Here is a 269,406-nt window from a genome sequence, read left to right as displayed (position 1 = left end):
TTTGTATTTCAGAGATCCTACTGAAGAGAAATAAGTAAATAAAATAGAAGTTTTACTAGTAAATAAATGTATAAGGGCAGATCCACTTCTGTCTCAGCATTCATTGTATTTCAGAGCGCAGGGGTGCAGTTAGCTGTCTTTCCTCTGCTTGCAGCTGCTGCTGTGTCCGCTGCTGAGAACATCTAACCATGTTCATTTCTCTGATTCAGGAATAATTCCCAGGAATTCCTGATCTTAGACATTATCCTGAACACTAGAAAATAGTTGTGTAAACCATGTGCAAAATACAACAAGACTTTTCCTAGTGATCAGCCCAGGGACATCAGTCCTTTCTTTAGTTTGCAGTAGTGGAACGTGGAGATCTGAAGATCCAGCAGTCCAGCTCTGCTTTTCAGTCACACAAAAGATACTTTGTACCTGTGTAAGATAGAATTTCTTTGGTTTTACTGCTCTTTTTAGTCTACTTTCTTAAGGTAATGAGTTTTGTGTAATAACACTCCGTATGTGTGCATGTTTCAAGCAGCTTGTTGCAAACTTTTGATTTTTTTCAACTGATTGATACCACTTTAAAAAAAAACCAACAACAACGAACCAAAAAAAAGCAGAGAGCTCAGAGATATTAAGTCCTGCGTGTTTTGTAAAGACAGCTGTCTGGGAAGACAGATTGAGCTAATGTTCCTGCAGAAGGAAAAAAAGTGAGAAAGAAAGCAGACTGGCATAAGTGATTACTAGACATCAGAAAACCCACCTGGGAGACAGCTATTATAAATTCTTTAAACACAAACATATTTAATTCATACAGTATCTGCTTTACTGGGGGAGGAATTATGACTGAAAAACAGAACTTCTAATGTCGAATAGCTGACAAAATTTTATTAAAGCCTTTACCAAGCTTTTTTCAGGAAAGCGAATATGTATTTTTAAATTTCTATTAACAGAAGAACCCATGCCTTAGCTTTCAGATTAATTCAGTTAAAAAGCCAGGCAGCCACAAGACCCACATGGATTGGAAATCAGGCTTCATTAGTTTCAATGCTCACTAAACTAGTTTTTCTTATAAATTGAGTTGATTTAATTCACACAATTAGAAAACATAATTCTAAAAAGGATTTCATGTTCTGCAACCTTTGTAGTTACAGGTGGTTTTGATTTCAATCACCTGTCACATCTTGATGGCTTTGGTGATCATCCAGAAGCTGTAGAGGTTTACAGGGCTCCTAAGAAAGACCAGTTTCTAAAGGATACTGAAAGCTCTTCGTTCTTCCTTCCTTTTCTACTATTGTAAAGAGGTATATATCCTCAGGTCATTGCAGGAAATAGGGACAAAACAGGTATTTGGTATAAAAGGTTTCTCCCTTCTGGTACCAATGACCAGAACTGTTGAAGGTACCTGATTTCCTTCCTTCTGAAAAGACTAGTGATTTTCATTCTATTTTGAAATACAGAAATTTAAAGTAGCAAACCCAGCAGCGAACAAAATAACAAAGAGATGAAGAAAATTATAGTCTGTCCACCTTAACGTTCCAGTTCCCTCATCTCTCTCTCCTTTACGGATACTGAGTGTGACAGATGATCCTTACAGGGTCAATCTGAATGCTGGCAAATTCAGACTGTTATGCCTTGGTGGAGGCTTGAAAATGAAGACTTTTGAGAGAGCTGCATGTACAATGAAGTGTCCATTTATTAAAATTAAATGAAAAAACGATTAGAAACATGTGCCCCTTCAAACTGTTAAGTGTAATAAGCCTGGGCTATATAAGGCTTTATGTATCTGATACAAAATAGCTTGTCAAAACAGCAATGTCATATATTGATCATAATAGACATAATCAAATTAATAAAGCCTGTACTTCACAGGAAGCAGCCACATGTCTTATTGCTGTCATGGATATACAGAAAATTGGGATTGTACAAGTTGCCCAAAACATATGTTCCTTGCAGGCTTACACGTTTTATTACTTGCATTTCCTATGTAGCTATGCCTTTTCTGACAGATCTCCACGTGCAAAGCACTGTCAAGCTGTGTGTATGACTTCAAGCTTTTTTTCCGCTGCTCTCTTATTGCTAAAATGAAAGTACTGTAGCAATGACCCCAAAGCTGAGAAAAAAACCAACAGAACAGAGTACATGTCCTGTAATCCTTGAAAGGATTGATCAATATGGAAAGCAGGGGTATCCATATTAGAATACAGATATCCATATATTGTATGGAAAGACCAAAGAGGGAGGTGTATGTGAATAGTAGTTGATTGTACAGTTCTCTAATGTCATTGCCAAAGAGACTAAAGTTTAATCCCAGGTCACCAAAGCCAATAAGATTTGCATTGCTGATATCGGTGTGTGAAAATTCTTATAGAGGTTTCAACCTAAAGAACAGTCTCCAAAGTGATTAAATTCATAGTTTCTGTTGTTGTGCAAGTAAGCCTAGGACCCAGTATTAATAATATTGCTATGTGAAGTTCTGCATATTCCTATGGTCAGCTTAATCAGCCTGAGAAATATCTTAACTGTCAAAAAAAGTGTTCTCTCATCTGAAACACCTCTCCTTGTGTGGAAGTATTTTACTAGTGACATTGAAGTAACTTTAAACTCTTGTTGCACCTTATAACACCCACAGTCAGCGCAGTACCTTAAAAAAATTTTGCATGCAATCATGTAATAGTGTTAAAAGACCAACTAAACCTTTCCTTAAAATTACTCACAGGCTCATTTTCTACCTGTAAGATAATCTTTTGGAAAGTTATTTGGAAATAATTAAATCAAATGATGCCTATTTGTATGCATCCACATTTAACCCGTATGCTCACATTTTACCCCTCTGTTTCAATAAAACTGGATGGCTGTGTAATTAATTGGCTGAACACATTTAGTGCCAGCATCATTTCCTTTGTGGATTATACTGCCCTCCAAGAACTGAGATACAAGTCAGTGGTGAAAAGGATTAGCCTGTCAGCTTCAAAGTTCTTAGATGCAGTGTTTGTTCACGCATAAATGGTAGATGTAAATGACTTGTGAAGAGTTAATGCATGATTAGTAATTGTTATCAACATGCTACAGGCATGATCTGCAGGCCTCATGAATAACTGTACCACAGCTATAGCTATACAAATCAATAAAGAATATAGCTGTACTTTGAAAAGAACCAGGAAGACAGTTGTTATTGAAATGTCATTCAACAACACGTTCTATACTTTCTGCAACACAAACACTTTCTAAAGGCACTTACTGCATGCAAAGTGCTACACAGGATTAAGTACCTGCCTCTACTTAGACAATAAAAAGAGGACATGGATTCCTTGTTGTGCAAGTCAAGGCAATTCCAGCTAATAAGAATTTTAAGTATGATTCGGGATTCCTCCTGGCTGACTATGTTGGATAGATACCTAGATATTCCTTAGGACAGACAGAAGCGAGGACAGCCTGCAATGTCACATTCAAATTTCCTTTTTGCCCACCATAGTGTATGCATTCTGCCTAAATCACACTGCTGATGTGCTTTACTGTAGTAGCTGCTCTTTACTTAAATTCTTCTTGATTTGCCCTCAGTCTGAACAGCTGTCAGCTACCTGCTAGACATATGGTGCCAAAGGCCCGCAGGGCAAATTTCTTACAACCCACAAGATGCTCAGTCGCAGTCTTTGGAACACTTCTAGCACACTGTCATGGTGTTATAAGGAATTGTGCCTATCCCAGGCTCCGACTTGAAACTGGACATGAGCCCCAAAATTCATCATGTGCTTGCTACCTAAAGAAAACAGATCCTTTTTGCTTTTCAGACAGCTATTTCAGCAGAATCTCAATATAAGGGCTTAATTTGGTTCTTAGTCTAAAAAAATTGTATTCTTTACATTTGTGCTATAAGAAGTCATAAATTTAGGATCTGTTTGCTCATCCAGATTTAGCAATTCAGAAAAGGGACACCATCATAATAAATGCAGTTTCCAGGAGAATGTCTGGGTTTTCACACTTAACACCGGTGTGAAGGATCCATGCAGGTTGAAGGATCTGCCTTAGAAGATCCTAAAAGGCACTCTTAAATTTACCCTGAAATTAAAGTTCTGCTACTATTCTTTCAGAAAGAACTGGTGATGCCTGACTGCTGATTCTTTGGGTAAGGAGTGAAATGGAGACTGTAAAATGTAGAAGAACCATTATCTATACAGTAGTGGAAGTCCTGGAGAAGGAACACACTCAGCAAGAGGAACAGGTGTCTGAGGCACAAACACAGGTATGTGACACACTATTTAAGGAGATATTTTTCAATAGGGAATGTTGGAGAAAACTAGGGGTTGGAGCAATCACTGTTGTATGAACCGTCTTGACTGAACATACTTCTGAGAGGTTTGAATACAATTAAGCATGCAAGAAAGGCCGTGTCCTCCTAGTTTGAAAAACACACTTCAGAGTAATCATAGTTATATACTTGGTGCCTAGTTATTACACTACATGGTTTCTCAGAAATTATAATAAAAATTAATAATTTCCCAAATAGAAACATCCAAAAATATGTTACCCAGAATTCCCTGTATAAAACCCACTCATCCTACAATGACAGCTTGTTAAGGAAACAAGTATTTTACACATTATGCCTGAAATGTACAGTGTAAATCACGTACCTTACATCAACATTAAAAATAAATCTCGCACTGAAAGTTCAAGAAGCTGTGGTGAAAGCTGTTGTGCTGCTAATTCTTTTTTTTATGTCTAACTGTAAACAGAGATGCCAGAGGTTTTAGCAATTGTGGTCATTCGGTATTAAAGAATGTACTGACCTTTTACTGCATCCCTAGCATAATTTTCTGTCCTCTAAGACATTACCTTTCCTGTCTTGAACTAGGAGAGACTCATATGTGCTAATGGATCTGATGTCAGTGCTGCTAGAGAGAATTGTTTTTATGCTGGAAACAACCTGGTTGTTGAAAAAATACATTCTCTGTTTCAGGTTATGTATGATTATTGTTATATTTTTGCCTTTACATAGGTTAACTATGATATCAACTTAGGTCAGTCAGCAGAGCCTTTGCCTTTAGTAGAACTATTCATGTCCTTAAGTGTGATTTGAAATGCTTTGTTTGATTAAGGATCTGTATTTTATGTTAGTGCTTATCTTGAACGTAGTAGTTAAAATCATAGATCCTGCAGTCACTCTGAATGCAGAACTCAATGGAAATATTCCATTCTGAACATCTAAAGGACTAGGACTGGGGTTTGCCTGCCCAGACAGATATATGGTGTCAAAGTACCATTCCGTTATTCTGTACTCACTATAACCACAGTACTGTTCGTATAAAGACCATGCAGTCATTAAATATTTGATGAAGATTGTCAAATGACTGCATAAAAGCAGCCATGCTACTTCAGACCACTGGACCCCATAGCACAACTTTCTATCTGCAACAGTGGTCACAGGCAGATGTCTATGGAAGAGTATGAACAGGATCAGCAAATGTTATACTTTACCCAAATACCTTTCCAAACTCCAACCATTTGCAACTCAGAGGATTTCTTAGTATCGTTGTGAAAGTACATAGACCTTAGTATATTAGAAAAAGGCACATATCAAGGGCACTGCTGCCCTGCCCCTCCAAGATTAGAAGAAGAAGTATATGGGGCAGCCTGGGTGCACAGAGGAACTGTCAGACTGCAGAGAAATAGTCTGAGACTGGCTGTCGCAGCTGTCAAGTCTAGCATGATGGCTGAGCTCCAAGGACCAAATTCCTGCTGCTGTAGGGCAGAAGAACTGGGTAAATAAGAGCCAGAAACCCCAGGCTCTTTATGTCATTGTTTTCCTTTGGCTAGCAGCATATGTGCAATAAATATTTGCCCCAGTGTGCATAGGAACACAGTTTTTCCCCATTTTCCTTATTTCATAAAATAAAAAATGACTCAGGCTTGCAAGTAGAAGCGATTTTCCAATCCTTATCCTAATCCTTCCCTGCTTCACCCCTGGTCTGCCCAATAACAGTTTGTGAAGAAAGGTCTTAGGTTAGCATACCTGTGTCTGGATCTTCCAGTGAAGATCCATCTGAAGACAGACCAGACGGTGCCTATTTCTGGTTTCCAGTCCAATGTCTGGGAGAATGTGACTGTGAAGCTGCCCTGAGTACCTCTCAGAGACCAGCCTTCAGAAGCTGTTTTCTCTCTCATTCGAGTCCCTTGCTGCTGGTAGTGCAGCTGACCAGCGAAAGGCCACAGAGACTGCTGAGGCTACACCAACAAAGGACCTGGTCAATCTCTTTGTGGCTGGCATGCAAACCAGAAGCTGAGAGCAAGTCATGGTATCACATAACAAGATAATGAACTGGGTAAAGATCTCAGAAGACTGTACAGTGACATTAGGGACAGCCACCATAGTCTGTCTGTATATCTGCTGGCAGTAATGATGGCAGAAGTGTATCTCTAATGGGCTTTACAGCATTTATAAGTCCCATCAACTTTCCCTAATATCCAGGGAGGCCTCTTTTCTGGTGGCTCATTTGGTCTAGCTCCTTACAGTCAGTGAGAATCTGGAGGCTCTGAATTACTGACATCATTCACTTGCCACTTAATGGCCTAGATGCTGAGGGTGATGTTTCCTGCTGGAAGAGTGATAGCATAAATAAAATGCATAGGAGACAACTGGTCTCAAAATCACACAAGGAATACATACTATCAGTGTTGCAGTTACACTCCTCAATTTATATGTCAGCCATGCAACTCAGGAGGACAGATCTCAGGAGACATTTTGCTGCCATTCAGCCTCCTCTCAAATGTTTTGCCATGGTTCTTCACTGCAGCGGCATGCTGCAGTACGGTGTGACGCAAACACAGCAGCTGCTGTCCAGAGCTTTTTCCAGCCTGCGCATCTCCACATCTCAGGCACACATCCCTAGCTAAACCCTGGTCTGTCTGACCCCAGATTGCCTGGACCTTGTCTGCTACATAAACTGACCTTACTTTAGTCTCTGCTTCAGTCACTACGGTCTCAATATATTCCTCACTCAATTCCTATTACGGAGTTTCCCAGTCCAGCCTCTTGGCACCCACTCTAATCTAATCTTGACTACTGTCAGCCAGTCCAATCCCACTCTCTGATTCTTGCACGAGGGCCTGGACACTAGCGCAGAGCATGTGGGAGACATCAGAGCTCTCTCACCCATTGCAAGCGCAGGGGACTTGGTTCCAAACTGCCTGGGTGGGCTCATCAGTGAAGCCCCAGTTGGAGTTAAGGACCTCTAGATAAAACAGTTTTAGACAACTGGCATAAAGGAGATGAGTAACGCCGCTTAGGTTAGATGTTTAGGCTGGCAGTCACAAGCTAGAGACCTTCCCAGTTGAATGGTGACTGAGGTGCACTGGACATCAGGAATGCTGCCTAAGGGAGAGGAACAAATTGTGGTGGTATGTTGAGCTAAGAGCTGATGATAAGGAGGTCAAATTAGCACTAATAAGGTTCAAACTAGACCACATTTCCATGTTTGCTTATGCTGAGATAGATAAGAAAGCCCAGCCTTACTAAAGTCAAATTATTTCACACCTACTTTATTCACTTATAGAGCAGGCTAGCTGCGCTGTCAAAGAATGGTTGACTTGGTGTATTTTGACAAGCCCATATTGTATGCTTCTTAGCACCTCATCTTTTAGGTGTATACAATTTGATGAAACAAATATGTTATGCCCTTTCTCTTTCTAGAATTTCACATTCCTCCTTTCCTCTCTTTTCGTGATAGTTTAATAAAATTGAACCAGCATCAGGTTCACAGTTCCAGCATTGTATTTAGGCCTCTCCTTTCCTGTCTCTAAATTCGTGGTTAACTTCCACAAATACTTATAATCAGGAGATTCTCTGAATTTTCAGATCAGTAGATAGATTGGTCAGTCCAAAAATGGAGTGAGTTCCTTTTCTTTACAGTCTCCTTAAATCTACTTCAGGTACTGGGCCTTTTGCATAACATGGATTTAAGACCACTGTAACAATGCTTAACTCTGCTCTTTATTTTATTAAAGACATTAAAATTAACCAAACATTTCCCCTTAATAAGTACCTTGGCTTGGAGCTTTACAGAGATGCAGATCACAGCAAAACATAGATATCTTGAGATGCTCATTGTGATTTACTAAGAATGAAAAAGCCACATATAACTGATATTTCTCTATGCAATGTTACCATTATCCCTGAAATCCTCCAGTGAACTTTCGTAACAAACCAAACAAAAAAAGAGACCTGTTGACTAGTTCAAAAGCATGGACAGTCCTTGTTCAGTCACAGTTAATGAAAAAATTCCCTTTTAGTTCATGTGAACCAGGATTTTGAGCTCTAGTTATGGAATATCATTGGCAGTGTAGATTAAAGGATTTTTTATTGTTGGTTTTCTTCTGTTTCAAAACAACTTTGCTGCCAGTCAGCTATTTACAACACAAGTTCAGAGCAGCAGTTTTGTTATTAAAGTGCTGGAAAATAAACAAATGCAAACATAGAAGTGTAAAGAAATGTAGCCAAAACCTTTTACTAGACTAGCCAGAAAATAGGCAACATAAAAGATCTTTATTTTAAAAATGCATTTTTTCCATAAAACTAGCCACTGATGTTTACTGATGATTCAGTCCAAATATGAGCTGCATTTGAACCTTGATTGACAAAACACCCAAACCTGGCCCACACCTTGGCCTGCTCTGACCACATAGCAATCCTGTGGAAGGAGATCCAGCCATCCAAAGCAGCTCCAGCTCTTTCCATCCAGGCATCTCCCATCCAGATCTGCTGGGAGACAGTGCTGCTGGCCGCTGATTTTTAGCAAGAGGTTACTCCTAGCTCTGAAATCACTCCTTCTTTCCTCTGTCCCAGGGAAAGCCACACAAAGCTAAGCTGTTTGACTTTGCCTTGGGACAGAGAGTTGCAACGCTCATATATCCCAGCAGTGAATTCAGCTCAGAAGCGAGGTCAGGTTTTGCCATCTCCTGAATGAACTTGAACCCTGGCTGGGATCTGATTTAGACAGTGAAGAAAAAAGGAAAAAGAAACCCAACAAAAAAGAAACTACGGGGGGGGGAAAGCATGTTAAAAAAAAAAAAAAAAAAGATTAAAAAAGGAGAAAAAAGGAAAATAAAGGAAAAAAGAGAAAGAAAAGGAAAAGGAAAAAAACAGTCTTCCCAGAAAGGATGTTGGGATATAAATGGAGCCCCTGTACTTGCCCCTTTTCCCCTTGACTTGACAGCTGTGGCTATCCACATCAATGGGGAGAGAGGCTCGGGGCCCTTCCAAGCCTGTTTGTTGGTTTTTTTCTGAGATCAGCTAGCAGTGAAGTTACTATTAGCATTTTTCTACTAAAATCTCCCCAGCACTTCCATGAGACTCACCTTGCTTTCACTGCTTCAGTGAGCATAAATTCTTCAAAAGCTATTAAACTGTGTCATAAGAACATTGTGTTGCTGGGGGAAAAAAGGTAAAATCTCACCTTTCCTGTAACACATCTGCCCGTAGACTCTTGCTCTCTTTAAGGAACTGAGGCATTTCCTTAAATCTGACAAAGTATAGATCTCCATTCATAGGCATGGACTAGGCTGAGAGTTGGGCTTCCCTGTCAGGCTGATGCAGATTGGAGACATTCTCTGGACATGTTGTTCCTCTCTGGTGGCTGAAGAGGCAATCCTATTTTAAGGGGCACTAGGGTTGCATTGACATTACTAAGTGGTGCAGAGCAAAACAGAAGGAACAAGGGTTTGATGTGCTGTAATTCTGTATGGTCCCAGGACTGTATATGCACATTGTCTTTAACAAAAATTATATTTGTGCAAATATCTGACTGTAGGCACACACTGCACATGCATGAAGAGGTAATGTTGCAAGTGAGGGAAGTCAGGGGCACTCCGATGAGTGGCTTCAGCCTTGGTTCCACCAGGAGGGAAACCATTTCCCAGCACGGCAGTCACACGCACGCTCTGGCACATTCTGCAAGACTCCAACTGTAAGTGCAAGGCAAATTCAACCCCTCTGGTACTCTAAATCACAAATGTGCAGCTGTTCTTCCCCCAGAGCAAAACAGTCATTTTGAGTTAACTTCACATTAGCCATTTAGTGTCAGTAAAAGAAAATGTCAGTTCTTTATCTGTTTCTCCCTAGACTGTGGGACAGGAGTAATTTATTAGAAGTCTACCACAGTTAACGGTTTTCTCTTTAAAGCTAGTGCAGCCACAGTGACCAATATGTTCAGAATATAATTCCAGTTTTTGCGAATACTTTTCCTCTTTATGGGTAACCAAGAGACATATTATACTCCTCCAGCAGTGTTGCTCAGTAAGAAAAACATGACTGTGCACAGGCACTAGCTTCATTTTGAATTAATTTTCAACAATTTTGTTTGTTTGGAATTCATATTAAAGTTGTGAAATATGTTCTTTTGGTCTACAAATGATTACATCCTTTCCAATTTACACAGGAACTGTCACTACCCTGACACCAAACTCATTTTTCTTAATGGGCTCAATCCACTGTCAGTGAAATCAATGAAGTGCATTTTTCATCAGTCTTAATGGGATCTGGACAAGGGCCTATGTTTCTAAATAAAGACAAATACTGGGCTGATTCTGTATTCAGTTATACATGTAAATTGGAAACCAGCCAGTTGGCAACTTCTTTTTTCTTTCCTTCTCTTTTATGTTTTGCAGCAGAAAAAAACCCCCACTTTATTAGGGTGGAAAGGGTAGAAGAGCAAGATTACAAGGATGAAACTGCAATTCTGTTTTCAAGTGATGTTACATTTGATCGGTATGCCTCAACTCAAAAGGAGATTTGTAAATTATCCTGACTTCAGCATCTTGAATAATTTGCAGCAGCCTTAGGGTTGATATGACTTAAATTCAGCTGCCCACATACTAAGAGAGACTTTTCTATTGCTGACTATTGGCTAAGTATAACAACACTCAAACTATACCTCTTATGTGGCACCTATGTATGAGGCAGAGCAAATGTGAAGTAAAGCTATCACATCTGTTCCATTCACCCCTTACCCTCAGGGATTTCCTTTAATTTATTTGCTTTGGCAAAGTAAAGAGATTTTTGCACAGTCCCTGGCATCTCCGTGTATCTAAAGATATTATAACGCAATCCCTGAATTTGACATACAGGTGGATTATGACAATGGCTTACACAGCAGACAGCTTTAAAAGCAAGAATGACAATCTGTTTAGTTTTCAAATAATGGCAGTTTTCTACACAATTCCTCACACATAAAAATGACAGAAAAAACCCTGTGGTTGAGTACATGGTGCGCATTGCCAATGACCTCACTCCATCTACCTCAAAAAAAGGGAAAAGACAGTCCGGTGCCTGGTAAAATTTCCTTTCTCCTCTATTCTCTGCCAAAATTGCTTCTCATCTTTAGGAAATGTTTAGTTCTCATGTTTTGCATCTAGAGAGCTTGATAATAAGTTTCTCCACTTTATAAACTTTATGAGATTAAATCATTAGCAGCAGACTCATAAAGTGTAGTTTCATTCCCTCTCCTTCATTCTCTGAGTTCCTCTTTGAAAAATGATGATTGCTATAAAAAAATCTGATGTCTCACAGGAGAATAATGGCACTTACGTACTTTGTATTGTTAAGTCTCTCCAATGTATGAAGATACAGAGATCAATTTTGACTGGCTCTTGCATAACGTGCAGCTTATATGATGAGGAATGGCAAAGACTTCAAATAAATGACCACTTACAGGAAAGAGGATATGATAGAAATCACATGTAAAATGGAAACTGGCATGGCAGATGAGCAGGCAGAAAAGAGCAGGCCTCCGAGGCGGGCAGGCACTGATTAATCCTGTAATCCTTTCACTCGGCAAAGAGGCACAAGCAAATACTTTCCTCCATCCTTAAGAATGTATATCCACTGACAGATTCTCCCCATATTGTTCTGCATTTATCTGTTAAAGTGTTCTCAAAACACAATGTGATAAGGGCCTATTTTCAAGCAGCAATAAATGAAATAAGATAAAAATAAGCCCCTAACTCTTCCCTCAGTGCTCTGTTCCCTGCTCGTGAGCTAAGGGACAACTCCTGTTGGTTTCCATGGGAGTTGTAAGCATCGGTAGAGCAACCAGAAAGAGTATACACAGAGGAGATGACCTTTTCTTCACCACCTTTCACAGCCTCACCAGTCCTTTTGTGTGGACAACAAGAATGGATTTCATTAAAGCAAGCCATGCCTGCTTACAACACCATTCACCTCACTCCACCGACGATGCCTGGTACTGCCGTGTGGCTGGTGCGCAGCCCCTGTCCTCTGGACAGGTTCACTTCAAACCTTCCAGGCTCCAGAAGATCCAGTTATGATATTTTTGAGACAAACACAGCTACATTTTAATAATTTTGAAAACAGGGCTGTGCAAGAGGCTTTGCTGCAATGCTTACTAGTGACTTACAGGGGTCAGAGTATGTTTGACAAGGCTCCTGGAAATATTTTTCGTTGTGTTTCACAGGATTTTAATAATTAAATAAGTGACAGAAACAATAGTATGAAATATCAGTTGTGGGATTGTTTCCCACTCACCCCACCACCCCACCACCCCCCAGGTATTAATCACTAGTTAGATAAACCCTGAGGAATATCGAATACATGTATTTCCCAGGAAGAGAATGTGAAAAAGTTTTGACAGATGCACAGTTTAGAAATACTTTTCAGAATACATACCTACAGGACTGCAGGCTGAGAAAGACATTTTCAGGCAGTTGTCGTGATGGTGATAAGATATGTCATTGGCCTCCAAAATGGGAGTTTACCAGTTCAAGTTACCAAATTTCTGACTTCTGTCTTGAACGGAATTCAAGAGAAACTAGACCCCAATTAGAGATAAGTCCTACACAGGCAGAAAGCATTATTGTTTGGGCTGTCATCCTGGCTGATGGATTTTCTCACTTGCAAGAGTTGTGTTTCATCAGCTGGTTTAATTCTTCCAGTGATAATTCACTTTTTAATGGTGTTATATTTTCTTTTGAGTTGCTGACTCTTTCTCCTTGATTTCTAACCTATTTCTTTTCCTTAACATTAAAAACATTTTGCTTGCTGCTAGGACTGAGTTTGGCTGCACATATTTAATAGACAGTACATATTAAATAGACAGTACATATTACATCAGAATATGTCCCACCTCTTTCTTATTTGGGCCATCACACTTATCCTTTCTTCCTATTCAGACCAATCAACCCTCCTCACCTCTTTTTGTTTTCCACAGAAAAAAAGAAAGTGATGAATGATGCAAGGCCCCACCAGTGACAGAACTTTTCCACATGGAAATACTATCTCATTCCAGTGCTTTCTAAGCTACGAGGTAACATTTTCAAGCCACACAGAGAATTCAGCCACATATTTTCTGTGTTTTATAAGCTAAAAGAGTTTTTGAAAGATCACAGTGATGGACATATCCCTTATGAAGTCTAATTTTTCATTTAACATGACTTGGTTTTCTTTATTCAAAAGCTTACAAATTCTGAAGAACAGCTTCTACTGATATGGGAATTTAAAGCATCTTTTTGTCTATATCTTCCTGATTATCTTTAGTTGAAATCACATCCACAAATAATAAAATAATTATTCAGTGCTTAAATTGTATTAGAATTAGTTCTTTTTAAACAAAAAAACCAAGGTCATTTTTATCACGCATGCATTTTAGAGATCCTCATTGGCATAAACCTTTGAATTTAAATTATTTGAAACTGGTAGATAAAAGTATAATCTCAGATTTCTGTTATAATGGAGGCTGGCTAACTTTGTAACCTTGATAAATAGCAGTGTGTACTGAGCAGTCCATCCTAGTATTCATTATTGGTCTTGGACTTGGTGCCAAGCATAACCTTTAATCTGAACTGAAATGTTGTGAAGGACTTCAGGGAAATTTTGCCTGGACTTCTTTATGAGCAAGTCCCAAAGGAACATCATGAGAGGAAAAGGATGTAAGAAAAATGAAAAGTGTTTGCCAAATTCCCATCACTACTGACTAAAATTGCATATACTCCTCATATCTATGCACACCAGTACTCTGCACTTCCCTACTTTTAGTATTGAACTCCTGCATCATTGTGCTTACACAAGTAATTATTATTTACTTTCCAGTCCCAAAAGAAGAAATTATTTTAAAAACAAAAATAAGTCTCTTAGCCATGTTTTGCCACTACACAAGAAACACCGGCCACATGAAGCCTCATGAAAGGTTACCATAAAAGCTAAAAACAAACAAGGATTACTTGAAAATGCAATTGCTCAATATACCCAGAACTGCCAGCAGCAGTTTCCTCTTTAGGCTATTGACTTCATAACCTTACCCAACCTTTCAGAAATTTCCTGGTCAACAAGACTTTTCAGAAGCTTTGTGTAAAAAAAAAAAAAAAAAGAAGAAAAAAAGAAAAAAACATTGATTTTAATCAGTTTCCTCAAGACTGAATCACTTCACAAGAACTCAGACTAAACAATTGTAAAAGTTACTAAAAGTAAACCAGTTTATCCCTGTAGAGCAATAAAGGCAAACAAGCAGACAGGAAAGCTTGTTGGAAACAACCTCTTTAGACTACCAACTTGAAGGAATATTCAGATATCTACTGAATATCTGTTTTTCTGTATTGTAGGAAAAGGTATTGCAATCCTTTTTTTAAAAAATATTTTTTCTTTTAAGTAAAGGTTTCAGAGACACTCACGGGTATAAAGTAGCTGAAAGATTTCAGGCTGAAAGGGTTAATTCTTCATGAATGTTTGGGTCATGGTTATTCCTTTTCTAATTGAATACTGTATTTACAATTGTGAATATTTAAACTTGTAAAAGTGATTCTCGATGTAAAAGCATAAAGTACATTTTTTAAAAGAGTATTCAAATCAGGGAGGGAAGATATTTTGTGAGAATACATTGGCTCTGCATTTAGTGCTGTTAGCATATTCCTGACCTTGGTGATGACCTTGGTGGGATTACTTACATGAACAAGTCCAGACACACATGTCAATATTAGCACTACTGGACTATGTGTCTGTAACAAACAGAGCCCCATCTCACTCCTAGTTATAGTTAGTGATTAATAGTTCAAGGAGAGACAGAAATTAACAAAGAAGTGTCCAGAGGATTGTTAAGGATTAGATGAGAAAGTTTGGCTCTCATCTAAGTAAGGATGCTGTTATATTTTTGTTTACATAGAAGCTTGGACAGCTGGCCCCACTGCAATCTATTTTAGAGCTTTAAAGCACCCAATACAAATCACATCCATAATTTCAGACCTAGGTTTTATTAGATTAGCCTTACGGGGTACCATGAACAGGTCTATATGGAACAAGACACAGGAGTTACCTTCTGTTTAAAATGTTTAAGTTACTTTTAGAAGTTTTCCCATTCTTTAATGAAAACTGGCAGCTCACATTTAAATAACTCACAGGTTCTTCTTTCCAGGTTTCAAAACTGTAAACTCAAACAACTGAAATTTGACTTTTTTAAAAAAAAAAAGTTTATCACATAAAATTTGCCCTTGGAGAGCTTGTAACCCAAAACGTCTATGAGAGCATTGTTTTCTTTCAGCAGAGGCTTACAGACCTTCAGTCATGGAAGAGGCCTCCACCATGCTGCATAGGCACACGATAGAAGATGCACCATCATAAGGTACTTAAAGTCTAATGAAGACTAAGTTTCTTTCTTGGTCTTTTCCTATTTTAGTAGGCTTTTGGAGGGATTGCAGAAGAGCCAGTAACTCACTAGTGTGCTTCATGAAGAGCTGAGAGAGCAGATGATGCAGAACTTTGTTCTCTTCCAGAGGTTTATCTGTGAGGATTCTAGTGCAAAACAGCATCAAGCCAGGCCTTGGCTCCCTGCTCAAAGTCAGATATGAGCACATGCAGAAATATTCACTTTCAACCAAGTGCTCCCAATTGCTTTTTTTTTTTCCCCCCTCTTTTTCTTTTCAGTACTGGAGTTTACTACCTCTTATTTTGCTTGAGGGAAAAGTTAGGTTGTTTCTAAGGAAAGAAAACAGTAATTAAAATAAACATAAGGCAAGACCCTACCAGCAACTTTCAAACAGAACTGAAGTTAAATTTGTGCATTTCTATTAAGAGTGCATGTCTTATTCTGACTCATGCTGAGTTTAACAGTTACAAGCTGTTAGGTATGCTTAGAAGACTTCAAAGTAGATCACTTCAGAGAGTGCAGTCCTGTACTCATTTTTTCTAGGATTTTCATTTTAACAAATATTTGACATTGTGGTTTGAGAACACAAAGCAATTTCTTCCTTGTAGTTCACATGACAGACATAGCTAATCTCTCTTTCTGGCTTCTCATTCCTCTCCTGACAGCGGGGATGGCTGCAGAGCCATCAACCCCAAGAGTGCTGATTGAGCTACAATAGGTGCTGCTCCTTAAAACACACTTTGAAAAAGTTTTGTTTTTCTTGAAACTTGAAGGTCTTTTTCTTGCTGCTTCTGCTTTGATAGCCTATTGCAAACTTCCTGTCTACCTGCCACAGGCATTTGATTATAGCTTTTCCACCAATCCAAAGTATAATGAAATTCCTGCCCTGAAAGCCAGGGGTTGGGAGATGAAGGAAGAAAACAAGCTATTGTTTTCCTGCCTGGAAGTGGCTGCAGCCAAGAACAACACAGATTCCTCTGGTGCCACGTCTGTCACCAGCAGTCACGCTCCTTCCTCCGCCACGCTAACCGCCTTGCGCTTTTATTTGGAAGAGGGGGCTCCTCAACAAATAAATGAACAGAAAAAGTCAGAGGGGCAGCACCGGCTGCAGGAGGTCGGGGAGGGCTCTCCTGGCAGACCAGACTGGACACAAACAAACAGGAGCAAGCAGATGTTACATAACCACAATTTTTCTAAAATTATTTTAGCAATACAGGGGAACCTTGGCAGTCCTGAGGCATTTAATCAGTCAACATTTCTATAAACAAATATGTAATTTAATTTTAAATGTCATTTTATTCCAGGGTTCACTTTCAGGTTGCTATCACACGGGCCTCTTCCTCGGGGAGATTTGTTCAAGGATGATTTCTGAATACACAAGAAGAAAGAGGACAAAAAGTTCACTCGATCCCAAAAAGTACGGTCCTGTTTTGAATTGCAAACCATGAATAAGGGGAGGACCAGGACTTCCTTTTAACAGTGATGAATTGAATGGCAAGCCTTGTTCTGTAACCAGGTAAAACATTCCCTGCAAAACTTTTAATTAGACAGGAAATTTGCTTTCTGTAGTCTTACAATTCTCCATTGCAGACCCAAGAACCTTTGAGGATCTGAATTACAAAAACTGGCAGAGTACAATAAAACACTGCAATTAGAATAAATTACCTTCAAATACGGAAGAGCAAATGCTGGTATGGAAGCTGAGGAGTCATAATCCTTCTCTCACTTACATAAACCAAACCTGTTCCTGCTGAGAGAATTTGAGTTCATAGGTCCAGTGTTAGAAATGCAAGGCTTCATACTGATACACGTCCTTCTTTTTTCTTCCAGTTCAAGGGCAACACAAAGACTGCACAGGTTCGGTTTCCTCAGCCAGGAATTCCTACAACATACGCTATTATCTGCTGAGTCACGAGCATCCTTCTTTTTCCTTTACTTGGCTTTTGGAATGGAATTTCCTTTTGGGCAACCAGAAACAGGGCACTGAAGCTGAGATCTGATACCAAACCCCTTTGGGTCAGCAGGCAGTTTGTCTCCGTATGTGCCACCTGACTGCAGAATGTCCCCAGCAGCATTCATTCTGCGTAGGTTAAATTATTCTATAATGCAAAGTGACTTTTTACTAGGCAAAGTTAGAAAATAGGAAACAGATTACAAATACAACCAGATTGAAACAGCGTGAAAGGCGTCATGGAGATTGCTTATAAATTTATTCCCAAATTAGGTAAACTAGCTGAAGTTTGTCACATCCCAGCAAAGTTTCTCATTCCCAGTACAACTGGTTTTCAGGCACATTTCAGGCATGTCCCAAAGAGGAGCAAATGCATTTTCTAGTCATTTGAACATCTTGATCCAAGAAGGAAAAAATAAAAATCTGACTGCCACCTCTGTTTCTGTTAGTGCTTTGGTTTTAAGTTTTGATACCATTTACATATTCTATATGACCTCATTCTTTCACCAAGGGGTCAGCACATAATTGCAATTAAATATAATTGCAGTTTCCCTAGATATACAGTGTGACTCAATATCGCTTCATAATCAGTTCTTTTGGCAAAATTAGCAGAGATTCAGGCAGGATTTAAGGACGCTATAATCAGGTCCATAGCTGTGGGTGGAAAGGAAGGAAGTCTGAAGATATTTTTAACGTATCATGCTAACTTCAAGTTGTTGTGAGTGCAATACTCTCGCTGTAGTTATGTTTGACTTGGAGCAGAGCAGATTAAAAGTAATTTCCTTGGATATTGGTCAGTGCAATTAATACCCTCAAATAGAGGATCATGTAGTATTAGTTTCCAGGATATTTTTTTCTAGGCAATTCTAAGGAGGTTCAAAGTTTACATTTAATTTGAAGAAGTAGGCTTACTTGAAGTTTACTTGAATTAGTCAAAGGTCGTACAAACTGATGTGGGCTAGAAACCTGTGGGAACAACCTTTCATTATCTCTCCAGCTTTTATGCCACATTTCTCTGCCACAATTACAGTGTGTCTGTCTTAAGGTTTTGCAGGGTAAAAAGTTATATTCTCAATCTAAGCATGGAAATGAAACAAGGTACAAAGAATATGTTAAGAAAAATAGATTTGGAACCCAGATTATGCCCATCCATAATCTCAAAGGGTATTTACAGTCATATAAAATTGGCACCATCTAGTATAAAGATGTATCCCCAGGTGTAATCAGAATTAAAACATACATTTACTTTTCTGTCTGTATGTTAATCTGGTTAGTATAACAGACCAATATGAGAGACTAAATTAGATTTTCCTCTGACATCTATTCCATCCACAGAATTAGTTTAACAGTATAGTCATGCTTACCAACATTTTCAACTTGGAGATATTTCTGTTTCATGCTCTAATGATGACGTCTGAGCCAAAAATACCACTCGACTTCAGTCCTTGTAGGATTTGGTGAGAGGTTGAATGGGGAAATTCCCGTATTAGCAGTTTGAACATGAAGCCACTGACATAGCACTTCACTGCCATATTTTGGAATCCATTCAGTTGTCCAGTTCTATAGAATCCCCAAAATGTCAGAGCCATTCCCCTTGAGAGTATTGCCCTATAGTGGATGTACTATAAACTCCCTGAGCTAGCAATTTGAGCTCAGTCTGAAATGATGCTTTGTTCTAAGTATAGGAAGGAGCCTATAGACATTCAACAGTGCATTATAAAGAATCACTTATATTTCCTATATGTATCAGTCCAGTCTACAGTAATTCTAAGGAAGTAATTTATTTTGTATACATAGAAAAGAATGTTTATGCATGCATTTAAAATTTCCCAGGTGTTTTCAGTTTCAGAACATCAAAGAAAGTTGCATCTGAAACAAGATTTTTAATTTTTTTTTTTTTTGTAATGGAGCTGTTGGCATCTTTTCTGCCCAAAATGAATTCCTAGTTCTTAGGAAATTCTTAGGAAACCTCTGATGGAAAAAGAAGGAGACAGATTTCTGCTGCTTTGAGACAGCAGCAGGTTTGCTAAAAAATAAAGTACCAGAATGTCAGACTGAGTATGCTTTTGGAAAGGACATTTCTAGCTTAGAAAGAGGTCATGTTAAAAACAACAACAAAAAAATTTACACATTTTTAAAAGCCATTAATACTCTTTTTACTCTCAATCTTGCTCCTCTTTTTTTTTTTTTTTAAATTCTGAATAGGCATGTACATAATTGCTACGGATCAGGATGCAATTAATGCTAATACTTTTCTTGTTACATCTCTAAAGACTGAGTATCAGACTCCTTTTAAATGCATAAATGTGAGAGGGCCCTTTTCCCTAGGGGACCAAAAAGCAGAGCCAGTTCATATTAGTTATGAATCCATTCTGGCAAGAAGTTAGACCATTTCACTCTGGATGTCTCTTTCTAGCTCAAGTAATAAAGACAGGTCTGGAAATCCAATTACCGTCTCTTGTCTGAAATCTTTTAAGAACATAGAAAAGGTCTCAATGAGAGAGAGAGATGCAGAAAACATATTTTTAAAGTTTTAAATTTAGAGTTTATGCGTGTATCCTTACTGTTTAGAGTTCAGACTTTAAGTGATGTGACTACCAACATAAATGCACTATATGTTATGACTGTTAAGTCAATTACTGACTTTTTTTTTTTTCTGGCTACAACACCAGGGAAACAACGTATAGGTTTTCTGCATTCTGTTTGCAGCTCTGGTACCAACTTGCATCTCTGTCCAAAAAGCAATGGAACATAGTTATGTTTACAAAGAAAAAAAAAAAAAAGCTGTTAAGAACAGGGAGAGATAAGCATTATTTCACAAAATTAGTTTTGGCCATACATATATCTCTTTTACTTTTATTCTTTCTAAAATGAGAGTGGAGGTGTGCAGCAAGAACAGGTATAGAAATGCAGGTTTTTAAAATGGGTATGGAAAGCCAGGTTCAAATCGCAGCAGGGAAAAACATCAATATTGAGGTGCTTCTTCAGTCAAAAAAAATAGGCACATTTTAAACACAGACTATTTGCAGGAGCCATTTCATGCACGACCTGGAGAAAAGGTCACTAGAAAAATAAATTCAAAGAAATATGCTGTGTACAGAAACTGTAGGAAGAGCAAATGAAGAAAAATTCACCGCATAAGTAGACCTCTCTGACTGATGTTTGTTAAACATCTGAAGGTGCTTTAGTAAAACATTCCGTGCCAGGGAAAATAATTTATGATTCTATAATTTGAACTTAGATTTTGTGATGAGGAGATGCAATATGAACCAAATGCAAGTATGCAAGTTAGTTCACATAAGCTACCCACAGCCATGGCTCAAGTGATTAGATGTTTTACGTGTGTATGTAACTAGCTGGCCACACACGATCCACTGTTCAGAGGTGCCATCGTCTGTGCTTTGTCAATTAAGAAGGACTTATCACTCAGGTATTTTCTTACTAGTTTTCTTCTTAGGGTCACTGAATTGCAAGCCAGAGACTTCCTACGTGATTCATATTTACTTTTCAAAATGAAACAGGAACAGTGTCAGTGCTTCTCCCAAACTGTAGAAGTCATCACACCTTCATCTCAAATCAGTGATCACAGGTAGAGCAGTTTAGAACATTCTGTCATCAAACTTTATCAGGAGAGCACCAGTTTTAGCAAGATTTATGAAGAAGGAAATCTGGGAAGAGAACACGCATTTTTGTCAAGGGAAACTCCATGTCCAGGCCACTCTGCTGGGAAGGCAGGCATACAAGTTCAGGTATCAGGTCTGTGGAGCTGCAGCAGAGGACCTGTACCCATGTCTCTGAGATCACAAGGAAGTGTCCAGATCCTTAGGTTACACAATCCTGCAGTATCTGGTGTTTCAAAAAACAGTCTCTGGAAAACCCAGGCTTAGGACAGGAGACTTGCAGATTTGTGAAACAAGAACAAAGACAAATAAAAACAGACACACCAAGAAGGACAAGCCCAACAGGTCACCTTCTGTTTTTCATTTGTATACCTAGGGTTCCTCACAGGGATGCTTGAGTAATAATCATAGACAGACATTAACCAGGCAAAGAAGCCTGTACTGTGTCAGAAAGAGAAAATTGTTAGTATTTGCACAAGACAGCTCGGTTTTAGAGAATTTTGGCTTTTAAGCAAAAGCTACTCTGTCAGAAGACTCCTGATGACCTATAGGCATAACAAGGTTATTTGCAGAAGTCCCTAGTGCCAGCGTTCCCACAACCAGCCTTCCTCACTAGAGAGGTTCACTGCAGGGTGCATTTTATACAGAGTAGATCATCTCACAATTCTTAATCTTGAGGATTCTCAAAAGGGTGTGAAGGTATTAGAAAAATACCAGAAAATGCTTGCAAAGTTGTTTAACATAAAAATGAAAAATAAAGAAAAATTTATTCTGATTTATTTTTAAATCATATTACACAATAGACAGGATCTTGAGCTCCTACCTGTCTTTTTGGCCCATATGAAGGGAAATGAACCAAAAAGAAAATCCTCTGTAAATGTATCCAAGAGTTGTCCACTTTTACAGCTGCAAGAGGCTTAGTGCTGAATCCTGCCATATGGACACTCAACCCATTCTCCCTGTTTTGAATGGTGTTCAGGCTGGCACACACATAACATGGTAATATCCTCAAACAGGTTACCTCACAACTTTGTCAAACAACCTAGGTTATTTTGCTTTTATATTTTTTCTAAATATTAACATTAAATTACATATTCTTTCATGTTATGAGATGTTTTTCACATTATGCTAATAACAGAAAACCCCAACGCACTTTTGGTTTAGAGAAATAAGAAACATTGAAAACATCAAGAGGAAAGAAGGACTGGAGATTGATTTTATATAAGGGTGACTGAATCTGAAGGTTGATCTTATTAGATTGAACACCTTAAAAAAGAACAAAGGTGTGAGAAAATGGCAGCAAGACAGATATTATGTGACTACAGAACTAGAGAATAAAAAAGCCGGGACTGCTGAGAAGTAGGTGGTCTACCAGTAATCTAATATCTGGCCATGAGGCAATGCCATTTCCAGGCTGAGCTTGGTCAAAAGACACCACGTAGATGCTAATGAGAGGCCCTAACGCTCATTAATATTCCCGCTCCAGGTCCATGTGTAGCATTTTTATTTATTGGCATTCTGGGGCGGGGGATGGGAAGTCATATTTTACTAACAAATACTACAAAAGAGGTTTCTTTCTAACTGCAAATTACTTTGGGGTTCTGCTTTTGACTCATAGTGTGAGTAAAACTGGGAAATTCCACTATTTTGTAACTTTAATTTCATTCCAGTGACCTGCAACCAGAAATTCCAGGAAAGTTCCCTATTGGAAACTGTGTTTGTGGTGTTTGAGAACACCATGCATGGCAAGCCAGCTGCACTCCCTCAGTTTTTTGTTCCCTGATGCAGCCCACCTGTGGGTTTGGGCTTTCAGAATGGTTGCTCACAGGCAGAGGTGATAGAGTCTCTTTCTCCTTGTGTGTCCCCCTACCCCTCATTTCCACAACAAGCAGAGAGGCTGAACCTTAATGCAGAGCTACTTCTGACCTGCTGCAGATTACAACTGAAGATGACCCCAAACTGGCACCAGTTTGCAATGTAACCTGCCTGCACTGGTGAGACACAGCTTTCCGATTCCCTCTTTGAAGCTATTAACAGCCATGGTCAGGTTTTACGGCTCTGCTGCACTTCAACACAGCCTGGCCAGATCTGCTTCAGACCTCTGGGCCGTGGAAACCCAAACCCTCTGCAAAAACATTGGGGATATGTATTGCTATTGCCAATCTGCCTGCCTGGCAAGCCCTGTAGGAACTCAATTAACTCTACCTACTTGATGGAAGTTCAGTAAAGTGTATATAGTTTCATCAAGAAGAAGTTAGGAAAATTGCTTAGTTTTGGTGAGAAAAATTCAATCCATCTTAAAGGAAAGTTAAGTACCTAAATGAAGTTTGCACCTCTCTTCAAAATACCACATAAAAGAAAATTTGGTCTCTCAGAAGCATTCCCTCAGCTTCTTTCAGTTCTCCCTGAAACACCTTTTCAGTAGCACAAGCAGCGAGTTGATAGGCAGATGAGTTCATTATTGGCTTGGTTTTTTAAGAATGACTGTATCATGCGGTAGTTATGACACTACTTTTCCAGACTTTCATCTAACCCAGTTTTGCTTCTTATTAAATTGTGAGCACTTTAAGACCAACAATTTTTTCTTCTTCTGTATTTGTAGTTATATGTGTTTTTTAACATAATAATAATCTGGTGTATACTGTTGTATTTGGGGTGGGGGTGTGTGTGTGTGTGGGGGGGGGGGGGTCCAAACAAGAAGCATCCAAATATACCCTCCGGAACAGCAGAACGGAGCTCCTGGAATATTAATTATGTGTAGCTTATTTCAAGATTCCAAGATATGGTTGAAACCATCCTGATTAAATCCATCCCACAAGTGAAACATAATCTGGTGAGTGGCAAGAGGTTAAAGAGATAATTATTTATCCTGCGCTGTCTTAAACTATCTTTGGAGATGCGCTTCAATCAGATTTTTAATTAATATTTCCCTTAAGTGATCTTTATTTCCTTAATGACTTCGGCTATGAGTTAGCAAAATTTTCTGACGGTGGAGCTGGGGGGAATTACGAAGAAAGGAGAGAATAGCTTATTATATATGAAGAATGATGGTAAGGCTTAGAAAAATAATAGTGAAATGGAAAATAGTGGGAAACTTAAACTCAGAGCAAAAGATATTAATAAGAATTTCTGCTATGAGCCTATTAGGATTAGGCCTATTAGGATTTGCAGCACAGAAGAGATCTGAATACATTAGTGGCATTGAGGACTAGCAGTTTATAAGGTTCCCAACTAGATTTAATATTTCAAGCAGTGATGGAGAAGTATTAAAGCAAGCGAAAATCTCATCTGGAATACTGTGGGCAATGTTCCAGAAAAGTAATTCCAAAATACAGCTTTCAGGTAAGGGAGGTCTCTATGATGCAGGAAGTCTTCAAGGTAAGCATTTCTATGCCTCCTGGCAAACTTCACTGTATAATTTCATTATTTAATCTTCACTAAAAGCCTGTCCAGAAAAGCAGGGAAAAATACATTTGGCCTTCTGACTTGAGCTAGGGAGCAGGGAACACTGCTATTAAAATAGCTCCTTATTTTCCTCATGCGTCAGTTTCCCCATCTGAGAAACAACAAAGTTATTTTCCCAGTTTTGTAAATATAATTAAGCTAATTAAATACTCATCAGTCTGAATGATGAATTAAGCACACCTTGCTCTGCCTATGTCCGTTATCATGACTCATGACTCTGCCTGATACTACAACGCAAGAAAACAAAACCCTCTAACCTTAATCTAGGCACTGGCAGCACCTAAACTTACTATTGTCTCCTTTTATGAGCCCTTGAAGTGCTTCAGATGCCCAGGGCACTGTTTCTGTCCAGAACCACTCCGGACTGGGCAGATTGCCGGGTTCCCAGGAGAACAGTCAGGAGACTAAGTGTTTCTCCAGAAAAACTGGAAGGGGCCCAGTACATAGGATGGTTTCAGGGAATTCCCAGTTTTCACCTACAATATGAGTCCTTTCCAATACGAAACTACAGAAATGACAGAAATATCCAAAGCCTCTCCTGTTGAATATGTGTCACTGTGCAAAGGATGCAAGATTACATGAGAGAAAAAAAACGGAACATGATTCTACAATCTACCTGTTAAAGCACTGAAGAGAGAAAACAGAGTAGGGAAATCCTAGTTTGATGTTCATAGTTTCCACTAAACTCTAGCGAGAAATACGCAAGTAGGGTTTTAGTATTCCCTCGCCCGCACTAAGCAATGTTAACTAGGCTGAGGGAGCCAATGCTTTCTTCCTCTCATCCAGTGAAACTGGGATTTGCTACTAAACACTAATATCACTTTAATAGGTCATGTAGAGAACATCTCTTCCTCATAGCCTCTCAGAGGAGATGTGATTAGGCCACCATCAGCTTGAAAAGATAATTAAACCCAGATTTTCTGTTTAAGAAGTACTCAAACCACTAAGCCAGCCATGGAGGAGGCTCCCTGCGGGGCAGGCAGGGCAGGCACGTCCTTTATGGGTGATTCACAGGGTGGGAGGACTCCTCCTGATGTACCAGGGAGGGATCTAATACATGGAGACAAAGAGCCTGAAAGTTGAATGACGCAGTGCCTATTTCCTTCAGCCCCCAGCAAGAAAGTGTGATAGGATAATCTCCTGAATGAATGGGCAATTCATGAATCATGTGACTTTTTTAGCAATTTTCCAGACACCCTTTTGGAAATTTTCCAGTCATTGGAGCGTCTTTTTATCCCCAAATACCACAAAAGATTAAGGTGATTGAGAAATCCTCTCTGCAAAGTGGGAGCTTATTTTTAGAAAAACCTTCAGATGTCAGCTTTAATAAGTACATGATGCCTGATCTCCGTGGTCACATTGTGATGTAACTTAAAATGACCTGCTAATCAGACAAAGTATTATTTTTAGGAGAAGATTCATAATGGAATTGAGTATTGCAGCACCTTATCTAAATGTTCTGTCATCTGCTGGTCTTCACAACCCTGAGTTAAGTGCAAAGGCTCCCCTGCATGATACATTAGAACTGCTACATAAAATTTGGATTCTCAACAGTGCATATTCTGAGAAATAAATTGCTATAGATAGCTAGGAGGTAAATCCACAGAGTCACATAAGATTTCCTCGCTGCCTGTATATAGCATGCCAGATAGGTGTGTTTACAGCTGAAACTATTTTCATAAAAAGGAAGTCTTCTTAGGGCCCAGAATGTCTTTGTTTAACTGTGCATACATTTAAATGATAGATGGCAGAGCAGTCGCTTCTACTTTCTGCTCAGTAACTCAGTGGTTACTGCCACCATACACTGCACAGAGACCCAGGTTCACCATGTTTCTCAGCCTTACTGAGTTTTGCTCTATGCCTCCTCCCACGGAGTTTTAAATACTAGGCAAGGCTTTTTCGGCAAAGGAGTATTTTTTCTCATGAAGGTGCTCTTGAGAGGTGGGTTCAAATCCATATTCTGGACTAAAGGGCTTTCTAGTGAGAAAGAGGGCACCAGGACACCATTTTTTTTAGTATTCCACTCACTCTTTGAGTGCAAACCAGCAAGACTCACAGCACCACAGTCAGTCATACAGCCAAAGTCAGGTCTGAAGGATTTCACTGAGAGCGTAGGATAACAGAGGTGGTTCGTCATAATAAACCTTCTATTTGCTGGTGAGGCAGCTGTCCCTTTGGGCACTCTTTTGATGAGTAGACATTTAGTAGGAAGCCTCGCTCTTTTGATTTGCAGAGAACCAATGCATTTTAATATTATCCTAATTTGGAGAGCTAATGTGATTCCAATTAATTAAGATTTGCCAGCTGGTTGGATATGAGCCCTCCTCACCACACATTCATACTATATTCTGTTTGTTAATGTGCACTGGGAGACATCCTGTCCTTATTTCACAGCTGTAAATAAATCAATTCTAGCTTTTTAGTAGTGTCAGTGAAAGCAAGGTTCCTCACCCACTCTTTCAAGGGTCAGTTTTTAAATGGCATCCCATAGTATTGCTCCTCTGAGTTCTCACACATCTGCTGAATCATGAAGCTGAGCACTTGTTCTAAGATACTGTTCTTGCCCTCAGCCCCTAAGGCTCCAAAAAGCTCTACCTTCCGTTCCTTGTTGACTTTACATTTCAGTCTTTTAATCAACATGCTATGTTGTACCACATCATACACTCAAATTTCTATGAGGCATTTTACATCAACACTATTACTTTTAGCAACTAACTGTGTAATCTCATAAAAAAAAAAAGTCAAATTCTATCTGCCATGAAGAGTGCTGAATGATTTCAATTAATAGAAATATAATCACATTTAATTCGCTATTAATTTATCAAATTCAAGCTAACACATCTCTTCTGACTTGGATCATTTGAACCCCCCTTTTTAAGTAACTGGGGATTTACTGATAAGAACTTCAAATTTAATTTGCTACAGGACACGATGCAGCAATGACCGTGTTATATCCCACTCCCATTAAGGTGGAGCTATAATCACTCTTTTTTCCCAGTTTTACAAAACTCCTCTATTAGTCCAAGCTTTACCAAATATTAACACAAATATTGAAATTCCCTTGAGACAAGTTTCTTGGGTTGGGTGCAAGTCAGTAAGACCCGCTTCCTTAGGTGGTTGTTTTTAGTAGCTGCTGCTTACCAGCCTCCTTGGTTACTTTTGGAATAGCAAGTATGTAATCTCCATAGGAGATGCTATATTAACACAGGCTTTTCCATAACTGCAGAAGCATTTATTTTTCAGCTAATGTGAATATCAGGAGAATTTAGTAGGCTGGAATATAAGCATTTTGCAGTATAATTTAGATGACAGTAAACTAAACTCACATTGAATGGACAAAATATATGATTCTAAAATCCTGTTAGCAGAGTACCATGTAGGAAAGCCTGAACTAGAGCCAAACAACTCAGCTATGCAGACTAACAGGGGCAGCCCCAAGAGCACAACACTTTCCTAGTGAACCATCTCAGTGGATGAATGGTTTCCCCCTTAAGCAAAGTGCTGGGTTGACCCAATTCTATTGTTCCCAGAATTTTAGATAATATTTTAGCATAATGCTTCAAAATCCCATGTTGATGAAGTTTGCTGTAAATAAGTTTTTACCTTCCCACACAGTGCTGCCATGCACCATGTGGGACTGTGGACTGCCCCGCAATGGCGCTATCATTGTAATCTTCAAACTGAGGATCCAGGGGAACCCGTTGTGGGGAGGCATATGATTAGGCTGGATTTAAGTTGAGCTGGACCAGATGAAAAAACTCTAGCTGAGAGGACTGATACCTCCTGAAGGCAGAATGCAGCACTGCAAAGCTATCCAAGCTGACATCCTAAAAGTAGAACAGCCATGCTAGCACAACTTTGCATGCAAATTGGTTAGCCCTTCATTAATCCCCATAGTGATTTCTCTGGAGTGAAATTTTCCATTCTGCTTTCATTTTTGCAGCTGTTTCAGGAGTTCTTAGTAAATATATGTCAGATGTCACTTGGTAGTTCTTATACTTCACTCACTTCACTTTCTGTCCCTGATATACCAGGGATGAGTGATGAGTGACTACAGAAAAGGGAACGTGTTGCTGGAAGGTTTTGGTTTTTCTTTTCCTTTTTTCCTTCTGGATGTTGCAACCTGCTATATATTAAAATGAACAAGTTCACATCTGCAAAGTGAGGCATGAATGTTTATTTTATACACGGAATACTTGACAGATTCTCAAGCTTATTAATTTCCGAAATATCATATAGTTTATTATATTTCTTATTTTCTTTGTATGGTGTCATTACAAGTTACAACCTGATTTAATAACCTTGAAAACCAAAATGGTATTATTTAGCAGCTGTAAACATTGCTCTATGAGCAGATTTACCTAAAATAACTCATAATACTGACCTAAGCTATCAATGCACTTTGTCCTGCAAAAAAAATTCACTCAGTATTAGATAAAAAACTACAAATCAAAGCTACCAACCTTGGAAAAAGAAATGGAACAGGTTTGCAAAAAGCATTTAGAATTTTCCACAGTTTCAACATGAAGCAGCTATTCTTAATACCATAATATTCACATAAGAATTAACTGATAGAACAAATCTGACTTCAGTCTGATAACTGCATTAGCAGTTTTGAATTAGTCTATGCAATGAATAATATTCTTCTCATCTATTCAATTAGCATTAATCTCTCTAAGTTACTTAAAGCCATATATTAGTCTCAACTAAAATTGCAGATGTTAAAAGTACATTTACAATAACTGGGTATTTGTAGTACAAGGACATTTGACTGCCCATGGTTTGCAGGAATAAAGAGCACGGTGACTGAATGATATCCTTTCAGTGGCTAGAGTAGTCTTAATTTGATTGAATTGCCCTCACAAACAGCTCTCCCATAAATATGAGGATCTAGTAGTTTTGGAAGAATAAATATGGTCCATGTCTATAAAACAGGTTGAAGAGATTGAGAATGACCTTAAAATAATAGTCTCCACTACAAAACTAGCACTGATTTCTCTTTCCATCAGCAGAATTCTGCTGCACTACAGCACTTACACTGGGATAAAAAGGATAGTCTACTGGCTGTCCTCTGCTGTCTTTACCAAAGTAAAATTCCTACTGCTTTCATAAGATATAAGACACTCATGGAAAAGCTATTACTATAATCACTTGTTAAAGCATAAAACTTTTCTTCTCAAAATATACAAAACATAACAAATAAGTTTATATGACAAAACATTTTTGTAGGGAGTAACAAGTACACAAGCATGCAGTTAATAAGAAGATGGGTGAAAAAGAACAGAAATGTGTAAGTCCTGAGCACTGAGGAGAGACATACAAACTGGACAGAAAAAAAAGGCAATAACTCAGCTTCCGTAGCTTTACCCAGCTCTCAGAATGGTCATTCTGCTTTAGGATGACTTAGTTGGTCATGACCAGGTATGGCACTGAAAATAGAGCTTTCATTATTTCCTTCATCAAAAAAGATCAAAATCCATTCATCAGGCTGTAAACAGGACAGTTGAACTGAGTGCAGAGAACCCACTGTTGAACTTTCTCATTAATTTCCAATTACATGAAGGACTGAGCACTCTTTCTTAGCTTTGGGTTTTTTTTATTTTTTAATGAATATAATGGAATGAACATTACTCAGTTCAGTGGTTCACAGGATGGAGCAGAAATGTGCTGAGCTACAGAGGATCAAGTCATATTTGCTTTATTTAGGCATGAACAGGCTTACTCATTCTATGTGTGTGATAGGACTCCTCGTGCAGAAGTTTTTAGGCTCTTGTCCAATAGTGTTGTGGGCAGGATTAGGAATCTGATCCTACGAATCCATTTAGATTAGCACCCTTTGTGTAGATTAAGAACTATCATCTCAAAACTGGTTTACACTTTCAAAATATGTCCTTGTAAAGGCATTCACATTTTGCATTGATTAAGGGCTTCTTCAAGTCCACCCCTATTCACACAATTCATTCTGGGCATTGCTGATGTGCTTTCTGAATGGGGGTCTTATCCTGTGAGGTACTGGGTTCCACCCAAAAAGATGCTGACAACTTCAGCATCTTCAGCACCTTTGGCTCCTGGTTAAATTACAGGCTATTGACAGTAACTAGCGTGCTGAGGGAGTGCTAGGGAATGATAATATCGCTGTTTATGTCTACAAATCCACTCTAAATACCTAACTAGACATAGATTATTATCTAAGGAGAAAACAGTATTTTTTATAAATTTGAACACTGATGGAGTGGTATTCTTTTCAAAATGGGTTGTGACAGGGCACACCATATAACTGTATCAGAAACATAATATGAAATAAGTACTTCAAAGGCCTGCTGTCAACCTGAACGCATTTTATGGGATGATCTGTGATCCAGATGGTAGTGAAGCTGAAGTTCTTATTTTTTCACAGTGCTGTGGGAATGAGATACTGTGATTCGATGCCAGTGTTTGATCAATAAAGAAAAATGTTGGCAATACTTTGGAATATTGTGCATTCTTAACTGGATGACGTGAACTCCAGTGATTAATAGTGGGATAGCTTTGAAAAATTACTGGAAAAAGCTTTAAAATTATTTTCCTTTGTAGTATATTTCCATTCAGTGGATTGGCAAGGAAATAACAATGAGAATTTACTGGTATGAATAATGTATCGTTCGTACATTCTTTATACTCTTGTCCAACTGGCAGTCCTTGATTCCCTTAAGTTTTAAGTTTGCTGCAGCATTACCTGGATTTCCAGATATAAAAACTAATGTATGATTTGAAAAATTAATACTAAAGTAGGCTTTTGTCTGTGCTCTTCTGCAGTGTATCTAGAGTAAAAATCTAAATGTTCTTCAGTATCACAGATTATTCTAATATTTTTATAATTGTCAGAAATTCTACCTATATTTAAGTAGGAGGGGGTAGAAAGAATTTGGTAGAATTAAGCTCCTAAGCTCTTGGCAATAACATTTTTTCTCATGAAAAATATTCCTGTAGAATCTATACCCGCTTTTAAAACATTAATGAATGAAGGGATTAAATGAGATCTGTTTAAGAATTCTAAAATTATTAGAACTGTTGCCATCTGCTAAGGTGACATGGTATTTTAAAAGACTTTTCCTATTTCTGAGTTTGGAAAAATGCATGGGATGAAAGCTTCCATGTTCCATCTTGAACCTTATTTCTGCCAAAATAATTCAGATAGTTCTGTGAATGAGGCAACTGATGAGAAACTCAGTGTTTATGATTTTCTATGCCCCCCATGTAAAAGCTTTTTCTCAAATTTCTACTGAGTCTCGGTTTTAGCAAGCGATATTAACTATTTTGTCAAACATGTGCCTCCTGCTTTTTTTTTTGACATAAATTACTCAGATTTAAGAAACTTGGAAAATTACAATTTGCACGTGATCTGTAGAGTCTTAAATTTTACAGATCAGTTCCTTGGCAGGTCGTCTTCTCTTCTCTGGGAAAGCTCCAGATGGCCTGAATAAAACTTTGGTGTGCTTCTGTAGATGATGCCAATCCTAGATTGGGCCGAATCATTAGCATACGTTCTCTCCAGTTGACTCCATGCAATGTGGAACAGGGAAGCTGCCTCATTCAGAGGTAGAGAGATTTTGACAATAAGGACACGTACGTTCTGTAGATTAAAATGAGAGATCTGGGAAAAATGTCATAACTGATGGGGCAGACATGATAGTGGGTATGGTTACATTAGCATTTTAGTTTGGATAAGAAAGACGCCTTTTGAAGCACATCTCTCACTATTGATTATCATCTCATAGCTGTCTTGCAGAATTCGAACCTTCTTATGGAAGGATACTGAAAGGTCTCCTCCAACATACCCATAGTGTGGATGTTGGGACTGTAGCACCAACTGACTCACTCCTCTAGCCTATGCCGAACAAATCAGCGCAATGAAAGCCTGAGTAAAGTTGTGGGAAAGTCTCATTCTGTGAGACGATAATGGGAAAAAAAGTTTTGCCACGGTAAGAAAATCTGGACTGGAGACTGACAGGAAGTAAGACAGGGCAAAGCACAAAGAGGAGACAAATCTGACTGCTAGGGAGTATCGGAGGACCAGTTATGAAGGCAAGGAGGTAGATTAGGAAAGTTAGTACTTAAGTGTGGAGAGACAAGATTAGGAGACCAAGACTTTAAATAAGTAATTACTGCAGTAGGAGTGGTAACTAGTTAATTAAGAAGGGTGAAAGGGAAGAGGTGAAAGAGAGGAAGACTAGGAAAGAGGCAGGACAAGAACAAATGAGGGGAAACGTAATGTGGTGAGTCAGGGTTAGGGAGGACAGATACTCCATACCTAGCAGAAGCACATTTGCTCCAGTGCCTCATCATTCCTGGGTGGTTGTGTCTGCTCTTCAGTTCCCAATTGCTCCTCTATTCCTGTTATATTTTTGACATTCCTCTAACCTATGGACTTGCTTGCAATATCTTCTTAGATGTATTTCATTAACCAATTAAACTCTAATCTCGGTTTAGCCTGAAGACAATGCTCTTTGGAGGCTAGTGCTGTCAATATGATTCCTGTTCTCTTCTGCTGAATTTGAACCTAAACTAAGGCTCATAGTTATGTAATTGTCTCAGCATTACTCCTGCTCTGTGTGGAGTGGAGTGCCGTAAGACTAAAGCTGAAATGCCACAGGTATATAAAAAATCCTGTTTGATTAAACATACTCATGAGCCAAAGTTCTTAGCATCAATATTATTATTTTGTAAACATAAAATACCTATGACATCAAAGTAAATCAAGAAATGTTATTTTTCTACTCCAAACTCAATATATGTAAATATTCTACTTGAATAGCTAATGTGACTGATCTTAGCATCTCTATTTGATAGACAGTCTGCATTCAGACTGTTAACTGCTAGGTACGTTGCAAATATTGGTAGTGAAATTATGCTGCCGGCCCATAAATACCTTCAGCTGAGCTTCATTTCTCTGAAAAGCACTTTCAAATCCATAGAATATTCATATATAAATAGCTTAGAAATATTTCAGTATGAAAATGAAAGAAAAAAAATCTTGTAATGCTATAAGTGGTTTTTATCAGTGTATGAAATAATCTGTTTATATGTGTTTTGAATAATCCAGTTTACCCTTAATTTTACTGAATATGGATACAACTATCCAACTTTATAACTATGTGATACATACTATTTTTTGGAATAGCAGTGGTTAGTAATGCTTGGAAATACTAACCAAAATTTGTATTCTGATTGCAAACCTATATCTTGCACTGCTCAGTGAAAGGGAGACAGGCAGGAGGACCAAATTCAATAGTTCTTCAGAATTCAAAAGTTATTTAGAGCTGATACAGAGACATGCCATCTTCAGTCGTGATCATGACAGGATTTCATGCATGCTGATAGAACCTAAGACATTATTGATCAATAATTGATGTAATCTGATTAAAAAGCAGCCAGAAAGCTTATCTGGCTTCTGACATAAGCAAAGTCATCACATGCAGAGTCTTAAATAAGCAAACATTCACGTACACCTGAGCAAGCCTGTCATTGGGGCACAGTCCTTCATGCACCTACTCAAATATATTCTTAAGAGCATATGGTGTTTGAATACTGAGGGGCATCTGAACTGGGGTGTAAGCCCTAGAGATCATAGGAGCGTTCTACTCTGAAAGCCTACAGAAGAAAGTGAATGTCTTGAGAGAGTACGCTCATACCCAGAACACTCCTATGTACCCCACGGGAAAACGCCGACTTCAAGGCTGGTGACTGCCGCCATTTCAGGCCTCGGTGTAGTGCACACTTAAGTTCAGCAAACACATTACAAGGCCTAAGTGACTTAGCTATGTTCCACTTTTTAGACATTGACTTTGGAAGCCCATCGAGACCCAAATGATCTCCCAGGTGCCAGAAGTGGGTAGCATTCTTTTAAATAGTTTGGGAGACCTCTAGTGGGCCTTCTTCCTTGTCTGCTCTTCTAGCTCCCACAGCCTACCCAGAGCAAAGTTGCATTGGCACGTAGCTTGGGCTATGTACGTGTACGTAGTTGATAAAGTCACTGGGGTTATTCAATGTGACTGCTCTAAAGCAATGCTTGTAAGTGGAAATCACACAAAAGTACAATATGGATTTTGGTTCTCAAATGTTTGAGTCCATTTTTAAGCTATGCAATGTTGAGCAGAACAACATGGATATGCTTAGAAGTCTGCATTCAAATGCTTATTTTTAGGTGTCTTTATAAGTCCCAAGCCTCATTTTAGGATTTGCAAAATAGAAATAGCACTTTTATTTAGAGCTGTGACTCAAGCAACCAAAGTACGTTTGGAGCTCCTTCTTGTCTGGTTGTCTCTGAGCAGTCCACGCTGTATAAGCATCAACATAACTGAAGCCTCCTTGGACTTCACTCTTTTTCTTTGTTATATTTTTGAATGTAACATAGAAAAGGGACCACAAATCTTCAACTTGTTTACAAATTCAGTAGGAATGGACAAAAAGGCTGAAATACTAAAATTTAGCGCTACCTCATTTACAGGAGTACTTTCTAATGCAGGAATGATTTTCTGTCCAAGTCCATATGCAGTCTCTTCACCTCACATTAGTAAGATTACAAGAATTGTGTTTATTTGTACAAATGTCTCTTTTTCTATTGCTCAGTGATCATGAGAGCACAGTATCATATTGTTGCTTTTGTAAAAGACAATTAGTGTTTCTATTGCAATTTCTGTTTTCAGATTTATCACTCATCCATAAGAGATTTTGTACAAACATAATATTCAGTAACTGTTTAAGACTTCTTTGCAGAGTTAAAAATAACTCCAGAATGTGAATGTAAGCATTTAAACCTCAACCCTGTTATGCCAGCAACTAATGCCTATGTAACTACACTGCGAGAGCAAGCGTATGTAACTTGCAGTTACATACAACTACACTGCAAGGTGCAAGAGCACCTTGCACAAAAGCAGACATTTGCCCATTTGTCTGCGTGCCTGGATGAGCAGATATTTATTAATTTTAAATTACATGCTAAGCTTTCCAAAATACTTTTCTTTCTTCAGCATGATCTCACAAGGATTATACAGGTACATTCAGAATATATGGGAATATAAAAGTACACATGTATTAATTCCTTTTTTTTTCCCATTCGGTGAAGGAAGTGAAACAAGCTGTGGGGAGAGAAGGGCATCAATCTTGTTTTCCTAACAGTGGGCCCTAATCTTGCAAAGTTAAGTAAATGCCTAGCTCTAACTCCTGAAAGAAATGCTTATCTTGTTGCATATCTTGGGAGAGGGGAGTCTCTCTGAAGACAGCATATAGGAAAACGAAATAGTATGCTTCCTTGCAGAACTTGCTTGGGATATCTACAGCCCCCTGAAGTCAGTCGAGATCTCTTGGTATCAGTTCAAATCATGAAGGGCAGTCTGTGAACACCTATGCAGCTTGCCGATTCCAGCCCACTTCCACAAGTAACTGTGGGGAATCTTTGTTGTTGTCAAGTGGTGAAGGGACAACGGGTGAGCATGTGCAAACCATCCACCTCTGTCGGTGCTGGGATGATGTTATTTTGACTTTGGTGAGGGGAATTCTTTTTGTTGATGTAAGTGAAGTTTGTGAAGATTGTGTGATGATTGTATATTTTAATGGTAACTCTTTAAGTTAATAATAGTCACAGAGAAAGTCTTTTCATTTCAAGGATATTTATAGTTCAGGAGTACAAAGGCTCTCCACCACCACAGTAAGTCTCTGGAGTCCTAACAGGCCAAATTTCCATTCCCTTCTCTGGTGGCTAGGTCTCAATAACAATAAATTCCTGTGGGATAATTCAGATAATTCAAATTTTATTCAAGTACAAGAAAAACTGCTTCAAAAAGTTCTAAATGAGGACAATGAAAAAAACAGAGTCATAAACCAAACTGAAAATGTGTCAAATCAAATCAGCGTGGCTATTCTACAGACCAAAGTCTGTGTCTCAAATTATTTGAAGGTGGCAATTAATGGAGAAATGTCTGTTGCAATATTTAAATTAAAAAATACTTGATACACAATTTTATAGACTATGTTACAAAACCTTTGGGGAAAAAAAAGCCTTTGATACACCTTCAGAAAGACTACATAGTGTAAATTAAGTACTTGTGAGATGAGCTATGTCATGGTGACTGATACAAAAGACAAAGACTGAAGTGCAATTCTCAGCATGGAGAAAAGTTAGGAATACAAAGCTTTCTGTAGTTTAAAATATTTATTATGGATGTAGAAAAGAATGTGAACAATGTGGTAGCAAAACACAGATGAGTCTTAATGATATCCAGAGAAATCAGTACTGGGCACTGGAGTCACCAGAACTCTTAGATTCATCGGCATTGTGGTCCCAAGTGAAATTCAGTATTGGCAATGCAATGTGCCCTGGCAGGAATGATCTGAACTACACGTACATTACTTTGTCATAATTATCTAACCATCAGAATATTTTTTTAATGTCAATACTTCTGTGGATCATTGCATGAGTAGATGCAATAACAAGATAAAAGCATGCATAAGAAATAATATACACAATAAAACGTTCTATTTCACTATATACGTTAAGATTAGGCCTTCACTTGGAACGTCATGTTCCGTTTGTCCCACTCCAAATAAAACGTAACAAAAATAGGTTGGACTTTGTAAAGCTTAGAGGCATAGAGATATGCAGATGAAAAATGTAGTAAAAATGCCTAGCTGGGAAAGGGTGCGATAGGGCTATAACACAGAAAATGAACAGGGTAGAGAAGTTAAATCCTATATATTTACATAATTCAAACACATACATATACCTGATGAAACTGGAGAGCAATAACATTAAAAATAAACATAGATAGCTGGTGATAAATGCTTAGCATGAATTTCAGAGAAGATTGGACGTTTATAAGAATAGGGATTACCACACACAATATTTTGGATGGGATTAACAACAAAAGCATTTTTGAAAAGAAGTGGAGCCTTAATGATCGAAAATATACCCTGACCTTTAATTACAGGAGGTTTAGAACGAAAGCTTCCTCCCCAGGCAGTGTTATTCCGTATTCATCCACTATGTGGGTTCTTGCATTTTCCTTTGAAAAGTCAGAGCCAGGATGCCAGATGAAACACTGGCCTGATGCAGCCTAGATTTTCAAAGCTATGGGAGACGTAGGATGCTTTACTTTTCATGTACACAGTGTGAGACATTAGGTCCGTGTTTTTCAGAGGGAGCTTGTCATCAGTTCCCCAAAATACAAAGAATCCCACAAAATCCTCAGGCAATGAAGGTTCAGTTACAGTGCAATACTTCATTCATTCGATTAAAAAAACCCACTGCTTGTAATCATCAAGGTAGAAGACCTGGAAAGCAGTACATGTTATTTTTATTTCCGTTTAAAAATAACAACAGTGAAGCCCCAAAATAATAATTAATAATGGTAACAATAGTAAAAGTAACTACATGGTCTGCTTTGTGCAGCACATTTCTTTCTTCATGCTCTGTAAGGGAAGGGTTGCTATTTATGGTATGCTCCAAGTCTGCCTTTCAGAAGACAGCCCAGCTTGGCTGGACAGCTTTCAGTTGCTACTAGAAATATGTCACTTATTAGGAACAGAGGGGATGTTTATCACTGTCTCAAGGGTTACTTTGGCTGAGGCGAAGAAACAGCTCAGTTATATAATGGAAAGAGCTGGGTCAAAGGATAAGAAATCTATACAGCGTGTGCTCAGGACTCCAGCAGTGCAGACTCCATTCCTCTCCTGTGTATCTCGCACAGACAGCGAGTGAGACCACGGCTATACAGGTCTTTCCACCCGTCCCCAAAACCACCTCAGAGCTATGGGGGCTGAAGTCACCATTAAAAAAAAACTCTCCCCAAACTTCTCATTCAAGGGAAAAAGACTTGTCCTCCCTCCTGCTTCTTTTGTCCGCCCAGTATCTAGTCAGCGTTCAGTCTGGTTGCCCATCAAGCAGTCACGGTTCAAACCCTCTTCCAAGCGAACTAGAAATGCCAGCTCTAGCAGAGAAGTTTGAACACAGCACTGTTTTAACGGGCGCCGAACGTCACCAGCCCTTTTAGTCCTCACCAAGGTTAACGGGGGGATACTCCTTGCCATAAATGCAGTTCTGATTTCTGGTGAAGCAGCAAAAGGAAATCCAACCCTGCCTGCTTTACGCACCGAGTACCGCACGGCATTCCAGCAAGAGGGGGACAGTTATAAAAAGTTGAATCTCTGTTTCCATCTGTTTATGTAAATGCCAGAGGTCTCATTTCAGGGTAGCCAAAACAGCAAGTTCTCTCACAAGAAAAATAATCTGCACCCAGAGCCTTTTTAAAACCTCCTCTCCCTGTTTTAGTTCCCGGTATCAAGGGCACGCTTCAGACAAAACGTTTAACTAAGCATCACATTTTCAAGCACGAACCCCATTACCACAATAACAACCCGGTAAACAAATACCGGTGAAGTCAGCACAACGTCTCACCCTAATTACCAAACCCTGAAATTGGCCCCGTACCACGGTGACCTCGGTTCCTCACCGTGTGTGTGTGTGGGGAGTCCCCTCTTCGTCAGGCAAGCCGGGGGCTGGGGCGGCGGTACGCGGGCTGCCTCTGCCCCACGCGGGGAGGTTCCCTCCCCGCGTGGGGCAGAGGCAGCCCGCGTACCGCCGCCCCAGCACCTGTTGCGCCGCCATTTGGCCGTCAGAGAGGGGGACAGCGGCGCAGGCGGCCCCGCTCGCCTCCTCCTTCCCCACCCGACAACTTCCCGGGGCGTAAACGGCCGCGCCAGGTGCCGCCCTCGCCCTGAGGGGACGCCGAGCTGTTGGCGGGGCGCCGGGCGGGGGGAAGCCGAGAGACGCGGCCCGACTTTGGCAGCGCGGCCGCTGAGCTGAGGGCGAGGAAGCTATTTCTGTGGGAGCGCGGCCGGCCTACCCGCCTGCCTCCTGCCCGCCCCGCCGGCCCGCCCCTCACACCAGCCCCCCCCGCCCTGCCGCTGGCTGCCGGCTGACAGGTGCGCGCTCCTCCGCGGCAGCAGTAGCGGCCCCGCTCGCCCCCGCCTTTCCCGGCCCCTCTGCGTGCCCCGCGCCCTCACCAGCCCCGGCTCCTCCGGCCCCCGCCCGGCACGGCCCCGGATTGTTTAGTCCTTGGGAAGCTGGTCTGGGTCCAGATTTTGCTTTGATCCTTTCTTTTTTTTTTTTTTTTTTTTTTTAAGAGAGGGGGAGAGAAAAAAAAAGCCAAAGAAAAACAAAACCTGGAGACACAGAAAAGGGCTCTAGGAAAAAGTTTTGGATGGGATTATGTGGAAACTACCCTGCAATTCTCTGCTGCCAGAGCAGGCTCAGTGCTGCCTTCTCCCCAGCGGCGCAGCCCGCGCCGGGCGCTGCTGAGAGACGCCCGGGCCTCGGTGCCGCGCCGCCAGTGCCTGCTGTGCCGCAGCCCCTCGCCCCGCCGGCCCAATGCTCCTCCTCGGGCTGCTCCTGCTGACATCTGCCCTGGCCGGCCGGAGGCAGGGGGCCGCCGCCGAGTCCGACCTCAGCAGCAAGTTCGCCTTCTCCGGCGCCAAGGAGCAGAACGGTAAGGAGAGGCAGCTCCCGCCGCCGCCGCGCAGCCCGGGGCAGGGGCAAGGCGGGGCCGGGCGCCCGGCCGGCGCGGAGCGGAGCGGGGCTGGGCTCTCTCGCCTGCGGGGCTGCCCGGCGCCGCGGAGGGGTGGCGGGTGGAGGGAGTTGGGGGCGGGGGGGGGAGCTTCGCGGCCGGTCCGGGCTGAGCGGGGCTCGGCAGCTGGGTGTTCGCCCGCCGCCTTCGGGGGAGCGCGGTGGGTAAAAGGGCAGCGGTTAGGCGGCCGGGAGGGAGCCCAGCGCCGGCTCGGAGGCTCCCTCCTCTGCTGTCGGAGGTGCAAAGTGTTCCCCCACTCACCCCCCCCCCCCCCCCCAAAAAAAAAAGCAACGACCCGCGCACCTTTGTAACCTAAATGCTTAGCTCTCGGGGTGGGGGGGTGGGTTTTTGTGTCTGTGCGTGAATGAGTAGTATTTTGTACGGGCTGGAAACGAGCTAATCCTGCATAGGAAATGAGAATTACTTTCAACTTTCAAGTGTACCTGAAATGTTTAGAAAACTCTCAAATGCAAGTTCCCTTGGGCTGGGGCTGCGCAGAGCTGGAGAAAGACTCCTTTCATACAGCAAGGGCAGCTTCGGGGTGTGTAATTTGCTTAGCCTCTGAACTCCATATGATTTACATTATTCAGATTTTTAAGCGCCTTTCCTCTTGATCTGCTATTATGAAGTCATTTTAAAGAATATTTTACAAACTGAAACGTTATATACTGCATGAAACCACACTTAGTGTAGAATATCTAAATTTAAGGCTGTTAGCATACATTCATGGAAACCCTGGTGCTTAATGTACGGGGTGGGGGGGGGTTGAAAAATTTAGTACTTTGCATGTCAGTTAGAACAAGCTTTCTCCCTGGGCACAAACCAACACAAAAGGCCAAGCCGGGAGCTCTCAAAACTCTCTGAACTGTAATGAAATAAAGCAGAAACGCAGATTCGAGGCTAATTCAATTCTCTCAACTTTGAACTTGGGACTCCCCAGATAAAAGTATTCTACGTCATATCTTTTAATAGAAAGCAAAGTTTCAGAGAGCTCTTGCAAGTGCTCTGTGAATGGGTAGAATATGCAGTGCACCAGCAAGTTTAGCAGGGGGAGATTAATACTGCTGTGGCCTGCTAATGTGATGATATATGGCACCTGTGGACTGCTGGAGCTGCTGATCAAAGAGCAGCATGGGGATCAATCTCTAATCAGAGTAACTGTGAAGGGCCAGAGGAAAGTGATCAAAAGACTCGGAGACCCGGCTATTCTGACAGGAAACCAATCAGACTTTGTGCACAGTACAGGAAATTATCTGCTCTGTGTGAGAGAAGAAATCACTTTCTACCCCTTCCCAGCTTACCTGACATTTAGAGGCTTTAGGGCACCAGTTTGTGACAAAATGGACTTGGCACTAATATACTAAAATCTCGTGCTGTTATGCTGCCTTCTGTCAAATTTGCATGGTGTGCGTGTGAAGCGCATCGACACGCAGAGATTACCATCGCTTTGCTTTATCTTTGTCAGGACTGGAAAGAAACCTGCTATGCTGTCAGTCTTCCCTAAGAGGTTTGTTACAGCATAATGCAGCTGGGCCCTGAAGGGCCACCAGGGTCCAACAATGGGAGCACGATAGTGTAAAAGGTAGATCATATGGCATAGAATCAAAACTGATGTAAATAAGTATATGTATATGTGACAACACAAACTAGATTCTGTTCACATATATCAGAAATGCAGCTGCCTCAGGCTTCAACTGGTTTGTGATGCAATTTGGCATGCTCTAAAATACAGTCACTACATCTTAGAACAAATGCAAAGCCAGGAGAAATTTTTTTTTTTTTTTTCCTAAAAGTGCCCTGAAACAGTATTCTGTAGGAGTTTGCACTCACAACAGTCCAGGTTCTTCTTGTAGCTTACTTGAAGTTTCCTTTTCAGTTGTTCAGTTGCAAAACTTATTTTAAAAATTAGCACAAGTTGAGGTACAGCTAAGTACCAACCCCTGACTTTTCTTGATTGATTTTAAGTATTTGGGGGATCAGTAACACTGGTCAAACCAGTTCCTACTTGATTTAATTAGAGTGATTTTTACACTCTGCTGCAATCTAAAGATTGTATAGCTTTTAGCTAGAGGCAGGTTAAAACTCCCTGGAGTATGAGAATGAGATATTGCTGTTCGTATGCCAAGTAATCTTTGGTCAGGAGAGAGGGAGATTTTTCACTCACGCACTCTACAAATAAAAATTCTGTCCTCTACTTGTAAAACTGCTAAATAGCCAAGAAGTTTTGCAGTAGAATGGATTACAGTGTTACTTGGCTGCACACGTGGGTGCTGTAGCTATTGCTTCAAGGTGATACTGAAGATGTCTATGACCAGTTATTAAATCAGTGGGACTACTTGTGTTACAAAGGGTAAGCATGTGCTTAAGGATTTATTTTTTTCATAATTGGTATTTATTTATTAGCTAAATGATTATTAACTTCAAAATTACAATTGGACTCGATTTATTTACTAAATGTAGACATAAGGAGTTGTCTTGTTTCTGCTGCATAGTGAGGGTCATTTTAGGTGGCAACTTGCTAGTGTAAAAATTTCTTTGTAATTGTAAATTAGATATTCTTAGAACACAGTATTTTGCTGCTAATTCCTAGGAATTCAGTGTGATGGTTGTTGTGGGGCCAGTGTGGCTCCGCTTGAAACCACTTAAAACTACCTCCTTGTTTTTATTGGCCCTCTGTTGTAGTCAGATTTTCTTTAAGAACAGGTTGTATTTGTAACTCTGCTTGACAGTCAGGGGCTTTATGTGATTTCCTTGAAAAATTTATATTTATCTTTAATGTGTTTATTTTATTCAACTGAGTAAATACTCATCTGGAGGATCAAAGAAGTTTATGCAGCAATTTTCTGGAAACTGAAGTAGTAGTAAATGGTGCGTGTAGTGATGGCTCCCATTTATCTGGATGGATTTCATTTCCACAATTCTTTGTCATGTTGAAAACCAGATTATACTTTGAGGGGTTTTTCATACTCAGGTGGCTTTATCAGTTCTCTTATGGCTGTCTGATGTATTTATTATCATTTTTCCACATTGAAGTAGACTGTCAAGAAAAATTGATCACTCAGTTTCTTTTGAGGAACAAAACTGAATCTCTTGCATATTGAATTTGATTACTTGGGTGGTTTACTTACTTCTTCCTTCTATTATAGTTCTTTCTACTTTTCCATCTACTTTTGACTGCTGTTTTTATGTAGTATCTTCATCCTGTTTCTGTAGTTTCAGCAATGTTTGAGGAAGCTATTGGTGGATTGAGTAATGTGAATGACTTAATTCTAATGACTTAACTCTGGTGGTCTGAGTGCACCTGCTTGTGTGATATTATCAGTGTGATCTAGATTTGATTACAACATGAGATGGCAGGAGAATCTAAGTTCTGTTTTCTTGGCTGTCTTAGGACAAGATGTGATAAATATTTGAAGTAATTTTGCTAAGCTATCGGCTGTTATGATTTCTATGACAAATATGAGGATGTTTTTATAGAAAATAATGTAAAAACTACTACTGGGTGCCATAAGCAATGAAGTGTATAGCTTACATGGCAGGTATATTTAAAATGTAGTAGTGATGACTTCAGAAGGCCAAGAAACTGAGGTCAGTTAGCAACTCACCAGGGCCAACTAGTTAGAAATATTAATTTTTCTGCAGTTTCAAGTGTGAATGCACAGCAGTAAATAGAGTTGCTGAAGTAAATCTTAGAAAACCAAAGTACTTATCTGATTTCCATCGATCCTGCACCACAGGTAATGTACCCGTGATGATCTATCTTTTGATAGATCTTAATTTCTTTAGGTTTGTTGGTTTTTTTTTTCTTCCCCCCCATGAATAGAAACTCTTAATAATAAGTTTCACTAATTGATCACTTCATAATATATTTCTTCTGAAACAGGCAAGGCTTATGTCACTTAAAACAAACAGAAGCCCTTGAACTGGAGTTTGAGACTGGCATATCTCAGGCCATCCTTGGAAAAAGTTGGTGGATGCAGCTGGAACTGAGTGAGTAGCTAAGTGCCAGAGGGAGCTTCTGTCGTCACCTCAGTGTGTGCACGGCCTCACACACCTCCTCACAACCACCTAGAGGATTCCCCAGTTTGTGTATCTCCAAAGGGAGCCTCCAGCTTATTCAGGGACAGGGGCAGCATCACAGTGTAGAGTTTCTGATTAAGTTCATTTAACTCAGGCTGAACACCTGAAAGAAGGTGTGGATGTCCAAGCGATGCAGTGCATCGAGTCCTTGCAGATGGGAATGTAAGTGCTTTTGCTTGAGTGCAGTCATTTGAGTGCAAAATTATCTCTTATAAAACAACATACTTTAAAGCAGTGGGAGTCGGCACTACCTCCGCTGACTCTTGTTGAATTGCTGAGTGCCAGTACAGTCTGTTGACTACTGCTGGGTAGCAGAAATTTTCTTCGTTTTGAGAAGATAAGGAAGTATAAAATCTGAGCATGTGTCATCTAAAGGGAAACTTGATAGTGATGCAATTTTTCTCAAGTTTAATCTATTTCGGTTTAGTCCAAGACTTGTTTTGAAATGTTTTAAAGCCCTTTTCCTGGAGAGTGCAGAATTGCACCACATCCTCTTTTGACTTTAAGCAAAAGATTGTGGCAAATTAGAGAAGTTCTTCAACACTGCAATAAATTGCAGTGGAAGAAAGTTTTAAAAACTGGTTTCTGCCTTTGTAGTTGACTTCTGGTGTATTGTCTGCCATTCAGCAGAGTGCTGCTTGAGACTTCTCCTTAGTCCTGCTGCTTCTCTCAGTTTCTTCTGTTAGGTAGAAGTAAGGGTTTTAAAAGCAAAGACCATTTGCTACTTGTTCCAAATATGTAGGCATTCCAGCCTTCCCGTATCTTTGTTAAATATCTTGAATGGAATTTGAGAGAAACACGTAAAAATCTTATTTTTTCAGTAACTAGTTCTTATTAGGTTTGCAGGTCAGACTTTAAAGCTTTATGTCATGTTGTTTGGGTGTTTTTAGTTTGTCTGTCAGTCAGATACAGAGTTTTACAACAGAGAAGAAATGCAGGGCATACCTTGAGACACTGACAGTTACACTACCAAAGGGCTTATGTTGAACTTTGTCTTCACATAAACATAAAGTCTTTTATATCTCATAACTTCATCCAAACCCTTTGAATCTAATTATTACATAGTCAACATGTAATAGCAAAGTACTGGTTTGCATCCTACAGCAGTGGTTGTGCATTATAGCAGAGTGGTTTTGGGGGTTTTTGTTGCTGTTGAGTAGTTGCTGTTCTTGGTTTTTGCTATGTCTGACAGTTTCTGATTACTAGAAAGAGGATGTGCTGTGCAAGCCCACTTCCTTTAGCTGGAAATGAGCCTCCTCAATTGCTTTATAGATAGCTCTTGGCTTTGCCAGAGAGCCATGCCTTTGCTTTTTAGTCATAAAGTGCATGCCATGGAAAGTACACTTCCTGGTGTGTAGTGTCTTAGGAATTGGCCTATATGTAAATAGTCTTTTCGCAGAAACCTGTGAGACTTAGAAAAAGTTACACAACAGAAAATGAATATAGCTACCATGTAGAAATGTGTTTATTTTAGTAGCACTTGGGTATCTGTATGAGTGCTTAGCTGTTTTGGAGTTTCTGAGAAATTAATTGTATGTTAAAACTTACTCAGCCCCATCATTCCCTTTTGGGGAAAACTTTTGCAGCTTGTGTTTGAATGTGAAATGCTTTTATTCAGGTAGGTGAGTGAAAATTCATAACGTGCTACTGTGAAGCTAAAATATAAATTTGTGTTTTCTAGAGGCTTCGTTAAATTATAGGATGTTATTTTAAGGTGGCAATGCCAGGAAAATTTATTCATAGCTCCATGCGTAGACATCCTAGCCCTAGAGTTCATCTGTCTTCTGATCTTCTCTCCTCGATATCCTTCTGCTGAGATTTTATAAACATATCCCCAGTGTTACATTGGGTTATTTGTGCTTAATTTCATGATCCTACAGCATACTAAGCAGATTTCTTTTAGATGAACATACTCCATCTTACAAAGCGTGTGTACAATAGCACCTATACACGTTTTCATAACCTAATCGGTTTCTACAGAAGTTGGTTGGCTGAGTGAGACAAGGCAGGACTCTAGACCCTCATAGAGAGAGTCTTATACACAGAGAATAAAAAAACTATTAAAAAATTAATGTAAACAAAAGGAGAGAGCCCAGCTAATTCCTTGGTCTCCTGCAGGCCTTCTGCATTAGGGTTAGCAAGGGCTGTCTTTCTTCTGAGTTTAATTAGTTCTATTCCAAATACTCCATCTTTGTTAAGCATGTCCACAATTTTGGACTTTGACGTTCACCTTGCATAGGGATGACCATACATTTGCACTGGGCTCGTAGGCTGCTTGGCTTCTTGTCACTGTGGATTCCTCTGAAGTCCTGCGAGTGTGTGTGCCACCGCTCAACCTGTTGTCAATGTGCTTTTACCTTTACCAACTAGACAGTCAGGTGAGCTGGCTGCAAGGCAAGTTAAAAGAATTCATCAGCTGTTTAGTTAAGTCTCTTTGAGCTGCTGGATTGTTATTTCCCTGTGTGGCTGTTCTCATTCAAGCTGGGCTAATTTGAGAATACGCAGGTTAACTCTGCAGTGAAGATGTTCCCAGTGCTAGTCGTGCTGCTTTTTTTTTTTTTTTTTTTTCTTCCTGCCATTCTCATATGCAGGTGTTTGGGGCTGGGGAAGGAGAATATGTACCTCCCAGATACTGCAGTCCAACACAATACAGGCAGAAGCAGCATTTGCACATTAAATAAGAAAATGTTCAAAGGTTATTTACCATGTAGTGGCATCGTTTTATAGTAGTAAGAATGGGCAAGTTGCAAGGCAGTAACAAGTAACACCTTTTTTCAGTGGCAACGTGCCTTTTTTGTGAATTAATCCTCATAAATTATTCATTAATCTTGCGCTTTATGGTAAATTCATTCAAGGTATCATTATAAACACAGATGTTTTAAGGAGATTCTTCTAGGGTAAAGAGCAGCTCTGTTCCTCTATTCCCTGAAAGCCCAAAACACTGAAATTTCTCCTTGAGTTTGTTAAAACTGATGATTAGCTGTATTAAAATAGTATGCAGGGATGGCTTAGTTTGATCACCGTTGTACTGATTTCTTTACATGAAGTGCACGGTATGCACTGGTTCTGAATAAAGCCAGGTGAAGGACCCGGTGGTGGCAGGGTGGCGAAGGCTTTCCTCTGGTCACGCACCCTTGCCAGCACTGTGGCTGGAAGCAGAAATCTTTGGTTTGAATTTTTTAGTACTCTGTTTTCTAGATGAAGAGTGGCATTAGTTGGGTAGCTATCCTTTTATGTTCCCTGTGATACTACAGTTCTACTAAAGGAAAGCAAGGGAGGTCTTCCAAGCTTTCAGCAAATGTCTGGCGTAGCCGGTGATAACTTTGAGAGCTGGATTTAAACTCCCTTATCGCCCTTATGCAGCTTTTCTTGAAATGTTAAGTCTGTCTGTCTCGGAAAAAGTAAAGAATATCTTGGGAAAAGGAAACAATGCTGCTTGTGTTTCCTGTACATTTAATTCCTTTTTGCATTGCTTCTGCTGTAATATTCTTATTATGAATTGGCAATAAATAATGTAAGAAGGTGGGGGGCAGGAGGTTAGATGCTGCAGTTAATTAGGGAATTGGTCCTGTAATCTGATAAATGGGCTTCAAACTAGGTTCAGGCAGTAAAAGGTAAAGGAGTGGTGCCTTTTCTGTAGTTTCGATATTCTACATCTTTAAACCATTACTCAGTTTGGCACATATCAGCAAAGTTGTAATTTTCTGTGAAGGAAAAGTCCAGGTGTAAAATACCAGGGAGTGTCATATTTGAGGAGTAGCTTACACTACAAAAATGGTTTGGGAGACGCTCTTAGCACGCTTTCCATGTCAGTCTATAGCTGTTAATCTCTCTATGCCACTTTTTAAGCATCATTTGTTTAAAAGCACGTGAAGTGGGAAAATGACTTTGCTGGAAGCTAATTTGTGAAATAATGCATAATATCGCTTGTTTTAATTGTTATCTTTAGCTACAGACTTTTCCACAAAATTCAGTTGTCCAGTCTTTTATTAAACTGTTATTTGGGGAGCTTCATTGGATGAGCTATTGCATGATAGCAACTAGAATATCCAAGAAGTTTGATTTTTTTTTTTAAATTATTTTTTTCCCCAGTGTATTTCACCATGTAACCATCTGACTGCCTTCACCCTTGTTCAAAACAATCAGAGGCACGAGTCCTAGGGGCTCCACGTTCCTCCTTGGATTGACAGGAAACCAGTACTCATTTTATACAATAGTTAAGCATTAAAAAAGACATATGGCACAGGAAATTCTTTTGCTGTGTGTGAAGGTATGGCATTTCCAAACTGAAAGTGTTGTTCTGACTATTTCACCGGTAGTGGTGAGTTATAGGAGGCCACTTCCATCTGCAGAGAGTCTGTTTCACTTGCTTGTGGTTCTGGGGCTCATTCAAATGCTCTAAAACAAAATAAAAGGAATGGATGTAATAACTTCTTTATGGAAAAGTCATAAAAAGCTACAGGGCAGTGTAAACAAATTGGGTCATTTACAAGATGTTTAAGTGATGGAGATTCAGTCCAAATTCAAAGGTGTGGATTAGGTTTTACAGTCATCTTGACTGAATTTTGCCCTCAAAAAGACTTTATTTTTCTGCCAGGAATGCCTTTGACACTACAGATGACAAATTCTCAGAAACAGTGTTTTCAAACATTTCAGTGCATTCAGAGTAAAGCTGAGAAACAGGAGAACAATTCAGTAGTATAATTTCACCTTTTTCTAGGTGAATGGGGGGCCTTTCTTGATCCACATGGTTACACTGTAAAGCTGTAGTGGAACTTTGTAGTGTTCCCGGGGAGAATAAACTAAAAGAGTTTCCCTTCTGGATTCAAACATGCCTGAACTAATTACAAAGCAACCGTTTTGGCTCTCTGCTCTGTTCGTATAAATAGGTTTGCACAGAACAGCAGTGACTGTGATCCAAGTTAAACTGCGCTAGTCAAAGAAATTTATGTTGGATCTAATTGAAGCATTATACATTATGTCTATGGTGCGTCAACTCACAAGACCCTTCTTTCTCATTTCATCGTTTTTCGAAGAGTACTGAAAAAGTGGAGTGGAAAAGAGGATAACTAATAGTTTTGTGTGTTAAAATACATTCCGCAGGGATATTTATATGCTTCAATGTAAATGTAAGGTTGTGTATGGACAATTTTCTCAAGTTTGGGGAAGGGGCATTGGTGTTAGCTACTATGGGGAGCTTACCTTCTCATGAGATGTGATTGCTCAGCTCTGCTATTACCAATGCAACTTCACCTACCTTTCATAACTCTCCATGCACTAAAATCTGCATATCATTTCAGAATGAAAATAACTTTACTCAGTGCAAGTTTGGAGTTAGTTATAATTAACTGTACATGGGTGAAGCTACGTATTTTTAGGTACAGGGCTAAATAATGAACCGTTAACTCGTCTTTTAGATGCTTCATACTGTGCCTGTGAAAATAATAGTTGTTACTTGGGAATTGTATTTGTGTGACTATACAGTATTTGAAGAAGCTCTTCAGAAAGTGATTCAAATGAATGTTGCATTGTACAGTGTCGATTCGTAAAAAGGTTTGTATTATTGGCAATTTGCGTTTTAAAAATACAGTTTTTGGAAGTGGTCTATCTTAATATCTCAAGGCTTCGGTGTCTTACTACTTAGTGTGTTGTTACACAGGGAGATCCATACCTGCAAACACTTCTGTTGCTTGTGTAACTATAGCGGACCTGCAAGTGAAGTAAAGCCTCGTAATTGAGAGCTAACAAGTAATGGCTCCAAAACAAACATGATTTCTAGACAAGGAGATGAAACTAAATGCTACTTTTTAACATATGACTAAGGATTCTTGTTGGGCCTGCTTTCTTTTCTTTGTGTCATTCAAAAATACCCAGCCCCAGGGCGCACTGCATATCTGTAGTCAGACTAGAGTCTAAAACTTGAAATACTCTAAAAATTTCTGCTAAGCACTCACTGTATTTCTCATAGTACTTGCTGGTATAGGAATTCACAAAGTACTTGCCTCTAGTGCTAATGCAGCCTTGTAGTTCTTCGTTCTGAAGTGGAGATTGAATTTGTGATGAACAGTATCATTACTGCTAAGGGTCTTTGCCAGTAGAGTCTTTCAGCAATCTTCACCTATTCTCCTAAGATCCTTTATAAAGATTGGCATAAGATGATGATGAGAACAGCCATCTTTTTGGTATCTTCATTGGGGATCTCTATTTTATACCTGTTCTCAGTACCTGCAAGAAGTAGTATGTGTGTGTGGAAGTGAGTGTCCTAGGCTGAGTCTAAACAGGACTTGCAGAGAGTTTTTCAGCTCAATAATTTTCATCTCAAGAGAGACCATAGAGATTGTCTTTGATCTTGCGTAACGCCTCAAGAGTGCCACACCTCAGTAAAGTGAGTGTACCAGTAGAGAGAGCTCTGTTACTTAAATATCTACCTGATTTGCAAAATTATCTTACTGCTTGGGGGGGAAAAGATGGTTTTGTATAGTTGTCAAGTAGAAACATAAACATATTTCTAAAGCACGTGCTTACCTTGTCAGTGAGAATCTTACAAAACTCTGATTGGCCTCATTAGTCAAGACTCATGTGAAGGTACTGTGTAGTGATAATACCTAATGAAATAGTTGTGATATGTTTCTGTATTGTTACTGCTTTTAATGTAATTACCAAAATCTGGACCTGGTCAGTTCTCTGAATTAGGGAAAGAAACGGATGATGTGCCTGTAGTATATCTCTAACACTGTCTGTTAGTTTTACAGATCTGTAGCTTCTCTTTGAGATTAAGTTTGAGAATCTACAATGTTACCATGAAGAATACTGTTTCAAGGTTGGATCAATGCCCTTGCATAAAGCTGATTTCTCCTGCTCGTTACTGAAAAAACCCCGAATCTTGTTAATGGTTCTGATGCATCTGAAACAGTTTAAAATATTTCACCATAGAGTGGAGGCTTAGTTTTCTTATGGACTGTTTTAACAGCACAACATTTATTTCTAGCAGCTGTTGTTTAATAGATGGTCTTTAATTACTCAAATTTATAGTTATGTGCACTTGTATGTGGTTTATTCTGACATTTTTATGTATGTGGATGCTTAATGTATGTTTGTTCTAATTCTGTTTATTGAGGTATATTCTTGGGCTAGATTGACTTGTTCAGATTTTTTCACTTTCGGGAAGTAGTTGGTAAACTTTATGTTCAGTATTTGCATTTCAGATGAGAATATGTTCTCTGTAGCTTTTGAAAAAGCAAGAATCTCTTGTTTTGAGTTGGCTTGGGCAAACAATGGTGAATATTGGAACTAAAACTATTTTGAATTAAAAGTGGGTTAGCAGTATGTTAAACGGGTCTCCAAATGTTCAATAAATGAAACAGTGTATAGTTTAAATAGTAATCTTGTATGTATATATGAAGATCAACTAATGCTAGGTAACATGACAAATTTACATTTCACTTTCATTTTCTTGGGTTTGGGAAGAAAGGAGTTTTCCTTGCTCTTCTACGTGTCAGCTGTTCTTACATTCATTTAATTCCAGGCAATAGGGGCGGTTGAACATGTGGATCATAGTCCAACATGCAGCTTGGATCTGGCCGATATGCTCCACAGAGGTATAATGTCTCATCTGTGTGGCTGCAGCTGGTTCACAACATCTGGTTTTGGAATGTGCATGTGCACCCAGATGTTGCTACCGAATACAGGATAGAGTAGCTATTGATTTCTGAGTCCTGTCGCCTCAGCCCTTCTTCAGGATCTTAGAAGACAACTCTGGAATATGTTTTTGGTTTTGTTTTTTTAAGTGAATGGTTTTATAAATGAGTTGCAGCACACCCCCCCTTTTTTTTTTCTTCAATTGCCTCTACTGTATCCCCTTGGCTGGCTTAAGACTTCAGAGCAGCTACAATATAATGATGTTAGTTTTTAGTCACAAGTAGCTGTTTTTTCAGTTATATTCACTCCTTTCCATCATTGTTTTGCAGGATAGTAATTGCTTTGAAGCTTGAAGTCTACCCTAAAAGACATTTTGTAAAGTACTTAATATTTGTGGTAATAGACTGCATTTAGTTAACTCCTGCTCCTGCTTTAGTCAAATCCTTAATATAAAGGCAGTTCTAAACTTGCTGCTTACTATAATGCATGCTATTCTATGTACTAGTGATTTATTGTATTTGCTGCTCCCTTAAGTACTTATAAATAGTGTGTTACTAGCTGACTAGCTCTAGTCCTTAAACTTCCCCACTGACAGTACTTTGGATAGGTGTAAAAGTTACAAAGATATATTGAGGAGTTGTTCACTAAGGTACCCCAAAAGTTTTCAACGTGTATGAGGAATTCCACTGAAGTCGAGAAGTGATTGGATCTAGTTACTAAGAAAAAATGACATGATGCACATTTGCAAGATTAAGCTATTGTTATTAATTCAAAGATTGGAAAAAGGAAACATGTAGCAAGATGACTTCTTTTTCAGGCTTTTGATGGTGTCCATAAAATGTGAAATGAAGTTTAGCAATTGTATTCATGTTTGCTATTGTGGTTGTGCCTGTCTAGATATAAAAATCATTTACTGCATGTGAATTGCTTTCTTATCTGGAAAAAGATGAAGTTAATAATGTTTCAAGTGTAATAAAGTTTATTTATGGAAAGTAGTACTTGTAAGATAAAAGCTAATCATACTTTCATATTTCAAGCATTATTTTCTTTTATAGTTCTCTTTCATTTAGTGCCTTTCCTAAGCTAAGGGATCCAAGCTGTAGGTAGGACTTCCACCCCATTTACAGTAAAATATTGATGGGCAGATATGGAAATCTGTGCTGTTGATAAGAATTTAAAAATAATTTGAGAAGAACTGTAACCAAAAAAAAGCTTCTGCCTTTATGCTAAGGGAGAAATGGTCTTCTCCACCGTTCACGGAGTAGTTGAACAACGTTGGATGTATTATAACTTAGAGATGTGGTATTCATTGAGAGGTAAAGACAGAAACGTGAAAAGGAAATCAGTGTTGAAAGCCATCTATAAGAAAAAAAAAAAGGTGTTAGCAGTGTGTTAGCAGTGAACCACACTGCGTAGAAACTGTCTTTCTGTGCATCTTTTTTCTTTCTGTAGTAGAAGGCTGAATAAAAGGGCTCCAGTACAGTAACTCTTCTTTGATTACCAAATGTGGTTAAATTTTTTTTTAATACTGTTGTGCATGGGTATCATATAAGTCTGCTAGATAGATATCACCTGCTTTTTACATCATGTAAAGGTATTGAAAAGGGGGGCTTGGAAGATTTTTCATGGTGAAAACCAGGACATGAAGCTGTAAACAGCAATGTCTGCAATCTAGTTTTCATAAACACTGCAATATGCTGGCTTGGTTTGTCCTTCTACAGCATGACTGAGAGCTCTTGTTGAGGTTCTGTTCCTCAAAATATAGGATGTGTGTGGCGTTGTTGGTGGTGGTTCGAACAGGTAGGTCTTTATTGTCATTCAGCTAAACTTCTGGTAGGAAAGTGTCTAATGCTTCATTAACTATCTCCTGAGGCTGGCTTGTTACAAGGCAATATTGGTAAGTCATTGGCTTTGCATTTATGTTATTAGCCCATAATGATCAATGTGAGTGGAGGTTTACTTTTTCAGAGAAAGACATGAATACTGCGCCATTTTCTGTCTCACTTCACATTAATCAGAGTTCATATCCAGGGAGTGAACAAAGAAACCAATACTTTCATCTGTGATAGTTTTTCATGCTAAAACATTCTTCTATGTCATGTAAGCATTTATATGTCTGATGAAGTATGGATAAAAGTAGCAGATTCTTAGGCTTTTTATCAGTATTGGATTCTCAACATAAACAGTCTCTATTTTTCTCTGTTTTCTTCTTGTACATTAAAATCAAAATTTCAGACGCAGCCTTTCAAATTGCTTGTCTTTTGTGTGGCTAGTAAGTGTGGTTTTAAGAGACAGCTTTGTAACAATAATTTTCATTACTTTAAACGAGAGCAAATAATACTACTTTTAAAAATCAAGATCAAAGTATTTAAAAAGTGAAACTTAATGGCAATGGAAAAATCATATGTGTGTCTGAAAATTCTGAATATATTTTCTTTTCTGGCACATGCTTATGTTGCCACTAGGAACTTGATCCTTAAAGCAAACTGCACAATGGCACCTTGGAGCCAAGATAGATTCAGTGCAACCATTTTTTAAAATTTTTTTGTTGTTGTTGTTATTGCTGGCACTTTTGGAAAGAATGATTTCGTAATGCCTGAAATGTTTCTGAGGAGAAACAAGGTTGCCAACAAGACATCTGTCTGTCTGTCTTTCCCTTAAATTTTAATTATTCGTATGGGTTGAGGAGCTCAGCTTAGAGCTTGTGTTATACATGATACTGGTAAGCAGTAAATTTTTTTCTGTGTGTACTTAAAAAAATCCAAAATAGGAGGAACATAATGTTATGCCCTCTTTCAAGAGTTGTGTTTACAGTTAAGAGTGCTTATGTTTATAAACCATGGGGAGGCAGTCTCTGTTGAAATAAACAATTGCTATTTGTAGGGCACAGAGAAGCTCATAAGAAGGTAAACCCAACTAATTATTTACTGAAAATTTTAACAGTAGTTGTTTTGTCAAAGTGAGTATTGAGTGTCCGTTGCACTGGTATCCTGATAGGCACAGTACATTAGAGTTTCTAGATACATAGGCAGCCAGTTGGTCTAACTCCCTGTATTATATCTTAAAAGTGGCTTTTTTCAAAAGTAACAAGAGTATCTATTAGAAAGTTTTAAATTATGATCTCTCAAAAGAAGGGCCAATTTCAGCCTGACTTAATTTGTGATTGAAAGCTATCTGCTGGTTGTGATGTACCAAATGACTATAAAAGTCAGTGGGTGGTTTGGTTAAGGAGGGAATAGTGGAAAACAAGTGCATTCCTGTGGCAGGATGATGGGAGAGGGAAAATGAAGTAAAAGAAATTCAAGGGGAACCATTTTGTGGCTGTTGGAAAAACAGTGGCTTTAGCCTTAATGAATTCTGTGTTTTTGAGGGTTTTTTGCGTGTGGGGCTTTTGGTTTTTTTAAAATAAACTAAGCCCTAGGGGAAGAGGGTGTGATCCAGACAGTGGTTACAGTGTTGATTTTTGAGTAGAAAGGTCATCAGGTTGCACCTGCCAAAAAGATTTTGGTCAGAAATGGTTAGATGTGTATTTATGTATGATGGGGAAAGCAGGAGGAAGAGGAGCTTTGGTAATTTCTCTGTCTGTGAACAGCCCTGGAGACCCTGGAGTCACCTTTTGCAGAAATAAAAGTTATAAAGGTCAACATGAGGCTTTGAGTGCTCAGCTAGCATCTGCTTTCTGTCAGTTAGAGAAGGGCTAGAGGGAATGATCTTGCATGTAGCTGGAGTGGTCTGTGATTCAGCTCTTGAAAACTGAAAAAAAAAAAAACCCCTAGTGAACCAACCAAAACCAAATCAGTCCTTTTGTTTAAGATCACTTGATTACAAAGAACACACTGTAAACATATTGGGATCATTTGCTCAAATGTTTATGTTACTGCTACCCTTTGTAGCAAACAGTAGAGAAACTCCATAGGAAAGCTTGTTAAAAAAGAATTACAATGATCAGATCAAAACTAGAACATGGTCTTAAAACAAAAAAAAAAAAAAAAGAGGAGTCCAATCAAATGTTTGCCATGTTTGGCAAATAATTTTTCTCCAGATCATTTCCATGAAAGGTATTGATGGTTTTCCCCTAGGTAATGTAAATAGGTACTTTCTCTGCAGTGTAGGAAGAGATGCTACTAAGACGCTGTCTTCTGCATACTGTCTTGAAATAGAAGTGACAGAAGTAAGGCAAAAGTAATAATATTGTACAAAATTTAAGAATGTCTTTAAGCAAACAAGATCCAACTTGAAGAATCTGCTTTCATTCTCTGACAATTATTAAATTGTGTTTTGCTTTTAAGATGGGTGCTGCTGTCTTAAAATTCTTGCTGCTCTGGAATTTCCTTCCCTTCCAGAACTGAAGTCTTCTGTATGTAACTCAGCTTTCCTGAATTTTCTTCCTTTATAAAAAGAGTACCCAGTATATTGGTTCCGGGTACATTTTTTTCCTTACTACTTCAAATATCTATTTACAAATACCAGTTCAAATAAGCAATATTACATTCAAAGAGATTGTGTCCAGAAAATAACTCTCTAAATAGCTTCAGATACCTCACCATCTTTCTTACAGTGAAAAAAAATTTATATGTTGTTAATTTCTCAGGCTTGGTATGATTCTGGTTTTTTTTCTATAGCTTTCTCATAAACACATGATTTACTTAAAGACCTCACTTTAAAATTTTAACATCTTAATCTAACTGCAGAGGGTTACCTAATGATGATAATGCCACCTCCAGAAATTGTTTTATAACTGTTCAAGCTGTAGCTATATATTAGGCTTTAGACAGTGTTTACAACTTTCTTGAAGTACCTGCAGAAATCTCCCAGGATCACGAAGACCTTTTTATTGCTTCCTTGATGCAAAAGCATTGCCAGGGACTTTACTCTAGTGACAGTCTACCAGAGTAACACTTAAGTTATATTTCTTAATATCATGGCATCATTCAGGTAGTAATAAAGCATGAGCAATTGAAAGCACAAGGTCTAGCTATTTATCCCATTCTGTTCTTGTAATTTACTTGAGATTAAGTTTAGCCACTACTTGAGTAGGCTTACAAAGAAATATAAAGTGTTAGATGAAGAGTGTTTGGAGACAGTGTGGTACTCTTCCATCTGTATTGGTACTGAATGTGATATGATAGAGCTCCTGTAATTGTTTGTGGTTTTTTGGCTGTTTGTTTTGTTCTGTTTTTTATTTCTTCTCCCTGTACTCATGCTGGAGGGCTGAGATAGTGACCGAGACCACCTATCACTTGCTGCAGGAGTAACACACTGCTTTGACCAAATTCAAATCGGAGGATTGCTCTTGGTCCCCATAAATTCCTTCCTAAACACTTAATTTTCTTGCTCTACAATAATGCCTTTGGTTTAGAGCAGCCACTAATTAACTACTTTTTCAGTTGTTTATCCCCCATTTGGATCTGTAAGAATGTACTTTCCATTCTGTTGCCCAGTCTTACACAACTGTGGATATATTTTAGTATTGTTTGGGACCTTTACATGAAAGATGTGACTAAATTTCCATTTATTTTGTTCAATTTTTAACTTGTGGAAACCATAGGAAGAGAAGTTGTAGCAGTTGTGGCGCTGGGGTTTGAAAGCACAGCTGAAATCTTTAAGAAAGAGAAGGGAAACAGAACAGTTATAGGCAGAACAATTACAAAGCTCACTCAGACATGACTCCTATTTACCAAGAAAAAATCAGTTAAGAATTACCAAATTACTTTCTAAATCTGGAAATTTTTAAAGATGTGAAACTTAAGGTTAATTAGTTTATTAAATATGAGGCTGAGGAGAATTCAAGAAAAATATTCTTGATTGTACTCAAAGAAAAAAAAAAGGTGCTTTGTATTTGAGATGAAACAATTTTATTAAAGGTAGGCAAGGAGAGGTAATTAAAGATATGGAATAATATGTGCATTTTGAATATCATCAATGGTAATGAGGCCAAAAGGAAGAGATAAGGTTAAGTATAATGCTGTGATCTACAATACTGTAGATTAAACGAAAGCACTAGTAATGTAGCCCGTGTGCCAAGGCAACTCCCTGAGAAATATCTAGAAGGTAATAGCAGCCATTCCAGGCCAAAGGAGAGGTCTAGTTAGCTCAATGTGTTGTGCCTGACAGTACCCGTTAAGGAGTGTAATGATGATTCCCTGATCTATTCTCCTGCCTTCTAGCATTTTAGTAGTCAGAATTTTTTTTTAGGGTGCAGGCAGAATTTTGGGGTTTTGTAGCCCAATAGTTTTTTGAAACCTTGTAAACTTTTGCTGTCTACAGTTTCTAGTGGTGAGAAAGTTTAACCGTGTAACAAATATCTTCTTTTTGTTGCTTCACACGCACTATTGGATCTTTTTATTCAATATCATCTTCTTCTTTGGTTTTGCCTATGATTTTTAGATTTGAGCTGCTATTGTGGAGCCTCACGTGAGAGCTGCTCCAGGCTTTGGATCTGCCACGTTCTCCTGTATAGTGTTTGTATGTATGTCTATAGTAAATATACACATAGGTATGTGTGTGGATATAGGAGATATGAATAAAAATGCATATAAACTACCTATCTTCTGGTATTCCAAGTATCAAAAAGTATTGGCAAGCAATGTTCAAGATAGGAGCACACCATGGATTTATACAGTGATAGTGTTTTCTCTGGTTCTCTGTGCTTTTGCCGCAGGTTCTTAATATTCAGGTTTTTCTCTTAGCAGTGTAGTCCTGTCCCAGTAGAACAGACAGCAGCTCTGCACGTGGGAAAGACCCTGAGAAATTGCTTTGTGTTGTGCTCTGATCTGGGAGTGATGGGAACTGCAGTGAGATGAAGCCATAAATTTCACAGGAGCAAGCCATTTCCATGTTCCACTTCAAGTATATCATTGTTAATATGGGTAAAAGGTGTTGTCATTCAGGTGATGACTGTAAAAATGGGAAGTAAACTTTCTTAAGTGTTCTTCCCTGAGCATTAGGTTGTGGTGTCAAGTGGTGTTCTGTTTGTTTTGGCCTTGGTTTTCTTCCCATAGACTTTTTTTTTTTTTTTTGGTTTGTAAACTGTCAGGACCAGAATCTACTCCTCCATTAGGCCTCTGCCTAAGAGGAGCAGAGACTTTTTCTTCTACCTTACCAGCCTGCAAAAGGAACAGGTCTAGTTACTGAATTTATATGAAGGGCCCTTTTCCATACTGTCATTGGCACATCGCAGCTTTCTGAAGGCAGCGTGGAGGCTGTGAAAACTGTGGTCCATTTGCCATTCATGCGAGGGAAGGACGTGTATGTGTAGGAAAGTTGGTTTTGCATTAGAACTAGAGATGTTTGAGCATCATAATGACAGTGAATTGTCCTTGCCTGTTATTTTAGCTCCCCTGCTGAAGGAAAACCTGCCCTAGAAGTAAGCAGGTTCTTCAGTGTAGCCAATGATGTTTAGATCTTGAAAAGGAGTTGCCTGTCTCCTATCCTTTTCCTTGCCTTCTTTCTGACTTGAATTTTATTTGTAAGAAAGTTTACTAGTGAGTTTCACAGGTAACCCCATATTTTTGTCTATCTTTTGTATGATAGTGACTGATTTCCCCTCCCTGCTCCTTTTTAAACAGAATATTTTCTAGGTTTCTTGATTATTTTTAAATGAAGAAAAACATATCCTTTAGAGTACCAGATACTTCACCTGACTGTATCTTTCTAGTTTCTCTTGAGTCAGCATTTGCATGCCATTCTGCATTTAGGAATGTGTTTTTTGACTGCAGCCAAAATAATTTTTTTTTTTTTTTTTTAGCAAAGTATATTAAAGGGAGAACTTGTGTACCTCTGATGCCTTCTGTCCTCTGAAGTTCTAGTTATTATGCACACAACAAATAACACCTACTTAGTTGATAATCCTCATTAACCTCATCAGGTAGGGGTGACAAGATAAACACTAGGTAGTAGCAGCTACTTGTTTTCTGGTAGTATTTTTAAATTCTGCAGTTCTAGAATTAATGTTGATGACATGGCACTATTATGTTTAAATTGTAGAATTGAAAGTCAGCTTTAAAGTTACCCTGGGAAGTGATTTGGTAAGCATTTTTGTGTTTGAGATGACTTACAAGAAATAATTTTCAAGATTGCCTTCTATGTTTAAAGACAGCCTAGCAATTGAACTATTAGTTGTCTTGTTTTGTTTTTCTTTTTTCCGTCTTTAATGGATGTTGGGAGGAGGAATGAATTCTGCAGCCACGAAGAGCCTAAAGCATGCTCTGCTGAAATTTTTTTCTTTGTCTTCAGTAGTATTGGATGACCCTGTTAAGTAAGGCCTGTAGTGATCCAAGCCTGGTTCTTCATGGGCAGCATTAACAGCAGGGACTGGTGTCCCTGAGGATGGTGTCAGTGGCACGCTGCTCGCCAGCAGTTCTTGTCTGTGGGAAGCCCTTTCAGAGGGAAAAGGTGCTTGCTGTGAGATGTGTTTCTTGATTGCTGCTGGATCCAATACTGATCACCTGGGCCTTTTTCCCTAGTCTCCTGTCTCTGTCTTAGGAGGGGCTAAAGATATTGGGAGAGGAAAGAAGAGAAATTGATGTTCAGTGCACAAACTGAAAAATGCTTATAAATGCGATTCGTATTTTTCTTTATTTGGAGAATATTATGTGGCTTTATTCACTAAAATAATTAGACTTTTATGAAAATACAGGCTGGAGTGGTACCATGCTAGGTGAAATGTAATAGAAATCTCAGATCAAGTTGCTAGTATTTCCTTTTCTGGCTCGCTTTCAACTGTGCCTGTGAGCGCAAAGGAATGGCATGTATTTATACATTTGTAAATAAGATCCCACACATTTTCCGCTTGAGAACATGTACTCAGACCTTTTATGGTCAGGAAGGGGTGTTTCCCTCTTGTCTGTGAGCTACCCAGAGAACTACACGTTTCCAAGTATGCAGTTCAGAAACTCAGAGATAATACTTTATAAACTTGAGTTTAAATAAAGAAGTTTGGGGGATTAAAGGCAAAAAAAGTAGTTTTCCTCTTTTTTCCAGTAGAAATATACTTCAGGATAAACAACAAGTTTTGAAGTCGATGTTCTTGCTAAGCTGAATTGCCTCATTCAGCTTTACTTCTAAAAATAACACTTAGGTCAAGCTCTCATGACTATGTTTCTTCTTTTCAAAATGTCTATCAAGAGAGATTCAGTTGATAATGGCTTATTAGTATGTCCAGAACTTATCCAGAACTCCTTCTGGCTATTCAGTGTCAGTTGATCATAATGGATCAACATACTCTAGGAATAATATTCTTGGAATAATTGATTTTGTTTTTTTTTTTAAAAAAAAACACAACAAAAACACACCTAGGTGACGTGAAAATATTCCAAAAATAGTAGCTCCTTATAGGTCTGTTATTTCATTTATCAAAGCAATTTCTGAGTCAATTTGACTGTTTGACTGATCTCCAACCCTGTAAGATGGATGCAGAATACTTAAAAGTCACTTATTAAAAAGTACTGTTGTGCTGAGTAATATAGAAGGCACAAATGCAGTAGTTTACTTATGAAGCAATTTAGCTACAGAGAGCATAATAAATCTGTTATCTTTCTTTTATGTGAAATGGTGAACTGTTTTAGGGAAACTGTAGTGTGCAGTACAAAATACATGTCCAGGTGGAGTTTACTTTTCCACTGACTGTATCACTTCTGATCATCAGAGCTTTGAAGACTGCAAGTAATCTGAAGTTGGACAATTTGAAACACTTCAAATACACTACAAGAGCTATAGCTTTTTTAGCTATTAAAAAGATTTTCAGTACTTATGCCATAATGCACACAGTACTCCACTCTGGCTTTTATACTAAAAGATTTTAAGTAGCTTTTGTTTAAACCAGTTTCTTGCTGTCTTCAGATTAAGCAGAAAAAAACTGTAATACTTGCTGAAAAAGAAGAATGCCTACATGAAGCAGAATAATCACTTGCTGATTACTAAAAAGGGTAGGTTTCAAAATTTTCACTTAGTTTCCCAAAGATGCATTGCATTGAAAGGTGTGAGACTTGCCATTGAAGTGTTTTTCAATTTCTGGGCTGTTTAATTAGGTCAAAATAAAATCACAGCAAGCTCAACATTATAATAACAGTATGTGTCATTACAAGTGACAAGATTATATTTTGAATTACAGTGCTTTCATGTGTTTTACATATTCAGTTACAATTCAAGATAAGCTTTAAGTGTTTGGGAAGCTTGCTTTTTTTCTACTTGGAAAAGATGAATTGTATGTGATAGCCAGTTCCCTTTCACTTAGGCTGTTTTTGGTCATATCATTCTGCAAAGGTGGAATTGGTGCATTCTTCAGTTTAGATCACAGAAGTCTAAATTTGCAGTCAGTGGAGATGTCCATAACGATTTGGCTTAAAATTTTTTTTGAGGATGCATGTAAGTTCTCTGAATTAGTCCATACAAGTAGGAATTCAGGCGAGAATTAAGATTACCTTGCAGATGCTTTCATAATATAGGGAGGTTCTCTCCAAGGTCATGTTCTTGCATTAACCAGTGTTTATTTAATCTTTGAAAATATGTAGTAAAACAAATCTCAAGAGTTAGGTAGTGCTTGTATTTATTCTTGCACAGGCAAAACTCTGAAGTTTTGTGGTACTGTAGGGTTTTTTTCTTAATTTTACAGCCAATTCTTTATTCCTTACTAATTTTGGGGGGTAACATGTCACTAGGGGTTTATTGAACAGGGGGAAAAAAAAGGCAGGGGGGCAGTGATGATATGACACACAGGAAGAATGAATTTGCCATATCTATACTATTGATGCTTTACTTTCAGGTCAACTTTCACTTTTCACTTGCTATATCTTGTTTATGAAGGAGTTGGTAACTCATATTCTTGCCTCACTTATGTGTGTGGAACTCAGGAAAGTTTTATGAGTGAGAAAAGTTATGTGATCATCTCTTGCCTTAAGATGAGCCAAGAAAGTAATTCCTGTTCCAAAGAAGTAAAAATCAGTGGCATAATAGACTTTCTAGGGCACTTTCTCAACTTAGCTCTTCATTACTTTGTGTAGGCCTAGAAATCCCAGTGCCACTAGTTAATTAGTGGCATAATCCTGAACTTTGCTCAGCCAGAGGCAAGCAAAGCTATTACTTAAGTGGAAATAAGTGAGTAGGATTAAAACAGAGAAAACTGGGCCTCAAGGGGATCAAGAGTATTCTTAGAACTCAGTTGTTGTCACTTAATGTGTTTAATTATCTCTTGATTCACAGGGCATGCCATGTGCAATTATCTGGAGTTACAAATAACTAATCTGCAAATTTTTGAGTTAAAGCTGCCTTTTTATTGATGTTAGACTAAAACATGTCTTCTGTGAAGTCTCACCCTACAAACCAGGATCCATTTTGCTATTTTCCTTTTTTCTTTAGTTTTTCTTTCTCCTGCCTCCTCGTATCAGATTAATTACTTTTTGTACTGGTTTTGCATTTCTAACCTTTTACAGTTGTTTTTGGTAGCCCATTATATGACTTTTCTCTCCTGTGTGATTTTGTAGTTATTGTTGGTTAATGATGTCATTGCTGAGGGCAGGAGGATGACCTAGGTGACTTCTCAAAGGTCTTATTGATCTCTGTTTCCTGTGATTGGATATTAAACTTGCTCCCCAGTTAGCCATACACAGTATCATGGAGCTGGTTAATGTTTTAGGTGAGAATCACATTCATGACTTACTAGATAGGAGGTGATTCTCTTGTGTTAGATACAGTGAGCACTTCGATCCTGACGAGAAAGCTCTTCAGAGGGACTCTTTGCTAAAAATGCAGCTGCTGCTCAGGTGCTTTGCTAGATCAGGGTCAAAGCATTGAGAAACTTGTAGGTTCAGATCTATTTCTTCTGACCCAGTGAGTAGTGATGTTTAAAATGTAAAGGTTTGTTACAATAAGGTGTTTTGAAATAGAAACACGTGCATTATACCGGCATAGTCAAATACATCACAAATTGAGGCTACAAAATAGTCATTTGAACCTGAATACCTGTGCAGAGTATCAGATTGCTTGTTAAACTGGAGAGCCGTGTTGGTTTTGCATCTTATCTGTCCTTTTTTATGGTCTGTCTGCATGTAACATCAGTTATTGCTCTGAACCACACAAAAGTGTGTTTGGTTACTTAAAGGCCACCTCTTGCTTTGAATGATAATGAAGCAGATGGCATCTTCTATTACCACTGAAGCTGAAAACATAGTATATAGAGAATAAAGGAACAAAACTCTGCAGTTGTGGAATCATCAGTGAAAAGCTCCAAACACAAAACCTTGCTGTGATTCAAAGCCTTGTTAAAAATTCCAGTGGCTCTTTCCAACCTAAGCTGATAGGAAGGCTATATTTGTAAGACTGGGATGTTTGTGGGAGCTGTGGTTGTGGTGGCACCAAAGGGTTAAAGTTCAGCCTTTATTTTCAGATCTCTTCACCTTTAAAGCAGCAGGTCATTAGTTTTTATGTTCCATGGTGGTTGTTTTTTACCTGAAATTAGGAGAGGAATAATTCTTAGCTGTCAGAGCCCTGAAATTGCACCATCGAAAAAGCTTAATGCAATTTTTGTGATGACCATGTGTGCAATTTTATTGTTCCTTCCAACAGCAGCAATGTGATCTGCTTTTTAGTACAGCTTCAGGATAGTCTTAACAGTCTTTTTATTGTCATTGTGGTTAGTTATCAGAAGTCTTACATTTGAGGGAGGAGAAGGTAATACAAAACCTTCCTTAATAACAGGAAATATTTGCCATTTTACCTCCAATACAAAAGAATTCATGTTTGCTGAAAAGCTGGGTCCTTCTAAAGGTCAGAACTGTGGAGCTGTTGCATCCTTTGCTTTCATAACTCCCTTCAGTTTTGTCTGTTTAGAGTCAACCTCTCCTGCATTCCCAGCAAATAGTGATTAGGTTTTTTTGTGGTGTGGGTGGGCTTTCCTGGTGTGCTTGGGTTTTTTAACAGGATACAGAAAAACGGTATGAAAATAGGATTTTCAAGCTTTTGGACAGGAAAATTGAAGTACTGTTTTTAAACTGATGAGGCAGGGAATGTGAGACTGAGTTTGGGTATTAGTAAGTTAGACTCAACTAAAGTAGATTTTATTGCCAATTTTATATTTGTAATAGTATCCTCAGTTACTGCTCAAGTTCAGGGCTAAGGTTATTAATTTATTAAAATTGTAATGAAACAGAAGAATATTTTTGAACTGACATAATTCAAATTTGAAGTAATTGATGGAGGCATTTGCTTTGTCTGTCTTTCTTAAAGTGCATACAGTGCATGGAATGGACATGAGGAAAGGTGAGGGTTTGTTGTATTTGAGGCATTTGACCTTGGTTTGGAAGTCTACTTCAATCTGTAGGTTTCCCAGGGTTTTTCTCCTGTGATTCAGGACTAGGTACTTATGGTCATTTTCAAGTATCACCTTCACCATCATAAAATGAGTGTCCTGCATTTGCCTGCTGAGATACAATCTAACCTTGGAAAGAGCTAACATCTCTTGATACTCTTCCTATTAGTAGTTGCTGACTACCTAAAAAGCTTGGCTTTTGTGTACCTCCAGAAATACTCCCTTCCTAGCAAGCTGAGGTGGTGCTTTGTCATCATGTGAGCTGTCTCCAAATGCAGATGACATTCTTCTGCTAAAATTCCCAGCTGGGCTTTAATTGGGAATCAGCCTGTACTTTATGCACATTTCCATAACTATGCTCCCCACAAAACAGAGTGACAGTGCCTCTTGCTTGCAGTAAAGAAATCTGCTGTTCTTTCCTCAAGCTTAGCTCATGATGGGAAAGGTGCAGGATTCTTCCTTTTTCTGAGGGGTTTCAAACCTCATGTCTGACATTCCTGGAGAAAAGCTGTAGCACGGCATTTAAGGATCCCTCCAGGAGTGTGTCATTTGATGAATTTGAACACATCTCTGAGTGGAATTGAACCAAGGCTTAAATAGTCCTGGTGTTTGTTAAGTCACGAGGCTGTTGCTTAAGAATTGGAGTAGCAGAATGGCCTGTTTCTTTTCCTTTCTGTTTGTTTTTAAAAGAAATGAGTGCCTTAGGACCTTCAGAAGGAGACTCTGACTTACGGATCTGAGTAGATCAGCTTTGAGCGGGGCACTGAGGCCTTTGAAAGAAGAGGGGCTTCTTCCAAATCGCCCCCCTTCACCTCCCAAAAAGCACATCTTCCTCTGCCATAGTGTTTTATTTTCTTGAGTCTGCTTTAAGTCTTTCCATGGTACACGTACTGATTTGAACTGTTGGGGGTGTAGTTTTTTGTTGTTGTTTAAATCTCATTTTTCTTTCCAGGAGCCTAATACAGGTTTACAGATTCTCTTGGAAACCATGCACCCAATATTTATGTACTGCAGCACCCAGGGGATTTTTTTTTTTTTTGGTAACGTCCCTCTTCTATTTTCATACTGTGAAATTCTGATTTTTGTATTGTTCTTCTAAAAATTGATAATTGTCTCTTTTAAAAAAAAACCAAAAAACCAAAAAACAAAACACACAGTTGTCTGGCATTATTTTGGGTAAAATCTACACATTTAATTTCTGTTGCTCTGTAAGTGAATGCTAATCTGTTGAAACAACAGTCTGTACTGAAGAAACAAAAAGTGCAGATCTGTGGAACATGGCTTTAAGATCTTGGTTTTCAAGGAGCTTGTGAAAATTTACAGTAGGGTTTATTGTATTTAAAATTTTAGACTTTGATAATTCACATTTCAGTATCAATAGGTAGATAGTAAGTATTGCTGTTGATGGGCTGCATTTTTGATCATCTTATTCCACTTGATAAATATAAACTTAAGAAAATAGCTGTATTCTAGTCGGACATGGTCAGTCAATTCAGCTTCTTGAATTCCTCATTTCACCATTATTTCTCTTCCCCCCAGCCTCCCTTTTTTTCTCTTGTTTGAATAAAGCCTACAGTGAACTGTAACCTGAGGCCCATTGACTGGGAGATTTCTGGAAATCTGTTTTACAGCTGATCCTTTATGCTTTATTAAGAACAAATCTAAAGTATAAAACTTAGAAAATTTTCCTGTGCAATAGGTAATAAATATAAACACTACATAATGCTTAAAGTTTTTTTTTACTATCTTCAGAGACTCAGTATTTGTCTCAAGAATTCATCAAATTTGCAAGAGAATTTGATACAGCTTTCTAGAAACATGTGTGCAAGATAAATCTATGAAGTACAGTAAGTGTATTTCTAACAGTTTGGATGCTACTATAAGAGTATGAAATAAAAATTCCGTACTTAATATTAGGATGCATATGACACCTTTTAAAGTGGTATTATAATTTTGAATGTAAAATAATGAAGCCCTCCTCTTATTTAGACATCTAGTGGAGATAAAGCAGCAAATGTAGTCCTGTTTTTCTGTTGTATGAACATATTGTATAATGTGTGAGCCTTGTAAATTCACAAATGTAAATGTGGACAAACAGCATTATACCTTATCAACTTCAATATGCATACCATCTGGAGGACAGACCTATAAAAAGGATGTTCTGGAAGCTGTGACTTGATGGCTTTGCTAGTAATCTATTTTCATTCTGCAAAAAAGCATTTTTGGCCTTACCTAAGTGGCAAGAAAGTAAACTGTGACAGTTCTGATTGGGGCTTTTGAGATGTTGATTTTGTAGTCAATGTGTAGTTAGAAACACACCCAGTTCAGTTGAGCTCAGGCTTGGGATTGACTGTCATAGTGTTATCCCAATTTAAAGCTGAAATTAGTTGCCAGAAATTTTGAATGCTCAGTGTATATATAAATAAGAGAGTTGCAACTTCTGGTAAAGGTGATGTGTAACTCCAATTTCCAGTTGTTGCTTTCAAATTGTCCAGTTTGCCTTGATGTAAATATCACTGACTTTTAAGATACCTGTTTTTTTCTCCTTTTTTCCACATACAAGTCTGTACCAATATTGTTGTCTTGTTTGGTCTGTTTTGTAAGTAGAAGAGTGGACTGTTAGTATGATGGAGTGTGGATAAACATGTAGCTCTTCAGTGACCACAAAACTCTAATTGCATGACAAGTATATGGAAAATCAGAATTTTTTGTGTAAGCAACTTGAAGGCCATTATAGCCAAGTTCTCATTGAAGCCATCCTTTACATAAACCCATTGTATCATACCATAAAAGGAGAGTTCTCTTGCTTTAAATTGAGGAGATGTTAAACCAGAGAGATAAAAAGAGAGAGATGTAAAATTGAAAAGCCTTTTAGTTTATCATCAAAGACGTGCTGTCAGCGCTAAAATATTGCATTGACATGAGAGAAGGGTGAATGTTGTCCCATGCATGTGAAGCAGTGAAGCACTGTTCCATTCAACCTTTGTTCTCCTCTATAATAAAACAGGAATGAGACCCTGTTGGGCATGCATATTTAGGCAGAACCAAACTCTGATCTTTTGCATACAGCTTTACACAAGTAGAGGGATTGTTCACAGCCTATGGAGTCGATCCCAATGAAATGTCTGACTTACAGGATCAGTCTTAACATTTAATTGCTAAACTGGTAAATTGTGATCATGTTCTATATCTGTGTATCTAGAAGATCTCTCATGTGTGCTGTGCTCTATAACATCATGTCTACCCTACAAGTTTAGGCAGTAAGTGAAGAAACAGTTCAGAATGCCTGCAGATCTTAAAAGGTCTGATGTTATGTATGAGATGAGTTTCTTTTTCTCTGCAGGAAGGTGAATGCACTGAACTGTTAAATTTAGTGTTTTTTGTTGACACTATTATTACCTTTCCTAAGTCAGTAGGCTTTGCAGTATGACTGGAGTCCTGAAACTCTACCCTTTGCTGGTGAGAAACCATTGAATAATTAGAGCTGATTACAAATTGGACGATGTTTTTGTATCTACAAAATTAATCGTAGGACTCTCATCTTCCCTCCTGTGTCCATCCTGTCCCCCCTCCATGTTTCCTATCTTTTTTTTCCTGTATTTTTTTTAATGCTAGTTTTATTACTAAAAGTTAAGCTCACACATGTGGTCCTGTCAGGCTATAAAAGTGGTTGCTCGAGCAATATGAGGAGACTGCCTTAATAATGCTGGCTTTTACATTTAGGGCTGATCTTGCTTAGAAACCCTCAGATAGGCTGTATGCAAGAGAGCAATAAATTATGTGCAACTTGTAAAACATTCTGGGATACACATGGGATACAAGATCAGTTGGCAGCACAAATTTTCCCGTCAGGGGTATGTTTCTAAGGTATCTGGCAAATTGCTTCATCAATCTTTGCTGTTTACCCTTTAATAATGGTGATAGTTTACTTTACATATTATTTCTTTGGGTAAAGCTTGTTGAACAGTCCCCAGGATCATGTAACCAGTGGCTGATGAAGTTCCATTTCCAGCCCTAACAGCTTTGCTGGCTTAAAAGGAAAATTTGAAACTTGTGGAGATAGAAATTTCTGTCCCACGTATTCACTTTAAACTGTTGCTTTAATTAATAACATACTTAACTTATAATGTGTATAATGTGGCCCATGAGCTTGTGTTAAAAATCTATTTTTGTGTTCCTACATTTTTACTGTCAGTGAAGTTTATATTTTTAAAGATTGACTCATTGTGGAGGAAGCTATTGGACGTGTTCTGAAAACTGTTCTTCATAAAGGCTGAAAATAATGGGCAATTAAGAAACTGTGATGATGGAGTGGTCTTGCAATGTAGAATAGCTTGGATGAATGAAAAATCAAGGATAGTAGTCTGCAGATACAGAAAGTCCATGAAACTGGTAACATCAGCAGACCCCACTGTTTTTATGCACAGCATCTTGTCTTGATTGTAGGTACATCAAGAGACACTGTTGCAGTTGCCTGACTGTGGTGGAGCTTGAGAGATACAGATTAGTTTTGAAGCTGACACCCAACAGAAAATAAGGCAACATACATAACTATTCTGAAAAAAATAAAAATCCATTTTTTTTGTTTGTTCTTAGGAAGTGGTATTTTGGTTTGGGACAAAAAGGTAATAAAACAAGGCCAGGATTTTTTGTCCTTGAGAAGGGGGGGTATGTGTGTATATATGTATATGTGTGTACATAAAAGCATATACATGTATGTATATAAAATATTTTTATAGAAAAAGCCGTAACAGCAAAACTTGGGGTTTAGCTGATGGTTTTGAAGGAAAACCTTTGAACATGTCTAGAACCAAGCAAAGTTTTCAGAAATAACAAATGTGGTGAAGCGACAGGTGATGTGTAATGTACTGCAAATTTGGGGACACATAAATTTAAATTTATGCATATGGTTGGATCTTTAGCCCCATAAATATGTAAACACACAAAAAACTAGTAATGCTTTTGAAATTAAACATTGCAAACCATTACATTCCAGATTGGTTCCAAATTATTAATCTCTATCCCTGTAAAAGCAGGAATTTACTGGAAGAACATGGATGAATCTCTAGCACTAGAAATCTGAGCAGTGTCTGTGTAATATTGTGCATGCTATTTAAATAATCCGTGAATTAGTCACACATTTATCAGCTTACCATTGCTCTATTCAGAACTTCACACTGGACTGGAAACACTGAATCCCATAAATGCTTTTTCCAAAAGCTAATATGAGAAGCCTCACTGCTTTTTTCTTTTTTTTTTTTTTTTAAAAAGGTAAAAAAGGAAAACAAAAACACCCTGCAAAATCCAACAAAATAGTGAAATAGTGAAAGGTTTCTTAAGAATATTTTGCACTGGTTGTAAATTTTTATATGCCTGCATTAATCTCGGCTTTCAGTAAATTGCTGTTGTTGCACTATATACTCCATTACCTGGGATTTAGATCCAAGATTTGATGTGGAAAATGTAGAGATAACTCTTTCCCAGGAAATAAAAGGGTAGGGTTTTTTCTTCATCTGCTGCTCTGCCTGTTTAAGATTGGTCTGGCCACAAAGCAGTGGTTTCACCATTTACCTAGCCAAATCCTGTAGCTCTATGACTGTGTCTGGTCTGACACAAGTAGTCTTATGAGCCATGGCAAGCAAAAAAGAGTTGCAGGTCTGTGCCAGGTATGCATAAAGCCAATGCTCTCACTGATGACTGCAAACATCAGTCCTTTCACTCTGTTTCGTGGCTGTGGTTGCATTCCACACACATTCTGCATGAGGATCTCTTTATAGCATCAAAATCATCCTAGTGACTTCAGAACACCTGCTCCATCATCAGATAATAATCACGATGGACTATGTTAAGTTTCTGGCTTAATGAGGTGCCCTGAAAAGTATAGATCTTGTAATTAATGTCTGTGACGTAAAATCTACAAAGCACGACAGATATAATAATGGGTATTTATCTTTTTTGAGCTGGTACTATTGTACCCTGCTCTAGCTCCTAAGCAGCCCTTCCCTGATGGGTTTAAATGACAAAGGCCAGAAGCAGTGTCAGGGACACCTGGCTTAACCTCGCTTTCTCGGTAACTCAGAGTGAACAAACAGCATCCCTGTCACCTTTGTAGAATAAAACATGGAATGAGCGTCTTGGTTTGATGCTTTGTTTTTTTTGTCATTTTAGAGTTAAACCTGGTGTTTCAGTGTAATTTCGGGCTTGTTACAAGGACAAAGTTGTAGTGTTTTGGTTTTCTTTTTTAAATTTAATGATTTGACTTCCTTCTGGAAGTAACAGGCATGATAATTTCAGTGTCACCCACTGTAACAGTGCCTGTACTGCATCTCCTGCTAATGATAAAATGCTCTGAATTGTGTATACTCGACTATTGAGAAACTTCTGACTATTGAAACATATACGTCTCTTGATTTTAGGCTGAAGTTCACCTAGTAGTTTGCATGTGCATGTGAAATTGGAGTTAATTCTCTCTTTGGAAGATGTGGTAACACAAGATTGTGTTCTTAGTTGGCCTGCAAAACCATATTTCACTTCGCTGGGCTGTGTGTGTCTCTTCTTCCCTTCCTCAGCTGTATGTCTGAAAGACCACGTTTTTTTCAAAGCTATAAATAACCTCAGACAAGTAGTTTATAAAACAGACAAATAAAATAAAAAAGAAAACAAAAGACTGTGATCAAGCCATCAGGTGCGTACAGTGATTGTGGACATGGGGAACCCACCTTGGTGCCTTCTGAAGTCACTGGGAATCTTTTCCTTGACCCAGTGAATGAGCGGTCCTGCTTATACTACTTTGGACTTCTTCTCAGAACACGGCTCTGACCGAGGAGTCCCTGCTAGCGTATCCCTTGGGAAACAGAGACACAGAAAATGTTTTTTTGAAAACATTTTCCCCTTAAAGATCCCAAGGGGTCTTTTTTATTGAACAAAGCTGGAAGGATAGAAGCTGGCATTTAACCTCTGCATGTGTTGGTTAGCCTTAGATAGATAGCGGTGCTCAGTTCCTCTTGGTAGTGTGTTGGTGTTGACTTCTTTGACCTGACTATTGTAATCAGCTGTTTCCACAGCAGAGACCCACCACATACATCTTAATAACAGGCCTCCCGTGGAGAAGCAGTGGTTGAGTGTTCTTAAGTAATGGTTTTAATCTCTGCATAAATCTGAAGTTCTGTAGATAAACATTTCAGCTAAAGAGTGTGTTAAGCTCCAACTCTGTGCTCTCCTCATGCAAACAGAGGATTCTCTCACTCTGCTTCATGAGGTATGTGTTTGTGGTGTTCCTCATTAGCGTGGTCACAGGTCCAATGTTAAGCTGCTAAATAATTTAATTTGTTTTGTTTCTTCATAACACCATATTCTCATCCATCCTTGTTCCTACTGCTCATTACTCATTTCCAACAGCCAATAGCACAGGATTTGAAGGACATATTTCCCTCTTTGTTACACTAGATGAAGGTTTAAAAAAAATAAATTATTTTTCCCAAGTAATACATTAGGAAGTTTTGGTGTGCAATAAGGTGGTTGCTTGAAGAATTTTGTGAGGTTGCTTACTAGAGATTTGGTTCTGAATCCCAAAGTGCTTATGAAGACCTAAGCTGCATTCACAGCAGGAAGAATTTCTAGAGAAAAGTGTATTAGCAAGTGCACTGTGGTGGTTGAGTATGGTTCCTATGCCTTTGCATATAGAGGGATATAGACAGATGGGGAATAAGTAAAAAATGGAAATGGAAAGGAATGTAAGAACTCATCAGAGTGGATGTGGAAATAAGAGGAAAGGGAAGGTTTGTCAGTTCCTCTCCTGTGGAAGAATGGAAAAATGAAAGAAATGGCAGATACAGAAGAGCAGATGCAGAAGATGATAAAGACATCTGCTTGAGAAAGGCAAAATACTAGATAAACTGGGATGGCTACGATAAGACTGCAACTGATTGAAATAATTTGGTGTCATCCAGCCTAAGCCTGTGGTTAGTGTAAGCCAAAGCATTTAGTCTGGAAAAAGCAGGTATGCTGCTATACTGTGAAGCAGCCCATTGTCAGGGTCCATTCTGAGAAGATAAAATAGTCCATGCTGTGCTAAAAAGGCATTTTATACGTTGCTTAATACTTCAATGTCTTCATATTGCAAATACCATTAAACTTGCTTTTCTTTTTTGTTTAGAGCTTTTTGCAGAAACAAAAGACCAGCCAAGAACTATGAGCGGTTTGACATGTACTTCACTTGTTATATTATTATTATTGTGTTATTCAGTATTTTTAATCAATATGTAATTTTCTCTGTATTGTGGTACATACGTACAAATTTTCTGAATAACACAGATTTTAAAAATGGAATACGGTTTATAATTTCCTCAGAATATCAAATATAAACCAGTTATTATCAGCAGTAAGAAGATGGGGGGTTTTTTTGGCACTGGAACGTGTCTGTTAAACTTTCTCTAATGCAGACCCCCTGCTATTCCAATGTATCAGTATTTTTGCTAGATACACCTGGTATGTGGAGGAAATGTGCTTGTGTAGTGTTGTGTGACATTGTAAACTTGAGCTTCCTTTCTTTCAGAACTGCTGTTTGAGATGCAGTTGTTTCTTGGCAACATTTGAATGAATTTGCATTTTTTTTTGGCATCTCCAGGAACACGGGATACTGGGAAACATAGCTAACATAGCAGTGATATTTCTTGTGAGGTTAGCTGCTCTTGTCCAGTGCTCACATTACTTTAACAACAATTTCTTTTTTCTTTTGGAAAGTCTATAAATATGACTACACTGGGAGGGATTTGTGTGATTTAGTTTTTCTCTACCATGTTGACAATTATTTTTCTTTCTGTGGGTTAGGTCTACAGTCCAGAGATCACAAAAGTAACTACTGTAGGACAAGGATAATGAACACTACAGTAAAGTAAGAATGTGAAGGCTTTAGCAAATTTCTGGGGGATTCAAGATTTTATGTTCCAGTTGTGAGTCCTAATCTTGGATAATGGCAAAATGTTACGTCGGAGTGGTCTCACATTGGTGTTTTTTTGTTTTTTTTTTTTTAGTCCTGAAAGGCTCCAAGGTTCAACTAACATAAACCATTCATCTGTACTAAGGCAAAACTTTTGGCTGAAGCATTTATATGCAAGAGAAGGATTTGGAAGAGAGAGAGAGATATATTTATTTTTACATCTAAAATTTTCATTAAAAAGTTATGTTTCCATAGGATGAATTTTCTTTCAAAGCACTAGTTGCTATTGAGGATGTCATGTTGTTGCTATATATTTATACTGTTGGTTTTTTTTTTTTTCCTATGGATCCCACAGTATGTATGAAAATAAATTTGATAACCTGCAAAAACAGGCAATTGTGATGCCTTCTGCCAGCTTTTCTGGTGGAACATTGTCAGTCACAACAGAATTTTAAATACACAGTTTTAAAACTGTGTGCATTGAAGTATTGCTCAGTCGTAATGCCATACAGTCCCATGTGAAATCAACTGATAAATTTATATTTGCGTAGTTATGGACATATGAATGAGATAATGATGTTTTATGATACTTTTTTCTTTTTAACCTATTTATACCCATTGGTAAGAAAAATGCACGTGTACTGGGTTTTTTAGTTAATTCTTGAAAAAGCAAGTTAGTTGATTTGAAGGCAAGTTCAAAACAGTGACTGAATTCCCTGAGTGCAGGGTTAGATTTTGGGATAGTGGCAACAAAAGTTCATGTAAAAAAAGGCCTACTTTGGTCCCATTAGATGCCATTTAGAACAGTAACACTGATAAGGTTTCATAGTTAGAAATTTTCATGAATTAGTTCTTTTTTCTTTGAGCAAAACACTGATAGGTTATGCATCTGCAAGGCTGGTATTTTTTTAACTGAAGTATAGTACTCTATTAATGATCAACTCATGCCTTTTTTTTTTTGGTGGATAATCTTTCTTTTTAAAATTTATCTTTTAATATCTGAGGCTGGTAGATAATTTGTACTTTTAAATGGAAATATATTTTTAAAATAGTTTGGGATTTTATTCCAACATGATTCATGTTCATATGACCCAGAGTATTTTGTAATTCCTTGTGTAACCTCCCATTTGAGATATTTATAACCATTCCTTATCTAAATAGGAGGGTGGTGTATGGTCCTATGGCCATGTTAAAATGGTGGTCCTGAAATAAAAATCTATACCATTTTGTAAGAACTAGTGCAACTTTCCACTATAAAGTGACAGTTTTCCCTCTTATTGCTGAAGATAACAGAAGCAAACTTGGGGGCTGGAGGGTTAAGTGGAGGTGCATGCATGTGTTGTGTGTGTACAAATAAACATACACCCATCTGGCAGGAGAAGGGGAGAATAGCTTTCACAGCATGAAATCTGATGTATCCTCTGGATGTTTGCCCCTTCCTAGGTCAAATTCTCAACTCTTTGTTAGAAACTGTGTATGTAGCATGGCTATGTGGAAAGATTCAAAAAATCTCTATGGCTAAGCCAGGGGTCAGAATAAGTATCTTTGGTTGTAGTTGTTTGGGGTTTGTTTCTGTGATGATTTTTTGGGGGGGGGGGGGGGAGGGCAGGGTTGAGTACTCTCTGGGGGATTCCTGCTGTCAACTATGTACAACTTGTATCCAGAACAGAACTCTGTGCATGTTCACTTTATTTTGCAGTGGGTCTCTAATGGAAGGACAACTCAGCCCCACAAATCTGTCTGTACCCCTTAGAAGTTTTAATTAATTTTGGGTAAGTTGATTAGAATAGGAAGAATACCAGTAGGGCAAAAGGGAAAAAAATAAATGATTTTTCTTTGTATTGTGGATTCTTGGGTTTTAAATGTACAGTCTCCACGTGTATTCTTAGGGCCTTTACCTTAAATTATAGCTTGTTTAGGGCAGGGATTGCCCATGATGCCTTTCAGAATGGATCCTCATTCTCATTGTGGCATACAACAGTAGAAAAAGTATTTCTAGTCAGACAGCTCCTCACTGTTTCTGTGGTTGGACGTTTTGTATCTCAATATTGAATGCTCTACAGCTGTAAATTTTAGTTGTTAAAAAGTAGTTTATTTATATAGAAGCAAGGAATTTGATGCCCCAGATTGTTCCTTCTAAACTGCACAATCTATTTCATAGCTCTGATCAAGCTCCATCTTTAAAGGCATCAGAGTTTTTTGTTTGTTTTGGGTTTTTTGTCTCTGAAATTCCTATTAGAAGACTAGAGGGAGATGGAAAGTATAGAGGAGGTGAGTAGGGACATAAGGAAGTACAGTAAAAGTTTGCTGCTGAGCTGAGTTTACATCATGCAATATTTGAATTTAGGAGGCAATTCAAATTCAGAAGTCCTGACTTCAGTTCACTTGAATCTGAGAAGGCCAAGGCTGAAGCACAGTGGTAACATTGTATTATGGTTTCTTGATATTGCTATCTTTATCAGAAAAAGAGGTGGAAAATGTGTGCTGCAAATTATAAAGACCAAGAAAACAAAACTTACACTAGAATCAAAAGTGAAGAATTTCTCTGAATATTTGTTCATAGGCAGATTAAAAAAAATGAATACCAAAAAAGCCAAGAACCAAGAAATATGGATAGAAGATAACATCATTACTTTGATACCACTGGAACATGGAAATGCAATCCAAGGAAGAACTAGTGAAAATAGTGGTGTCAGAGAGGACTGTGAGGAGTGAAGTGAAAACCTGTGAGGCCATGTGGTAGCAAAGAAAGACTCTTTCAACTTATTGTATGAAAAACAGAGACGGTGGGCAGTTGTAACTTCCCTCCTCTAAAGTATAGGACTCCAATGAGCTTGTTTTTGGAGCTAGATACTGTTATAACTTGGATAAAGCTCAAAGAAAAGTTGCAGAGTTATTTATAGGGAATTATGAGCTGAATATGTGTATTTTAGGTAAGCAATACCTAAGGCAAATGTAATAAAACTTAAAACAATTGAAATTGCTTAAGTTCTAAAGGAAGAACAAAATTTATTTAGGTGGGTGTAAGAAGAATGGTAGCTAGACAGACAGGCATTCAAAGAGGAAAAAAGAGAAAAATCTGATTATGAGGAATAAAGTGCAATTTGAAAAAATTCATGAAATTATATGGTAGTTTTCTGACTGAAGTGGAAAAACTATTTACTGGAGGAATTTGAAGCTGCACATGCTTTTCATCTTCTACTTTTTGTCTGCTTCCATTTTGCCTGAAAAAAAAATGAGGACGCCTCTGTTGTTCTGCCTTCTGAACTTGTAGAGGGACAAGTTCAGTTGTCTTTATCTCAAAATGTAATGATGTTTTAATAACTTGGCACTTCACTTTCTAAGTGTACGGAATAGTGCATAGCTATTTAAAAAGGCCCAGAGAACTTAAGACATCGTAAACAAATGTAGTTCACACTGTCAGTGTTCAGCAGCTTGAAAAGGGACAGCTTATCCAGTTCATGTGCTGAATCTACCAGGGAAGAACTGAGATTGATGAGTGGGAGATTGAAGATGCATGTCATGTGTTGGGCTATCTGGGTTCAGTGGCCTCGCCTGACCTTAAAACCTCATTGATTTCCCCTGCCACTCCCATTGATTTCTAAACAGTTTTTGTTTATTAAAATTCAAACTAATTTACATGAGTGCACTTCAAAGTTCTCTCTGTTTAGGGAAAAACTGAACTGGTGACTATGAGAGGTTTTAACTTGTGCAGTAGCTCTGTGAAACCTTTAAGCTTCCCTACTTGCAAGTTTGTTCCCACAACACTGCTTTCTCCTGTTGTGTGTGGTGCTCAGAACTAGTCCTGAGTCAGCTAGTGGACCAACAGACAATTCTTGGTTTAGTTTTCTAATGTAGGCTTGTTTTAACCCTTTTGATTAGCATTGCAAGGTTTGCCTGTTGAAAGTTCCTGGGGAGCTGTAGGAGAATGATAATTAAGGGAGTTGCAAACAAGCAGAAAAGATTATACAAACATCTTTTTAAATGGGGAAAAATGATCATTTTTCTCAGGGTTGCCTCATACTCTTTGGAGGTTAAGGAAGTCCTGCACTATTAAATATTTTTAAAAATAATTTTAAAGAATATTAAGCAGATGATGAATACCATTTTTTTTTTTTCCAAGAGTGATTTAAAATGAAGACTGTAATGTGACCTTACAGAGAATTTATTCCCCTTGTAAAGTAGTGGAATATACATTAGCTTTCCCTTTTTATCAACTGTTGCTTTCAGTGAAGCTGCTGATAATCATTTAAGGATCTCGTAGCCCAAGGGTGTGTCATCTGGGAGGTTACTGGTTTATGTGCTTCCCTTGAGATTCCCGTTACTAGTCGGAATTACTTAGCTTTCTACATGGGTATAAATTTTAGAAACGCAGAGTGTGGGGCAGGCTTCATGGAAGCAAACCCATACGCAGTTATGCTGAGTCCTTTGAATACCGTATTACAGCATCTGTTCTAAGACTGATGTTTTAACCATTATCTTCCTAGAGTGGGGAAAATCTAAAATATATCATGTTTATTAAACACAGTTCAGAATGGTATTTGCACGTATAGTGTAGGCAGTACAGGCAGCTGAGCCTGTACCCATCCCTTTTAGAGATTTGGTAAAAGATGCTGTAGAATATAAGATGGCCAAATATTATGAAAAGAAAATCAGTAGCAACAAGACACAGTATCTGAAGAACCAACAGCTTTCCTTTTGCAGTAAAAGTCATGTCTGTTGAGGCCTTGGTCCCTAGGGCACTATGAAAAAATTACAACTTTCTGTTTACTTTAAGCTTATGTCACTCTTAATGTTAAAATACAGTTAATTAGAAAAATGCAAAATACTGTGCTGTTGCTCTTAGCATTCATCCTTGTTTCATGATATGTCATCAAATTTTCATAAAAATAACATAAGATTGAGCCATTATAGCGGTCATCTTCAGTAGTCATCAGCTGATAGTGCTGGGACTACACATGATCTGAGCAAGCAGGACATTGCCTTTTTTGTAGGAGAACAGCAGCAGAGAGAACTTAGTGATGTTCAACCTCTCTCCATGTGCTCTGAACCAAGTGTAAGGTGCATTTGAACCATTTGTTGAATGTAGTTACACTAAAATTCACATCACGAGAAATCTTGCCTTAGAGAAATTGGCTACTGACAATCCCATTTTCTAACCTGTAAGATGATTTCAGGAATGTTTGAAATCTCAATTCATATACTTGTTTTGTGAAAGCTCAGCAGTAGCTGAAGTGATTTGTACAAACACATTTTTTAAAAGTGATAGGATAAATTGCTGCACACTTCAAATCTGGTTAAGAAGGGCTTAGCCCCTTTTCCTACTGCAAAAATACTTTAAAATTATAAATATATGCATTATTATATATGACATTATATACAGCTATTAAAAGCACAATCCTTAAAAAAAGTGAATTAAGTAATATAATTAGCATGAAAAGCTAAGGTATGTGTGCATTATATGTAGCATAATACAATTCTCTTACTGTCTGCTCAGTAAGATGAAGCTTTCAATAAAGAAATTTATGTCAGTATCCTAGTGAAGATTCCCTGTGTAGGAAACTTCATTGCAAAGCCTATGCCTATAATAGCAACTGTCAATATTTAGATTGACTCTTTCTTTTTTTTTTTTTTTCTTTTTTCTCTTTTCAAGAGTAGTTGAGTTCATAGTCACTTGTAATAAATTCTGATGTGGTTGTTTTATTACTTCAGCACCCAAATATGCACAGGGGATATTTGTGTTTTCCTGTTTTGAGCAATGCTGCCTTTAATTGCCTCTCCAAGAACATTAAAATAAGAGTTTCTTGGATGCTATCAAGTAATATTATTAAGTAAGTAGTAAAATACATGTGTTGGATTAATTTAGTTGTGTGCTTTTCAGTCTTATGAGCTGTTAAAAGGCGGAGAAAAGACATTTAATTTTGCCTTTAAAGCTGTGTATAATTTAGATTATTGCTTATGCTACATGTGCAAGCACATACATGTATTCAAGTCTATCTACAAATTAATAGTTCTCTATTTTTGAAATGTGAAGTTTTCTAAACAAGGTGGTTAATAATTAATGCTAAGATAGTTTGTGACTAGAACTAGGAGGGTTTGGTGACTATTTTGACATTGCCGTCAGCAAAAGTATTCAGAAGGTTTTCAGTCGGAAAGCTTTTTTAATACTTTTACCAGATATTCAGATTCTGTTAATGCTAATTAATAATTGTAAAGTTGTTATTGCAAGAGAATGTTTTGTGAAATAGGTATCTAAATCATGACACAAACGTCACGTGTATAAACCATACTGTTTCATTTTCAAGACTTCAGTTTTTGTGTGTTTTATACTTACTTTAAGTGGAATTATTCACTACAGTTTCTTCCTGTTTTTAAGTTGGGTCTGGTTACTCTCTTGTTCTGAATCTCTTTGAGACTTAAGAAGCTTCTCAGGCTTATTTGAAGATAGTCTTTCCAACAGCCTTTTGGAAAATAGGTCCACAATCTCAAAAAGGGAAGGGATTAGACATCATTAAGGGTTTAGTGGACCATTCAAATTTAATTTGAACAATTTCAGGTTATCCTACCTTTTATCAGTAAAATGCTTAGATATGCTAAGACTGATTTGTAAGACAAATATGACTGCTTATAGCAAAGCAGGAGTTACTGAAGTCAACACTGAAGTGACATCTGTGTTCCTCAAACTTCAAAGAAAAATTTTTGTCCTCCTCTCAAGATTTAATAACTACAAATCAACCCATCTTTCCTATATTTTTCTCACGACTGCTCACAATGTTTAATTATCATGCAGCTGAGTTTAAGAAATTTACCTTGCTTCTTACCTTTTCCATTTGGAAATGTGTGATGGTTGTGTGCAGTTTGGGTAAAACCTGGATTGTTGTGAATGGCTCCTTCCGTTTTAGAACATATAGAATTTGAGAAAATATTTTGAAACATAAATGTAACACTTAAAAATACAATTTTTTTAGTCTCTTTGTAAATATAGTTGTGATTCTAAGAAAAAATTTTATAGTCTTGCATATTTTTTTAATACAAATGTGTTAGAGGGATGAGCTGATACTTTTATGTGAAAACAGAAACACTTGGTCGTCTTGATACTTAATTCTCCTGGTAATGCTGTAGTCCTCATCATTGATACATCTGCAGAACAACTGTATTTTTCTTTCTGTGCATGAGACTGGAAGTCACTTTTAAACTGTGTCTCCAGTTGTTTGGGGGGGGGGGGGGAGAAGTGTTTTCAGCTTCTCAAAAGACTATTTGGTTTTATAAAATATTTCCTGTAAATTTTGGGCCTTAATGATTTTATTGTGGGTTTTACAACTAATGCCTGGATATATTTATAGATGCTAAGCTAGCATAGGAGGTAACAGACTTCAGATACTGCTTAAGATACTGTGCTTCGGGTGACACTGGGAGTTGCATCAGTTTGACCAGTGAGTAGGACCGAAAGATCGGTGGCCTCAGGGAACTTGAGGCACGTTGCCAGGATGAGGGTGTGTGAAACACACCTCTCCCTTGAGCAATTGCATTCTTTAGAGGACGAGCATTTCTTCAAATGTAGATGAAATAAAATGAATAAACAATGTGACTGATTGCAAATTGAGTCTGGGCTACAAGCAGGTCAGTCAAGAACTCAAATGTGGAAACAAGCAGTTTAAAAGGCATTGTATTAAGGACTTTACGCGATGGTATGTAGTTCAAAACTGATAATCCAACTCTAAACCTTCTAGTGATACTGTATTTCTGTTCTTTGATTTGTCTATTAACAACCATGTTTCAACTACTGTGCCTGACCCAAGCAGTCAGTCCGAAACTTTTTCCAGTGTATTTGTTTTCCTTTTAGACTTAAATGTTTTGCAGATACACTTTTTATTTCATATATTGGAAATTTCTGTGATATAAATTCATTTTTTTACATAATGCTTTCTTTGTCTGATATGTGGTAAGTGATACAGTGGCAGTGAGGCCGCAGCTCTTAAATTAAAAGTTGTATATCACAAATCATGCTGATGGGTTATATTGGGGGAATAAGTGCATATTTTAACATACGCCCACAAACAACTCTTCCTGAGAAATTTGAAAACTGCCTTTCAAGTAGGTTACAAACCATCTGAAATAAGATGCAGTGATTGCCACTAATTGCATTTTTTGGGACAGAACTTTTTTCTTTTTTTCTCTTTTTTTCTTTCTCAAGTTCTACCAATTTTTTGCTGTAACTGAGTATAAAGGTGAGGGAGGGAAAACACAATACTCGACACTCAATGTTTTCTGAATTACGTATGCGTATGTGGTGGCTAGAACAAGGCACACTTCTTTTGACTTCTTTCTGCAGGGATTCTTTTAGGAATTTACAGGTATTTGAGGAAAATTGCAAATACGTGGTCTAGTGACTTGGTTTTCTATTGCATGTCTTTCGAAGAGCTAATGAGAACAGTTCTGCAGAGTGGTGCCTTGCAGGCAGAGGAGGCAGAGCTTTCTGAAGTTGTGTTACTGACTTAGCTGGAGGATGCAAGAGTTGTGGGCTCTGGCTGAAGGCGGTGGACGTGACTGGAATGCCCTTGAGACCAGAATTACAATCCCCAACTTTGGCCTTCCCTGTTAAATTTAGACAGCAACTTAGTTTTGTCCTTTAATTAGAAGTATCTGAGATGGGCGAGTTTACTGTTTGAAGAGTGTGTGGTAATGTAGTCTTTGCTTATGGTGGAAAGAAGGACTTCAGTAATTTAGGCTAAGAATGGATGTTTGTGGTCAGGGTGCACAAGCTTGATATATTTGAAAACAGCATGCTGATCTTTACTGGCTGTAAGGAAGATGTTTACATGAAATGGCATTGGATGTGTTTATACCAAATCTGAACTTAGTGCTTCTTATAACTGTTTAAATTAGAAAGTAGAATAATACATTAACGTCCAAAATAACATTTTGCTTTCTTCAGACTCTGGTTTCTGTGACTCCTTACAGACATGTAGATAATGTTCTTTAAGAGGAAAAAATCTCCTTTTAAGGAGACAAGAAAAAATGAGAAAGTACTATTTCCCATGCATGTTGGCAGAGTTAAGTCTCTTCAGTGTAGTTGGATGGCAGAAGGGTTTTGGGGGTGTTTGGGGTGTTTTGATTTGTTTTAAAGCAATGTGAATCTATGGAGCACTTCAGAAAGTTTACAAGGGCTTTATTTCCACCCTGTGCAGTGTTATCTGGGAGTCTCAGGACCAGGATTTTCTGCATGGGCTAGTTTGCCCTTCTGAGAAGTTAATACAGGGCTCTGTATACTCAACTACCAGAGCAGACCTAGTCCGCTCTGTATAAAAGGAGCCCATGTATTCCTGAGAACACTTTGAACCCAGGCTCAAATATTAAGTTTGCACAGGAGACCACTACCCCTAGTAGTCAAACACCTGTTGAAAGAGAAGAGTTAAGATTGTTTGTTGTCCCCCTTCCCCCATTCGGAGGAGGTTTGAAATACCCTTATCTTCAAAGCTCAGAATAGATTTGAGGCAAGCTCTCTGGAAGGGCTGTATTTCCATCTGCACTCTTCTTCAACACCTGCATTCCTCACATTGCTACCAATCGCCTAGTGCTGCAGTAGTAAAACTGCAGAGTTTGCAAGTCCATGGGATTTATTTTTAATAGGTTTTGAATTAAATAATGTATTTTTAAACAACTGTTGGTTAAAAAATACTATAAATATTGATCCAGGGTCATTTGCCTGAAATTAATAGGATATAAATAAAGTGGTTTTTTAAACAGATGTTTCTTAGCCTACAGTCTCTCCAGTTAGTTTTTAGGGCCTTTTCATACACTGGCAGCTAAATGTCAGTGAAGGAAGCCAAAGTCATGTGTATAGCATTTTGTTTGTAAACTGTACCTCAATTTCATGTCAACACTTGATGTATTTTTGTGGTTAAGTAATGTGTTTGTTTTTTTGTTGTTTTTGGGGTTTTTTTTTGTTTTGTTTTTATCATAGGCAGTAGGAAGTATGTAGTTAGTTATCTGCATCAAACTGAAAAAGAACAGGCACTGTGTCTGCCCTGCCTGGGTAAAAATAGGACCAATAAATTATTTCTTTACTGTTCCTGATCTCCTTTCTCACCAGAGGAAAAAACTTAGTGCCTTGACCTTCCAAGAATGATATCCTATATAAAACTTAGCAATGGTTGGATGCCTGCTTTGGCATGTGAGGCAGTCTTGTATGCAAGTTACCTTATTTCTTCCTGAAAGGGAGAAGGCTGGAAGAAGTGGTGGTCCTGCCTCTTATTTTTTGCCATGGTAGCCTACTATTCAGAGTATTCATCCAAGAATGAGGGAGGTAGTTCTCAGCCCTCCTCAGCTGTTTTTGCGTGCCAGAAGATACAAGACCATATACAAATGGGAATAGGAGCATTCCTCATCCCTCTTCCTGAGAATGTGATACAGGTAATAGAGAATGCAACATTACAGCACCTGGAGAGAGAGCAGAGGAGGAGTCTCCTGTGGGCAAGTATGGAAGGTGGTCCTGAGGAAGGATTAAAAAAACACTCTTTGAAGGGAGTGTTTAGGGAGTTTGTATTAAAAACTTTATAGGCTTCTAAGTTTTGTGTTTAAACATCCTGTGTTCATGTTAGAAAGCTTAGATTGCAAGGTATTTCTTTCAAAATACTCTTTTGGAGTCCTGGAGAATGTCTGGTGATACAGGTTGCATAGACTAAACTGCAGCCTGTGTCAAAGTATCAAAAGGCAATTTCTTGATTTATTACTGCTAGCAATATAGAATTGTGTTGTGTTTTAAATATTTAGATTACTTCACTGCTTTTATTGTTTTTAAAAAAATTCATAGTGTGCAGATTGGGCAAATCAGATATTTTTTGATAATTCAAGACTAGATTGATTTGTGTACCTTGGAGGAATGGCAACATGACTAGATAGTTATGTCTCTAACTGTGATGCAGTTTAGAAGACATTATTTACTAACCCGATATTTATCCTTTTTCTGAATTTTCCCATGTTATTGTGCCAAATTATACTGAATGAGGACAAGGTACTTTTTAATTACAACTTGATACGAAGCAATTACTAATGTAAAAATCAATACCATTCTTATTCATTATGTTAGTCTGTCATTTAGGATAATGTTTTTGATGATGGAAATATGGAATATTGGAAGAAATTAAAAGAAAAACCTGCAAATGGACATAACTTCCTTTTCTGTAAAACACGAGCATAGGCATATTCAGAGGTCTGTATAGGCCAGTGTTCCCTGTCTGAGCAGTGGCCAAAGGTAAACAGGTTAGTAAATATATAAGAGAATAAGCTTATACTATCCATTAATTCTCCCCCAGGCTGCAGTTGTCTGTTATCCAGAGGCTTCATGACTCAGAGGCAATTTCTGTGCACAGTGGACTTCTATTCTGGTAACATGTCTAGCTTCCCCTTCAATCTGTGTATATTTCCAGCATTCACACTACTCTGTTGTAAAAATGTTTACAGGTTAGCCATGTATTTTTGTAAAGAATTACTTTCTTTTGTTTTGAGCCCACTACCTGCTGGTTGTACTTGCAGTTGGACCTCTTACCGCCCGCCTTTCTCTGTGAACCCTGTGTTATGAAAGAGGCCTGTGAAACTAACCCTTTGTCCTGCTGTTTCCATGCTGAAGAATTGTAGATTATTTACTTGTTCCGTAAATAGAAGCTATTCCCTAGCTTTGTCATTCTTCTTGCTTTTTCTAAACCCTTTTGTGACATTGAAGCACACTGGTAAGAGAAGAGCCATAGTGAGAGAGGAGCCATAGTGGACTCTGGCTCCCAGCTGGGGGTCTAGAGCTTCAGGACAAACCACCATGTATGCTCCTCATGTGGGCTGAATGTAGCCCTTATACTGGTGTGGTGGATTGACTCTGGCTGGACGCCAGGTGTCCACCAAGCCACTCTATCACTCCCCCTCCTCAGCTGGACAGGGGAGAGAAAATACAACAAAAAGCTTGTGGGTCGAGATAAGGGCAGGGAGAGATCACTCACCAATTACTGTCATGGGCAAAACAGACTCAACTTGCGGAAATTAGTTTAATTTATTTCCAATCAAATCAGAGTGAGATAATGAGAAATAAAAACAAACCTTAAAACACCACCCCCCCTGCCCCCAGCCCTCCCTCCTTCCTGGGCTCAACTCCGCCCCTGGTTCTGTCTACCTCCTCCCCCCAGCAGCACAGGGGGACAGGGAATGAGGGTTGGGGTCAGTTCATCACATGTTGTCTCTGCCGCTCCTTCCTCCTCAGGGGCAAGACTCCTCAGTCTCTTCCTCTGCTCCAGCGTGGGGTCTGTCCCATAGGAGACAGTCCTCCACGAACTGCTCCAGCGTGGGTCCCTTCCACGGGCTGCAGTCCTTCAGGCACAGACTGCTCCAGCGTGAGTCCCCCGTGGGGTCACAAGTCCTGCCAGAAAATCTGCTCCAGTGTGGGCTTCTCTCTCCACGGGTCCACAGGTCCTGCCAGGAGCTTGCTGCAGCGCAGGCTTCCAATGGGGCCACAGCCTCCTTCGGGCATCCACCTGCTCTGACGTGGGTCCTCCACAGGCTGCAGGTGGATATCTGCTCCACCGTGGACCTCCATGGGCTGCAGGGGGACAGCCTGCCTCACCATGGTCTTCACCATGGGCTGCAGGGGAATCTCTGCTCCGGCGCCTGGAGCATCTCCTCCCCCTCCTTCTTCACTGACCTGGGGGTATGCAGGGCTGTTTCTCTCACATGTTCTCACTCCTCTCTCCTGGCTGCTGTTGCACAGCAACTTTTTTCCCTTAAATCTGTTATCCCAGAGGTGTTACCACTGTCACTGATGGGCTCAGCCTTGGCCAGTGGCGAGTCTGTCTTGGAGCTGGCTGGCATTGGCTTTGTCAGACATAGGGGAAGCTTCTAGCAGCTTCTCACAGAAGCCACCCCTGTAACCCCCCTGCTACCAAAACCACTGTGGCTTTAGAAATGGGAGTACTTGAAGGACATGAATCCTGCCATCCTCTTAGCTGCCAATGTGGTGTTCCTGTGTCTGGCCCTGCTCTGCAGAAATTTCAGCACTTCCAGCTTAACCTTAGAAGTGACTGACCTAGTGTGGCTCTTGAGAGGAAAAAAAAAAAGCATTCCTAGCATTTTTTTTTTTTCTGCAGACTTAATTGTCAGTCTGGTTGGACATGCAGATATAGGTGAATTTTTTTGTGGCTCGTTGGGAAGGAATGTGAGGTTAGTGAAAGTATATGTTAATTTAAGAGGTTTGATTTGTGGGACAGCAAATGGAGGTACTGTGGAGAGTTGAATGTAGGAGTAAATGTCCTTGAAAGCTTCCTGCTTACCTTGGGTGAGAATTGGCTGAAGCACTGTAGTGATAATTTTACAGAGGGAAATTCTTGTGTTTGCAATACACATGTATTAAAAAGTGGAGTTTGTGTACGGTTTGTGTGGACTGTTGTATGGATGTATTGGCTGATCTGTTTCTTCAGTCGTTCATAGCAGAAAATTAGGTAGAAAAGGTTTTCCTGCAGTGCTGGTCCCAGGAGCAATGATCACAGCATGGGTTTTGGGGAAGCATGTTCAAAGTTAGTCATTAACCTCATTTGGCTATCCCACTGAAGGACAGCTTCAAGATTACTATACTTTGTAGTGCTGCGAAATTGGAGTTTCCGTCACTTTTTTCAGCCCTTTCTTTAATACAGTATGAATGCATTGAATGTCTGTGGGATGACAGATGCCTTCCTGCTATAATCCTTTAAAGTTACCTCACTTTTTCTTTATTATGACCAATTTGATTTCAAGGAAGCAGAAATTTAACAAAAGCTTATTGAACAGAATTAAACTCTTCATGTATTTAATGAAGCGTAGTTTACTGTAGCTGCCTCCCTAAGCCAGTTTGTTTTGTCTACCTTTTGGAGTGCTACCCTGTAAAGAAATCTTACACTTCGCAGTTTCCTGTTATTCATTTCATTTAACTTTGGCTATAAATTACCTTTGGCTCTATTACAAAGCTCTCAGAAGATAATCAGAAGAAAACAAGAGTCAGGAAGAAATAATACTGATTTGTTTTTATTCTATAAATCTACTTTACTGCCAGCTAGTTGGGCATAGCATAGGAAAAGAGAGGAGTCCAAAGAGCAATACTATTTCTGGTTGGCAGTACACAGGAGTTCATTTAGTATAGTCAATCTAGACGACTTCCCCAGCCACCATCACCACTGAGTCCTCTGAATTAGCAAAGAGAATCTTTGTTACTTTATAATTTTATTGCCATTTTAATTTTTCTTCAGCCTGCTTTCTGTATTTTCAGTGCCTTTGATAAGTCACATGATTACTGATTTACTGATTATTCCTAACATTGCTTAAAGAGTCATAAAGTGTGTGGCACTGTACAATTACTTTACAATTTATCATTGTTATCTAAGGACCCGTTCTTGTAGAAATTAACCTGTGAGAATAGTGTTGTAACAATTTCTGGTAGTAAATGTTTGTGGTGGTAGGCAATAAATTAGATATGATATGAGCGATTGGAGGAAGTAAGATAAATGGAATGAGACGGAGAAGGTGAGTTCAAGAAACTGATCGAGCCATTGAGTTTTATAGGTGTTTCACGTAGAATCTACTGGATTTGCACACTTTGGTCACTGCTAGAGGCTATATGAAATAATAAGTTAGTATCTGCCTGTAATGTCACTTTCCAATTTATCAACAAAAATTTGAGCATAGAAAGATGACAGCTTATGCAAACTAAGATCTCTCCCCACCCCCCACCCCCCAACCCCTTTCAGATCAAGAAGCTGCATGCCTAATGAGACAACAGAAAGAAATAGAGCTATTTTGTCTCCTCTTACTTGCTTTTGGATGCAACCAAATGATCTCTTTTTGTACTCAGGCCCAGTTAAAAGCCGTGCAGAGAATGAGCAGAAAAATACGATAACTTAAAAATAAAGAAAAGCATAATTAGATCACACTTAAAAAAAATTCACTAATATATTTCTTCTTTTGGGTGGTGTTGGAGTGGTGGCAGGAAAGGCCAAGTTACATGTATTTGTTTCTTTTGCAGTCTTACTGAATACTCATTTATACAACCAGCCTTTAGGGAGTGTTTTAGTTATGTAAGTAGAAGTCTTTTGGCTGGTGGTACAGATACAGTCGTCCTTTTGCTTCATTAAAACATTTCTATAGCACATATATTTATCAATTTCATATGATGTGGAACTTGTCGTCTTTGTCATAGCTGCAAATTTTTGATGAATGTGTGTCTATCACTTTTAAGCGTGCTCTGCGACATTGCTGGTGCAAGGAACACTTCATTTCTTGCAACTTGCAGTAAGTCTATAATTTCCAGAGAAACAGTTGTATTCTTCAACAGTGTCTTTTTGGCACGCTTTCAGAATAACTTTATAAACCTGATAAATGTGTTAGTTGGCAGAATTGGTCACAATTCTGAATCAAAGCATGTTGTTTACTTAATAATTCTGTGAGGCTTAATCATGAGGCTTCTGTTCACTTTTACATTGAACGTACATAGCAAAACCTGTGTGTGAAATTCCGGAAGTGTATTCTTGAGTTTATAAAGGAGAAATTCCATTGGTACGTATTTTCTTACTCTTCTTTTTCTTCTCTGTGTGTAAACTCTCTTCTACCTAGTTCAATTTGTGAAGCAGATTTCAAAGCTGTTGCATTTCAATAATTTAGCAGTTTCTTTACTGATTAGGAGAACTTTACAGAATATGTTGCAGGACATCCATGCATGTTGCTGCATGAGATAGCATCATCTTAAATGGGAAAGACTGTCTTGTACTTGCAGGTTTAAAAATTGTCTTTCTGTGACACATCTTTTTCTAACTTTCTTAATATTTGGTCCTATTGTAAATCCTGTTTGTGCAAAATTACAGACACCAAAAATTAAGCAGAATGCTATTAATACGGTAAATACCATTCCACTGTCATTCACACAGCATATGCAACACCTGCTTTTCTTATCAGAGAGACAGGTATACTTACTAATATATATATTTAGCAAAAGCAACTTTCATATCTTTAGTTTATTTCCAAAAGCTGAATCAAATTTTTTGTTGTGTAGAGTTATAAAATAGAGAGGGAGAGAGAGAGCTTGGTTCCAATTTTTAAAAGAAGGTGGCCCTAAATTTTTTGCTTAATTTTTTTTTTTTTTAATTTCTTTTGGAAAAAAAGCCTTTATTTTGGGAAAAGTGGACTTGAAGTTTTTTGATAAGTACAGTTCTTTTAAAGACTTAGATTTCTTTCATGAACATATAACAATTCCAGAAGATTGCCTTTAGTACAGCCAAAAGTTGTGAGATTTTGTAATTTATTTTTTTTTAAAGTAGGTAATATACATCAGAAAATGTTTTGCTTTCCATTTTGCTCAGTCTGCCTGTAGAGTAAGAAGTTGGAAAGCTCCACCACGTTCCTGAAAAGAAACTGCATTTGATGGTCGTGAGTGCATATCATTAATACATAGGCATACGTATTCTATGGTTATGCAGCAATTACAATTTATTATTGCTGATAATGGTAAAAGAATCAGTACCCATGGTATGTGGTCTTTTTGGTACCTTGACTTTTGGGATTCACTACTTGAATTCCTTGTATGTGGGTTTTAGATTTGCCTATTAGAAAACGTGTCTTGTTCTTTTTGTAGTGAAGTTATACTAGTGTTTTAGGATAACACATAAGTTATCAACAAGTTTTATTTTTCATTGTATTCTTTTGTGTGAAGCAATTATATAATTTGAAGCTGAAACCAGTTTAAACTTTACATGATTAATGTCGAGGGTAATCTAGCTCTATATTAATCTTAAACATACTTTTCTCGGTGGCTCTCCACACACACAAAAGTAAATTTTCTGAATGTTTTTTTGTATTCTGGATTTCCCTCAGTGCTCCAGGTAGTTATCATAAAGGAGTACACATGAAAAGCACACAAGAAAAGGTCTGGTCTTACATACCATCACTTACTTAACCACCAAATGTTGCAGATCTTTGTCCCTGTGCCTGGAGCACTGAGTTTGTTATGAGCCAGCCTGCATCTGCATGGAGGTAAAGGTAAAATATGCCGCAGAATGCAGATCAAGAACAGACTTAAAGCGCAACCACACTCGAGGTTCTTTGTTTGGAGTATTTGGAGTTTAAAGAAATCACTGTGTTTTATTAATGAGTACGACAAGTCCATTTGTAGTCTTTGGACTTGCAATTCGACTGCTTTCCAGCTTCACTGAATTGTAGCGAAGCCTTTGCACAGCAGTCATCCTGGCATCATACAGTAACGTAGTCTGGAGGGAACTCTGGAGGTCACCTTGTCCGGCCTCCTCCTCGCAGCAAGGCTAAGTTAGGTGAGGCTGCTCAGGGTCTTACACAGCTGAATTTTGAAGGTCTCTGAGGATGGAGATTCGCAGCCCGCCTGGGAGCTTGTCCCAGTGCTTGACTGCTCTGTGTGAAGACTCGTCGTCCTTATGTTCAGTCAGACCTTGTCTTGCTGTAGCTTGGCTTGCAGCCTCCGGCTTTTGTCCTGTTATTTGTGCCCCGAGTTAGACGGTCTCCTCTATGACACCCCCTTTAGGTCGTGGAAGACTGCTATGAGCTGCACCCTTAGGCTTCTCTTCTCCAGGCTAAACAAACCCAGGTCCTTCAGTCTTTCCTCCCACATCGTTTGCTGCAAACACTGGAGCACTTCGGGTGGCCCTCCGCTGAACTGCCTCTGGTTCCTCCACGTCTCTCACGCTGGGCACAGGTCTGGTGATGCGGCCTCAGGAGTGATCAGTTCCGTCACCTGGTGGCTTGTGCAGCCGGGTGTGTGTTTAGCCCTTCTTGCCGCAAGGGTGCACTGCTGACTCGTTCATTTTGCCGCCCACCAGGACCCCCAGGACCTTCCCCGCAGAGCTGCCACCTTACCTGGGGCTGCCCCCGCCTGCCCTGGTCCCTGCGGGCCGCTCCGTTTCCCTGGGCTGACCCTCTGCAGGCTCCTGGAAGGCTGCTCCTGCAGCCTCCAGCCTTCCAGGCTGTCTACAGTGTCCCACTTTTTCTTCTTGCTTTCAGACATGCTGAGTTCGGGCTTCTTCCTTTTGCCTAGGTTACTGGTAAGAATTAGACAGCATCAGCCCCAATACGAACTTCTTCAAAGCATTGACAGCTACCTTTTGAGCCTGATGGTCCAGCCAGTCTTTCACCCACCTTGTAGTCCACCCACCCAGCCCGTATCTCCTCAGCTTGGCTAAGAGGAGAAGTGATGGAGTATTTGATGTTGGGGAGTGTTGAAAGCCTTGCTAAAGTCCAGGTAGATGAAATGGGCCGCTGTCCGCTCATCCACAGAGCCAGACATCTCATCACAGAAGATGAGTTGCTCAAGAGCAAATAAGTGGTGGCTTCTCCATGTCATCTCCTTGCTCTTCTTGTGCCTGGAGATAGTTTTTGTTAGGACTTGCTCTGTTTGCTGCCTGGAAATTGAACTGGGACTGACTGCCATTCCCTGGATCCTCCTCCTTGCCTATTGTTTCGGCATAACAATCTTAAAGTTCTGTTTCTGATCACAGCTGAAGTTTGACCTGATAGGTTCAAAGGGTCTCTGTAGTGATACCAGTGCTTTTTTCCTGAGTGTGCCTTGGAGCTTGTGGCAGATGCAGTTTTATCAGTTGCTATTGTGAACTCTTATCTCAGCTTCTCATGTTTGGCTTTTTTTGAGAGATGACAGTTCTAATTAACTTCTTTGTTGTTTCACTTTTCTGCTACTTTCTAAAATCACTAATACACCAGCAACAGCAGTCCCAGCACTGTTTCTTGATTGTCTCTTCATTAAAAAAAAAAAAAAGACACCCCCCCAAACAAAACAGAACACCCCCAAAATACATACCTGCCCTTCATTTTCTGTATTTTACCAGTTATTAATCTTTGGGGAAACCACTTCTGACCTAAGGCACTCTTATAAATGTCATCTAAAAATAATAAAAAATAAAGGTTTCTACATAAATTCTGTTAAAACAAAAATTTCCATTAAAACCACTTTACTCATTTATGTGCATGCTTTTTGTGTAGATATAAATTTACTTATATGATTTCATTGACCTTTGTGGTAATAACTGCAGTCTTTAACATTAAACACATGAATAAGTGTTTTCAAAATTGAGGTTGTAAATAATAAACTGTTTCACAGGGAGAAATGTGTCTTACTGATGTGGTTTTTTGTTTGTTTGTTTTGAGGGTTTTTGTAAATTTACAGTTCACATAAATAACTTATTAAAGTCACCATTAACATGCCAAGTCATTGCAACACTGTTTTCTTATTTCAGAATAATCAAAATTAAGAGTGCAGAATAATCTTCAAAGAACAAAAACCTGCGCTGCCTTTTGCTCATGCTGACTTTAGAAAAATAAGACCTGCAAATGAGGATCCCTTACTAAATACCAGACTTCCCCAGCTGCTGCATGCTTCAATATTAATTTATTTCAGTACCTTCAAAAGACACTGTTGGGTATTTTATATAAATAAGTGAAACATTTGCAGTAATGTTTGATTTTTTTTTTTTTTTTTTTTTTTTGTCTAACTATTCTTTGTCTATGTTTTGGTCTCCTCTTAATCGTTATCTCATGCTGGAGATGTTACATTCCTGATTTGCCTCCAAAGAGTCTGATGTTGGGCTGCTGGTGGAAGAACAATCTGCCTCATGTATGGCTGGCCATTTTGGGAAATGGCAGTTGTGTTCACGTGCAGCCTCCTGGAGACCATATGTTAGAAGATATTTTCATGTTGTTCAGCCATCTTTCTAATTCTGATCGAGACTGTTGATCAGTGCTGTGGTGCTGGGTTGACCCTGGCTGGATGCCAGGTGCCCACCAAGCCACTCTATCACTCCCCTCCTCAGCTGGACAGGGGAGAGAAAATACAACAAAAAGCTCGTGGGTCAAGATAAGGGCAGGGAGAGATCACTCACCAATTACTGTCATGGGCAAAACAGACTCAACTTGCGGAAATTAGTTTAATTTATTTCCAATCAAATCAGAGTAAGATAATGAGAAATAAAAACAAACCTTAAAACACCTCCCCCCCTGCCCCCAGCCCTCCCTCCTTCCTGGGCTCAACTCCACTCCTGATTTTTCTCTACCTACCTCCCCTCCAGCGGCGCAGGGGGACAGGGAGTTGGGGTCAGTTCGTCACACATTGTCTCTGCTGCTCCTTCCTCCTCACTCTTCCCCTGCTCCAGTGTGGGTCCGTTCTACAGGCTGCAGTCCTTCAGGCACAGACTGCTCCAGCGTGGGTCCCCCCCTGCGGGGTCACAAGTCCTGCCAGAAAATCTGCTCCAGCGTGGGCTCCTCTCTCGCCATGGGCCACAGGTCCTGCCAGGAGCCTGCTCAAGCGCAGACTTCCCACGGGGCCACAGCCTCCTTCGGGCATCCACCTGCTCTGATGTGGGGTCCTCCACAGGCTGCAGGTGGATATCTGCTCCACCGTGGACCTCCATGGGCTGCAGGGGGACAGCCTGCCTCACCATGGTCTTCCCCATGGGCTGCAGGGGAATCTCTGCTCTGGCGCCTGGAGCATCTCCTCCCCCTCCTTCTTCACTGACCTGGGGGTCTGCAGGGCTGTTTCTCTCACATGTTCTCACTCCTCTCTCTGGCTGTGGTTTCTGTTGCACAGCAGCTTTTTTCCCTTCTTAAATACGTTATCCCAGAGGCACTACCACCATTGCTGATGGGCTCAGCCTTGGCCAGCAACGGGTCCGTCTTGGAGCCGGCTGGCATTGGCTCTGTCAGACACAGGGGAAGCTTCCAGCAGCTTCTTACAGAAGCCATCCCTGTAACCCCCCTGCTACCAAAACCTTGCCATGCAAACCCAATACAGCTGTTTTATAAATGGCCACCTGAAATCTGAGCAAGTAGAGTTAGGAATGTTCAAATAAGATCAGCACGTTTTGTAGCAATGAGAGCATAATTGCTGTAAGTTCAAACTAAACTTTTCACTTAAGTTGAAGGGGAAGGAGGAGGAGGAATAGGAGGGGAAATCTTTTACAGCCAGTGTCATCATTAACCTTTCTTTTTGTTGCCCTCTCTTTGTCTAGCACTAATTAGCAATTATTTTTTAAATAAGCCTGACTTTTGTAAATGAGGTGCACTCAAATTCTTACTCTGTATATTTATGTACTGATTCTCAGAGAGAATATCCAGCACAATATCAGTCCTTAGGATGGGGTAGTAGCAGCCAGCACAATTATTAGCTGGTAGGGGTTTTTTTGTTGTTTTTTTTTTCTTTTTTTTTTTTAAGCAACTGACCGGACCTCCCAAGAAAACAACCTAAAATCTAGTGCTACAGCTTTTACACCTGGCATTCATTCTGCCAGCCCAGTTCCACTTCCAACAAAGTGGATTATACTGTTATTTCCTTTGGTATTGAGAAGAGAGAAGAACAATTTTGAAAGTGCTTCCCTTATGTAGGATATTAACGTCCATTCAGTTATGTCCTGATGTATCGAAAACTGAGATCTGTGCTACTTTTAATGCAGATTCTTACGGTGCTTAAATTCTGGCATTAGACTCTGACATTCACGTCATCTCTAGCCAGTATTTCTGATAACCTTTGGAGAATCTTTTGTAGAGAATTGGATGTCTTTCCCTAAAATTATGCTTACAAGTTAGACAAAAAAAGTAGGTAGAATAAAGTGTTCTTATATAAAACTAGAAGCTCTGTTGGCATTAACTTGAATGATCAGAGAACCTGAATTTTTCAGAGCTGGAACTGGCAAGACGAGGTTGGGATGCATATAATCTGCAAGATCCAATTTTCAATTGTGTATTTGTTTAGAATTTTAATATAGATACAGTATTGATTATAACTTATTCTGCCACCTAACTACATATTAATTTTATTTGAAGACTGGAGACTTATTAGAGAAAACCCAATCTGCTTTGTGTCACCTCTAAGCATGTAACCTTTTTGTAGTGGAAATATTACTTTGGTCAGAAGTAGGATTTTGTATGGAAAATAACAATTTTTTAATGCTGTTGAGCCAGCCGGTAGGACCAGAACTATAAGAACTCCTGAATAATGCCATCTGGCACTCCTGAAGTCTGCCTCAGAAGTATTTGGCAGTGGACTTCATCAGGTCATTATGTCATTCTCAGATCTGTGGAGTGGAAGAAAATTGGTCTTCTTCCAAAATTCTGTCTTTCAATTTAGAAACAGTATTTCTATCTGTTGCATTTTTTTCCAGAACTAGTAAAGTAGGATAAAACTTTGTCAGATGTGCCCGCCACTCTGGTAGGAGCTTGGCAAACATTTAAAGATGGATGTTTAGAATTTTTTTTTTCCCCCTCAACTTGGTGGCACACACAATAAATTATGGTCATTGCAAGTGGAAAACCATCTGAACATACTATGAAAAATAATTGTAGTGTAAATCTGTTACTGGCTTGGGTAACTTAGAAAAAAGATTACAAGAAGAGATGGTGGTGGTTCCCTTCCCTTTGCCTTAACAGACTTGCCATGGGATTTAGGAAACTTATCAGTTCCTAGCCCAAGGAGATTTTCCCAGGATTTTCAAACATCTCCATTTTCCCATGAGGAAGGTAGCCCTTTGATGTTGATAGAAGTGCGTAATGCTTAGCTCTAGTTCAAGCAGGAGCCCAAGTTTGGCTGTATAATGGTGCACTCGGTGCCTCCCTTAGCAAGCTTTAGGCAGTGCCCTCCCCCATGGGGAAGGACCCCTCTTCAAAGCAATCTGCTTTTCTCCACGGCCTTGTGCTTAGCGTGGGTGTACTGGGGCCTGTGGGCATTGCAACGCTTAAACCTACGCGAGTCAAGTGTGTAACGCAAGATTGCTTGTTGCAGGTTTGCATCACAGTGTTTGCTCTCATTTTAGCCCATTTCTGATGTGCCTGGGGTCACCGTGGGCAGGGAGCTGGTCTGCCCAGCTTACCATAAAACTGGGTACATGCTGTGGGACTTGCAGAATGAGTTGGCTGAGGCTGGATCCAGAGCAGAACAATACTACAGGGTTTAGAGCTGGAGCTTGTTTATCAGCTATAGTCCAAGAAAGAAATATTTTTGGGGTTTTTTTTTTGTTTTGTTTTGGGTTTTTTTTTCCCACCCTCCCCTCACATTTAGGGTACTTTTGAACTTGTACTTTTTTTGTGACTTGAAAGCTCAAAACAGATGAATTACTCCAGTATGCTTACTTTTGGAAGCTTCAGCTGCTGCGAAGCGAATGCCAGCCTGCCTGCTGATGGGCACATCTGTTATATTTTATCTGTTTTGTAATCCAAATCTTTCTGAGACCATTTCTGTCCATATACAGTCAATCCAGCTGCGCCATTAGTGTTTGAGTACAGATGGCAAGTGTGCTCATAATAACGTTCCTGACTGTAACTTGGACTCTGTGAGACAAAGTTGACTTTTACCATTTGTGAGCCATGCAAACAGAGAATTATTTTATTTTGTTAGACTTATGCTGGGCTTCGGGCAGATTAGTCTGAAAAAATAGTTTTCCTCTGAAGACTTTTTTCTTTGAAGATGCTGCTAATTCAGCCTGTCTGATATTCCTGAGGAGCACATCCCACTAGACTTAATCATTATGAATAATGTGTTATTCTGAGAGTAGTCACCAGGGAGATGACAGAAGCTGTCTCTTCGTGCGTCATTTAGATCTTGGTGAGAGTTGTAAGTTGCAAGAGTGATTACAGAAATCAGAGACCTCACAAATAGTAGTGAGAATAAATACTGGGTTAGTATTTAGACTGGAAAAGCTCTCATATTTTATACAGACTTTTTTTTTAAAGTGTATTTACATAATACAACTATCAAAAATAATGAATATTTACATATAGTCTGACAGAAAAAAGGACGTAACAGCAGGATGTTAGAGTCCTACTAGGTTACCCCCATTAGAGCATAGGAACAGCACCAATGCAGAACAGGACGTAAGTATCCTATAATTAATCTTGAAAGTTTGGGATTTTGGGGGGTTTTCTGCTGGGAACTATTTTTTCAAAAAAAAAAAAAAAAATACAAGTGATCTCTTTATCCAATAGTAATGCAGCCAAAAGAGAAATGACATTTGCTGTATGAAGTATCTACTGAGAGTAATTTGTCATTAGCAGCAGACATTAGTTAACGCTGTAAGCGCCACTATGATTCCGACTAAACAGCACTTGTTAAGTTTGGTTTAATTACTATAGTAGTAATTACGTATATTACAAGCTTCAGCATAAAAGTGACTGATTATATGTCTTTTATAGAGGAGATGAGAAGTGAAAACAAAATAGTTAATTATGATGTAGACTTTTCATAGCTTGCACAGCTGTACTAAGAGAATGAAGACAGCTGCAAGAATAAGCTTTAAAAATAGTTTGTTTAGCTTTCCTGTTTCCTAACTACACACACATGGTAGCCTGTCCTTCTGGAAGGAGGCACCTGGTACCAAAATGTTTCATCTTTGTATCTCTCCAAAAAGCACTCACAGCACCTTCTTGGTGGCTGCAGAAGCACCAGGATAGAATTAAATTAAGTAATATTAAACACCTGTACACATGCATGTGTGTAGTAATCTTCCATTGTGATACTGTAAGACAACCATGCTAATTTTTCTAATTCTTAGAAATAGTTTTGTGTCTCTATTTTTAGACTTGTCAGTAATAGTGGTAGTTACACAGAGCAAGAAGGAAGGTGAACTTGTAGGAAAAATGTTAAAAACACCTTTCTGAAACAAAGACACAGTGAATAAACTTTCGAGTGTTACTGTTTTATGAGCCATAATTTGAAGTTGTTTATAACAGGCAAATGCTTTTTGATCTATATTCTGCTGTTGACTAGATTTTTATCTTTCTAGAGAGATGAAAGTAGCTTAAATGAATCTGCTAAAAGAATGGAAAGCAACTTGAGGGGTTTTTATTTTGGAAAATAGGGTTAATCTGCAGAAGGTAGGATAGTTTGCATAAATTTGGTTAGAGAAAAAAGGCCTTTAACCTCTGCTCTTAAATGAGAATATATGTGATTTTCCATGCTTTCTGCAGAAAACTTTTAATTTGTCCATGTAAGTGGAAAACAACAAATGTAATGAGATTTATACCTAAATTTTAAAGCAGTCGTCTTACAAATCAGAAATGTTTCAACTTGTAAAAATAATTAATTACTTATGAAAAGGTTTTGATACTGAATTGTGTCATGTAAAATGGCATTTTGTTGTTAAAAAATGAAGAAACAAAAAGCCTAGAATAATATGGAATGAAAAGGATAAGTTATTTTTCACAGTTAAAACTAGTGAATAATCATGAATACAGAATTTTAGGAATGTTGAGTCATGTTTTCACACTTCTACTGTTTTTTCTGGAATACAATCATCAGTAAACCATTACTCTACAAACTAAACTGGTGCCCATTTTGATAACATCACTTATATTTTACTGTAATGTATACTGTATGATCCAGTCTATAATCAATTATGTTAAGTGGTCAGTTAGTACTTGTTAAGCAGAGTCCTTGAAGGGCATTACCCAGTTTTGCTGCTGTGCTGGGAAAATTTAGAACCCTCAATACCCATGGAATAGTTTTCCCAGTAGAAAATCTTTGCAATTGACTGTTGTTGCAAACCCAAACAAACCCAGTAAAATTATGATCTGACAAAGGAAAAAAGAAATGACTTGAGACAAATTACATCTTACATGTGTGTTCCTTGCACAGTCCTACTGCGTGGAGACCCATGGAAATGAGAAACTGTAGGTTGTTATTACCCTGGCTGTTTCAGTACTGCACTGTCAGCCTCTTTTTGTGCTTTGTGACACACCTTCTTCTTCATTCATTGGAAGCATTTCTTTTTTGTTACATCGCCAGTAATCAGGAGATCTATACCTATCAAAGTTTTCTTTAATGCTCTGTCTGATCTTAGTCACTCTTACGGTAGTAGGATACTGCAGTACTCCATTTGTAGAAATGCTTTCAGTATTTTCTTCCTGTAATCTTAGACCAATTCTGAGTATTCAGAACTTTGCTGCAGCCTCATACTGAGTAACTGGTTTAGTGTTCCTTGCATTCATGCTCACACCTTTATTATTCAGCTGTGTCAGACTGTGCTTAGCTGCTTATTTATGCTAAAATTCTGCAAGACCACCCCACAGCAAAAAATGGGAACTGGTGATGCAGAGTTGGGCAGCTGGCTATCATCGTGTTACAGAGAGTCCCTGCATGATATCTCGCTCAGAATTTCTTCTGGGTGCTAAGTGTGCTGCAGGCAGGTAGGTGATCCCTCCTGAGCTAGAATTTAGGCAGAACTGGGTGCTTTTTCCCAGGTCACAGTACATCCCCACAGGTATGCTCACAAACATGATTATTTAGACTTACGTATAGGGTGGGTTTATGTGTGTGTATATAGATGTATATGTGTATATGTGTATGGATGTATATAAATAAAAATAAAGAGAATATATCTTAATGAGGTCAAAGTAATTTACTGGGTTCTGCATCATAAATGGCAGAAAACGTTTACTGGTTGCTTCTCCGCCTTTCCTTGCAAAGATACCAGTCTTGGGAACAAGTCTGGTGTGATGACTAAAGATTAAAATTTGACAGCCTTGTAGGTAGTTAAAAAGAGGATTCCATAGTGCCTTTCAAGATGAAATTGCTTAATCAAAAGTGGACATTGTTTCTTTTTCTTCCGTCTTCTTTGATGGCAATAGAATTATGACAGTATCATTTTGTGTGTGAGTGTGGAGAAAAAAATTGGAATAGTTTTTTTACTATCTGGATATAGACTGTCTAATATACCAGGTTTAACAGGATCATTTCATAATTTGTCATCAGTTTACCTTCAATTCAGTGTTGGACAAATATAATTTTTCATTATATAACACATGTTCAAACACTGATATTTGATACTTCATATTCAACTTCACAAATCTGGTATTTGCATAAGACTAAACCCCATCCATGTCGGGTTTTTTTTTTTTCTTTCTTTTCTATAAACTGTGCTCAATATGTTGGTATTCTATGCACATATTAGTGCTTGAGTTTCATTTATTTTTGTTTGTTTTTTCTACTGTGATTAATCAATATTTCCACTTAGTTTACCTAAAAAGTGTGTTGTGAATAGAAATAATATGATTCTGTGTTAAAGCAATGGAATGGGAGAAAAATTAGAGCTTTCATTTTCATTAATGAACTAGGACTGCAGATTTAGATAAGGCTTTGACAAACCTTGGAAGAGAACACAGATAACCAGCTCTTGCATAGTGCTGTTATGTATGTGTGGATCAAAATGAAAAAGTAAAATGCAATGAATAATGACTTTGTAGGAAAAAATAGCCGCAAAACTGATACACAGAATTAGTACATTTTGTCACTGAATGAATAACTTGATAACCAACTGGTATCCAAATTTAAGTCAAGAACTGAGTTTGTCTGGGGGTTCTTTTTGACTTTTGTTAATGAGGCATAGCAGCTGACAATTTTTTTTTCAGTGAACTGATCTCACAGACATTGACAGTATAAGCATTTTCTGTGTATAAGTAAAAGCACTGGAGGCTTAGATAGAAGTACATATTTGCAGCTGTTTTACATAACATCTGGATTTCATCCACGTTACCAGCTGTAATGTACATGGAATAAAAGAGGGAAAGACCAGATGAGAAGGATTCCGATAGATTGTGTCATCAAATGACTACGGCTAATTTAAACACTCAGGTATTAATAGTGGTACAGTACTCTGAATTTAAAGGGAAAAACCCCCACAACCAACCAACCACCTGCTCTCACTCCCCAATAATAATAATAAAGAACAATAATAATAATAAAGGAAGATTTAATGAATTTCTGGTGTTCTGGTGTTAAGGTAATAGTAAAACCTAAACTTTAATTGTGAACTGTTTAGTGCACTTAAAAAAGCTGTTTAATGGGTTTTCTTTAGCTTTGGAGGTCACTAAATGTTTCAGGTTAAGTTTTTGCTTTGACTTAAGTAATTCCGTTGTACTAAAGGTGTAAGATTTTGTTATGTTAGCAATCTAAGACTGGTCTTCTAGCCCAGACTGGTTGGTAATATGAGCCTGGTGAAAAGATAATTACATGCTCTGTTGAAAAAGGAGATGGTTCTCATCATCTTTCAGGATTTATCTCCATGAATAGATAGACACAGCAAGTATTTATCATAAGTTGCTTTTTTTCATTTATATTTACACAAAATGTCCTTAAACTTGTTATTGTAACTCCTGCCTTTTACACACTGAGGCACAATTATTTTGGCTTGTAACCAGAATTTGTATAAATATTATTAAAATTAAATTTGTGACACAAATAAGGAAGTGGCTTTTTCTCTTCTCTTCTTGCAGGAAGTGTAAAAGTTAAAGCTTTAGAAGACGAATTAAACAAGTCCCTGAGCTATTTAATTGGGAATTGCTGATAAGTATTGTTATTGCTCAATATTTATGTGGCATTATTTTCCAGTAGCACTAACAAGGAAAAAAAAAAATTGTCCTGTGAAAGGAATTATTAGAATAGGAAACTTGAACGGATATAACTAAATGCCTTCGGTGAGTCCAAGAATATTGTCTTAATGAACAACTTCGGGCTGAGCTGTGAGTAGATGTACATTTTTGCTGACTTCTTATCCCTAGTGATCCTGTCCTACACCAGGCATTAGAGCTTGTGAGGGTTGTGTGCTGGGGGAACAGCACGTGTGTCTGTGAGTAAGGGAGTGTTTTTGTTATCAGTTTGAATTTTAACAGCAATCGCAAGGAAAGAAGTGATTTTGCAAATGGATAAAGCAGGTTTACTGTCGTCTGCTGGATGTACCAGAAAATGGAATGAAACCCGATTTTCCAACTGTTGGGGGTTGGAGGGAGTTGTATGTGAAAAATTGCCAAAATAAAGAAAGAAACTGTGCTTCCAGCCCCTTTATTAATCTATACTATTTTTACTTTACAAAGGTTACTTTGTTTCAATTGGGCTTTTGCCTAACATTTTCCTAGACCGGTCTCTAGAAGTAGTAAGGATAATAAGCAATACTGGACAAAGTGCAAATGCAGACCCTTGTGGAAACTTCCAGTCCTTGTGGGAAGTCTCCCAAAGGAAGTCCTATCAGTACAGCAAACGTCTGAAATACCCTAATATACATTAATTCTTCTGTCTGTTATCTCACAGTTAAGTACCATTCTTTTAATACATTAGATGGTTATGATGTGGTTGAAGAAAACTGCACCCAGAATAGCTGATTCACTGTGTGCTCGAGTGAATGAATACCTGCATAAATGGGGTGTTCTCTTTACTCCACTTCAACCAGAAAACTTAAAGAAATTGCTTTTTACCAACATATGAAAAGGAAGGTACTGTCCAGAATATTAGTGGCTTTCTGATGGTGTGCGTATATGGTACCGCAAAGAGGTGGGAACTACTTTAAAGTCAGAAGTCCCCTAGTGCAACTGGTGCCAGGCTGGACCCTAGTAACGATGACATGAGAAAGCAGCATCAGCAGCACTGTGCTGGGGCGGACTCACCTCCCTCACCCTGGGGAAGGGCCCCACCATTGAGATTCTCAGAGCTTCAGTAAACCCTTGTAGAACGGTGGAGCAAATGGGAAATTAAACTTGTGGGAGGTGAGGAGGACACTTTTTGTGCTCCTAATTCATGGAATCAGTTGGGCTCCTGGTGGTGAGATCTTTACCCATTCTTTTTGTCACTCTTAAAGTCAACGTCTCTCAAAGTCCCTGCTGAACTGGAGCATGTTTTTTGTTTCCAGACCAAGACAGTGGAATGATTAGACTGGTTAATGCTGATCTGAGGATATCCTTGGATTGTAATTTGAAAAATCCTGTGGAATGTGCCAGTTTGAATCCAGCCACATTTTGAATTTCTACCCTTAATTGTTTTTTCTGCTAGTAGTAATTCTAATGGTATGGGCTCATTTTAACACGGCTGTTAGCATTGTTGACTCCATGTATGCCTCTGATATTTGATATATTTCACATCCATCTCTTCTGAAGTGGGCACAAAGACTTTCATCTTTATTAGTTTTAGGTCTGCAGCTGGTCTTCAAAGATATCAGAAACGGTTTCTGCTCCCCTCTTCCAATGTGGGAAAACAAGAATCTTCCAGAGGCAAATCTGCATTCCCATGAGCTGGGAGTGTGTGATCACTTTAGCCTTCATCAGATTTGGCCAATTTCAAAATGAGATGATGACTTATTTTGTTGTTGTTCTTTTTAATTATTTTCTCACTTTCACTTGTGCTGTGAAGTCCCTGCATCTTACAAGTAGATTTGATTTTACTTCCAGAAGAGCACTTAGCAATAATTAGACATACCATAAAAATTGAAAAGATTAGGATGAGAGCCTATTCCAAGAAAACTTTTTTTTTTGTAAACCACAGAGTGAAATCTGAAAAGACTGCAGACCACAGAGCTACTTCTGCTGAACTGTAAAGTAACAAATATTCTTAATTGATGGAAGAGCTTAAAGAGTTTTTTCATCAGTTCTTCAATAAATGCCTGTATATGGATGCACGTGGTTTGGCTTTGCAGCAATGCAACTCATAATGCCTCCTGTTCTTTGCCCAAAAATGTTTAAATAGTTTAGGTGAAAGTTCTGTACATAGGGAATTTTTTCCACTTTGTAGATTCTAATAATTAAAAAAAATAATTTTGTTGTGTATCAGCATGTGTATCCTACTGCAGCATAGTCCATAAAGAGTTAGTCTAATTACTTTTAATAGAGAGTGAACTCCAGTTCTCTCTCAAATAATGTTTTGGTGGAAATGGAATTTGAAACCAGAGTAAAGTTAGTACCATACGAAGAAAAGTATATCTGTTAGCAAGTCTGTATTTACTAGCTTTGAAAGAGAAGTCCTGCTTTCAAGTGAAATATGTCTTATCATCCCTTGTGGTCCAGCCTTTCTTCTTTTGACAGTGAAACCTCAGCTTAAAGGTTATTTTGAAAACTTTTCTGGCTGCAGAGGAACTATTATACTTGCAGTGTAATCAACCGTTTCAGTAACATTTAGTTCTGTGTAAATAGGTAATACCATGAAATACCAATCCTCTTTCTGTTCTTCATCCTTTCATGCCCTAAGGCATGCTGAAGACCTACACCTAAGTGAGATGAACTTAAGACATCTCTGGATTTAAAAAATTACTCTGAACCTTGCTTGAATTTTTTTTTTTGAGCATCCTCAGAGAAATTGCATGTAATGTCTGTGTTTTAAAATAATCTTCTGACAGAATAATGTTGTCAGAAGCTAACTTCATCATTCTGTCACTACACAAACAAATTGTGTTAATTTAAATTGCAACCAGCAAAAGGCAAATCAATTACTTCCCTCAAATCCAGTCAGTGAGGAAGGAGTCTCGAACAGTAAAATCGCCAGTCATCAAGGCAAGTTTACCAAGTACATAATTTGTCTGCTTTTGCAGGAGACCAAGACTATTCACTGCCCTTAGTTCCTGAAATATTTTTAAAATGTTAATACTCTGTATTAAATAAACCAAAACAACAAAAACAACAAGAGATATGCACGCCTCCCCCCACCCCCGCCCCAAAAAACCCCAACAACAAAAACTGACAGCAACCAAACAAACCCAAACAAAAAAACATATTCTCAGTTGATTTTCACTCAGGAATCTTTGCTCGGTTATTCAGCTTCAGAGTGGAGGCAGTCAACATTTGGCATCCAGCGCTTCGTATTTCTTTGCAGCAGCGAGGCTTTGATGTGCAGATAATACTTCTTTACCTGTGGCATGTTATAATCTTAACTTCAATCCTTCAGTTTCAAACAGCTGCTATAGCACTTTGGACCTTTCTTTCTTTTTTTTTTTTTTTTTTAATTGTGCAAGATTTTCATGAAATAGACTTTAGCTACGGTGCCCAGAAATAAGAAGATAAGATTAAGTTGGCTAGAAATTTCAAAAAGCACTGAATTAACAAATTTCTGATTTGTTTTAAACATTCTATGTGTATAGAATTCTTTTTCATGCAATGCTATGGTGGACTAAGTAAACAAAATTATGGACAATCAAACTCTGTAGACACATATTACTGGAATTCTGCAGAGGGGAACTGATTAGATATGAAAAATATTTACTTTCTTCTTCAGCCATCGTGTGCTTGAGATATGCATGTTTAGCTATTGTAGACCATTTATCTCCAAGTGATTCAAATGCCCCATTAACTGTGGTGCTGGGTTAGATTATGCATATATTAATTGTTTTGTTCATTCTAATTTACATGAGAGCATAAGCTTGAGGGCTTGATGTTCCTATCTTGTTTGCTTTACAATTGAATTACTGGCTTCACCTACTAGTGTTGAAACCGTTGATAAATGCCTTGTGTTGGGAGCACATTGGAATTCTTAGGCATAAAATTATAAATGAAATGTGCATCAAGATGTGGTTATTTATAAAAGCTGTTCTCTTCTATAACCTGCTGCTATGCCCTGGAAAAATGCAGTGCCTTAATATAAGGTACAATTTCAATTCATTGAAATTGCTACAGTTTTATTCTATTTTAAAGTGTATAATTCTCTGTTAGAATTACAGCATGGGGATTAACACTCAAGTCATTCTATAGTGATTCCAAATGTAACTAGGGCAAAATCATTTTTACCTTACTTCTTTTAGCAAATAGAGTCCTGGGATTTAATTTCTTCCTTACCTTGAGACTCATGCGATGTGATGTGAACTTTGAATTCAACTTGTCCAAACTACAGTTAATAAATGCAGTTCTGTGCCTGTGAAATTAATAGTTCCACCTTCCACCTCAAGGAGTTCAAGCGAGGATATAGATTCAGCCCTAACAGGCATCCAAAACACCTTCCGAAAAGTGTGTGAAGAGACTGGAAAGTTGTTTTCATCAAATATCCTGACCTAGCATACAGTTGACTTAGGATAATTTATCAGTGAAGCATCTCTTCTTTCTTGGTGAACAGATAGGCCTCCAACATCCATATTGGGCAAGAGAGCACTACTAAGGTGTGTCACTATTTGTTCTACCGTTGGATCTTAAACCAAAGCCATGTTGTCTAAACTGAAGCCAGTCCCCTCAGGGGCAGTCATCAAGCTGCGCTAAAACTAAGGGTCTGATTTAATTTTATCCAGTTTGCTTGTTCTCCAGAAGTGCAGGGGAATTATGCAAAATGCATTTTAACCATTGATTTCCCCCAACCCTCCCATATGCCTATATGTGTTTTCCAAAGAATTTGAAGAATGCTGAAGAATGTTATGGATGGTTTGGTAAGGGTTAAAGTTTAAAGAAAAAAAAGGTAGTGACAGATCTGGCTGAATACTGATCTGTTACTTAAACATGATCCTGAATAACACTGAGGATAGTAAGACTGCTGTGGAAAGCAGTGTACATGGCATGATGGATTTCAAACTGAAGAGTAGCTTTTGATGCGATGCTGTGATTGATCAAGCTAGTTTAAGGGATCGGGACCACAGGTAATGTTCTCTTCAGTCCCTTCAGTGGCAGGGAAATATACTGAAAGGAACAGGAAAACACACCTGATTAACACGTGACTCGGAGGCTGGTGCCATCAGGGGAATTTGGGGTTTTTTGATCATGAGGAGGTTTGCATGGCACTGGGCCTGCTGGCAACAGATGGAGTCCAGCTATCTCAAAGGGAGAAAAGGATTCTCGCTCATGAGTTGGTGGGGCTCGTGGAGAGGGCTTTAAACTAGGTTTGAAGGGGGAAGGGGATAAAACTAGGCTCACCAGAGATTAGCCTAGGGGTGGCATGGCAGTGTTGGGGTGGTGGAATCAATAGCCCAGCTCAAGTGCATCTACACCAGTGCATGCAGCATAGGCAATAAACAGGAGGAGCTAGAAGCCATTGTGCAGCAAGATAGCTATGACTTAGTCACCATCACAGAAACATGGTGGGATGACTCTCATGACTGGAGTGCTGCAATGGATGGCTATAAGCTCTTCAGAAGGGATAGGCAAGGAAGGAGAGGTGGTGGGGTGGCTCTCTATGTTAGGGAGTGTTTTGATTGTACAGAGCTCCATGACTGTGATGATAAGGTTGAGTGCTTATGGGTAAGGATGAGGGGGAAGGCCAACAAGGCAGATATCGTGCTGGGAGTCTGTTATAGACCACCCAACCAGGTTGAAGAGGCAGATGAAACATTCTACAAGTGGCTAGCAGTAGTCTCACAATTGTGTGCCCTTGTTCTCATGGGGGACTTCAACTTTCCAGATGTCCGCTGGAAATACAACACAGCAGAGAGGAAACAATCTAGGAGGTTCCTGGAGTGTGTAAAAGATAACTTCCTGAGACAGCTGGTAGGTGAGCCTACCAGGGGAGGAGCCTCACTAGACCTGCTGTTTACAAACAGGGAAGGACTGGTGGGAGATGTGGTGGTCAGAGGCCGTCTTGGGCTTAGCGACCATGAAATGATAGAATTTTCAATTCTTGGTGAGGCAAAGAAGGTGGTCAGCAAAACCACCACTATGGACTTCCGGAGGGCTAACTTTGGCCTCTTCAAGGCACTGGTTGAGAGAGTCCCTTGGGAGACGGTCCTGAAGGGCAAAGGGGTCCAGGAGGGATGGACATTCTTCAAGAAGGAAGTGTTAATGGCTCAGGACCAGGCTATTCCCATGTGCCGCAAGTCGAACCGCTGAGGAAAACGACCGGCCTGGCTGAATGGGGAGCTTTTGCTAGGACTTAAGAAAAAAAGGAGAGTTTATCATCTCTGGAGGAAAGGGCGGGCAACTTGGGAGGAGTACAGGGATCTTGTTAGATCATACAGAGAGAAAATTAGAAAGGCGAAAGCTCAGCTAGAACTAAATCTGGCCACTATCGTAAGGGACAACAAAAAATGTTTTTACAAATATGTTAACAGTAAAAAGAATCCCAAGGAGAATATCTATCCTTTAATGGATACAGAAGGGAACGTAGCAACCAGTGATGAGGAAAAGGCCGAGGTACTTAATGCCTTCTTTGCCTCAGTCTTTAATAGTGAGTCTAGTCATTCTCAGGGTACTCCACCCCATGAGCTGGAAGGTAAGGGTGAAGAGCATAACATACCCCCCTTAATCCAGGAGGAATTAGTTAGGGACCTGCTACGCCATCTGGACACTCACAAATCTATGGGACCTGATGGGATCCATCCAAGAGTACTGAGGGAACTGGCAGAGGTCCTTGCCAAGCCACTCTCTATCATCTATCAGCGTTCCTGGTCAACAGGGGAGGTCCCAGAGGACTGGAGGCTTGCCAATGTGACTCCCATTTATAAGAAGGGTCGGAGGGAGGATCTGGGGAACTACAGGCCTGTCAGCCTGACCTCGGTACCGGGAAAGATTATGGAACGGTTTGTTTTGAAAGCACTCACATGGCAAGTCCAGGATAAGAGGGGGATCAGGCCCAGTCAGCATGGGTTTACGAAAGGCAGGTCCTGCTTGACCAACCTGATCTCCTTCTATGACCAGGTGACCCGCCTAGTGGATGAGGGAAAGGCTGTGGATGTTATTTTCCTAGACTTCAGCAAGGCCTTTGACACTGTCTCTCATGGCATACTCCTTGAGAAGCTGGCGTCTTGTGGCCTGGATAAGTGCACTATTCACTGGGTGAAAAACTGGCTGGATGGCCGAGCCCAGAGGGTAGTGGTGAATGGGGCGAAATCCAGCTGGCGGCGGGTCACAAGTGGTGTTCCCCAGGGCTCGGTGTTGCCCTGTTCTGTTTAATATCTTTATTGATGATTTGGATGAGGGGATTGAGTGCACCCTCAGCAAGTTTGCAGACGACACCAAGTTGGGAGGCAGGGTCTATCTGCTTGAGGGTAGGGAGGCTCTACAAAGAGATCTGGACAGGCTGGATCCATGGGCTGAGGCCAATTGTATGAAGTTCAACAAGGCCAAGTGCCGGGTCCTGCACTTCGGTCACGGCAACCCCATGCAGCGCTACAGGCTTGGGGAATAGTGGCTGGAAAGCTGCCCGGCAGAGAAAGACCTGGGTGTGCTGGTCGACAGCCGGCTGAATATGAGCCAGCAGTGTGCCCAGCTGGCCAAGAAGGCCAACGGCATCCTGGCCTGTATCAGAAATAGCGTGCCCAGCAGGAGCAGGGAAGTGATTGTTCCCCTGTATTGGGCACTGGTGAGGCCGCACCTCGAGTACTGTGTTCAGTTTTGGGCCCCTCACTACAGGAAAGACATTGAGCTGCTAGAGCATGTCCAGAGAAAGGCAACCAGGTTGGTGAGGGGCCTGGAGCACAAGTCTTATGAGGAGCGGCTGAGGGATCTGGGGTTGTTCAGTCTAGAAAAGAGGAGGCTGAGGGGAGACCTTATCGCTCTCTACAACTACCTGAAAGGGGGTTGTAGTGAGGTGGGTGTTGGTCTCTTCTGTCAGGTGTCTGGAGATAGGACAGGAGGAAATGGCCTCAAGTTGAGGCAAGGGAGATTTATGTTAGATATTAGGAAGAATTTTTTTACTGAGAGGGTTGTCAAACATTGGAATGGGCTGTCCAGGGAAGTGGTTGATTCACCATCCCTGGAGGTATTCAAAAAGCAAGTGGACAGGGTACTCCAGGGCATGGTTTAGGGGGCATGGTTAATGGTTGGACTTGATGATCTTGAAGGTCTTTTCCAACCAAAATGATTCTATGATTCTATTCTATGATTCTATGAAATGATAGAATTTTCGATTCTTAATGAGGTAAGGAGGGGGGTCAGCAAAACCACTACTATGGACTTCTGGAGGGCAAACTTTGGCCTGTTCAGGACACTGGTTGAGAGAGTCCCTTGGGACACAGTCCTGAAGGGCAAAGGGGTCCAGGAAGGATGGACATTCTTCAAGAAGGAAATCTTAAAGGCTCAGGACCAGGCTATTCCCATGCACCGCAAGATGAACCGCTGGGGAAGACGACCGGCCTGGCTGAACAGGGAGCTTTTGCTGGGACTCAGGGAAAAAAGGAGTTTACCATCTTTGGAAGAAAGGGCAGGCAACTCAGGAAGAGTACAGGGATCTTGTTAGGTCATGCAGAGAGAATATTAGAAAGGCAAAAGCTCAGCTAGAACTCAATCTGGCCACTGTTGTGAGAGACAACAAAAAATGTTTTTACAAATACCTTAATAACAAAAAGAGAGCCAAGGAGAATATCCATCCTTTATTGGATGCAGAGGGGAACATTGCCACCAAAGATGAGGAAAAGACTGAGGTACTTAATGCCTTCTTTGCCTCAGTCTTTAATAGTGAGACCAGTTATCCTCAGGGTACGCTGCCCCCTGAGCTGGAAGACAGGGACAGAGAGCACAATATACCTTGCATAATCCAAGAGAAAGTAGTTGATGACCTGCTATGCCACCTGGACACTCACAAGTCTATGGGACCAGATGGGATCCATCTGAGAGTACTGAGGGAGCTGGTGGAGGTGCTTGCCAAGCCACTCTCCATCATCTATCAGCAATCCCGGTCAACAGGGGAGGTACCCAGACAGCTGGACGCTTGCCAGTGTGATGCCCATTTATAAGAAGGGTCGGAGGGAGTGTCCAGGGAACTACAGGCCTGTCAGCCTGACCTTGGTACCGGGGAAGATTATGGAGCAGTTCACCTTGAGTGCGCTCACACGGCATGTTCAGGATGAGCAGGGGATCAGGCCCAGCCGGCATGGGTTCATGAAAGGCAGGTCCTGCTTGACCAGCCTGATCTCCTTCTGTGACCAGGTGACCCGCCTAGTGCATGAGGGAAAGGCTGTGGATGTTGCCTACCTGGACTTCAGCCAGGCCTTTGACACTGTCTCTCATGGCATACTCCTTGAGAAGCTGGCATCTCATGGCTTAGACAAATGTACTCTTTGCTGGGTAAAAAAGTGGCTGGCTGGACGAGCCCAGAGGGTTGTGGTGAATGGGGTGAAATCCAGTTGGTGGCGGGTCCCAAGTGGTGTTCCCCAGGGCTCAGTATTGGCGCCAGTTCTGTTTAATATCTTTATTAATGATCTGGATGAGGGGATTGAGTGCACCCTCAGTAAGTTTGCAGATGACACCAAGTTGGGAGGCAGGGTCTATCTGCTTGAGGGTAGGGAGGCTCTACAAAGAGATCTGGACAGGCTGGATCCATGGGCTGAGGCCAATTGTATGAAGTTCAACAAGGCCAAGTGCTGGGTCCTGCACTTGGGTCACAACAACCCCATGCAGCGCTACAGGCTTGGGGAATAGTGGCTGGAAAGCTGCCCGGCAGAGAAAGACCTGGGTGTGCTGGTCGACAGCCGGCTGAATATGAGCCAGCAGTGTGCCCAGCTGGCCAAGAAGGCCAACGGCATCCTGGCCTGTATCAGAAACAGTGTGGCCAGCAGAAACAGGGAGGTGATTGTTCCCCTGTACTGGGCACTGGTGAGGCTGCACCTCGAGTACTGTGTTCAGTTTTGGGCCCCTCACTACAGGAAAGACATTGAGGTGCTGGAGCGTGTCCAGAGGAGGGCAACCAGGTTGGTGAGGGGCCTGGAGCACAAGTCTTATGAGGAGCGGCTGAGGGAACTGGGTTTGTTTAGTCTGGAGAAAAGGAGGCTGAGGGGAGACCTTATCACTCTCTACAACTACGTGGAAGGAGGTTGTAGTGAGGTGGGTGCTGGTCTTTTCTATCAAGTAACTAGTGATAGGACGAGAGGAAATGGCCTCAAGTTGCACCAGGGGAGGTTTAGGTTGGATATTAGAAAAAAATTTCTTTACTGAGAGGGTTGTCAGGCATTGGAACAGACTGCCCAGGGAAGTGGTGGAGTCACCATCCCTGGAGGTGTTCAAAAAACACGTAGACATGGCACTTCAGGACATGGTTTGGTGGGCATGGTGGTGTTGGGTTGACGGTTGGACTTGATGATCTTAAAGGTTTTTTCCAACCTAAATGATTCTATGATCTCTACAGGATTGTCAAGACCCTTGGGAACACCACAGACAGTTCCCTTGGGTAGTTTTAAAAAGGTTGACAAATGGGAAACGTATCTGAAACTAGGGCTATTGGAGTGACTTAAGACTTTAAAATCTCACTTTTCATTTTACAACTGTAGAGCTTTTTCAGATGATCCCATGTAAGGCTTCTTTATCTTCGGTTAAACATAAGTCTAAATATTTTGATATTAAAGGTAGGCAGAAAAAGAAAAGTCAGAAGATCTAGTAATAAAAGCTTGAGTTTCATGTGTGAAATAAGTAACAAATTATATGTAAATAAATAAAATAATAAATGAACATGTGAAATAAGGTGAACAATGGCAGCACGGGGGAATGAAGCGTAAGTCAGTATACCAAAAGATTTCAGGAGACTACAACACTGCATACAGTCTTTTCAGTGGCATAAGTCGTGACTGTGTGTGAGAGACTGAAAGAGTTAATGTCTCAAACATTGTGGTGGGGCAAGTTCTGCTTGAAGACAAACGGTGCACATCACGGAACCAAGGTGAAAAGCCCATCGGCTCAGACATCAGCAACAGGAGGGGGAGGGCGTGCTGGAGGGTGCGCAGCTCCCTGTTCTGATGTGCTGTTCTGATACAAAGATCAAACAATGGCGGTGTCTGCAGGGAAGGAGAAGTTACTCCACAAAGGACCCCAAGCCCAAAGGTTCACAAACTGCTCATTAGCCTGATGAGTTCGGGTGCCCACCTGAAGGAGGGGCAAGGATGATAAAAGGACACAAACTGAAGCCCCGGGCGCGCAAGCCCACTGGAACTAGACCCCTCAGCTGACTGAACCAACGCCGGACCCGGGACCGGTGAAATCTTTCTCTCTTCCTTTCTCTTTCTCTGTCTTCTTCTCTCTTTCCTTCTCCTTTTCCACAATCCCTACACCTCATCCATTTCAAGATATAAACCATTGACCAAGTCTGAGACTAAGAGTAGATCCAGCCACCCCTGGGCCCTTCTCTGAGGAGGAGTCTGGAAAGCAAGGGGGTCTGCTCTGAACCTTGTGACTCAGCGGGAGGGATCTCCTTATTCCCTGAATTGATGTATACAGTTACACATTTTACAGAAGTAGTCTTATGCCAATTCCTGTTGTGAGAAACCCTGCCACCTACTACCACATCTCCCCAGTTCAGTTTGCTTCTGTCATGAATAAAATCTTTAACTGATCGTTTGGTGTCCTTTCACCTTAATTTAGCCCGAGGGAATTTCAAGTTAAACACGACTCCCTGGTCTGTCCAGTCTGGGTTGTGACACTGTGATGGTTCTCAGGGCCCTGCTGTTAGTCCTTCTTAGGGACATCTGCTATACTGTATTAGCAAAAGGGTCTTTTGGAAGCAGTTTTACTTAAAATAGGCTACTGTATTGCACATGCCATGGGGCATAGGTCTCTTATGGCTGCTCTAGTATGCCTTTACGGTCTGTCTTTGGAAAAATAGAAAGGTCAGAGTAAAGTAAGGATAAATTGTGTACAAATGTGAAAAGATTGTTCATCTGACTTCTATGAAGTCTCTGGTGTGAATAAAGGCTGAAAGAGCAGGTAGGCTCATACCACTTGCAATTAACTGAAAATTATATATGTTTTACTTATCTGAAGTTGAGAGAATGGCAAGAGTTCTCTCACTGAACCTAGAAATTTTATCCTATCCTAAGAAAATTCTCATCAGTTATTCTAAATGTTGATTGCTTGTCATTGTGGTCTGTTCATAAAAGATTTCCTTGATGTTCAGGTACACGAGTTCAATAACCAGCAAGATCAGAGATGCATGTTAACCGAAGGAGTTGTAAAAGGTATTATTCATCCATATGGCAATTTTATGCTATACAAAACCTTTTCATTTTCTCCTTGCAGAAAGACAGACTGTCTTTTGTAGCTGGACTTGTGCTTCCTTTCTGACTTGCTTCTAGAGATGCAAATCCTCTTCTGGAAGAGTACTTTTCTGGAGTGTCGCATGATTTAATCTTCCATGCAGATACTAGAAATGAGTGTTTAAAGTTTGGTTTTGTGCTGAGTTCTCTCTTCTTGAAGTTCTTCCAGTTCAATAACAGTTGCATTGCATTCATCTCTGCAGATCAGTATTGATATTGCATGACCACTTTCTGCCAAATCATCTTCTAGGAATCAAATTTTAATGAAATGAAGGCATTATATTCTTCCAAAAGCTTTGTTTTAGCAGGCTAACACCAGCTAAAACTTTTTTTGCTTTAATGGATATTAAAGATGTAATGTTTTTTCATCTCTAAATTTGGAAGTATAGCGTAGTCCAGTTCAGAAGATACATAAACAGATGCCAAATAATTTCTTTATAGTACATTCTTTGTTTCTCTTGTCTTTTTAACATAAGGATATGCTGGAGGTTCATTTTCTTTATACGTAAGGCAAGCCTGAGGCAGCTTTAAGCTGGCTTTGGAGTTTCAAGTGGCAATGTTACTTCCGTACCAAGAGTTTGGCACAAACTTTCTAGTTTGCTTAGGACCCTCTGCATTTTTGACAGTGAACTGAATGCCACATTGAGTTCATTGTTATAGTTACTCTTGCTCTATAGGTAAAACTAGCCCGACGTGCTGCATTCACACCTTCAACTGTAATGTGCAAAACCCTTAAATCTTTGGTTTTCTTTTACATCTCCTCTTACACAACTTCATCACTGTAATTTTCTGACTAAAAATATTAGAGTTATATTTTCATATAGCTAACCAGTAACGCTTTTCAAAATTTTCTTGAACACCACTTTCTTTTCAGAACTTGAAATATGACTGATGATCTTCATAAATGTTTGAATTGCTATCATTTTAGCGCTCTACTGTATGAAGAATTAAAAAAATAAAATCTACACAAATACCAAACAATGGAAAAAGCAAAACAAAGCATTTCAAGACTGGTATTTGCAAAGATTAGGGTAGTGGTTTTATCTTTTTTTTTTTTTCCTCTTGAAACATGATCAGGACAGGATTATATTTTTCATTCTGAGTAATACCTAAAATGAGATGTATCTGTTTAACATATACCGTATCCATAGAGTCTATTTATTCAGACTGAATTCCACATGGACCATGGATAATCTTTTTCCCAAATGTTTACTAGTATCTGCTCTTAACAAGTGCTGCACAATATAAACTGAAAGAACTATAAAGAAAAGGGGCATAATAAAATTAAGCCTTGCTTTTCAACAAAGTCTGACTTAAGATCAAGAAGTGAAATTTTCAAATGGGTCAGATTTTAAAGAATTTTTCTGTAAAGGACATGAATCACGTGCATTTAAAAGCATACAGGGAGCCATAGCTAGTGTTAGAAAATGAGACACAAGTAGGTTTTAAGAGATTGCAATGAAACTAATGCTTTTAACTGAGATGAAAGGAGATCCAGGTTCATTTCATGGTTTTGTTAAAGTTATCTTCTTGCACTTGTAACCACTCTGTGCCATGCAGAGTCTGGAAAACCGGGGTAATACTGCTCTATTTCCCTGTCCCTTCCTACCTCAGCTGGTATGTACAGTCTTTCAAGACAGACTGACTGATACTGTGTAGGCATGTGTGTGGTCTCTAGTACTACCAAAGCTAATTTTGGATGTAGCTTGTAAGTGCTGTCATAATAAAATCGAAAACAAATTGATATTGCTGGGTTTGAGCATTTATATGTGATGTTTTTCACATTCACTTGAGTTTCTGTTGTTGCCATAGATACTATTTTTAGTTATAATTTCTGTTGATGTTTATTTACCTTTAAGAATTTAGTTAAGTTTTTCCAAAGCTTTGCTAAATCAGTTTCCTGTAGGAATAAAAAATACCTATTTTGAGTAGCAAAAGAAATGGAAAGATTACATATTTGAAAATACTCACTAACTTTTTTCCACCAAAACCTCCCAAACACATAAGCTTTTAAAAATACTTTTTTTTTCTTTAAAAAGTAAATAAATAACTTTATTATCTCTTAGTAGATATAAATAACTCCAGCTGGGCAACCGTTTTCCTGGTTTACTGTTTGTTCTTGCTTCCTGGTCTCTCTCAGCATTAAATCTTACAACATGTCTTTTCTATTGACAACATTTTTCATGTATAGTAAGTTGTACTTTTCCAAGGAGACTTGCAATTCCTCCTATCCCAGACTGTTTTAATCATGTGTTTGTTAAAACCTGAGTAAGTAGCTTTCAAAAGCCCGACCCTTCCTGAGCTTCATTATCATTGAGGACTACTCATTTTACCTGTTCATTATTAAATAAGACTGAACCTCCTGCTGTTATGGTCTTCCACAAGATACACCTGAAAAATGGATTCCTTGCTGTATACTGTTCGGCTTTGTTTCAACTTTGACAGTTTTCAGTATCTATTCACATAATTTTGTATAGGAGGACTTGTGAGTGCAGAATATGTAAAACACTTCAGTCTTCTACAGGAGAAGAGAAAATAGGATACAGAAAACATCAAAAGTACTATGTAGCAGATTGATGCTCTGGAATATAGCAGAAAAGAAAAATGTTAAGAGAGGTCTTGTAGGAAGATGAGGAAGTTGTGATGACCTCATGCTGTTGATGGGTGAAGGTCAGATATTTAGGCTGATTATATCTGTTGTCTGCTCTTGCTGCTATTGATCATGGAGCTGTTTACTATCTGCCAAGCCTTGAAAAGGCAGGGGGAGTGATTCATTCAGAATGGTGTTTTTTTCCTTTTTTTCATTTTTCTCTCCTCTCTCTCTCTCTCCTCTCCTTTCCACTCTTTCTCACTCCATCCCTCCCCATTTAGGAACTAAAAAAAATAGTTCAAGTGGTTACACATTTTGTTATGGCTTTTTTTTTTGTCATCGCAGTTCCAGGTAACTCCTTTGGCATTTAGAGGCCATAATGTATATGTCAATGAATTGTAAATCATTTAAAGTGAAGAAAAATAGGGGTATAAACAGCTGATCTTTTGCTGTGCACACAACAGGTATTTTTAATTCTATCTCATTCATCCTTGCTAGCGAACTTTGAATGATTCCTCTACTGTATGTAATACAGTAATGGCATATAGATGAGAGTCAAATACCCAGCTGTTATCCAAACCATATATGACTAATGAAAAATGGACGATAAGAATTACTCTTCTCTTGAAGAATATTTTTTCAGACAATAGCATTAAAAATTAAAAATTTGTGCATTGGTGATAGCCTGATGTGTTTTCTTCTTGCTTACAAAGTACAGATGTGGAATCAGATTAGCTTCTCAGTGTTTTATTCTGTATTTGGCAAGGAGACTCTTTTATATCCAGTCTGTAATCTTTTAAATATGTATGGTCTTACAGTTATCAATACTTTTGCATTTCTGTATAGCAGTGTACCTACACATAATTCTGTTCCTACTGGAATTAACTATAATATAGTGCCTATAAAACTTCCACAGCACTTTCTGCAGGAAATGTTATGTCCTTGCCTCTTCATTTGCACCTCCGGAACAACTCATGATTCTGGATTAATTCATTAAATATCCAAATAGTTTTGGTTGGGGGAAGAGGCCATAATTTTCTTTCCTTAAGTGATGCCTTTTCTGTCTGAGATGACTCAGGTCACTTAAGCTGGCAGTTTAATGGAAGAGGATGGAGACAGGGAGCAGTCCTTGACTAGAGTCTGTATGTTCTGTGAAGGTTACTTTCTGTATAATATTGTTATTAGGAAAAAAACTGAGGCAAGAACAAATGTGGAAAAATATTATCAAAAGAACCAGCTTGACATTTGTTTTATCCATAAGAGAAAAGAAGGATATTGCTATAACAAGTTTAACTGCTAATTGTCATATTGCAGGGCTCTTTGTTAATTTTTGAATGACTGGAATGTATATTCATTTTATGAATATGCAACATACTAATAATCATATTTATTTCAGGATAATTATTGGCCCATGGCTGAAAAAAGCAGATGATATTATTTTCAGTCCATTATAAAATAATTATTCCAACAGCTTTATGTATTTAATATAGATGGAATTCCTTTCATATTCAAGTCAGCAGGAGCTTTAATATTGATTCCAGTGCAGCCAAGACTTTACCTGTGGACGTTGGAATAAATGCTTATTGAAACACTCTAGAATAATTAGATCTTAGAGTATGTGATAACAGCAAAAAGTTACCTCATCTAAAATTTAGCAAAATAAATTCTTTATCTTGGCTAAAATGTAGTATTTATCTAGTTTTAAAAGATATTGAGAAGTTCAGGACCAAGACTGCTTTCCAAAAGAGTTTGGTCTGAAAAACAGATCTCAATTGAGGTTACTTTTATTGCAGGAAGATTTACCGTGCACAAAAACCCCTGTTTAATTGCCATCCTCTTCTTTGAGCAGAAGCCAGAGTACTAGGCAAAGTGCTGGCAGAATACTTGAAGGTTATAAAGTATAAACTTGTAAAGTAAAAGTATAAACTCATTTTTGTTTCTTGATGCAATTTGGAATCAAAGAAGGTTTGTTAGCATATGATTAGTCATGATTATCTTCTGCAAGACGTTAAGTCATGCAGCTGTTTGGAAACTTTATTAAATCTGTTACTACAGTTCCATGCTCTGTTCTCCAATGATGTCTTTTTTTTTTCTTTTTTTTTCCTTTCTTTTTCTTCCTTTTGCCTTCCCTCTTGGGCAAACTGCCAAAACTTGAGGGTTCCTGAAGATCGATTAGAAAGCTTTTGCTTCCCTACTCACTTCATCTGTGTGCAGTCCTTCACATAATGTTCTTTACATAGCTTCAGCAGAAAGACCTTTAGCCAGCAGTCAACTAGTGTATGATATTCAGTGCCTAAGGTAACAGTACAAGTTTGAACTCAAAATAGTAACTGAAGAAAAAAGGAGTATGTTAAATTGTAGGATTTAAAAAAACAAATACAACCCTCTATGTATTCATCTTGAGTTGTGTGAACTGGAATTTTTTTACATGCCTTTTCAAGTGTGTGAGGTAAGTATGTGTCAGAGGGAGGAGTAATCTAAACAAGATGTAATATTTCTCCTACATATTTCTACTTTGTTACTTTACATCTGTATAATACTTTATTTGTTGTATTTCTTACATTTGCTAATTTAGGTAACAAGTACCTGTGTAAATGAGCAGATTTCTAGTTAGAAGTTGAATTTATCATGCTGCGATAGTTGACAGGTCATACGTGTATATTGTGCATGTGTGTGTGCACTTCTCTCTTATTTCTTACTAATACCTGAAGAATCATGTCAAGATTTCAAACAGGTAGCTATATCAAAGCATAGAAGCAACTCAAAATGGAAAATCCACAGAAAGCTAGATGTGTCTCGGAGATGTAACCCAGAAAAGCCACAAACCATACCACTTAGGAAAGCTGTCTTAGGAGATACAGCAAGCCTGTATGAAATTTTCTTTTCTCACTACTTGAAAAGTTGGTGATGAAAACAAACCCTGCAGACTTCAAAAGCATTTCTTGTGGTACTTGAGGCACAACGGGTGGGAAGAACAGACTGCTTGTTAGGTAGGTTGAAAATTGGCTGGATGGCCAGGCTTGAAGGCTCAGCATTTGGTTGGTGGCACACAGTGAGTGGAGTGTGCAGGGGCTGGCCTCGTTTAGTCTGGGGAAGAGAAGGCTACGGGGCAGTCTAATAGCAGGCTCCCAATTGCCTGAAGAGCAGTTACAAGGGTGACCAAGTTAAACTCTTCCTGGTGGGGGCACAGAGTGTAAAAACACAACAAACCCTGAAAATACCCATGGGTAGAAGTTGCAGCTTGCGAGGTTCAGATTGGACATTAGGAAAAACATCTTAGCTAGAGAGATAGTACAGCACTGGAACAGGTTATCCCAAGGCATTGTGGAGTTTCCGTCCGTGAGGGGGTTTGAGTATTGGCTAGAAAATGCCAACCCTCAAAGGGGTGACCTGCTGTGGTGTGAGCAGGAATTGCAACCCAAGCAGGAGCTGGGACTGCAGGTCTCCAGAGGTCCCTTCAAAGCAGCATTTGTATGATTTTGAGTGGCTTTGCCCTGCTATCCATTTTATATATGAACAATATCAAACAGAGCTATTTGTCTTCAGTTTTCTGCCAATAACAGATGATTTGGGGGCTTTTCCTTTGTACCCAGCAAAAGAGTTGAATTTCATTTTGACTGTTACATTCAGATAATAGCTTAGAAGTGCCTGGAGGCAACTGAACCAGAGATCGAGGGCAGAAAGAGGTACCCCTGTATGCCTGGAGTTACTACTTTTGAAAGTAGCCTTACCGCTTTTTGAAAGTCTGGTGAAAGAGGAAGAAATGGCATGTTAAGTTACATTTCAAAGAATTTCTTCTATGAAGTCTCAGTTTCTGTGCATATGTGGAGTGTTGTAAAAATTATATGGGAATGTTGTCAGGAAATCCTTTCAATTACTTTAATTTAAAAAAACCCACTTCCTTCTGAAGTTCTGTGGTAATGAACAACTAGTTACTGTCATCTTTTGTTTCTGAGTTTTAAAGCAGAGGACTCACACATACTGCAACATAAACTGTATATGTGAAATAGCTCTGATATTAATTGGTAAATATTTAGAGTTGAAACTTCTCATATGTTTGAATTTGGCTCTTTTTTGTTGTTTTGTTTTAAAGCAGTGATAGCCACACATGAGCTAATGCTGTTTCTGAAGGCCTAAAAATTGGTTTTCATAATTAAGGGCTACTGAATGAAATTAACCAAATAATATATTAACAGTGTGTGATCAGCAGTACTCTCATCTTGTCCTGTTGTGTAATTAGTGTAGGTTTAGCAAAGAGTTTTAAAAATCAATTTCACCAGTACTGTGTGACCTGTTAAGTCAATCAGCCTTTTAAGTGAATCAGTGCCAAGGCCGTTACTCTAACCATGGTGCTCCTCTCTTCTTCTGCAGCTCCTCATCAGTCTCCTGAACTGTATGTGATTTGTCTTTTACTCATGACCCTCGCTAAAATGTAGTGATTACGATGTACTAAGAAAGAGGTATTTGCTATATTTAAAAAGTGTCAGCGCTGATCTTTGTGAATGTGTTGTGCCCATGGGGGAAGAGACCTACTTTGAAGTAGGCAGGAATGAGCTTGTCTAGTCGGTGGGTTTAATTTCAGTTTACAGTGGCATCTGCTGATCTGTTTGGTGATACCGTGGTTTTTTATCTGCGTTACCACGTCTGTGGAAGGGTTAGGCATTGCCGTGCTTTCAGAATGCCTGGAATCTTGTAATTTTCAGGGGCAGACTTTCTACATTGATAGATATATAAATCTGGTGATAGCATCTTGTACCACATCAAAGACGACTGCGGCGACTCATTCTTCAACTTCAGGCTCTGTTAAGTGTGTGCTGTCCTTTCCTAATAAGCGCAACCATGTCATATCCCTGGGTCAGCTTAGGGATTTTTCCCATCTAGTGTGCCCTGTTTTCAGGACTTTCTCTTGCAGGTGATCTCAGTTGCCCATCTTCTGGTGAAGCTTGTTACTGAAGATGCAAATACGTTGTTTTGGTCCTTGTCTGTCTGAATTTCCCTTGCGTGGTATTGTTACCCCTTGGCTGAGATGGTGCCTTGCCTACCTCAGTCCTTGCCTAAACTGATTCTTCAGGGTTGTTCAATGCTATCTATACAGTAATAATCTTTTTCTTCTTTTTTTGGGGGGGAGGGGAGTATGGGGAGGATGGTTGTTAATAGAAAGGCACAGATCACGGCAGCAATGTATATAGCTTAGGAGTTACACAGCTGACCGCTGTAAATCTGACTGAACTTGTTACTCCCTTTTAAGTGTAACTTGGACTCATTTATCCCTAAAATAAAGCCAGGAATTGCAAAGTCATTCCACAAAGAATAGAGACTATAGTCTCATCTTAGCCACATTCAGGTAGCTGTGCTCTTCACACAGTTTACTCAAATTTTCAGAACATGCATGAACTCAGTAGGAAAAGGCTAGCTTTTTGAGGTACAATGGTACAATTTATGTAGAATAGATAAAAAGGAATATTGCAGCTTATCTGAAGACAAATAACAAGCTTCATTCTCCAGTGACAGCAATTACTTGCCTTTGTAGTCATACAAAATAATTCTTTTGTAAGAGAAGAAATTCCACTGTGTGAGAGCAAATATTTGAAATGGAGCAAGTGGTGTGTGTGGGAATTTGATATGTTCATGGAACACTGTTGTGTGCTAAAGTAAATAGATATTTTTCCTTTAAAAATGGAGGAGCTGAAGGTACTGGAGATGCCGCAACTTCTGTTCACTAAATTGCCACATGCCTTTTGTTTCCTTTGCCCCTTTTTATTGACTTCTCATTTGATATGCCTGGACTTTTCACAGTCCTTACTTGCAGTGCTGTTGTTATCATTGTCCTGATGACACAGAAGAAAACACTTTCTTAATATGTTGTGAAATATAACGTGGTTTGTAATCCTGTGTGTGCTTTTAAAGACAAAATAAACCACTGAATATAGTGTCGTCAGACACCACACTTTGACATGTTTGTCTGAAATGGTGGTCCTTTGCATACTTTGGAAATACCACTCTGGTGTACTAATCTCTGGGAAAGTAATTTTTATTATTGTTGGCTCCTGTGTTTAGCATGCAGCTCTCAGCTGACATACTATACATTATAGAAAAATGCTTGTGACTCAGCTAACAAAAACCCAATGAAGTATCTAAATTAGGAATCTGCTTTATGTGCCCTTTTTTTGTGCTTTTTTCTTATTACTGCATGCTGTCCTCTCTTATTTGTACACAAGACAGTCAGTCCTCTGCAACTGTGTGTGGATATTGGCAAGACCACAATCCATCAGTGTTATACAAGCAGCAATTCCACTTAAAAGAAAATTTACCATTTTCATATCACAAGTAGAAGGCACAAGTCCAAAAGAATAGAAAGGAAAAGTCCATCAGACTTTAAATTATATTTAAGTATAGATTAATCCTTTTAAAATAGCAATGCTGTTTCTGTGGCCTTCTTTTCTTGCACTGCATTCATTTAGCTGTCAGCCTTTACATGTAGCTGTAACAAGGTACAATTGCAGTGTATTTTTCTCTGTAGACTGAAGCATATATGTCTTACATAGCTTCAAATGAATGTTCCTCATAATGCTGGTTATAAAACAATCAGAAAAATAAGATACAGTATCTAACTGAAAGAGACAATGAATAGCTGAAAACAAAATAATATTAATAACTCTCCAGTACAAAACTACAAGTTGACTTTGTTACTAAAGTTATTAATAAGTAACTCTGAGAATTCCTATGATTTACTGACTGAAATGTCAAACCTGACTGTATACAGGTTTTTAGAAAAAGCCAGTTAGTAAAAGTTATGTGCTATAGCATAAGGAGGTTTTTTTCATTTGATGTGCTTATGGAATTAAATTTTGTGGTTTAGAGATCTCATCACCCTATGTCACAACGTTAAAATGTATCCAGATCAGATCAGTGCCTGGTTTTTGCAGCTAAATACTCAATATGAGCTGATTCCAGCTGCTGAATATGAATTCCTGTGAATGTTGGACACTTGAGAATGAGGTCTCTCTGAGACTGTGAAGAGAATTGTTGGGCACGGCTGCTGCTCACCGAAGGAGTCATTTCCTTTTGGTAACTCCTTGCAGTTATGAAGACCTGAAGAGATCTTTTCAGTAGTTTCAGTGTTACTGTGTGCTTTAAAAATCAAATGTAGTTGGCTTATTTCTTTTGAATTCATTTCCTGGTGCATTGTAAAACATTCATTTAATTTTACATGTGTTTAGTCTAAAAGTGCTGTGAAGAATTTTGAGGAATGCCCTTGATTGAGGCTTATCAGTAAATGCCTAATTTCTTACACTTGGTGACTTTCCCAAGTTTCCTAAGCATGTCCCAGTTTCATTCTTGTACTGGGATAACTTTGTTCTGATACAGCCCTCAGGAAGGAGGCAGCCATCAAAATCCTTATCACTGAACTCAATAAATGTAAGACAGTCTCCATTAACAAGAGACAAATTAAAACCATCCCTTTTGTGGTAGGTGTGAGCACACCTGTCCCTGTACCCTCGTGTGATCTCTGTGCAATCTCCAGTAATAGAGAACTGAAACCACCAGCAGGGTGCATGATGTAGTCCCTTGGGCTGCTGGGTTTCTGTGAGTAGTCCAGTCTTGCATTTAGGTGTTTGCAGTCACATTTCTCTTAGCTCCACTTGAACATCTGTTCTGCTTTCTGAACAGCAGTTGAGGCTTGGGTTTGAATAACTTTTTGCTGGCAAAGTAATACTTATCACTTTTGGGTTGTTGTTACTATACAGATTTTCCAAGCAGAAATTCCTTGCAAGATGAAGAAAAGCAAACAAAACAAAATCTGTGCATACTATACAAACACTTTAGGAAAAGGAGAAGAAATGAGTATTCATGCATCTGTTTTCTGTCTTTACTATAGGCGTGCAGGATCCTCAGCATGAGAAGATAGTTACTGTGACTACTAATGGAAGTATTCACAGCCCCAAGTTTCCACACACATACCCACGCAATACTGTGCTAGTGTGGAGATTAGTAGCAGTAGACGAAAATGTATGGATACAGCTTACTTTTGATGAAAGATTTGGGCTTGAGGACCCAGAAGATGACATTTGCAAGTAAGTTACTTTTCCTTTAACTTAGAAAAATTGGAAGGGAGGTGTGGGGGATGAAACAGAAGTGTTGCTCAAGTTTTGCAAAAATATGACACCTGCATGTCAATATATTTATAAAATGCATCTTTTAAAGTATTAGTCCATGATTTTCTTTTGCAGTGCTAGGGAAGGATTTCATGCTTGAAAGCTTTGGGTTCTCTCCATTTTTCCTTCTGCATTTAGTATCTGGGCCACAGATACATTATGATAGAAAAATGTGAAATATTTAATCTCTCAAATAAAAGTGTTGACATCTGGGAAAATATTCTTGACAGAACGTTAGAGCAATGAATGTCTAATTTTTACAGAGAAAATTTGGGTAAGCAAGTTACCTGAAGTGGAATTCAGGTAATGACACAAATTACAACATCCCTGTACAAAAAACCCCGACACCCTACTGCACAATATTTTAATTGCCTTTAATGGTCAAGTACTCGGTTTTCTATGAAAAACAGCACTTACAGCATTGCATTAATTGACATTCTTTAATGATATTGCATTTTTCCCAACTTCAATAAGTATTCTGCCTGCTCAATCACTGGCACAGGTATCTCTGGAACCTGTATTTCCTTCCTATGATTTGCAGCTAAAGGCTTTGTAGCTTGAGAGAGAAATAACCGTGATATAACAGGCATCAGGATGGATGTAGTTCTTAACCAAGCCATCCGATTGATCGTGTTCTGGATATTTTGTGAGGCAGTAGGGTCTGACATTATATATGCTTCCTGTGGGTGTGTGAAAGGGGAGAGATCCTAAACTCTTGTATCCTGTATCTGTCTGACATCACAGCAACACATTGTAAAAAAAACCCAGCGTGTGAATAGTGCTACGTTGTCTGAACTCTTTTCGGTAAATTCAGTAACAGATAAAACATGTCATTTGAATGGCATATCCTCCTTTGATGTGTTCCTGGAGAGGTACTTCACACAAGATTTTTCTTTCAAAGTAGTTTTTTGTTTGCTTTGTTTTTCTGTTTGGGGTTTTATTTTTGAATACCTTGTATACACATTTGATTTGATTCTTGCTTTCAGTTTTTCTAATTAACTCCTAGTGAGTTGTTTTTATATCTTGTATCAACTTTTGATAACAAATTTGAATTTCTTAGAGGTTACTTTTGCACTTATCCTTAATTTGGGAGCTGAGGTTCATAACAGATGGGCAGATATCTTTCTTTCATAATTCTGAAGGGAGTAATTGTCAAGGCCATGTCAAATATAATTAAAATACTAAGTGCTATAAACATATGTTTGCTCAGATGAGTGCACTCCCTTTGCACAGTAATTCTTTTCTTTAAATGAAAACTTAGCTTGCTTTTTCTTTTCTTTGCATATGCCAGAGTGAAGTGGCAAGTGAAAGAAAATCCAGGTAGGGTGACTCATTCGTCCACTTGCAAAGAAAAAAGTAAGATAAGTTAAAATATTTTTAATATAACTAGAATATTATTTTAATGGGAGTACATTTATTTTAAGTAAACAATGTGCTGAATACAAAAGTACTGGTCAAATTAAGAAACAGTAATAAGTCACTCATAATCTTCACTCGGTCATAATCTTATCATGCTCATAGTTGTGCAGGGATACCAGGAAGTTGTATGAATGCAATTCCTGATATGTGCACTTTTGAGGGCACATTGGGCTTTTTGGCTTGGAAGATATGACCCTCTGAAAAAGAAAGTTATAGTGTTGTCTTTAACCAAAAGAAAAAACATAGCTAGGCTTCCTATGAAATTTAAATTCAGTAACAAACTCAGTAAAGGAAGAGAATGTGTACCTTGTTTGATGTGAAGGGAGTATAAATAATTGACAAGTTGAGGAAATAACTAAAACACAGTGAGTTTAACTATGTAAAATAATTCTACACAGGCCAAGTAAGTTACCAGTTATCTGAGTAATATCTCTTTATAAGTAATGTCTTGTGTTTCTTATCTCTTGTAGTTCCTAATAAAATTATTTAATCTTTTTCCAGTACTTTCTGTAGAAAAGCTAAGGGGTTTTATTGACTGCATCCCGTACTATTTATTACTCCACTGTGTTTCTGTCATCTTGAAACACAATACTGATTTGTTGCTGTAGAGTACTCGACAGTTTCTCCAAAGGCAAGTTTCTATGACAAAAGACAGAATAAAATATGACATGAAATTTAATGTATTATAACTCTATACCTTACAGTGACCTGATCCTTTAGTTCTGACCTATGACTGAAACTAGGTAAAAACCAGCCCAGTAACGTTAGACTTTCTGTGCAGAAGTGTACAGTTTGTACCAGGATATCTTTCTCTCCCTTCTATAGTGTATGAGAGAACCTCAAGAGTTACTTGCAGTGGTCATCGTCACACTTTTCAGTTCATGTACTTGCTTCTTAAGCTGCACGTTCTGTGCAATGCCAGAGCTTGCTCCATCATCGCTGTACGCTGTAATGCCCTGTAGCATCAGTTCACTGGGCCTATGAGAGAATACACTACAGTATATTAGTTTAAGATAATTAGCAGCTTTTAAATCTCATAGTAATTCAAATATTGCTTACACAGTGGAAGAAAATAAAACAAAAACATATCCAGCTATGTAAGACTTTTTTGCTTAATGTAGTTCTATAACAGGAAAACAATGGTAGCGGTGAATAAGAAATGTCCTATATGTATCCTGAAGCTATGGCAAGTTTTTGCCTGTATCTGGCTGACCTGACCTCCACAGCTGGATTTCTCCGAAGTCAGTTCTGACATTTCAAGCTATTCTATGAAGTCTTTTAATCTAGAACAAATACCACATTTTACAGATACATTAAAGGTACCAGTCTAGTCTCCACTTTAAATACTTTCCTGAATCTGAATCAGCGTGATCCTGCATGGCTTTTTTTCCCACTCTGTTTTCACTTGCAATTCAACTTGCAGTATTTACTAAGGTAGAGCATTTGCATTACAGCAAATTCTATGTTTATGACCAGCCATCCTGACCCAGCCTCACCTGGAACAGCATTAGCATACATAGTCGTAATTGTTGTGCTAATTCTCACCAGTCTTAAGCATGATTGCTGTGTTCTCTTTGCTTTGGAAACAAAGTTTAAATTATAGGTTTTTTTAGAATAAACTTCTCATATTTTGCCTGTATTTCTCCAGGTGACTTTTGTCCTGGTTTTACAATTGTGATGTGCTTGAAATTTACGCAGTTCATGTCTGCATTGCTTAAAATACAGCTAATGATTTTTTAAACAACAGTTCTGCTTCATTTGCACTGCACCCTTTCTATGGGCAAAATGTTAAGAATCCCACTGTGTCCTTTTCAAAGTGAAAAAACCCTCCAATTTATGTGGAAACTAGATCCATGCATCTATCTCGGAAGAGATTTATGTTATTTGGTTGATAATAAGGATATGTAAATCTCTGCAATATTGCAGTAATTTCAGTCTTGTACACTTTGTTTGATTTCAGTTGTGACTTGTGAAAGAAAAAGTTTACGACCAAAACAATCTCCCAGCAAACCAAGCAAACAAAAAAGGAGAAGGATGCAATCTCCTGGCTGTTTTGTGCAGTACTGTTCAGATGATAGAACTGGCAGTGAATTTTCCTTACGTAAGGGAATTTGTAGCTAACAGAGGCATAGTGGATTTACATGCTGTATGCCCACCCTTTCTGGTGAAAAAAAGAAGCAGCCTTTCTTCTGCTCGTATGATAGCTGATATGACAGGGAATTATTTTCATGATGCTAGCCCCTCAATGCTGTTTTAATTATGAGGCCATTAGACTTCTGTGCCTTACAGCTCGTATCATCAGGGAGATGCTGTAACTCTTCTTGACTAGGAGGAACTGATTTTTGCTCAATTGTTTCTTGTTGTCCAAATTTGTTGTTTTCTGTCTCTGAGAACATGCAGTGATAACAGCTTTGTGATAAACTCCTCTGTGACAGGAAGACACAGATTTACCTTTCTTCCAGGAAGAACATGGATGCTATAGTTGCCTTTAAAAGGCAGTCTGATGTTGTGAGTAGGTTGTACATTGGAGCATTACAATGCAAGGCTGCAATAGGAAAAGAAAAAAAAAAAATCTTTCTTAGTTTAGTAGCATGTGTCAAAGTCGCTCTCTCCCTGTGCACAGAATGGCTCTAGTTGTTCATCTTAGAGGTGGTTGCAGCTGTTCTCTCTAATCATCAGATGATTACAGTCTGTTTGACTTTTATTATATATAATAAAACACAGAAATGTGTCACAAATCCAAAGTGCAATTACTGTGGATAAGATGATAAGGATAAAATACATGAGTAAAAGAATGTGGAACCAACTGATAGTTGAATAATAGATGCCATTTGACCATCATCTTCGTATTAGGATAGCTATACTCATTTCTGACTCTCTTCAGTCTAATAATTTAAAGTATGAACTATAGTCTGTTTTTTGGGGGGATGTTGAATTTTGGGGGGGTGGGGCGGCTTTTAGCAGCTGCATATGTGAATCTGTTCCTGTAGTTGTATAAGTGAAGCATTTACCTATAGTATTTTGAAAGAATTCCCAAAGCTTGTCTAGTTAATATGTGCAGTATGTAGAACTTTTGCCTGAAGAAAATTAGTTAAGCTGAAGGCAGCTGTCAGTGCTAACATGGGCTAAAACCTATGTGAGTAGTTCTGTGACTTTTTTTTCCTCTTCACATCAAATTAAATACTTAACTCTTAATGCTGAGAATGTTCTTCCTTTGAGGGTTCTTAGGATGATGCTTTACGATACAAAGCCACATGCATTAAATTCACTACCTCCCTTTTCCCTAATGTTTTTGTAAGCTACTTGCCTTCACTTCAGATCCATTGTGACTGAACTGTGCCCAAGCTATTCCCTTTCATTAAGGGAACATCAAGGTTCTGTGGTAGAAACCGTAATCCAACTGGCTTCAAGAGTCATATGTGTTCCTAATGAATGTATCATTAGGAAATTATTGATAAGGGTTAAAAAATTAGAAGATTTGGCTCAGTCTGACAAAACTGGAACAAGTGTATCAGGAGGAAACATACTGACACTGTCTTTAGTCAGCAGCTGCGAAGAAGGAAAATATTTGCTTAGCTGTCTTTTTTTTTGACATTGTTTCAAATGCATACTATGCAGTGATATGTTCTGATAAACACAATAAAAAGGCTAAACATTTTGTTGTGTAATTTTCTAAAGAGACTTTTCTGTGTAATATAAGACACAATGAGCAACTTACACCACGTGGAGCTTCCTTTCTTGTACAAAAAAATCTGTACAAATCTGTATATCTGGCATGTGGAGTAAAATGTGGATACACAACTGCAACTCCTAACTGCTTCAATAAAAAAGAGGACAGATATTTTGCTTCTGTTTGGCCCCTTGTCATGGAAGCACCTTACAGCACCAACAGAGCACATGGATGAAAGAATAATGTCAGCATCTTTTTTGTCTAGAAAGATGAAATTCTAACCCACACCCTGCCCCCTGGGGGAAAAAAAAGAGTAATATTTTTTGTTTTGCCTTGAGTGCATTATAGAGGCAATATTGATGTATGCGTGAAGAACACACTAATATCAAGCATAGATTCAGGAAAAAAATATAACTCTTCACATAAAGTAAGTATTAATTCTGGGGCTTTTGAGGGCAGTGAGTTCCTTATCAAGGTCTAGTTCCCAAGAAAATTGTTTTCTGGACAACCGACGGGCTGTCCTTACTGTCAGATAGTCTTAAATGCTTCTCATGGACTGTGATTACAGAGGGTGAAGTTATCTCTTGGGTAAGTACAAAGTTCAAGTTGGCTTTGAATAACTGGACAAAGACCTTTAAATGAACTCCGTATTTAAAGAGGAACTGGAGCAGACGATGATCATGGCAACTCATGTCACTAAGTAGCTGGGCTGCTGGGATTTGTGCTTCTTTCCCCCAACCCCCATTCTGAAGATGCAGGGGTTACTGCTGCCACCCCTATTTGAAAATTCAGAAAGCAGTGAGGAGTCCCCCAGAATTTCTAAGGCTTCAAATTGGAAAAAATACAGTCAGCATCAAACTGGAAAAAAAAACGGTCAGCACCAAAACCCACAGACTCTGAGAGCAGAGATGAATGTTATAGTGAAGACCAGTCCTTAAAGCTCTTTTCTTACAGCTCTTGCCTTAGAATTTCAGTGTGTTCTATTTTAGCCACCTGTTTTTTATGAGATGCTACACATATAGGTGGGCTGGGCTCAGTTTAGGTGACTCTACATATCAGTGATACTTAAATATCTCTTTCATCATTGTCTATAACTTCTTCAGCAAAAGTGAAGTCATACTAAAGTTAAAATTTATTACAGCTCTGTTCTGCGAGTCAGATCCATTTGGATAGGATTGATTCCATTAATATATGGAATTATAAAAAGCATAAGAACTCTTGTTCCTCAATACACAATTTCTTTTTTACTTTTTTTTTTTTCCCAACACAAATTACTTTTTAATCATTTTTATTCAAAGTCTGAAAGGGGGTCATATAATTTAAATGGCTGGGATGAGTTCTAGCATTCAAGTGCCTTAGATTAATTGAAATACTGCTAGGAGAGAATTATTATGAAATAGCTAATATAAGCTGAAGTCCTTAGTAGCAACATTGATGTTTTACTGGTGGCAGGAAGGTGGCATTTTAGGAGCAGTGTGTAGAAAATGCCATAAAACTTGTGTTAAGGCAGCTGGTGGAGTAATTTCTCCTGGTGTTTGTGGGGTTGGGTTTTTTTGGTTTTGGTTTTTAGTTGCTCAGTCTATTTGCAAGACAACTGAATAGTGATACCAGTTCAAGAGAGGTTTAAATGCTAAATAGAAGATGAAAGCAGGGGATAGGGATCAAAGTTTTTAAGAAATTAGATTCATTTAGGACCACAGTCTTTTGGTTATCTAAAAATTGTTCTTTTACATCTAAAGAAAAAAGATTAATACTACAAAGGTTATTTCTTTTCATGTGAGTTCAGTTGAAACAATATTATTTCAACTTAATGAATGCAAAAGAGTCTGATAGACTCATGTATCCTGCTTTCTTATTTTCTGAAGAAAAAATAAGTGGGTTTTCATGTCAAAAGAAGTATCTGGCTCTGTTTCTTATCTATTCTGATTTCATTGAACAAATTTGTGGTTCCTTGTAGTTTCTTTTTATTACTTTATTTTTTTTAAGAAAGCTCTTACTTTTGGATTTGCCATGATACCAGAAAAAACTGACTCTTTGATTATCAGATTTTTCAAACACTAATTCATCTTTCAGCTGGTCCTGTTCTGCTGGTTTAGCTACTGTCCATAGTTCAGACTGTGGCAGAGGTGTCTACTGTATCCAGAAGTATACACATTCCTTTGGGTTCTGTACTGCTTATTAAAAGTTGCTTAATACCATTCTCATGATAACAGTTTTGTAAATGTGACAAAGCAGATACTGCAGGCAGTAAAAGAAGATAAAAAATTAGAAAACCAAAATGCAGTATGGTTATAATGGAGACTACTTTGTAACGCACATTTCTTAAGCTTCAAAAAGAGTAAACTTAGTTCTGCAGAAAGGGTTTATAGCTGCAAAATTGTACTCTCTAAGCAAATCAGAGTGCAACATAAGAAAGGCAAACAGAAGAAGATGCTTCTCTGAGCAGAACAGGAGGACACCATAGCCTACATGATGTGATCAGAAGGACATGCTGCACAAACTTATGGGCTATCACTGCATTCTTGCCCACCTGCTTTTCCCTCCTTTGCAGTAAATCCAGCATTCATTTTTAGTATCCACTGTTGCTGGAGGACACTATAATGGATATTATTTCGCAAGTAATTTAAAATCTATTTTCACAGTCCAGATGAGTGTTAGGAGAGTGATTGCTGATGAGTGGGCAGTTGACATAATCCCTTACTCCTTTTTCACACCAGAGACTACACTCATTGACTTAAAAAACATTTTAGGCTCCTTGAAATTCCTTCCTGGTCCTCTCAATCTCAAGCAAGCTGTTTGAATAAAGTAAACTATGTCCACAGTATCAAAATATTTTTGTAAATGGTCCTAATCCTAATTTATTGCTTCTAAAATTTTTTCATGTTACCGTAGTTGGCTGTGTTTCTAATGGTGTAGACTGAAGTTATTTTCTTTGAAAATGAGTGTGGCACTGCTGGGTCTTGCTTCTGTCTAGGGTACTCTGGAAACAGTTGTTATTGATGGAGTTCCCCTGCTCAGCCCCACCACTTATTAAAAGATAGAAGTAAAAGTCTACTATAAGGGGGCACAAAAACATGCTGTGAGCCATCACCACCGGAGCTCAGGGATGTAGACAGACCCTGTAGCCACCTGTGGTTTCTGGTGTGACTCTCTGAAGTCCTGATATCAAGAGAAATGGAAGCTGCAAAGGCAGGCCCAGCAGAGTAATCTAAAGTTACGCGGTGTAGTGTCTAAATATTCCAGATTATACATACCATGCACTCCCTTCCTGATGCTTTCTGGTTACTGAAAGTCTATGTACAGTTAAGCCCATAGGCTCACCAACAGGTTTATAAGCAGCTTTCTCCTGTTTAATCAGCAGGAATAGCAGATATACCAACTGTCCTATTCCTAGGCAGACAGTTGTGTTTCTTCACATTACACAGCTTCTCTCTCTTCTCTTCCTCCCCTTGTCCACTTCCTTTCCTCTCTCCCTCTCACTAGATGCTGTGGTTGCTTCTTCACGTGTATCATCAACATTTTAATAAAATATGTTGCTCACATGAAATTGTAGTTAGGCAGCAATACCAGCAAATGTTGTCAGTCAGACATATCAGTAACAGTCATGTCTTGCACTTGATGCTGCTCCATTAGGATAAAGTAGAAGTGAAACGTAATGCAATTTACATTAATCTGTTCTCATCTGATCATCAGGATATCTGAGAAGATGCATGTGCATGAGAAACTGCAAAAAGGAAGATTACTTATTGCAGTAAAGGTTAGATGGTCATGTGGAAGTGTCCAAGGGGTTTTATAAGGTAAAATAAATAGATCTTTTCCTTTTCTGACAGTAACATGAGAAGAGGGAGACCAGTAAACTACCAGCAATTATTAAGTACTGCTTCAGACTAGCCTTTAATTCATATACTGTGGCTGGATTAAAAATAGGTTTGCATAATTTTATGACCATTAACTTATAACGGGGTAAACTGAAGTGAGAGGAAACTCCTTACACTCTTTAGGTGAAAACTGATCTCCTGCTAGTGTTGGGAACACATTTTTTCTGCCTCCTGTGGTGTTATGCGACTGGTCGGTTACATTATAGGGGTTTTTCACTTTCTGTTCAAGTAGCAATTACTAGCCTGTCCTGAAGCAGGATATTGGACTTCATGACAAATGGTCTGTCCTGGATTGGTAAATCCTGTGTGCTAGCGTAGCAGCCAAGAGACCATATGTTATTGTATTGCTGAACTAAAGAAATAAAGGTGTTTTCATTTAAATAAACGTAGATAGAGCCCCAGTCTCCATTGAGGTAGGTAGGAGGGAGGGAAAAGGAAGAGGGGAAACAACCAGGTGTGTAATGCTGCTGTATCATCAGAGGGTGCTTGAGGGGAAGGGGTGCTGCCTGCACTGCCCTGGATGAATCCTCACATGCTGAAAATGCCCCTTAGGAATTTTTTGTTTGTTTGTTTTCCAAAATATGCTTTTGAATATTGCTAGGAAATTGCTTAGGCAGTAGTTTCACATCGTTGACTGGAGCCATCGCTACATTCCAGGATATAAGGAATGTGCATAAAGAAAAAATTACCATTTGGGATACTAGAATAAACATTTAAAATGCTGCTTGAAAAACAATGGTAAAAACATGATTATAGATTCACAGAAGCTGGAGCAGATACATTGACCACTGTGAACAGTGTGAGTAGAGGTAGAAATTTTGTAGTGAATTAGAAAGAATGCTTTACAGCCTTGGCTGTTGATGTGAACCCTGAGCTCCATTACTGGTTTTGGTTTTGTACAAAATATTGATCTCTACAGTAGGAACATGTGATTTAGTATGATTGCTGTAATTCCCAGGATAAAATATAGCAGACTTTACAGAGAAGTACTGGGAAAATGTTGGTAAGGCGTTTAATTCTCCAAAATCTGGAGAGTGTAGTACTATATGATGTAGGATACTTACTGAGCTGGTGCACTGTCTGGGAGCAATGGGCTGCCTCTTTATGAAGGGAAATGTGCTTTGGAGAATATAGCGTCCAGTGCAGCAGGATCCTGAATTCTGATGGCCATTTCCATGTGGTGTTGTACTGTAAGTACATAATAATAATAATAATATTAATAATAAATTGTACAGGTATTCCTTTGGGGAGGGGGGACAGATGATGAAGAATAGGAGTACGAGTGTGCAGCACAATGAGAATACTCTGTCTTATTACCATTTTTGTTACATGCATTATTATTTCAATTCGTAACTTGTGCAGGATACTAAAGAAATCTGTGGTCCACACAGGCAGTCAGTAGCAGAAAGCAGACGGATTGGAGGTGAAACAGTACAAGAAAATGTTTTATGTAGATGTTATCCATTTTCTAGTCCTTGAAAAATAACCCTTCCGAATGACTTCTTAGTTTTGTGGAAAATCTTTTTTACTCACTGTATTTTATATGGCTACAGGAGAATCTGTAGTCAAATAGGAAAAAGGTAAGCGTAGCATGGTAACACTGAGCAATGGAAACTCATGGAGACTTAGTCCCCATGGAACTTCTTCCTTTGCATTTTAGGATGAAGGCCAAGGTAAGTAAATGGACTGGGCCATCACTGGCAAGCTAATTCACATGTGTCAATATGTTTTTCCAAGCTTTCTGATTTTTCCCAAATTCATCTTTGTCTTTGATATATAGTAATAGTAATGTCGGTATGAAATTTCCTGTACTTTTTTGTTTTGTATCTCTGTTCTACTCATAACGTGCCATTTTTAGACCAAACTTAACCCTTATTTAAAGAGAGCTAAACATGTTTCTTATCCTGACTGGCATTGGCAATACCCGCCATTCTTTGATACAAGGAAGATGAGTACAGGTTATCTTCTAAGAAATTTGGCAATTGGTCTTTTAAAAGGAGGAGTTTGGAAAACAATCTTCTTTCCTTCTTGCCTCCACTGTTGATCTGCAGGATTATAGTGTCTCTTTCTATAAGATTCTTATTCAAGTGCTCGAAATAATGTATCAATACAAGTTATACCAGTATAAATTAGTTTACAGCACAGGCTATCTAGGACTGAATTCTGTGGTTGCTATATTCCTGAAAATACTTATTTACATGCTTTTTCCATATCAGTAGTTTAACACATGCTTAAATAATTACAGCGTTGCTGTCTGAATATAGAATTGTTTTGTTTTAGAGCCTGAAGTACATGTAACAATGTATCTAGTTTACAATTTCTTATTCTTGTGGAAAAGTTAATGCCCTTTCCTCCCCACAAGGCAGAAGTTAATTTCAGAGGCTACAGGATATTCATGTGCTTAAGATGGAGATACTTAAGTGCTTCCAGTGTGCCTTGATACCAGTCACGGTGATTTTTTTCCTAGAGGTGTTTACGTACCAATTTACTAGTCATCAGGGAAAGGATATGTTTTCAGCAATACTCTGTTTATCAATTGGCACTGAAGTAAACTTTTGATACAAAGGAGAGTTTTGGGGAGGAGGGTGAAGAGATGCATTTCTTTGGATTTCTTATTTTTACATGCAGTGCTCTGACACTAGTTCACCAAGCGACAAAAGCTACTATGCAAAATGTATATGTCTCAGCTTCACATGGTGCCTTAACTTTTCAGCAGATGCACAGAAAATGCAAATGTGTTTTCTGGTAGACTGGAGAGCAGTAATGCAACAGTTAATTTCTCCAAATCGAACCACCAGTGCATCCTTTTCTTTTCACGAGAAGTGTTCAAATGTTTGAAGAGTAGAATTTGGGGGTTTGAACTCTGTCTTGTTTTCCCCTTTCACTTGCAGTGTTGTAAATGTATATTTATGATCAAAGTGGCTTACAGTGAATGAAGGGGAAGAAAATTGAAATCTAAGGATTAAACTTTTTTTTTTCATGTGTCCTAAATAACAAGGTAGAAATACAGAAAGAGTTGTGCGGTTGTGTTAGAAGCCTCAGGCTGTTACAAATCAGTATGAGGAAAGATCAAATAGAGAGAACCATGGCAACCATCTAACATTTGTGAATGAATCTGTGTTTCCATAAGGCAGTTCCTAATGTACAGTACTGCATATTCTAAAATAAATGTATTCAAAGTAGGTTGGCGCAGAAACTACAATCCATATTTGGTGAATGGCAGTTAGAAATGTTCTCTGTTTATACCTTGAGTATCTTTATTTCATGGAAAATTTAGACATGGCAGGATACTTGGGGTTTTTATGCTCATTCGCTGTATTGGCTGGAAGTGATGTCTATTGCTGGAAGTGATGTTTGTGTATAATTAAACATCATTTTCTGAGTACAAAAACCTGACCTCATCGGTTATTTATTTGGATTATATCTGGGTATGCTGTTTCTTTCCAGTGACTGTTAAAACACAGTGTGTGTAGGATCAGCAGATACAGGTACTACTATGGAAACTTATTTCATGTCAAATCATTGCTGTTCCATTATCTTTTCTCTGTTTTTAAGTTAAAACATAAAGCATGACAGAAAATGTAGAACGTAACTCTTTTCTCAATTGTTGGATAATCTGTAATGATATCCAAAGGAGTTTCCTCTTACAGTGGAAGGCACTGCCAAATCCTCCTAAAGAGGATGAATGCTAAGGGTGAATTGCCCATGCTGTGAGCCTCAGGAACTGGAGTCAAATGACTCTGGGTAACTTTTTTCAGAAATTCCTATTGGAAAGACAAAATCCAGAGGGAATATTTTAAATAGTTACTATTTTATATCAGGTAGTTTTTAAAACAACAGTTTTCTTCCAATAGCCTGACTATACTTTCACTCAAAGTAGCCCTAGTCAAATATTTCTGATAACGTTGAGCGGAATAATTTTTTTTTGATCTTTTACCCTGCATGGAGTATTTGCTGGTGCTGCCACAGGGCCACCATGTCAGCCAAGGTGCCCTCTCCCTTCCGTTCCTCCAGGAAATTTGCTTTGTATACCATTTGAGGATTTTTCTCTGCTGCCTGACTAGCAAGTGGAGTTATTAATAGCTAACTTTTACTCATGTGCACTGCTAGTGGTTTGTGATTTCAGGAACCTTGTAGTTACTGGGCTGAATGGGCCAATCTTTCCCAGTCTGAGGTTCATGATAGATATACTGCTGTCTGGCAACAAGTACGAAACAGTATGATGTAAATAAATGCTTCTGAAAGGCAAAGTAATTAATTGAACAGCTGTTCTGAAGCTTGCAAACTTGGGTGGTAGGTGGTTGTACTGCCTGGCCTGGCCTTATTGGAGGGGAAAAAAAATAATACCAAAAGTAAGATTTCCTCTTACATAAAGTGAAAAATAGTGCACAAGTACCTGCAGTTTCATTATTACCAATTACTTAATTTTTGTGTCATTTTGATTTTAATCTCACATGATGTGTCTTTTGCCTCTGTGCTTTGGTCTTTGAGGAAAACGTACTTCAGTCTCAGTGAGAGGGGCAGTATTGGTAATAGAAAAGAGGAAAGTTCTCCACCTATTGAATGAATGATGCAGTGCACTCTTCTTTTTATAACTGTATTGCTACATCTGTAGGCTTTTAGTTTGCCTGAAATCCACTTATTTCTCTGGTCCATCATGCCACTCTCTCCGGCCTTCTTCCTTCTTGGGGTCCTCCCATTTTCCCTCTGCTCTTTTTTGCATTCCCCTTGTCCCATCATGCATTTTTGCTGGAGACTGTACAGCATGTTGGCCTGTGGGGAGTAACAAGGCTGGTTAGACAAATTGGGTCTGCCATTAGATACTACGGATTTGAGTGCCTCTGTCATGCTCCAATGTTCCGTTTTCCACTCGGATAAATGTGTATCTGCCCATCAGAGCATTACTGGAGAGCTGGGTTGATTGGAGGAGGCTTCCAGGATTTATCGCAAGTGAAGGCTGACACGCTTTGAATAAAATGTCTTCAAGCTAAATGTTTGGCTTTACTTTCTTCTATATGTAAATACAGTGTTTATTTCACAAAGAGCGATATGATTACTTACAGATGTGATTTAAAAGTGATCTAAGAGGTGAAGACTATGTAAGGCGTCACCAATACCCTTACAGTTTTGTCTATACAAATACACAGTTAAGTCAAATGATGGAAACCAAAAATTTTTTTCCATAGGAAATTCAAATATTTCAGTAGCAAAAATGAAAATTATTTCAAATGGAGGTGGAAGAGGGAGAGGAAATATTCCTTTAAAATGATGGTGTTAAAATTTTTCTTATAAAAAGATCAAAAGTATATTTTCATGATGACAGTTTTTAGTAATTTCCAATGTTTCCAAAATTGAAGCTGTCCAAATATAAAGCATCTAAGTTCTATTCAATAACAGTGTGTCTGGTGAACTGCCAGGGGACCTTGAATGCTTTTGGTCTGCAGCTGAGGTAGGTATTTTGGTGTGCTATGCCAGCACCAGGAAAACCTTAGAATTCCATGTGCTTTAAAACAAGTTGGAACAGAAATATTACAGAGTCCCACAGGACACTGTCAAAAAAAATGATAGGGATTGTTATCAACTTCCTATTTCTTCATTTAAAAAAAAAATATGAATTGAAATGGGTTCTTATCAAAGGGGGAAGGAAAAATATATTTCACCTTTTGCAAGCTGTTTTAATGGGCATGCTAGATTTTTGTCTAGCATGCATCTATATACAGATGGAAAGGTCCAATGTCACTGATATGACAGAGTGTTTTACCCCATGGGTTTCTGCTTCTTACATTCATTGATATATCTGTAGAATTCCAAAGGCAGAGGGAACCCACAAAAGGTCACAAAATTGCAAGCCAAGGTAAACAGCCTGTCAGAGTATGTTTAGCAAATGCAGTGTAAACCACAGAAAAAATATAGAAAGGAGAGGAAAACCTATTCCCTTGGAAAATACATTTCCTGGCTGGGAAGGCATTGAAGTTCAGAGTTGCTTACATTGCTTCCTTGCTCTTTTCCAATAAATTGTCTTTGTTCAGGTTGTTAATTCAGTCCACGGTCCCAGGCACCGAGGCTACAGGGAAGAGGAATACATGTCCTGCAACAGGTATAATGGAAGGCATTACGGGCATTGCAACTAAAGGCAAAAGCATCTTTCATCCCAGGAAAGGAGATTGGACTACCTCTTTGTCATAAATTTTGCTTAGTAATATTTGAATAATGTATTGAACATAGATACAGCACCAGAGCATTTCTTTAGTCATTGTCAAAGAGGGTTGTGTTTTCTCCTTTGTACACTGCACAGAAGAGAACAATTCTTTGTTTCGTTCAGCATGCATTTTAACATTTCTTACTCCATTGCAGATGGAAAATAGCTTCTCAGTTCTTGGTTATTTATCCTAGTTTTCCTGCACTTCGAGTACAAGCCTGTCTTGATGTGGAAATAGTTTTGGATGGCTATGCTATTGTCCCTGCTGCTCTTTAGCCCTGTGACATGAAGATGCAGAATTATGTAGCACAATCCTGTAAATGCTAAAGCATCTGAAACACTTTGGTTTGTTACTTTTCACAGCAAGTTCAGACTTCAGTCCAGATGCGCAACGCAAGGAATTTTAGTTGCACAGATTTTTTTGACAGGCTCTTGCAGCACGTTCAGCCTAGATAACTGGCAGGAATAAAGTTACTGGCTAAAAATGTCATTATGTCCAGGAAACATGTGAGGGACTTTTTTCTGTTGACATAGACAGAATTTCTAAAGATTCCCCTTGCTGATGGTGAAATATCTGTATTGTGCAGGGAGCTCCACCTACATCTGTGTTCAGCAGTAAGAAACCAATACTCATTTCTCATGTATTTGCTTATGAAAACAGAATTTTTTGTCTACAGCACCAGACTTGTTTGTTGAACATAAAAGAACAGAAATCCTCTATAGGTCCCGAGGGAGACATTGCAGAAAGGGAGTAATCATTGTAAACTCTGCTGTATGTACTGTACCATGTTGCCATGAGAAGGTTACATTTGACTGGCTTATAAAATAGGTTTTAGTAAATCCCTTAAATAGTGATATTGGTAATCGTGCATGCTGCAGTGCAGTACTAATGAGTGCTATATAATGATTAAAGTGTTTCCAGATTGATCACTTGGAAACAAGTGGTTTTCTGATGATCAGAATGGTATTAGGGTAGGAGAAGGGCGGCTGAGAAACCTCTCAATCAAGGTAACACTGATAACACACAGAAAAAACATAATTATTTTGATTACAAATGAGAGCTTGTTTACAAATACCACATACAAAGGTCAAGGAGAAAAGAACTGAATATAGAAGAAAAACACTGACAAACAGAATTATTTGCATCTGTCATGTATATCAGAAAGCTGAATTTTATTTGGGTTTTTCAGAATACGTATTTCCCTCTATTTTACCTCTCAACTAATGGAATTAATTAGCATTTATTTTAAGGGTCTAAGATTTAAATTGTGGAATTTGAGTTTCTCTTTTACTTCAGGGGTACCAGGAGACCAAAGGGTGCAATAGAAAGTACTTTGCAAGTTATTTAGAAGCACTAACACCTATACTTTGCCTGACCCCCAGACATCTTAAGCCTAAGTCAATAAATGTAACGATTAACTTATTCACTCTTTGCAAATCAGAAAAGTAGATAATTATTTAGTATTCTTAACTAAAAAAATAAAAATGTTACCTTTAGAAACTTCATAAACTGATTTTAAAAAGAAAAAAATAAAATTCACTGCTCAAAATCAATTTGATAAGTGTGTTGAGCTCTGAAGTCTTAGTACAATTAATGTACACGTTGCCTTTGTAATAAGTTGTATACCTGATCATAAAGTAAAAACGCTGGTGGATCAGTTAAAGGAATTAGTTACTGTTTGGCGGGGGGGAAAGATGGTGATAAAGTAATTAGTATCAAGTTCAACAAAGATTTAAAACTGTGGTACATGGCAGTAATGGATTTTGAACACAGTTAATGAACATATTCATTGCATTCATTTTTAATTAAGTGGAAAAAAATACTGGTCCTTTAAATGGAGATAATAAATGTGCAAGTCAGTCTTGCACAAACATGCAACACAAGAATTTATTGCCTGCTGTCTAACTAGGGAACTGGGAATCATTATAAAGATTAGCTTTACTGAAAAGAAATCTAGAAAAATCTTTAGTAGAAAATGTTTATGAGGTAATAATTTTCACATTAAATATTGCTTGGCATATTTGGTGGAGTGTGTGTGCGTGTTTTGTAAAATATGAGTATTTGCTATCATCAGAGGTAGGACTGTTTGTACCCTTGAAAAGGACTCAATGCTATTTACCAATTTAGATTTACTTGAGACTTATTTAGTATATGACTACACATGTAAGACAACATAAAAGTACCAGAAACCTTGAAACTTTCTCAGAGGTGGGTTAGAATACAAGTCGTGGTTTAAAAGTAAAATGATGACTCAGAAAGCTACATCTGTGAGCTTCCACACGCTTGCCGTGCATTAACCGATGCGCTTTCGCCTTCCCAAACCACTGGGCCATGCTGCCGCTGGGGCTTGAAGGGTTTCAAGCTGCAGCAGGGGAAATCCAGCTGAAAAGCTTAGTGTTTATTCTGTCAGTGGGCAGCTGGGGAACTGACATGAAACAGGTTAAAGCACTGAAACCAGATGTACTTTCTAGAGCAGTGGCTTTCAATGTTTTTATGACTTGGGAACCCCCCTAAACGTTTCCAGTGGAAGCGAGGACCTTTGTGTGGTGTATTGAAGCTTATTGATGACAATTGACTGGTGTTTCTTAGTTACCTTTCATGGATCTATTTGAAGTTGTTCACAGATCCCCAGGGATACCCAGACCACACGTTAAAAACCAATGAAACTAAATCAAACCTAATATGTTTCATTCGCTCTAAGCTCCCAACCCATATCTCTTTTGTCAATATTACCAAAATATCAGGTTCTTCTGACATGCAGTACGTCTAGGTCTTTGCTCAACAAATGTCTCACTGGGGTATGAATAAACTCAAAATGTGCTTCCAAGTTTCCCTAAGCCACCTTACCCTTCAGGAGCTTATTCACCACTGGTATTACAAGAGAGCAAGTTTTCCATACCAAAAAGCCCCTGAACTTTCACTGGTGACATGCAGTATACTGTTAGTGATATTGCAGTACGAATTACTGTGCCACACTTAGGCAATTTCAGTCTTTTTTCTCTGACTTTATTCTGCCATATCCCACGTGTTGTAATTGCTTTCCATAAAGGGAGCAAACAAAACCATACTCATGGGTCTTTTCAAAATGCTAACTCTGCTTTTATTTTTTTAACCTCACTGCATGATTTTATTATGTATTTAAGCCAGTAGCAACTTGGAAGCCAAGTTTAAAATAGCTGGCTTTGGTAGCATACTTTCAGTCTTAAAAAAAAAAAAAAAAATTGCAAACTGCAAAGTCAGTTTATTGATTAAAGCAGGAATTTTTATAGAAATTTTATCAGTAAATAAACATTTGATTTTCTTTTCTGTTCAGGTATGACTTTGTAGAAGTTGAAGAGCCTAGTGATGGCACTGTTTTAGGGCGCTGGTGTGGTTCCAGTAGTGTGCCAAGCAGACAAATCTCCAAAGGAAACCAGATCAGAATAAGATTTGTGTCTGATGAATATTTTCCTTCTGAACCTGGATTCTGCATCCATTATACACTTCTTATGCCAGTAAGTAACATGTTTCAGATTGGAACATTTCACGAAAACAAAATCTTTGAAGTGGTAGCTCAAAAGAATCTTTTAATAGCTTAGGATTAATTACTGTTTATTTCTTAATAATAATAATGAGCAATCTGTCTTCCAGAATTGTACATTTTGTTTCTGTTTTTTAACTGAGTGTTCTTGTGGTTCTTCTTGGATGGCTTCGGACTGGGAAGTTGTGGGCTCGGTTGTTTGTGTGGAAACTTCAATAAAATGTTTGCATTCCTAATACAGTACTGTGAAAAAAAATTCTAGCTTTGAGAAGAAAAATCAGCATAAGAATCAGCTGTATGACATTGAAAGAGTATTGGGAAGTTACAAAGACAACTGAAGAAATTAACATTTTTATTAGTCAGCTGCTATTAGACATATAAAGCCAAATGACTATACCCAGTTCAAAACCAGAAAAGTTCTTATGCTTCTGGATATGACAAAGCAAACAACGCATAATACTCATTTTCCACTGCATTTTCCCTGGAAACTGTACTTTAGACTTCTCTCAAATGTTGCTTAATGCTTGTAAATTGCAGGTATTAAACAATAGTAATTGCCTAAAATGTGACTATGTTCACTGTCAACAGATTTCTGTTACCTTTTTTCACCAAATGAAAGATCTGTGACAGCAAAACAATATTTATAGATTTTTAAGGATGAGGTAGTGTTCTGAAACATTAGAGTGCAGCAGAACAGGGGTTGACTTGATTTAGAATAGGTATTCCATATTTAAAGAGAGCAAGGAGTATTTCTGTTAAATTCCTCATAATTCACTTCGTGACTCTCCTAAGTAGTCTTGTGGTCTGTGGTATTTGGTTGGTGGAAAATATCTGCAAGCTCAATAAAAAATTGATCAAAAGAATCCATGTTGTAACCCCACTGAATGCGCTTCACTCAAAATGCATTTGGCTTGCTTATTGCTTTTGCCGTTTTTGCCTCTTCTCTCCATTTGCAAAACGTCAGTTACTGAGAAGAAGCAAAGAACAATTCCACATATCTTTTCAACAATTCATAATCTTCTACATAATATATTTAGCATACTGATGATGATGTCAGTGAAGTGTAGCAGTGTGTGTGTGTGTTTGTGTACATACATATATATATATATAGATGTTATTTTCTGTTGTTTTCCTATAAGTATTTTTAAATATTTAGGCCTAACTAAGAACTGTTCCTAAAGTGATTAAAGATTTGATCTGCATACTTGACTCTTTTGTGAGTTAGACCCTTTTGTTATTGGAATAGTATGACTTGATAATGATGAATTTTGAAATTAAATAAATTGTCAATCAGTCTCCAAACCAACTTGAAATATGGCCAGGTTTAAACTCTCATACACCCAAAGGCAGAATGTAATAAGTATGTTTGCTTTTAGAAAATGGTAAAAGAAAATCCCTGAATAGATGTATTTGTGGGCTGATGCCAAATTTCGTTGTTGCAGCTCTAGTATTACATCCTACCTGCTGCATATCTATCTGACTTATGTATGATCCAATTTCTGTTGAATGGATTAGACAAAGGCACCTAAAAATACCAGAGTATATGTATAATTATCTTTATGCCGTGCTGTACAAATGGACTGAATTTTTTCCTTGATGTTTGATGGGGAAAACTTGTTCTAACATTTAAATTATCAACACTTGCAAAACTATTCTTTAATCTTCAAAATATTTACATCACTTATTCAATAGACAAAAACAGAGCTGATATCGTAGGACACATTTTTAGTTCCCTGTTTTTCTCCATTAACAAAGCTTATATAGCATATGAAGTATACATACAAACTGATTTAGAAACCAAGCATGTTATCTCTCACATATGTAACAGGCAAGAGCAGCCCCTTCACGTCATAGGAATTCAGAACTAGCCCCAAAATGCACAGTATAACAACTGCTTATTGGTTTGTGAGGATTAATTTCCAAATCTCTCTTTAAAAGGGCTGTGATCTTTTTCATCAAAAATTATGTCTTAATAAGCCATGCAAAACACAATTTCACATTTCAGACTGCAGATTGTAAATGAAATCTGTATTGCTGAGTTTCAGGATTAGACCTGCTTCTTGTACCTAGAGCAATTGAAAACTGATGCCAAAAAAAGTGTTTTTCTTTAAAACTATAATGCTACCTTATCCAACATTTCAAGAGAAGCTAAAATTTACAGCCCCCCTCCCCTCCCACCTCCCTGCAAAAAAGATGTCAGCTATAGGAATGAGTGTAAATTTTAAATGATTCTTGCAGAAGCATTACTGTTTCACTTAGTTATTCACTTCAACAAATTGGTCCTAAACAGTTAAATTTTTTTTTTTTCCTCATTTTTTGACAAGAGGGGGAGGGGGAGATGCCTGGTAGACTAGCAATGAGAGATTGTTTGGGGAGAAATGAAGCAAAACTGAAATAAAACAGTGCAAGCTTGTTTCTGTATTTGGAGGCCACACACAGAGAGGGGCACCGGACACATTTTCAGGTCTTTTAAAGAGCAAGAGAAATGGCTTTGTTTAAATCTGTTGTAATTTATCGTATCTATATACTTTTACTTTGTATATTATATTTCAAACCAATGTTTCACATGATGAATAAGTAGGGGAAGAATGGCTATTGATCTGATTACTTCTAAGATTTAGTCACTCAAAAGGACTCACAGCAGTTCCAATGTCGATAGATAGAACATAATTTTCTAGAAAGGTTTACCATGGGATTGTAAGGCGCCGCATAAAAGCAGTGCACTTACTGTATACAAGCAGAATGCTCTCCAAGAAAAACATGAAGCTTTTCTTCAGATTCTAGCTAATTACAGTTTAATAATTTGCATTTCTTCCATTTTAAATTGTGTACCCTGGGTACATCTACAACTTTCTATAATTCTGGTCTAACTCTACTTTCCTTTCCACTGTTCTATAGCTGCAAGTTAATTTTGTCTGGAATACCATAAAGTGGAAGGAAGTGTTGAAAAAGCTTATTCTTACTAAGAAAATGTAGTTTGTGTTATTTCAAAATTATTATGCTACTTTCAGCACAGCTGTTATTCTTAGTCACTCTTTTCATGGTCTGCCCTGTCACTTAGTCTGTGCTTACTGGTGAGCTGCTTTATTCACTAAGAGCTGCTTAGTGGTTGTTCTGCATTTTGGCTGTTCAGCTATGCATTTATTAAAAGTCATGTTTTTGGCAGCACTATACCACCTAAACCCTCCTAGAACTTTATTGCAAAAACAATCCATATTTCATTTCTTTTCCCCTTCTTCTTACTTGCCCACAGTTACAGCTCTAATCCATATAGTAGCCACATGCAATTGAAGGAAACCTTATAAACTCTTATACTGTATGTTTGGGCTTCAGTCTTCCTAGTGACTTGTTTGGTTTAAATTATGTCAGTTACAAGTTTGGCAGAGAAAACTTGATGTAATAAAGTCCATTGTTACTTGGGGGAGAGGGTGAATGGGATACTTGATGCCTGAGGTGCCATTAAGGAATGCGTGACTGATTGCCAAAGTAGTTATTAATTATTCAGGGCACTCAGAACAAAGCAGCTCCAGTTAAAGTTGAAGCTGGGGGTGACTGTATTCTCCTTCTTTTTTTGGCATATGGTAGCATGTCATTTGTCATCAAAGATCATGCCAAAGATCTTTGCAAAGAACAGACTTAACCCTCTTCTATGCAAGTGAAGATGAAGAGGAAAATCCAAGAAGCTGCTTAAAGACTGACCTTGCTTAAAAGTGACTTGGCAGGTGTTTTGTGATTTTGGTGCAGTACCTATATGGCTACCTGGATTTCAATCCGAGATATTTTTTTTTCTTTTGAAGCGGAGATGCTGTTAGTAGTGCTCTTGCTATTAACAGTAATGAAAATTAAATTTAATACTGTGCAGATAATCTGTTTAGGGCTATCTAATCATTGTTCCTTTATTGCATCTTAATTGTCTAAGCTTTGCTCTTTTAGGGTTGAGCATGTTAATTTTGTTTGTGGAACCTTTTTAATTGAGCTTGTTTAATGAAAAAGGCAAATAAAATTTAAATGCTAATAGAAAAAGTGCATACCAATAGAACAGAGAAAGGAAAGCTCTCACCTAGCATTCCCTCCTTTTCAAAAGTCCACAGATTTCACAGATACCAGGTGTGTATCTCGTATGTCAATACCAAAGCCCAAGAGAGGCTTAACTTTGGCTGCAATAACTGAAAATCCATCCGGAAACATCATAAAGGACATTACTGATCTCCCAAACAAAGGTTTTTCTCCACTCTCTTAAGAAGTAATCAAAAGATTTTGGAAATAACACGTTTTCAGGGTTGTTAAAGCCAAGGTGGTATGAATCAGCAGGACAGCATAGGAGTGTTATTTAGTGCTTTGCAATGCTACATGAAGTGAAAAAGGGCTGTGAAAATCCTTCATGTGATGGGAAGGACTCTTAAACAAAACCTCTGTGTTCAGAGCTTCCGCTGATTAGGTATAATGAAACCTAAACCCAGATAAATCAACAAACTCCTAAAGATGCTCCAGCGTGCAAATTCAATCATTCAATTTTTTTTGTGTGGCAAAAATTCATTGTAAATCAGAGAGGTTTTTGGACTAATTCTTTCCTTGGAGATTTCATTTTGCATTAAATTTGTGCTTGAGGACTAAAGAGAAATTCCTTTTAAATTTCTTAGGTGAGACATTAAAGATTACCCCAAAATACATAGATAGGAGTGACATGCTTCAGGTTAATCAAAAAAAGTACAAAAAGTACAAAACTGAGGATGGCTATTATCCATGGCACTACAATGAGAGAGGAAAAAACCCCTTTGAAGCAGAAAGAACCTATGAAGGATATCAAATCATAACATCTTGTTTTCCTGTGACCACATCTCATTCTGTCACAGGACATCATGAAAAATTAAAAAATCTGTGTATGTGAAGCAGACTTGCAGAGAGATGGGGTTAGAAATAAATCTAGCAACATTGTTGTAGCAAAATTGTGGGCCTGCCCAGAAGTCCATGGAAGTGTGTTCTTGACCTGTACAACCTGAGATGTCAGTGTGGATTTTCTGAGACGCTAAAAGGAAGAGAGACATTTTGTATGAAATTGGGTGTCATTTAGTTCTTAAAAGGAATGAATGTGCTTACATGATAGCAAGTTTTGTACTCTGAAGGACTAGGTTCCTTTACCTCTGCCCAAAATTTGAATGTAGTTTCTCATGTAGTATATGTAGGCTATACCATTTCTTTTGTATTTTTCTGTGATGTTAGTTTTACAGGAAAAAGTAATTTTGTTTTCTTGGACAGACTTTTTTTACAAATTCATTGTATATTTGACTAAGATTTAATTCATTGAATTTGGAAGTTTATTGTATATCCCACCCAGTTTCGCTGTGGCAAAAGGTATAAAAAATCAGCTGGTTTTCTTATTTCTAAATAAGTAACAATAATTTCAAAATTAAATGCAATTACATTACCACACGTCAAATGTCATGCTTTGTTTTTTTCTATTCAACAACTTCAGTAGAGTTTCTTCCTGAAAATTTCAGGGGTGTTCAGCAAGTAACATAACTGATTCTGGTTATGGAGCATTCACATAAGTCTTCAAATTGTATTTTTGAAAGACAGTATTGAGGGGAAGTCAAAACAAGTGAGGTGGAGAAGAGCTTGTGAAAACTGCTCTCCTTTTAGTCATCAATAGCATTATGTACAAGTTAGATCACTCTGGCAACATGTTTCAAGTAGAAATCAATGCTATAAGCAAGAGATGGGGTACTGCAACTGTCAAGAAAAAGCAGGCAGCCTTTTTTGCTCCTTTCCCCAAATTATGTCTTTGATCCCATATTAACCCTCTCCTTCCACATGAAAGCAAATAGTAGAATGATTCAGTGCAAACAAGGTTTAGCCTCTTTAAATGCCCTAAAAAGTGAAAAAGTTTAGAAAACATATCAGAAAAGTATTTCAAATACATGAGATAAAATCTTTTCTTTAATTCCTGTAAGCTACCAAAGGCTTTTATTAGGTTTCCATTTAGTAATAAATATTTATATTGTCAGGGACTCTTTTTTATTATTATTTGGAAACTTTATTAATGTGTCTCATAGCATTATATATGCATATTTATGTAATTTGAAAATGAGTATTACTTTTACATGATCTATCATTTATTGTGTTCTGCAACAAATCTTTCATATGTAAGTTTTAATGTTGTGTGCTCTGTTGTTTTCAAAAAGTCTACAAGAGAAGTTAAAAGCTAGAAAGAAGACTGGTTTTGTCTTGTCTTGAACAATTTCAAAAGTCTCCTGGAATGTCATGACTCTGCGAATGCTCTGAATGGTGTATGTGGGATCTTAAGTAACATTATTTCTGTTTGGGAACAATCTGAAAGAACTGTGTTTTGCCAACTGATGAGAAAATAGAGAAAAAAAATCTGTACAAATCCAGGAAAGATAGTAACGTGGAAAATCCAATCTGCATTAGTGATGCAAGGAAGAGAATACATGGCACATGGGGAAGATGGACTGGGTTGAATTAACCAGCCTTGTGGATTACCACAGCAGTTACCTTTGGTGTTCCTTTTGTCATTCAGTTTGACTTAATAGACATTGAAGTTTACACCTGCTGATAAGCAGGGAACACACTACTAATGAAAATAACTTTCAACCATTACATTTTAATATTGTAGTCCTGAGTATATTCTGGGAGTCCTCATTATGGGAGTGTATCCTTATAGTAAAACACAGTTAAATATTGAAGCTCAAGATTTAAAAATAAGTAAATGTCTTTTATTGCATTTTGACATCAGAGTTTGAAGGACATTTCAGATTGTGAGTTTTTTACTTAATGATATGGCTACCATTATACTAACTGATAAACTTTTTTTGAAGTAGGGTTTGAGTCTTTTGGTTGGGGTTTTTTTTTCATTAAGTTCACTCAAGAAGGACTGATTGAGGTCTAATCAGAGCAATTACACAGAAGAAATTAACAAAAGAATAATACTGCCACTCTGTATCAACTATAAATATTAGCCTAAAATATGTTATTCTCTATTTGCACCAACTTTCCTTTAACTGATCTTCAAAGAGATTATCTCTTCCTTCTCAAAATCTCACTTCTCAAACAGTTTTTTACAAATGAATGAGGATCAGATCAAGCTGGTTAGTCTTTATCAGTCAGTAGTAATACATTAAAGCATTTAATATGTGTCATGTATATTGGCATTTCAATTTGAAAATTTATTATTCAACAGAGTTAGCAGTAATGTCACGTTTCTAAGCCTTTCCAATTGCCTTCTCAGTTTCCCAAATATCAGGCTGCCTTGAATCAAACCAAAGATTGTCTAGCCCAGGAGCCCGCAACCAGTGGTGGTTGTAAATGGATGGCAGGGAGCACTATGAGGAGGTCAAGCAGATGTGATTCTTCACCCCTCCTGTACTCCCCACTTACTAGCTATTTTTTGCAGAAGAGGGGGATTCCCTGAGCCTGTGTGCTTTGTCTATTTAGTAAGCTGTGGCAGACATTCCTTGCAAATAATTGTCCATGTACCCCTTGAACCGAAGTAAACTTCATGCCTTCACAACATCCTTCGCTAAAATCAGATTGTATAGGCACCTCATAGAACAAAAACTTCAAACAACTGCTTTACTTGAGAGGGATATGTATGTATGTATGTATATAAAAATGTGTCACACTTAAACTGTAAACTCACTCATCCCATGTAATTGGAGCTGTTGGATGCTACCTTGACATAAGTGTTCCACAATGATGTCCAAATGTTCCTTTAGTCTTTTAAAATTATTCTGTAGTCATGGTTCAAATTTATTTGTACAATCTTATTGATCATATCTATTTTAGACTGCAGTGTCTCAGTTATTTGTGTGTGATTTTTTTTTTATTTAATAGTTTACTAAATGTTATATAAGCTACTTTTCACTTAATATGTTTGGTTTAAAAAAAAACAAAACCACCCCCGCTACCCCAAAAACCAACCAACCAAAACAAACAAACAAACAAAAAACCCAACACAACCTTCCTGTTTTCCCAGGTCCCTTTAGCTCTGCTAGTTTAGGGTTTTTTTTGGCTACCTTTATCTTTATTTTTTATGTTTTAAGTATTATGTAATTGTCTAGTTGACTATCCCTTTTCCAATTTCCAGGATCAACATGTTATTCACAGCTTTTTGAGAAAGCACGCTGATGGCTTCTCTGCAAATTCCAAAGCAAAGTGACTCTATCCCATTCTCAAAGTAATCCCCTGTGTAACTGGCACAGTCCTAGATTTTTTGTGCATTCAAATACTGAGACGTTGTGTCTGACATGCTTGCTAGTGGAAAAAAAGGTAAGCAAATGTACATTTGATACTAGGTTTCAGGCAGCACCATAATTTTCAGTTATGCTATTTTAGCTGCATTCGTATCATGTCCCTATCCATTATTAATATCTTAGTCATGCTGCAGTCCTATCCATTGCCTCACCCCACCAAAACAGGCAGTAACTAATCAGAGTGGTGTGTACTGTGCTAATTTTTCTTACTGTAATTCTGGTAGGAAAAAATGAAAACAGGAACAAAAGGAAAGAATTTGGGACAGAACAGTTACTCAGTGCAACTTCTCTATTTTTTTTATACATGGTCCAGATCTGAAAGGCTCTTAGGAACAGCAGAATTGCGTGGAAGAAATGGAATGGTGTGAGCAGCTCTAGACATTTGAGATCAAATCAGCTGCGGAGTAGCTTCTGTAGATGACTGACTGCACAGTCTAACTCCACAGACCGGTGGAAGCACCTCTTTAAATTTAGGAGAAAAATTCTTGACAGAGTAATAACACTGTATAGTAGCTTCAGGGTAAGAGTTTGCTTGTGGAAAGATTAATGTGGGGTATTGGTAGTGGTGTTAAGAGAAATCCTTTTGTTTCTGAAAAGGGATGGATAATAAGCAGTACGGGAATACCAAATTTTGCACCTGTCCTGCCTTTGCAATACCTGGCCTCTGGTGTTACAGATGGGGATTATGAGCTGTCGTTTGTTAGCTTCTCATAAGTACTCAAAACTTTTTTAATGATGATGATGAAAGGTTTGACTGAAGAAGCCAGGATTTTTGTTGAAAAGGTTTCAGTTTTGTTTTCATGGGAACGTCTAGATAATCACAGAGCAGTTGCATCTGTTCTCTCAGTTTTCTCTGGCTAGGGTGGTGGAGAAGGAATTCAGGAAGGTTGCTTCCGTGTATGCTCTTCACAGATGGTGTATGTTGTTGAAGAACTGTAATTGTTTAAAAAACAAAATGAAACAAGCAAAACCTTGCATGTGAAAATGGAGGGCAATTTGTCTGGCTAAAGACATTTCCAGAGGCAGAATGCTCAGGCTGCTTGAGTATTCATTTCAGTCTGCTCTTGAGCTAGGCAATAAATTGTAGGAAGACAAATAGTAAGAATCATTTATGAGGAGAAATAAAATGCTGGGCTGCAAATTGAAGGGAGTGATTTAGTGCATGGAAGACCAGGTTCAAAGGCACTTGAAAAGTGGAGGTGTGAAAGCAGATGGCACAGCCTTTGGAAGAAATTTTGCACTAATCCTACAGACAGTGTGAAGTTGGTGGTTTCTAATATCCCTTCCCTTTCAGCTGCAAGAGGACTCCTTGGGGGAACTCCATAATAACTCTACCCTGACACCACATACAACAGTTCTCAGGTCTCATCTGAGTAAGTCTGTTAGGTGGTTAGGGGAATTTCAGTGTATTGGTGTGGGTAATTAAATCAATCTGATGCTTTATTGTCCAGTATGTAGCCCTGGTGTCTTTTGGTAGCACTTAGTTAACTTAAGAGTTTCTCGGTAGACATCTCTTGTTCTAAACGTTCTTCTAACAGTGTGACAAATACCCTCTAAACAGCATGACCATCTTATTAAAGACAGATGCTGTGCTAAGGTAATTTTGTTAGAAATCAGTATCCTCGTGGTTTTGTGAATAGTTGGCACCATAAATACAATTTCTTAAATTTGAATTTTCAAATGTTTTACTTCCAGTATTTTTCTTTTACTTACTGTGTCTGCATGTGAATGTAAAAAGGTCACTATTTTTGAAACTTCAAAACATCTAAAATCAAAATTGTTTTGTAGACAAATTTTGCTAACTCTCTGCAACTGACCCTGAGCTTCCCTGCTGGTGACATGACCAAATTGACTAGGTAGCCAAGGAGAGTAAGATAGCTGAGTTGAGCCAAATTATCGAAGTCACTCGGTCATCATCTGTATTTCTTGGGGGAAAGGGCCAAATGCCAAATCATTTCTAACTTGCTAACTGGCAGGACAGTTAGCTACATATATATAGGCTTTTAATATGTAAGCTGTTAATAGGGTTGCCCTTGCTTATCTTCTGAAAATCACTCTGATCTTCTGAACTCTTCTGACTTGTGTGTGCATATTTGTCTTCGGGCTTTTCAATATGAGGTGTTCTGGGTAATCAAAAGTTAATAATAAAATACTTCTCGTTCTTGAGTCATTTGTGTAATGCCTTTTTGGCTTGGAATTCTTGTCGTTTAGTCGAAGTAATCTCTTCTTGTTTGTGCTCTGTCAATATATATAACTTTAAATACTGTATTTACTTTTTTAAATTGCCTTTCTGCTTAAGAAAGTCATAGGCACCTTTCATGTAGAAAAAAGCCTTGCAGTTAGGTGCCTAAATCAGCAGTACATCTTTTGATGCAACATAAATGTAGAATTAAGGGTCATAACAGTGTTTTGAAACTGTTTGTATAAAACACTTCAGGGTACAGCCCAGCTTTTAACCAAAAATCAAAGATAGATGGTCAAGTCAACATTACAAAGACAAATGAAAAATTGTCACAGGGTTATTCAATTATGTTCTCAATCATCATTAAGAATAAAAAATTGAGTTACTTTTACAGCTAGGTATTTACATGGATGAAAGACAATGTAAAATTTGGAAATAATTTACTACTTTGCTAACAAAACATATCTAAAAATATTAGAACTTAAGGAACAAACCTGCACATCTTTGATGTGATAGAGGTGATCGGATTGAATACCTGATACTTTGCAAATGTCAGAGACAGGTGAACCTGAACCTTGTGCAAAGCCCTGTGTAAGGAGGTGAAGCACAAGTGCAGGTCTTTGGGCAACTGTCAACCCCACAGCAGCCTTCTGCTCTCCTGTAGTAAACCAAACTGTTCTGGTTATGTACTGCAGAGCAGCGCTATATTCCTACTTACTTTAAAGCCTGAGAACACCTTTGAGGTGATGTCATGACAGAAGAAGAGCAAAGTAAAATCAGCTGTTACTTTTGTGAGCTACTAGCACGTATCTCTATGTAGTTAAGGATTTATTTATACATTTTCTTACAATTAATACTAAACAGAAGAATAGAAAATAACACCTAAGGTTTGTATGTAACAGTGCTAGTAAATAGTGAGGGGTTTTTGCAGATTTTCATTTAGATAATAGGTACACTTACAGAGACTTTTGTGATTGTTTTCTGACACTGTGGTTGCTGTCCATTGTTTTAAGTAGGCACCCTTTATATTTTGTCATTTATTGCCTCCTTTTCTATGTACTATGTATCTCTTACTAGTGCGTCTAATACTTGAAAAACTACATTGGGAAGGTGCTTCGTTAAATTGGAAAAGAGAGTTGCCAAGCTGTTAAAGAAGAAAAAAAAATCATAAAATTTCCGTGATAATGTTTGATATTTCATTACCTGACACTGCTTACAAATTGTAGGGGAATTTGGAAAATCAATAAATTAAAAGCTGCCCAAGTGTGAACAGAACCAACTTTTCTGTGCAGGCTGTTTAAAAAAAGTTAATGATAATTTTAAAAACAATTATGCAAGCCCAAGGAGCATCATTAAGCAAGCCATACAAAGGTATAATTTACAAAGCCAGTGCTATACAAAAATGCCAGTGGATAATTTATAGATAGGGGCTGGCCTAAACTTCATGGTTAATACTTGGAAGAGTGGCAAAATACTAAGGTGATGTCATCATAAAAATCTGAAACCAGAGGAAAATAATTTTAACAACACAGTTTTAAGAAAAAACTTTACTTTCCATGCTTAATTTTTCTTTAAATCTAATTCCTTTATAAAGTATGAGAGTATACTTACTCATTAAAGACTCCACACTGTCCTCTTTTTAATTAAATACTTACAAAAAGTAATTTCTTAATCAAGCAATTAGAGAATCCTGAAAGAGAACCAGGAAGACGCACATCTTGCACAGGACGCAGCATGTGAACTTTTCAGTGTGGATATTTCATACCCTGCTCTGACTCTGTCACAGTGTTCTGTCTCCACAACAATCTGTCATAGGCCATGGCTTCCTTGCAGTAAGGCACTTGCACCTTTTACTGATATTTTCTGCTGCAGGAAAAGGATGGCAGCTCTTTTCTGTTTTCTGCCGTGTATTGAGGTTTAGAGGAGAAAGAGAATATAGTAGTCAGGTTATCTGAGGGGGGATAAATGGCAATAGTTATAGTGCTAAATTGTCATGGTTGGATCATTCTGTTCAAAAACAGTATTCCTGTGTTTTTTGTCAGGAGAATAATTGTATTTTAAAGTTATTTTAGGAATGCATCAACTTGGATTTATTATGGCATGCAATTTCAATGTTCATTATTTCTATTCATATAGTGATAAGCATACTATTGAAATTGCAATAATAGATGATGTTATACTTTCCAATTTATAGGCTTTTGAAATCTTTGGATGTTTTGATTCTAGTTCTTCTTTGTCATACAGACAGTGTAACTAGTGACAGACAGATTTTTAAACAAGCAGTTCTCATTGCCTTCAACAGGAAATATGAGGTATTGGAGTCTGAAAAACAATGACCACATCATCAAAATAATGGCCACATTATCTAAGTTTAAATAGATTATTGTTTTTTAAAAATACATTGATTAATTAATTGGCAAGTAATTCTTTCTCTAGATGCATTTATTACACTGAGAATAAAGTTCTGCCCAGTGAGATCTAATTTAACAGTTGCTACTTATTTCTCTAATTTCCTGATTGAGTGAATCATACACTATGGACCAGTTTCAGCAATGAAGTAAAGATTGCCTGGAAGAATTTGACTTTGATGGTAATTGGGTTAAAAACAGTATTGATGTTATCATTCTGAGATCACAATCAGTGTTTATCTCAAAAAATTGGTTTAATTTTCTGTGGGAGAAGTGGAATAGTGGGAGAAAAAAAGAAAAGAGGTGTAAGTATAATTTCTCAGGATTCTCTTTTACAACACATAATAGTTGCTAAGGTAACCCATATCTAATACTAACATATTTGAGGAGAGAACATAACCTTAATTGTTAAGTAGCAAAATGTCCTCTTCTGACTTTTTAACTGGAATATAAACTTACAAAGGGAATTTTTACCCATCTAAATTCAGTCAAATTATATTAAGTTAATAGTGATGTACTTGAAATGACACTTCGTCTCCCCTCCCATTCCAAAAGTGGTTTGTGCTCACACATCCTAATTTGTTCATTCAAATCCTCATGTTTGTCCAGTGGGACTGCACAGATAATCTGAAAGATGCAAACCGGCTTCAAATTAAATAGTAAATAGTGGAAGAAGGCTAAGAACATGATAATACTTTCTTCTTGGCAATTAGGTACCTTAAATGTATAATTGTTTACAAAAACAGGATTTTCTCCAAATGCTAGATTGACTCTTTCTTCAGCAAACCATGGCAGTCATCACAGTCCATTTACCCGACTTGTTTGACATTGCTTCGTAAGTGTAATTAATGCAGTACATCTCTATTATGTTCATTTTTGGTATTGAGAACCTTCAGGCCAGGCTGGATGGGGCTTTGAGCAACCTGGTCTAGTGGAAGGGGGGTTGGACTAGATGATCTTTAAGGTCTCTTCCAACCCAAACCATTCTATGATTCTGTGATTCTATGATTCAGAATGGGTTTCTATTCTTATTTAAACAAACAGATAATCTCATGAGGCTTCACTGTGCAGGGCAGGTGGAAGAAAACCCACTAGAAGTAGCCATGCAGATTTCTTCAGTGAGTGTTCTTGACCAGTGTTTCCTTGCAAAGTTGCTCTCCCCCCACCTTCTTTTTTCCCCTCTTCTGCAGCAGATTGTAATGTCTGTCCCTCATGCCCAGGAAAAAACATGCCAAGATATATATTCAGTGATCAATGCTTGTAAATAATGCCTTATTAATATCATCTTAATTTATCTTCTTATTTGGCTTATTTGTGAAGCAGTGCTTTGTCAGGCATTCAAATTAGCATTTTCAATCATAAGGTTTTGAAGCACACTTTCTGTCTTGATCAAAGAATAAACTTGTGGTTAGCCAGTATCTTTCAGTCTAGTAGGCTAATGCAGCAAATAACTTTGTGTAATGTTGGGTTCAACAGAATGAAAACAATGTCTGCAGTTCACAGAAAATCATATTTTCTACGGGCTGGAAAATTCAGGTGGAACCAATGCCTCACACTTTGGCTCTTTATTTGAACTGATAATAAACCCCACATCTAACCACTTCCTAGATTGCAACGTATAGCAGCCTGTGAAACCACAATTAATTAAAACTTAGAAAACCACAGTTTTTGATGTCTGTGTTCTGTAATTAGTTCCATATTCTACATGAAATCATCAGAAACACCCAGTATTCCTGAATCAGTGAACAGGAAAATAAGAGACTGAGGGAGAAATTCTTTTAAGTATAAATACCAGCAGAAAAGTGTATTTCAATGTGTAAATATTCATTTTCAAATGGTTGTTAAAAAGCCTTTTATAAAAAGGGTACATGTGAGAAATAGAATGAGCAATGCCTCTATAGAAAACCTTACAATTATGCTTTTGAAATTTGAAAAAAAAAAACCTCACCACCTTTAAATGTAATAGTAAGGTAGAACAGAGTTTGACAATGGTTAAGATTAGTGCAGCATTAGTGTGTGGCACTTCCTTTCTTGTGCAGGTAAGTGTTTTGACTTTGTTGCTTTACAGCATGGTGAATGTGCAAGAACAGAGAAGTAATGTGAAAGGAGATGCAGCTGTGTGCACACAGAGGGAGATCCCTTTAAGTCAGTCTGATAGTGCTAGCAGCTCTGGTTGCAGGATTGGGGCCATAATCGATGCCTGAATAGACTTGTTTAAAACATTACAAGGAGGATTAATGGCCTTGAGAACATGAGTCAGCATGACTTTTTCCATCATTTCTGTTACAGAGAGTGCCACCCTTACACATATTATATTAGCAAGCCCAAATTAATGTAATAAAATATATATATATATGTATCAAAAGACTTGATCTAGTTGAGCAGATTAGTTAGAGAGAATTTGGCCACATCTGTGGACAGTGTCAGTGTTATAACTGAAGCTATTTCAGGCTTAATGGAAGTCAGTTGATTTACTAGCAGTCTTCAGGAGAATGAGATTTGTTCTACAACATGCTGGATTTGTTAATACTATGGGTTTATTACTTGGCAGATTTCATCCTTCCTTCTTCTTTTTACATATGTCAAGGAAAGGCCTGAGAAGGAATTGCGTGTGCAAAGGAAAATATATATTTTTTCATTATAATAAAAGTAATTAGACAGTTTCAAAGTTTGTTTTGTCTTTTGGGGTTTTTTTTTTAATAACACCAAGAATCATGCTGAGGCAGTTACTTGTAGAGGTGCCTTAAAATTCAACCTGTTCTATTTTAATAGATTTGTTCATGCTGTAAGGAGCACAAAATTTCATGGGAGCCTACTAGAAATAGAATGAAGTAGTCTGCTTTCAAATCATCTTTGAAGGATCCATATTAAACAGCGGCCATAGAGATTGAAAAAGTAGAGCATGGTAAAAATGCGTCTACTTTTATTTTATAGCTGATGCTAAAACCATCTTCTTTAAATGGGTTATATTACACTACTATTTTGAGGCTTCAAAGAAATTGTAAATGATACTGCCAAAGGAACTTCTCCCAAGGGACCAACTTTTATTAAAAACCCGTGACTCCCTACTTTTCTTCAAGAGAAAGTAGCTAAATTAAAGCCCAAAACTGGAGTAGTTTCATTAATTTTCATATTCTCATGTGAGTTTAAGGGCTTGTGGGTTGACATGCGACAAAAAAAACCAAAACATATTTTTCTGCCACGTATTCTATAGGTATACAGGCATGCAGTTACTGATTTTTTTATTACAGCATTACTAGAATAAATCTAAAGGGTTAAAATGTACAAATGGAGAAATAATCACTGAGGAAAAAGGTGTATTAGACTTCGGTTATATATACAGAAGAGTTTGGGGCATAGCTAGTCAATAGCACAGGTTTTAAAATTATTTAGAATTAATTTGTTTCTAGAATTCCACATTTCCCTCAGCATAATTTTATATGTTTTCTAGAAACAGCGAGGTTACCAGATAGAGGCTGTGTAATGCAATCACAAAAATGCAAGGTTAGAAGGGAACTCAGTGGGATCTTTTCTGAGCGATTGTCCTGCTCAAAGCAGGGAGTAGATAGACCAAGCTCATTCTTGCTGGATGTTTGTACTGTTCCTGAAGTTCAGGGACAAAGATTTCAGATATTTCCCCAATCATCTGTTGCACTGCTTTACATAGTATGAAATTGTTTTCTAATATGCAACATAAATCTTTCATGTCGTTGATGGACTGGGGAACAGCTGACCATCTGATGCTCTCTTACATGTTTGTTATCACATTTCCTGTCAGCCTAGTCTCTTGTCAAGATTCAAGAAACTTGTATCACTCAATCTTTTATCATAGTTCATGTTTTCTTTTTCTTCTTGCTCTTTCCTCTTAATATTCTCTTTCTCTCTGCCTATATCTTACAAGGGCTGGAGATAAATTTGAACACTGTATTTCAGCTGAGACCTCTGGCAGCTCAGTAGCCTGGCTTTATGGTGCTGTTCTGAATATATCTGAGTGAGACTTGCCTTTTTCATAAGAGGATCGCATTATCTCCTTTTCAGGTTTTTGTCCCCTGTAACACTGTTTATTCCACTTCAGGACTTGTGTGCTTGTGATTTTGCATTTATGCTTTTAATGTTTTACTCCTAAATGCAAGGGGTTTTAAAAAGTTTTTCTTAAATTTCTCTTATTAAGCATACTTTCCCAATTAATTTTTCTTTTAGTTGTTGTGTAATCACATTTACTATACTTGTGTGCATAATATATATGTAAGTATAATGAGGTAACCTGAAATGGGAATTAAGAGATACAGATAGTGGAAAATATGCAGGTAGAAGTGATACCACTGAACGTTAAGAGTATGTCAGGACAGCATTATGGTTAGCAGTATAGGGCTATAAAGGTTAGCTCACAAATTATAAATCTGGCTTGTTCAAACGATGTGAGAATCTTTATGTGGGCAATGTAGCCATAGTCTCTAACATGCTTTTTGGCTTGTGACATGTATGCTACATATAAAGCAAATTTAAATATGACAAGTAAACAATAGAAAATATTTTTCTTCACAAATCATAAAATATGGTAAATCTCTAACATGTTTGATGACACTAAGAATGGATACATGAGGACAGAGCTGAGGTTCCTTCCCTGTAAAGTAATGTTTTGTTCAAGGATTTTCTCCCTTCAAGGCAGGACAAGCTCTGATTTGCAATGTCTGCTGTACAGGAATGTTGGGTGTGTTCCTTTTATTGTGATATGAAATGAACAGAAACCTGTTGTGGAATGCAATTTAACATGCATACTGAAGGATCAAAATAAAATTGCATGCACTGTAGAAGTAATTTTCATCGTCCTTGCCAAATACACTTTCCAGTTGTAATAAGCAGTGATTCCTAGTCTTTAATGTTTGATGAACCTCCTGTGAACCTACTGGGATAAGTAAACATTAACAACTACCCATTTCTAATACCTAGAGGGATCTTAAAGAGCAGTTCATTCCCTGACTCCAAACACTTGCTGTTGTTCCATTTGGTTAAGCTTTTTATAAGTTTCATGTATTTTGAGTAAAATGAGTAATTTAAAAAAAAGTCTGTAAACATTATGTCCTTTAATTACGGCTGACCACATGCCCTGTCATAGAAGAATGTACAAAAACTTTTTTCAATTCAGAACAGCTGCACTTATGTTGACTGTTTATTCCTTACAAACTACTGTCTGTCAAGTAAGAACTAGAGCTTTGTGTACAGAACAAAAAATCCTTCTGTAAATCATAAATGTAACAGATGCAAGTGTGTTTCCTGTATGAATTTTGGGTGTGTCTATAAATGCAGTGATTAATAATCACCCTAACCCCATTTGCAATAAGATCTGAGCAAACATTCATTGGACTATATCTACGTGCTCACTGCAGTCTGTTTGTGGGATTTTTGCATTGACTCATTTGTGCACTGAGGCTCTTACGTTACTGCTTGTTCAATTACAATGATATTCCTCCTTTTAGATGATAATTTCACATTTTAAGCAAAATTCAGATTATTCTGTTGCAAATCCTTCTCCTAATTAAGGGAAAGCTATTCCAAATTTCAGCCTACAACAGGTGTATATACAGGACTTGCATAGTATCAAAGTTTCAGGGAAAGAAGTTAGTCTGCAGTGGGATGCTTTTGTTTCTCCCTTTCTGCTAAAGTTCAGCTAAATCTTGGAGCCAGGGGTCTCTGTACCCTAGAGATGACTTTTGATCTGAACTGTAGAAAAATTTATTAGGATCTCATTATAAGTACTGAGAAGAGAGATTCTCTTTCTTGCTCTCAGTATTTGATACATAACTCTTTATGAAGTTTCCCTTCTAGAAAGGAATTGCAGGTGTAATAGAACATTCATCAAAATAGGACGTTCTAGAAAATATCATTTAAGGGACAAATATATATAAATTGTAATGCTACTGTACTATATATAAAGAAGAAATAATCAGATTCATCCAATAAAGTGTTGGATAAGGTATATAATATTTATACTTTTCTATTATTGACCCCACACATTTTCGCATTTAAGTATATATTCACAAAATTAAAGTAAAGGGTTTATTTGTACTAGTGTTTGAAAAATGCTTCTTATTCAGTTGTCTACTCATACATGCATTCAAGTATCTTTGGACATCCATGAAAGAATATTTTAGTGCAAAGTGTTGTTTTTACTGTTAAAAACAGTCATGAAGTACCTTGCTTTCTTAATCACAAGCACGTTTTAAGCACAAAACAAAAAACAAGTTACCTCAAGAACTTACAGTTGAGTTATAAAAAGGCGATAGTGGATGTATTCAGAAAGCCATGAAGCAATGAAATAATGAAGAAGTAATTTTAGAAGGGTCTCTGCAGAGTTCTACTTTAGCTCCTCAGTGAGAGCGTATGAGGAGAAATCATCACATTTATTGGAAAATACAGCAAGTAATCAATATAGAGTTCTGCCCTGGAAATGGGTATGAGACTGTGGATGGCTTTTTAACAATGAGAGCGATAAGCAGAGGATAAACTTTAAATGTCCTTAAAGACTATGTTGAGTAGTTTGTATAGTAAGGAAGAGTTGATAGGAAGGTGCTAAGATAGGGAGGACAGAGTTACTATTTAGGAAAATACTTTGTGTTTTCAAAACTTTACATCCAGGAATCAGAAGCAGTCCCATGTGATGTGAATAGTTAACCAACTGTCCTGAACAGAAGTTCACCAAGACAGAAGACTGCTGCCAGCATCCACTACAAGTGATTCAACCAAACTTTTAGCAAACACTTATAAAAGACACGCATTCCCTCACAAGCTCCACACATTGAAATGATTCATTGCAGCTGTTAATTTGTTTAGGACAGTTCTGTGAATGTAAAAAAAAATGTTATCAGACTTGGAGATGATGGTTTTTTAGATGTTGGGTTTTTTGCTTGTTTTAGCACCATACTGCAAGCACAAGACACATTGCAGGACTTTCTTCAAACAAAGATTTTATGAGATTAGGGTGAGGGAAACTGTACTTCAGTAAATTATTTTGGGACTTCATTTTGCCTATACACGGGTCTATTTTCAGTCATTTTCAGCAGGTACTTTGTCTGTGTAAACACCCAAACACACACTTTATACTCCTTAAAATGCGTATATAGATACTACTATTGCCCATGGTCTGAATTAGACTAAATGTTTTTATTTAGCATTCAAATAATACAAGAAAGAAAATTATCTACTGGGTTTTAACTTTTTTAAGTTGCAGTTATAGTCCTTCTATGTGCACATGCATGAGATAAGTAAACATCTAGTTAGTTTTAAGTGTATTGCATATGTTTGGTTTGAGAATGTTATAATGCAAGTTTCTCTGAAGTTCAGAAATCAAAGTATTTTGCAGTTGTTACTAAGATACAAAAGGTAGACTTACTTTTTCTTATGGCATATATATACTTGTATGGTGTGGGGAGAGCTCACTGTAAATTTTCTTTGAAGTCTCATTTAGAAGAGAGAGATATATAAACGAGAAGATAGTGCTCACTAAAAATTAAGGTTTCAGAAGTAGTTATGGTTTAGATAATACTCTGCCACAAGTATACTTTGTAGGAACAAAAACTCGGGGATTATATACCTAAAATTAGTTTGCATATCTACAATAATCTGAAAACAACAAAAAAGACAAATTATTTGAGGAAGGGACTCCAGATGAAAACCGACATACTGATGTAACTTTGAAACTTTTTGTCAACGAGATAGTCAATGCCATAACTTGTTCTATACTATTAGACCTGATTCATTACAGACTAAGTGTTTGCTTTTAAATGTTCCCTGTTCAACACAGTACATCAGGACATGCTTTCAGAATAAGGCTGAGTGTTTGGCTACTGAGTCGAAATGCGTCCGAGTCATGAGAGTTCTTGCATTTCTTTGAGTCTTCTATCTCGAATCTTATCATTCAGTACTATGGCCACAAACTTCTGATGTTAGCAAATACAGTAAAAACCCATGGCAAAGGTAGGAAGACATCAAAACTTGACTTCTTTTGCAACTAGCAGGCTGAATCTGCAAGCTTTATAGATTCTAGGGGTTGCAGGGATTGTACGCTTCATGGTTTGAGACCTCTGCAGTTGCCAGAGATGCTGGTGACACAGCTTTCAAGCAGAATTGTTTATATGTCTTCTCTTCTTAATTAACCAAAAGAATAAATCAGAGAATGAAAGTTCTTGCCCAAAAGAATACAAGAATCACTGGATCATTTTGTAGAATAACAAATACTTTCAGTAGAGGAGAAACAGGAGAGAGAAATTTGGTAATTTTGTGGTGCTTATGAAATCCTGATGAAGTAGTGTGCGGTGCTTTGGTGAGACTTACCAGAGGCACTGAAAAAATCAGTAATTCCATGCAATTTCATCCAAGAAAGATAGTTATCTGTCTGTATATATTTCCTAGGAATAGAAAACACTACAACTAACACGATGAAGTGTATTGATAGCAACGTCTTCCATACACTACAGTACTGTAAGCATTAGTTTTCTTCTTTTGGCCTTTAAAATTAATTAGTGTGGATTATGACTGATGCATGTGATCACAGGAAAAAGCAAAATGTATATTTATACATAGATAAACACACATATATACGTATACACATAAGTGATTATAGATATTTATGATGAGAACTAACCAAATCACTAAAGTTTTTTGAAAATGGCTTCCAGAGATTATTGCTACTGATGGCATCCTCTGAGAGTTTATGAACTTGCTCTAGAGATGTGTCATCTTTGTCTTCACGAGAGCGGCTCTCACATCTGTGCTGTGTATTTCAAAGGGTGTCAGGGTGCACAGGATTCAGGCAAAAAGCCGCAATTTGCCAGAAGAAAGCTGATTTATTTCCATGCTGCTAATTTCCTTCAGAGCATCTCCCAGTTGTTTCCAGCACAGATAGAATTCCAGGCCTTCTCTGTGAACTGCACAGAAACTCTTTTTGGGGGAATATTTAAAACTCTTCAGAAAATATGTTTTATCTCGAAACTTTCACCTGATGGAAAGTTTGGCTGCTCAAAACACTACTTTTACACGTCTTTATTCTTGTATTCACACCTGTGACAGTCAAAGACAGAAAGGCACAAACACAGATGATGCACTATTTGGGAAGCAATCCTCAAAGTGCTGTAATAAAAATACAGATGTAGGGTTTGGAAAGCCATCTCTATCTGGCTTTAAGATGTAAATTGGTACAAGTGCATGGATACTCAGCAAATAAGGTCCTCAGTGAGATAAAAGGAAAGCCCTGCGTGCATGTGAAGAGAGGCTAGACAAGCTTTTGGTAAGCGGTTGTAGCACAATGTAAGAACAGAAAATTTAGGGAGCTTGTGAAAGGCAGAGAGCTGGAGGCCCAGTAGGGAAAGAGGGGGCTGTCATCCTGCATTCTGGATCTCATGTGAAGTAGCTGATTAAGTTGAGGAGGGTTGGTACCCCTACCTGTATGTCATTTGATTGGCAGAAGTTACGTCCCTGAAGTGAGGATAGCTGAATGAGATGCATGTTTACTTCAGTGCCACTGAAGCTTAATTTACCAGACCTACCTACTTAGCAGCCCTGGAGCTGCTGTGTGTCTCATGCAACCATCCTCACTGCTGTGACAGTAACTTCAGCTAAAGAAGTAAGAAGCACTGCAATGGATGGGAACTACGCCCGTCTTCCTGGCTTCCATCTCTGTCACATGCAAGTAAACATCCTTGGCTTATTCCCCAGCTTTGGCAGTCTAGATTGATTATCTGTCTTTGCTCCTTCTTTTTTCATGACTTTGCTGGAGGCATAAGGAGAGGATCCTGGAACTTGATTTCTCTGCTTAGGTGATTGCGCACAGGCCTAGCTACAGATCATCTCTACTTCCTTCTACATTGCTGCTTGAACAGGACTAACATTTTGCATAGCAGTGGTGCAGGTTAATGTTGCACAGAGATGATGTCTTTACAAGTGACAGACTTTCACAAACAAATTAGCTTTTTTGTACTGCATACATATGAGCAAGTAAAAGTTTGTACTCTTTCAGGTAGGTCAGGATTTCTAGAGGCTTTTCACAGTTATTACTGCATGTACTTATGGGAGAAAAGAAAGAGCTATTGTTACGCCAAGAAGCTTCTATGTCCTCAGGGCAAACTTGGAAAGAGTTGGATATCTGCTCTCCCTCATAGCTTCTAATGATGCTAGTAGGAGGGCTACCTGTGATTATAAAGGAAGAAAACAGGCTTGCTTTATTGTGTTACAAGAATGTGCATGTACTATTAGTTTCAAGAGCATATCTCTAAATCTAAGCAGGACTCGGACTGTTCCTGTATTATTATAATAATAATAATAATAATAATCTGTAAGGATATTTAATTAGAAAAAATATGTTATTTCTTTCAAAGTACTGATCATAGTTGGTTTTCAGGGGAGGGGAGGTTCCTCTGAGGTTTTCTTTATTATAGAGTCACTTCTAGTCTGATTAAACCATACTGATGTTTAATAGTTTCTCTAAACTGTGCTAACTGATGAATGGTTTTTCACCCAGAAACTGCTTGACAATGTTTTCTTCAAGACAAGAAATGAAAAAAATGGGGATTTCTTTTGTGGGGAAGGAATTATTTTAGACATATTATTCACTACTTGTAAGTGTCCTGTCATGCCAAGTATTTGACTCACTTGTTTTTGTTGTTCCAGTCTTAACTCAGTGATTGCGTTATTAAACATGAAATTCCTTACTCCTGGCTGCAGCAAACTAACAAAATTGCTTCTTGCCTCTCCTTTAACTGGAAGAGGGTAGTGTCAGTACCTTGACAGTCCTGTCCTATGAGACAGGAGCAAAAGGAAAGCTTTGCTTAGATCGTGATGGTGCTTAAGAGCTGATCTTGTGTAGATTGTATGTGAGTGCTGTTTTGTTCCGAATTGTTTATCCTTGGAGCAGGTTCAGTGCAAGGAAAGAACAGATGGATAGTGGCAGAATGGGAAAGGTTATAACATACAGTCTCATATCCAAAGTTTTACCCTTTATCTATCTAAAATAATTCTGGATTCTTCAGATAAACCAATCATGAGCATCTAATAAATGTTTATTGTATTCATTCTCTCACAGAATTTGTGAGATCAAGGAATTGCCTTTATGCTCATTCTACAGATTTGATAAGGCTGTGTTACAGACCTGCATGCTATGAAATTGCTGGTGCCAGAGTGAATCTAAAAATGTTTGTGTTAGTGGTCGCTGTGCTTTTGGTCGTGATGGCTTAGCTGTTGGAGGTCTGCGCTGTGACTAAGATTGCGGTTAAAGAAAAAAGGAAATAAGAAATACCCTTTTTCAGAAAGATTACTTCTTGTTTATGATGCAGCCACATACACAGTCATGCAGGCGTAGCAAGTAGATGCTACTGCCAGATGCTTTACACCATGAAGCTGTGGCCTAAATATGCTCAGGATCACACAGGAAATGTGCCAGAACAAGAAATGAATCACAAGTCTTCAAGTTAGGCTACATACTAAATCATCCTTTAGGTTTGAGCTTCAATTAGGTAATTTCAAATCATTGCAGTTTTTGTTCTGATTTACTGCTTCACTGATGATCACCTTCTTATTCTACTTATGAGAGTGTCCTACCCTTTCCCCTTTGAGAAAGAGGCTAGATGGATTAGTTTTGATTCCTTTAATAGGGCACAGCTAACATTGTGAGCACCCTAAAATGCATTTTACTCCCTAAGTTTCTGCTGGGGTGCTGCTGTTATGTATAATCTTCAGGGCTGGATAGTTTCATGAAGTTAGTCTTTATATTATTTCCTTCCTTTTTTCCAAGCCCATATCTTAAACTGTTGCCTAAATTTGGTCTATTTGTCTGTCTTTTACACTTGTAAACACCTTAGGGGATTTCTATAAGGTATTTGTTTTCACAGAGTGAAGTACACATACTGAAATACAATATAAACAGACCTAATGAAAATTCTGTTTGATCCAACACTAATTGTGATTCTTGGCTGTTCTACAGGGCAGCAAAAGCCCTATGTTTTCTGCTCTGGTTTTCATCCTGAATCATTTTAACTGACAGTAAAGATGCAACCGTTTGGCTCTACCTTGGTTTTAAACATGTTTATTCTTATTAAAGTAAATTGAAATTTTTTCCTGGGCACAAAACCAGAAACCATAGAGTGTTTTGTTTACTAGAGGAATCACATTAAAATACAGAACTTGTTGATGTGTTTTTCAAATCTGTCTTGACAGAAATTATTCATGCTCAGGCAAAAAAATAAAAAAGGTGGTCTCAAGTCTAAAACATTGGTATTAATCGAGGATGTGCTGCTATGACAGAAAAAGTATTTACTGTTGATTAGTATTTATTGTAGAAAAGCTTGGAGAACATCACTTCCCAGTAAGTGGTCTCTATCAGGAAAGCTATTTTGGATAGCTGCTATACCTAAGTAGGTGTCAGCTGTCTTGGGTTATGTGTCCCCTGTCAGATAAAGAGTTGTCTGTTATATCAAAGGTTGATTATGTGCCAACTGGCCTGTTAGGGGAGACATGATATAGTTCTGTGGAGTAAGTTAGGTGATAGATGTACAGTTGACAGATAGCTACTTCATTGTAAGAACATCTTCATTGTTTCCATCAACATTGTGCAGCAAAACAGCTAGAGCTTATTGGTGGTCCTCCTGTGAGGCTTTCGCACCACCATTCTGCAGTGAAATTGCATCTCTGAGACCTACTGAGTACTGATGTCGGTAGCACTGCACAGGGAGTGACTTTGCAACATCAGTTTATGTCAGACATGCAGGTGGAGGCAAGGGTCAGAGTAGGAATGTCAAGAGAGATGTAGACTAAATTCAAGGCACGTGGATTTTTATCTGAGATTATTAATCAGAAGGAACTATAATAGAAGTGATGGACTTGCTATAAAATGAAGGAAAGCTCCATTTAAGGAGCATTTCAGCATTTTGAAGTTGCAACTATGATGCTACATTTCAGAGTTATGCTGAAGTTTTGTGCTTGCTTGTTCTAAAAGGAATGTCCCGTCAATGAAGTTGAGTTTTAATTTCTCACATTAAGTCATTTCTCCTGTTACCTTCTCTGAGAGTAAAACCTTATTGCAGGTGTAAATACTGCCTATAGAACTCAAAAAACTTTGAGAAAGTCAAGTAAAATTATAAATTGTATAAAATACCAAGATATAATTTTACTCAAATGAAGGAGTACCATTTATGCTGCCGTGGACATTCTATCCAAAAGGTTGAGACTATAAAATAAATAGTACCTATTAGCAAGTAAAAGCAATGTAGAGTATAACTTGAATTACCATTTATATTAAACAATTTCTTGAATTGAGATATCATAAAGGTTATTATGTTATAAATATAAATTACAGCATTTATAGCTTATAATATCAATTATATTTAATCTTTGGTACATTTTAACTGTCATTTAAATTGACTAAATTAAAAGATTACTGGGAAAAACATTCTTAATCTTGAGATTTTAATTACTTTATTCTAAAACGTTCATCTTCGAAGTTGTGCAATTTTGCTGTTTCAAATACTTTTTCTTTATGTTTTGGTTTGCTGTGAGAATGATTAGAAAGTGATGACAACTTTAATTGTGTTACCATTAAGCACAGTGATTCACCATATCCTCATAACGTTTTAACTCAGGCAGATGCCTACTGAATCCAGAATAACATAAATCATGCTAAGTGTGCATGTTCTAAGTTGTAAATGTGGAAATAGATTCTAGACCAATGGATTTTCATCTGGAATCCATCTATTTCATTGGGAACAAAAAGTCCTAGTAGAAGTAAGACACCAAAGTAAATTCTTCAGCTGCAAACAAAGTAGATTTTTTTTCTTCAGGTACTAATTCTACCATTTGATCCTTATTTTGTTTTTCACCTTAGCAAAACCCTACACCTTCAAACCAGGAAATATGGCTGTTACAAATACATCATCGTGGAGAAAAACAGGAAGAAAAATTTTGGGATTTTTTTTTTTGACCATCTGAATTATAGTGTCACAGCACTATTCTGAAACTTGCTGAGTAGCATGTTTTGCTAAAAGCAAATATTTAAATTATAGACCAGAATCTGTTGCTTTATTATCATAACCTAATAGATGGATCAACATGTTATTATTTTTAATGTGGGCAGTGGAGCGAAGAGGAAAAGAAATATTTTACTTTTTGAAATCCATGTTCATCCAGAATGGGAAGCAACTACTTCACTCACTCTATTGGAAATGATGCCAGATTAGCAAGATGAAAATATAGTAAACTTAATGGTAGCAGCACACTAGATTTATGTTTGGTATTGTCTTTGCAAGACTCCCAGTTGAAAAGCAGCACAAATCATTCTAGTGCTTGCATTTCTTGCAGATGGAGAGAGAAAACCCTTGAAGCAGAAAATAGGAAGGGCATGGTGGTTACTTCCATTTGCTGTCCTTTCAACCACACATTTAGCTGAAACCAAAAATGCACATTTAATAAAATTGAGAGCACAGAAAGGAAAATATAATTATTGGTATGAAATACAGCTATCACAGGCATATGTATTTTAGAAAACTGCTGTTTAGTATGTAGTGTTGCAAGGATTATTTTATTAAATATTTTTTTCCTGCATAACTGTTACATTTCTCATCAATTTCTCTGATCATTTTGAAAAGGTAAATGAATACAATTGATCTGACATTATAGATGGAAAAAAACTGCAGTATGTATAGACTTCACATTAGAGTACTGAGAGTGCGATTTTGACACTAAGTGGTATGAGGATTTTTAAATATGTAAAATATAGATAAATACGTATTAATAAATATATATGTACGTGTTTTGCAGTACTAACAGGCACTGCACAGGGAATGGACAAGAAGCACGTTAGTTCACTTATTGGAGGAACATTCAGTCCTTCATTCTTAATATTATGTTGTAGGACTTTTGTAGGAAAATTCAGCAAGGGACCTCAGGAGGTCTCTAGTTTAACCACCTGCTCAGGGTAGGGTCAGTTCTGAGGTCAGACCATTGCTCAGGGCTTTATCCAGTCAGTTATTGAAAGCCTCCAGTGATGGATACTGTGCAGCCTCTCTGGGCAACCTTTTCCAAAGCCTGATTGTACTTATAGTGAATAAATTTTTTCTAAATCTTATATGGACTACAATTGAGAGCAGTGATGCATGTAGCACTGTGCATTTAAGTTCAAGATTTCTTGTCCTTCCCATCCCCTAAATCAGCAGTATGTTCAAATCTTTCTTCATAGTTCTTACATGGTCCAGATAAATTGCTCTAGTGTAGTACTGTGGACATAATGTCTGTAGTGATGTCTGCCTGTATAAAAGTCTAAAGAAACTTATGGAGGTGCAGCAGCAGCTTCCTACTTGGGCTGCCCTTCCTGCCTTTTTTTTACTCTTTTGAAAATACGAATCAATGCATAATTTTTAAACAGATAGTAGAGTGAGCAAAACCAGAAGTCTCACTTTGCTCGAATTGCCTGTGACTGAGTACCCCTGATCCAGTGAGTTTGTCAGTGAGATTTGTGCTGTGGCAAAGTACATAGACTTTTTCGATACTCAGTTGCAGCATTTAAATAATTTTGATATCCTTGGGAACATCTTTTTTTTTTTTTTTCTTAAGGGAGAAGTAATTATATTAATGCCAGACGTTGTTAGTACTCTGTTCATTATTGTTTAACCAGAAGCATAATTCTTAGTACTGTATGAAACATAACTGGTGCTTTTTCTATCTATAAATGAGAGTGGGAATATTTGCTATCTTTGTACTAGGGTATGTTCATATTTTACGTTGTAAGACAAGAAGACAAAGATTGTGGCTAAGTTTGAGAGGAAAGGCAGCATGTGAAATGTGTGTTTCCTTGGATTTCTAGGGGGTTACAGTAATTGCCTGTAATGGGGCCATATTTTCAAATCGCTCTGTTGTATTTCTAAAATCTTGTCCATCACTCAGTGAACTTCTTCAAAGAACAGGTATAGTGGCATGCTATCTTCAAGGCTAGGAATGTAAGAAGTGAGAAAACTGTCTAGTGGAAGTTTGTTTACAATTATCACTAAAGAATAATTAGGTACTTTTTGACTCTTGTCATTTGTCTTATTAGGTAAACTGTACATTGGAAACAAGCTAGCCACTTATAAACTTTCCCAGCTATGTAACTTCATAAAGTACAGCACTTCATCAAAGCAGATCCATTAACCCTCTGACTGGTACTCTTCTCTTGGCTTTGATTGCAGCACCACACAGAAGCACCTAGCCCATCATTGCTACCCCCATCAGCTTTACCGTTAGATGTATTAAACAATGCCGTTGCTGGATTTAGTACTGTGGAAGAACTTATCCGGTACCTTGAACCAGATCGGTGGCAACTGGATTTGGAAGATTTGTACAGGCCAACATGGCAACTTCTTGGAAAGGCATATATTCATGGGAGGAAATCAAGAGGTAAATTACTCTTCTGTCTGGCCTTGCAGCTTTCTATGGGTATGTTTTCTTAACAAAGAAACGGTAATTAAGAGCATTCTTCACCTTGAGTTTTGGTTCCAAGAAAGGAATATGTTAGAAATACAGCAGAGATTGTTGTTGTTAGCTATTCTCACCATTATATTATCTGAAAAAGGACAATAACCAAGCTCAAAATGTAATGGAATTTAGCAGTATAAAGTAACAAAGGGGTGGGTGGGGGGAATAGAAGCAGACAGGGTAGTTTTCTGCAGGGAATCTGGGAGATTTTTATTTCCACAAAGTAGCAGGGCATCTTGGCTGGGTGACATAATCTAACTTTGTCGGTTTCTTTTTTTATGGAGGGCAAAAACTTTATTTTTTGTTTAGCGTGGGTAATTTCTTACACTTACTGTATCATGTGAATGATTGGTTTATTTCCTTAGAATTGTTCCAGTGTCTACACCATATGAATTGAGAGCAATTAGCTAAATGTTTCTCTTTCATGATACCTCATGAAATCCCTGTGTCCATGTCCAGTTTGATCATGCAGTTGTTAACTTAATCAGATGTAAAGTAGATTATGTATTTCAAGACTTGTGGAGCTATTTCTTGTTCAGCAAGTCATTTTTGTCCATCTACTTTTGACATTCATGAATTTTCTACCGCATATCATACAGATGCTGCCCTCTATTTCATGTTTATGGATTCCATGTGGATGGATAGCATGCAGGCAATGCCTCCTTCCTTGCCCACCATACAGCATGAAAATGAAAACATACGAGTATAACTGAATACTCTGTTGACAAACATGAACTAGATTATTATCTGATGAGCAAGAAAAGGGAGGAAGTAAAACTTTTCATAACTCAAATTTAAGTTTTTGACGGCTAATTCTTGGATCAGAGCCTAAAAATCAACCCTTCTACCCTACCTGTATTGCTACAGCTATGCACGCAGCAACTAAATCAAGAGTCAAAGAGGAGGAAATCTATTTAAAAGCTTTCAGCAATGGACCATGCCTTTCAGACAGTCATTTAACACTTTCTTAATTAAAGAGACTCAGTATTTGCCAAAAGTATGCCATAAGCATACAGTAAGTGGGAGAAAAACAAAATATAATTTGTGAAACCTTACATAAACTAAAATGCAGGTGTTGGATAACACCTATATAGACAAAAGCAATTCCCTGCAAGACATATCTTAGAAAGAAACTATCAGAATAAATCTTTTAAAGACTTCTAATTAGATGCTGAAATAGATTGTTCCACTGAATAAACACATCATGGTATCGCCACATTTATCTTTAAGAGACCACCCTCAGACTGCATTACCAAGTGTGTAATGTAATAGCCTGAGGTGGAAAATATGTCCAGTTGCGATGACATAGAATTAACTGTTAGGTCTATTAAATAGATAGGGAAAGCAAACCTTTTTTTGTTCTTTTTTTTTTTTTCCGTTCTTTTTTTAATGTTATTCCCTCTATCAGCATGTTTGCTGTATTTAAAAACCTTTTTAAGAAATGTTTGGGAGAAGCGCATGCCCTAAAATGTTTGGGTTTTTCAAACTCTTTGATTCTATAATTAGATCAGTTTTATTTTTGCAGTAGTTCAGTGTAAAAGCTAAATTACTGTCCTGCTTTCATAGACAAACATCAGTTTATATCTAGATTAAATGAAAATGTAATTAAAAGTGTATGTTACTTTATGTAGAGAAGAGTATTGTCCTCCTACTTAATAATTCATATGAAAAAGACTATATTTAGACAACCTAAATTCCACAGAACTTCTGTGTCTGATGTTTTCTCTGGATAAAATGCTTCCAAAAACTTCTAGCCAGGAAAGAAGAAACACCAAGTTCAGAGGCTTTGATGTCTAAATATAGTACTAAATTCTTTTATAATACTAAACATACTTAAAAATAAAATATATTTTGCTGTGCAAAAATATGATCCCATTGCTTCCCACAGAAATTTATGCATAATCATTAGACCATATTCTGAAGTCTGTTTAAGAAGAGTCACAATTCAACCGTAGTCCTTAGTAGATGCTTTTCTCCTATAGTTATGTGACCTTTTTTTTTTTTTTTTTTTTTTTTTTAACATTTGGGGTTTTGTAACAGCCCTGTCCTATTGTAGGAGGCAGTAAGAAACTTACACTTCCAGGAACATCACCAGGGTGCTTGGGAATGAAAACCATCCTGCTGCTATTTGTGCCCACAAGCAAGTGCCCCAACCAGAATTTAGTTTGTTTCATTGACTTTGAGAGCAGCATCCAGCTGGAAGAATGTTTTGGGAAAGAGGGTTCCCCGTGGTACTCGATACACGTCCCGGAAGATGTCAAACAGTTGCATTGCCAATTGCAGATCAGTTACTTTCAGGCTGGAGTGAGCATGGATTACATCAGTTGTATGTGCCAGTGAAGGCACACTTTTGAAACAGACTTTACTGTAGACCTACCTGCATCTACATTTTTTTCTCCCTTTTTTTCCTTCTCCCCTTATTTTTATTTTAGTGTTTCCCATTCATGTGCTACTGCAGACCCTTCCATTCCTCCTGAGCTAGTGCTAGACAAAAGAACTTTGACTGTTGTGTCAAACATGATACATGAGTGGAAGCCAAGTTGAAGGAGTGTTTAAATGTTCACATTATAACAGGTACTGTAACTCAGTGCACTTGGGAAATCCACATAACCTTTTATTGTGGTTAAGTAAACACTTTTAAGGGAATATATACATTCTCTCATCTAGCTTCATGCCCACAGTGTGTTAAAATAAATTTTGGACAGACAGATACTCTTTGAAAAAATAACAGCTTCATTCACACACTTCAAAGAAGTGATTATATAAGCATGAGATAAATTTGCCAGAGACCTTTTAATGAAATTGAATTACATAAGGTAGGGCAAGGGTTCATTGTGAGGCATAATAGCAATATACCTTAGTACATTGTAAAGCATGGAAACCAAACATGACATTTTTCATCTCTCCTGAAGCCTGTTGTAACAGTGAGGCACGCTAAAAGATACCTGCTAAGAGCTGATTGTGTGTTCTTCCACGGAACCTTTTTAAAATTCGGGTCTGCAGGTCTGAGGGTTTCAGTTCAAATTCATTCCAATTTTGTGACAACATGTGTAATACACTTGCTGCTCATTTTAGTGCATTGCCCTTTTCTCTATGTTACAAGTACAGCTGTTACTGGGAAATGGATGCTGCTGCCGGTAGGCAGGACGTAATGGGGAAGCGTAACACCATTCAGGCATCTCTCTCCCACTGGTTGGTGGGCTTGCTAGAAGAGGCATCAGTGCCCAGCTTCCACTTTCAATTTCCCATGGTGAAGGGCTGAACAGCAATTGTGTTAGGAGGCCTAAGCTTAGCTTCTTGAAAGTCACTGTACCAACCATGTCAGTCTCTGTAGAAATCTACCAGTGGAAAGTATTAGCAGAACTAGCATTTCTCTCATTGTGCTTTAGGCATTTTATCCTCATTCAGACAGTTCACTTATTATATATTTGAAAACGTAACAGGAGAAAGTAATCCATTCCTATCCACCATCCTTGATTAATGGAGGTAGACATGTCCACCGTCTAAATGACTCAGCCTAGAGCTATTAGCTGATCAGAAGAGCTCAAATAATTTCTAATTTCTCACAGTGAATCTCTCCCCCGGAAGTTTTGTCTTTCTTTTCCTCTGCTCCCCTCTCAGCTTTCTCCAAGGAGTGCTCTTGCAGTGTGGGAGGCAGGCTGGCGTCCTATCAGTAACTTTATTGGACTTATTACACACTCCTTGCTTTTAAAAATCAGATCGTTTATTTAGAAGCCTATGTTAACCTGATAGTGATGGAATGAAGTGCCCCAGCTTGGCATTCACTGTAAGTGCAAGCAGAGAAAAGGCTTCAGTGTGTTTGACCTTTCACAACAATAAACCCTTACTTACAGATGCCAGTATATGGATAAGGTCTGCAAAAGAAATGTTTGAAGAAACATGGAATTAAATTGCTGCCCAAAGATCTGCTCCTGAGACAGTACTAGTGAGCATTTCTACTAGAGAAATGCAGCTTCTAGATTCTCTTTATTTCTTACGTGTTTAAATAGAATTGAGAGAAATTATCTTGCCTTGATAGGCTGAAGTTCTCCTTGGTGATCTCTAGAGGCTCTTTACATAGTAGAGGGAAAAAAAAGCTATTTCTCTAGAGGGTGATTCAGATCAGAAACATATTTTAGCTTTATTTTAGATCTTTTTATTTACAAACTGCTAGCAATAACTATAAAGTATTTGTCAAGTAATATCAATGCACTGGGATTTTTTTCCTCTACTTTCCTCTTGATTTTGCTCAAAAACAGTTGGTCTAAAGCTCTTTGCTGCTTTGTTCGAGATCTCTATTTCAGTCATCTCAGTAGCCATACAATCATAGGGGTTTCTTTTTCTTTTTTTCTTTTTTTACCAGGTAGAGTACTCCTATGAATTAGACATTACTTCTGTTTCTTAATGATGGTAGGTTTGGAGAGAAACAGTTCAGACAAAAGATCCCAGATCATGCGCTTATAGTCTAGCTTTTCTGAAACAAATGAAATTACATTGCTTTTCACCAAAGTAAAAAATGTATTAATTTTTTCACTAAACCAATCCCATTTTTTTCAGTCTTAACTGCCACTTGCAAGGCCCGTTATTTCTTGGCTATGCAGCTAAGGTGAACCTAAAGGAGCTTGCCGTGTTTCAGATCTTTTCATGAGCTTGCTGTTCAACCACTGGCATAGTGAGACTCTAGTGTGATATAGTGGAACCAGCTTATAGGGAAACTGGTGCCAAATACTAATTAATATCTTTAACTTGCACTTCAAGTTAGGTGATTATAAGGAGGAGCTGTATTTTATTTAAGATACATCGAGTGAAAATGAAACCTAGAGAAGCAACAGAAATTCATATATATGCTGCTATGAAGGAGGAGAGGAAAAATGGAGCCTACTAATAGTTACATAGATAAACATGCTTGTGCACCGATTTGTTGTCTGTACAGTATTCACTGATGATGACATAACTTCTTGAACTTCTTACTCCATAGCAGTGAGGTCCTCTTAGATATAAATGGTTTGATTCTTTCTTATGCTTACATCGCCCATGCAAAGAAGCAATAATTGAAATTTTATCAGGGAAGAAGTTTGAATGCTTTATGCAAATGAATTGAAAATGTGTTTGGAGGTTTGTGGAATTCTTAATTGCTGTGTGTATTTCTCCAATCCAAAGTTAATATAGAATAGCAACACTAGAGCTCAGAGTATGAGCATGGCCAAAAAGAACTCCATTAGGGTTGATTTGATAAAACATATATTGGAACATACTAGCCAAAGTTTGATTTCTTTAATTTGAACCAACTCTGCCAAACTTATAAAATAATTGGTGAATATTCCTATACAACGATCATTCAATTAAATTTCATGGTATTCATATAACTGCAGTATTATACTTGTGTGCTGAACCTGTACCAGCTGCACAAAAATGAACTTTCCTCAAGGGTTCTACATTGCTGAAGCTGGTTTACCACCAATGAAGTTGGATTACGAATCAGAAAAACACCAGTTTGTTTGTCTTTTTTTGCAGTGGTCGATCTCAACCTCCTAAAGGAGGAGGTGCGGCTGTATAGTTGTACTCCTCGCAACTTTTCAGTGTCACTGAGGGAGGAGCTGAAGCGAACTGACACCATCTTCTGGCCATTGTGTCTTCTGGTTAAACGTTGTGGTGGAAACTGTGCCTGTTGTCATCAGAGTTGCAATGAGTGCCAATGTGTACCAACAAAAGTCACCAAAAAATACCATGAGGTACGTGCTTTTTTTGCGTTTGTATGTTTGGAAATACTGAAAGCCAATTAAGGAATTTCTTTTTACTATAAGAATGCACCAATATTAATATTTTAAAATGTTATGTATTGAACTTGTAGTAAATATTTTTTTACCATTTTACTGAGGTGTTACATAAAAAAAGTAATATCTTCCTTGTTGAAATACTTTTCTGTGGAACTATTAAGTCATTCCTGAGGTATTTGTTTACTGGTGCAGTTCAGACACATCACAACCACACGTCCTTGTTCAGCTTTCTCTAGTGGTAGATGTGAACTTTATGAAGGAACAGATATCTGTCCATTTCCATTGTTATAAACCTATAGCTAGAATTATTTATTATAGAATTATCTAATAATTCCATTGGGTTAACTATACTATTAGCCCTTAAATAAAATTAAGTAGAAATATGAAACTGCAAGACTCACTTCTTTGATAAAAGCAAGTATCTGTTCAACATGTTTTAATCTGTTTTGTAAAGGGCTTGAGGTAAAAGCAAAAACAGTAATTAGTGGGTAGAATAAATGAAGACATTCAGCTGAGGAAAGCCTATTTCTTTTAATATGCTTACTGTCATCCAGTGTGTTTCTAGTGCAGTCTAGCTCATAGTCTAGGTGTGTGATGAAGCACTTGCTGTTTTCTTGATGCTTGGCTTCTTCTCCTTCAGGTTCTTCAGCTGAAGCCAAGGATTGGCGTCCGGGGGTTGCATAAATCATTGACAGATGTACCTTTGGAACACCATGAGGAGTGTGACTGTGTGTGCAAAGGGAATACTGAAGGATAAACATGATTTAATTGTGCTGTTTTCTTTCAAAGCACATTCAATCAATGGCTGATTCTATTATGGGGCTTGTGCATTATCTCCTTCTGTAATCTCAGTTGTTTGCTTTGGGGATCTTCCATCTTCAAGATTTACAGTGAGCTCTAAAAAGAGGAGAAGCCAAACTGGGATTATATGTTGTGTGACAGCTCTGTTTGGAGGCCCAGTGAAAGGATGGGAGAAAGGCATCAATGAGGGATTTAAAATATATGTATTGTTTTTGTCCCCCACAATTTTCTTGACAATACATGGATTTATAATTTAGGAGTAAAAATAAAGTTAGAAGGCTCACATCATGGAGACTTGATCCTGCTGGCTGTCTCATTTCTACAGCTCCAGTACATCTGGCCTCTGGTTGAAAACACCTGAAATCTTTCTTTCTGTGTTCAACTACTCCTATGTACTCTAAATCGAAGCGTTCTCTGTTGTATAAACTTGGGTTAAAACAGACTATCTTTTTCCAAACTAAACTTAATTTGTCTAATGCTGGTAGAAAGGACTGGATTTTTCCATATGCTCTAGTAAAGCTCCTGCCTTTTAGAAAGAAGACTGGACAATAACGTGAGCTAAGGAAGCAAACATTGAAAAGAACAGCGCCTTTATTCTTACTACTATGGCTGACGATTTTTTGTTTGTTTGTTTGTTATTTTTTATCGTGTACATTTTTATACTCTCCTTTTGACAATATAACTATTTGCTTTTCTAAACTTGTTAAATATATCTATTTTTACCAAAGGTATTTAATACTTTTTTTATTACAACCTAGATCAACTATTTTTTAGTTTTGTGAGACTTTAAAGCCAGATTTATACAGTTGGAGGAACAGAGATGTGGTTACAATGGGAAAGGAGAATGATCTCCTTGCAGTTTGTTGCTACACAGTGAAAAAATACAGTTTTTTACCTGGATGCACAGTAATAATAAACAGAGATGTGTGGATGAAGCTCTAAGCTTGCTAGCTCCATGACACTGAAAATATGAGACAGACATTACGATAAGTGGTTTCAGAAGCTGACTTCAAAAATTCCCTCTCTCCATACTGGCCTCTGTTCAGGTAGAAAAGAAATGAGTGTAGATAGATGCATTCTGGCTTGTTTAACTCTTTAATTTCTTTAAAGTAGGATGATCTACAACGTAAGAAAAGAAGCCCAGTGGCTTGCAGCCTTCATGATGCATCATGGTCATGGGAAGGCAGCCTTGTTAATGTTGAAGTGTATGGTTTTCCATTGACGGTTATAGCTGTTTGAGTACTGTTCACTCACAGGATCATAACACTCTTCAGTACAGTATGATGAACTATGGTTTTGTTCTTCTGTACGTTATATTCTTTAACCAATACACTTATCCCACCCTATGCAAATTGAAAAGGAAACAGTAAAGTATTTTGCTTGTAAAATGCTTTAATATTATGCCTAGTTTATTTTTTTGACTATTGGATTTGCAGATTGTAATGAATCACCAAATAAAGTAATAATGCTAATTTTGGGAGAATAAATGTTTCTGTGTGGTTGCATATTTGTATCTGTTCAATATACAATAACAGGAGAAGTTAAAGAGGGTGATTTTCTACATACATTTTGAAAGTCAGTTATGAAAACAGAAGTCTTCTGTTACCAAGACTTCCACTTGCTTTATTAACTCTGTTTTACTGTAAATCCACAAGAAGAAAAAGGGAAAGAAGGAATGCGATGCTATTTGTATAAACATTCAAAATGTTCAAAATTGTGTGGATGTGAAGCCATCAAACTGAAATAACATCTTCTGTTATTGTTTCCATCATGAAAATGAGTTCTGATGAAAATGTGGAGGTTTTTGCAAGTTGGTATGACTTTCTGATATCAGTTCTGGAAAGTTCTCAGGTGGCTTTTGATTCTGTCTTAGCTGGTCTGTTTTGCCCCACCCTCAACCTCCTACTGAATAAGAAAAATATCTGGTGTAAATGTGGCATACAATTATGCAGTCTGAATATTAACCCTGTATCAGAATGCAGAATTATGGTCCCACAAGAAACCTGATTTACTTGAATTTTGAGACTTTGACCAGAATAAAGAGTGTTTTGCAGGGATGTTGGGGATTTTTTTGCATTTAATATTGTCATTTTTTTGTCATTTAAAGAGCTTTTGAAAAGCAAGTTGAGATAAAAGCAGAAATCATAGCCTCTGGCATCATAATTCAGCAGAAGAATTGAAAAATGTAATTCCGTTACAGAAATTTCTGCTGTAGGAAATGCAGGAAGTCTCATCCTCTCTGTAGACTTGCTAGTGGAAGGCGGCACTATTTTGGGGTAGGTAGCAGAGGAATGGGGAGTTTCTGGAACCACACAGGGTATGGAGGGTAATGCTTTCCCAACGTCACAAGTGTTTCTTCTGTTGCCCTCCTCTGGCTTTGGCTGACTTTTCTTCCTTGCCAATTTCTTGCACCAGCGTCCTTCCCAATTGCTTGCTATAGGCCTGCATCTGAACTCCTTATCGCTTTGCTCTTTATGTACGCCTTCACAGTGCTCGCTCTCTCATCTGATCCAAAATCACCATCCCTCCCACTTGCCGTCCTCTTGCCGAGCATTGTTAAGCACTTTCCCTCCTCCTCGGCTCCCTGCTGAAGCTGCGTCTTCTCACTACCACTACCCGGACTTTGTTTTTCCACCTCCCCTTAGATACTCAGGGCATTTGGCACTCCACCTCTTCCCTGGCTTAAAGAGTACGAACACCCTCAGCTCTTTTAAAAGACGGGACTTGGGAAAGATACCAACCGAGCGAAGCAATGAAGGGTGCAGTTCCCCTGCCTTGAGCTACGTCCTCTGTCCTGCTGGGTAGAGCAGCTGCCCCCTGGCAGTGAGTAACTTCTGCTGGTGATCTGATGGGATGCACCCATACCGCGTCCTGCCTGGGAGTGGTAGGCTTGGTCTAGAGATCCTGCCGAGCTTTCTGTGGTCTTTTCACTTTTTAACAGTCTTAAAATGTTTTGAAGGTGTCCTTCTGACAGCGCAGGGGAGCTGCTGTCACAACAATAAATCACGTTAGTGACTTCCCGTTGGCGGGAAAGGGTCCAGTGAGGTAAAATATGTGGGACAAGGCAAAGAAAGGTGAGGGGGCGCAGGTGGGCTGGGGCAGGCCGGGCCCGCCGGGGGCAAATACAGCAGAAAAGGACAAAGAAAGAAATGGTGCTAATGACCGCGGTCTCCTAATTTGCTGACAGCTTCCCCGCAGCGAGGCCTGTATCTCCCTGACACTTCCCTCCCTTGGGAGGTCTTGTCAGCCCCAGGTGCGAGGCTGTCCTCAGCACGCAGTGCGGGGATGGTGCCAGCCAGCTGAGGGGATGAAACGGGAGGCACACGGCTCTGGGTTTAATCGGGATGCCTCGAACATTGCCAGTATTTGTCTTAAACTTTGAAAAATATATTTGATATAAAACTTCAGAACTGCACATAATAAGTGTAGTAATTATGGTAGGTACAGTTTCAGCATAAAGGGATTATTCCACACTAACAGAAACAATTGCCTAACTCTCCCTCTCCTAATTTGCTTTAAGTTCCCCAGCTGAGAGGTTTTAATTTCTTCCTCTGAAGATTTTCTTATCCAAAGATTAAATTTTTCAGTCAGGTGTTGCTGAGGAGCATTAACTTCTTGCAGCCTCGACGTGAGCCGAGGCTTGTTATACCTACAGTTGCACACAGCATTCAGGAAATGCTCCTCTGAGGGTTTTGTTTCATTATTATTATTATTATTAATTATTAATGTTCTGTTGTTTCTAAGCAAAAAGTGTGGTAAAAACTAACTGAAGATATTAATTATGAATTACTAACAAGCAAACAACAGTGCCTTTCACAGTTACAGGTCATCGCAGCTGAATGCCAAGGATGCCGTATGTGTAAAAAAAGATTGAAAAAAGTGGGTAGAAAGCCTGTGATTTTCAATGTGGAATAGAATTTGCAAGCTTTGATCTTACACCTTTGTGGAGATTTTTTAAATTGTTGCTGTCTATTTTAAGCCATGAGTTGTTGAGCTTCATTAATGTAAGCATCAGTGTATTGGAATAAAGAGGGAAATGACTGTTTCCAATGGGCCTAAGCAGTGGAAACAGCTGAGTGGAATAAAGTAGCTCCTGTAAACAGACAAAATCCAAATAATGTAGACTGCATTTTGTAGGTTTTATCATATTCCCAATGAATGGCTTTGGCTAAAAGTAATTATTTCCCCCAGAGGAATAGGTGGGGAGCTGCCGACTGATGGTGAGCCTTGTTTTTATGGATTCTGTAGATACTCACATTCCCGGAACCCTCCTGTCAGCCGTGGCCGGCATGGGAGTGATGTGGAGCAACACCAAAACTTTAGTCACCAAGGGCGTTAACTGCAGATCTGTTGGCTCTTAAACTCTTTTAAGTTTCCTTGCTCTTTGTCTGCCCGGTTGCACAGGCTCACAGCTCCTTTTCAGCAGAAGAGGAGAAAAAAAAAGATGTGGATGATACAACAGAGTGTGTGGAGGGGAAAGACAGACAGAAGTACAAAGCTGCCTTATTTAGTAGCTACTGCATCAGCTAATGTAAGCTGTTATCCGATTTCCTTTCTAATGGAGGACTGTGTTGAAATTCTTATAAATTTGCAATTAAGATACTAGCTGCTTCAGTGGTCTCATTTTGATTGCACCAAACTCTGGAAATAAAAATTGGAAACATTTACTTTCTGTTTGACTTCTGAAGATACAATAGTAGTGCTACTGTTAAAAGTCCTCTCATAAAACCTCATGCAGAGATGCTAAAAGAATCATGATTGCAAGATTCTCATTCAAACCAAGCTCTGAAGCTAAGTAGATGAACTTACTTTTCTGATGCTGCTTGAGATATGATATTTAATTTAGTTTGAGTAAGTTTGCTTTTCATACTGTTTTTTGCATGGGATGCTTCATTAGACAACTTGCCTTTCAAAGTCCCTTCATGCACCTTTTAAACCCAGGGACAGTGTTTTTATTTGTCTGTCAAAATCACGGAGTAAAAATATGGCTACTTTTTTCAGCAAAAATTGGACAAAACTTTTCAGAGAAGACAGTTTGCCTATTGCCTCACTGGAACTCCCCTAGATTGTTGAAAGAAAAATAAGTTTACAGCTCAGTCATGGGAGGAAGATGACGGCTTTTTTGAAAGTGTGATTCAGAGCACATAAGCTAGATTCGTGCTCTGAATCATGCTCTGTGTCAGTCTTCATTGAGCTCATCTGTCTTCATCGAGTATAGAGCCAAAGTCTGGCCCTCCCAGTTGAGGCAGCTCTGTTAGATGCATGAGGTTAATCAATGGGAATACCCCATTTACAGGCCTGTTTTCTGAACAAAATGTCTCCTCCTCAAAGAAGAGTCTCAAGAAGATCTGCAGCCTAGATTGGTTTTCCATATAGCCGATATGGCAAGCTTTTGTTTTGCCTAGTGAAGACAGAAGTGCCAGTTCGACTCAAGCCCATGTTGCCTTCCTCAGATTCTGCAGCGCTGAAGATCCAAACCAGCTTGGTTCTGGTGTCTCTCCTGTTCAGAGTGAGTGACAAACCACATCTCTGCTAGTAAACTTGCTTTTCTTTCACTGTGCAGAATCCTGATAAGTTAACAAGGTTGGCAAAAAAACTTGTTTATCTGTCTCACTTTGTCCTGCTTCAGTCATATTTGTGGGGTGAGCTTTGGGATCCCAGAGAGCACCTACAAGAAACTTATTTAAGAGAGAAGGCCAGTGAAGGCCATGAAGTTTAGTGTTCTTTTTTGAAGAACAGCATCACACAGTGATCAGTACAATTAGCAACTTTGTGAATCAAAAGATAATAAAATTAACTGTACCACTTTGTTTAAAAGGTTTCATTTAGAGATTGACGAGAATAAAATAATGTTTAAGCTTTGATTTCACTCTTTTCAAGGTTTTCAACAATTTCAGAAGAGGGGCTGCTTTTCACCCTCACTAATTGCTTTTTATTCTGTATCCTTTTGTCATAAATTGAGTAATTTCCCTCAAAAACAGTAAAATAAACACATAACTCTCTATCTCCTAAGGTGTTAAAAAGCTGGAACCCCCCTCCGATTCTTTCTGCCTTCAGGGTGACATCTCTTTTACTGTGACTAACATACTCTTCAGTGAGGAAAAGTAGATGACCTGTCTCCCATATAGCATCTTTATGCTTGCATGGCTAAGCAGACTTTTGGTATACTTACAGAGAAGACGTGCTAGGCAGAAATTGGCTTTTTGGGGGGCTTCACATAATTGTGAAGTCATAGCAGGCTTGATATTGCTGAAGGGCGTATGGAATTCAAATGAACAAAATTCCGCCACTGTTCTGCAGAAACGATATGCGCCACATGCAAAGCCTCAAAAATAACTCTATTTACCTGTGACCCACTTAGTTACTTTTCAAGTCTCATGTTGAAGATAAGTGTTGAAAGACAATGTATATCTGAGCTATAGGAAAGCTTTTTCATCCAGAGACTTAAGTAACTAGAGCTCTGATTCATTCAGTTAACCATAACAGCCTCACTCTGTGTTATGTCGTGTAGTTAAATCTCGGAGCTTAGGCACAAATTTCTGATATAGGCAGAAAAAATCACCTCTTGGTTGTGGGGGTAGGGTAAGAGGGCATCCTTTCTTGACTGTGTTTATGGCATCTGGCTCTTTGGGGAGCAGTCGGTACGTGTTGCTGAGAGATACGATCTGCATGTGGTCCTTGGCCACAGGCTGGTTTCCACTTAGAAAACCGGTTATCGATTATGAAGAATTGGGAGTCTGTGAATAAGAAAACAAGAGAAAGGTCTGTGTTGCTTTAGATCAGATGCTCATCTAGTTCAGTGTTCTTGTCTCTCTTCATGGCGATGGTTGATGAAAGTGTACAAGTACCCTACACTTTCCAAATTCCACAAATCAATGGTTTGGGACACCTTTAGCCAAAGCATGAATTACAGGCCATAACATCCTTATCAGTGGCTGTAAAACACAGCCCATTTAAATAAATGAATGTGTCTTCTGTATGATGTGGTCAGAGTGAGTTGAAATTCAGCACAGGCCCTGCCTAACAGAGAGATGGTTGTGTAAGTTTCATAAGCTTGTTTTCCTTTGCCACACCTGAGCTTAATGTGCTCAAAAGGGGCAGATTAGCTGTTTCACTACCAAAAAGGCAGGGCAATGATGAAGTACAGATGATATATACAGGAAAAGCAACACACTTCTTGCATGCACTATGAAGTATACAATAAAAGCGGTAGTGTTGTACAGACTATTTACTTGCTGGAAGGATAAAAAGTAAGTTACTAATTGTTCTTTTACAAAGCATTGTTAATGTGCTATATATACTTTCCTTCTGTACATTTCATTATCCCTAAGGTATTGGTCAGGTTGGACTGTCTTTTCTCATACATTTGGTATACTCTCCTTTTCTTTCATCAGTTTCAGATAAATTAAAATTTTAGCAGTTTTTTGAAGCTGAAGATTTTACTATTGGTAACAAAAATTCAAGAAGTGTTAAAGGCAAACTTTAAAGCATAGCCATCTCTAAACAGAGATGAGTTGTTAACACCTCAAACAAAAAAGAGACAAAATTATGGCCTAAGCCACGATGGAAATCTGTGGCTGTGAAGAATCCTTTTCAGTCACCTTGGCAATTCTACATTTCCAGTAGTTTAGTAGTGTGGCACATTAATGCCAAAGTAATTTAGCTCTTTTTCTACTTGTGAAAATAAGGATTTATTCCATGCAGTTCTTGAAAACTAAGCTAGCCAGCTACATTAGAGAAGCTGATGAAGTGTGGGCTGGATGAGCAGGCATTGAGGTGGATTGAAGACTGGGTGAACGGTCAGGCCCAGAAGGTGGTGGTCAGTGGAACAAACTCCAGTTGGAGACCAGTAATTAGTGGTGTACCCCAGGGGTCGATAGTAGGTCTGATCCCGTTCAACATCTTCATTAATGATCTGGATGCTGGGGCAGAGTGAGTGCACCCTCAGCAAGTTTGCAGATGACACAAAACCGGGAGGAGGGGCTGATACACCAGAGAGTTGCCCCACCATCCAGAGGAACCTTGACAGGCTGGAGAAATGGGCTGACAGGAACCTCATGACGTTCAACAAGGTGAAGTGCAAAGTCCTGCATCTGGGGAGGAACAACCCCAGGCACTAGTACATGCTGGGGGCCACCCAGCTGCAAAGCAGCTTTGAAGAAAAGGACCAAGGGGTCCTGGCAGACACCAAGTTGAACATGAGCCAGCAATGTGCACTGGTGGCAAAGAAGGCTAAAGGTGTCCTGGGCTGCATTAGGAGGAGTGTTGCCAGCAGGTTGAGGGAGGTGAGCCTTTCTCTCTACTCAGCACTGGTGAGGCCACACCTGGAGTACTGTGTCCAGTTCTGGGCTCTCCCGTACAATAGAGATATGGACATACTGGAGCAAGTACAGCAAAAGTCCACAAGGTTGATTAAGGGACTAGAGAATCTCTTGTATGAGAAAAGGCTGAGAGAGATGGGACTGTTCAGCCTGGAGAAGATAAGGCTTGGGGGGACCTCATCAATGTGGACAAATATCTGAAGGGAAAGTGCAAAGAGGATAGAGCCCGGCTCTTTTTGGTGTTGCCCAGTTACAGGACCAAAGGCAATGGGCACAAACTGAAATGCAGGAGGTTCCCTCTGAACATCAGGGAATACTTTCTTACTGTGAGGGTGATTGAGGACTGGCAGAGTTTGCCCAGAGAGTTTGTGGAGTCTCCCTCCTTGTAGATATTCAAAAGCTGTCTGGACATGGCCCTGGGCAACTGGCTGTAGGTGGCCCTGCTTGAGCAGGGGGGTTGGACCAGATGATTTCCAGGGGTCCCTTCGAACCTCAGCCATCTGTGAGTAGCACATACACAATTTCCACCAACGCTAAATCTACATCTTAACGCTGAGATATTCAAATCATCATAGAACTAAGAATTAATAAGCACAGTCAAATACATCCTTATGCCACAAAGGATATACCTAGGCATCAAATTGCCTCGTAATGTTTACAATCTGATAGATGACAAATTCTTTTACTTCATTTTCTCCCAGAATAGGCTTCTAAGGGTTCATATCTGCTTTGTTAATCATTACTTTCAAGTTAGTTAAAAACTGAAGATAAGGATGTGAAATAATTGTATGTTATGTGATAGGGAAAGGCCTATATCTAGGCTAATATCCTGTGTGAAATCACACCTTTATTTTTCAAGTAAGATCAAGTTTCTTGTATAAGTGATAGCCTTTGAACTCTTACCAAATAGCTTACCTAATAGTCCTTCTGCATTTTAGTTTTGCTTTACATAGCGCGTAAGAACATAGCCATTTTCCTCTCAAACTTGTTAACGGTACTTTGCCCTGACAAAAGGTACCTCATAAGTGCCAACAGAGATTGGGAATTGCTAGTCATTTAGGAAATGACATCAGAGCAATTTTATGGCATGTTGTCCAGAGGCAGCAATGCCAGGAACAGTGCCACACAGGACGATGATAACCTCCATCTCACAGATAGGCCAGTATGTAAATACCCACAGGATGCAGGGTTGGGGACCAGTAGCTCTGGGAGTCAACTGTGGAAAGGATCCACTTGTTCAAAGACTGACTTGTCCTTATTATTCTGTTTGAGAGAATATGTAAAGGCAAATGACATCATCCTAGTCTCTTCCTGGAAAAAAAAGGAATGAAAAGCTAGTTAAACTATCCCAATACTTATATTGGGATACTTATGCCCCATGGGAATGTGAAACAACAAATAGAGTATTTATTTAAGCAATACTGCAGTTCTCCTTGCGCATGTTCCAGGGTGGCATTTAAATCAGCAAGGGCAGCATTCCTTCCAGTGTGAAAGTGGTGAACAAGATCCTCTATATAAATAATTTACTCTATAAAGTACCTGCATTAACATATCACTGCTATACTAACCACACTCACTCATGTCAAACTACTTTGTGTGGTGGGGTAAAATTGTTGCCTTAAATATGGTAGCTTTGTTTTCAACTATTTTAAGTAGTCTTAACGGATTTTAGAATTTTGGCTGCCCTCGTAGTCTCCTTGAAGGTCACTCTGAGTGATGGCTGCAGTGAAAAATTTCTTTTCTGTGACCTGTGGGACAGTTTTAAGCAGTGAGGTCATGAAAGCACTCTTATTTAAATGCAAGAGAAGAGGCCAGGCACAGATTTATTTTTAAGTTTCAGGAAAACGGCTAGAGAAATAATTCCCGATTGGCAGAAAGGGGACTCCCATTCCTCAGCTAGGATTATTTTGTCTCTTAAAACTTAAATTTCCTTCCCTCTTATAGGAAAATGTAAGAAGATTAAAATAAGGATCCTATAATCTAATATTTAGCTTTATTCACTTTCATATATTCTTTTTGTACGTGTCTTCCTGCAATACAAGCAGTGAATCTAGACTGCCTGAGCCTATGCATTTTCTCCCTGCCTTCAAGCTGTGCTAATGGGCCCCGGAAGGTAGAAACACTCAGTCTTTTTAGATGTTTCAGATCAGTGTCAGTGTAGTTAAGCAACAGAATTAGTAAGCAGAGAAGAGTGGTTAGTCCATGCAAATAAAAAAGCTCGGGATCTCTACAGATGAAAAATGAAAGAGCCAGAGGAACTCTTTATGGACACAAATTTAAGGTAAGCACCTAGCACCTCTTGGGAGCCAGCGGGCTATAAGGTCTGCCTTTATTCCTGCCTTTGGAAATCTCCCCTTTGAGCAAAAGGAAAATGAGGGCAGGAACATATCTTTGAAAAAGGACCTGGGTGTGGGAAGACTGAAGAAGCTAAGCACAAGGCTAAGGGTGGTATTTACAAAGTACGACAGCCATGTTTGGGAACTGATGGCATTCATAGTTTGAGGAGCTCTGAAGGGCTAGGGTGTGCCTCTCAACTCCAGGCAGATGGGTTCAGCTTTACGCTGCTCTGAGTCTGCCTGGCAGTGTCAGATGCTAAAACCAAGCATGGCAGAGACCTGCCGGTTAATGGGCACCTTGCCTCTGGCAGGCTGAAGGGGACTCACCTGCACCTATGTAAAAGCCTTCACAAAGGCCCCCTAAGGCAGGAGCACTCCTGACTGGCTTTGCAAGGGTATGCCCTCAGGGACAGAGAGGATCTTGGCAGAGGATGTGCTGTACTGTGAGAGACCTGCCATGCCTTCACACCTGGGAACCAAATGTGCTGTCTTCTGCAATTGTTTTTTGGATATGTTGTGAGGTATGGCTTCTCTTAGGCTGTACAAGGAAACTCAGCTCCCACAGTTCTCTCTCGTCATCATTACTTTGTCAAGTCATAAAAGCAGCAGGAGGTTTTGTCAGAATATTTTCCTGTTCTTTTCTTCTTTTCATTGTGTAGTTTACTGTCTTCGCCATCCTGCTGTCGGAAAGAGTACATCATTGGTCTGAGCTGCAGTTAGTAGTGGTATGCCTCAGCTGTAATCGTGGCTCGAGCTAGTGCATTTCATTTTGCATCGGTGCTAGCCGCAGGTGCATCCAGGGTCCGTTATAACTTAGTTGATGGATATTAATTTGTCCGTTGGTAATGTGCTCAATTGCCAAAACTTGTTTGTTTTCAAAGGCAGCGTGAAGAGAGTGCAGGAGGAAGAGCGGGCAAGGCAGAGAGTGCCTGTCAACCACTACCCGTTGTTGGCAATTGCAAGCTTGGATATGGAGAGACTGAACTCTTGAGACAGTGAAATGAAAGGGAGCTTTGGTGGGACTAAGCTGTGGTGTGCTTCTTGTAGCGGGGGAATGTTCAGAGACCTGTCAGGAAGACAACTGCTTTTGGAGTTGAATGGCAAAGTTTGTAACTCAGAGACATCAGTCAGTGAGTTTGGACTGTGGAGAAAGAGTGTGGAGGGGAAGGCCACAGTCTGGAAGTACCACCCCATCCATGAAGCAGTGGATGGTTACTTCCATCTTAAAGAAATGCAGTAGTGGGAGTTACTACCACGTGGATACTTGAAAATACTTAATTTTGTCATGTTATGCAAGCTTGTGACTCTGGGATTATAGACAAAATTTATTGTTTGATTTTTGGTGGCTGCACCTGGCTTTTGACCAAGTAAATTAAAAAGTGAACGTTTCTATAGTTATAGCAGTGTTGTTTGATCCATGGGGTCTTGTCACTGATACTGTTATGGAGGAGGAGGTAGAGAGGGTTCATGATGTCTATAGGCATAAAGCTTTCACAGCCTCTGAGCAGAAACATTTTGTCCTGTGCGAGCAGATTTACTTTGGAGAGGGTAAGCTGTAATTCTTGGAGGCCTGGCCAACATATTGTTTCTTTGGCTTGAAAAGCTCTGTACTGGGTACCTGAACTGCAGCAAGGAAAAAATGAACAGCTTTTGTAGCAGATTCAAGTTGACTGTGGAATGTGCATTCAATAGATTAAAAGGAGACATGCATTGTGTTTAAATTCAATGAACCAAGTACTCCAACTGTTTGTGTTTCATGCTGTGTTTTGCCTATTATTTGCAAAGCATAGAGGAAAACATTGCAAGGTGAAGCAGGGGTTTGGAGAGGCTGTCTGCTGTTTTCTGAAAAGCCATGCAAGAGTGTAATGACAAGAGCTGGTTGTGGTTGCATATGACTGAGGAAGACTTCAAGAGACTGAGCATTTGCTTAAAACATACAATATGCATAAAAACTTAGGATCAGGCCTGTGATATAAGTTGATTGTGACTTGAGCAACTGGCTAACATTTAGCTTTAAAGAAATAAATGTTTGAAGATATTGGCTATTTCCTAATTTCCTAGCACATCTTCTTCAGCTCCAATCTCTTATTATTTAATTCAGCAAATCCTACATATCCACAGCTGGAGTCAGCTGCTGCAATTGCCATTTATGTGACGTGTACTTTGAGACTCAAGTCTAGCAAGCGGGAAATTAATTTTAAAAAAAAACTAGTTTGGGCACATCTCTTAGCAATCTTCTCCCACTGTGCAATCAAGAATATCTTTACTTTGAAGGTTTAGTCTTCTGTTTGCTGTGTTAAGTTCCTTGGTGTTCCCTTAGCCTATTGCACTTGATTTCATTTTTACCGTGGGTGTAGTATTTTTGGCAATCAGAGGCATTATATTTAATTTTCTACTGTTTTAAACTTCTTCTTTTTGTTGGAGCTCCAGCAAAGTTGTTTACCAGAGGTACATACTGTAAAGTACATTTTCCTGAGTTTTCCATGGGTAAATTGCTTCATCTGGGAAGAACAGGAAAAAAACGTGATGCATTCATTCTGCAAGAGATCTTCAAAATTATTTTTTTATTTATTGTGGAATATTCATCTTTCTACCTAAAGTCAGAAAACTTTTTGACATATGCATTGATTTTTTTTTTGCCTAATTCTTTTGTCCTTTTAAGAAATACTAAAAGACAACTTAAGACCATTTCCCAGTATGTTGACTGTCAGTTTAGTTGTATCAGCCATATGAATATGGATTCATTCACACAATAGCAAACACAAACAGATCCTCTTTACTGCTGGGTAGGCACAAAAGCACACTGAGGAACCACAGAGGGAAGGGCTGTGTGTTGTGTGGTGTTGCCTGCCCCATGCACCTCTTCACCTCTGGTGCATGACACCACTGAAGAAAAGTGAAATTTCAGTGCTATTAACACGTGCTTCTTCAGTCTGGGAGAGCTGGGCTGGAGACCTCTTATCTCCATTTTTAATGCTTTTGCTGTGCCTTTATATTGACATTTTCCCTGATATGCAGATATCAAGATCATCTTATTTTCTTCTATTTTTAAGAATTGAAGGGGGTCCCATCAAACAGTCTTTCAGCTGCTCAGTTTCCCACATGGTCTTCTGTGGATGTGTCTGCACAGTGTTTAGAGCAGGAGTGCACTTGGAAGCAGGAATGCATGTAAATACCTAAACATATAGATTGTGTACAGTAGATCACACTGTTTACATCATGCTACACCTGTATAGCTCCTTCACAAATGTATGTGCACAAAAGATAGAAGACTACCAGTACAAATATTTGTTACAAAGAAAGAGCTCCTTTTAACGGTAATCTTTTCTTACTAGCATGAAAAAGGAAGAATTATCCAAATTAATACTGATGTCCTCTTAATGTACTCTCTGCCAAGGTTGCAGTTAGATTATTATTAGCTCCAAGTGATTTTAAAATCAAATTTTCTTTGATGATAGAGGCATATTCTAAACTAATATGTGTGCATATTTTGTATCTTGTGATATTCCAGAAACACCTTTAGTGAACCGACAGATAAATAGATTACATAGTAATGAATTTCCCTTTCCATTTACATGGGAAATCTTCTCCTTCTTTTTTCGGACCAGAACACTAAGGATTTCATGCATTACAAGAAAAAAGAGAAATTGAGTCTGCAGTTCTGAACTACAGATTCTGTGCTATTATAAGCAAAGAGTATGCTTCCAGGTTTAACATAATAACATCATCTCCTCCTCCCCTTCCTTCAAGTTGGTAACCTATCGGACTGGAAATCAGCATTATACTCCTTGTGCTGCCACTGATGCCTAATGTAATGCTGAGCAAGTCACTCCCTTTCTTAATTTACCCTGTTGGATGTAGGTGATGATACCTTCTTTTTACAAGGCACTTTGAATTCTGAATATGGAACACAAAATGCAATTTTAAATACAATTTTATTTGTTATAAGACGGTTTGGAATAATACCATGTAGATGAACCCAGGGGTATACAGAATGAAAAAGAAATGGAATTGCAGAAGTTTGGGGCATGTAATTGCATTCCCACATAAGGGCAGAACTGTGGTTCACCCAGGTAATTATTCCACAAAGTGCTGGGAGGATGCATGCAGCGTTCATAATATTGAAACTTCTGCTTTCTCGGAGTAACCCAGGCATGCATTAAACCAGCAATGTAATACTTTATTGTTTGGGTTGGGTTTTTTTAACACATCTTCATTAGTACAACTTCTTTCCCAATTCAGCAGGACTAGTGTTGTGCCATTTAAAGATTACATTGAATTCCACAATTTGTGTTTTTGTTTGTCTCTACTGCTTTAGAGACAATATATCCCAGCAAAGATTGGGTTTTACAGGGTGAATTACCTGAAAAGCCAGGACTTCAGGAATATGTTCTTTCAATGGTTGTGTCTTTCTTGCAGTTGTTTCTTGCCACCTATAGCTTGAAGGATAATAAGGAAATCATCTTACTGCCTATGGATTATTTGGACATGTGAGGGTTAATGGGATTGAAACGAGTGGGTTTTTTCATCTGGTTATCGCTCATAATCCTGAAAGAAGCCATATCAGATGTCTTTCCTCCACTTTACCATGTATTTGATATATTAGAAATCCATGTTCAATATTTCACTAGCAGCCTTTTTAATTTTTGGCTAAATTTGCTAATGGTATTTTTTTCTGTTTTTAAGAACTGTTTCTGAAGTAACTGGGAGAATTTTATACTTCTTAGTCTTCTTTACAGACACGACAAATGCTTCTTTCTAACCTAAAATATCTTATAGTATTCAAAAGCTTTTCTGAATATCTTTGTCTTCTTTCTCTCTCCTTATATTGCAATAAATTCCAATTTATAGTCCTTTTGGCAGCTACAGTTGTAAAAACTTATCAGTAAGAACATAAAATTTGAGGCTGATTATCTAAATTGGTGTAATTTGAAAAAGGCCTAAAACTACACCAAGTTTAAATATAACATGAAATTAGTAACGTGTCTCCAGATTGGCACTGGGTTATTGAAAATCTCCGGGGTCTAGTATTGATGTTTCAAAATTAAAATTGATACTTCTTTATATGTATATGTGCATTTCCTTATTTGTGCATTCATAGGCTAAACTTTGTTCATTTAATGTAAAAACATCCCTGGTTACATGTGCGTCTGTTTCAGCTGTTACCTTTTATATGAAAGTAGCTCTGTATTCCTACCATATATTCTTGCGTGTCATATACATATTTTTATTAATTTGCTATGCTGTCATTCCTATCATGTTGGTAGTTTCATGAAAACAAAAAGCATATAAATATTAACAAAAGAATGAGTGATAAAGAGTGCAAATTACATGGAAAGTAATGTCTAAAACATAGAAGCCTTCAGTGCTGTATATTTTACACTTAAACTCAGCGACAACAGGAAAGCCGCTCCCTACCCCCCCAGTCTAATTACCATGGGCTTTATAGCTCTTACAGCACCTGGTTTCTTCTCTCCTTTCAAAGTTAGGATTTCTGAAGTAAATCCATAAATCCAGCAAGTATTAACTCAAAAGCTTTGAACATTGCTTTGTTCCTGTGCAACATCAGATTTGCAGTTGTTGCAGTGAATAGAAGGCACTTAAGGTAGAACAGAGAATGGATGGTGCATCTGCTCTCATACCATTTATGCCATTTAAACTGCTTCTGCAGATGTATGAGGACTGTTTTCTCCTTCATCTCCCACACTAATTGTAGAGTCTCATTTTTCAAATTGGGACCAAAACATAATTTTGTAACAGACAGGGGTTTGGGAAAGAAAAAAACAAACAATAAAAAACCAACCTAGTCTTCACAGAAAGAATCTGAGTGGTGGTGCATTTAATTATAAAAGGCGGAAAAAAAAAAAAAAACCAAAAAACCAAAAAAACCCCAAACCAGTGTTATATGTTTTAAAATTCAAACACACTGTTGCAAAACCAAAAAGTTTACTGATGAAGCAATAAGGTTATTTTCCCTCTTTCATCTTTGTTAATCAAGACCTTTGTTCATTTAAAATCAGTAATATCACTGCAACAATGTTATGCTGTGAGACAATATTTTGACTTATTCAGAAATAAAGTGGGGCATGCAGTATTTATAGAGACAAGTTACTCTTAAAAACAAGATTTTATAATGGAAGTGTTGACACAAGCTTAACTCTGCTGGCATAATAAATTCCATTATAGTATTCATTATAGGAATTTCCAGTCCTTTTATAGACTATGGAGTCTCTGGAAAGCAAATGAAGTAAAGAATAACTAGACTATCACACAAACTCCTCACAGTAATTACTTCTTAAAAGTGGCATATGTTTTGAGAGTGTTACTTTTGTTTCCAGGCTTCTCCTTTTCTCAGGAGACATTCTTTTTTTCCCTCCTTCCCTGTTCTGCTTTGAATTCATTGTCAGAGAGACATATATAAAGAAATTTTCTAGGTGATTCACTAAGTCACAAGAAAAGTAGAAATTTCAAGAACATTCAAGTGGTCTGCTAAGTTAATATGGTACCAGTCATATATTTTTTATCCATTATTTGACTGATGAGGCTCACATTTGTACTAGGAAACCAATGAAAGGTAAATTCCAAAGACTGAAGTGAACCAGACCACTTTCAGAAGTTGTATAAGGCCATATCCACAAAAGGATTCAGCATCAGGTGCCCAGTGTTAGGTACTTGATGTTATCCATCCGTTTTGTGATGGGGCATGGTGGAAAAAGGCCAGTTAGGTCTGATTTAGCACCTAACTGACCATATGGTGTCAGGACAGTCACTGGTTTGGGTCTCAAAACAGTGTAACTACATTAATGTGACACTACATCTGAGCTTATATGGCCAGAGGTAGGGCTTATTAACTAGGAACAGGGCCATGCTGATATGGCTATATTATTTTTGGCTAAAGGCAGGTCATTCAACCAAATCATAAGAGCCTAAATCCCATGTCTTCTGAAACATGAATGGTTTCAGCTTCCTTATCCACCTGCTTCTCTGACGCTGCCCTAAATCCCCAGGCTAATGGCAAAAGCAGGGTGAGGTGGCACTCTGCTATTTCAGCTGAATCTATATTGCCATTCAATTAAAGAAAAAACCTCATGGGCTACAGGGCAAAACTAAACACAAGAGCAATGCTGGTGACATTTAGCTAGGAAGATGGGAGTCCTGGATTTGGATCTTTGCCTTTAGCCTTTTGTGAAACCACTCTTGCCTCAAAGCAGGCTGTGCACCTCACAGCCCTGCTAGGCTGAGCCTCATGAAGAGCAGAGGAGCCAGAGCCCCTGTTTGTGACTCTGGTGTGCCCTGTGTGAGAGGGGCACCTGAGGCTCTCCCACTCTGCGTGTCCCATGGACTCCTGTGTAGGCTAAGCCTAGGGTCTTTGTACCCAGTGGGGATGCTGGAAAATCCAGGTTCTCCAGGCTCTCCCCCGCCCAAGTAGGAGGCAAGATTCTTTTGTGTGGATTGTTCTATTGCAATTAGGTACTGAAATTCTGCCTAGCCCATGCATTTGGGAACCCAAACGCTTTTGTACACCTGAGGCTTCAGTATGTCAAAGTCTAAGGACATGCCTGAGTCAGCAGGGGCAGAAAGTTTTGATCCCATCAAGCCACTTTAAACCTGGAAATGAAAGTGCTAGGGAAAGCTGTGAGAAGACACTGCAGCTGATGGGAGATGCAGTTTGAGCATATTTGCATAGTGCTACGTGAGAGGTAATGAGTGCCATCTCTCAAGTGGCTGGCTCAGAAACAAGATGGTGTGGCCTTGCTTATATTGCATCCAAGCCTCAGCTAGTAAATCTGTGTGGTGCCGTACAGATTTGTTGTGTAAGTCTCTGGAAACTTTGAAATCTTAGACATGTCCTGAAGTCTATTAACTTTAAATCAAATTCAGGGTGGGACTTCGGTATAACTTGATTTGTTTGAAGTTGTCTTTGTTTTGGAAAAGAAAATCAATTTGATATAATACTACTGTTAGTTTTTTGGGAAAAAGGTACAAAAGCCTTCTCTAAATGGCACCTTTTGATCTGTCTCACAAATGTGTGAGACCCGAACCATGTTTCTAATATTTTATTATTTTCTGATTCCAATAGGTGCAATCTGTGAGCCCTCTTTCTTGTGTAAATCATGTGTACCACTTTCCTGAAGGAGCTATACGCATTTTCACCCACAAAGAATTCCACTATGTGTAAAAGCAGCTCCCACATATTAGCCCTGTGTACACCTTTGGTTGTGTTTCGAATCAGTCACGTGCTAGAAGTAACTCTTTCTTACCTTGTCTGAAAGCAGTTGCAGAAAATCATAGAAGACATTCATTAACATGTCTTTTATTTGTCATTACAGGAAAGAGGCTGAACTGAATAATTTGATTCTCCCATATTTTTCTGTAGGTTCTTTTCAGTTGCCAGACTTGAGCAGACTAGAGGAGAAGTTATATTGTAAGGAATAGAAAGCCTGAATCCTCAAAGAAAATGTGAAAAAAACCTCAGGCATCTCACAAATACTAGCAGGAAGATCAAGGTGGACACGTTTTATTGTTCTTGTATGGGTATATATTTATATAGGAAACTTATGTTAAGAAACTGTGCATTTAAGACGCATACTTCACAAAAACTCTAGCTCTAACTCTTCTTCTGTAAGTATTGGGTGTCCTTAAAGTAATTCAAGTATCCACCTGGAACAGGTGGATCAGGTGGACAAGGCAAGATATTAGGACAGAGGATGCTCTTTAATGGACCTAAAAGTATGTTGTGGCTATGGTGACAACCCTATCAGAAGACAAAGAGAGGGTACTGATGCTAAACGCAACATTGGGTGACAGCGTAGCAAGTTGTTGTCCTAAGGAAGTCCATGGCAAGCTTCTCTCTTCAGTGGGAATTCTGCTTTTTATGGCTGTTAAACAAGTGGGAGGGTTAAGTTTGTACAAAGTGGGGAGATGGGTGAAGTGTTCTTTCCTGCTGCTTTTAAATCCCAGAGTTCCGTTCAGCAGTTATTCCAAGAAATGACTCAGGGAGTACTGGGCTATAAATAACGTTCTTTTACACTTAGGGTATGACAAGAGGGAAGAGAGACTAGATGTTTAGATGATTGGCCTGATGCTGGAGCTGTTCAAGCCTTCATTTCCAAGCTGTGAGAGTTGGCTGAGTTTAATTAGGGACAGACAGCTGACATTTTGTGAGTTGTACATGCAGGCCATCTTTAGCTCACTGAATAGCATTCTTATTTGTTCGATTTGGCAAATACAGTATTCCTTTCACCATTCCATAATACACATCCCTTGCCCATTTACGTGTGCAGACACATTAACTGAACAATGAAAGTACACCGTAAGTAACATGCATGACTTGATTGCACTGTAAAGAAATAATAACCAGCAGAACATCCAGCAAGTATATTTCCATGGACATTTCTGCATGTTCCTTTTTTATCAACTGCTAATATTATAGTCCTGAAATTTCAGGGAACAGAACTTAAATATGTGGATTCTTGGTTTAGCATGTGCTAAAGCTTGAAGGTCTCACGTATTTTCAATCAACGTATTCAGTTTATTAATAAATACAAGGACATTATAACGGTACCCTTCAAGCTACTAAAGACCAGGCCTCTTCAGAGACTGAGTCGTTGGTGTATTGTGTCATTGTTGTGTCTGAGTGTTATAGTGTTCAGATTTCTTAAGACTGATGGCTCATCTGCCTATATTTTAGGAAATTTATAGGTAATCAAACTAAAAAGATAAAATCTAGAAATGCAAACTATTTCAGGTGAAGAAAGGTCTCAGTGGAAAGTTTGGGAAAGAAACAGTAGTTCTTAAGAAATGTATCTTCTTTGACTAGGTGCTATAACCTTGATATGCACTGTGGTGCACATTTCAGTGAACCACTTAAAGGGAAAAATAACACAGGAAGCTAACTGAATAATGCATATGTCAGATTTTCTTTCTGTTTACTTGTTTGCCTTTTTTGAAGAGAAAATCATGAGTTTAGGGGGACAGGGACGATTGATTGATACTTTAAGGCAACTGAGAGAAAGCTTAAATGACAGTGAAATATAGGACAAATTTTATGCATGTATATTACATATTAATAATCGATATGATCAGTGAACACTTAGGAATTTTTAAGAGACATCCACTAAGTTAATAGTTGAATAGATTATTTAGGTAACCACGCATGTGAATGTTGTTTGCAGAAATTTTTATCACTCATAATTTTATGTCCAAAGAAGTGAAATTCCTTTTGTAAGGAATCAGAATAGGCCAGAACTGAAAATCTTGCACATAATTTATGTTGTAATTGTGATAATGAAATAAAGGGTTTAGTATTTATATTTTATTTATTTACATTTAACATTTATTTACCTATTAATATATCTAATATGTTTATCTCTATTTAAAATGGAAAAGTTACTCAGAAATAAGATATGGGACAAGTCAAGAGAAATGGAAGAAATTTTTTTTTTTTCTAAAATGAGTCAATACTCATTCAATTATGTTGTGAAGAGATTGGAATTAGAATTTGATAAGAATTTATGATGGATTTTTTCCTTTCTTCTTGCACTTATTTTTATCACTCCTTAGGAGAAATACATTTAGAGAAGAGAAAAACCTAATTATAAGAGCTTCTAACTTCAGGAGTGAAAAATGTTTTAACCATTTTGAGTTACGATTAGATTCTGCTGCACCTACATGATACATTAGTGCCATGCCAATGCCTTTTTCCTATCAAAGTGATTATACCAGAGACAACTGATTTCTTCTGACTGCAGTATTTCAATATGCAACCCAGACATTGAAAATCCCGCCTACATCAAAGACTTAATAGAATATCTGACTCATTCATAATCACGAACAGCAGGCATTAGATGCGAATGCTTCCCCCACAGCTCTATTTACAGATTTACATGGGTTTAAGGGAATTGGAAGGAAAGCACAGGTTCTGTAGTGCAGTTTCTTGAATTTCTGTTCTTGAGAACATCAATACGTGATAGAAGTAATTAGTGCCACATAGCAATTATCATGTTTGTGCCTGTGTGCCATTTCATGCCCAACAATAGCATTAAATTAAGACTGAATGTTTGATTGTTGAAGTAAGTTATTCACAACCATTTAAGATGTGATGTGTCATTGGGTGAGTCATAAAATCCTTGTGTTTTTACATCTATTTTCTACATTGAAATTTATTAGAATTTTTTGTGTCAGGGTGGTGGTGGTATTGTTATTTTGTAAGTCACTGAAATGAAGTTTACCTGTGACTGTTTGTTGAGTTTTTTATTGTAGCTCATCCCTGTAACACCTGAGCATCTTGCACACAAAATTAATAGGAAAATCTTACGTGGACCTTACAATAGTTCAAATACTTTTGACAGTTCCAGAACTCTACTTGTTATTGTTTGCTTTGTTTTCATAGGGCAGGGAGACAGGGTTGTTACATGATGGTAATAAATGTAGTACTTGAATCATGAGTGTCAGTGATGCTGGCAAGGCTTTTTCTAAGAAGGCTGTGCAATGTTTTCTAAAGATGGTCAGGTCTAGATGTGCCTTCTACCCTCTGACAGAGGCTTTGCTTTGTCCCCTGCACACAAGAGTATTGATAATGGTGCTAACAACAATGAATCCACCTTGATTTGTTGTACAGTCTCCCTAAGGATCACAGTTCTAGTGCTTTACTAATATATTTATTGGTTTTCTTCAAAGATTCTCTAGCTGCTTATCCTGAGGTGAAGGAGATTCAAAGTAGCCACTGACACCAAACTTCCCAGGTCAGTTTTAAGTTTCTCGTAAGGATTATGTATGGGTTTTGGTGAACATCTTTATATTGCAGAATTCTTACAGCTCTGTTAGCTCTATAAAGCCACTATTAATGGAAGAATATACTTTCAAGGCTGTCTACTCTGTGTCCTTCTGATATTTCAGTCTGCGCGCCAAGTGATTGACACTACAGCAGTAGCTGCCAAATACCTGTCTTTTGTACCAAGTGTTGGCTTTTTCTGTGTTTGTTAGTTACTAGCAAATTGTGAAGGAATGAAAAAAAAAATCTCTCATATGAGGCCATTCATGCCAAAATTCATGGCAACTTCCCCTGCCACTTTGCTTCCATGTTTTTGCTACCTGTGTGCCCTTTCCTGCCCACAGTTCTCACTGTAGCATTGCAAAAGCTGCTCGGTGTGCCAGGACTGCTACCCATCTGTTAGTAGTAGCTGGGTAGTATGGCATTTGATCACTAGTCCTTTCCCCAGTGAATTTCTCCTGATGCTCAGTTCTGATCTGAGTTTCTTAAAGAACTTCACTGTCAGTAGCTCATCATCACTGGCACGTTTCACCTGTGTGCCAAGAGCTTTCTTCTGCAAAGGCTTACAGATGGGATCAGTTTAATGTACATGAGTAGTCCTATTATAGTCAATGAGATCTCTTATGTACATGAAGTGCCCGTATAAGCTTTTGAAGAAGGTTACTTAAAAAATTATCTGAATATACATGTTTTTATACATGGCATTTGTCTTTTGAAGGACTGCTGCTGTGAGGGAGCTCATCTGGCTCATGTTGCTTGCTGGAAGGTACCCAGACCTCTGTGTTATCTGTCTGCTCTTTCACACAGATCTTTGTCTTGTCCACCCATGCAGATAAGTGAGGTGTGCCTCCTCCCTGTTCAGATATTTCAGTGAGGTCTGCAAGGTGGATGAGCATTGTTAAGAACTATCCTCAGGTCACACATAGGGTGGACCTCCATGCCCACAGGTTTGGGGGATTTATAGGCAATTGCACCTATCCACCCTGTGTTAAAAAACTAGCATTCTGCTAACATACACGATCAGTAGCACTGTCCTACCTCATTCCTGGTGTCCCCAAAGAGTTTTCAGAGGAAAAATATGAGTATCTTCTGTCACATTATTTCTTGGGAACCAGTGGGTTTTCTTTCAGATTCAGAAATCTTTTCTAATTCTTTCCCCTACAGAAGTTTCATAACCCTTTACTTATTCAAAGATAGTTTGGCCCTTCTTCCAGTCAAATCCTCAGTTGTTCCTTTTGTTTTGGAAAAAAATGCTAATGTCACCTAGGCACAGCCAAATATAATTGTCTGCTCAAATAGTAAGCAGAATGGATTGGATAAACTTGTCCAATTTACCATTTCTGGAGCAGACTATTCTTTCCAGACCAGACATAACAGCAAACAAATCACTTTGTGATGAAAATGTGGCCAAGCATTGGTGACCTCTAGTTCTGTCTTTGGGTCAGTAAGGTTTTCAAGGAAGCCCCTGTGGTTTGGTTGGTCTCACTATTGCAGATTGTGCTGTTAATGCATCTATAAAAACATCTATTAATAGTAATGATGAAAAGCAAGAGTATAACTGTCCTCCAGTGCTTTCAAATATTTATCATACTCTTACACATCTGCTGAAACACATTCCCAGAAGCCTTTAATTTTAACACGTTATTGGCAGAAATCCATTTGTTGCCTCCTTTTGCTGTCTCTAACATCATTCCTTTAGTGCTTTTATGCATTTGGTCATTATGTATAGCTAATAAGTGTCCACAGATATTTTCAGGCCTAACCTAAGATGGCTCACTGCTAAAAAAAATAAAAGGTAAAGGTAACAAATCAGGATATGTAAGGAGGAAAGAAAGAGGGAACCAACACTAAGCCAATGTTACAGGCAGAGAAACTGAAGCTGCTGTCCCACGCAGTGTAACTAAGTCTCACTTAGGGCTGTTGCCATTCATGTTTGTCCTTGTTAGCAAACGAGCAATCCTCTCTTCACACTAGCCTTAATGTTTGTCCAGCCTTGCTTTGGGCAGTTTCAGTGCCTCAAAGCTATAGAAAACTAACCTGAAAAGCAGGGAGGGGAGAACAAAACCCTTTCATATAGCTTTTCATACTGAAATGGCTCAGCCAGGGTCAGAGCTGAGACGGGGAGGATGGCAGAACTGAGGCAGCCAGCAGGCAGAACAGCTTTAGGAACTACTGCCTCAGGCAGAAAGCAGATTAGATTGCTTGTCCCTTATCAAGTCTGCAACAGAGCCAAGAATGAATCAAAATCTGAGTCCAAGCTCAGTGCCTAACACATAGAAATAACTCTCCTCTTGATTTTTCCATTTAGTGTTCTTTTTCACTAACTGGTTTGACATTTGAATATATAAATGTGCCCAAGAAAAGTATCTAATTTCTTTCTGTCTTTTGTTTTTATTTGTAAACAACTTTGCATGCTTTTGTTTTTATTTGTGTATGTATATTTTGCAAACTTAGATTACAAAATAAGACAGGAATATAAGTGTTTAGATGAAGAATGCAGTGTGTCAGTTTTCAAGTACACAATAGACAGCTTGGCTTTAAAGATATTTTTGTAATGTTAGAAAAATACGGTAAAAATACATAATTAAAATGGTATAAAAACTGGATGTGTTTCAGTTTAAAAGGGCTATTTTTTGGATAGGGAAACTTATGTTCAAATACACATATAGTTTTGTGTGGCCAAAAGTGTAGCAGCACCACATAAATGGTTATATATCAAAGGAAACATACTATATAATATACTTGTGCAAAAAAAAAATACTATCACTAGAAAGCTGATAATAAATGGTTGTCTGGGGTGTTTAAAAAAATGGCAAAGTCTAGACTTCAAAAATATGTTAATTGAAACAGATTTTTTTTTTTAAATACAGACAAATGTGTAAGAAATAGAGTTGGCATTTACTTGCAAAACAATGCTAAAAAGTATTCCAAGTTAAGTGATTTAGAAGAAATGGCCCTGGATTATGTGGCTATCAGGGTAATAAAAGGAGAATACTAATTAGCATGCCAAATCTTTAATACCGTACCAATCCAATTCTCTCCTTTGATAATTCTTTATTGTAGCCATAGTAACAAAAGAAGGAAACTTAAGTCACCCAGGCATTTGCTGTTCCTTTTATTTTTCTTAAATAAGTCTCAATTTGTCTATCTAAGAAGCTCTGTTTTCTACTTGTAGCACTTGTAATTATACTTTTCTACATTTAAATATGACAGAATATCCTTAGGCTTTAATTCATTCCTACATAGCTCATCTAGATTTCATTTTAAAAGGTTTGCTTTTACTTTCATTATTTTATGAAGAGGCCTTCAAAATAAGCTGCAGCATTCAGAATTTAAATATATATGCATAATGAAAGTGCTCACCTAGAATAGAATAGTTATTTTGAGGGATGTACTTTTAGAAATAGTTTAAAAGATTTTCATGCTAAAGCAAAAGAAAGTTAAAGAAGGTAGTGATTAGAAAGCTCCAGGAAAGGTCTTAAAACATATGATGAATCATAGACTAATTCAGGGTGGAAATGGCCCCAGGACATCTCTAGTCCAACCTGCTGCTCAAAGCAGAGTCAGTCCTGAGGTCAGCCCAGGCTGCTCAGGGCTTGATCCAGTTGGGTCTTGAAAGCCTCCAGGGCTGGAGACTGCACAGCCTCTTTGGGCAGCCTGTTCCACTGCTTGACTGCCACCGTAGTAAAAGATTATTTTCCTATTTCCAGTGGGACCTCCCCTGTTTCAGTTCATGTCTGTTGTCTCTCACCCTCCTGCCGTGGACTGTGGTAGCTGTGTTTTCTTGCTAAAGTTTCCATAGGCAGTGGGGGACTGCTGTTGGGTCCCCCTGAAGCCATCCCTTCTCCCAGCTGAACAAGCCTCAGCCTCTCCTCACAGGAGACCTGCACAGCTGCTCCAGCTCCCAGCCATCTTGGCAGCCCTCCACTGAACTTGCCCCAGTTTATCAATGTCTTCCTTTCCTGTTCAAGAGGCCCAAAACTGGACACCGTATCCTAGATATGGTCTAACAGTGCTAAGTAAAGGGAATAGACAGCTCGCTGGCCACCATGTATGTTTCTGACGATACAGCCCCAAACACTGCTACCCTTCATTACTGCCAGAGCATGTTCATCTTTAGCTTATGGTCCACTAGGGTCTTCTCTACAGAGGTGGTCCACAGCCAGCCAGTCCCCAGCCTGGACCAGTGCAAGAGTTTCATCCATTCAAGATGCACAACTTTGCATTTGTCCTTGTTTTGTTTCTTACGGTTCCTGTCAGCCCACCCCTCCAGCCTGCCTAGGTGCCTCTGGATGGTGGCCATGCCTTCAAGCAGGTTGGCTACATGCACCAATTAGGTGTCATCTGAAAGTTCAATAAAGGTGAACTCTGACTTCTCCTCTAGGTCACTGAAAAAGATATTAGACAAGGGAGGTCCTAGGGTAAACCCCTCAAAAAATCATAACTGGCCTCCAGGTAGAGCATGCACCATTAACCACCCACCCTTTGGGCCTCAGGGCCCAGACAGGTTTTCACCCGTCTAATAGACCACCCATCCAGACCCACCACCCATAATGCTCCAGCTCGGGTACTAGGATGCTGTGGGAAAGGAAAGAGTACTTCTAGATACTTTTTTGACCAGAATCCATATTTCTGAACTACAGAAAAAGCTCTTTACTAAATGATACTGCAATATTTTAAGGTCACAGATCTATAAATATTCACTCTGACAAAAGTCTGTTCAGTTTTTTGCACATTGTATATAATGCAGTTTGTTGATTTCTATACAGTAAATAGCATAGTGTTTCTTCTCTTTCTATCTTGTATAGCAACAAGAGTGAGAAATAGCAGAACTGTACTCAAAGAACATGTCATTATCATAGTTTAAAACTACCATAACAAATGCATCATCCTGTCATTGGTTGTAGCTGTTTTGAGAATGATTTCTATTAAAATCTGTTTATTTTGTTCCTATCATAGTCTGTGAAACTGTATAGGTGTGTAGAACAGAAGAGGTTAGGCAATGGGAGTTTTGGGTTGGGAGATAACCTGAGCAGTTTTTGAGGCGAGCGCCCTAGAGTATTTGATACAAGAGGCAGGATGGATTTTCCAAGTTATAGAGAGACATCCCTCCTCCTTGCCTTCTTGATGGGTGGCATCCCTAACTGATTTGATGTCAAAGATGCACAGAAGTGTGTTCCTATTAGATTTCAGGCATCATCTCCATCCTTATATGATTTTCTTCACCGCCACAGTTAAAGGCACTTGCAGTTGTGACCCGGAGCCAGACTCCTGGAGCAGTGAGTGGCCCAAGAGCCAACTTCCTCAGTGCAGACAAATAGATTTGGGCCACTGGAGACTGTCATATGTTCATACGGAGCCCCTTGTGTAATGTGCTTGTTTCAGAGCAGGTGACTGGAAACTTGGAAAATATCCTCTCTTCCCCCCCCCCCCCCTCAGAAAAGAGCTGGTACCTGCATAGCAGAGTCATGAAGGTTCAGCAGCATCCCAAACACAACTGAGGAGCACTAGAAGTGCTGCTGCCTACTCATCAGAGGTCCAAGCTCAGCAGTATCAGATTTCAATCACCCCAAATATTTGGCTGCAGCAAGCCACAGTGAAATCCCCAGGAGAGGGATTTCTGAACATTGGCCATGCTTTCTTTAATATGTCTCTTATTCTCCTTTTTTTCAGGAGTATTTTCTACATTTGCACCACTGTTTCCCTCTTAAAGCTTTTCTTTCTTTTCACATGATATATGGTGCTACCTGAAATGGCTTTTCTTTTCTAACCAAACACTTCAGTTGGGGGAGCATAGTGTATTGAACCTGGCACAGATTATATCAATATGAAGGAATGCAAAATTACATGAGAAATATAGGTACATCAATTTCAAAAATCCTGTTTGAGGTAAAATTTTCTCTATATGAAAAGCTCTAACCAAAATGTCTCACTGGCAGCTTAAGAATTGTATCAAAAGAAAAATCTCATTATACCATTTACATACCACACAAATATTTATGTGTGTGTTTGTTTCTTTTTTAATGTAGAGAATCACTTCATTATTCTCCCTTAACAGCACTACCAATCTTATATTTTACTTTCTTAAAAAGCTTTCCAAATGTTGGGACTGACCGTTTTCACCGTGGATTCCACATAAATACTTTCACTGTGCCTTCTGTAGTGTTTCAGGACCTTTCCTGTAAATTGTTAGACAATTAGTCTGTTTAGACTGTAGACTGTCTCTTCATTGCAGAAGCATGTGTTTCTCCTTCTTTTCCATTCTTTGCTCACTTTTGACAGGTTGTTCTCTTCTGCACCACTATCTTTTGCAGTGTGATTGTGTAATTCTTTCCTGAGTCATTTGAAGTCATGTGAAGTTTTTCTCCCTAAAATTTTTAATTTCTTTTACCAGGATTTTCCAACATGTAAATAATCTGAAGAAAGTAAAGAGAGGACAAATCTGAAAGACCAAAGGAACCTAATACTTGCTTTAAGGTTCTGTGTCCCAATCTGCAGCCTTTCTTTATAACTCCCCTAAATGGCTGTGTAACTTTGGAGCCACCTGAATTCTTTAGCTGTTGTGCATTTTTCTGAACCCTCAGCATGTTGCCACACTGGTATGGCTGTCCAGCTGATATTAAATGGAGCAGGCTTAGGTAGTGCTGGGTTGGAGGGAGAGCAGACTGAACCTGTAGCTGTCTTTAGCCACCCATCCATGTAAAAATCCCAGTATTTCCTGAAGGCTTTAAATTATTTTTTCCTGGACATCCCAGAACTAGCTTAGTGTGGAGTGGCCTGGCTGTAATTTACATTTAAGCCTAATTTGGATTCACAAGCAAGGCATTCCTCAGTCTGTTTCACCTGAGGGGCTCTATCCAGCTGGCATGCTCTTAGCATGACTAATGGTGCAGGCTGTGCGTGAAGTACGGCAGCAGAAAGAGGTGATGTATGAGTAGGCAATGTGGGCAGCCTGGGCTCAATCTCTGGCTGGAAGAAGGGGTTTATGCCCACCTTTTGCCTCAATCTTCCACTTAAAAGCTATTCTAATATGGTTTTCCTCTGTGAAACAGCTCTGCATTTTAAAGGAATATGTACTTATTTCCATAAGTAAATGGGAGGATGTGGGGAGGAGCGTGCACAGAATTTGTGCCAGGATAGTCATGTTATTTTGGTGTCCCTGGGGCAGTTAGAGCTCTTGCCTGGTAAAAGAAGAGAGACGACTTCTAGGCCTTGCTAGTGGTTATTTAAAAGATTTACCTGATGACTGATTAACAAAAAATTCATGAACGTTAGCCTCCTGGCTGTTGTAAATCTCAGCTGGATGCCTAATGCCACTCACAGGTGGAAGAGGAAAAGGGATGTACCTGCCTTGGTAGGAAGTGTACTTGCCTCTCTTTCTCCCAACCAGCCTCCCTCTAACAGATCTTTTATGTCTTTTTCTGGATTTAGACCCCAAATTTAGGCTTCAGTCCTTGCATTCCCAAACTATGCTGATACCAAAGAGCATAAAATGAGATTTGCCCTAAGGCACAGAACCCGGCATATGCATTTAAAAAGCTTTGTGTGCACACAACTGGCTATTACAGTGGTATTTGAAAATGAGCAAAAATGGATGTCATTATGCACATTTGACAGCAGTGTGTACAGAGCATGCAAAGAACAGGTCTTGTGGCTTGCGTGTCTCATTCAGAATGCAAAGCAGTGAATAGGAGAGGCTAAATCAAGATAATTTGGACACTTCAGAGTGTTTGCATGCCATTTTGTAGAATCCCTTTTCTTAAGAGTTTTTAATGTAAGTGTTCTTGAAAGGCAAAAGGCACTTTAATTACTGATATGTGTATAAATGTGAATTTTTGCTTAACAGAATGTGTGCGCTGTTTGTTTTTTTAAAATGTTTAATAAATGTTTTTACTAAAGATGTACACTCAGTACATGGAAGATAAAAGAAGTGCCTAATCTTTTTAACTTTTCCAGCACAAAACTTCAACAGGTAAGATATTACTGCAAAGCAGCTACCTCAGAATAAAATTGCAAGGATTAGAGTAGCATTAATCTAGCTCTCTGAATAAGGGCTAGCTCAAGTTATTGTTTACACTGCTCAGAACATTATCTAATCTTTATACCATCGATTTCAGGTATAGTTGGGATGGGTGTGTGGTGGTTGATAGGCTACATAGCACGGTGGCAAGCTAAGGGCAGATTTTTGTGCTGTTTGTGCACAGCAAAGTCAGTATATGATCTAGAATTTTAGTGTTGTGAGGAGACAACCATCAGGGACAGAGATAACATTTTAAAAAGAGACTTTTTTTCCATTAAGGTAGGACTACACATGTGGAAAACTCAAACATACAGGATATCTGTAAGTTGTAACAGAGTAATTTAGCCAACAGGTTGTTTCTAATCAAGTTAAAGCAGAAAAGCTGTGAATTGTGAGGCAACTGAGGGGAGGATCAAGGTGTTGAGAGATTAAGATTTATCACCAAAGTATATTTTCCCAGATTTGAAAGGAACAGAGAGGTCCTTTTTTTCACTTGTAACACCACTGTAAAAGTATCTAAGACAGTCCATTTACTAGTTTATCTTGAAACTTCAGAAACTTGAAAGTGTGTTATATGGGAAGTGTAGTACTGCATAAGCCCTCAGACTTCAGCCAGCAAAATAAAAGGGAAATTTAATACCCCAATAGTATTAACATTGTATTTACAGCTGCTGCTGCTGTCCACATGAAAAAATGTTTCCCAGGGGCTGAGATCAAAGGTACTGCCACAGTGTGACATACTATGGGACTACACTATAATAATTTTACAGATTTAGCAGATTGTTTCCAATGAAAATGTGTGAGATATAAACTGCAGGTGTTCATAAACAGAGAATAAAGGATTTTTTTTTTTTTTAATACAGGTTAAATTTTAAATTAGCTATTCGCTTCAGCTGTGCAACAGCCTCATGTTTGATCCTAGAAAAGTACCTCCTTTATCTATAATTTTCAAGGAGCACATATAATCCAAATATCCCAGAATTTTGGTGGGGCTATGAATCCTGTGTAACTGCTAGCCTACTCTTTCATATTAAACCAATAGGTTGCTAGAAGTTTGTTGTCTGTGTTTGCTATAGTTTTTTTTAATTAGTTTTTGTAATGCTGTTAGGTGGCTTGTATGTAAGGAAGTTTATATACAAGCAGAGAGTTCTTTATTAAAATTGAGGCAAAACACCCACAGTTATTGCACTTTGCAGAACATCTTAGCTGAAGGAAACTAGGCTGTCCCTCTTTGTTTTGTTTTGTTTTGCCACCCTGACACAAATGAGGGAAGCATCATATCCAAAAGGACTTAGAAATGGCAGCATGCTACTTGCCAGATGCTGTGGGTATGTCATCAGAATGGTGCGCAGGCATTTAGCCTCCTGACTCTATTAATGTTAATGGGAGTCAGGCAGTTCAACCTCCATATACCATGCTCCAAACGTATCCATTGAAGTCTGGCAAACAAGCCCCGAGGCTTCCTTGTAAAAGTCTTTGAAACTGCTGCTCTTCTCCTGTAAGATTTGTGATGAAAAACATGCCAGAAAGCTGCCCACTACACCAAGATTTCCATGCAAAAGCTGTGCCTAAATATAGATAGGTCTGATGTTTTGGCATACTACTAAAATCTAAGCACTGTGAGGCAAAGAAGGGTAATATGAGAGGTGTTTGCTTCCCATGGGCAATGAACTGGCTGGCTTTGTAGATGCATCTTCAGGCAGGCATTTTCTTTACATGTGATATCAAAAGCTACTGAGAAACACCTGAACCAGGCACCACAGTTCACATCCCCAGCCCTGACAAAGCATTGGTGATTTATTGTGTTGTTCTGGTCTGGTGCAAAGTGGCTGTACAGCCAGTTTATCTCTCTTCTGGGAGTGTGGAAGGATATTCATGTATTACAGAAGGCTGACCATAAAAATCTCCCTTTCAGCTCCTCTCTCAGCAGGGAGAATGACTGCATCCCTGCTGCCCCCAGTTATGTGGGAAGCAGGAATTGGGGGAGCTGCCCTTACAGCGGCTGATCAGCTGGTTACCTGTGAGAGGAGACTCACCCACATCTGGGAATAGGGCCCCAGGGAGCTCATTCTTCGTGCCTTCTGCCATGTGTGGTCTTACCTATGATAAAGTCTGAAGGTAATATTTATTCTCCCATAGATATTGTAACAGGATCACAGATGGTGCAAAAATGGTTTCTGGAATGCAAATAAAAAGGGGCAGGAAGCCAGCCTCCATTGCTTTCTTACTTGTACCGCCATACGTTTGAAATAATATTACTCCCATCATCAGAGCTACTCACTATGAAGCTCCTGGGAGAACAAAGTCAAGTTCGTTCTTACTTCCAAAGATAGCTTAAATTCCTTGATTCTTCAAATGGATAAGTGAAGATAGATGGCTCCAGGTTAAGCCAGTTTGCAGCTACTCTCGTGCATGCTCAGAATCACCAAGTTTTTAACAATGGCCTATTTTTTCACTTCCTGTATTCCTGCAGCTGTGTGGTCCCCTGCAGACTGGGCTGCCTTCCACAAGCCATAAAACAACTTGAGAACTGCCCTGATTCAGGCTTTGTTTAAAATTTGCCTTGACTGCAGTCATTGGCCAGAAGTGCAGCAGTGCAGGATGGCAAAAAGCAGCCATATCGCAACTCAGAATCTGCCCCCAAATGGCTTGATTTTAATCAGGTGCAGTGCAAGATATGTCAGGTAACAGATGTCCTTGTTAGGAGAACTTGTTCAAATTTTTCATGGTAGCATGGAGGGATATTTCACTGTTTACTTCTTTGTCTTCATTAATTCAAAATATCTAGCAGAGAAAATACGCGGCTGGATAAGGGAAACTGAACTTCATGCTTTAGGCTATGTGATCCCTGCAGAGAAAGAGGTATCTCCTCACATGCTGCCTGTGCCATTGCAACCGTGTTGTGCACAAGCAGTGTTGTGTGTGTGCTGACACAGGAGCCAGCAAGAGTGAGTTTACTAGCCCTTTCACATCACTCACTGACTGCAACAGGGAGCTGGAGGATAGGTGAGAGCAAATGGGTAAAGGTCCACATGGCACACTGCGTCCCTTGCCACCATGGCAGGCCATGTTTCTACCTCTGCTACCCTAACCTGCAGGATTTGTTTGCCTGTCTGTCACTCAAAATGATCTTTATTTGCTTCACCAGCAGTTTTACCCTCTGGAGAGGTACCATCCACTGCCACTCACTGTCTCTGGGAGTAAGATACTGCCACTCTTTTACATGTAAATAGTCATTCTATTTTTAACTTTTTCATTTTTTCTTGAATCAACACATAAACTGTAGTTTATATTTTTATGCTGCTTCATGCTTTTTTCTGGCTCCTACAAGAAACGTGGTGAACTAATATTTCAATGAATAATATTTTTAATTCTTCAGGAAACCAGTTAAGCATTTTTAGAGGCCTCTAAGTTTTACACATGGCTTTCAAGGATGGTGCGTATCTTTCTGTGCATGTTTTAGAAGTGTAAGTTTTCTCTTCCAGAATAAATAAAATGCAATTCAAAAAACCCCAGACAAACTCTTTATCAGATAGAGCAACTGCAATGAAACTTTTTACCCAACTTCCTAATGTTTGGATGATTGAAATTAAATGGAACATCACACAAACTTAAAAATGAAAAATTACAAAGCTAAGAATAGACTTGATTTGTTTGTGCTGTTTTTTAGCAAACTGTGATTATTCATCTGAGAGGTAGTATGATTTTAAGATTGCTTTTAAAATAAGTTTGTGTTCTTTTTGCTAAGGATACTGGTTGGCAAGGTGTACACACTCAAAATAACACTAATATCTTGTTCTTGCAGCAGGGAATGCAAAAATAAGCCACTTGTGATCATATGTTGCATGTTGATCCATTCAGAGATGGCACATATTACAGTCTGACCCTAACCAGTAAGATTCATTTTTAATTCAATGGCTCACAAAGAGGTATGATGACAACAGAGATTTTTAAAATAATGTTTTCCTCAAAATATAGCACTCCCTAAGCCAAAATATAGCATTCCCTAAGCTGTGGATGACGTGTTGATCTCAGCATTTTTTCTTGATAAAGCTTGTCGCTGCCATTGCTGTGCCTTACAGATTAGTCAGATCTTCTATGTGGTTCTGCAAGATTTTGTGTTGTCCTCAGAAGGCTTTCAATTGTCTCTCTTGATTTGGTTACTGGCATATTGAAAAGGTGAAACAATTTCCACTGGCTCAGTGACCCCAGATTTTTTCCCATCATCTTTGAAAATAGGTACTCTCCTGGATGGGTTTATTCCACTGGGTTATAGGAGAAAGGTTTCAGAAATGCATAACTGTGTTCTGCGCATGGTTTTCTGTATGTCCAGTTTGGCTCATTGACTAAGACTTGGGAAAATGTCAAGATCCCGTGATCAAAATGAAACCCTGCTGCTTATTTGTGCTAGGCAGAAATTCATTGCTAGAATAAGATTTAAAAAATCATTGAAAATCTGAAGTAAAAGTTAAAAGATTCCCGTGTTCTTAAAATCATAGCAATGATTGTAAGAAAAAACCCCAAACTATTTGCTTGTTCTTTCTGGCAACATACAGTAACAATGTGAAGTACATTTACAGTATGCAATAACAGTTCTGGGTTTTAATTTTGTTTCTTGCATCAGTTCTTTTTTAAGTTATTACCATTGATGTTTATACAAACTAATTTTTTTTTCTTGAAAATCAACTTTATTGTTTTGGTTTACTATTTTCTCCTGATGAAGCAGAAATTTTCCTGCATCAGATGTTTCACTCTGAAAAATCGTATGACCTTACAGCACAGCTTTCATCAGAATAACAAAGCAGGTTAATTTACCAAAGTTGGAAGATGCAGAATAATGTCATTTTAACTATATTTCAGCAACTATATTTTTCAAACCAAAACCCGAACCATTAATCAATGCCAAAAATATCACAAAAATATGCATCTTCTGCACTTCTCAGCACCTATGAAACTAATAGTTATTAATTCCACCACTTCTATGTTGAAAACCCACCTATTTGCGTTACAATTACTGGTTAATATATGGTACAAGTGTTAATGGATCTGAAACTCATCTCTATTTTAAGTACCGGAATATTAAGCCATAGATACACTAATTTCATGAAAAGTTGGCAGGTTGGCATTGGGATTTTCTAATATGTAAATGGCTCAAGATTGCATTAAACTCTTAAAACAGGCATACCTAGTAGCCATACACAAAGACATGAGGAACATGTAAGTGAACTGCAAATGGAGATATAGTAATACTGTTTGCTAAAACAGTTTACAAAATGCAATGTAACAGCATTATACAAAATATTAGGTTTTCTGTCAATTTATTTATGAAACATAAACCCCCTTTCCCCAATTCTTATTTTAACACTTGCTTGTTACATATTTTCAGGTTTTGCAAGATACAAAAAAGTGTAACTATTATGTAAATAATTTAATTGTCTGTGTAGTGAAAAAATGTCATGGATCAATCTTATCACATCTCTGATAGGTAAGAATGTTTGTATATCTATTTTCTGCAGTTCATATTTCCCCTTACCCATATTAATTGGAAACAAATTAAGTAACACCAAGTTTTGTAACTGTAGCCCACTCCAGAGGAGACCTTAGAAGGAATTAAGGTGTTCAAATTATTTACTAAAAAGTAAAAAAATCCTCTTTCTAGGGCACCTTAACTTGAATTTGCAACACCTGCCTGCTCCCCCCAGGTGTTTCTTAGGGCCCTGCAGGTCTTTTTCCATGCTGGGTTGTCCTTGTCTGGGGGATGAGAGTAGCTGGCGTGTTCAGCTTCTCTGGAATCTGGGCATTGGCTACACAGCTCCTGGCAGTCCTGCTGACCTGTTGCATGCACATGGGGAGTGCCTGCAGGTACTAAGAAAATCTCAAAAAGGCAAAGTTTCTTATGAAATTACTCATATTACTGCAGGGTGGATGCGTGTGTCATTTTTTGTTGGTTTGGGATTTTTTTTAAAACAAAGGTGGTGCCAGAACTGGCACCCACCTGCTGTAACAATAATTAATATGCTAGTCTAGAAAGAAAAGGCATTGATACTCACTCCCTATACTATCCTCTCCCCCAGTTCTTTCCAGGAGTATATTTTTCGGAGGCTTGCTCTTCTAAAGGCAGCCAGACAGAGGCAGGTGGGAGTTCTGGAGTAGTTATTCAGCAGTTGGGTCCAATTACATTTTGCTGCTGTTCTTCAGCTGATAACAATTGCAAACAGCTGTTGTGCTTTCTGCTCATGCAATTTCTGCTCATGCAATTTCTGCAAGCTGAGTCCTCAGTGCGCTTTTTAGCGTGCTTGCACTAGCACAGAGGTCTTCTAGCACATGCATAGTTGTGAACTTCACGTTCCTCTTTTCCTTTGCGTTCCTGTGGCAGTAAGGTGTTCTTGTTTTAAAGCAGCAAGTTTCTGAACTGTGATCTTCTTTGTCAAAAAGGGTAAGAGTATACTTTAAAGTAAGAAAATTTGCAGTGTGTGGAAGGCTAGGAAAAAACACAGCAGGTTATAGATGTTTTAAGGTATTTATGTAGCCTCTGAGAAAATTAAGAGATGGTTTAATGTTTTTGTGGTTGTTCTGTCTAATGGGGGCTGAGGGACAAAGAATATTATTGCTAGACCTATGGATGGTCCACTTGTGACCTGTATCAAAAGTCAGCAACTGCTTGTGTGTAGCTGTGTATCTCTTTGGCTTTTTGTTTTGTCTCTGTGTGTCCCATATCTATGTGATCTGTGTCTATGGCAATTTTGAAAAGAATGTTCTGTGGCCAAGATCCAGAAAGTTTTGAAATGGCAATTTTGAAACCACAGCAGCCTCCGGTTGCCCTTAAGGAAGAAGCACTGTAAGACACAGACAGGTACTGTTTTCTGGCACTCCTTTTCCCATCTCCTTTATTTGGTTTCATCAAGTTTAATAAATCCAATGTTAGTGAATGTGATAATCTGGCAAGTACAGCTAATCAGATACTTAACGGGATACTGAGCTGTGTTTAAATTCAGCTCTTTTCCCAAGACACAAACCATAGAAGCTTGTTTTAAAAGAACAAACTAATTGTTCCCTCAAAATGTGGCTGCAGTATATCCATCCCATCAGTAGCTTGTACCCCTCATAAGCTTCTCAGAAAGAAAACATTGGAACAATAACCTCTTAAAAAGAAAATAAAAATCTAGTTAGAGGTTAGAATATTTGCTCAGGTTTTAGAAAACTAAGGCTGAAGTCCCTTCTCTGATGGAAAAGTTTGAACCCTACTTAACTATCTCCAGTGGGAATGCTTTAAGCCATGGAGTGGAAAAGTATTCTGTGATGAAATGCTCTCAGTTTTGCTTGTGGAATTGTTCAATTAGCCATTTAAATGATGGCGTGTTTAATGTAAAATATAAAGTGTGTTTGGCCAGTTGTTCTTATCCTGAATAAATGCTCTAACTCTTAGGTTATGCAGTTACATTTGCACTTTCTGGACCCAATTTTCTAACATTGACTATAAGATGGCTTAATGATCTCTTTCTTTCTCACTCTCACTGACCTGGGAAGTAATTTTTCTACACAAGCGGTACTAATTCTATGGATAAAGATGCCAGAGCACCCTGTAAACCTGTAGAGTTTACTTTTCCTGTTCTATCACCTTCAGCAGAGATAGGAATTTAAAGCTGTGTTTTATTTCTTGCCCAGGTGCTCCACTACTGGTGCTGCTGGGGTAGAGGATAGGTGGGATTTAGAGTGGGGAATGGTTGGGTTTTTTTGAAGAACACAAATAAGAATAATAAGAAAAATAGAACACTTCATAGGCTGAGAAAGCCTGGCAAGGAAGGGATCACCTCTTCGGCAGATCCTGGTAGGGCTTGGGTCTATGCTCTTTGTTTAGCACTGCCAAGGTTTGGGCAGTTATGGGCAAGCCCAGAAGCAAATCTTTCCCTTTGTGCAGAAAGAGTCTCATCCACCTGCCTAACCCCCTCAAGAAATATAGGTACCTCAGAGGGTAAGTGGGAGCCAAACAAGATTTCTGAGAATGAAGCTTTCAGACTGATGTGTTCAAATTGCCTGAATGCCTTTATGCTAACTCTAAACTGTTATTGCTAACTGTGGTTTTCTAAAATGAGGCAAATACATAAAAGTGGATGAGTAAAATGCTGTTTCTGCAAACATTTACTCCTTTACTACTGCCAGGAGCCTTTTACAGCTCAATAGGGATTTTTTTTCCTATTAGTTGCTGGTTAAGCAGAGGAACAAGTGTAGTGGTTTGAAGCCTATAAATGCATGGCTATTTCTAAGCTGCTCCTGTTCTACAAGCAAAGTACTTCTATCTCCACAGATTTGATGTGCCATGTTGTGTACAGCATCTAGTATTCAGAATGATTTGTCTGACAGTATTTCAGAAGAAAGTAATCAATCACCAGTTGAAACTGCAAATGGGTGCTTGTTCAAGTTTAGTAATTTCAATCCCTGTCTTCAGATTTATCTACAGATTCATACGTTATATTAGGCATAATAACCCCCCATGTTTTAAATGTGCAAAATGTTGTTACATTTTGGACACCATAGCAATATGACAAGGATGCCAAGAAAAACTATTTACAAGCATTACTTCAATACTATTTAAATGAGACAAAATAACTTGGCAAAAATTGTTTTTCCAAAGAAGAAAATGTTTTGATTCTCCAATACCAAAATCTGGAAAAATATTTCATTTTAAATATTTAAAGGCTGCACTTCAAATCTGGAATCAAATTACTAAGAGTAAATTCATAAGGCATGCTTTCTTTAATGGTGGGTAATTAGGATAATACCTATTTCCAAGTAAATGCAAAGAAAAATGAGTTTTGCTGAATTAGAACTTCTTGCAATCGTTTCAACCCCTCTGTACTTTAGCATGATTGTAATTGCCTGGGATGTTATTCCCTTTTAATATGGTCAAAATAGGTGCAAAACGATAGAATTTTTTTTTCTGTTTTTAGCATCAGCTGCAAAGTATGTGCATAAATCTGTATTTTACTAAAAAGAATATAAGGACAGTGCTGGTTCAATCTGCTTCCTAAGCAAGCATCTCTCCTCTGTTATATAGATGCTTTTATATTTGCCTTCTATTGCTCTTCCAACCAAAGATGTTTGGGGGGAAAAGAAAAAAAAAAAAAAAATCTGTTTAGCTCCTTGAAACAGCATGGTGGTGAAGTGGGGTATGATTTGCCCTCCACCCCCATGCTCTAGTAAACCATAATGTTATGGCTATATATTGTTTGGAGCCAACATCAGCATTATAATAATATGTATGAAAAGTTGTCTGCCATCTTGTGTGACACTTACAATTTTTATTAGGATGGAAAAGGGAAATTTATTGCCACCTTTTTCAAAATCTTGTGCAAGTACAGTGTATCCATTCAGTTATGTATGTTATTTACAATCTAGCTTTAGATGCTTTTGCAACAGTAGAATAATGTACAATTTGAAAACCACTAGAAGTAGTTTGAATTCCTTTTTATTTATTTTTACCTTGCTTTAATTAGAAAGTATCAAAATGCATGAGAAGAGAAAAAGCACTACTAGCCTTCTAACTTTTAAAATAGCATTGGGGTCAACTGATATGCCTAATGCTGGCCTGTCCTGAATGCAAGCATTTGGCAGTGCCAAAGGCCTGGGCAACTCAAAAGAACAGAGAAACAGTGGATGAATTTGGGTGAAAATACAAATAAGATATCTTTTGTGACCAAGTCACAACAAGACCCAAGGTCACCCGTAAAGCTCTAGGCCAACCAGGATGTTAGATGGGAAAAGAACCTGTGCCCTGGTAGGACAGAGGCTAAAAGTCCTGAATACTCAACGGCCAAGACAAGGTGCTTGCAGGACTGCAGCAACCTCGACATTTCTATCACTTTGGTCTCAGGCTTCTCCTGTGTCAGCAACTGATGCCAAACCCCAAAGTTATGCTGGTAGTGAAGATACCAACATATCTTAGTGAAGATGCAACATATCTTCTCCTGACTGTTTAGAAACAACTGGGAGCTTTGTCTTCCTCCTCCTCCTTCTTTGCTCACACCACCCCTGCTGCCACGTATGTTACGTCCACGTTTTGTAAGAACTAAGATGTGCCTTTTTTGAATGAAACTCCCTGAAGAATCTGTCTGTGCATGGTAACAATATAAAGGTGCAAAAGTGATGTTGAAATATATTTGCAGCAAATGTGATTAGATTTTAGTGAGTTGACTTATTTGTCCCTGGCTTATTTCACTTATTGTTTAGTATTTCTTCCCTGCCTACAATATTTCCTTTGTTAATTGGATGCTTGCTTTTTAATAATAAAATGCATGATACTATCCTTGATAGTTAACTAGTTACTATGGCCGTGTTTTCCTTGGACTTTTAAATACAGAATGCCTGCTCTTTACCTATGTGAATGAGGGGAGGAAAAAATCTCCTGTGCTTCAGCACAAAGCTACCAGTGTGGGAACGTAGGTGGGGAGTGCAGTGCTGGTGCTTTGGGCTGCTGCTTCTGTGGTCCCCGATTCCAGGATTGTGTGCTGCATGTACATGCATAGCACATGACTCAAGTAGCCAAAACTCCATGTAAATATACTGATCAAAACCAGGTGTGAGTGGAAATGGAGGAGCACTCTGGCTTTTGCAGCAAGTATAATTTTGTGGTCCATTGTGAACTTCAACACTGGCTATATTTGATAACTATGTATTTATAATGAAGGGCTAGGATGGTGGTTTCCATGCTCTGGACTGTGAAGTTGTGGTAGGTGGCCTTCGCAACTATGTTAAACAAAATAACAGTTATGAATTCACAAGGACTGAGCTTAGTGTGACCGTGTGGTTTCCCTGACTGGCTCATGTGCCTCCTGGTCTATAGGAGGTGCTGAGCAATTAGGCTAAATAAGGAAAATGTGGTTAGTTTGTTGGTAGCTTCAGGAACGTGAGACACAAGAATAATGATCCTGATGAATTCCAGTCCATTGAAGTGAACAGGGAACTTGCTGCACCTTGTTTTCATCGAGCCTAAATGCCACTTTCTTTCCTTGACTTATCTTTCTTCCTGCCAAGGTATGTAGGCCCTATATTAGCAGTCAGGATGGGGAATATGGGTGATGATTTCCACAAAAACACAATGAAATGTCTTTAGTTTGGCACAAAATATGCTTCTCTTTTTCCCCAGGCTGCTGCAAAGCTAAACATGTATGAAGATGTATCTTCACTTGTGTAAATACTCATTTGGGGAATTTCATTAACATAATCATATGTTTTAACCTCTTTCATTCCAGAGAAGATTTTGTATGTTGAAACAGAATCTCTATTTTGCAACACATACAGTCCTCTAAACTGCCAGATAACTTCTGTGACAGAATAATCGGGTGTTGCTACTGATCTGTTAACAGGGAAGGAAAAAAGAGAAGGGAGTCCTATTTTTTGAGATGTTTTTATTCTGTTGCAATGTGCTCTGAACACACTTCTTGTTGAGCTTTTTTTTTTTTTTTTTTTCCACTTCTGGGGAGAAAAACAGGATATGAAGTGTTTGTAGTGGCACTAAAATGGCTTGTATGCATATTTAAAAAAAAAAATCCTGAAATTATAATGGTTTGATTCTTGCACCTAAGCGCTCAGGTGACACCAACCCTAGAAGCTTTGCCAGGAACTGGGCATGGGACTTTCCTGATGTAGGTGCCTGCCCCTTAGCTGCTTAGTTCCTTTTAGTCTTTGGAGAGAAAGAGAAAACTTCAGGGTGCAATTCCTCTGACTCATTTCAGATGCCTTCTTCATGAAAAAAATGAATTTATTAGCTAGAAATATTGCTTCCTATTGTCTACAAAGGGAGATTATTTCAAATCTAGACAGGTACATTTAGTGACATAATTGTAGCCATGCAGGGTCCTTCACTGCTGCTTTAACACTTCATTAAAAAAAAAATTAAACCCGTGTTGCAAACTAACTCCATGTTAATTCATTACAGTGATAGTCAAAGCAACAGTATCATTATGGTCTCTTAGCTGCAAGAGGAGATCGAAGATGCAGAAAGATTAAGACCAAAACCTTTGCTGATTTTTTAAGGTGTTTCAGTGTCTAAAGATGTCATCAAATGCAGCTACAAATATTGAGGGACTACTGAAAGAAATGGGGTTTCCATTTTCAAGTAATTTCTAAACATGTTACTCATGCATAGCATTGGTAATGGGCAACATTGGTAATGTGAATCTAAGTTCCTTACACAGCCAATCAGGTTTAAAAAAAAGCTTGTTTTGATATGTTAGCTGCTACCCCTGGAAGTAGGGTGCTTACATAAGTAGTTTAATTAGAAGCTTCAGTATTCTAACCAACTGGAGTGGTTTTGTTGTTTCCTCACCCCACTCTCCATAAAAATGTTAGAAATGGTTAGAATGATCTGGGCAATTAAGTAGTTTGTTAAATCATGCTAGGTATTGGGTTTTGTTTGGTTTGGGGTTTTTTTGGTTTTTTTCCTTCATTCTTTATCCTATACATATGCACAGGCTGTTACAGACTGGATTTTCATTTCTTTCTCTCTTTTTTTTTTTTTTTTTTTTAAAAACGGGAATAACAAGAGATTTAACCAAAGTTTTCCTCATCTACAAAGCTTTGAAGAAATCATTAGTCAACAAAACAGTTCAACACATTCTTGAAACCCTTAAAAATAGAATTTCACTTAAATGTGTTTTGTTTGTTTGTTTTTTCTTTGTGGAAGTTTATTTAAGAATTTTCTTGAAATCCTAACTTTTTTGCAGAGGACATCTTTGTTTCAACATCTTCATGAACATTATGACTTGAATTTCATCTGTGCTTTAGCTACTTTTCCTGAAATGTCATGTATCATAGCTGAGTTGTGAACCTCCAGCCAGCTTCCTAAACCTGGTGCCAGTACTTTGGATTCATTCCTTCCCTGCCCCCAGCCAAACTTCTGTGTGCTGTTACAGCCATTGTGTACCAAAATAGATGTCAGTCAGTGTCTGTCTTCCTAGAAGGGCTCCTCTCATTGCTAATTCACAAACCTGGTGGGTGATAAGAGATTAAAGCCTCACTGTAGTTCACAGTTTCCTGATCACCTCAGGGAAGTTTCAGTAGGACCTGTGCCAGGGGCTTTTAAATTTTGTGCCATGTATGCTACCTCTTTACAGAGGAATCCAGATATATTTCAGACTTTGCAGCAAGACGTGATTAATTCCAATACTGCAAGTTGGATGTGGGCAAACACTGTCATAGCATGTATGGATCTGCAGAGTTTGGCAATAAATTATGCTTTGTAAAATAAATGCCCGTTGCAAGCGTGTTCACTTAAGCAGTACCTGAAGACCAGAGTTTCTGACTAATTTCTATTTGGTGCATAATGCAGGTGCACAAGGAGCATATACCATTTGTCTATAAAGACTCAGTCAACTGGAGCTGTAAGTTTCTTTGTTGTGTGGCTGACATTTTTTTCCAACTGATGGAGTCTTTGAAGTCATGCGTCACATGCAAGATTGGCATCAGCCTGATGAGTTGTGTTAATTATTTGCACTGTATTGTCAGCATGCTGGAGTTTAGGAGACTTTACAGACATCGCAGTGGATTGTCCACTATAGGGATGAGAGTTGTCCAGTTATGGTTACCAGTGAGGCTTTTAATTTATACTTGTGTTCCCTGTGTTGTTAAGGTAATAGCAAGGAGACCAAGGCAAAAAAAAGGCAAGGCCAGAGCATTCCCTGTGTGCTTCTGTTACTGGATCTGTCTGGGTCCTGCACCTGAATAAATTCCATTTTATTCTAAGCCTGCTCAAGAGGAAGCAGTCCTGTTGCAAAAATACTGTATTTTTCTCTTGCTTCAAGAGCTCTAAACATTTTGCAAGTGTAATTGTTTTTATGCTGCTGTTGAATTTGCATAGGTTGTGCAACATGATGGTTGTCGGTGTCAGAGAAGGACTGACTGTCAGTCAGGGAAATCAAGTAAAACCGGTATGTGATTCCCCCCCCCCCCAGCTGGTATTGTAAAACAGATTAAGAAAGGGGATGTGCTGTAAATATATACTATATCATGTAAATATATACTATATCATTCTCCTATAATGTAATGAAGGGAAGTTGTATGTAAGGTTTTATAGCTATTTTACTGCTCCTCTCTTCTGTTACACAGGAATACTTGTCATTTCACTTGATGCTTCTGAGAGTAGTGGTGTTAATGCTCTGTTGTAATGTCGGCCTAAGTGTCTATGCTGATGGCTGATTTAAATCTCTGACTCTGCTTGGTGTATTTCCAAAACCCTGAGCTAGTCTAGAGGAGCAGGGTGCTTGTGCAGCTTGTCACCTCAGTGGAGTTGTGCTGGGCCTGTGGTGAGGCAGCTCTCTTCTCCCTGGATGCTTGGCTCCACTGTATTTGTAAATACTTCTCGGAGTGGAATCAGGAATTTTATGAGCTCAGAGATAGTGGTTTTGATGCAAGTAAGTGCACAGGGTTTAAAAGAAAAAAAATTATTATGGGTAGTTGCAATATGCCTTGCACTCAAAGCTTCAGGTTTCCCCCCCATTAAAAAGAAAAGCAGAATAATTTTCATATAGAACTGAAAATAATTACAAACAAATTGTTGTAACTTTATTTCTAAATGACATGTATTACCAAAAACCAGAATTTCATGCGACTTGGTAGGAAACCTAACTTGCCATTCTAATACTTCATTATTTACTTATATCATTGTTATTCTTACATACTCATTGGATTATAATGTTCATCTGATTTGTTTGGCCATTGGATGACTTCATGTTAAGTACCAAAATGTGAAAAAATGTTAAACAATATCCTCCACCCTGAAGAGTAATGGAAGAAGGCTGCTGTATTTCTGAGTTCTTTACTTCTGGATTAAATCAATTATTTCAGCACTATAAAGAAAAAGCTTGTGTTTCGGACAATAATTACCAAGTAGTCACTCTTTAACACCCAGAACAAACATCTGGATCATGTTGACTTTTTTTCACCATGGCAAAAAGGGTGAATGAAATGTAATTCCTGCTTTCTGATGTCATGAGGATTCCTTCATTCTCACAGCAGCTGGAGCTCCCAATCCCTAAGCATTTATGTATGTATTTCTTTAAGTGTTGCAGATGTTATGTGTTTTTTTAAAAAGAATTGACAGACCTTACTATGAAGCGACTTCTGCGTCAAATGGAGTAGATAAATGAATTAGTCTTTGTGTGCAGTCTTTGTTAGTCTTTAGTTTGAGCAAAATATAAAACATTGATATCCTTGTAGGATATGTTAGTAGTATCAGAATAAAGTAATAATTGCTAGTTGCTTATGAATAGATCAAGCTGTTACATTTTCATCTTCCGCATGTGTTTGTGGGGTTTTTTTGTATTCATAACATTTTCTTGGATCTGTATATATGTTTGGTTTTTGTAAGTATTTCTAATGCTTTATTACTTCTAGAATAATACTCTTAATACAATATAATCTTCCGTGATAAACTGTAGCAGGCTGCCTCTGGGACAGAAAAAAGCTATGCTAAGTTTTGCTCTGAATTTTAGGCCCCTTGTTAGGTTTTAAAAGAAAGAACCTGCATTAAAAATAGTTTGACTCTTTTATGTGGTGGATTAGCCTGGGTTTAGCTGCTTTGAAATCTGGTAATCAGATAAAGTTCTGCACAAAGCAACTGCAGCTCTTTGCACTAGTGCTTACGGTATGGACCAGCTTGAGGTCAGTGATCAAGATGAAGGTACATTTCAAAGAATTTCCCTTGGGAATGTGTGCCGAGCACTGCTGATGGATCAAAAGCACTGGTCTGTGGCAATGAAAAGGAGCAGAGAAGCACTTACTGTCATGGCAGTACAAACTGTGTTTGCAATAGCACTTGGCATCTTTCATAAAGTGCACGGCTATCAGGACAACGGAAAGCATGACAGCCTGTGTTACATACTTAATCTTCTGAGCAGAATTATTTAACCAGCTGTGGCACTTCTCTTTCATGTCTGGACGAGGAGGCCTAGGCACTGGTGTAGGTTTTCTGAGAGTGAAAGCGGTCCATTTTCCCTGGCAGTGGAACTGATTCAGTTTTGCTGAAGTGAATGTCTTCATCAACAGGGCTGTCCCTGGCTGCCCTGCTGTTGGGTGCAGGTAGGATTCTGATGCACACAGGCAGAGGGAGAGAGGGGAGTCCTCTAAAATAGCAAAAATAGGGTTTCTGGTGCCACTCTGGAGCAAGAGGGGAGACTTTCCTACTCGCTGCTTATGTTTTCTCAAAACTGTAGGCATTCGTGGTGGCTGGACTCTGTATGCCAGTAGAGGTGAACATGAATACCATCACGCATTCTTTGTGATAAAAATCATACACGTTCCAGCCTAGGATCCACTGAAACTTGCAGACAGGCACACACAAGTAAAAGGCAATAAAGCTGCTTGAGTTTTTCCTTTTTTACATCAATTTAAGAGAGAGAATTGGCTTACTATTTCCTGCAGTTCAAAACAAGCATATGAGCTTGCTGGCATATATATATATGCCTGGAGAATGCAGCAAGTCTTGTTCAGTGAATTGATGCAGACCCGTAAAATGAAAGTCTTGGGTAGCTTATGCTATTGCAGCTGCTAGTTGTAGAAGGAGATAGGCTGAATGCCCTCTCCCCACTGCCTCTATGACATTTTGAGCGAGCATGACATGTCAGCAGAGTTCGTACCCAGAACTCCTGGAACTGTTAAGAAGTATGCGAAGAAGTAACTGCTGGTTTTTGGCAATTGCATAGGAGAGTTAGGAATTGTACAATATAGGATTGTATTCTGTCTTCCCACTTATTCCAAGAACAGTTCCTGCATGCTGTATAAAAGGGTTGTTGGAGTTTTTTCTCCTCTAAAGACTAAAGTGATCATGCTTTCATATTGGTGATCAACTTCTAGCATTCCTAGAAATTCTTTTTTTCATAGCACTCTGAATTTCTCACCTTCATGGCATGTTCAGTTGTGGTGTTATACCTGGAACTTGTTCTGCCATGACAACTGTTTGTAGTGACTGCAGACTTGAGCAATCCAGAAATAGTCCAGTAATCAGTCTGTGGTTATATTGTCTTAAGAAGAAAGGTACCAATACAGGATGAGCAGCAGCTGCACTTAATGATAATTGTAACAAAATAGAGATGTATTAAATTTAAAGTCACTGGAGTGATTTTTAGGAGAAAATTGCTTTAATATGTCTTACATATGCAGTAGGCCCAGGATGACAGTCAAAAAATAAGAACTGCCTGGAAAGCCTTATTATATCAGTGAGCAGGAAGATGATTGCAAGTACCAATTTATATCTTGGGACTGTTAAAACTTGTGGTTATCTTGCAGTTTCTGTGACTGTACTGGAAAGGAGAATTCCTGCTGGGATATTTGTGTTACTTTTGTTCCTGTATTTGTTTCAATGGTGGTTCTTTCCTTATGACTAATGCTGCGTACCAGGATTTACCTCAGTGAACATACAGACTGACCTCTCAGAAACCACTTGGAAAGTTACACCAAGATTGGAGTGAATTCTTCTGTAAAATTGAAAAAATCTCTTTTTGCCTCTGAAGCACTGATGAGAGCACTAAAAATTAACAATAAGAACACAAGTATAGTTACAATGTCTCAGTTAGATCAGTTACAGCTGAAATGTTTTCAGATAATGTATGCAGCTGCAGCTGTTGTTGTCATGTTGATCTCCAGAACCAAATGGAGAAAGGGGAGACAGGAACAGTATGAAGGGCAAGAAGATGTTATGGGAGTTAATTTTTTTAAGTTAGGCTGATATCGGCACTCCCCTTAGGTGGGAAAAAGTGATGGCAAAAAAGGAGGCAGGAGAGATGGGATGTCAAAAAAGACGAAATGTGGTCTGATGGCTGCTGCTCCCCAGGTAGATGCTCTACTAGTGCAACAAACTACTCGAGTTGTTTACAATAATTTCTTGCAGTTCCTCTCCAGTCTTTTCATTAGAGACTGGAAACTCATTAATCTGGAAGGTAGCCAGTAGCTTTGCTTTAGCTCATACTCAGGTATGAAAGTGCCAGAGGTACTTGGCAAAGGGTCATAGAACAGAAATTATTTAGATTTTAAGTGCTGAAATGTTAATAGGGCCCAGGGAAAGTCTTCTCTTGTGAACATGCTATTCTGTAAGTATCCAGTTTGTGCCTTCCTCAGAAGCGTCCCATTTTAGTCATCAGTAGATAAAATATGCTGACTACTAGCCTGATTCATGAAGGTAATGTTTGTCAAATATTGTCTGAAGTTATACTGCCAGATACTTTCAGAATATGGTTAAGCAGGTACAGAGGTTGAAATATTACTCAGTACTGGTTTAAAGTGCAGGGAAAAAACCTCCAATTTTTTTAAAAACATTAGCCTTAATGCAAAACATGAAAGACTAAAAGAACTAAAGAATTCACCTTCTGTTTTTGCTTGTCTTTCTCCTCTGTGACATTGGGACAAGTGAGTGAGCAAACGCCAGCGACCTACTCACACTCCTTTGCTGCCAGAGGTAAGAGTATTTCTAAAAGGGCAATGCTTGTATGCTTGCCTTTGTTTGCTGAGATATTTTCATGTATACCACAGAATATGCCTGCTGCTAGTTTTGCTTCATGGCAATTTGAACATAAAATGTAAGAACTAGGTAACAGAATAGTGGTGGCTGTGGTTCCTTGGGTATCTGAGCTGGTTCCCTGTTATTTAAAGACTACGATTTTGTGCCCTCTAACCCCTTTCCTTGTTTTCTTATGGTCCTGTCTTGTAATGGCCCTGATGCTGATGGGCCCTATTGGACTGCTTTTGCATTAGCATTTTAGCTCAAGTCAGGGATGTGCTTTTGAAGCAGTTCTCTGGATTGTCCCCGTTTGCTTTGGACTGTATTATGGGAGGGGTCTGCAAGCACACAAAATAGGTTCCCGTCGGATTACAGTGAAGTGAGAAATGAATGCCATCTAGAAGGGCACATTAATTTATGTCAAAACGTTAATGGCAAATTAGTTCCTGGGACCAGACTTGCACTAAAGTAGATGTGAAGTAAAATGTTGACACACATATTGTATGGTTGTCAGGTTTTCAGTACTAGCTGTTCTGAACTATACTGTTCGTTTGCAGTATTTGCTTATGTAACCTTGGTGAATTGAATTGGCTCATAAAATGCAACAAATTATAATCTGGGTTATAATTACTGGAAATGGCTTTTTTTTTTCCTACAAGGTTAGTGAGTTAAACCAACTCCTGGAGTTGAATTCAGTGAGTACTGCAGTCAGCACAGGTATGTTGTGGAAGCATGTATCTGGTAGTGGGAAAAGGAAGGGGAACTGTTATGATGACATCCCCTATATCTTGCCTTACTTTGGGGGAAACTGAAAGTGACTTCAGTTATGTAACGTACAATAAGGTGTCTTGCCTTTTCCTTCCCTGTATTACGTGGAGATCTGTTAAATGCTTGTTGACCAATGGCAGCGTCTTTATTTTTTTAAAAACTTTATTGACCTTTTTCCAGTTGCCACAAATGGTGACTAACATACAGAACAAAAGAGTTTGTTCTCTTATTTAACATGATCGTGATGTAAAATATGCAATCCTTTTGTAACCCAGAGAACCATACAGAGGTTCAGGATCTGGAACAGAGATGGAGTCCCAGCAAAGTATTGTGCTTATTCAGGTATAGTGGTGAACACAGTATCATTTACAGGAAAACGTTACTGATTTTGAGACAGCTACTTACAAGGAATTATATTCCAGATATATTCTCTTGCACTTAAAAATTTATCTTCTGTGGCATAGATGCTTTTATGCTTCAGTAGACACCATCAGTCCATGATAAAGCTTCAGGGAATCTCCTGTGATTTAAGGTTTCCTGGAACGCAATTTGCCAAGATGTATGTTATCCTAAATTTTATAACTGTTTTAGTAATTTGGTTAACTGAGATGCAGAAACTGACAGGAAAGAAGAAAAATTGCTGGGATTCTGCTGTTTCACTGGGGAAGAGAAAGGGTGGTGGTTGCCCATTATCCAACTGTCAGTAGCATGAGCCATCTTTTTTTGACAGTTAAGAGCAAACGGTAAGAAAATCTGAGGAAAAAAGAAACCTGAGTTGTTAAGGAACATTAATTACTTGCATCATCTTAAGAGCTTTGCTTCAGTCAGTAGCTTTCAGCTTGTTGATTTTTCAGATTTGGAAATGTCCTCCAGTGAAAGTGCACTTTTGTCTGCATAGGTCTGCTGACAGTGAGTTTACAGAAGAGCAACGTTTCCAGAGTGAATCAGAGCTGTGCTAAACTTGTTATTCTCTCCCTAATAATATCACTATGGGTAAGTATCAGGGCAGAGCACAGTGGTGGTTGAGGTATTTCTCTGTGAATACTCTCCCAGATTTGGAAAACAACGTGGCTCAGGAGCTACCTGAAGCAGAGGGAGTGTTTTTGTATTTAATCCATTTTCTTGCACAGATTTGTCCAACTGAGTGTAAACAAAACAAAACCACCAAACAAAAAAAACCCCAAACCAAACTAATAACTGAAAATAAGAAACACACATCTGAGTATGTGAGTAGTTGCAGTGTTTGGTGGCATCGAGCTTAACTATACTGCATTGTATGAAGAGCCCCAATTTGGTTAGTTCTGACTACTCTGACCCTAGTAGCCTCATCTGATGTCTCTAACTCTTCTTTTAAAAAAGGTGGTGGATGGTTGTCCCACTCACTTTTTCACAGTACAGGGGCTTTTATGAACCCCTCTCACATTACCTTTCAATCCTATCCTTACCAGGATGAAAACAATTGATTTAGTTGTTTCTTGTGTGGAAACAAATTCTGATAATCCTTGTTGTTCACTTTATCTCTTACTAATTCTACTAGTCCCTTCAGACTGTTGTGCTTCCCTTGTACTCCTACTTCAAAATGAAAATGTAGGCTTGTTTTATACTCGGCTGATGTCTTCATAGGATTATTTACTGTACTGTTAAGATGCTGACTTGCTTTTGTTCTCTTACTGCATTTTACAGAATTATACCATGAATTAATTTCATTGCCACTGTAAATAAGAAGTGCTACTCTAGTCACTTGCCTGTGTCAGGACTGGGGCATAGACCCTTCCTGTGAGCTGCTTTTACTTGCTAGTAGGATAGGAAACTAAGCTGAAGAAATAGAGAAGTTATTTTACACAATATCTGCCTTAGTGATTCACGGAGAGGAGCTATGGGAACCCAAGCTGTCTGAAGGGAAGGAGCAAGTCCTTTTGATTGTAAACTGGGCCAGCCTAATGGCTCATGCACATAAAGCTGCAGCCATTATCATATTTGCATGTCTCTTACCCCTAAGCTGGGGACTGTCAGTGGTCTGTAGGCAGCAGGTTTAAACTGTAACAAAGGAGGCAGTTACAAGGGTGAAATGATGTTACACAGACCAAACATGATGCTTATTTTGCTTATTTCTTGTAGTTTGGACCTTATTCTGACCTCAGTTATGCTGCTGTGTTTGACAGTACATGAAAGTAAAAGTTATTTTAGACACAGAGCAGGGGATAACCAAGAGATCATAGGACTGTGGTGTTTTTGCAAATGGCTCTACAACTGATGAGTTTGAACAAGATGGTTTTGACTGGTCAGTGACAGGTGATTCTATCAGGTGGATGCCTGCTAGTTAGGATGGATTTGCCATGACTGCATCATATCTTTTTAAAAGAACAATAATAACAAATGCAGTGAAGCAAGAGAAAAGTTCAATGTTAGAATTATTATGATTGGCTTTCTCAATTAATGGATTGCATGTAAGAAATATCCTGAGGTAATTCAAAAGTTTCTCATTATAAACACCCTTTTTTGTGTGAAACAGAAGCAAAAAGGCCAAGATTTGCAAGAATTTTAGGTTTCAGAGGATGATTACCTTGAGAGTTTAATGTAGCAGTTTTTCCCTTCAGAGCTGGGGAACATTTTGCCAGGCTGGAGAAGTGTGTTTGAATAGCCAAATCTGCTGCAACTTCAATATTCAGTAGCTCTTGGATTTTAGAGGTATGTAGTGACTGCAGAAAGCTGTGATGAAATCATAGGACTATATAAATGTGTATCTGTTTATTCCTCACAGTTTTTATTAGCAGTCTGTTGTCAACAATTCATTACAGGGAATAGACTAAAGCTATCCAGGATAGAAGGAACCTTCGAGCGTGATGATCATCCTTATTCTCCACCCCCCCCATCCCCCCCACCCCCGATATTTTTAGAGACAGAATAACTTCTTTGGCAGAGTGATTCTGCGTGCCTAGTCACGCTATATGGTGTCTGTCTTCTTTCTGCTGAAGGATCCATACAAATAACAAATGATATAGACATCTTCAGTACAATGTTTGTTCCCCTGAAAGGAAAAATATAAAGCAGCTTTCTTGTGGGGAAGGGACCTAAGTGAAGGCACTTTGGTCTGCCTTTGTAAAAAGAATATAAACTGTTGAATGGCCTTAGAGATTTTTTTTTTTCTATAGATGACCTTATAGACTGAGAATAACTAATATATAAGAACTAGCACATTGTACTCTGCATGGACATGGATATCTCTTGCAGTTTCTGTAACTAAATGCTTTGAATTTGATGAATATGAACAATTTGACTGATATTAAGAATGGAGCTCTAAGAGGCTGTCAAGAAGGAGCAAATGCTGAAAGGGAGAAATATGTTGGCTAGAGAATAGGATAAGATGAGCAAGTTATGGCTGAGCTTTTCTTAAAGAGAAACTGATTGTCTGGGATGGCACATAGCTGGTAGTTTCTGATAAAGTTTAAGTGGTTTACATTTAAAATATTTATGTAGGAAAAGTCCTGACTATTCCAAATGGGAATAGGCAGTTCTGAGATCTGTAGATGATGTATTATGTGTTAAAGAGCTTGCTAATTCCTGGTAATTTATTATGAATAATTAGTATTAGCCTAAAAGTTGATGTAGATTTGTTTAATATTTCTCTGCCTTGGTGTAATGTTTGCTCGCCAATAGCTGTCATTGCTGTTAACCAACCCTACATACAGCCTTTTAGCAGTGTCAATTTATTGTGTCCTTTGTGTATTTATAGTGTCGGTAGCGCTCTGTTAGAAATTTTGTTCATTGAACAACTTTGGTAGTGGAACAGAAAACAGTCTCTTATGAGGAGTTTAATAATCTGATGAAATTCATTGTGTTTAAATAAATTTCAGTCTGCAGTTTTTTCTGTTACAGGGCTGGCTGTGGGGAGTTAGCACCTGCCTTTAATCTCAATAATTTTTGCAGCATTTTGTGAAGAAATTGAAATGGGAGTAGTAGATGATAAAACTGAGAGGAAAAGGTTTGGATTTCAGGTGACCACCTGGATGGGTTCACCCCTTAGCTCTGTTTTAAGAACAAAATGTGACATTATAGTGAGTCTAAATGTTGAAGAGGCAAGACAGTAAGCATTACATACTAATTTGACACCTGAAGTAAGTCTTTATATAAAGTTTGCTTTGAGGTTAGTGGAAAACATTTTAACACTCAGCACACTTGATTTCTTCTTTTTTAAACTGGGGATAGCCTGGGAACCATTAAGTGCCAAATGCTTTCATCAAACCCATAAACAAAAGGGGATTCTATAGGAAATCCATTTACTCTCAGGAGGTTTCAACAAAACACACTTTCACTTATTCAAAGTGGGAGAATAAATCTGTAGCTCTTTTTAAAGAGACTTACTTCATTGCCTTAGGAGGCAGACACAGTACTGGATTTAAAACAAAAGCTGTAACAAAAGCATCCTCACCAGGCTCAGTAAATTGTGGTAACGTTTTATAGGTCTGTAATACATCTGCATGTGAGAGCTATTCAGTTACTGCCCAACCTAGCAACATAGATAGCCTATGAAGGGAAAAATATGTGCTGTAGGGATGCTGATTTTTGATTAAATAAAGTAACATTGAGTGAATAGGCTTCTCAACTAAAAGAAAAAGCTGTGTTTGTGAGATAGAAAATCGCTTCTACAGCACTGGAAAACTTAACCAACCAACCTGGTGTTTTATCTGTATTTAATCACACTGTACTCTTTCTGAGTTATCTTCCTCATTGCAGATCATCTTTATACATCAACACACTGGTAATTAACCTTGCCTGACTTATTTAACAAAGACACAGTTGCTGCCACAGTAGAGGCTCCTAGCTCAAATACAGGGCTGGTGTTACTGAAAAAAAACAGTGAAGGGAAGCTGGCTAACTGTGGAGGTTGGCTCCTGCCCCACATAATAAACCTGGATGACAGCCAGCAGGGAATGTATCTATATGCATCCACCTGTTGTCTTATGTCTTGGATGTATGGACTTTTATATGGCTTTTGGTGGCAGAGATGACTACTGCATGTATTTCTACCAACCATTGGGGTGTCAGAAGCTAATCAACTGCTAGTTTATTTAGTGCAGAATATGGAAATATCTGCTCGTGTGTATTTTCTGAAAAGACCAGGCTACAGCATCTATCAGAACTCAGTTTTAGGGTGTTTAGTTAGTCAGGTAACTTATGGAGCAGCATGGCACTTGTTAGGCCCTTCACAAGCATCCCTCTCACTGTGGTGAGAGGGAGCAATCAAAATATTCCACAGAAACATATTTAATCAAATCCATACTGCTACAGTTGTTTGACCAGTTACGTGTGGATCTGTGATACAGAAAGCTACAGCAGTACAAGCACATCTTTCATGGGGTGGTCAGTGTTCCTCCTCCTCAGTGATGGCATTTTCTAGTGGAAATTAAAACGTTCTTGCCGTTCTGATCCTACAGTCTAGGAATAAAACATATTACGAAACAGTACCAAAAAAGAATATGGGAACTGTCTGGATTTTTCTTCTCTGTCCTTTATAAGTTAGATGAAAATAAAGACCTTCCACTGGTTTAAATTTCAGCTATTTTTATGAAAAATTATTTCGTAAAGAATCACTAAAAACCCCCAATTATTATCATTTTGAAGTCAGTGTTACTTGCAGAAAACACACTCTTTCTGATGGAAAACACGGGTTTTTTCCAAACTGTTTAAAGAGACAGTTTTGAATCAGTATTTTGCATAGTATATAAAAAATAGGAATGAGCTGCAAAGTTAGCAGTGTAATCTTTATATATAAAACTACTTTTACATATATGGTACCTATGACCAAATAAAATTAGCAGTGAGAATTTCTGGTTGTTTGGGTGGGGTTTTTTTTTTGTTGTGGGTTTTTTTTGTTTGAGGGGGTTTTTTTGGTTGGTTGGTTTTGGGTTTGGTGTGGGTTTTTTTTTTTTCTTTTTCCAGATGTGTGGAATCAACAATAGTCTTGCCAGGTTTGATGTGTTGCAACTGAAGGCTTGAGGCTTTAAAGATGCATGTTGTGTGCAGCAAACAGAACAGCAAGGACCTTGCTAAGAATGGCTCAAAATCAAACTTACAAAGGTTTCTGAGAATGGCATAGGAATTGTTATATTTATCGTAAGGAATATTTGAAGCTGGCAACATTATAAGAGAAGATAGTATATAAAACTTCCATTGCTGTAAAATGTGTTACACTGAGTTATTTACAGTATGTACACTGAACTAAGGGGACAGGGACAGGATGCTTTTTAATGGATATTGCTTCATTGAAATCTGTGGTTTCTATTATTTGCTGATATTCTGCACTGTATATGTAAATGACTTTACAGTTTCACCTGCAAATAAAAATAGTATGGTTGCAGAAAAAACCCAAAACAAATCCCTAGTATGATAATATTTGGAAGATTTAGCAAGCTGTGTAATGTCTTACTAGGATTGTAATTCAGCTAGGTCCACAGAAAACATTGTAGACATTTTTGGTATAATTATATTATTCACTTGAAAGTGTGTTTAGACTTTGTTTTTCGACATATTCTAATAATGCAGCCCAGTGCAGTGACTTCAAGAATGAGAAAAGGCACTGTGGTTAGGGTCAGTTCTTGCCCGAAAACTGTTAATGTGGCTTCCTTACAGAAGTCACAATGTAGCACAAGGAACAGTCTTTCAATAAGAAATTCTTCTTAGTCCACAGCCAGGAGCTAGGGAGGTTTGATGAGAATGGAAATAAGAAAGAACACAAATGGATTAATTGCTTGTGTCAGCACTAGACTGAAAAAAAAACCCAAACAAAAACCCCAAAAATCCCCCAGCTTCCACACTTGGCTTCAAATTAAAATGCAATTTCTTCAGAATAGTAGTAATGAATTATTAAGTGAATAAATGGTTTAATTCTTTCTTAAGCAACAAAAACATTTTGGTGTTGACAGTGTCTTTGAGGCTTGAAAGGAAAAAGCATGACTTAATTCCAGCAGTGATAAATAACAAGTCAGAACATAAGTTTCCTAATCATATCTACAGAGTATTTTCATGTACATATTTGTTTAAGAACTATTTCTAAGGGAGGTAGATTTCCTTTCCCCATCCTGTGTAATGATGCTATTTCTTCTCATACAGAAACAGTAGATAAGCAGAGCTCAGATCCTCAGTATTACTTTGATTATTGCGGGTAAGCTTCTAAATGTGCTTAGGTTTTTGTGCTTGTCCACCTGTACAAAACAAAACTAATGCTTTTTTCCTTGAAAGAGTAGGTATAGGGCTAATATAGCAGGTAATTCCCAATCCCTAAGACTTTGCTACCCCTTTCTAAAGATGTTCTGCATTCATCCCCACTGAAAATAACCCAAGTTGTCTATGTAACTTCATCATGCTGTCTTGAAAAACTCATAGACTGTAGTGAATTGAATCTTCTGTCTCTTCCTCACAGTAACTGAATGATAACTACACTTACTTCTGCCTTTTGGGCTATTCAGTAGATGTCACTGAACCCTTGAAGTCATGAACCTTGGCTTGGTTTTTTACAAAGAACAGTTGGGGCTTGAGCTGTGAAACTTTAGATATATACACATGCCAAGGAAAGTAGGCTGTCATTACTATGTGGGGAAGGGGTAGCTGGAGTGTCTTCAGTTTCACAAGCCAAATTCATGGTCAAATCATGTGAAATACAGCTAACTTGCACAGTGACAACTTCCTAAACATTTATCCCCTATTTCTCACCCCCACCCCCACACCCCAAATGAGGGAGGTTCTGATGGAGTGATTTGTAAATCTTGTGGGGAGAAGAGAACTTGGAAGACCAGATAGCTCAGAGCATTGAGAGTAGACCAAATGGTGTCCTATTTAGTTTCAAATCTGCTGTTGCATTTTTAAGTCTATATGCCAGCCATGCAAGAGGGAGGATGTGTAACAGATGTTCATCTATTTTTGCCTATAAATTTGTTCCTATATTAAATTTTGGATACCTTGCTGATTTGGCCTAGTTGAGGTACTTAGACCATCTTAAATATTGATATATACTACTGCTTTCTATAATACTTTTCCTGCCATAGAAAACATCTTAGGCTTTCTATGCTGTTGTCTATACCAATTGATTTTACTTAGCCTAATTAAAAGTTTATGACTGTTGCTTTGAAGAAAATAAAATCACAGGTGAATCAGTTGTAAAATACCTGAGGTAAGAGGATATGGCAATAACTGCAGAAATTTACGTTTCTTCAAATTCAGTGAGACTATGCAGAACATAAAAAAGGAAGTATCCGTAAGGAACTGGGGCTCTACTGGAGTAGATGCTCAAGACTAGTGGGAAGACTGCTCAAAACAAGATTACTGGAAAGCTAACTTGACTCCAGCAGAAAATACTCTGTCCTGAATGATGCTGGTAAAAATAAGCCTGAACTGAGTTTACCACCAGAGTTACAAAACCTTCCAGCAGGTCGGAAGAGATCATAATTGTCCTGCAGCGTAATGTGCAGAGAATTAGTGAAGATCCAAACTCTGCTGCTGTGAATAAAATTCCAGGCACAGTGGTGAGAATTTCAGTTCAGGCTTTTAAGTACTGCTGCGGAGTGTTCATACATGCTCAACCAGGATATAGCTTTAGTAAAAGGTGATGTGACTAGGGCACTTGAATTTGCAGTCCTCCCTTGTCTAGCTTGAAATGTAGATACAATAGCAAATAAATATTCCCCCCCCCCTTTTTTTTTTATTTGCCTGACTCCGTTTGCCAAGGAAGTTCCATTTGTTATAGAATGGTGAACACACTTTTTATTTTGTTCTTCCAGAAGATAATTATTGGTATGGCTCTACCAACATTCACATGTAGACCTTTGTTTTTATAGGGAGTCCCTCCGAACTTGGTGATAAACAATGGAGAATGTGTATCAGATACCAACCATAGGTTAGTCTTTGTGATGTGCTAGTAACTCCCACTGCCTCAAAGCAGTTCATGGTGTTTTTTCCCTTGCAACGTTTTAAAATATAACTTGATTTTAAACGCACTTTTTTCTTAGACAGATATTGTTTCATTCTTAATACAGTAGGTGATGAATTAAAAGTCTTTCAGAGCTTCTTGCCGTAGAAAAATAAAGAAGAAATCTATAATAAAATGTAAGATCAGTGTTTTGAGTGACAGTTTTATTAATAAGATGATATGAGAGCAATCTTGGAATTCAGAGCAATAGACTGCTAGGGCTCCTGCTCCCTGTGGACAAGAAAGATGTATAAATCTTAAAAATTAAATTCTTTACATTCTTGGGACTAAGTTGAAAACAGCAGTTTGTATTCAGGCCCGTTTTGGCTTTTACTGGTTAAACAAGTGTTGCATATAGTATCATGTGAATATGTAAACCAGTAAGCTTTTCTCAGTCTTATATAAGCTACTGCCAGCAGTTTCCTGTAATAACTTTATCAATATGACTCGCTGACAACAATCAGATCAGTTGTGTGCAGCAATAAATAAGAATTTCATAACCACCCACAAAAATAGATACTGTAAGCTCTTTTAACACGATGAATGTGGGCATTCTGCACCTTTGTACGGTTGTGTTCTCTGATAAGTGCAATAGAAAATATACCTATAAATGCTAGTGGTAATACCAATAAATACAGTCAGTTCTAATATTCAGACTGTTTCAGAATAATTTCAGATGTGGTCTATACTCAGTTGTGAGTTCAGCTGATGTAAAATGTCACACTTCTGTCACTTTCTGTCATTTTGCTTTTGCAACAGCAGAAGATTTGAATTGGGTTCTTAGCTAGTTTGAATATTTTAACCATATTTTATATGGAGAAATATCCATATAACAACATCGCAACTCAGTTCCTGGAAAACTCTACAATGAATAGTTTCAAAGGAGAAACTATTGACCCTTGATTAGATGCAATATGATTGAATGTTTAACATGTCCAAGAACTAAAATTGTGATGTTCTTAATCACAAAACACTTAATTCAAAACCCTTCTACATCCAAAGGGCGTTTTTTTAACAGATCCTTCAGCAAAGATTTGGCTAATAATTATCAATTGTGTAACAGTGGTTTTCAAAGACTACAGTCAATAGAAGCAAAAAACCCCAAACCCCAACAAATCATAGGCAAGATATTTCATTTCTATGGTTTTCATATCCAGTTTGGTATCACACCTATCATGTTAAACCTATACAATAAGATAAGTAGTCACACCTATGTTAAAGCAGTTTATATAAAAACCTAGCATTATAGTTACTTCTCAGTTAAGCTAAGAAATCAGATTTTTTTTTTTTTTAAAAGGGTTTATTTTGGGGAAGACTTCTCCCCCTTCTCCCTGTGCTCACTTCAGAGGAGAGAGGATCAGCTTCTGTGTATAACTATTAGATCTGTTAAATACAGCTTTGCAAAACTTTAGGAATGAAGCTGAAAATTATGGGTCTTAGGAACTGCTATTGTTATCAGTGCTTGCACAGCCGGGAATAAGAGATTTCTTGTCTTAATCTGCACACATTCATTATAAATGGTCTGAACAGATAATCAAGTGCAGTCTGTGCTTTGGTTCAAGAATAGGGAAGTTTAAAAATACTGGGAGGAATATAATGAATTCTTTCTCCTACATCTTTGATAGCTTCATTTCAGCTAACAAGGGGGGCTATGAGCTATCCTTTCCTTTCATAAAGTAAGTGGGCAATTAAACTCCATCTGAATAATTCAGATGCACAGCATGGATTCCAGTATAGACTTTTCTGAACAATTTCAAATCAGAACGAAAACCACCAATTTATTTTTTTCACTGTAACTTTTCAACTGTAGAGTGTGAAATTCACAATAGAAATCAGCTGTGCATTGCACACCCTATGCAATTTCTTGGCATGAACAGGGTTGTGATACCTATCACCTTACTTTGCTCAACATTTCTTCAGTGTTGAACCACATTATAGTAAACTGAAATGCTTCATCAGTAATTTTGTATTATTTTATAAGAGGAGTGCAATCGGAAACCAACGGTGTTATTTGAAAGTTGATTTTATTGTTTCACAAATAAGAAGAGCACACAGTGCTTAAAAACAGAACTGAGTAAGAGTTACATATCATGGTCATCACAGCATCACTAGAAGATGGCTAGTACTGGTTTCAAATGTCTCAACAGTAGCATTACTACTGGATTTCTTTGGTGCACAAGAGAAAGTCTTGTTCAACCAGAACTCTGCAGCAGGACTGTGCTCTGTGTGGTAGAGTGGCTAATGCCATCACAGCCCATCGGTAGGTAGAATAAACACTGTGAGTAATGAGCAGAAATAGCCCATAGAAGAAGGAAAATGTGATAACTTTCCCAACAAGGAGGACAGAAGTTTATGATATAGTAAGGTATGACTTATACCTCACTAAACATGATCTTTGATATTTGAATCCCTTTTCCTGCCTCACTACTTCCTGCCTTCACATTTACCCTTCAGGCTCCTCATCTTTAAGCTCGTTTCTTTTGGGATAATAGCATTATTCTTGACTTAACTGACCAACCAAACCTGTATCTTTGCCTCGAGTTAAGTGAATTTCCTACTCAAAGTTTTAGAGCATGCAACTACTGCTATCATCACTATTTCTTCCCTTGCTGTCATGGTTTAAGGTGAGACACTGTCCTCCCCCCAATTAATTATTGAGGTAATTATTGCTTAGATGAATAGTCCATTACCTAAGCAAATAAATTTGAATTGGGACCCTGCGGACTTCTGACCTTGTGCGTTGCCTCATTGCCCAAGTATTGTATGTGCATAGATCCTTTGAAAACTAAAGACAGCTATGTGGTATGTTTCTTTGTGGGCTATTTGAGCACAGTTCATTGGCCTCGAGTTCATATTTGTTAAAACTTCTGAACATGTTTACAATATTAGGTGCCTATAGTTCTATGTAAGCTTGCACACTTTTAATACCTAGTTGGAATTGGGTAAGACTCAAGTCTTGCTTAAAAAGCTTGTTTGATTAGTTTTTGCAAATAATCTTAAGTGTGTATTTGCTCTTAAAGCCTGCTCTTTAGACAAAGATTCCTTATAGCTTAGTCATCAAAAGACTACAGAGGAGAAAGTGCTTGACTTTGTGGTCAAAGTGTTGGACTGAGTCTCAGGAGACCTGGAGTCTTGGCTGGGCCACAGACTTCCTGTATGGCCCTTGTATCTTGGTTCCTTCTTCTGTAAAATAGAGGTAAGAATACTACCCTGTCACAAGATTGAGGGGGAAATATTTTTGATGGTAAGGAAATAGTGGATTTAATGGTAAGGAAAAAGGGCTCTATGGTAAGTAACTGAACATTGAATTGAACGCAACTGAAGCTTGAAATCAGTAATTTAATAACACGTTTGTTGAATTCTGTCATGTATTTTTACTTGGCCTGTTGCTGTGGCATGTAAAAATAAAGGCAATGACCCTAATTTGAGTTTTGTATTAATTGTGTGGCTTAAAAAGAGGATAAAAGACAACTGTTTTGCATCCCTAGTTGATGCTATTAATGAGTTTGCAACCGAACTTTTAATCATGGCTAGGTACTTGCTCGTGAAAATTTGCTACCTGGCAACCCTGTTCTTTTCTTTCTGTTCCTGGCTGATATTCCTGAATCAGAGCTAAAAATAAATCGACTTTTTTTTTTTTCTTTTTTTCATTTTTCCTTCTGTTCTAACAGGCATCCTTTTACTTTCAAAGCTCAGCACCTTGGACTAGCCCTCATTGCACTTCATACCTCAACTTTGTACTTGTAGAAATATAAATGGTCTTCAGCAATGTGAAATCACTGCTACAGTATCTAGAACATGACAGCAATTTGGAGAGAAGAATTTCAGAGTATCAGGGAAATAAAGACACAAGTACCTCATAAAGAATGGGTTTGTTCTGGTTCAGATCTGTTTTGGGGGCATTTCGTTCAAGCAGGAGAATGTGATAATGTAATAATGGTAGTATGATGAGTAGAACTGGTGGTGGTGGTAGCTCATTTTCTTCTTAGAGGTCAAATAAAGTCAGAACTGAATGGTATTTTTATGTGATGGTCTAGAATTATTTTAAAATTAGAGGAAAAGCAGTGGACTGCTATACCAGTGTAAATCCAGAGATTCCAGATGTGAACTGGAATAACAAGGTAGCTTTGAGAGACAGTCACTGAAAGCATAGTGAATCTGAAGGCCAGAGAGGAAGAGTGAGCTTTCTGGGATGGCTCGGGCCCTTGTTGAGAGTCCAAGGGTGCAGACATGCTGCAATCAGGAAACTAACATTAGCTCAGACAGGATGCATGAGTCAAGGATATTGAAAGGTGATGAAAAACGTATTCGGGCATCTGCCACTTGCCAATTGCTGGGCACTATTTGTTGTTCATGCTGCTGATCGGAACATACTGGAAAAGAAACAAAACCAGCTTAAATTGGGTTAACAGCTAACATCTGTCATGTGACTTACTGAAAGAGAGAACTGTTTAGCTGTGAGGATGTGACTGGAAGGGACAGTAAGGGAAAAGCTCATAGTAGTGTTTCCCTTTTCTACCACCCCAAGTCCCCCTGAATCTGTTCATCTCACTTGGTGAGGTTTACCGGCCTGAAATACTGAGTATAACCTGACAAGCAAAGCATGTGCAGTCCAAAAACTGCAGCCTATGTTTTGCTATTTTCTTTTATAATGTGTTGTCTTCTGAATTAACATCCAGAATCTGTAGGTTTTCAAAGCAGACATCTTAACGTGGCCCACTTGGATGGTTTCATTTAGGCTGGATTCAAAACAAAACATCCTAGTGACCTGGTTCAGATCTAATAACAGTAATTCCTCTTTCAGACCATGTTTTGCTTTAGTTAACAATGCTTACAGGTATTTGTGTGGAGGGATGTAGTCAAACAGTTCGATGGTACAGAGCAGAAACTTTCGTTTAACATATGCTGACTACTGCACTTTCGTGTGAGCTTTGGACTGAAGTTACATTAGTAGCTGGAGACAACTACTTAGATATGAATCCGTTCTGAACAGTCGGTTCAGATATGTCTTGTTCTCGCTACTTTCCTGACCCCCAAATCTTTGTCTGAAACCTAGTACCCACTCTGATATATATTTTAATTGATTTTTTTAAAATGATTTGATGGTCTGATTTGAATACCTTTGGTTCTGTGTATTTCCAGGATCTGTCAGACAAGAAATCTGACTCTTCCTTTGTTGTAGTGTTTCTGTATCAAGAATAAATTCATTGAATTCTTGCTTCTGACCTGGGTAAGCTGTTTTGGCATCTCTGGCACTTTCTAGGAGCAAGGAGTTCTCAAACTTTGAGCTATTGTTTATTTCCATGACATTTTTAACCCACTTAAATTTTCTTGGATATATTGGATAATTTTAGACAATGATAAGCTGATACTCTGAATATGCTGCAGCTTGTCTCTTGTTATTGAAAAGACCTATGCAGTGGTGGAATAAGTTTTTTCTTGTGACTGAAACTTATTCTCTACAGAGAATACATATTTCAAAAGTTTCCAAAATAGCTTGGAAAAACAGTGAAGTAAAACTACAAAGTAAAACTGTCAGTTATTTTAAGACATACTGCATGCATTTGTCTAAAACCAGTCCTTGTGTTTGCTGTCCAGAAATGCTCAGTTCCCTGGTTTATATTTTCTATAAACCTAAAGCTATTTATAGTTTGGACTCTAAATTGTAGCATTTGCTCCCGCTTTACCTTTTTCTCCCTTGCATTAGAGTAAATGAAATGATGGGTTGCATTTATTTGGCCAACAAAGCTTGAGTCTGGAGGGTAGGATTGACTGACTGGATGTACATGGAAACAGTTTGAATCCATTTATATACATTGTCTCAAATTTATAGGCTCTCAGTTTTTTAGAGCGCTTTTGCCTATTGTTTGTATAAAAAAAGGCTTATCTGACGTTTGTGTTTACATAGTATAATGGATTTGCCTTTCAAACACTGATCAGTGATGGAGGTTATCTTTGATCTCCCGAACTGTATTGTTATTTTTATCTTGTGAATGAATTCACCAGTTTTATTGATTGATTCCCTGACTGGGAACATCACATTAACACAGTTCAGGGATTGTTTTAACTGTCCATGTCATTAAGCCAAGCAAAACCTCACAAGTATTATTTAAAAAAAAAAACAACAAACAAACAAACTGTGGAACTTTTAGCAGAATCAGAGTTATTATGTTTGTTTTATCTCAAAAGCAAAACCTAATAGTATATGTTTTTTGCTTACTGCATATCTCAAGGTATTTTCTTTGCCTTATAAAGTAGATTTTACTCAATAACTGTCTGACACTTACTTTATTTAACTAGGTTCATGCAGCCAAAGGGTGTTGTCAAAATACAATTAGGACATCTACTGTCCAGAATATTTACTGTAGTGCAGCTCAGTTACGTGAAAAACAACTTTTAAATGATGTGACTGTGACTGTTTTATAGTGCTGTTTTACATTTGGTAATAGCAGTGTTTCTTTGAAGACTGCTAAGGTTTCCTTTTCGTTTCTTCTAAAGCATTTTTTTTTAAAGCACCCGAACATCCAACCCTTCAAATGAATAAACACAGAAAATGTGTAAAACATTATCCCCTACAGTTCTTTCAATAATGTAATAATTTGGAAGACACTTCAAGCTTCTGAAAGGCTTTCCATCTGATTTCTAGGTATAGACATGTGTTGCTATATGTTGTAACTAATTTGCTACATCTAAATATGTTTCAGAACATATTGGATATGTCAGGGTGGTGTCTGGTGCATGTGAGGTATGAAGGCAAAAGCAATATATTCAGCTTAGCTGCTCAACCTTCCAGTCACTGAGAGGAGTTTGTTATGCTGTCTCCAACAGCACAGTGGGCTGTGTACACCAGCTGACTGACAATCAGTAGGCAGCAGCATTGGGTCTGTGTGCTTTTTTCATTCTGAACATTTTTCCATCCCCTATTTTAAAGAATCTTATCTAGTGACTGAATGGAAATCCTGTATTCTCTTAAATCTACATCTGACAATTGGGTCATACTGACTTTTGTTTCAGAAGGTGAAAACACACATAAGTAGGAGAGAAGATCATCTGCAAGGAGGGTAAAATTATAGGAGACTCTGCTCTTGTGGAAGAGTAAACTGATGTAATGCAATTCAGTAAGTGGTTATAGATGTTAGCCACCCTTGTCTTCAGTTCACAGCTAAAAATAGGAACGATGGCTGTTTCATGGTATTTCTGTGTAGACAATGGCCCCCTTGGCTGACAAGCCTACGTATCTACAGGATTTGACCCTTGTTTGATATCAGTGGACTCCTATGGTTTTCTGAATGACTACTGAAATGATCTCTTCCTGGAAATAGCCTGATATGCATCTAATATGACAGTGATGAGCAGAGATTAAAGCTTGGAGGCAAATGTCAATATTATCCTCCAGAAAAAGCCACTTGCAGATGATAGTAGACTGTCCTTGGTTGGGCCTGAGACCACCCTCTCTCAAATCTACAGCCCGAGCAGTGGTCTGTAGGACTATGCTAGAATTTGGGCCTAAGACTTTTAGTTACTCATCAAATGCGTTGTCTTTTGTATTATTAGTTTCTTTTTGCTCACCGTTTGCATAAGGTACTTGTAAAAATTGTTTTGTTATATCCGTGAGTGGCTGTGCTTCAAAATTTACTTTTGAACTGATACTGCTCTAGAAATCCTTGGGATAACGAGTGGGTTGGGATTTTTTGTTTGTTTTGTTTCTTTTCTTTGGTGGGTTGGTTTAGTTTGTTTTCCTCCAGAGGAACAGAGGAAAGAACAGTACATTGCTGCTACTAGTGCTGTTATTACTGCTATTTAGTATACTATTCAACTCAAAATGTTTAAGGCTTGTATATTTAATAAGCATCATCTAAAAGAAAAAACAAATTTGAGACATATTTCAGTGGATCTGTTGAGGTGTTTGGAGATACCGCTCTGTATCAGCTATTTCAGCTACCATTAATATTTGTTTTATTTATTGTTATGGAGCCTTTCTGAGTTCTCCCCCAGCCTCTGATTTAGAAATGCAATATCTGTGTTTGCCTATTTCTGCTGTGAAAAGTCTGAAGCTAATGGTTCTGGCAGATGGACTAGGCAAAAATATGAGAGTCAGCGCTTACAAAGGAAAAAAATTAGAACTGAATATTTGGATTCCAAAGTGCTACCGCAGTGATTAAAAAATAAAATACAAAACTCGAGCCCTTCATTTGATCTGAAACATGAATACAAGTTCATTTTGAGTTTACAAAGCTGAGAACACTGGCATCCTTCAAACCTCTTTGGAAAAGCAGCCAATTCAAACTTCCTGAGAGTGAAGTTTGTGGGAAGTGGCTTAACATATTAGAAAAGTGTTTTGAACCCCAAACAGAATAAGGTATTATGCTCAAAGATGATACTTATGCTTAGCGAAGGAAACTACAAATAGTGAAACATTTGGTTTATGGTTTGACTTATGCCACTGTTACAGCAATGTATGCAACTCTTCAAAATATTCTCATTGCAGGGAATGTCTTATTAAAAGAATCTTTTTTTTTTTTTTTTTTTTTTTCCTTCCCTGCACAAATAAGGAAACGGGTAAGAGCTTTCAAACATTGTAATCAAACATTCATCCATTCAGACTCTTTGGAACAAAGTAAACTTTAAAGATTAACCTGACCAAACTAAATTTAAAAAGAAAAGAAAAAAACATACAACCATGTCCTTGGAACCTTACACAAAACTACATAAAGGCCCACTGTATAAAATATGCTGTATAGGGACATGTAAAGTATGCAAAGCCAAAGAGCAGGGCAGGCCTGAAAAGTGATTTTTACCTCAGACAAGCATCAAGTTAGCAGTTGGGGTGCCATCAGTCAGGTGAAATGCCATGTCAGAAGTGGAGCTTTGGATTCCGTCTGTGTTTCTGGTACACTGTAGCCCCAAATAGTGGTCGGGCTCAGAAAACTTAAATGGTGTTATATAGTCTTTGCCATCTTACAAACGTTACTGTGTCACTTACGAATATTGCAATCAAGTCAAGTCATCCCAAACAGCAAGAAAAACTGCATTAAGCTCCCTTCCCCTCTTTTTAATCTTGCACTTCTTATTTTTTTTTAAATGTGTTTTTTAAAGGCTTGTCTTAGATTTCCAGTGGTCTAAATTAAATGAGCAGTAGGCTGTAAATAGATATTCTGATCATGGAGGTGCTGCTGTTGAGCTGTAGGTGATATGCTCAGCTGTAAGTGTGATGTAATACTATGTACTTTTGTATAAAGGCAGACTGCCTGCACATGAAAAATCATTAAATATTTTCTCAACTTATGCTGAGTAGATGTATAGTTAAATCTCAGAAAAGTTTCATTTTTCCTCTGAAAATAATTAAGTGGCTACTATTTTATAACATGTTTTAAAAAATAAATTATGGGAACAGACTTCTTCGTGTTTATTCCAAAACTAAAAATTGCTAAAAGCACTAGACTTCATTTTGTCTTGTGCACATGTATGTATAAGGTATAGATAACGTCTGTAATGTTAGAAAGATATTTATTTCTGAATATAAATGAACCTGATTTATAGGGTTCATTAGCAGAAGCTGATGCGTGCTGCCATGTGTTAATTTCTTCTTGAATGAAAGCTTTCAATCTGCCTTGTGTATTGGGATGGTATACCAGCAATCCCCCAAGTCTGGGAGCCTGGCTGTTCAGAAAAGAAAGCTGTGAAAGATGTAGAGAAAATAATAATTTCTGTCTATGACTTCTTGAAGATCCTTCTGCTATCAGTTCTGTGTTATATCTGTTTGTTTTGCTGGCTGGTTCAGAAGGTGAATCTATCTCCCTAATAGTGTGTTTTATATTTAAAGCTGCAAAAGACATTTTCTGAATTGCTTTTCATATCATGCATCTAGCTATAAAAGCCTCTGAAAATGACAGTTAGAAAAAAGCATCTAATAAATGATAAGAATATTAATATTCAGAACCTATTATAAGTACCATTGAAGTAGCCTTGTGCATTGGCTGTATCAAAAGATATACCAGTAAAATTATGTAAGGAAATTCAAATGCTTCTAGGTTTGTGAAATTTTTTGGTTGGTTGACTGTTGTTTTTCAAATGTTATTATCATTAGTTAGGGGAGTTGTCTCTATTTTTACAAGTTTTCTAGACCCCACAAGATGTAGCTGTTTTTCGATAAATATAAAAGACGGTGGAAAACAAAATTGTAATACGCTTCCCGTTATCCACAGGTAACAACAAACTTTCAGGTAGTAGCAAAGAGATACCAATTTCTCAGAAAACTAAGTGAAAAAAGGACTCTAGTACAGTGAACGAGAACCAAATTCTCTGCTAGAGTGGGGAACGAGATGCAAGCAGCATGTTAAATGCAACCATCTCTTGCCTTCCATATTGTATTTTGTTCAGAATCAAATCTCTGCAACAGTTTTGATTTCTTATTTCACTAAATCTAGGAGATGAAACCTCAATTCTTGCTTGTTTCTGCATTCAGAGCTGTTCAAGAGAGTGATTTTTAATTTTTTTTTTTTTTTTTTTCTCTACCACTTTGTTGCTTTCACCATCTTTGCTGGAAATGCAATACCGTTGCATGGACAGAAATCAGATAATAGTGTTTTGTACTCTGATATTTAATGGAGGCGAAGGGAAGATTTACCATTGTTTTTATAACTCCCTCTACAAAAGTTCTTGAAACAAGAAAGCCCTTTCCAGCACATCCTCTACTGAAAGCAATGTGAGTATGTTCTGTTGCTTTTCAAGTAACAGAATTTATGAGGCTTTGAATGTGGTGAGGCTTTATTGGAATGATATAAAAGGGTTCTGTGACTTTGTTTTCCATTCATGGTGTAAAGGCCCTTCATGGCTATGGAGCAAGGGACTGTAGCACTCCCATACTGTATCAGTATATCAGATGCACTTCACTGGGTTCCCAGAATTACTTAATTGTGATCTGAAATTACAGTTTAACAGGGTTCAAAAATCTATTGTGAGGGTCTCATCAACATGCAGTAGATTGACTTAGTTTTCTTATTGGCTGGAGCCACAAGTGAGTGCAGAAGCTCAACTGAGAGCTGATGAAGACTTTCAGAAGCACCAGAATAAAATCCAAATGGATTTTCTAACTTGCCATTCTAGGTTTTAGAAAATGCAGATGGCAATGGGTCTTGTGTGTATTGAATAGGATGCTGGTTCTTCCTCCTCTGCTTATACCAAGGGGCAATGTTTAAGACTTTCTGTAAGATGTGGTAGATGCAGCTTCACATACTCTTCTCCCCAGGGTCTTTCACATCAGGGAAACACCTTAATGTTTCTGATGTTAGAGGCTAAGCTTTTTTCAGTATCTCTTTTTTTTTCAGATTTCTTTTTCCCAGTATCTCCTCTCTTTTTTTTTTTTTTTTTTTTCCAGTATTTTTTCAGTGATGAGGGAAATGGAACTTGGGATTTGTATGTGTGTGGTAACTATTAAACCAGTGCATTCTTAGTGCCTCGGGAGCAGTGAACTGGTCTGTTCTAGCCTATGCTCATACCACCTGGAAAAGTATGACTTCCCATGGAACTAATTTAGCCTTTCAGAAAATTAACTGTGAATTCAAAGACTGAGTAAGAATCCAGTAATTCAAAATCATAAGGATGTGAGCAAAAGCTGGTTGTGTGGGTGAGGTATGAGGCTTCGTTTGATGTGTTTCCATCTTCCCTGCCTGGATGTGTCTGGCACTGAATACGCTTTCTGTGCCACAATTCAATCTCTCTTTCCAGCCCTGAAAGTCACTGTTACTTGCTTGCTCACGCATGCCTGACCAGTGGTTGCTGTGTAAGAGAAAGCCCCTAAGGTCGCGGGGTAGCAAATCTTGCCGCCTTTTCTGACAGTTAGGGGGACTGGGAAGGAAGATGCTAAACTGACACCCTTCCTTGGGCATTGTAGCTTTAGCCAGCTCTACAACAAAGACTTAACAGTTTCATACTGGTCATCAAATGCAGTTTGCCATTTCAGTTTGGATGCTCAGGCTTCTATCACCAAAATCTGTCCTATTATATGTGAAGTAAAGTTCATGGTTTGCATTTGTAGCCAAAACCAACAAATGAGATAGGAAATGGCCAAGGAAAGAAGAACAGGGAAAAGAGAACATTGCTTTTGTTAAACGCTAGTGTATTTGAATGCAATCTTTCACTATGAGAATAATAATGAAACATAATCCTATCTATCTGACACATGTTCACATAGTGGGAAGGTATGTTTCTGTTTAAAGTGAGAGACAGAAATGAGTAACACTTGTAAAAAGTATATCAGTAAGTAGGTGCATTTTTTTTAATCTATCTGCTAGCATGTAAAACAGTTCTCTGTGCGTGTATTCTAATAAGAAGCATTATCTATATATATCTCAATATTAGAAAACAAATGCCCATGGTGAAATTCTGTTCTCTTATACATCGCATCTTAACATTATTTTGTGGGGGGTTGCTAAAAGGTAAATTAAAACCAACTGTAAATGTAGCATATGCCTCATTTATTATGTTGTTGATTTCCGAGAGATTATAGACATTTTTACTACATTTGCATACCCCCTCAGGGAAGTAATTCTTTTCCCATAGTCTAATTATTTTCCTATGTGCATAATCTCGGTCTTCACTTGTCAAGGGGCATGCTAATGCAATGTAGGAGGTTCTTAGCTTGACAAGGAGCAGCCCTTTCTCATTGTGTGACTTTCTGACTGAACTTAGAAGGAACAGTGACTCTTTTCAGCCATTCGTAATAAGGTTTGGGGTGGAGGGAAGCTACAGGTGATGCAAGTTAGTTTGCACACCTTATGTAATATGCTGTGGTACGGCAAATGTTCAATAATACTACTGTTTCATTTTTTCTTCCATATAAATGGTGGTTTTAATAACACATTACTTCAAAAATGAAATCATGACCGTTTACTCTGTAGCATTACAAAGAAAGAAGCCACAGGTCACCAGAACAACAGTTACTTGAATGGCTAGAGGCTTTAAAGCAAGGTCTGAGGTCTTTAGCTGAGGGAAACATTCCCCATCAGTTTCCAGACAAAAACTTTGTGTTTTACATGTAGATTAAAGCTTCAGTACAAACTTTCATTTCAGTCTCTTTCTGCCATTTTTACTGTCAGTTGCCATACCAATTATGACATTTCTGCTGTACAATATAAAAAATTAGACAGCTAAGCAGGTGCAGTACTACACAGTAACAGATGGTCTTCTCATGAATTTGTTCTCCATGCTTGCAAAGAACATAATGAAAATAATTCTGTTGAGGATGACAGAGTAGTGATGTCACTGGCACTGTTTTGATGGAGAAACCTTCCCATATTAATTTATTCTTTCATTTTTTTTCTGGATGCAAAGGAAAAAAGATTTGACTTGAAAAAAGATCTAGTGTTGAAAGCAGGAAGTAGAATACATTTCCCCTCAAAGGAAACACTTATTTAGTGGTTTCCATGGGGTCAAGTTCTTGTTTAGCCTAATATTCTCCTGCCTGTGTGTATAGTCAAAACTCTTGTTTATACTTGCTCTTTGACTGTAGAGCACCTAGTGTTGAAGAAAGATGCACCAGAATGGATTTCTACATTTTTTCATAGTCCCGTACCAGAGAGGCGTTCCACTTTAACCTGCTCAAAGCCTCAAAACCTCTCAAAGGGAAAAGTGTCCTGCTTACCACAGCCAGTGTGTACACAAGTACTGGCTGTGACTTCCTCTACTCTGCTTTCTTTACTAACTATATTAGTTTTCTTGGCTTGGCCTTCCCTTATGTTATGAGCTTCGTTACAGAGGGAGATATTTTAAGAAATAAACCCTCCCAAATAACATCAGTTCCCAACAACTCTAGTGAGGCTGAGTGGGAAAGGACAATGAAGTGCCAATACAAATATCCTTTGAGAGGATGGAACTCGCAAAGGACCAAAATATCAGTCTGTAGCAAGACTTATAAACCAAATTTTTATGCAATAATTTCTTTTGGTACTTCCTTTTAAAAGGAAAAAAAGCAATTATTGTTAGTTATAATAATTACACACTTCCAACTGCTTCAGTATTATCCTTTCACTGAATAAAGTAAGGCTGGAGCTTTTTCATTTCTCCCACTTCAGAGAGTGGATGAGCAAAGCTCGTTTAAGTGGCAAGGCAAAGAAAGGAGTAGACCCCAGGTTGATGTTACAGCATATAGGGCCAGAGTGTTCAACGGTAAACACGCACAAATGTATAGCCCCAGGAAAGATGCAAGTGGGAGCTAAGATATTATGGATACTAGTCTGGGCTCCTCCTGTTAAATTGATATTGGATAAAATATTCCCCCAAATGAGTGACTATGTCACTCACAAAGTTGTTCATCCTCTCTTTTTCCTTGTTTGTCCCATCCTTTTTGAAGAGAAGCATACATAAGCCAAAGTCCATAATTTGCCTGTATTTCAATGTGTGAAATACTATTTATAGGTTCTGCTGGTTAAGTGGTCTTAAGTGGGTTTTATTTAAAACAAAACAAAACATCAGATTTGTGTTTTGTAGTATTGCCCAGAGTTGTGTTGTCTGTACGTAACTAATAACCGTAATTAAATGATGAAGGAAATGCTGCATGCAGTGTTAGTTGATGTGTGGTAGTTAGTTATTATGGAAAGTCTACAGTACATATTTCTGCAGGTTCTTTTCTTAGAGGCTCAAAACACTGGGTCAGTTAGATTTTTCTTTTTTAAAGTAATTTTATACTTAATTGTGCGGTTCCACTGCTTATTTATACTAAAAATGTTTTAAGCTTCTCACCTGCATACAGGAGCTTTCCATTAACAAAATGTTATAATAACCACTGTAAATGCCTTTATCCTGACTTCTCTTTTTTCTACTGCTAATTATTCTAAGCCATAATACTCAGATGCTTAATAAAATGAACTAGGGCATGTGAATGAATGCAGTTTCTTAAAATATTGCTTGAGTAAGAAATGCATTTAACAGTTTTCTCTGACTAGGAAAAAGATGAGAGGATTTATAATGTTTAAACTTGAAAATGAGACTTGATTTTCATATTGTACTAGTATAATGCTGACACTTCAATTGTAGTGAAGGAAACAAATCTGAGAAATCATTTGAGTGGATGTTGATGTGCAACTTATTGTGTTTGCAGGCTGCAGAATGAAGTTATATACACAAAGGGATTTAGATGTATTGGTGCATACATTCAGGGCCTGAAATTATACTTAGCTACTTTCTAGTGTCAGAGGGCCCAAGTTCCTGCCTGTGTCCATCACCCACCTGCTCAGCTGCCCTCCACCACCCACCAGCAGAGGTGTGTATTTCTCAGGCCAAATCCACGTGGCAGCAGGGGCCTGAGACTAGTACATGGGTCCTGTTCTGTTTCTAGTGGATACCTTAGCTCTGTGTGACTTAAACTCTTTTGTAATTACTTGTGTGCAGGTGTTTTATGTTACCCTGCAAACAAAGCTGACAAGAAGGAGGTAGCTCGGGCATCTTTGGAGGGGGAAGGAGAGGAGACCCTATTTCCAAGTTGGGGGACCTCATAGCTGTATTCAATTCAAATGATTTTGGGGACAGGATTTCTAGAACGATTAAGGATTATACTTCCCAGTGACTATGAAATATTCAGACTCTCCAAGCATTGCAGTTATCCAGCTTTTCAGTCCAAAAATCCTGCCCCTTCTGGTGTTCTGAAAGCTTAGACAGTGGCAGACAGATCATAAAATTGGTGCTAAACTGAGATCCTGTTGTGGATAAGGCTTTAAGAGCATCTTTAGTCTGTCTTTGTTTACTGTTGTTCAAATCCTATGTAAAATAGCTCCAGGTGTTGAAGCATACTTCTGCAGAAAGATGACCTGCAGGAGCCCTACCTTCATCTTGGCTTTTACTACACAGTTACCACATTGTTCAGTACAATATTGAGAATGGAGTTAATATGAAATAACATGTATATTTACAGTATATTTATGTACCTATCATTAATACTAAGAATTGATTAGCTATATTTATGAAAAGGACTTAAGAATAAAATGTTAGAACTCTGTTTGTTTATACTCTTGTGGATGGCAAATCAGAATATTAAGAGTACCTACGGGGCTAAGCCTACCATGCCACAGGGTACTGCAGTGAAGCCTGGGATGCAACAGTCTCTACTACTAAATTCAGTGTCCAGGCTTTTTTATGTGCGTGCTGCCTTGTCACTTCCAAATCTGTTTGCCAGACCTAAACTTGTAAGGCAACTAGCATTTGGAATATTAACGTTTAAGTACCACTTATTTTACTAAGAATTTAGTACACAGTAATACATAGAAAGACTATACCTATGATGAAGAACAATTATTCTGTGCTTATCTAGCTTTTTGACACCAAAACTGCACTTCTGAGCCATATACTTTTTCCTAAGCAAAATAGAAATTAATTTAAAAACTTGTAGCAGCATTTTCACCATAGCTGCATATCCCAAAAAGCACAGATGTTGACTTTAGCATTCAGAAGTAACTAACTTGTCCGGTATACTTACCTGAAGGAAGGCATAGTATCATATGAGGTGTTCTGGCCAACAGAACACTGCCTTTACAGACTTATTCAAGCCACTGCACTTCTTTTTGTAGATTGGTGAGGAAACAGGCAGAAGAAATCTGCACCTGACCTACATTATACTGATTTCTAAACATGGACAAGGACTAATTTACATCATCTTCGAAAAGACCAGTTCCTGCCAACGGCTTAAAGCAATGGTGACCTGACCTGCTACAAAAGTCTTCATTTCTGTCAGCTAAGTAACTTTTTTTTTTCATGTTAATTTGGTCCTATTTTTTTTTTCTTAGCTTTGCAGAATACACTAAATGGAAACAGAACTCCAGAAGTGGGATAAACTTACTTAAAATGTAAGTATAATATTCTTATCAGATATGGCTACTTATCTTCCAGTAATGACAGAAGCCATATTAAACACAAAATAGGCTTTCCAGATATTTTTGCATTATGTGATGAGTCTTCTAGGAAATTGGGTCAGTAGTAATTATAGCAGCATGGTTAAATTTGACTTTCTTGTTTTCTTTTATTATTACATATTATTGAAATGGAAAAGAGGAAGAGGAATAATTTTGTTTGAAAAAACAACTACAGGCTCTCTCTAATGTGTCATAATTTTTTCAAATTTAAAACATATTATAATAAGCTGTGGCTCATTTCCAATGTGATTCAAAAGAGAAGTCCTTGTTAAGAAATGAGTTGGTAGAAGAAGGATCAGAAATGGCATAAGCTTATTTACTATACCTACAGTCATAAAAACACATGACAAAAAAGTTTCCCTGGGAAGAACACTTAGGTTCTTCTCTAGGCAAATTCTGCTCCATTCCCAATTGTTATCTGTAAATTTGTGCCACATCTCCTGTGTGCCCATTTATCATTCAAAATAGTCATGCCATTGATGCTAATATGATCTTGAGGATCAATGAGCAACTGTATAATGCAGCTGTATGGATAAGCCCTAGATAACAATCCCACCACCAGTGACTTGCCAAATGTATTTAAGCCTGAGAATTAGCTATGTGATGCAGTGCTCACTTTAAGGACAGCTACCAACTGAACAGAGGATCTGATTTCCTTGTTCTTCCTTTTCAGATGGTACAAGTCTTCCTTTCAAAAATGAGAGGGTTTACTCAGCATATACCTTGTTCTTATCTCTACAGCTAATACAGTAAAAAATGCTGGCATACCACTGAATATTTTGTGCCACGAGTAAATACTCATATTATCACACTTCTCAGATAGTCCATGGCTGAAAGAAACTGTAAGCGAAGAGCAGCAGCAAAGGTAAGACAGAAGTGAGGTTAACAAATCTGGGGGAAGAAACCCAACACTGAAGAACAGCAAATGTTCATTGAAAAACTTGAAGAACAAGTGTTGGCAACAGCCTGTATACCAATTCATAACAAAGTTGTTAAAATTCAGAAGGCTGATGTCCCAGTACTGCATCTAGACCCTTATTTTCTGCCCTGCCCCCACCCAACCCCCAGGAAAAGTTAGAAATATTTGCTATTTATTACTGTTTGAATGGTCAACAGGTTTTTGTAGGCTTATAGGGCACTGTTCACATTCAGATAATTTCTGCAGACAATAGGTTATCCCTTGTTCTTCTGGTCAGAGATTACAAAGAAAAAAAAGCTGAAATAACATAAAGTTGAAATAGTACATAGCTGCCTTAACCTACTACTGCTCAAGCACAAGCAAGTCTGAGCAAAGATTGCCTCAAAAATGATGCTTCATTTTTGTAAACAGGCTAGTTTAGCTTCTACTGCACAACAATCACAGAGGTTACTGTTCTTGTGTGGCCTGAGTCTGGATTTGACAAGGAAGGTAGTAATAAGTCTCCCAAGTATTGGATAGGATTTATGTAGGGTTTTCTCCATCAGTATCTTATAGCACTAGAACACCCTGAACCATATACAAGTGCGCTTGAGTCCTGACATTATAATGCATAGAGAGTAGGACCCCTCTCTCTAAAACAGATTCTCTAGGAATGGAAAAAAGGGAGAAATCCAGCAATGTTTCTTTATGGAAAGCACTCACGTGAGAAGGCTAGCTGAACCAGGGAAAAGATTCCTTTGCAGCTCCTGTTGTTGATTTGAACTTGCTATCATTACTTTGCTTTGCCTGGGAAAGGGTGATTTATTTTTGCCTTTTTAATACAACTATTTTCCTCATTCTGCTTTTCCAAATACAAAAAGGAACAAACAGACCCTTTAACCTGCTACCCTTGTGACACAGCATTTGAACCTAGCAATCTAGAGTTCAGAAGTGCAATTTGTAGAGAACGTGAAGAAGGAAAAGAGAGCAGTACATGCTGCCAGCCCCCAGGAAGGGATTGTGGAGCTGCCACAATCTAGGCTAACTGAAACCACGCTCAGGCAACAAGGTATCGCAAGAGAAAGCCACTAGTGCTTTTGTACAAAGCACTAATCTTTGCAAGTTTTAAAGTAAACAACCCATTAATGCTCTAATACTACTATAATGCATTTGCAGTAACTTTTCTAAACAGCTTAACAGTATTCTGTTCTTCCCCATATAAATATGTGTTACTGTTCCTAATGGAACTCCATGCTTGTTTTCATCCCTTTTTCATGAACCAGGTTTCACTAGATTGACTATAGTTTATGTTTTACAGTTAGATTTAAATTGCCTTTTTTTTTTTTTAAATTGGCAGCTTGTCAGTTCAACAAACTGAGAGGAAACCATTTTTGATTCAGATCCACACTATCTATATTTAGATTCCTTTGGGATTACTAGTCAAAAAAAAAAGCCACCAAAACAACCCTAGAACAAAACAACCCCCCAAAAACTATCCTCTCTGAAGAGCTGCTGCAAAGAATGTTCTCGTTTGTGCATAGAAACAAACAAAAAAAATAGAATCAACAGCCTTCCATGCTATTGATTAAACAGTAACTTGCCATTGTGAAATCAATGCTGATCTTTAGTGCCCTGCTTCACCTGTTTTAGACTTGTTCCTGTTTTAGAAGACTAGTTTTCCTACTTCTTGGTCAAATTCATACTCCTAAGCAGCATTTCTAGGTGGTTCAAACACAGCATATCCACATTTCTTCTTAGCATGCCTTATCTAAATGCAGATAGGAGCTTTGGCTCTTATTCATAGGTTGATCACGTAGTGCCCCATTGTTTAACTTCTTCAATGTAAAAAAAAAAATTAAATAGTTCTGCGCCTTTTAAACCCATGCATTTTAATCTTTCCTTACATATGCTGCTTTCCATTCTTTTTTCTCCCAGGTTCCTGAAGTGGGATACAAGCTGGTATTTCTGGCCCTGACACACTGGTTTGAATAGTTTCAGTAGGCAGAATTGCTTACTTTGATATCTGTATTATTTGTCTCTCTTGTTCCAGTACCACTTGTTCTAATTCACCAGGAGTTTGCAGTGCACTGCCCAAGTGTTCCTGTCCAGCACAGGATGCAGGACTATACTCACAGCTTTCTGGGAGCTCCTCTTCGATCACTCAGTCTCCTCTCTCCTGGTGGGTTTTGGCCAATGACTTCCATTACTGTGTTGTGATTTCTCACACCTCTGCTTCTTCTGACAGCTCCTTTTTCAGAAAGCTCTAAATTAGTGAATACTTCCCCAGCCACATTACCCCATTTCATAAGGAGGGATAAGTGCTAGTCTGTAGCAGCCAAGCTACAGCCTCAGTCCTGGATTTAGGGTATCTACATATTCTTATGGGAGAGAAATGTCTCACACAGCAGCTGGGCTACATAAACATCATTTTACTGCAAATCAGTATGAACAGTATGCATATTTTTATTAAAGCTATAGCTTTCTGAAAGTGTAAATGAACTAAAAGTTCAGAGCTCCATTTGTTTGTTTGCTTGTTTTGTGTTTATTGATAGGCTACTAATTATCTCCCACATTTCACAGTGGTCGTGATTTTTTTTTTTCACAAGCACTAACAAAAGGAATGGTTGTCTTTACAAGGAGCACTTCCATAGACAATACTTGCAAAACTGAAAAAACAAACCTAATCTTGATGAATAAATGACATATGCTGTTTCTGACACCTTAAACAGAGACAGTAAAGGCCCTAAGCCCCCTTTTCATAACTTTTTCTGCCCCATGTTTCCCATCTTTTTCATTCTTGCTCCTTGTGCTACTTTACAGAGTGTATCTACAGGACAACACATCCAGTTGTGTGGGAATGCATTTCAGCCTTATCTCAACTGGGCAAGTTAACTACCCCTAAACAATTCTCAAGTTCACACAAAATCATGAGCATTACACTGTGTGGATTCAATAGGTCCAGTATTAACATACCAATAGGAAAACATGTTTTCCTGTCATGTTTTAAAATTAAAAAAACCACTTCTTGCTCTATGTAAGAAAAGCACCTTTTTCTTTCTTTTCAATAAAACCCAGAAACCTATATGTAATATATTACATATTTCCAAAGCTCCAGACTAGATATTACTTGTGCCCTGTAATCCTCAATTTTCAGGGACTAAACATTTGAGGTTAAACAGAGAACAGGATTTAGAGAGCCATGATCTACACTGCAGCACGTGTATTTTCCATGTTCTGCTGCCTAATAAATTCTTCACCCCTGACTCAGATCATGCTCATCCAAGACAGCAAGCTGGTTAAAATGGGAACTTCAAAAATCATCACGTTAAGGAGGTAAAATACCCAACATAGCCAAGAGTTTAATTCTCACTTTCAGAAGATAATGCACTTAATTCTTCTTAGCGGGGAAAGAAGAAGATTTTTTTTTTTTCTGTTTCTTCTCCAGCCCCAATGAAAAAAAGAATTGAGGTCAGCTCAGTCTTTTATAAGGAAAACCTCAGCAAGGAAAATTGGCAGTACTCTAACCCCACCACTGAAGCCACTAGTCTGATGTCCTGGACACTGAAATTAATGAGGAAGATCTATTTTCTCCTTCTGTATGGTAGCCTTCACTGTGGGACCTTAAAAGTCTACACAGATAGACAGCACCTGAGACAAAGCTTTGAAGATATAATTTCCTCATGCACCAGGAATGATAGCTATTACGATTTTGGGGGGATCTATCCCTGGTTATTGCATTCTGATGCTTTGTCTAAAACAGGATATTTAATTTCTTAAAAGATTATTTACACTATAATTAAATGTGTTCAGTTTTACAGAGAATTGCAATAGTAGGAACTTGAGTATATATAAAAATACTTTTAAAAAAACATAAGGGGTTTTTAACACGAAAAGGAAAAAGCAAAACTGACTTAGGTGTTTAATGTGAGCATGAAATGGTATTTAGGTGTTTGAATCCAAACCTGTCATTTTTCAAAACCCTGTATTACTCTGCTTTATCCTGGAACCCAAAATGCCTTAGTACTTAGCCCTCCCCTTCAAAGTTTTTCTCTGAATCTTGGCTTTTGAATGTTTCCAGATGCATCTTATTTTTCCTAAGGGCTGAGTTTCCCAAGGATAGGGGAAAAGAAGAAGAAAAAAAGCAAATTAGACGATAGCATATAGACATTGTCAAGTCCAAGGCAGTAAAAACAGTAGTAATGTGAAAACAGTAGTGATGTAAAAACAGTAACTAATATGTTTAAGCAACTAGGAGTCAACATACACCTTTATTTTTTTACTAGCAAAGCTAAAACGATGACTAGAAATATACCATAACTGACCATAGCCTAAAGCATTGATACACTCACTGAGCTGCAAACCCTCTTGATTATTCCACATACGAGGTGGCTTGGGATTCACAAACAAGTTTTCCCTGAATCCAAGCCCCTGAAAGTTTGATTTGGTGTCTGTGGTCAGACCACAGATAGTGTTGTGCAAAAATGAGGGTAGGGGGAGGATATTCTGTTTCTGCTGTAGAGATAGAGTGTCTTTGTGACAGTGAACATTAGATGCATACAGCCTAAGGAACAGTAAGCAATGGAAACGGAGTGATAAATGGTCATCCAGGAATGGTAACGGTGTGAGCACTAGTCTTCGGTTCCTGCTCCCAACACTAAACATATTACTTTAGCCACTATTTAATATGAAATGCTGACATAGTTGGGGTATTCTCCATCCCAGACAGATGACAACCAATAAGCTAATAAGTCATCACATACCTTCCAACGCTTACCCTTGGGTTTACTGAACAATGCATTTTTTTTTCCACCCTGCAGGCTGGTGCAGCTTCCAAAAAAAGGGGCAGGGCCCACTTTCCAAGATTGACTGAACCAGAAGGATTCAGGCTTTCTTCAGGCTTAGGAAGAAATTCCCCCACCTGCCAGACAGGCAGCCTAGTCAAGAAGGCTTTTATATACAAAACAGATTTCCATTCTTTCCATAATCTACAAAGAGAAGGTTCTAGGCTGTGGATTCTGAGTGAAAAAGAGATGCCTAAACCTAAGAGAAAGGAAGGATTAGATGGGGGGGCGGGAAGAAGTGATGACAGCTGCATTTAGGTGCCTGTTTTGAAACCTAAATGTTTGGATTCCATGTTGGTCACCAAACCCTCCCAAGTACTCCCCATGGTGTACATGGGTTGGAAAGTAGGCTTTGAAGCTGAGGGTTAGTTATCAAAATTTCTATCTAAATCAATAGCAAAGTTTTCATGGATTAGTACTTACCACTTATTTTCTTGGAAGGCACATAACGTGCAGTCCTATGTGTTCTTGAAGAATCTGAATCCTAATCCTTTTTCCGTATTTACAAATATTTTAGTTCCTTTGTTCCTGTGCTATAAAAGAAAGTTTAAGAATGAAATCTTAGGTACAGGGATGCTGGCTGTAGGCAATCCTTAAGCCTCTAAAAGAAAAAATCCAGAATTCAGAACCTTGAAATTTCTAGGTACATTAAAATTAGTCAAAACAATTTACTATGGTAAAGAGAGGGAGAAACACAGAAATCTTTAATATAATGTGAAATTAGCATATCTTTTTCTCTAGCTCCACCTTACAACAGTTTTTTGCAGTCTGAACTTTTGGTTTACACACACAACTATGCTATTATTCTAGAAAAGAGAAGCTCTTTTAACTGATAACAGCAGTTCTAAAATATCCAATTTCAAGAAAAATAAATGAGCTTACCAGTTAAAAAAGAAGGGAGAAGAGGTTACATTTTAATGCCATTGTTACTGAAAATCCTGGCACAGAGAAAGTGCATAAACAAGTACATCTTGGCAAAAGTATGAATAAAAAATTGCTAGCACACAGCTTTTCTTTGTTTGTTTACTGTCAGTATAGGTCTAGTTAGTTAGCACAAATGAGATGCCAGAAATACATCTACTTGTCTGCCAATATAGAATGGAAGTCCTTGTACATTGCAAGTTCTTCCATGGGCACATACTACTATTGTCTCCCTCTCAAAACAAAAAGGAAAAAAAAAAGGTGACAAAGGCACACACACTTAAAAGCAGAGATGATGTTTGAAATAAGAAAAAGTAGTACTCAAATACTATCACTCTTTTTTGCTCAAATAGTCAATAGTTGAGTTCTTCACCTTTAGAAGTAGTTAATAAGCAAGTTTAGGTGTAATTCTAATTAGAATATATCCCTTTTTATTTCCCATTTTCTCAGGAACAGATGCAACAGCAGTCAGTTTCTTTAATCACAAATCAAAGTATCTTTATAGCTAATACTCTGGACTTAAAAACTCGCTTTCTTGGCTTCTTCCTAACGGGGAACTAAACACTTCTCTGACTCTTTCCTGCCTTCTCTGCATGCTCAGCTGCAGGATCCCAGCCCCTCTTTCTCTACTGTCAGTATGCAATTGCTGCTTCATTTTGGAAGACAGACAACCAGCAAGTACATATATCAGCTTGATAATATATTATCATTAACCTATATAACTTAACAGATATAAGAGAACTGTTGTAAACATTAGACATTTACCTAATGACACGTAAATGGTTATAAGGACCTAGTTTATAAACCATAATTATAATATGCTTTATTATAGATTTTCTGCTAGTACTATAACTGGGTATGTTTTTTCAAGCATATTACCATTCTGTTAGTATGTTCAGACAGGGCACATACTGTACAGGTTTCACTTGGTAATCAATAACCACCTGCAACTGCATCCTGTCAGATGAAATCAAGACTTACTTGCAGGAATGGAGCTTCATCATTTCCACTGGTAATTTATAATCCAAACTGGTTGACTGGAGACATTGGTCCCAGCTGAAAGGCAGCAAGTGGCAGCAACCAAAGCTTGTCAGGTGTGGCTGTTGACAGTTAAGCACATTGAACTGTACTGAAGCTTAGAAAATAACTTGCCTAAGACATTAGTGCCTATTGAGCTGTGATAGTTGGCAGTTCTGCTATCTTCTAATGGAAATTGGTATTATCTCCTCCATTATGTTGTGCTTCACCAGCAGTTCCCAGCACGTACGAAGACCCAGGCCCTAGTGTAGTGCAGTATGGCACTGGAGAGCTACTATTGTGCACAGTAGGAGAGGCAGGCCACAGAACTGGATTCACATAAGGAACAAAAAGAAAAACTTAGACATAATCTTTAACTCTTCTTCTGTGCAATTTACTTCAGAATGGAGAGCAGAGATTAAGGTGCAAGGCTGGAAGTAGAAGCAAGTGCTTTTGAGACCCAAAGGTTACTCTATGTTTGGATGAAGGAGTCATCCATTGGCAAGCCACTCTATGTACCTTAGCAGGATGGGGACCACAATTAATTTTCTGGAGTTTCTTGAAAGGCACAGACTCTTCAGTGCAGGCACAAAACACTGATCTGTAAGTGGAAGAAGGATTGAGCTCAGCAAGTTGGAAAGCATACCATTTTCAGTTGGTTGGTTTTTGGTTTTTTTGTTTGTTTCCCCCCACCCCCCCCACCTCCAATAGATATATCTGCAAGACAGAATTAATTCTAAACTAGCATAGCCTTTTTCCCCTTCCTTAAAGCACCATGTCAGTTGTCTAAGTTCCAACATCCTTATTTCAGGGAAAACAGAAGTTGTTTCATTTGCCTAAGTATATTTATCACTAAAAGTTTTGTTGTACTTTTTCATGGGTTTAAATAATAGAACCCAGCATCCTTGCTAAAACAGAAAAGGATGGGGTGTGGTTAAGTGGCACGAGCAGGCGCACACAAGCATCCCCTCACAGTTCTACAATATGTATCTGATTCTGCCATATGCATCTCCACTGTTCTAACACAGAGATTATCTTATCTTCAGTGACCAAAATGTACAACTGTTTGTGCAGCAACAATATACACAGGTTATTTTTAGTTCAAACATGTGGCACTACTCATTGTGCAGCTGCTTTCATGCATTGATGCATTGTGATACAAAACCCTAACTGCAAGAACCCAAATTAATTGCAAGCAATGAGACATTTTGGACTGAAAACCCCTTTTGGCTACATTGAAATTGAGTTGTTGACTTTTCAAGCTAAAAGAGATATGAATCATGGAAAATATTTCATTCTTAACCCCTCAAAGTACCCAATATTCCTGAACTAATGCAAAATGCAGTTATGTGTTGGCTTAGAAATTACAACTTCTCTGCCAAAGGTTAATTTAGACTATTCATCCAAGATTAGTTGCAAGTTTTTAAAACTGTAAATAAATTCTTGTTCCTAAACAGCACAGGTTTTCAAAGCAGGGAGTATAACCCACAGCCTATAAAAGGAAAAGATTTAAAGCAGAAATGGGACATTTGACTTCTGCATATTTGGAACATTTAATCACCCCCTTGGTTATATGGAATAAGTTAGACTGGCAGCTTTTTCTTCAGCTCCTTAGTGAAAGTACATTTCTTTAATAGAGCCTTAATGCTTTGCAGGATAATTTAGAATCTAGTCCTGCATCTTTTACAGACAACTGTAGAACTCCTCTTTGTTCAGGAGGGAAGAGGCCCAAGGTTTGTAAGTGCCTGAAGGTACGACTGTAACTTTTTCTCCTGTTTGAACAATAGCATGCATCTTCTCACTTTCATATTACAAGATATTAATGTATGCCTAAAACCATTAATATTAGAATTAGTAGGAGGACTTTAATCTCATTCTATTAGAGAGTGCTATGCAAAACTTAAGCTGTTTTTATCTGTAAGAACAGGGAAAAAAAGTCTAAGGTATAAAAGGACTTTCTCAGTACTTATACTGCTATAAAGAAATGCAGCTGGGGAGGCTAAGTAATTTTTATGAGACCTATGTCTCAGACAGACAAGCTTTGGCAGATTTGGCTGTGACACTTCAAAACACTGATGCTATTGATTCGCCCCTTTGCTGCAGACAATGGCCCACATAAAATGAACATCCTAGGTCTGCCTTACATGGTATAATCTTAGCACACATTTACATTCACTGTCAGTTTAACTCAATTATTCATGCTGCCAATTACCATATTAAAATGAGCATGTGTGTTGTTCTGTTGTCCTGATCTGAGGAAAAAAATGGATAATTCAGGTCACTAAACTCTCAAAACAGCCACATCCACCAGAGAATCTTGTGTAATTTCATCTCATTTTCACATTTCTTTTCAACCTCTGAAATTTCTGTGGGTGCATGTGGGAGCACAAAATTTTAGTCCTGTTTAGATTGTAAGCAAATGTGGTTTTGATACATTCACCTCTGACTCAGGTAGTCAGAAGCTTATTATTTACTGTAAGATGTAAATTTAAAAATAGAGGCAATATAATATTTAACTTCATTCTTGACATCACTAGAGGAAATTCCTCAAAGTCGAGGATGGCAGCATTACGAGGCATAGGCGAATCAAGGGTAGGTTAGCACACAGGCCCACAGGTAGTAAATAATCTACACTGCCATTCAATATGTGTGCCAATGCACTGTTGCTGCCAGGTGCATCCTTTGACTTGAATGCTTTTCCAGTCAAAGAGTTTGGATAGACCCATGTCTTCCCTCAAAATGGCAGCCTACTTGCAGTGTTACACATGGCTGAGAACTTGAAGAGTCAAGCACTATGTTGCAAGCAGTCAGGACGGTGTTTACAGTCTCAGAAGCCCCTCGGGCAGGAATTGTGCTTCCTGTAACCCCATTCTGCCTCACCGCACAGGAACTGGGCGCTCGTATTTAGTTCAACTGGACAATGCCTCTGGTCTGTCACAGCTGGACTTTAGTCAGTAATACCTTGGTGAACTTACAGTCATAACATTGCCACTGATCAGCTCATCACACAGCGTCCTCCAGAGCAGGGAAAGCTGGTGTCTCCATAGCAGAACTCCTCCAGTCCAAAGACCTATCTTCTGTCGAGCTCCCAAAGACTTACCCTGCATGACAAAAGCAGCACAAAACCTTAATACACCTGGCGGAGAGCCTGATGCCAGACTACTCTTTTCTTGAAAGTGCCTGTCAGTGGTGGCCTTTTTTTCTGAGCCTGTTTCTCAGTAGGCATTCACTATCACTCAGAAATATCCCCAAAATAAGCAGCTCTCAAACAAGCAGTTCAGTTCAGAGGGGCCACAGACACTCCTTTTTGTTGTTCCCTAATTTTTCACGTGACAGCCCTAATTTTTCACGTGACAGCCAAATCAAAAGCTTTCTATAGAAGAATAAATTTCTGTCCCAGCAACTGTAAATCAGAAATTGGAATGGATAACCCATGCGTAGCTATGATCAAGAATTCTTATCTGGTCCATTTAGCCTTTTTCGACCCTCTAGACTATCTGGAGAGAATAAGTGACACTCCTGAATTTCAAAAATCCAAATACTCATTTTAAGGCCACAGTGATCATATACATCACTTCTTTACTGAACAGCATGAACAAGACTAGTTATAAGATGTACTCTTTGAGTTGTCCTATGGAATGTATCATTCTGTTGAACTTGGTTTTGTACTCATATGAAGCAGTTCTAAAATCTACTGTAATTTTCTTAAACAGACAAGGACTTCCTGTGAGGCTGCAAAGACCACAGCAACTTACCACATGCAATGCGTTTGTCAGATCAATGAAAGCTTGCAAAATATCAGCCTCTGCATATCTGCCTTGATAAAGGTCTTGACAAAATTGTTCCCTGGGAATTTTTCAATAGTTTGCATCCAACCTGCATTAAGACTCTGGAATTCTGCTTCCCGCATCATGCAGAAACAACAGTCTGTTGGTGGGAAAGCTAGTTGGCCTAGGCTACTTAGTGAGGATCTTTTGCTGATCTGGCTGTCTGGGCCAGGTACCCTTCCATTCATCCTGATTGTCACTGCTTGTGACAATGTCATCTACAGCATTGCGTAGCCACAGCCTTTTCCTTATTCAGTTTAGAATAGAACAGAATAGACTATTTCAGTTGGAAGGGACCTACAACGATCACCTAGTGCAACTGCCTGACTAATTCAGGGCTGATCAAGTTAAAGCATGTTGTTAGGGGCATTGTCCAAATGCCTCTTAAACACTGACAGGCTTGGAGCATCGGCCACCTCTCGAGGAAGCCTGTTCCAGTGTCTGACCACCTTCTCGGTAAAGAAATGCTTCCTGACAGCCAGTCTAAACCTCCCCTGGCGCAGCTGTGAACCATTCCCACATGTCCTGTCACTGGATACCAGGGAGAAGAGATCAGCACCTCCCTCTCCACATCCCCTCCTCAGGAAGTTGTAGAGAGCAATGAGGTCGCCCCTCAGCTTTACTACAACACTTAGCAGTGGCCTTTTTTTCTGAGTCTGTTTCTCAGTAGGCATTCACTATCACTCAGAAACGTCCCCAAAATAAGCAGCTCTCTTGCACCTCTAGCACATCCTGTGATAGAAATATTGTAATTATATGGCACACAGAAGTAGCCTTACTTTCTCTTTCTGAATTCAGTAATTTCATGAGGTGAAAAGAGCACCTGTGGGGCTGGAAGTAATGGTAAAGAAAGAGAAACTAATGCTGAACTCACCTGAGCTTTGGTAGGATCAATATCAGCTATTGGCCTCTCCGGTTGCTCTAGCTTACGTACCAGTACAACCTTGCACTAATACACCAGCTAGCGCTGGCCCTGCATGGGATCCTCTACTACTTTCACTGCAAGTCATTTATAGTCAGGCTTTACAGAAAGGGTTGGTCTTGGTTTTGGTTTTTTCTTTTACACATTTTAGCCATTTTCACTGGCTGCAATGGTTTAGCTTGTAAGCTGAGACAGTATGTGGCTACCAGGTAGAATAATCATAGGAATATGAGCCTGATAGAGACCCTAAGCTCAATTACCACTTTAGCTGACTGCAAAACTCATAAGATAAACTTTTTGCTGGGCTAGTAAAAAGTTCCCTGTAACTTCATAGAATCACAGAATCATAGAATGGTTCAGGTTGGAACGGACCTTAAAGATCATCTAGTCCCAACCCCCCTGCCATAGGCAGGGACACCTTCCACTAGACCAGGTTGCTCAAAGTCTCATCCAACCTGGCCTTGAACACTTCCAGGGATGGGGCATCCACAGCCTCTCTGGGCAACCTGTTCCAGCGTCTCACCACCCTCATAGTGGTTACTATCATGTTTCTATCCTAATTGTTTTGGCAAAACCCTCCAGCCAAACACAGGGACAAAGGGAGAAGAGGAAAGCACTGCGTTTCCAGCACTGACTCCTTACAACCCTTCTCATCCTAGGAAAATGTCCCTTTTTCTAGCGTTGTTTCTGTTACTATATTCTGTGAGCTCTTAGTAATACTAGTGAAAATGCATTTTGAGCTACCCTAAGCATACTTATTCACATTTAATAGCACACATTGAAATTATGTTCTGATAGCTATTTGGTTAGCTGTGTTTTGTGCCAAACACTTATACAGTCAGTACAAGAACCTGGTAGTCTAATCTGTAATACTGCTTTACAATGGGAAACTATAAAAATCCCCTTTTCTCTCTTTCTTTTACACATATCATGGGACTATTTTACTTGGATGATATCCTCCTTTCTCCTCTTACCTGAAAAAAAAAAAAAAAAAAAAGGACCAAAAAAACCCCAAAACCCCAAACTGTTGAACATTTTCAAACTTTCTTTACCTTAAAAATCTTCAATGCATTTAACAACAATTAAGCAGCTATCTTCACAGTTACCTTGTGATGTCTCCATTAACCCATGCCCAT

The 269,406-nt window shown here is 38.4% G+C and overlaps 1 protein-coding gene and 1 long non-coding RNA gene across 2 annotated transcripts; one reads left to right on the top strand and one right to left on the bottom strand.

Moving 5' to 3' along the window:
• Positions 1–39,610: 39,610 nt before the first annotated feature.
• PDGFC (platelet derived growth factor C) lies at positions 39,611–181,763 on the top strand. The gene is made up of 6 exons (XM_052777972.1): positions 39,611–40,183; positions 125,387–125,582; positions 144,144–144,324; positions 173,413–173,620; positions 179,213–179,430; positions 180,116–181,763. Exons 1-6 carry the CDS (start codon positions 40,066–40,068, stop codon positions 180,230–180,232), a joined length of 1,038 nt encoding a protein of 345 aa, XP_052633932.1. The 5' UTR covers positions 39,611–40,065; the 3' UTR covers positions 180,233–181,763.
• An 81,803-nt stretch (positions 181,764–263,566) lies between these two features.
• Positions 263,567–266,404, bottom strand: LOC128152503 (uncharacterized). The gene is made up of 3 exons (XR_008238675.1): positions 266,345–266,404; positions 264,041–264,122; positions 263,567–263,604 (listed from the first exon to the last, which is right to left on the bottom strand). It is a non-coding gene; the product is annotated as an uncharacterized LOC128152503 (long non-coding RNA).
• Between the last annotated feature and the right edge of the window lie 3,002 nt (positions 266,405–269,406).

This window comes from Harpia harpyja, chromosome 2, assembly GCF_026419915.1.
Source record: "Harpia harpyja isolate bHarHar1 chromosome 2, bHarHar1 primary haplotype, whole genome shotgun sequence".
In the NCBI taxonomy this organism is placed as follows: domain Eukaryota; kingdom Metazoa; phylum Chordata; class Aves; order Accipitriformes; family Accipitridae; genus Harpia; species Harpia harpyja.
The sequence above is the reverse complement of the archived record's forward strand: the minus strand, read 5'-3'. Positions and strand labels throughout refer to the sequence as shown.

Excerpts from the sequence above, each read along its gene's own strand:
- PDGFC (XM_052777972.1), top strand. The coding sequence starts at position 40,066 with ATGCTCCTCCTCGGGCTGCTCCTGCTGACATCTGCCCTGGCCGGCCGG. Across the intron at positions 40,184-125,386 it reads CGGCGCCAAGGAGCAGAACG|GCGTGCAGGATCCTCAGCAT; the intron begins GTAAGGAGAGGC and ends TCTTTACTATAG. Across the intron at positions 173,621-179,212 it reads TCATGGGAGGAAATCAAGAG|TGGTCGATCTCAACCTCCTA; the intron begins GTAAATTACTCT and ends CTTTTTTTGCAG.